Genomic DNA, 288,358 nt, shown 5'->3' with positions numbered 1-288,358 from the left:
TGTAAGGCCCATCTCAGATTTGAACACTTGGGACTGGGGTTGCTGGACTTTCAGTGCACAGTCAGTGCACTTACCGAGTGAGCCACTGGAGGCTCTTGGGGCTCGTCCTGATCTTGTTATTGTGATCCTGTATTTTGTCTGTTTCCAGTATGTTTTCCACCCACCTTGTTTACCCTCATGTGTCTCCTATTCCCTAATCAATTGCCCTTTATAAACCACGCCCTGGCTCAGGGCTGAGTCATTGAATGTGTTTGGTTTTGTATCTGAATGTAATTTGTTTGTTCCTGAATCTTGTTCCTGAATCTTGTTCCTGGATATTCCAAGTTCCAAGTTTCTGAATCTTGTTCCTGTGTTTTTGTTCCAGCTTTTCATTGCTTCAGTTCCATTAAATCCTGTATATTTCACCATGCCTGCTTCAAGTATTTGTGGCTTTTTCCCTGGGCTTCCACCTACGCTTTACCAAGTGTGAATTTAACTCCCATTGCAGAGGTTTCCCGCTGTGAACCTTACATTTTTATATTCTATTTTGAAATCTGTACATGGGGCTAGACATATTGTCAATTTCCCAGCTGCCCCAAGTCATGTGACTTGTGCTCTGATAAACTTCAATCACTCTTTACTACTGTACTGCAAGTTGGAGTGATATCACCCCCCTCCCTCCCACCCCCAGCAGCCAAACAAAAGAACAATGGGATAGCAGCTCCCTAACACAAGATCTAAGATCTTGAACAACACTCAATAGTAAAAACCCATGTTTCACTGAGACACATTCAGTTACGTTGAGAAGGAAAAACAGCAGCCTGCCAGAAAGCATTTCTCTCCTAAAGTGCAGGCACAAGTCACATGACCAGGGGCAGCTGGGAAATTGACAAAATGTCTAGCCCCATGTCAGATTTCAAAATTGAATATAAAAAAAACAATCTGTTTGCTCTTGGATTTCAGTGTAGAATTCTGCTGGAGTAGCACTATTAACTGATGCGTTTTGAAAAAAGCATGTTTTCCCATGACAGGATCCCTTTAAAATGCATGAAGAATGTTTGTGTGACAGATGCATGATTTCATGAAATGCTTCCAAGATTTAGACTTTTCACATGAATTTCATCTGACAAATAAAGAATTGACCTTGATTGCTGATGCTGCTCAGTTTTACGTATTTCTATTGCAAACATACCACACTTAATGGCATTGTAAACTGCAACTTCAAAGAAACCGTCAATGCGTATGAAAACAAAGGTAAAAGAAAACTAGATGATGAAGTCCTATTTACCAGCTAACAGGTGCTATCTAGTTTAGGACTTAGAGAATCCATTCTTCCTAAAGATCAATAGCAATGAATGAATAAATAGACTATATTGATGGGCTCACTGTGTGTTGGGCTTATTGTCTAAATATGTAACATTAGCCTAGGAAGCCTGAGTAGCTGTCGTCCATGGAGTTTACATAAATAGAGTGGTATTGTTTTAATGCATTTTTTTATAAGGATTATCCATAATGTATCACTGACTGCCCCTTTATTCCTCCACCGCAACAACTGCAGCTGCTATCATAAATAAACCAAGGTAAAATCTGTGAGAAGATTTAGGGAGCTTGGACATATATTGTGGAATGAAGGCGCTTCTGCTAAATAAAAGGGGTTGTAAAATAAAAATCAAAAAATTGTGGCGAATAGCAGGACACCAATAGGCAGTAGGTGACCTTGCATTAGCCACTAAGTAAGCTAGTTCAGGAAGTGGTAACACTGAAAAAAGTAACAAAGTATAATTAAAACGTAACTTTTACTGCTATAATTCTAAAAAACACGCTCATAAAGACACACACCCACTAGCCAACCAATCCGTCGGCAGTGCTGGACCGTTTCCATAAAATTGACATGTAGTTTAAAACAAGTTGCGCAAAAGGTGTGACGGTGGGGTCTCAAAAAGACATCATTATTTGTTGTGGAATTAAATTTTAACCCTCCATATACCTGGAGTGCACAACCCGCCCGCTCCCTCCCTTCCAAGCAGTTAACCCCCGTGCAAGACCTGCCTATCTACGTTGGGACTGCGTTGGAGCTAAGCACTCCACCGTCCACCTATGCCCGCCCTACGCGTTTCGCCGATACCTTCGGCTTCGTCAGGGGCATAAGTGATGAGCGCGTCTTACCGCAGAGTTTAAATAGCTAGTTTGAAATTACCGGGTGTTTCAAATCTCGCGATGTTGCGGCCGTGACTTCCGCAATGGTCACCTGACGTCGCGGTTGTCATGGCAATAATACACAGTTTGGAATAGCCGAATGCTAGAGATCACGCGATGCTACGGCGGTGACTTCCGCATTAGTTATTTGACATGGTGGTTGTCAGGGCAACAATACACAAAACTACAGTGCATTTTACCTTTGTTGTATGCTGCAGGATCCAGTACCCCATGGTTGGAAGCAATGTTTCTATTTTAACATAGGTTAGATGCTGGTATATGATCCAGTTTGTCCTGCCATCTTTTAATTTATAGTGCCTTATTTAGACACATATTAACAATTTTTAATTTTTTAATTTTTTAACTATTACAGAGAGTTTCAACATTATCAAAAGATGTTAATTGTTGGGCAATGTTCAAAATAGAATACATAAAAAGGACACGAGCTTACGACCCCCAAAATAAAACCTGAATAGTGGGGTTTCTTTTTTGTATTTATGTCCTTAGATGGAGTGCTTTATTAACGTAGCAGATTGAATGTATTGGACCAAACACACACAAATGGGGGCCGTATTGGAGGAGCCATTGGAGTTCTTAGAGGAATGGACTGAAGGTAAAACCTTCATTTAAACCATTTGGAGCTTTGCTGTTTAGCCAACAGATCCATTTGGCTTCACATTCCAATAATTTTCTATCTATATCACCCACCCGAGATGTGGGTTGAAAGTGTTCTACCCCACAAAATCTCATTACATCTGTGTTTCCATTGTGAACTTCATTGACGTGGGTAGCAACTGTTGTGTTGCGACTGTTTTTTACATCTCCCACATGTTCGAGAATCCGTCTTCTGAATTCCCTCTTAGTTTTCCCCACATATGTTTTTCCACAAACACATTTCATGACATATACGACCCCTACTGTTTTACAGTTAATGAACTGTGCTATCTTAAAATTGGCAACGTCCAGCCTCCCTGAAATGCAGGTAGCCTTTTGTATGAATGCACATGCCATGCAAGAACCACATTTATAACACCCCTTGGTTTTACTTGTTAACCATGTGGTGTTTGTGGGGGTCTTATAGTGGCTGTGTGTCAATTGATCTCCAATATTTCTACTTCTCCTGAAAGTTATCAGTGGTCTGTTACCAATTATTTGTTTTAGATCTTTGTCTTGTTCCAAGATATGCCAATGTTTGGAAAGTATCCGGGTGATTTCTTTGTGTTCACTACTGAAATCTCCTATCAATCTGATTTGTTTATTTTCTTTTGTTTAATGGGAGACATTTGTTTATGAGGGACCAGGAGTGAATTCCTGTCCTTTGCCAGTGCTATTTGATATGCTTTTTTCAGTGAATTGTGGCTGTAGCCCCTTTCCCTGAATCTTTCATATAATTTTTTGGACTCCACTTTGAAATCTTCCAGGGTGTTGCAGAGTCTTCTTACTCTTAAGTATTGGCCAGTTGGAATTCCTCTAATAGTACTGCGGGGATGCTGACTGTTAGCGTGTAATAGACTATTTGTGGCAGTCTCTTTTCTATACACCGTTGTTTTAAGTTCGTTTTTGGGACCCCGATAAATCCTTATATCTAAGAAGTTGATAGTATCCTTATTTATCTCAGAAGTTACCCTCAAGTTAATTATATTAGTATTAAGTTTGTCAACAAATTCATTGAAGCTTTTTTGGGTACCTGACCATATTATCACTACGTCGTCAATGTAGCGTAACCATAAGGAAATATTTTGTGTGTATTCTATCAAATCTTCATTGAAGACGAAGTTTCGCTCCCACCAACCCAAATACAAATTAGCATATGAGGGAGCACAGCTACTGCCCATCGCTGTGCTCCTCTGTTGGTGGTAGTATTTATTGTTAAAAGTGAAGTAATTGTGCTTTAGTATATACTCCAATAGTTCTACCACAAATGCATTATGATCATTATATTGGCGACCCCTCTGTTTTAAGGTTTCCTCTACTGCTGTTATGCCAACCTCATGTAAAATGCTTGTATATAGTGATTCAATATCCAAGCATGCTAGCCATTGATTGTCACCGAGATTGATCCCATCTAAATGACGCAGCGCATCCATTGTGTCCTGAATGAAGGAGGGGAGGCTGGCAACAAACGGTTTTAATATGGTATCAATATATATGCTAGCAGGTTCATTGAGGCTGCCTATTCCCGAAACTATAGGACGTCCGGGTGGCGACTGAGCATTTTTGTGAATTTTTGGAATTGTGTAAAAGGTGGGGATAATCGGGGATTTCACCCTTAGGAAATTGTATTCTTCTTTGCTTATGAGTTCTTTCTCTCTGCCTGATTGTAAGATCTGAGTTAGTTCAGACTGGAAGGTTTTCGTTGGATCGCTGCTCAGTTGAATGTAGCAGCTAGTATCACTAAGTTGGCGTTTGCACTCCTTTACATAGGATGTGCTCTCCATGATGACGATGTTCCCTCCTTTATCACTAGATTTAATTGTGATGTCTGAATTATTAGTTAAATCCCTTAAGCCCTGTCGTTCTTTAAACGAAAGGTTACTTAGGTAGTGTCTGGTCGAGCCTCTAGTCAACTGTAGTGCCCTCAAGTCCTCGACACAACTTTCAATGAAAATTTCTACCTTTGGACAGAGAGCATTGGGGGGGTGAAGGTACTTTTAGATTTTAAATCAGTGAAAGGACCTTCTATTCTATTTCTGAAAAACTCATTATCATCTAAAAGATAACACAAATCCTGTAAGGCTTTTTGTTCCTCAACTGAACAGCTATTTTGTTTATTCTCTTTTATGAAATATTTATGTAATAGCAACTTTCTTCCAAATAGATGTAAGTCCTTTATCCAGTTAAAGGTATTAAAGGAACTCGTAGGAGAGAATGACAGACCCTTTTGTAGTGCAGTAACTTGATGTTTGCTCAGTTCATATTGAGATAAGTTAAAGATTTGTAGTGTATCAGTACCAGTTATTTGTTGAATCGGTAACCCCATCTTTTTCTGTCTCTCAGTCTCCCCCTCCCTTTTTCCCCCATTTGCCTTTGTTCTAAAAAAGTCATCGGGGTTGAGGTACTATCTGACAAAGAAAGAGATGGCGGACTTTCTGTCCTGCTCCGCTCATGTGAAAACTTTTTTTTAAAATTCGTTGGTCTTATTGAAGCAGCTGCACCTTCACTGACATCACTCTCTGATGTGTAATCAGAAAAGGATGAAAGGTTTTTAGCATTGATAGAACTGGACTGTGAGCCAAAGTCAGTGCTGTATATTTTGCCTAACGCAAAATCGGTTTTGTCTCGATTGAATTTCTTCCATTTGCGTGACTTAAGTTCATTAGCCAGTTTATCAATGTTCGTTTGTAAGTCGTTTTCGAACTTTACAAACATTTCATTGCCCTTAAAATCCTGAATTGTTTTAAGGTAATCTTCAACTTCTCTGTTCACCTCCCCCAATTGAATTTCTTCTGTGTTTTTAATTAGCTGCATCAGCTCAATTGAACATTTAGTCAAAATGTCTTGCCATTTAGTTATGAACTCACTGTTACATAAATGTGATGCTGGAGTCAGTTTAATTCTGAGTCCTCTCGGCACAATTAGTTGTCCTAAATACTTATCCCAAGCTTACTTATCTCCCACCATAGCTTGGTTTGTTTTATCATTGACCGTTTAAGGTTTTTAAACAGTGTGCCCATTTCTGGGCTTGTATTCACTGCATTGCTTACATCTTGTGCACTGTTGAATAGTTGCTCGGCTTCTTCCCTCCATTTATTAAAATGGCCCGGATTAGAGAGGAAGCCGGTCATTGTTCAATTATATGAGTGTTAGTACTCAGTATCTAGCTCAGGAAAGAGATTTAACTCTTATATATTATCATAAACAAGGAAAAGATTGAGCTCAATTCAGTATAAGTGTTCCACCCCACTGCAAGCTTCAAACACACTAGGTGTAATCAAAATCAAAATCAAAAAATTGTGGCGAATAGCAGGACACCAATAGGCAGTAGGTGACCTTGCATTAGCCACTAAGTAATCTAGTTCAGGAAGTGGTAACACTGAAAAAAGTAACAAAGTATAATTAAAACGTAACTTTTACTGCTATAATTCTAAAAAACACGCTCATAAAGACACACACCCACTAGCCAACCAATCCGTCGGCAGTGCTGGACCGTTTCCATAAAAATGACATGTAGTTTAAAACAAGTTGCGCAAAAGGTGTGACGGTGGGGTCTCAAAAAGACATCATTATTTGTTGTGGAATTAAATTTTAACCCTCCATATACCTGGAGTGCACAACCCGCCCGCTCCCTCCCTTCCAAGCAGTTAACCCCCGTGCAAGACCTGCCTATCTACGTTGGGACTGCGTGGGAGCTAAGCACTCCACCGTCCACCTATGCCCGCCCTACGCGTTTCGCCGATACCTTCGGCTTCGTCAGGGGCATAAGTGATGAGCGCGTCTTACCGCAGAGTTTAAATAGCTAGTTTGAAATTACCGGGTGTTTCAAATCTCGCGATGTTGCGGCCGTGACTTCCGCAATGGTCACCTGACGTCGCGGTTGTCATGGCAATAATACACAGTTTGGAATAGCCGAATGCTAGAGATCACGCGATGCTACGGCGGTGACTTCCGCATTAGTTATTTGACATGGTGGTTGTCAGGGCAACAATACACAAAACTACAGTGCATTTTACCTTTGTTGTATGCTGCAGGATCCAGTACCCCATGGTTGGAAGCAATGTTTCTATTTTAACATAGGTTAGATGCTGGTATATGATCCAGTTTGTCCTGCCATCTTTTAATTTATAGTGCCTTATTTAGACACATATTAACAATTTTTAATTTTTTAATTTTTTAACTATTACAGAGAGTTTCAACATTATCAAAAGATGTTAATTGTTGGGCAATGTTCAAAATAGAATACATAAAAAGGACACGAGCTTACGACCCCCAAAATAAAACCTGAATAGTGGGGTTCTTTTTTGTATTTATGTCCTTAGATGGAGTGCTTTATTAACGTAACAGATTGAATGTATTGGACCAAACACACACAAATGGGGGCCGTATTGGAGGAGCCATTGGAGTTCTTAGAGGAATGGACTGAAGGTAAAACCTTCATTTAAACCATTTGGAGCTTTGCTGTTTAGCCAATAGATCCATTTGGCTTCACATTCCAATAATTTTCTATCTATATCACCCACCCGAGATGTGGGTTGAAAGTGTTCTACCCCACAAAATCTCATTACATCTGTGTTTCCATTGTGAACTTCATTGACGTGGGTAGCAACTGTTGTGTTGCGACTGTTTTTTACATCTCCCACATGTTCGAGAATCCGTCTTCTGAATTCCCTCTTAGTTTTCCCCACATATGTTGTAAAATAAGTGTCATGGAAGTTATATGCCTTAGCATCCAATTCTGATCCTCTTACTACAACAGAGAAGCAAGCGTCGGTAACACTAATTAGAAAAAGGGAAAATAGAGACAATGACTGTCTAGTTCTCTCTGCGGAAACAATAAAAGATCACACATTAAGGTAAATTCAGGAAAACAAATCCTCTTGAACTTTGAGGTCACATCTGATAAAAAACTATATGAAGGTACTGACTGTTGAACATATGGGGATTGAAAAACAAGAAAATGAGTAGCTGATAATGCAATGGCACAACAATTCTATAATTTGGTGGAAATCCATAAAGACACCAGCTGCCTGGCAATTTGGCCACTTGCTGGATCAACATTATAGAGATTGGCAAGCGATGCAATATGTATTACAGATTTTGGATCCTTTTGAATGGTCAGATGGATATTGTTTGTCTAAACTTAATGTAGCTTAACCATTTCACATGATTAAGGACTGAGGGTAATAGAAATATACAGGAGAAACCCATCTCGGAATTTCTTTTATCCTATCTGTTACGATGTGAGACACAAATAGGAGCAATATTTGCCTTTGTGTTCACCAGTCTGTATATGACATTGTGCTAGTAGACTCATGTTGCTGGAAAACTTTAATGATTACAAGTTATATTTATTATATATTAGCTACCCATCTATATTAGGCAGCAATCGTCCTTAAAGTGCATGTAAAGTCTAAAATAGAATAAGGCTAGAAATGCTGTATTTTGTATACTAAATACAAACATGAACTTACTGCACCACAAGCCTAATCAAACAAATAATTTCTGCTTTCAAAGTTGGCTACAGGGGGTCACCATCTTGTAACTTTGTTAAAGGAGAAGGAAAGCTACAGAGGCATTTTATTGCCAATAGATTAGCTGCAATAGTGCAAGCTGGAATGCTATATTTATTATGTAGAATATTTTACCATATCTGAGTAAAACGCTCTAGAAACTTACTGTTTGTTCAGGATAGGAGCTGCAGTATTGACATGGTGTGACATCACTTCCTGCCTGAGTCTCTCCCTGCTCTGGGCTCAGATTACAGTAGAGAAGGGAGGGGGGGAGGAAGAGGAGCAAACTGAGCATGCTCTTGTCCAGGGCAATGAGGTTTAAGCTGAAGGCAGGAAGTCTGATACAGAAGCCCATGTGTACACAATAGAAGGAAAGAAATGCTGTGTTTCTTTTGACAGGGGACTCAGAGCAGCATTACTTTGGGGGTTTACTGGTAAATTTAGATGGACCTTTCTGATAAGGCTAACTTAGTTTTAACCTTTCCTTCTCCTTTAAACATCTTTGCAAGACTAAGACTGTGCACATGCTCAGTGTGGTCTGGGCTGCTTAGGGATCGTCATAAACATAAACTGCTTGAGTTCTGCATGGCTGGGAAGTAAGGCGGGGGCTCCCCCTGCTTTTCATAAGTATGATTGTTTCGATGCTCAGCAGTTAGGGACCGTCTGACAATTCCTATCCACAGCAGTAAATGAAGGGAGAATTTCACTGCATACAGTCAGGTTTCTTATAAAAACGGTACACATTTTTTAATTAAAGTATATTGGAGTTAGGTTTCTTTTTCATTAAAGAAAGTAAAAATGGGATTTTATTTTTTTGCCATTACATGCCCTTTAATAGATGATTATTTTCTTAGAAATTTAATTTAATTAATATTTATAATTATGAATTCCCAGTGAAATTATTAAACCAATACCAAAATTTTTTATATGCAAGACTTTTAAAAAAATGTTGCTCGGACATTTTGCTATTAAATGGAACATTGGTGTATCTCAGAAATGGACTGGTGCTTACCAGCTCTAGTCATCCTAAGACTCAACCAAGTGGTTTTAATAAAGGAACTCGGCTCCAGATAGACTTGCCCGGTTCAGAGACATAAATGAATTTAAAACAGAAATGATCATTGGGGGAGATAACATTACCTCCAGCTAAGATGGTGAAAATAGTTTTCCCAAAACACGTATTTTTATGTGGTGCTATCATTACTTTTATTTTTTAGGGTTTTCTCCTCCAAAATGTGATATGATTAAAGGAGCTGTCATTAACTGTTCTTTCTAAAAACTTCTTTTGCACAGCAGCGTGACTGGGGCCAATCAAGTACTAAATTATGTATGTGTGTGTTCTGTGTACTTTATGTTTTCTTTCGCCTCAGTGTCTGCAGCTAGAAGCAAACAACGTTTTACCAACATGCAGTGCCAATATTACTGCACCGCAAACTTATAAACTGAAGAATTGCTCAATTCATTTGGGATTTTCAAGAAATAAATGAAGTCTGTAAGAAATGAAAAAGAAAAGAGGAAGAAAAGTTGCAGACATCTGAAGTACTTAGAATAATGAAGTAAAAGAAGTTGCCACTGAAGTAGTCATTATCATTTTAGAACAATTCACTCAATTAAATAGTTTTAGAACAATTTACTAAAAAAAATTAAAGAATTCTTTCTTAAAGGATAAGTAAAACTTTAAAATAAGTGAATGTAAAATTGATGAGGGGGCTATTCTAAGTACTTTTGCAATGTACATTCATTATTTATTTTCTTTTAATTCCAAGATATTAAGGGTTACATGTGATGTTAATATGAATGAATTTAGTTACAACAGCACCACCTGCTGGTCAGTTTCCCACCAGTCTGACCACCAAGTAGTCAAGGAAGTTGTCAGGAGAAAGAAAGAAGCTGCTCTGAAGTTCTTCTGCTTAGGAAAGATTTGAGAAAGGTTTCCAATTTTATTCCTAAGCAGAAGAACTTCAGAGCAGCCTCTTTCTTTCTCCTGACAACTTCCTTGACTACTTGGTGGTCAGACTGGTTGGAAACTGACCAGCAGGTGGCACCGTTGGAACAAAATCCATTCATATTAACATCACATGGATCTTGGAATGGATCTTGGAATGGATCTTGGAATTAAAAGAAAATAAATAATGAATGGACATTGCAAAAGTACTTAGAATAGACCCCTCATCAATTTTACATTCACTTATTTTAAAGGTTTACTTATCCTTTAACCTTCATCACACCTCTTACTTCTAAGGAAACAATATTTGTTTGACTGTTTCCAGTGTGCTAGAATTAATCAGATTGGGGACAAACCTGAAAAAATCTAGGAAATTTCCCCGAAAAGCCCGAATTTGAAAAAAATTTGAAATAGTCAGATTTTCAGACTAATTCCAGAGCAGACCACAGAAACTTCCAAATAGGATAGGGACCTCTCCCACTGACTTATATACAACCTCGGCAGGTCTGAGATGATGGATTTTCGGGTATAATAAACTGGAAAAAAATTTCCATTAAAAATTCAGATTTTATAGTAAAAAAAAAACTTGAGTTTCCGAGTTTTTGGCATTCAGACTTAAATAAATAACCCCTTGGTGTGAACTTGATGCAGAGCGAAGGGATGACCATCAGTTATTTAGAACAACATACACATGTATTGTTGTTATCATCCTATTGAGCTTACATGTTCCTCATTCACACAAGTCCATGCAGTGGTAATCCTTTCCCCTCTGCCACCCTGAGATGCCCTTCATTCTGCAGTCCCCCTTCTCTTATTTTTTTCAGTGCTGGAAGGGGTCAGGGGGTTCACATTGCTAGTGCAGAGAGCACAGTTTCACTAGAAAAGCTGAATTTCTGGTTTGAAAAAACCCCGGAAATTCAGCTCTTAACTTGTTGGGCGCTGCCGCCTGAAGCGAGTTTCTGAACTTGCCTCATTGGCACAGCATACCCTGAGTCTGTGCTTCAGTGGAGCTTACAATCTAAAGCCCTTACCACATAACAGTCAGTTTCATCAGAAGTCAAATTGACCTGGCATGATATTTTGTCATATACGGCCTTAGGTTCAGGGTCCCTCATCTGGCTCCCCCAAAGTTGCATAATTTTACGGCATATTGCGAATGCTATGAAGTGCAGCCAGCATTGGTCTATTTAGCAAGTCATTTTCTTACCAAGGGAATACAGATTAGTTTAAGAATTGGGATGCGGGTTTTTTTGGTTTACATGTATTCACTTCTGCCTAATATGGAAAGAATGTTTTTGTAGATACTAAAGTTTTTACAGTTCCCATATTGGTGTCCTTTCCTCAAAATCCTAAGAGACTAATAGTTTTCATAATTTACTCCTTGTTGCAACCTTTTCTGCTTTGGGAGGTCTTCTCCACTGGAGGTTCTTGTTTTTCAAAGCCTGCCATTTACAAGATCAACATCCAACAATACAACATTTTACTGCTCCGTGTTAATAAGATGAAAGCTATTTTTTCAGCTGGATGGCACTTGAATCCGTATACAGTTTTCCCAATAAAAAAAGCACATGATGGAAGGGGAACTTCAAAGCTTCTGTGCTAATACAGGTAGCAATTTCAAAACTCTTTCCTTTTAATGACTGGGTAGTTAGCTGCCTTTGAATGGGTGAGATTCATTTAAAACTTCTGGGGAGCCGACATAAAATGCTTTATAGCACCATTCCATAAAAAAAAGTTTTGAAAGGATTTGTAGGATTTATGAATTTGAATAATTGGGATAAGTAATGCCCCACAGCATACAGCACAACACTCTTGAAAATATATCAGCCAAGACAATGAAGCTTAACTTCCACTTAGACAGCGATGGCAATTCTCTAAACACAAGCCCAAGGCATAAATAAATCAAACATTCCACCCTAATGTTGTCAGTCAAAATGAACATGACTTTATAAATACCCCATACAGAGAAATACTGAGACATTTATGGTGTGGCTTTTTGGCTTATTAGGAATTAAAATATGAAATATTACCTCCGAGGTTTATAATTTGATTCCAACCCATAGTATTGGTTTGCCTTCATCTGTATTGTCAAGCAAGAACATTGCAGAGTGATTTAATACACTGGATTACTTATGACTGGCGGCTTATTCTCAGTTTAGCTGACAGTTGCTATGTTTGACAAGTCTTGTTTTAATGATAAATAAAACACCAAGACTGCACTTCTTAGGGCACAGGCACAGTGTTGAGTTCTGTATTCCACATTTGAAATACCAATTGATGGGCAAGCTAGGGGACATTTCAGGAAACACCACCCACTTTGAATGTTGCAATGTCAAACCCAGGCAGCACTGTATTCAGAATGAACTGTTTGTGCTTCATTGTAAGAGTGCAAAGAGTTACACTGCATGGAGCTACCTTGGGCCAAATGACAAAGAGCAAAAAACAGATCTTTAAGTTAAAAATGCCTTTATTGCATTTTTTTCCGGTTATTACAGCTACATTTCGGGACACTCCACTCCTGGATATTCTCAAAAACATGAAATACCCAGTGTATCGAATTTCACAATATATCATTTTAGACATGATATCCTTTTATTTGGAAACTGTACATCTGCCATTGACTTTTACATGATCTTAGCAGGTTTAAAATGGAGTACTTTTTTTATTCTGACTTTTAGCCGCCTCTGGGTTTAATAAATCATGAAAATCTTGTTTTTGTTTTTCCACGAAAAAAAATTGTGTTTTCCCCTTTAAAACTCAGACCAGAAAAAATTGGACTTAAATATAAAGTAAATAACCTTGGTGTTTCATATTTTTGAGAATGTCCACTAGGTGACGTATAAAGTTAAAGTATAAATTGTGGATGAAAAATCTTAAGTTTAGCTTGATAAAGGGCAGAGGAGTGCCTGAAATGCAGCTGTAATGCCTGGAAAATAATGCAATAAAGGCATTTTTACTTAAAGGGCATGTAAAGGCAAAAAAATAAAATCCCATTTTTACTTTCTTTAATGAAAAAGAAACCTATCTCCGATATGCTTTAATGAAAAAATGTGTACGGTTTTTATAAGAAACCTGACTGTATGCAGTGAAATTATCCCTTCATTTACTGCTGTGGATAGGAATTGTCAGACGGACGGTCCCTAACTGCTGAGCAGGGAAACAATCATACTTATGAACAGCAGGGGGAGACCCCGCCTTACTTCCCAGCCATGTAGAATTCAAGCAGCTCACACTGAGCATGTGCACAGTCTTAGTCTTGCAAAGATGTATAACAAAGTTACAAGATGGTGACCCCCTGTAGCCAACTTTGAAAGCATAAATTATTTGTTTGATTAGGCTTGTGGTGCAGTAAGTTCAAGTTTATATTTAGTATACAAAATATAGCATTTCGAGCCTTATTCTATTTTAGAATGCCCATTTACATGCCCTTTGAAGACATGGAGTAATGCTGTTCCGATTTGAATGAAAGGGCAAAAAAACTAACAGAAGAATATTTTTTGCATCTTGAAACAATGACTATGGTGATGTTAGAAAAGTGTTGATGTAAGTGCGTGTCTAGATAATAATTTTTTAAAACCCAAGGCAATAGAAAATAAAGTTACCAGCTAATAAAAAGAGTAAGGGCCAGCAATGACATCAAGAACAAAACTAAATCTGAGACCCATAAAGGGTTCAGCATTTATATTATTATGTTATTGAGCTGCCCAAGTTGTCCAAGCCAACAAGCAGCATTCCTGATTCTGGATCCTCAGTGGGTTGAGTTGTCTATGCTTCTATACGTCCAAATAGCACAACTGCTCTCTTTTAACCTTATACAACCTACTCATCCATCTTATCCAGGATAATAAAAGCACCACATCATGTGATATATGTCACTAACCCAAACAGCACACGTTTATAGCTATCAGCTGTTCTGACACACTTCAAAGTGCTCCTTTTGAAAGCTGATGCTATAAACCCCATAATGCATCAATTCTGATTTCTATCTCATATTGACTCCAAGTCTCAGTAGAGCATGAACCAGTAATACATAGATTTGTCTATATCAATAATCAATATCTCTTTGGTGTAGAGGCTGTCAGACAAAGGGAGTAACATGGTTAAAGGTATAGGGAAATCCTTTGCAGTCTCATTGTATACACTGGAAAATTCCATTGCTGGTTCCCAAGTATTCCTGAACCACTTCCAGATCTTTTGTTTGCCAACAACATCTATCTCCTTAGCATGTGACAAATTCCTCACTCACATCTGGTTGCTGGCAGGTCGGCCATTGTTTCCAGTTGACTAAAACCTGACCTTCCGTTGAATCATGTGTTATCCAGTTTGGATTTTGTTCATAATTCATTATTGCTCCCTACAGCGTTGGAAGATAAATAGGACCAATACTAATTTATCTGCCAACCTTGGGCTCAATATAGAGAAACCTAATGAAAACATGATAATGATGATTTCTAGGAGTACATCACTTCTAACTTTATGTTCTCTTTCTAACCACACATTGAGGTTCATATACTAACAAGGGGCAAAACTCACTCTCTATTGTTATCCATAACAACCAAACAGTATTTAGCTTTGATCGGTCTGGTGCTGGTAGAATACAAAATGCACACTGATGATTGGTTGTCAGGGATGCTCCATTAAAGCAGGTTTGCCTTTTGTTGAGTGTTTGAATTGAAGTGAAATAGTGGAAGGATGCTAACTGCACCACATGTAGTGCATCATGATTAACTAAGCCCCTCAGAAATTATAAGACAAACCCACTGTTATAATAAGCCTCCCCCATAAACACTCTCCATCTTCACCCACTTTAAAGAAAAGCCATTTTGCTATTTTTATTTTGGTATTTCCTGGTAATGAACAGTTTTACACAATAAGCCTAGGTTTATCTAAGTATGTGGCCTGTAGGCAGTGGCGTAACTACCGGGGGAGCAGGGGGTGCAATTGGGCCAGGGCCCGCATCCCCTCAGGGCTTCCCTGCATCTCGTGCGGCACAAATTCCGGGCAGTTCTGGGCTGATTCCCGGGCGGTTCCGGATGTAAGGAGGGGGTGGGGGGCCCGGCTGCGTGTCCCGTGCCAGGGTCCGCCCCCCTCTAATTACGTTACTGCCTGTAGGGACCCCAAAATGATAACTAGCTTGTGCTAACACAGCACCTTGACTGTGTATTATGTGTCATAACACAGCACAACCCCAGCATATTCTCTATGACCCGGGCAGTGTTAAGGCCACCGTCTTACCTTGTTCCACCGATTTTCCCCACTCACATACTATTCAACATTCTGAATAAAGACACTTGAAACCCAGGATGGAATTTAAAGGCCGCAGCTTTATTAAACATTAATAAATGTAAATAACCATAGATAACTGTAATATAACAGTAACTCACGGGAATGCTTGCCTCACAGGTTACTCCACTGAGTGACCGAGCCAATGCCATGCCGGCCACCAGGGCGCTGCCCTTGGATGGGCAAGTAGTAGCATATGGCCTCACTTAGCTTACCACCCGGGGCCCTTACCCGGAGAGGCATTAACTCACCACAGATAGGGTACTACAGCCCCCATTACCCCACACTGGCAAGCATTCCCCCGCCCACCATTTCACTTGCTAACCAATTAACGAGTTACTAGATAATATACTTCCATAGTCAAAAAAGGGGGCGGGAGGGCGGGATGCTGCTTCAGCTCGCTGCTCCAGAATGATGGCTGCCAACCAAATCTCCCTGGATACACCCTGCTGGTAAGCCCTCCTTAATTCCTCACCACCAATCCTAACCCCCTTATTTGCCTATAGCCTGCCTAGCCCGGTCAAAGCTTCCCTCCCTCCACTTTTTGCTTGTCCAGGAAGCCCTATGACCCGGGCAGTGTTAAGGCCACCGTCTTACCTTGTTCCACCGATTTTCCCCACTCACATACTATTCAACATTCTGAATAAAGACACTTGAAACCCAGGATGGAATTTAAAGGCCGCAGCTTTATTAAACATTAATAAATGCAAATAACCATAGATAACTGTAATATAACAGTAACTCACGGGAATGCTTGCCTCACAGGTTACTCCACTGAGTGACCGAGCCAATGCCATGCCGGCCACCAGGGCGCTGCCCTTGGATGGGCAAGTAGTAGCATATGGCCTCACTTAGCTTACCACCCGGGGCCCTTACCCGGAGAGGCATTAACTCACCACAGATAGGGTACTACAGCCCCCATTACCCCACACTGGCAAGCATTCCCCCGCCACGGCCCAGGCCGCTTGACCCTTCAGCTCGCTGCTCCAGAATGATGGCTGCCAACCAAATCTCCCTGGATACACCCTGCTGGTAAGCCCTCCTTAATTCCTCACCACCAATCCTAACCCCCTTATTTGCCTATAGCCTGCCTAGCCCGGTCAAAGCTTCCCTCCCTCCACTTTTTGCTTGTCCAGGAAGCCCTATTATCCCACATGATTTCTATATATCTCTCACCAGTCACCATTCCTCGCATAACATTTTCTCAACATTCCTCAATCTGCTCTACCTTTGTTCTTCTGTCCTGTTCCCTATAACCCTCTCTGATGCCTCCACCTTCTTCATCTGTAAAACACTCCATCTCTTCTCTCAACTACTCTCCCAGCAATCTTTTCTCTCCTTTAATTTTCTATATGACTTTATCTTCTATTTTTAACCTCTCCATATTATTTATTTGCAGGTAGAAATGGAGAGGAGCAAAAGAAAGCTCTGGTATTAAAATAAAATGTTCCAGGATTTAAAAGTCTTCCATTCTCTGAGAGGGGAAAGAGAGGGAAAGTGAAAGGTTGGCATCCCTTTACATCTCTCCCGAATTCCAGCACTGCCTTTGATAGTAAATAACCCCCAACTGACATATTGTAATGGAATGGAATTTTTTTTTTTCTAATGACAACGTATTCCTCATCTTTACTTTACTGATTTGTCAGAAGGAATTCTCTGTAATAATAGAATGATTACCTATTAGTGATGTGCGGGTCAGGGTTTCCCTGACCCGCACCTGACCCTAACCCGCCCTGCTAATACCCGCGCCCACCCGCACCCGCTTCCGGGGGTCCTTTTATAGACCCTCGCCGGCATTTGAAGATGGCCACTCGCGAGGAGCACTGCAAGGTCGACCCGAACCCGTGGGTCCCGTGGGTCCCGCGGGTATCGGGTCGGCCCGCACATCACTATTACATCACTATTACCTATTGTGTATGTAACGCCAGTGGCACCTTATCAAAGTCCGATTTTATCTCAACATTTTCTGCTGCAAACTCTGATCAAATCCACTCGGGTTTTTTACGCTTATTTATTATTTATTATTACATTTTCCCAGAAATTTACTTTGCAGGAAAAAATCAGATTTTCACGATTTTTTCGAATTTTTCACCCAAAAACATAGGGGTATTGCACGAAACCCAGCGCACATCAAAAAATCATTGGGACTTCTCCCATTGACTTATATGCAACCTTAACAGGTCTGAGATGCCGAATTTTCTGATTCTGACTTTTCCATCCTCGGGGTTTAATAAATTCTAAAAAATTCGTGATTTTTTAAAAGTCTGGTTTTATAAAAAAAAAACACACATTTTTTGAGATTTTTGCATTCAGAGTTTAGTAAATAACCCCTTAGTCATTTCATATATTAAATTTTCTTCCACCAAATTATCTGTCCTCTGCTCGACCTATGTGTGCTTATAGAATGCTGGTTCCATAGTATATCTGTGTGTTCCTTTTTATAGGTCTCCCCAATTCAATTGTACTTTGGAAAGTTAAAGGAAAACTTTACCCCCAAAATGAACACTTAAGCAACAGATAGTTTACATCATATTTAGTGGCATGTATAACACTAGAATGTACCCGTGCATTTTACTCTTTTAGATATAGAAGGAATGTGCTTTCTGTTTATTTCTGCTTTATTTACAATTCTTGCAAAATCCCTACTAGTCCCGACCCTCTGTTCCACTTCCTGCTTGCTGAATTCTCCTGCTGTGCAGTGGAGCCGGTGGCACTCTGCCTACTTCACTGTAGGATAGGAAACAATTAGCAGATAGGCTGACCTAATTGAAAACTGAAGCCTGTCTTTTCTTCTGTGACTGCAGGGTTGTGATTGGCTATGCCCCTCCTACTGTGCTTCTGGTAGGCAGTGGCGGAACTGACGGGGGAGCAGGGGGTGCAAGCGGGCCAGGGCCCGCACCCCCTCAGGGCCCCCCCGGCAGCACCACACGCCCCCACTAAAATTCAGCCATAAGGAGGCGGGCGGGGCCCGGCTGTGCGTCACGCACCAGGGCCCGCCCCCCTCTAGGAACGCTACTGCTGGTAGCGACTGTCAAGGCACGTCCACCCCTCATTTTAAACACGGACAGGGACCAATGAACATCAACGCGCCATGCTTAAAAATAGTATTAATTTTTAGCCAATGTGAAGCCAACACCATATATTCATAATTGCCTACAAACACGTTTTTTCATTCTATGTGTATTTTAAAGAATCTTACCAAACTGGAATATATATTTGAGTAAATACTGCCCTTTTACATCTCTTGCCTTGAGCCACCATTTCGTGATGGTCTTTGTGCTGCCTCAGAGATCACCTGACCAGAAATACTGCAGAGCTAACTGTAACAGGAAGAAGTGTGTTTACGACAGAACTTTGTCCGTCAAAGGAGAAGGAAAGCTATGGAGGCATTTTATTGCCAATAGATTAGCTGCAATAGTGCAAGCTAGAATGCTATATTTATTCTGTAGAATGTTTTACCATACCTGAGTAAAAAGCTCTAGAAGCTCTCTGTTTGTTTAGGATAGCAGCTGCAGTATTAGCTTATTGTGACATCACTTCCTGCCTGAATCTCTCCCTGCTCATTTATACATAGCTCTGGGCTCAGATTTCAGCAGAGAAGGGGGAGGGAGGAGCAAACTGAGCATGCTCACACCCGAGCAAGGAGGTTTAAGCTGAAGGCAGGAAGTCTGATACAGAAGCCCATGTGTACACAATAGAAGGACAGAAATGCTGTATTTCTTTTGACAGAGGACTCAGAGCAACATTACTTTGAGGGTTTACTGGTGTATTTATATAGACCTTTCTGATAAGGCTTACTTAGTTTTAACCTTTCCTTCTCCTTTAGTTGGCTCATGTGACCTGACATGTACGGATTGTTCATTTGCACTGTGAATCATAGGATCCCATGGGGGGGGGCATAGTGGACTGGTTTATTTACTGAAGCAGGGTTTCACATATGAGACACCTACATTGTTTGGGGATATTGGGGATATCGGCCTTCATTGTTCATTTTTCTTTTTCTCCTCTTCACGCCACCCCACTATAGTCACCTGTCAGGCATAATCTTTATTTAATTACACTTCCCTCACTACAATTTCTGGCTGTGGCCTTTTCTCTATGGGTCATTCATCTTGTTTCACACTCATTTGCTCTCAATTTTAGGCGGTAGAAAAACAGACTTTCCTGACTGCTTTAGTTTCTTTCTTTGTTAAAAACATACGTCATTAATTCTCTAGAAAGAAAATGGTGAATTTATCAAGGCATGTTTTATTTTTGCGCCATGCGAATGCCAGAAGAAAAAGTTTAAAGAAAAAGGTGCTCAAAGAGAAAAAACTCAAAAAAAATTATGCCATTTTTACGCCATTTTTTACACAGGGGTGTGCTGTGTATTATTCTTACACCACATAATAAATCTGTCCCCTAGCGTGTTTGATACTGACTGATTCCTATGGAAAGTCAAACTCTGGCTGCTGGGAGCATTGACAGTTGCAGTTTAACAACAGCTGGAAGATCAGCAGGTTGGAAAACCAAGATTGATATTTTTCTGGAAGCGTGGTGTCCTGATTTATTTCATTGCCCCCTTCAATAACTCTCCCGAACAGAAAGAAAAAGTGACAGTTAGGGGCCTATTTATTATGCTGTGTAAAACAAAATTTGCAGAAAAATGGTGTAAAAAGCTGTGTAAAATAATAGTGTATAAGGAGGGCAGACAGTGGATAACAACTTTCCACATTAACCCTTCCGTTGCCTTGATGTCCCCACACTGCAGTTGGGTATAAGCACGTAGACTCGCTCTTGGTATAACCGAGGTTTATTAACAGTAGAGCACACCAGAGGCATACAGTGCAACGATCAGCCACAATTCACAGCTATTCTGAGACACACGGTTTAACACTTTTGCTTCTCACACGTCAGTATTTCAGCTAGGCAATTCTTTACTCTTCCTCTTCATTTCCATGGGACTCAATCCCCACCTATCTGCTCTAGTGGCCTGCTGTTCACAAACCGTATTCCTCCACTCTCCAATAGTGGTCCGCAGGGCCGGGCCAAGCCGACCGGGCACCGTAGGCAACACAGTCTGCTAAACCCACCATCGAGTGTGCACCATAACATAGGTGCAATGAAGGGGAAGCAGAGGGGCGGTTAGGGGCAGGGGAAGGAGGGAGGGGCAGGGGAGGGAGGGACAAATAGAGGAAGGAGGGAGGGACAGAGGAGCGAGCGACAGAGGGAGTAGGTGCCTCTTCTGCCTACCCCTAGCTCCAGCCCTGGTGGTCCGATACCCTCTGGGTCATAGCCCTCCACTCTTCCCTGGTTAGGTATTTCCTCTCATGGACCTTGGCCAGGAACCTCTTATGCTCTCACAAGCTATCCCTATGCTGGTGCTAGTTTCCCGACTAACGGGGATCCTAGTTCCGCTGTCCCCTCATTGGGGCAATGTCTGCCTATACTGCATAACCTCTCTTTTTTGTGCACCTAATGCTCACTAATTTAGTCCCACTAGCTATACTAACTATACCTACAAATATTTAGCCTTGACTCACCACTGCTGGTGGATGGTAATTCGGCCACACCCTCCTGTCAAGACCTGGAGCTTTGGTGGTGCTGGTCCCTAACTATTTACCTCTGGTCATAGTATTCAAAGGCTGGTACCTCCATGCATGGTAGCAAATCTTGTAAAAAGTGTTTCCTGACCTATGCATTGTTTTCAGTCAAAGGGCTCAGTTCTCCCCCCACCATAAGCTATTAGAGGAGAGAGATTGCCAAGACAACACCAATGGTTCCAGTGTCCAGTTCAGGAGACACTTTTCCCAAGAAATGCTACCATGCATTAAAGTGCCAACCTTTAAATATAATGACCAGAAGTGGATAGTTAGGGGCCACCATATGTGGTTAACCTTGATGTGGTATGGTGGCAAACCAATTTTAGGATCATAACTTTGTAACTAAAAACCCCTGTTTTTGAAAATAAATGCACTTGCATAGATACTAAATTAGGGAATGTGCATTGATCAATCCCCTGTCATTTGTTTGCTTGTATCCAATTTAGCCAGATCAGCCGCACTTCCATTGTATTTATTTATATATTTTTACTTAACCTGGGAGTGCTCCCACAATCCCCCTTTTTCTATTTTAATTTGCATTATTTGATCATATACCTTCTTATTGGTTGCAGCCTTGGGAGAACAGATGACTTTAGTTCCATGAGAACTAAAGTCAGCTGAGAAGACCATGTGCTGCTGTCTATAAACATCTGTAATATTTGCAGCACCCAAAACTTCAGAATCGACAATGGCACCTCTTCACCAACACAAAGAGCAGAGGGATTGACTGCCCATGACCATTGCTGCTGATCTCAGAGCCCAGATGGTCTGTTTATCACTTGTATCCCTGTATCATTCTATCCAGGTGCTCACCACAGGCTGTAAGCCATACCTAAATTAAAGGATTTTTTTTATTTCATAATTTTGTATTTTATTTCAAATATATCTGTGCTTCTGGTGGGAAGTTGGAAGATCAATTCATCCATTTTTCAAAGCGATTTTTCTAATAGGTTCATGGAAAAAAAGCAATTAAACTGGATAAAGTTTTTTATACAATTTATTTATACAGGTATTGGATAGTGATGGGCGAATTTGCGCCGTTTCGCTTCGCCGAAAAATTTGTGAATTTCGCGTGAAATTCGCAAAACGCCGTTTTTTCGACGCCATCGCCCGAATTTTCGCGGGCGTTTCGCGAATTTATTCGCTAGCGGCAAATCGTGCGAATTCACGCCAGGTGAATAAATTCGCCCATCACTAGTATTGGACCTGTTATCCACAATGCTCGGGGCCTGGGGTTTTCCTAATGAGAGGCCTTTCCATAATTTGGATCTCCATACCTTGTCTATTTTAATAAAATGGAAACATTAAATAAACCCAATAGGCTTGTTTTCCTCCAATAAGGATTAATTATAGCTTAGTTTTCAACAAGTACAAGGTACTGTTTTATTATTATAGAAAAAAGGGAAATCATTTAAAAAAAAAAATGAATTATTTAATTAAAATGGAGTCTATGGGAGATGGCCTTCCCGTATTTTGACTCTTCTGGATAATGGATCCCACACCTGTGAATAAGAAGAACCGCAGATTAAGCTGTCAAATGTCTTCATTCAAATTTTCAGGATTTTTTAGGTTCATCGCTTAAATTCAAGCTTGGAAAACTCAAAAAAAGATTTTAATCTGTTTTTTTGGGAGGGAATATTCTTGAATGTTAATAAATAGGCATTATGTGGAAACATGAAAAATGTTTGCTGTACTTTTTAAAAAATGATCAGGACATAACACATTTCTTCTGAAATCCCACTCACAAACAATGATTCACTCTACAATATAAAATGTAATACCTAACCCAGCAGTGTATTTTTTTTAGTTGTAATATTGGTGTGTAGGCGCCATCTCAGGTCATTTTGCCTGGTCATGTGCTTTCAGATAGAGCCAGCACTTTAGGATGGAACTGCTTTTTTGCAGGCTGTTGTTTTTCCTACTCAATGTAACTGAATGTGTCGCAATAGGACCTGGATTTTACTATTGAGTGCTGTTCTTAGATCTACCAGGCAGCTGTTATCTTGTGTTAGGGAGCTGCTATCTGGTTACCTTCCCATTGTTTTGTTGTTGGGCTGCTGGGGGGAGGAAGGGAGGGGGATGATATCACTCCGACTTGGGGAAACGGATTTCAGTGCAGAATTCTGCTGGTGGAGCACTATTAACTGATGCGTTTTGAAAAAAAAAATTTTTCCCATGACAGGATCCCTTTAAGATAATATAAGTTTAGTTGTAGTTTACACTCCAGCCACCAGAGGGGGATATAAAGGATATATAAGCAGAGGACACACCCAGGGTGGGATTCTTCAGTTTCCAGACATTGGCTGGACAGGTCCAGGACAGGTAGAGAGAGGGTCTCCTAGTAAGAAGTACTAACCCAGACCCCAATGAGGAGATAGTGGCCTAGAGGCTGTGGCTAAGCCATAGACAGGGCGGAAGTGATAGTTGTAGGACCAGTGGGACTATCCTGAAGCAGGACAAGGGAAATTCCTATTCAGAGTAGGGCAGAGGGTCATAGAGCGTATTCCAGATTTCTAGGACCGGAAGGTGCTGCAATGATCATAATGGGAAACTCAAAATAGGAACAAGAACTCTTTCTTTTATGCCTGTTGAATGAAAAGACTATTATTCTGCAATAACAAATAATATAATAGTAGTTTTGAAGGAAGTAGAGAGCAAATGTAGAACAGTAATATCAATAATTGTACATTTGTTAAGTTGTGTAACGCACAGCCAATTAAGCAACTATTTTGTAGGGCTAGCATTGAAACCAGCAACACAGTAAAGCAGAAATGTCTAATGCTCATCCGAACAGTAAGTAAACAAGAGACGCTTGGCAAATTTGTATTTTAGTTATAGCATGTTCCAAAGCAAACAAGACTAATCTGATTTGCTAAACAAATCACATGCATTTTAATTCAAATAGTCTGTTTTTTTTCCAAACATCTGTCTGTATTTCTGTTATTGTTTTTATGCTACACTTCCTGGAGTGGTGATGATAAAAAATATCATTTTTTTATGATGAATTTTCCTCTACCACAGGCCTCCCAAGGGGAACATCTTTCACTGAATACATATATTATTATTATGTTTCTCTTTTTATAACTCAGCTGGTTTTTAAACTTATATTTCCGGCTTTAGATATAACTGATCTTGTAAACTTTGCCAGGAACTGACCTGAAAATGTAAACTATATGGCAATAAAAATAGTGGCAGCTATTCATTGTTTTTTTCCAGTTACCTACCTCTAAAATGATAGAAGCTTGGCCGTAATTTAAATGTTTTCCTTCCAGTAGATTTTCACCTTTCCATTGCTTTCCAAATGTTATATATGGACTTGTTCTATCCAACTTTTCACTTTATTCATTTTGTACGTTTTTTTAATTATAAGTCTTTTTATTCTGACTCTTTACAGACGGCTTTTGACTTTCTAGTTGTCTGGGTCACTGACCCCTGTAAACTTTTTCAAAAACCTATTGAACTGTTTCCAAAAATGAGTCAAATAGCTTTAATATACAGGAACTGAGGTTTTTCTTGAACCTGATCATTTTATTAAAAACATATTTGTTTTACGGCTTTGTTATCACCAAAAGGCCCTAAAGCTGGCCATACTCATACTAAAATCACAAGAAACAATGTATGCTTATCAGTAATTATATTCTGACCCAGTGATATGAATGAAATTATTGGTCATGCACTCATTATAGTAGTAAAACTACAAAAATCTTTATTTTAACATATTCTAAACCATACAAATGCCACAGTAAATGTATTTAAATGACATAGGGGCAGATTTACATAGGGTCGAATATCGAGGGTTAATTAACCCTCGATATTCGACTGCCGAAGTTAAATCCTTCGACTTCGAATATCGAAGTCGAAGGATTTACCGCAATTCGTTCGATCGAACGAAAAATCGTTCGATCGAACAATTAGATCCTTCGATTTTATCGAACGATTTTTCTTTGACCAAAAAAAGCTTGCAAAGCCTATGGGGACCTTCCCCATAGGCTAACATTGAGGTTTAGTAGGTTTTAGATGGCGAAGTAGGGGGTCAAAGTTTTTTTTAAAGAGACAGTACTTCGACTATGGAATGGTCGACTAGTCGAACGATTTTTAGTTCGAATCATTCATTTCGAAGTCGAAGGTCGAAGTAGCCAATTTGATGGTCGAAGTAGCCAAAAAAAACATTTTTTTATTCTATTCCTTCACTCGAACAAAGTTAATGTGCCCTTGAGTGTCTGGGCCTCTAGACATATAATTATCATTGATTGGCTGACGTTTTATTGATAGGAGGGGATTAGTGACGGGTGAATTAATTTGCCAGACACAAATTTGTGGCAAATTTGTGCATTTCTCCGCAAGCAAATTAATTTGTGGCAATTTGCTGCTACTAGTGGAGTGCAGGACCAATTATTATTTTGCATTCTGTACCTTACGTATACTAGGGATTAACTTTTGTGCAGATTTACAATAACAGAAAATATCCATAATTTTCAGTGTTTCATCTACCATGTCAACCAGAGGTGAATCAGCAGTTGATAAAGTAGAATTTCCACTCACTCCACTATTTCACCCAGTAAAACATCTTTATTCCAATGCTATTTTCCTTTAAAATCTTGTTGTTTTCCAATCGTTTACCCTTTAAGTGAACTCAATTTGACAACACAGAATGTGTGGACATATAAATTATACACAAACAAATAAATAACATGACTTACCTTTATCCAGATAGCCAATTGCCTTCTGAATAGACTAAGAAGCTAAATATATACTTGGCAATACCTTTTCTGCTTTGACTTTTCAATGGATAAAAACATCTGTTGGGTTGCCCGGTTTTGTTATGTGTGTTTGCAGTTTCTACTGAGATCTCAATAGCCGCTTCCTGCAAAAAAAATAATCCGTCTTTTGAATAGAGTGTTTATAGCGCAGTATGTTCTTTCCAAAAATAAAGCAATTTGTAAAGAAATGAAAGTTGGCATTGTACAATACAATCTACTGTATGTTCTATATTTAGCTTGAGAGCAAATATTAATCTGGGGAATCAGTCACCAACCTTACACCCAGTTCTTCATATAAAAGGCTCAGCATACGGCCAGTAGTCATGAGCTGATTGCATGAAATTTTAAGAATTCTGACATTTTTAAAAGTTTTTTCGTTAGTTATACTCCTTAAACCCTTCTCAGCATTCCCCTAGGCATTTCTATATTTCCATTTCCTAGAGTAATGACCCTGTTCCAATTGAGGTCCCAATATTTCTTGACATTTTTACATATCATACAATTCTGTATCCCATTGAATTTCTCATCCCCATGTCCCCGTTCATATTAATTATCACATTTTGTTATAGAATGCCAAGTAAAATATAGGCAAACAGAGGTAAGACGGTACAACGGTTCTGTTGGCAATGGCTTACAATCTAATGATGACAGAAGGATAAATATATACAACTGAGGAGAATCGGTGAAGAATAAGAAATTTAGAATAATGTTGGTAGCACAGGGGATGCAGTATATAATATGAGAAACAATAAAAAATAGTATGTGCAGGGTAAAAGAAAATTCTCAATCAGTTCTAAGAACTCTAAAAAATCCTAACTGTCTGCCCACCTGCATCACTCCTGTTGTATCCCTGTTATCCAGAATGCTCAGGACCTTAGGTTTTCTGGATAACAGATCTTTCCCTAATTTAGATCTTTATACCTTAAGGGGCAGATTTATCAAAGGTCGAGGTGAAGTTTCGAAAAACTTTGAATTTCGAGATATTTTTTGTGTACTTCGACTAGGGAATAGTCCAACTTCGATTCGAATTTGAAAAAACGTGGAAATTCGAGGGTCGAATTTTTTTGACCTACTGTCTCTTTAAAACTTCGACTTCAAACATTCACCAACTAAAAGCTGCCGAAGTGCTGTTTTAGCCTATGGGGGACCTCCTAGAACCTGTATGGAGGCAATTGGGGGAGATTGAAGGTCGAAGTTAAAAAAACTTCGAAACGAAGTACGATCGTACGGTTCTAAGTAGGGCGAATTCGGCCCACTTCGACCCCAAAAAACTTCGATCTCCATTCGGTTGGTCTTTTTGAATTCGAAGTTCGAAGTTTTTTTTAACTTTGAACTTCGACCTTTGATAAATATGCCCCTAAGTCTACTAGAAAATCATGTAGACATTAGATAAACCCAGTAGGCTGGTTTTGCTTCCAATAAGGATTATTTATGTTGTAGTTTGGATCAAGTACAAGCTACTGTTTTATTATGACAGAATAAAAGGAAATCATTTTGAAAAATTTGGATTATTTGGATAAAATGGAGTCTATGGGAGACGGCCTTTCCATTATTTGGAGCTTTCTGGACAGTGGATTTTTAATATTTAAACATTTATATACTTTGTATGTAACACCCCCAGAAATGATAATGCACTATATTGTTAATTGGGGGTCCCAATCATATTGTATGTAAACTTGGGTTTATTTAAAAATCGGCATCTTACAGAATGATCAGAGGCATTTAGATATTCTACCTAAGAAAATGGCGCAGATGTATTGGAAACAGAAGATTGTAGACATCATAAAACTAGATATTATGGATGTATTTGGCAATGCGTCATAATAACATTTGTTGTATATTGTATATTTCATTACACAAATTTTCAGAATTCAGCAAAAATGTATAACCTGTTAGTTTTATACAAAGCGCAAGTTTTATGTCTTTCGTAGTTGCTTATTTTGGGTTATTGAGCAGCTGTGATGGAGTCGGGTCTGTTGCCTGAGCCTGATACACTGAACATGTTCAAAACACTTATATTTGACATTTGGGAACATTACAGTATACATCATGTGGTTTAATATAAGTTTACCTGTTTAAGTCAGTATACTCAGGGGACTCTGTTACTGTAGCTGGGATGTATATTATTTGCTGGCATCAACCTTATAATATCATAGATGAGTCACCCATGAAATAAGGTGCGTGAAATGTGTGTTTAAAGGGCATGTAAAGGCAAAAAAATAAAATCCCATTTTTACTTTCTTTAATGAAAAAGAAACCTATCTCCAATATACTTTAATTCAAAAATGTGTACCGTTTTTATAAGAAACCTGACTGTATGCAGTGAAATTCTCCCTTCATTTACTGCTGTGGATAGGAATTGTCAGATGGTCCCTAACTGCTGAGCAGGGAAACAATCATACTGATGAACAGCAGGGGGAGCCCCCGCCTTACTTCCCAGCCATGCAGAACTCAAGCACCTTTGTTTATGATGATCCCTAAGCAGCCCAGACCACACTGAGCATGTGCACAGTCTTGGTCTTGCAAAGATGTTTAACAAAGTTACAAGATGGTGACCCCCTGCAGCCAACTTTGAAAGCATAAATTATTTGTTTGATTAGGCTTGTGGTGCAGTCAGTTCATGTTTATATTTAGTATACAAATTACAGCATTTCTAGCCTTATTCTATTTTAGACTTTACATGCCCTTTAAGTCCCTACTATACAATAAGTTTTTCTATGAATTTATAAAAAATGGAATCAAATAATAACATTAACAATTGTTACTAATAGTTTCAGTGGCACCAAACTGGTTGTTTTAGTAGATTAGAGAGCTGTATAGCCAAACAGACAATGGTATGTGAAAGGGATTTTAATGCCTAACTCTCTTTTTTACTTTTCAATGTTCTTTATAAAATGAAGCTGCTTTGTTAATGTATGCATTTAGGTTTCATCAGAATAAAATGAATTTTCTTTTATGGGCAACAAGAACTTTTTGCTCAGAAAATGGTTTAAAAGAACTTTGGTTCTCTCAGCATGAGGTCCTTCTGATCTAGGCTGCTAAACTTAGGAGGAATATACATTTCATTCAATTCATTCATAATAAAGCGTGAGCTTGGGGTTGCTATGGTTTAATGAAAAGTCTCTATCAAAATCTGCCACAGTCCAACATGAAATGATATGTGATTATAATGAATTCATGGTACAAAGTGTTCCCAAACACCCTAGACACCACTGGTTTGTGTGGGCCAAAGCCCATGAACCAATTGGAGAGGCCTGTATATACTGTAGTAGATGGTTTTTAAATTAAGGTCGGATTGGCCTGTTGGGTGTTGTAAGTGGCCTTGATGAGAATCCTACTATGTTGCCCTTTTTGTGGAGCACTAGCCAGGTCTTATAAAGGTGGAAACATAATTTGATCAGGTTTGTGGCAGGGGCTTGCCAGTAGCTTATGGTTGTAGTTCTGCTCCTAGCCTTTTAAAGGAGAACTAAATCCTAATTAAATAAGTAGGCTAGAAATGCTGTACATTATGTTTTGAGCTTCTGTACCAGCCCAAGGCAACCACAGCCCTTTAGCAGTAAAGATCTTTGTCTCCAAAGATACCCCAGTAGCTCCCCATCTTACTGAGCTTAGGGACCCACTCACAATATACAGTACACATAGAATAGAAATGTCACAATATAAGGCTGATTCATAATTAATACACATAATTACTACATAGCAGCACAGAAACCAATACAACTAGCACTCAAATTTTATAATTAGCATTGCAACATCAGCATCAGCTTATATTTATTTTGGCAGTGGTTTGCATAATATTTATGGTCAGCAATTATTTTATGTATAAAGTCGTGGCCCTTTTTTCCCCAAAGTTGCCAGTGTTATTGATTAGGGAGTTAAAGGAAGGCTGCCCTGGCCCCTATGGTGATCCTTTGTGGCCAAGAAAAAATATGGTTGCTGATACAAAAAAAAAACTGTGGTTAAATTCTTAATAATAAAGTTGGGGTCATTACACAGGGCAAGGCTTCAGAAATGCCATAAGTATATACTCAGAAATATGAAATTCTAATACTGTATATATATAACTAGTCAGTAATAGAGATTTGTAATCAGGTCTGGACTGAGAATTAAAATAGGCCCTGCCATTTGAGGTACACAGAGGCCCAAAGAGCCCCCACCAGCCCACTAAATACTGACTTTCTATGAGACCTTAGAGCAGCCCCTCTGGCATTTGCCAGAACTCACAGATTGCCAGTCCAGGCCTGATTGTAATATAAATGGCTCACATTTATAGACAATTGCAGTTCTAAATTGCCCCTATTTGAGGTCAAATGGAACATTTTTCTTCCTCTAGATCAGTAAAAATACTCAATTGAAAATGGGGTTTTAACCCCTAAAAAGAGTCACTATGTGATAGAGATAAACTGTAGCTAGACAGAGTGTCCAGGATGCTTGGGCAACTCCCAGTCCTGAGCCTAAAGAAGAGTCCTGTAGTGATTGGGGGTTCATTCTTCCATAGACTGGATACAAGACAATTTTCTCTCTCTGTATACTTGTACCAAAATTCACTTGTTATTGACTGAATTTTCACTTGGGTCCAGATGCAGGAATAGAGGACTTTTTTTTTTTTTTAAAGGTAAGTTTTATTTCTCATTTTTAAACACATACAACAATCATACGTACAACAATAAGTACACTCGCAGACTAGACTGTACAATTTAGGCAGGAAGAAAATATGGCACATGCTATCACCAAGCATAACACAATACAGTTATTGAGCAGTTGAGATGGACACTATCAAACTCAGGTGAACTATACATCTGACGGTTAGGTTGGGACCCTCGAGGATACGAAGGATAGCAAACCATGAGGGTTTTCATAGTAGGAGATGGACTCGGCTATGACCTACTATAGAGGGGTCGGGTCAATGTCATTCCACAAGCCCCAAATTTTATCAAATTTTGTTGGTGTTCCCCTAATTTCGTAGGTGAGCTTATATAGGGGTACTGCTTTGTTAACCAGTTGTATCCACGTATTGAGAGAGGGTGAGAGGTTACCCATCCAGTGAAGGGCTACAGTTTTTTTTGCATAAAAGAGTAGGATACGAAAAGAGATTTGAGTATATTTAGCTGGGACTATCTCTTCTAGGACCCCCAAAAGGCAAACTGCAGGTGAAATTATTCTTGGGAAGTCAAGATTATCCGCTAGATAGTTTACAACTTGTGTCCAAAAGCTCAGTATGTAATGGCATTCCCAGATTAGATGGAAGAAATCCGCAGCTTGTTGGTGACACCTGGGACAGGAGTCGCAAGGGATCTGGCCCATCAGTTTGAGTCGTGTGGGAGTTATGTAAATATGGTGCATAATTTTATATTGTATTAGTTTGTCTTTCAACGATATCAGGCCAGTGTATATGTGTTCTGTCGCTTCGTCCCAGTTATCTTGGTCAAGGCCTATAATTTTGGTATTCCACCAGTCTTGTGCTGATTGAAAAGGTTTGGGGCCGGATAAAAGGAATTGCCGGTAGAGCCGGGACACCAGTTTTGCTGGGTTGGGATCATGAAGAATTTCTTCTATGACTAGGCAGGATTGCTGGGGGCTAAGACTGTTAAATTGGGAGTAGAAGGTATGTCGTAATTGTAGGTATTTAAATAGTGGAATTTGCGTTGGCTGGCACTTAAGTTGTAGTGTGCAATGGGTGACAAAGGTATGGTTCTCAAGGAGGTCCTTCAAGCATTTAATGCCTTGCCTGGGCCAGAAAGCAGAGTGTTGCAAGGATCTAAAGTGATTCAAATAGGAATTTCTCCAGAGTGGGAGGTGAGGGGATAGGAGGGGTGGTGAATGGCCCAAGATTTTGAGAGCTATCAGCCAGGCCTTCTGTGGGGTAGTGTCGTCGGTAGCGGGCCAGAATCCCTGGGACTCCGATAGGGAAAGTTGCGGAGGCTCTCCCACGAGGATAGTAAAAGAGCTTGTAACTGCGAGTTTGGGTTATACGGGTCAGGGTTAAAGCACCAGTGGAGGTAATATATTTGTGAAGCTATGAAATACCAATGGAAGTTGGGGAGGGCCAGTCCTCCCTTGTCGCATGGTGCACATAACTTTGACCAAGCGATTCTGGGTGTTTTCTTGTTCCAGAGAAAGGGGGTCACGATTTGGTTTATACTTTTAAAGTATTTTTTGGGAATAAATATTGGCGCATTATGGAGTAGGTAGAGAATTTTGGGGAGGTAAATCATTTTAATGACATTTACTCTACCCCAGAGAGACAGAGGGAGTTTAGTCCATCGGTTTAAGGTATTGGTCAGATTAAGTAAAATAGGGTCTAGGTTTAAGGTAGTGTATTTGGTGAGATCTGTATGGACTATCACTCCTAGGTACTTGAACTGGGTGGCCCATTCGAGTGGGGTCTCTTGTGGTAGAGATCGAGGTTGGTCAGGGTCAATGGGGAATAAAAACAGATTTTTCCCAGTTAACTCGTAGTCCGGAAAATGAGCCAAACCGGTTGACCAGGTCAAGGAGGGCAGTGAGAGAATCATTGGGATCTGCCAAATATATAAGGAGGTCGTCTGCAAAAAGGGAGATTTTTTCCTGAATAGTGCCGTAGGTTAAACCCTTGATTAAAGGAGATTGTCTGGTCAGTATTGCTAGTGGTTCTATTGCTAGGGCAAATAGAATTGGGGAGAGGGCGAGAACTTTTTGCCCGGAGAGATGCGTCTCCTGGAGGAGAAGGATAGAGGGAGGATATCTCTTGAGGTAATTAAACAACAAGCTCCTTTTAAATTTGGAATTTAGGCCCCTCACGTTCCAAGAAAGTATTGATATATTAGCCATAGCATAGCAATAGCATACAGTAGCAGGTATATGCCGAGCCAGAGGAAGTGTCCATCCCTTCAGGTACATCAGCAAGAGAAACATATAAAGTGCAACATGCTTAGTTACTATGCCATACAATTGAGAGTGAATAGTCTGCAAAATAGATTGATATACAAACCCAAAACATATACATCCCCAACCCTCCCTACTCACCCCCCAAACTCGGGTGAGTCTATTACCCATAACCAGGCCCGGACTGGCAATCTGTATGTTCGGGCAAATTCCCGAGGGGCTGCTTTATTTTTAGCTCAAGTGGGCCGCTCGCAAGATTTTTAAGAAGTAGAACATACCCAAGAGCGCGACTGCTCCTTTAAATGCGCAAAGCAGGGCAGAGTGGGCGGTGATTCTTCAGTCATGAAACCGGAAGCAGAAGCAGTGGCAGCGCCGGACTGCTCCTCAGTCCCCCGCACGGCAGACTCCTGAGCTGCCTGTCTGCTTATTTATTGCCTTCTGCAGACAGCGGTGGGGAGAAGCAGCAGACGCAGCACAGAACTGTGCTCCTACTTTGTTATGCTTTCAGTAGATTGACTTCAACTACTGGGGGAGGTGCACCTTTCATCTTAAACTGTATACTGAATTAAGTGAGTGGTTACTGTAATCTAATTTTTTTATCGTGATCCTCATCAACTGTGAGCTGATTGTAATATTTAGCAGCTTTTATCACTAGATTATAGGTGAAACTATTCTATTCTATGTATTGGCTCTGGACAAGAAATAAATGTTTTGAATGATATAACCCTATCCAAGTTGTGACAAAATAAACGACAGGAAACATAAGTTAACCCCTCACTTCCTTCACCTTCTAAGCTTTCATGTCTTCTTTTTCTTCTACAAAAAGAAAAGTACCATCTAAAAATAAAAGGTCCCAGTAACAAATAAAAAAATAAATTGACAAAGCAACAGTAACAGCCCCAGCTGGAAAGTGACTTACTTACTTATACTACCCATTATAGGCTCATTATAACATCTATAACTAAGCAGCAACTAAAACTGATGTTGATGTATGACCTTAAAAATATACACATATTTAAAGTGATAAACATATTACTAAAAATATAATCATTCAAGTACTCTCTACCAAGAGTTAGTTTGTGTGTTGAGATCTCCCAATTAAAACAGCAAACAGCAAGTATTCCTACGAGTTACATTATTTTCAATGCCCACGCACTATGTGAGCAATGATGCCCTGTGTGACATAGGTTGGACTGATGTAAATGACAAATAACCTGGGTGCCCCTGCCCTACTGTAAATGATAAGGATATTAGAAGTCACTGAGGGGTTGTTCTGTGGCCATATAAAGGCACAAGGCTGCAGGCTGAATTATACAGGGAACTCTGAGCATCACTCATGTATTATAAGGGATAATGTACCCCCTACTGTAAATGATAAGGATATTAGAAGTCACTGAGGGGTTGTTCTGTGACCATATAAAGGCACAAGGCTGCAGAATCTTTCACATATTTTACATTAATTACACTTAAGTGAGAAAAGCAGCTCTTTATGCACATACTTTTTTGCAGTTTTACCCCAATATATGAGTGGATGAGTTACATGTGGGCTGCTTTGATCTTTTTGCCCGGGCTGCTTTTTACTCCCAGTCCGGCCCTGCCCATAACAATCTATAACAATAATGGGGGTTATCCCCTAGACATCTGCTAAGAAACAGTCCCTATCCGGGGGTCTAGGGCGGGTGTTAAAGTTAGTAACTGCCTGTTGTCAGGCACCGAGCTGAAATATTGGGCAGTTGCCCCGTAAGAAAAGACCAGGGGCGGCCCGCAGTAGGGTACCGACGTGGCCGGGAAGGGAAAAAAAAAAAAAACTGTAAACTGCAGGATTATTAACAGACTCCTTCAAGTCAGTTGCATCTCCATTTTTTTGCAGGTAGTAAATGGTGTCCTTAGGATGCAAAAGAGGGTCATGCCTCCTCTGTGGTGACCGTTTTGGAGAGTTGCAGGGCTGATCCCTTAGGCAAAAACATTAGGGGGTAAGCGTTCCATGGGTAGAACAAAGGGAAACTAGGCAGTTGTGTTTGAGGGACAGCTGGGGTGCTTATTTGCATGCTTACCCAACATTGTGCGATGGTCACCAAATAGTCAGCTCTACATTGCTAGTACCTAAGATAGTGTGAGTGGAATACGCACGGTCCTGCAGAATAATGTTGGGGTAAGAGTATTTGACACAAACTGCCAAAGTCAATAGAATGCCCTAGTGGGTGTGGGAAACAACAACTTGCAGAGATTCTCGTGGGCTGGATCAGAAATGGGGATTCTGGGAGGTTGCTAGCTAGTCAGGTCTGGGATTCCGGTTGGGAGATTGGCGAACGCCTCGTTGGTTGAGCCAGTCTTCCACTTCCTTAGGTGAGGTGAAGAAGTGTGCGCGGTCGCCATCTTGAGTGCGCATCCACGCAGGGTATTGCATACTGTACTTGATTTGCGCCTCTCTGAGTCGAGCCTTTACCCTTGTAAATTCAGCCCTTTGTTTTTGAATGATAGGGGAAAAGTCAGGGTAAAGTGATACTGTTGCCCCTTGGAAGCGAATCGGGCCTTTCACTCTGGCTGCTGTAAGGGCCGCATCCCTATCTCTGTAGTTGAGCAGTTTTAGGAGAAAAGGGCGCGGGGGAGCACCGGGTGGTGGGGGTTTTGTTGGAACTCTATGAGCTCTTTCCACAATAAAGACTTGAGAGAAGATATTTGGGCCTAGAGTCTCTTGGAGCCAATTTTCTATAAACAATGGAGGGTTATTCCCCTCCACCCGCTCAGGCAGACCTATTATTCTGATGTTATTGCGTCTTGACCTATTTTCTAGGTCATCGGCTTTATCAATGGCTGCCTTCAGTTGGGTTTTCATGGCCTGGACATCAGTTTGTAACGGGGGCATGGCGTCATCAATTTCCGACACCCTGGTTTCTAGGGCCGTAGTACGCTCCCTCACCTTTTGTAGGTCCTGGCGCAGCAAGGATAGGTCAATTCGGATTTCCTCAAATTGTGCAGTGGTAGATGCGCGGCTCTCCATAATTGCGGATAGTACATCTCCCAGGGTGGGTTCAGGAGGTGTTGCTGGTGGATCCAGGGCTAGGTCTGGAGGAGAGGGTGGCTGAGAGGCCTGGCCGGGAGACGGCGGGTGTGGTTGATCTCGTGCAAAGCGCTCTAGGCGAGAGGCAGTCTCCGGGTTTGGTTTGGGGGTATTCCTCCTCATCCTTGTCAATAGTTCCAGACAGGAGAAGTATTCTGAGTAATGGAGTAACGGGGTAAGTAGCAGGGTATGTGTGCTCGGAAAATCAGGCAGATACGTCTGTTCACGGCATCATTTTGGACACGCCGCCGGGAGTAGGCTAATACCCTCTAACCACAGAAGGTATATTTCAGATCAGGGGGGACAGGGGGGGCACAGCTCCTGTTATTGTAAGGGCCAGTGCAAAAGTGCCAACAGATGCAAGAAAAGGCATAAAAGAGGCCAGTTTTGTGGCCTGTTAGGAGCACCCCCTGAGTTACAGTGGTAGAGGCCTGTTCTGCCCAGAATTCTGTCCTGCCGCTTTCTGCGCTGTTAGGTGCCAGCTTCTTTAGATGGAGTTGCTGGGGTGAGCAGGTGGTGTGTCGTGTAGAAGGCCAGGGTAGGTGTACTTGGGGCACCCCTATAGCCTTTAGGATTTGCTTAGGGAAGCTAAGAGCAGGTTAGGTCTGGAGGCTACTTGTGTCACCTGGTGCTTAACTGCGCACTATACAGGCAGTGTGATCATTAGTTGTGCGGAGTTCACAAGGCCACACAGCAGCCTTTCCTCTAGGTCCACAAGCAGACGTGGCCGCTCTGGCTAAAGTGGTGCACAGTAGGTAGGGAGGGCACCCCCAGGGCCAGAACTGTCCCACCCACCTCCATCCAGTTGGAGTAGGTTTGGTCCCTGCTCCGCGCCGACCCGCTCTGATCCTGGGCAGGTGCGGCAAAATTTAGGCCGCGGCTCCGCCGGCGCGAGCAGGCCGCAGCCGGATCCTGTGCGGCTGTGCGGCTCCCAGGAAGGAAGCGCCTGAGGCGGGCAGCAGCGGGGGTATACAGAACCCCTCCGGAGATAAGGTATGTGGCAGGAGGGGCTCAGCAGCAGCGGCAGGGGTCTTTTAGGCTGCAGGACCCCGGGAGCTACCGAAAGCACGTCTTCCCCGCAGCGCGCTCGGACACCCCCCCAGGAATAGAGTGAAAATTACTCATCACTTTCATACTTCACCAATGCCACCTAAGTCAGAATATTTTCCATGATATTTGACATGAGCTTATTTAGATGGAATTATTGTAAAAAAAAAGTACATAACACTATCTAAACTTACATATATATACTGTATAAATATGAATTGACACACACCTACCGGATTCCACAGATTGATAAGAAACCATTATAGTCTATCTGTGCTCACAGGGACCATTCACCACCCTTTAGGCTCACTGTGTAATGCAACACCTCCCTGACCTTGTTCCATTGTGAGGTGGTGGATTCCTGGACGTGAAGCCCCTTTGCTTTTTATAGTGGGTGATGCAGAGATTTTCTGGAAAGTATAAAGATTTCTATCCCCACTTTCCATCACTTCACAAGGGAACAAGGTGAGTAAGGGGTTGGATCACTCTTTAAAGCTAAGTGGGTGGTGAATTAGTCCCTGCAAGCACAGACAGACAGTTTTCTTTCAATCTGTGGAAAGAGGTGCTGTAAAAAAAAATATATATATATACATACAAAATCACAATCTGGAGCACTCCCAAGTTCTGGTCAATGCCTAGATCCTGGTTAAACAATAAATATCAAATTATCGACGTTTCGGCTCCAAACTTAAGCCGTCTTCAGGAGGTGAAGACGGCTTAAGTTTGGAGCCGAAACGTCGATAATAAAATAATTTTTTGTTTTTTACACTTTATGCAAGACCTGGTTGTGCGGTTTATTTGCAAATTTGATATATATATATATATATATATATATATATATATATATAAATATAGATTTGTTTTCTTCTTTCTGGCAGTTCAGAGCTGACCAAATGTTGAAAAGAGGGTATATTTTACAATTTAAAAGTAGATAGAGACTCATTATTACACCAACTCTTTATCACTTTTTATATACATACCATAATTAGGGTGGGTGAACAATACAGTCTTTTTTTGACAACTGGGACTCAAGAGTTCTTATTGCCAAAGTCAATTTACAGCAGAAAGAGCACTGAAAACATCACTTCTCACTAACAGCACTTTATCTAGAAAATTCATCACAAATAATCCCAGGGTATGAAATGTAATTGAATCTATTATTTTATTGGCAAGTCTCAGAGCCCTGCACGAAACACTTGATGTGTATAATACACTTGATCATATGCTTGGGAATAGTGTTTTCTTTCATTGAAGTTCAAAGCCATGCTAAAGACTTGTCAGGGATACCAAGGAAATAAGATTAGGTCCCAACTGTCTTGGAATTGTTCTCTCTATTGTTCATCCTTGTATAAATGTCTTATTTTAGTAAAACAGTTCTCAAACTCTGTCTTGACAGAATGTTTGCTTTGGTATATGGTTACATTAAAAATATAAATCATGTAGATACTTTTTGAAAACTGAAAGAAAGAAAAATGTATCCTTAATACTGACCCACAGATCTTGTTCTAAATGTATTGATTTGTTTGTAGCTTTTCTATTGGTCAGCGGGCCAGGATGTCATCCCAGGACTACATCCCAGTCTATTTGACAAAGGCAGCAATAAAGGCCACAAACACTGAGATACAGAAGGATAACTTGCTCTTTCAATTATACAGTAGGAGCCCCTTATTTAGAACATTTCACTTGATCCCTTTTATCCCACAGCGCTGCAAAATATGCTGGTGCTATATAAATACATTTTAATAATAATCCCATTGGACCCCGCAGCACTTATCCTATAAGGTATTATAACCCTATCTTGGCCTAAAGTGCCTCTCCAGTAGTACAGGTAGAACATGGGTCATAGTTAAGTGGCGGAGGAAGGGAAAGGGTGTTGTGCAACTACACGTTGCTACTGCTGTGTAGAAACAAAAATAGGACACCAGAAGTTCTTGCAAATAAAAAGGGGTTTTATTAAAACACACCACAGGGTTAATATCAGACACTGAACTAGGGGAAGGCAGAAGAGGCACCAGTCTAGGGTGCTGGGCAGGTACCTTTTGAAGAGTCTTCTGCCTACCCCTAGTCCAGGTTCGCTTTCTCGCTCTGCTCTGCTCACCTTTATTCTCAACTTGGCCCCACCCCTCGACTTCACTGACTAGGGAGTCCAGCCGGCTTGGCCCATCCCTGGTTAATATTCACAGAACAATGAAGTAGTATTATATGTGGTCAGATACAGTAAAAGGTATTGCAGGGTTCTGTGACACCACTATGGAGATGCTTGGTAGGTAACTGTTTACCTGGATACTGATGTCCTCAAAGAAGTCCAGGAGCAACTGTATGTTTAAAGGTGAATTAAACCCCCTTGCTAATAAAATCCCCTACCCTCCACAGTCCCCCCACACAGGTGTTAACATCTGTAAATGCCCCTAAGCCTGTAATTACCCATCGTTGCAGAGTCAGCGCAGCGGAGCTCAGGGGGGCCATCTTCAGCACTTCGGTAATCTTCGTTAAGTAAGCGCTGTATCGGCGCATGCTTAGTTGGAGCAGTCTTCTGCTTCATGATAACTACGCATGCACCGAAGGTGAATTACCGAATCGTCGAAAGACAACCCGAAGATTACAGAAGTGCTGGAAGATGGCGCCCGTGAGCTCCAATGCGCTGACTTTGCGATGAGGAGTAATTACAGGCTTGGGGGGATTTACAGATGTTAACACCTGTGCGGGGAGGAGCAGGGAGGGGGCACTATGGAGGGTAGGGAGGTTGTATATAAGCAAGGGGGTTAGTTCTCCTTTCAAGCTACCAGTGAAAAATGTTCAGGGAGCAATAGGCTAAGCCAGAATCCCTTCAGCGCTGTGGTCCCCTCAAAGGCTAGTTATGCCTACAGGAGAGATACATCCAGCTACAATCCTTAAGTGGAGCACAAAGCTGCCTTTTATAGCTTGCCTCACTATCTTGTGTTCCTAGAACATACTCCTGACAAAACTAGATCTATCATCTGACTAAACCATGGGGTTCATGGGGTCCCTGTTCCCCAACTTGCACAAGAAGGTTTGTCCCTCTTGGGCAGAACTCCTTACTGGGCCTTGCTGACAGCAGGCTCCCCAGCACACATCCACCTGGGTCAAAAGATGGAAGGACCACCCCATCATTATTTTAACATTATAGGAAGTGGTCATTATCTCTAAGAGCCAATAACAAAGATATATAAATAAGATAACTTGGATAAATAGGCTTCTGCGTAGCAACTAGGGGTTTCAAATCCATGGAGGCTTTTAAGACCAAGGGATTCTACTGTATCATCTATCATCTTCACTTACAGAATGACATCACATCAGTACAGATTTTTTTTTTAGCATATTTTGTATTTGCTCCTTATTTATCTAATGGTCTTGCTAACAAAATACTTTTAAAGTAAGTCCCATGCCACACAGCAAAAGCAAGAAGTCATTAAGAAAGGGTTTCAAAGCATTGTTTACTGGTCACAGTTGTAATATATGTGTGCCTTTGCCATAAGAGGAATTGTAAAAACTATCTCTCATTTACTTTGTCTTCTCGTTCAAAACATAAAGATTTATGGTCTCCTTAAAGTCATATTTTTGATAAGTTAAGATATTATTTTCCCTCCAGGGGGAACAATGTTGGAAAGTGACTTGCTTGATCAATGAGTTGCGCTATTTTTCATTAGAACTGGAACATTTCCTTTCCATGAGATCAGCAATATGTATTCTCTTGAACACGCCGGCTGCCCGATGTATTGTTCTTCCATTAAAAAATAGCAGTTTATATATATATATTTCCAAAAATGGCTAATGTTATTGGTATTAAAGATGGCAGCTTTAAATGACATCATCAGCTAAGTGAATTTCTTTTAAAGGGGAGTTGTCACTATTCTAAAAATATCCTGTAGTGAATGGTTAATAAGTTTTTTAATAATTAATTTTTTGTGAAGTTACTTAACAAAATTATTTTTTCTTTTTCTTTTTTGGTTTAACAGGCCGATTCAGTATGACTTAGCAATTTGCAAAGGGCTTCTGACAAATGACATGTTGTTTGAGTTGTTTGCAGCAGGTAAATAAGTTATGTAATGAATTATTTATATCACATAATCTAATTACACTTTGGGTGTGTGTCTATAGCAATAGCACCCCTCTTTAAAAACTAAGTTTATGTTGTACACTAATGCCAAGATCATTATTTAACACTTGTCCAATGTCAACATGTTCTGGTAAAATTACTGACCTTCCTATTCTGGTTATCCTTCTTCCATATCAATAACATTGTCTTTAAAGGGCATGTAAAGTCTAAAATGGAATAAGGCTAGAAATGCTGTATTTTGTATACTAAATATAAACATGAATTTACTGCACCACAAGCCTAATCAAACAAATAATTTATGCTTTCAAAGTTGGCTACAGGGGGTCACCATCTTGTAACTTTGTTAAACATCTTTGCAAGACTAAGACTGTGCACATGCTCAGTGTGGTCTGGGCTGCTTAGGGATCGTCATAAACAAAGCTGCTTGAGTTCTGCATGGCTGGGAAGTAAGGCAGGGGCTCCCCCTGCTGTTCATAAGTATGATTGTTTCCCTGCTCAGCAGTTAGGGACCGTCTGACAATTCCTATCCACAGCAGTCAGGTTTCTTATAAAAACGGTACACATTTTTTAAATAAAGTATATTGGAGATGGATTTCTTTTTCATTAAAAAAAGTAAAAATGGGATTTTATTTTTTTGCCTTTACATGCCCTTTAAGGATCTTTTTAATCAGCTGGGTTGATAGAATACTGCTCCAGGGAGACTCTACTAATACAGCGCAACCTCTCAGATGTCCTGTAGTCTATTCCATATCCAAACTACATTGCATTGCCACCATCCTTGCCTAACCCTACACCCATATGAACTCACACAACTGCAATGAATATGTAAAGACAATCAGTATTAACACTCATTTAATTAATAAGTGAACCAAGTGATGTCCGTAAGAGCAAATCACATGAAACACATTAAAGGAAACAGAACATCCTGTAAGTGTATAGTGAGCGGCGTTAGTTTTTGGTAAAATTCGCAATGTTTTGGGCCCACCAATGGTTAGGGGTTTGCAACTATTTATAAATACCTTATAAGTCTTATATGCAAGCCTGGAGACATCCTGTTCATCTAATCAGTACTAGATTTTGAAACATGGCTTCTGATGTGTTGACCCTAGAGAATAACCAACACAAGCACCAGCACCTACAGCTTAGGCCAAATACCCTCCAGAATGTTCTATATTATTACCCTTCATGGGCTAAGAAAAGCAAATAAAACAGCATTTTACTCGTTTGATTTAGGTGCCTAATGAAATTAATGTATCTTATGGAGAATCTAATGCGTGGCTTCATTATACTTCCATATTCATGAGCATCCAGATTTGTACTTAAAAGGGAACTAAAGTCTAAAATAGAATAAGGCTAGAAATGCTGTATTTTGTATACTAAACATAAACATGAACTTACTGCACCAGAAGCCTAATTAAACAAATGATTTATTTTTTCAATATACCAAGACTATGCACGTGCTCAGTATATTCTGGGCTTCAGTTGGGAGGTTAAGCTTAGGGAAAGTCATTAATTATCAAAACAGCACAATTCAAATAATTTCTGCCATAGAAGCTGATACAGCAAGACTGATTAATAATCAGAATATACAGACTGCACTGGGTCTGCGGATACAAATCTCTACATAGTCGTTGGCTGCTTTAGGGCAGAGACACAAGCTCAGATTCAGGGAGATTTAGTTGCCTGGTGATAAATCGTCTCTTCTTCAGGAAGACTAATCTCCCCAAACTAGCTAGAATGTAAATCGCCGGCGGGATGGCACTCGGAGCACTTCGTTTCCGAAGTCACCCAAAGTTTCCTCCTGAGGCAACTTCGGAAAACAAAGCGCACTGATTGCCATCCTGCCGGCAAATTACATTCTAGCCAGCAGGAGGCAGTTCAGGGAGATTAGTCGCCCCAAAGAAGAGGAGATTTGTCAATGGGTGACTAATCTCCCTGAATCTGAGCGTGTGTCTCTGCCCTTACAGGGAAACAAACAAAGCTGTTCCAGGTCAGGGAAGTAAGGTGGGGGGGCTCCCCTCTGCTGTTTGAAAGTAAGATCGTTTATTTAAGGGATGTATTAGAACCTAACAGGGAGGAATAATTCCCACTGCTGCTGAAAGACCTTGAGAGCTTTATGAGTTTGTTTCAAAAGATGCAAAGTGAAGAATGTTCTACTTTTAGCTCTGCTTCACTGATGGGAAATATTGTACATTAGATCTCAGAGCAGCATTAATCCTGTGTCACAAGTCACCCTTGCTGTATGAGCAGAATGGAATTGGTATTAGATTTGGGTAAAGGCAAGAAACAGAGGAAGATTTTAATGTAAAATATAACCCCCCCCTTTTTTTTTTTTAAAATGCAGCTACTTTCAGCTACTGTTTTTCAAAGCAGACAACTCTTAATTATGAGTCAATACTTTATATACAGGTACAGGACTTATTATCCAGAATGTTCAGGACCTGGGGGGTTTCTTTAATATGGATTTCCATACTTAAGTCATCTAAAAATAATTTAAACATTAATTAACCCCAATAGGCTGGTTTTGCCACCAATAAGGATTAATTATATCTTAGTTGGGATCAAGTACAAGCTACTGTTTTATTATAACAGAGAAAAAGGAAATACTTTTAAAAAAAGTCAAATCATTCGATTAAAATGAAGTTTATGGGAGATGGCCATCCCATACTTCAGAGCTTTCTGGATAATGGGTTCCATACCTGTATTTATAATTGGATGTTGAGATAATGGGGTTAGCACCAAAGTTGGACTTAAAACAGGTCCGACAGCCTCTATTTAAAAGTATTGGACGAAGGTCCTCCGAAATAGTCTCTGTTCTTCAGCATACAGTACATTTAACTGCAGCTTACTACTGAGCTCAGACTTACATCAGCACTAAATTGATCACAGCCGTGTAGGGCTTGGAGAGCAGAGAATGTTGTGAAATGGGATACTTTTTAATGTGTAATTGAAGCAAACATATGTCCCCTGATGAAGAAATGTCTGTATCTTGGAAGGCCTATGAAACAGAACACCTTGTTCCACTGATGTGTCCATGAATTAAAAGCTATCACATTCTTCAAGAGGTCTAGCCAACATATGACTCTCCTACTGATGCAAAAACCTTCCCGGCATCCTCAGTTTCAATGGTGACTATTGGGAAACAGCCAGATTTTGACCAGTCATGAAGCCTTTGCTAATTGTATCAGCAATTAAACAAGCAAAGGGCTGGCACTGTGTTTTTATATTATTATTTAATGTGTATTATAGCCGTAACTGGGGAATTACTCATTTCGATCACCGTATCGGATTTCCATTTTGAGCATTCTGTCATTTTATTCTTGCTACCACTTTCAGCTTAGATTCTTCCGTTAGGAATACCAAGTGGATAAAGTTCAGAGGTGGGGGTTTTAATGCACAGGTCTGTTTTTTTACATCAAAGCCATAACAAGCTGCTGATGGAAATCAAGGGACATCTCTGGGGCCAGTGTGACAATAACAAAAGCATTTAAGGCCCTGCCTCATGATTTATGATAATGAAAACCTCCCTGCAGGAACATTTCTTTACATTTTATTGCTCTTATTTCAATTTAAGGCTTGTTGTGGGCATTATATTCCCAGTTACATTATTTGCAGCTATTTGAAATGGTGAGCAATATAAAGTGCATTTGACATTTGCTGCCATATTTTGTCATACCTTTAAAAAAAAAAGAGGGGGTGTGTGTATTAATTGGGGTACAATTTAACCTGCATTATAAAGCTGAAAAATACTTGATGGGGACAGAATTTGCTCCAGGTCTGCTAGCAGAAAACAACCAATTTATTTTTTTATTTTTTTAAATAGCAGACTCTTAAATGATTTCTATTGACGGGTTGATTTAAGACTTGGGGCAAACGTTGCATCCCTTTTTTTTCCACCTTCTCCCTTTCTTCTCATATGATCTCAGTGAGGCCTGTGTTTGCAGAATTGTGTTGACTGTAGTAACTGCAAATCTGTTGACGAAATGCATGGAAGTCAATGGGTGTCAATATAATTTTTTGGAAGCTGTGGATTTTTCGGCAACAAATTTTCGCTGTAGTTTCACAAATGTATTCACTGGCAGCGAAATGTGGAAATTCGCCACAAATTCGTGCCTGTCAAATGTATTTGCCCATCACTAGTTGACAGACCAGTCTCATAAATATTAAGTGTCAAAGGGCTCTCCTTGCACCTTTATATAGGGTTGCCACCTATCTGGTCACTGGACTCACTTAAAAACCTATTGACTTTGTTTACGGATGCACCTATATCACAGAACGTCAAACCCATATAAACTACCATTTTCATAAAATTAGCAACATTATTATTTTAAAGAAGGAGAAGAATAAAAGATGCATTTGTCACCTAACTGCACATGCATCAGACTGGGGCCATTTAAGAAAGGGAAGAAGAGGGTCACTCCGTGGCGCTTGCTCAGAAAAACCGGTGCAGATAATCAGGTAAATGATTATAATCACTGGGGGGAGGAGTGCCTAATATTTGGCAGTGGCACCCTCCAGTTGTTTAATTTATAATCCTTTAATACTTTGTTGAGCACTGACCACTGCAATTCTGCAGACTACAACACAGATATTTGTCTGACTTTTGCTTGAAATCGCCAAATAAGCGGATCTCTCCCCGATATGCACACATTGAGGTGGGCGATATCGCGCTGATCCGATTGTGGGTCCTGGGGCCCAACCATCGGATCATAATGTAGCCAACATGGACTGTCGGATCGCGACTTTCAGACAGATATCAATCAGGGAAAGCCTGTCGGAGGGCCCTCTACACGATATCGGCCCGTGCATGGCCAGCTTAAGCAGCCAAATTGATGACTTGCTTGACCAATACCTGAATGATGAACAACCAGATATGTACTGGACAGACTTCAAACTCCCATCAGACAAGCGTTGCATCAACCTCCTGATGCAGTCCTCCATTGATGTGTTTTAATTGGCCTTTTATGATCCATCCATTGCACTGGGGGCTAAACAGTTAGATAAGCCCAATTTAAGACATGGCTAGAGGAAAAAAAACCCGGCAAATAATCTGATTATTTAGCAACCTCTGGAAATGAGTGGATCTTTTCTCATAATGGTAAATAAATGTATATTTCTATTACACAATCCACAAGAAAAAATAACAAAACAAAGAATACCAGCCTTTTCAGGCACCCGAGGCAGGAGTAAAAACAGTTTGTTTTGTTTCATGACAAGAAAGAAGCCAACTGGACGTGAATCCACAGGAAAAACAAATCATGTCAGCAAATTAGAAAGTAAGTTACATGGAAAATGTATGAAACAAACCATTTAAACGTTTGTCTTTGCAGGAGGGAGTAGATTGAGTCTTGCAATTAAATATTCTCACTGTATTAAAGATAATATCCAATTGGCTGACTCAGGGACAAATTCATTCAAGCGCAGATAAAGCGAAAGTGACTGTTATGACTTTAGGAACTTAGTTAGACCTATATTTCACACTTTGGTGGTTTCTTATTGCTTGCATTATACCATGGATCAGCTTAACTACAGATCTAGAGCCATTAACAACAGAGTGTATTCCCACCCATGAATCTATATACCTGCCGCCTTATATGGATCTTTATCATATGGATTATTAAGTGACCACATTCAAAATACATTAGATATAGAATGATGAGCACATTGGGATTTCTACAAGACAGATTTCGCAAATCAATGTAATAACTTTCAACACAGAGGTCCGTAAAAATGGATGGAATAGATGAGAAAGACCTTCCCATCAGTTGTGATATGGAACTTGTAAGGAGGTAAATATATTTTATTACTGTAAATAATTAAGGTAATGTGCACATTAAGCCAGCAGGTGGTGCCTCTAAGGTTGGCCTGTTGGAGAATTCCCCTATATGAGCTTATATAAGGCGGTGACTTGCTGAGAAACAACCTCTTTGGCTTAGAAACATCAGGAGGCAGCATCCATACCGAAGTGGCCAGACTTACAGGGAGGTTAATACCGTCAGGGCTAGAGGATAGTAGTGGCAAGTTCACTCTAGGAGTGGAAGTTAGACAGGGCTAGTGAGCATGGAGAGCCTGTTGTCCCAACGAGGAGTAACTAGGCAAGGGATAGAGCCCTTGGGCAACTGTGAGCCAGTGGTAGGGATATAGGCATGTAGGTGTAGGTTTAATAAGAGGCGACCTACAGTGGAAGCTTGGGCATTGTATGTGCAAGATCTGGCAGGACAAGGACCCTGGAAGGAACGATTTCTAGAAGTAATAAATATTGTACAAGTATCATCCTTTGTGGACAACCAGAGCCCTGGTCTTAAGGCTGCCTCCCTACAGGAGTATAGTCATCAGTAAAGTGTATTTGAATTAATCACACTTGTGTGAAGATGTCTATTTCTGTCAGCAAAGGCTCTGCATGAGAATCACTATCTTGTGAAGTGATGGGTGCCCACCAGCCACGGGTGGCCCTGTTACATACTTTCCAGACACAAAATATCAAAGTAAGTAACACAATTCTGGGACTAACTATATCTACTTGGGCACAAATCTAGCTCAAGAGAGCAGAAAGTAGAATTCTCTGGTTGCACCACTGTTCTTAGTTCATTACCTCTAAGTTATATCCTAATACAATTAGTGACGTATGTGTTGGCAATAAAAGCAGTAACCTGGTAGAAAAACAGTAACCTGGCAGAAAACAGTAACCTGGTAGAAAAACAGTAACCTGGTAGAAAACAGTAACCTGGTAGAAAAACAGTAACCTGGTAGAAAACAGTAACCTGGTAGAAAAGCAATACCCTGGTAGAAAAACAGTAACTTGGTAGAAAACAGTAACGTGGTAGAAAAACAGTAACCTGGTAGAAAACAGTAACCTGGTAGAAAAACAGTAACCTGGTAGAAAAACAGTAACCTGGTAGAAAACAGTAACCTGGTAGAAAAACAGTAACCTGGTAGAAAACAGTAACCTGGTAGAAAAACAGTAACCTGGTAGAAAAACAGTAACCTGGTAGAAAACAGTAACCTGGTAGAAAACAGTAACCTGGTGGAGAACAGTAACCTGGTAGAGAACAGTAACCTGGTAGAAAACAGTAACCTGGTAGAAAACATTAACCTGGTAGCTTAGTGTGGTATTAACTTGACAAACAGACATGCTGCACAGTGAATTATTTTTTATATGAAATTAAAACAAAGGGGATAACTGAGGTTCTGTAGATAAGCAATAGCAATGATAAATGCAATATATTCTCTCAATGAATAATCTGATTAATGACTCCAAATACATCCACAGACTCATTTTCCAAGTTTTAAAGTCAGCACAAAAACTAATAAACATGATTGTAACAATAATATAGACACTGATAGCATCTGAATGGAAATAACAACCACCTCCGTCTCACAATGAAATGATAGGTTTTAGACTAATGGAACAGATATCAGGCAGGAGAGAGGAGAAACACAACATACAGGACCTGACAAATTATGGCCTTACTGGGCCGCTTCCCAAACCTCAAACAAAGATAAAATACATTAAGAAAAAATACACTGTAACCTGATCTATATCTATTTGTAATAAATATTTGGACCACGCTAACATGTTGTTACTGAGTTCCGAGCATTGCCATACTCCTTTATTCTTCTCATTCCATCAGCCTTATGTACATTATTCCTCCATAACCTCTGCAGCACTCCAGCATCTCCATTTGGGACAATATTTATCACTATCTTATACCTGATACCTGACAGAGACACTGGAAGAAGCCATACTGCCTCGTGATTCTAACTGCCTAAAATATGTGTTCTTTGAACCCCATCTAATAATTGCTTCCATGAAGCTGACGGAATGTAATGGAATCCACAATTCTGCATTGGATTGGGAAAAGGAGTGGTACAGAATGATTAACTCCAATCAAGGGAACTAAAGATGTCATCTTTATCTCATCTTCTCAACACTTAGAGAATGCATTAGATGACCACTTCTCCCCATAGGTAGCGACACACGGTAAGATTCCGGGGAGATTAGTCGCCCAGTGACAAATCGCCTCTTCTTCGGGCAACTAATCTCCCATAAATGCCTTCCCGCTGGCTAGAATGTAAATCACTGGCAGGATGGCACACGGAATGCTTCATTTTCCGATGTCGCCTAAGAAGGAAACTTTGGGAAACTTTCTAGCCGGTGGGAAGGCATTTAGGGAAGATTAGTCGCCCCAAGAAAAAGCGATTTGTCGATCACCGACTAATCTCCCTGGAATCTTACCATGTGTCACTACCCATAGGTCTAGCTGTTGATCTATTTTTTTTTAGCAAATGTATTTACTGTAATGTATTAAAGCAAATAAAAGAAGAATAGGATTTCCAAAGGTCTTATCAATCTTTTCTATGCTCTTCTCCCTGCAGATGAGTGATTTATAAAATCACTACTTTATATAAAAACCTTTTATGTTTGTATTATTGTTTGTATATTAATTGCTGCTTCCATTGCCTGCTTCCATCAGACCTCAACAGTGACAGTGACTGGATAGGGAAGGATTTCTTATTTTCCTCTCTATGGGGCACTGCTAGATGGGCTAAAAACAAAAATTGAATTCCACTAATATTTTGTTGAGGGGTGGAAGGGAGTCAGATGAATGGATCCATATTAGTAAAAGATTTAGTGAGCGAGCAGCTATCTCTTAGGGCAGAGACACACGCTCAGATTCAGGGAGATTAGTCGCCCAGAGACAAATCTCCTCTTCTTTGGGGTGACTAATCTCCCCAAACTGCCTCCCCTGCCTTCCCACGGGCTAGAATGTAAATCACCGGCAGAATGGAACTCGGAGCACTTTGTTTTCCGAAGTCGCCCGAAGTTGCCTCACGAGGAAACGAATCGATCTGAGTGCCATCCCGTCGGTGATTTACATTCTAGCCAGAGTGAAGGAAGGCAAAGGCAGGTCTGGGAGACTAGTCACCCCAAAGAAGAGGAGATTTGTCGTCGGGTGACAAATCTCCCCGAGAGTGATTAGATCCCTAGTATCATTGTGGCTACCAGGGTGCAGATTTAGGGATTAGACCTGGGTTCCTTTTGAAGAAGAGTCTGCTGAGGAGAACTCTGGGTGGATTGGAGGATATTCTTCTTTACAAGTTCTATTGAAGAGAATGCCCTTCTCACCTGTACTGTTCATGAGTATATACTGATTGTTCAATGGTTGTTCTCTGTATTGTCTCAGTATTATCCCCTTTGTGGATTGTTCTTAATAAATAAGTTCTGGTTAAAGGGCATGTAAAGTCTAAAATAGAATAAGGCTAGAAATGCTGTATTTTGCATACTAAATATAAACTTACTGCACCACAAGCCTAATCAAACAAATAATTTATGCTTTCAAAGTTGGCTACAGGGGGTCACCATCTTTGTTAAACATCTTTGCAAGACTAAGACTGTGCACATGCTCAGTGTGGTCTGGGCTGCTTAGGGATAGTCATAAACAAAGCTGCTTGAGTTCTGCATGGCTGGGAAGTAAGGCGGGGTCTCCCCCTGCTGTTCATAAGTATGATTGTTTCCCTGCTCAGCAGTAGGGATGTAGCGAACGTCGGAAAAAAAGTTTGCGAACATATTCGCGAACTTGCGCAAAAACGCGAGCGGTTCGCGAACGGTTCGCGAACCCCATAGACTTCAATGGGAAGGCGAACTTTAACATCTAGAAAAGACATTTCTGGCCAGAAAAATGATTTTAAAGTTGTTTAAAGGGTGCAACGACCTGGACAGTGGCATGCCAGAGGGGGATCAAGGGCAAAAATGTATCTGAAAAATCTGCCTGTGTGTGCTTGGAAGAGATAGTGTAGGGGGAGAGCTGTTAGTGATTTCAGGGACAGATGATAGTAAGCTTTCTGGCTAGTAATCTGCTTGATACTGCTCTGTATTGGAGGGACAGAAGTCTGCAGGGATTTGAGGGACATTTTAGCTTAGGTAGCTTTGCTGGCTAGTAATCTACTGTTCTCTTTAAACAACTGCCATACGTTGACCTTGTAGGCATTGTTTGCCCAGTTTTTTTGGACGCAGCCACTGAAGCACAGTTGCCATAAAAAATATGCCATATAAATGCTGAAAATAGTAATTTTTCGCCATACGTTGACCTTGTAGACATTGTTTGCCCAGTTTTTTTGGTTGCAGCCACTGAAGCACAGTTGCCAGAAAAAATATGCCATATAAATGCTGAAAATAGTCATTTTTTGCCATACGTTGACCTTGTAGGCATTGTTTGCCCAGTTTTTTTGGTCGCAGCCACTGAAGCACAGTTGCCAGAAAAAATATGCCATATAAATGCTGAAAATAGTCATTTTTTGCCATATACGTTGAGTCAACGTATGGCAAAAAATGACTATTTTCAGCATTTATATGGCATATTTTTTCTGGCCTCTGTGCTTCAGTGGCTGCGGCCAAAAAAACTGGGCAAACAATGCCTACAAGGTCAACGTCGTTGACCTTGTAGGCATTGTTTGCCCAGTTTTTTTGGCCGCAGCCACTGAAGCACAGAGGCCAGAAAAAATATGCCATATAAATGCTGAAAATAGTCATTTTTTTGGTCGCAGCCACTGAAGCACAGTTGCCAGAAAAATTATGCCATATAAATGCTGAAAATATGCATTTTTTTGGTTGCAGCCACTGAAGCACAGAGGCCAGAAAAATTATGCCATATAAATGCTGAAAATATAAATTTTTTTGGTTGCAGCCACTGAAGCACAGAGGCCAGAAAAATTATGCCATATAAATGCTGAAAATATGCATTTTTTTGGTTGCAGCCACTGAAGCACAGAGGCCAGAAAAATTATGCCATATAAATGCAGAAAATATGCATTTTTTTGGACGCAGCCACTGAAGCACAGTTGCCAGAAAAAATATGCCATATAAATGCTGAAAATAGTCATTTTTTGCCATACGTTGACCTTGTAGACATTGTTTGCCCAGTTTTTTTGGTTGCAGCCACTGAAGCACAGAGGCCAGAAAAAATTAAACCAGTAGGGTTTGCACCCTAGTTTGTAACGGTGGCGGAGGGAGGAGGAGGACGCTAAAGGACAGCTGTGTGTGGAGTCATGAGGCTTGAAGAGAAGGACAGCTGCATAGAAGTCAGAACAAGTCTTCCGGCGTGCAGTAACCCTCCGAGATCCACCCCTCATTCATTTTAATAAAGGTCAGGTAATCGACACTTTTGTGACCTAGGCGAGTTCTCTTCTCAGTTACAATCCCTCCTGCTGCACTGAAGGTCCTTTCTGAGAGCACACTTGAGGCTGGGCAAGACAAGAGGTTCATGGCAAATTGTGACAGCTCTGGCCACAGATCAAGCCTGCGCACCCAGTAGTCCAGGGGTTCATCGCTCCTCAGAGTGTCGATATCTGCAGTTAATGCCAGGTAGTCCGCTACCTGCCGGTCGAGGCGTTCTTTGAGGGTGGATCCAGAAGGGTTGTGGCGCTGCCTTGGACAGAAAAACATTTGCATGTCTGACGTTACAGACTGGCCAAAGGGCTTTGTCCTTGCAGGTGTGCTCGTGGCAGGATTACTGGCACCTCTGCCCCTGGAATGTTGATGAGTTCCTGAAGTGACATCACCCTTAAAAGCATTGTACAACATGTTTTGCAGGCTGGTTTGTAAATGCCGCATCTTTTCGGACTTGTGGTATGTTGGTAACATTTCTGACACTTTATGCTTGTACCGAGGGTCTAGTAGCGTTGCGACCCAGTACAGGTCCTTCTCCTTAAGCCTCTTGATACGGGGGTCCTTCAACAGGCATGACAGCATGAAAGACCCCATTCTCACAAGGTTGGATGCAGAGCTATCCATCTCCGCTTCCTCATTATCAAGGACTGCATCATCCACGGTCTCCTCCCCCCAGCCACGTACAAGACCAGGGGTCCCCAAAAGGTCACCACTAGCCCCCTGGGAAGCCTGCTCCTGTTGGTCCTCCTCCTCCTCCTCCACAAAGCCACCTTCCTCCTCTGACTCCACTTCTGGCACCTCTCCCTGCGTTGCAGCAGGTGCCTGGGTTCGTTCTGGTGATTCCGACCAGAAATCGTGCGCTTCCAGCTCCTCGTCACGCTGGTCTACAGCCTCATCTGTCACTCGTCGCACGGCACGCTCCAGGAATAAAGCGAAGGGTATTAGGTCGCTGATGGTGCCTTCGGTGCGACTGACCATATTTGTCACCTCTTCAAAAGGTCGCATGAGCCTGCAGGCATCGCGCATAAGCACCCAGTAACGGGGGAAAAAAATCCCCAGCTGTGCAGATCCAGTCCTACCACCCAGTTCAAAAAGGTACTCGTTGACGGCCCTTTGTTGTTGCAGCAGACGTTCCAACATAAGGAGCGTTGAATTCCAGCGAGTCTGGCTGTCAGAAATCAAACGCCTGACTGGCATGTTGTAGCGCTGCTGAATGTCAGCAAGGCGTGCCATGGCTGTGTAGGAACGTCTGAAATGGGCCGACACCTTTCTGGACTGGGTGAGAACGTCCTGGAATCCTGGGTACTTGGAGACAAAACGTTGGACTATTAAATTTAACACATGTGCCATGCAGGGCACATGTGTTAAATTGCCTAGTCTCAACGCTGCCAACAGATTGCTTCCATTGTCACACACCACTTTTCCGATCTGCAGTTGGTGTGGGGTCAGCCACCGATCGGCCTGTGACTGCAGAGATGACAGGAGTACAGATCCGGTATGGTTTTTGCTTTCCAGGCACGTCATCCCCAAGACAGCGTGACAACGGCGTACCTGGCACGTCGAATAGCCTAGGGGGAGCTGGGGGTGCACAGGTGTGGAGGAGGAGAAGGAGGACCCAGCAGCAGAGTAAGAAGAAGAAGAAGACGAGGTAGAGAGCGATGGAGGAGTAGAGGTGGTGGCAGAACCGCGTGCAATCCGTGGCGGTGACACCAACTCCACTGTTGTTGTTGAGCTACCCATTCCCTGCTTCCCAGCCATTACCAAGTTCACCCAGTGGGCAGTGTAGGTGACATACCTGCCCTGACCATGCTTGGAGGACCATGCGTCAGTAGTCATATGGATCTTTGGCCCAACACTAAGTGACAGAGATGCGGTAACTTGGCTCTGCACATGTTGGTACAGGTGTGGTATTCCCTTTTTAGAAAAAAAATTGCGGCTGGGTACCTTCCACTGCGGTGTCCCAATTGCTACAAATTTGCGGAAGGCCTCAGAGTCCACCAGCTGGTATGGTAAAAGCTGGCGGGCTAAGAGTGCAGACAAGCCAGCTGTCAGACGCCGGGCAAGGGGGTGACAGTCAGACATTGGCTTCTTACGCTCAAACATGGCCTTCACAGAAACTTGGCTGGTGGCAGATGACTGGGAATGGGAACAGGTGGTCAAGGTGGAAGGCGGAGTGGAGGGTGGTTCAGACGGGTCAAGGAGAGCAGAGGTAGAGCAGTAAGATGCTGGACCAGAAGGAGTGTGGCTTTTAGTTTGCCTGTTGCCTTTGAGGTGTTGCTCCCAAAGTGCTTTGTGCTTGCCGCTCATGTGCCTTCGCATAGAAGTTGTACCTATGTGGCTGTTGGGCTTACCAAGGCTCAGTTTCTGACTGCACTCATTGCAAATTACAATGCTTTTGTCAGAGGCACACACATTAAAAAAATCCCACACTGCTGACTTTTTGGAAGTGTGCGATCTGGCGGTAACAGTAGAAGTTGGCGGCATTGGCGGCAATGGCGGGTGCGTTGGCCGGCTGAACACAGGTGCCGATACATGTTGTTGCCCTACTGATCCCTGCGGGCTGTCCTCCCTGCTTCTTCTAAGTCTTATTCTCCTACTGCCTCTCTGACTCTCCGTCTCTCCATCTGAACTACCCTCCTCTTGCTCTCTTCTACTAGGCACCCACAAAACATCAATCTCCTCATCATCATTCTCCTCAGATGCATCAATTTCTTCTGACACATCACAGAAGGAAGCAGCAGCGGGGACCTCCTCCTCATCACTCATTATGTCCATCTCTATCGTGTTCTCTGCCAGAATTAAATCTGGTGTAAGGTCCTCATCTCCTTCATCTTCTTCTGGCAATAATGGTTGCGCATTACTCAGTTCAAGAAACTCATGGGAAAATAACTCCTCTGACCCCAGTGAAGAAGGGGCACCGGTGGTGGAGGAAGTGTTACGTGGGGTGGCCATAGCAGTGGAGGATGAGGAGGATGTTGTGGTAAAGTTAGAAACGGTAGAGGATGGGGTGTGCTGTGTAAGCCAGTCAACTACCTCTTCAGCATTTTGGGAGTTCAGGGTCATTGGCTTTTTAAAACTGGGCAATTTGCTAGGGCCACAGGATTGCATCTGCGTGGCGGCCTGCCTTTGCCTGGCATTATTTTTAAAAAAACAACAACAACAACAAAAACTCAGTTGGTTTTTCTGGAAACGATAATACACACAGCTAGATGGCGGGTTGAAGAAAACAGTGTGCAAATAATGCCTACAAGGTCAACGTATACACTACTACAGCGGTGGATACGGATTACGTAAAATATATGAATGCTGCTTGAAAAAAAGTAACTCAAGTGGTTTTTCTAGAGACGATAATATTATCAATATTTAGACAGAATGTGAACAAGGTCACACAGCTAGATGGCGGGTTGAAGAAAACAGTGTGCAAATAATGCCTACAAGGTCAACGTATACACTACTACAGCGGTGGATACGGATTACGTAAAATATATGAATGCTGCTTGAAAAAAAGTAACTCAAGTGGTTTTTCTAGAGACGATAATATTATCAATATTTAGACAGAATGTGAACAAGGTCACACAGCTAGATGGCGGGTTGAAGAAAACAGTGTGCAAATAATGCCTACAAGGTCAACGTATACACTACTACAGCGGTGGATACGGATTACGTAAAATATATTATGGCTGCTTGAAAAAAGTCACTCCGGTGTTTTTTCTGGAGACGGTAATATTATGGATATTTAGACAGAATGTGAACAAGGTCACACAGCTAGATGGCGGGTTGAAGAAAACAGTGTGCAAATAATGCCTACAAGGTCAACGTATACACTACTACAGCGGTGGATACGGATTACGTAAAATATATTATGGCTGCTTGAAAAAAGTCACTCCGGTGTTTTTTCTGGAGACGGTAATATTATGGATATTTAGACAGAATGTGAACAAGGTCACACAGCTAGATGGCGGGTTGAAGAAAACAGTGTGCAAATAATGCCTACAAGGTCAACGTATACACTACTACAGCGGTGGATACGGATTACGTAAAATATATTATGGCTGCTTGAAAAAAGTCACTCCGGTGTTTTTTCTGGAGACGGTAATATTATGGATATTTAGACAGAATGTGAACAAGGTCACACAGCTAGATGGCGGGTTGAAGAAAACAGTGTGCAAATAATGCCTACAAGGTCAACGTATACACTACTACAGCGGTGGATACGGATTACGTAAAATATATTATGGCTGCTTGAAAAAAGTCACTCCGGTGTTTTTTCTGGAGACGGTAATATTATGGATATTTAGACAGAATGTGAACAAGGTCACACAGCTAGATGGCGGGTTGAAGAAAACACTGTGCAAATAATGCCTACAAGGTCAACGTATACACTACTACAGCGGTGGATACGGATTACGTAAAATATATGAATGCTGCTTGAAAAAAAGTAACTCAAGTGGTTTTTCTAGAGACGATAATATTATCAATATTTAGACAAAATGTGAACAAGCTCACACAGCTAGATGGCGGGTTGAAGAAAACAGTGTGCAAATAATGCCTACAAGGTCAACGTATACACTACTACAGCGGTGGATACGGATTACGTAAAATATATTATGGCTGCTTGAAAAAAGTCACTCCGGTGTTTTTTCTGGAGACGGTAATATTATGGATATTTAGACAGAATGTGAACAAGGTCACACAGCTAGATGGCGGGTTGAAGAAAACACTGTGCAAATAATGCCTACAAGGTCAACGTATACACTACTACAGCGGTGGATACGGATTACGTAAAATATATGAATGCTGCTTGAAAAAAGTAACTCAAGTGGTTTTTCTAGAGACGATAATATTATCAATATTTAGACAAAATGTGAACAAGCTCACACAGCTAGATGGCGGGTTGAAGAAAACAGTGTGCAAATAATGCCTACAAGGTCAACGTATACACTACTACAGCGGTGGATACGGATTACGTAAAATATATTATGGCTGCTTGAAAAAAGTCACTCCGGTGTTTTTTCTGGAGACGGTAATATTATGGATATTTAGACAGAATGTGAACAAGGTCACACAGCTAGATGGCGGGTTGAAGAAAACAGTGTGCAAATAATGCCTACAGGGCAAATAATGCCTAAAAGGTCAACTTATACACTACTACAGCGGTAGTAAAATAAAAAAAGTAAAATAAAAAAAAAATGAATATTAAAAAAAAAAATTAAAGTTGGTGCTGCTGAACTACTAGGAGCAGCAGATTAGCACACCAGTCCCACTCCCCAACACTGCTAGACTAATAGCACTGGGCTCTTATAGTAGTAGTAGTAGTAGTAGTAAAACAACAAAAAAATAAATAAAAGCAGTCCTTACAAGGACTACTGTTATTGCAGCAGTCAGCAGATGAGATCAGAAGCAGGACAGCTGCCCACTGCAGCTACATACAGAGCACTGCAGTAGAAGGTAGATTACTAGCCAGCAAAGCTACCTAAGCTTAAATGTCCCTCAAACCCCTGCAGACTTCTGTCCCTCCAATAACAGAGCAGTATCAAAACGATTACTAGCCAGCAAACTTTCAACTGTCCCTGAAATCACTAACAGGCAGCAGCTCTCTCCCTACACTATCTCTTCAGCACACACAGGCAGAGTGAAAAAACGCTGCAGGGCTTCGGTTTTTATAGGGAAGGGGAGTGGTCCAGGGGAGAGCTTCCTGATTGGCTGCCATGTACCTGCTGGTCTGGGGTGAGAGGGCAAAAAAAAGCGCCAACAATGGCGAACCCAAAATGGCGAACGTCGCGCGACGTTCGCGAACTTCCGGCGAGCGCGAACACCCGATGTTCGCGCGAACAAGTTCGCCGGCGAACAGTTCGCGACATCTCTACTCAGCAGTTAGGGACCATCTGACAATTCCTATCCACAGCAGTAAATGAAGGGAGAATTTCACTGCATACAGTCAGGTTTCTTATAAAAACGGTACACATTTTTTGAATTAAAGTATTTTGGAGATAGGTTTCTTTTTCATTAAAGAAAGTAAAAATGGGATTTTATTTTTTTGCCTTTACATGCCCTTTAAGTTAAGAACCCATTCTTGTGAATTGCTAAAGAACACAGTTCCACAACACCCTGCCTCCACTCCATTGTGAGGACATACCCTGGGGTAATAAGTCTCATCCAGAGAATACATAGTGGTTAAGTTGAGATTCACATTTGCCTTACACAATTATCCATAGAAAACTGGTTTTCTCCAGGGACTTAAAATATAGACAAAGTCAGGTTCATTTAATCAAACTTTCAGTCTTTCCAGGGTCATTTCTCAAGACAAGGTCCCAGGGGGATCAAAATGTTGACTAAAGAAACATTTTTTTTCTATATTTTAAGTCTCTCAAGTGCACCAATTTTTTTATGGGTAATTGTATATATATATTACAGTAATGGAAAGTATAAACCAGGGTGCATTCATCAATCACACTAGCACCGTATTAGTCCAGAAACAATCTTCCCTTGTTAGAAAAATGTTTCTATTTTTATTGGTTATAAAAATGCTACCAGCCTGATGAATTCTATTCACAGCAAACATAAAGCTAATCCCTGGCCTATAATTGAAGGCAAGAGTGGAGATGTATGTTGTAATTGGCTATTTGCTGGATTTCAGGATTAAGGGAGTTTATTCTCTTGTTTCAGCCCAGCAACACTTGTGACAATGTACATACAAAGGCACCCCACTGATCCCTGATTTTTCAAGCCTTGGAATGAGCAGAACCTTGTCTGAGTCACTCTCATTGCCAATTAATCATGTTCTGTAAATACTGTTGACAGACGCTTGTTTTTCATTAAGCTGCCTGAAAGCAGATCTTCAGAGTAGAAAGAAACTGAACTAGTTATTCAGCAGAACTGCACTGTGCAACAGATAGAAGGAGCTGATTTTACTAAATCCTCATACAAACAAAGAAGCTTTATGTGTGGAACTGCATATTCATATTGTCCCTCATTCCAACAGGTTGTATAGCGAGAGCCATTCTTGGTCAGGGGTCAGACAGATCCCGCAAATGCAATTGCAGACGCACCAAATGGCCACCGTTTTAGCATGAAAGAATAGCATTCATTAAAGGTACGTGTTAGTTATATGCCTCGCCCTGCACCCAACCCTAAACCGCACAATCTGAACCCACACCTGACCCTAAAGCTGGCCATTGACGCAAAGATTTGATCGTACGAATCTTTGCTTCGTATGATTTTCAGGCGGTGTGTGGTGTCCCGACATTTTTCATGAGATGACAATTGGTCATTCAGATGATCGGACAGGTTAGAAAATACCGATAATATCTCTGCATATTGCCGATCTGGCAACATCAGTCATAGACTGTCAACAGCTTTTGTCAGACATAACTGTCGTACGATTGCCGTCAGGGGCAGAACATCGTCTGATCTGTGCTTTTACTACTTTATTTGATCTGAAAGGTTAGTGGAAGGTCGGGAGATGGCACCGAACGATCGTTCATCCGATAGGAAGTTAAATCTGCACTTCTATGGCCATCTTAACCAGCAAAATGTTGTTGGACCCAGCCCAACCAGTACCTGCATCATCCCGCTCTGTACCTACTTCTATTTCCAAGACAGGGAATCTTTGGGAACACATGAGGAGGGCAGGTCTCCAGTCTGACCCAAACCCAACCCTAACCGACAGTGATTGGCCAAATTTCAACTGCCGAACTCTAGCGTTCCAGGTAGCACTAGGGTTCTCACAGTGGCAGGCATCTATGAACCTAAAAGAAATGTGTGTAGACATAATTTTGATGGTGAGAGCCAGAAATGACAACCATATAATGAAGACTTGAAGTGCAACTGGGGCCAATTCGTATTGAACCGCTTACGTTTGTTTTAATGCAAAGGCTGCAATGGCGTCACATGCATCCCCCCCCCTCATGACCCTGTTGACGTTGGTAATATGGGGGGGGGAATACTGCATTGTGGGTAAAAAAACATGGCGATTGCATCCAACATTGTATTTGCACACTGCACTTGTACGTAAATCCTCTTTCATTTCCAATCCCTGCATCTATTAAGTACTGCTAATGAAAGATATCAAATTGTGATATAAACTTGGAATCCATGTGCACTTGGGTGGAAAGAGGCTTTGGTTACCTGGTGCATTTCCACCTTGCAAGGTTCTCTGGTTCTGGAAACTGAGCCTAAAGGTGGCCATACACGGATAGATCCGCTCGTTTGGCGATGTCCTCCGATATGCCCACCTTGAGGTGGGCAATATCGGGCTGATCCGATCGTGGGCCCTAGGGCCCAACGATCGGATCCTAGCGTTCGCCAAACGGGCGGTCGGATCGCGGGACCGCATCAACGAACAGATGCGGCCGCGATCCGACGGGATTTTTAATCCCATCCGATCGAGATCTGGCCGACTTTCGGCCAGATCTCGATCGGGGAAGCCCGTCGGGGGCCCCCATACACGGGCCAATAAGCTGCCGACACGGTCTGTCGGCAGCTTTTATCGGCCCGTGTATGGCCACCTTTACATGGAAATACCTAAATATACGATTCAATGCAAATGTCACGCACCGTTTCCCAAAACCCAGAATAAGAGCCAAGATTCCAGTCACAGCTCACGCTTCCGTCTTTAACAGCTGCCTTTTGCTTCGGGATGCTACTTGGATGCCACAGAGTCTTAAAGTGAGGGAACTAAGGCTCATATTCTGGGCACATATTCAAGCAGTATTTAGTCAGGGGACAGGCTAGGGTCAATAACATGAGAACAGCGCAGTACCAGATCAGAATCTGTAATCCTAGTCAGGGACAGGGAACGAGGCCAGGACAGGCAGCAATTATCAGAGTCAGGTAAAAGGTCAGACATGAGAATCAGATCAAAATTGCACCCAGGAATTATCAGCAAACAGAACCTATGTTGAGCAGCGATTCTCAGTTCATCATAGCCCATTAAATATTTGAATATCGTGCCTCATAACAAAGGAAGACCTGAGCACGCCGGATGCTGGGTCCTGCGGCTGTCGCCCCAAGCAGAACAGTAGGTGTCCCTGCCACACCACTAGACCACCAGGCACTGTGACAGCAGATTTGAAAATGCAGCGGTGCAGGTAGTGGTACAGGCCTAGCCATACACCCGCTCTATATATGTGACAAATTGGAAAGAAATACCTGAAAATGTGTAGCAAATGGGGTGATTGCAAGGCACCAAAGTGGGTAACGAAGGGTGCCTGGGACTGTGGGGAGGTACTGGGAGCAGAGGGAACCCTGGGACTTGCTACATGGGGTAGAAGGATTGGTTGATGGCACTAATGAGAAGCTACTTACCCTCCTCCTCTTGTGAAGTTATGGGCACCTGGAGCTGTGCAGACTGGCAGCGGGTCTGGTCTCCCCTAATGGTGGTTGATTATCCCACCCCACCCCCACCCGTGCACTGTTACACTTAAATTGTTACATTTATTTGTTAATAAAGTTTCAATGGATTGGTTTCCATATTCTTAAGAATGTGTTATATAACAAATATTATTATTGTCACAGCTGTTGGCGGGTAATTGTTTTTGGTCCTTGCCATTTGGGTATGGCCAGTAGGTTTTTCCCTTTACATGCCCACCACGGCTTTGGTGGCTGGCATCTGTGGTAACCTGGGCTTGGTATAACATGGCAAGGGCAGCGTTATTGGTTTTTGGCAATTACAGTTTTAATAAAAGTTGTGGCCGACCTCCACCCACGAAAAGGGAAAACTAAGTCTTGTGTTTTTATTTAAATGTTAGCTCATAAGCGACTGCCTCTCCACAGTCCCCAGCTTTATTGCATGGTGCTTAAAGACACATTACACCCTATCCTTTACTGGAGCTTTTGTTTATGTCCTTACATAGTGCTACCATTTTGTTACTAATCCTTGGGGGGACACAATAGATCCACTTCCCCATTAATTAGCCTACCAACAGATCTGTACTTAATCATAGGGAGACTTGATTGAGGTCAAAGTAAAATACAGGTTCATCTTCAAGAAGTGCAGCACATGTGTCTTATGGAGGAACTGGAATGGGGAGCCAACTACCCAGCTTAGACCATTTAGAGCAGGGGTCCCCAGCGTCTTTTACCTGTGAGCCACATTCAATGTAAAAAAAAGTTGGGCAGCAACACAAGCATGAAAAAAGTCCCTGGGGTGCTAAATAAGGGCTATGGATTGTTGTGAGTGGAAGCCCCTATGTGGACTGGTAGCCTACAGGAGCCTCTGTTTGGCAGTACATCTGTTTTTAATGCAACTAAAAGCTATCTCCGAGCCAATAATAATAATAAACAATAAAGTTAAGTTTTACTATTTCTAGGGCACTTTTGGGTAATACCATGGGTTGGTGCAACCTATAGGCCATTCTGTCTTTTTTTTTTCACTTTACTAGCTAGAAAGTAAGTCAGAGATATGAACTACCTGTAAATGCATATTATGTAAATCTGTTTTGTGTCCCAATATTACTGACTATATAATAAGGACAATAATCTAACATAAGTTCATTGTTGGACAGTAACTCAATTGAAATTGAATTGGTGGCTGTGGCCTTTTTCATACTTGAATTATGGTTTATTGTCATGTAGTGTGAACTCCCCGCCCAAATCAGCAGTTTAGCATTATTGTGAGAAAAGTATGGCATGTCTCTCAATGAATGCAAATGGCCCTAAGAGCGTTTCTGAGTCAGCAATGGCAATAGAATTCATGTCTTTTATACAAACGGAATGGTGGTGATGGCCTATATTTTTTATTCATTTGATGTTTAGTGAAACTATTCTGCTCTTCTCATACTATTTTCTTCATCAGCCTTCATGGTGCAAGTATCAATGTGTTTTCCAAAGTACAGTCGAATTCTACAGGGGAGCACAACTGTAATGGACATAGAACTGGCAGTGAAGTATTTTGGGGACATGATCCAGAAGCCCTATGCAGCGAATCTGGGACAGATAGAGTGAAAGGGGACCATGACTATGGGACGAGTAGGGAAAAAAGGAGGCAGTGTGGAGGCTATGGATCATGTGGGAGTTGTAGTACAGGGAAAGAAAGGGGGTAGGAAAAGGGGAAGGGCTCAACCTTTAAACAGCAAGGAAAAGTGTGGGAAGACATTCATACCTAGTGGAGGCACAGGAACAGTGAGCGTTATAGGTTGTTTCAGCTTTAGGCATAGTGGGACTGCCCTACTGGGTAGCCGAAAAGGGGGCAGTTCTGTCAAGGTGAGGTTGGAGTTGGATAGGCCCAGGCCTGTATTTGTGGAAAGGCCACCAGGGCCTGGGCCAAGGGCGGCAGGATTTTAGGGGGGCGGCATGCGACCCAACCACACCCACATTGGTCCAGAAATACTGGGGATGCGCAGGAGATAAAATAGTGTTTTAAATTTCCTGTGCGCCAATCCCCATTGCTCCGGTCCCCATGATGAAAATTAGTGCGAATTAAAGGGAGGGGACAGGGGCAATGAATTTGAGCGGGCCTAGGGTTGCCCGCTATGTAAATCTGGCCCTGGATTGGCCTGGGGCTAGGCTTGGTGAAAAGGGGCACATTAGGCAAGGAAGTAAGTGGCAGAGCCTTAGCCTTAGGTTGGAGAACAGGTTAGTGGTCAGAAGTGTTGTTAAACTAGGGTTCATTGTGAAATGCAGCCTTAAGGGGCTGGTGTATTTTACACATATGTTAATATGATATGTTTTTGTTATAATAATGTTGGTATGTTGTGATGGATAATGTCATACTAAGGTAATGTTGTATACTAAATTAAGCTGCTGCCTTTTCACCCAATATGTTTGTGTTGTGAATAATTGATGTGGGTTTGGGATGAGACTGAATCGAGTCCTACGCAAGTCATGGACTTTAATCTTATGTCATTGGTGACATAATGGTCCCCTTTAACTAATGGATAACAGATTACACCATTAGACAGACAGAGCTTATTTGCTATCTGCTGTGTAACTTGAGCTTTTTCTCCTTTGAATGGCTGCCCCCATTGCCACACAGCAGCTTGTTTATATAAACTATAGTAGTATTTCTGAAGCAAACACAGCAGTTTTACCAGTGCAGGGCAACACTACATTATATTTTCATTACTTTAAAACACTTTTAGTTTTTGACGTTACTGTTCCTTTAAGGTATTTCTATAGGACGCTTATACATTGCTGACAACAGGGGCATAACTCTAGAGGAAACAGACCCTGCAGCTGCAGGAAATAAAGGGGCCCCATGAGGCCCTAATTAATGAGCAATGTCAATATATACTGGTAAAACAGGACAACTTCTGGATATGTTGGGGCCCTAAAATGAATTTGCTGTGTGGCCCAGTAACATCTAGTTACCCCACTGGGTGACAGTAGGGTTACTCTAAACCAAGATTGGATTTTCTGTTATGTCTGATTTTCCATTCTTCTTACATTTTATATCTTTGGGGGTGGGTGCAGAATCAAGTTTCAGTCTTGGGATTCATAATGTCTAAACGACAGTGCAAAAGCCAACGTAAAGCCACCAGCGATTCAACAGCAAGTCTGTAATTCTAGCGCACTGGTAAGAAATTGCTTTTGACTGTTTCTGCTAAAGGAGCTGTTTTGAATGAATCCTCGTGTTTCACCATAAGTAGTGAGGTTTTCTAATAAGTCTTTTTCATTCTCATGTTACGGCTTCGTTTAAGCAGCTGACAATTTCATTATTCCAAATCTAAGATTTGACAAATTGCTCCTCTTTGTCTTGCTCCTTCCTTCCAATATAGAGTTTCGGCTTGTAATTGAATGGTTTATAACAATATATTTCATTTGGAGTGTCAGTAACTCAATGCAGCTCGTGGTCTGTGCAGCGACATTACTCCATATTACAGTATATGTTGACGTCTCTGTTTGCTCCTTCTACAAGGCTGACTCTAGTTGGGATACAGGAATACACAGCAAATGAATTCCATTCTGGCTCCCCAACAGCTCACAGTTGCCAGAACTTGGCATTTTATAGACTCATTTCACAATGGCTGCTAGATGGAGTTGTTTAGAATATTAAAAATGCATGTAAATGTTAGATTTTCTGAACATGCACGCAGTTCAAGAATTGACAGGTTGGCATGGTCTCCTATTCTCTGCCCAACTCCACAATGGAATAGAACTTTGCTATAAAAGGGAATTAAGAGGTAAAGAGGGTAAGGACACAAGTCTTGCTCCTCAACATGGTTGGCAAACATCAAAATAACAATTTACTGCTTATTAAATAGGAACGTATATCTCTTCTACTGAATTTTCCACTCCTCTTTGTGTTATGACAATCCCTCTATATATAAATACAGTGGTCTGGCTGTTATAGCAGGGTATGGTGGACAGTTTAAGTATTTGGTAGTTTAGTCAGATGTTGCCATCGCTTTTTCTATAAGGTGCTCAGATGTCATGCCATTGGCCACCCACCGCATACCTGGACTCTTCGGGTCTTATGTTCTGGCCCCACTGAAGTGTTGGTGCACGACTTCACCTTCATCTGCACAAGACCTGCAGTCTCCCATAATGTCCAACACCTCCTTTACTGAGCAACTGCAGCTCCTGATTACACAATTCAGCAGTATATATGTTTATATCTCTTTATCTTCTATACCATGTGCAAGAGTATATCTCTCCAACCCTTTTCAATTCCTTAGCTTGTGCCCTAGGTCTAGTGCCGCCATTTTCCTACTTATTAAATGAAACTTTTTGTAGATAAGAGAAATAAGTGAAGTCCCCTTGGGGAAGTCTAGTGATTTCAGCAGGTCAGGTAGGGCAGAAAGAGAGGACAATATTATTGGATGGACCGAGGACTATGAATTTAATAACAATAGGATCAGGGACAAGGTAGTGATTTGCATTGAAGAATAGTAGATATTCGGCTGAAGGAGCAAATCTGGCAGAGACATTGAGAATGGATGGACCAACAAGAAGGGAATGACAACAGAATTATTGTCAGTATGTAAACTATTGGACAGAATCATGTATGGATAGATATTAATTGATTCAGGAATTTAGTACAGGTCTGGGATCCGTTATACGGAAACCTATTATTCAGAGTTCCCAATTAAAGAATGAACATCTCCCATAGACTCCATTATAATCAAATAATCCAAATGTTTAAAAAGTATTCCCTTTTTCTCTGTAATAACACAGTACTTTGTACTTGATCCCAGCTAAGATATAATTAATCCTTATTGGAAGCAAAACCAGCCTATTGGGTTTATTTAATGTTTTTATGATTTTCTAGTAGACTTAAGGTATGAAGATCCAAATTATGGAAAGATCCATTATCCAGAAAACCCAAGGTCCCGAGCAAACTGGATAACAGGTCCCATATCTGTATTAGACTGGGGTTAAATAATTTGAAGCGTTTGCGCTGGGTCTAAAGCAACATCTATTCTTGTTTCTATTATTGGGATTTGTGTTTTTGTACCAGATTCCTCTGTTCCAATTCTTATTTCTATAAAAGGTGAACTATATATGGTCAGAGGTCTGGGCACCTACATGCTGGGCTGAATAGTCTGATCTGATCCTTAGCCCTAACAGTGATGGCAATAACTACACTCTAATCAGCTACAATATAGTTCTGCAGTCTATGCTCCTCTGGAACTCCAGTGTTGGCTGATACTAAGTTTTGTGATTTATAGTGTTGGTTGCTTTTCTCTCATTAAAGTTGTAATATACAGGTGTGGGATCCATTATCTGGAAACCCCGTTATCCAGAAAGCTCAGAATTATGGGAAGGCCATCTCCCATAGACTCTTTTTTTCTCTGTAATAAAAATACAGAATCTTGTACTTGATTGAGATATATTTAATCCTTATTGTAAGCAAAACCAGCCTATTGGGTTTATTTAATGTTTAACTGATTTTCTAGTAAAGGGATCCTGTCATGGGAAAACATGTTTTTTTCAAAATGAATCAGTTAATAGTGCTACTCCAGCAGGATTCTGCACTGAAATCCATTTCTCAAAAGAGCAAACTGATTTTTTTATATTCAATTTTGAAATCTGACATGGGGCTAGACATATTGTCAATTTCCCAGCTGCCCCTGGTCATGTGACTTGTGATTTCTGGCAGGCTGTTGTTTTTCCTTCTCAATGTAACTGAATGTGTCTCAGTGGGACATGGGTTTTTACTATTGAGTGTTGTTCTTAGATCTACCAGGCAGCTGTTATCTTGTGTTAGGGAGCTGTTATCTGGTTACCTTCCCATTGTTCTTTTGTTTGGCTGCTGGGGGGGAAAAGGGAGGGGGTGATATCACTCCAACTTGCAGTACAGCAGTAAAGAGTGATTGAAGTTTATCAGAGCACAAGTCACATGACTTGGGGCAGCTGGGAAATTGACAATATGTCTAGCCCCATGTCAGATTTCAAAATTGAATATAGAAAAATCTGTTTGCTCTTTTGAGAAATGGATTTCAGTGCAGAATTCTGCTGGAGTAGCACTATTAACTGATGAGTTTTGAAAAAAAATTTTTTCCCATGACAGTATCCCTTTAAGGTACGGAGATCTAAATTACAGAAAGATCCGTTATCCAGAAAACTCCAGGTCCTGAGCATTCTAGCTGACAGGTCCCATACCTGTATATCTTTGCAACGTGTTGTGGAGGTACACTCTTCACTACAATGGAAAAAGGGGGTGAGGTCCCACTGTAAATCTGTTCCCCTTAGGGCTCTTACACACAGGCGTTTGTTTGTGCGCTCCCCTGCATTGTGCTTTCCTCCATTCAGCCGCAGGGGAACGCAGGAGTAGACGCACTGAATTATTGTCAATGGGGCTGTACTCACACAGACGCATATAAGTGCCAAACGCCGGGATGCAGCATGTTACATTTTACCTGCATTCGGCGCATACATGCGTCTGTGTGAGTACAGCCCCATTGACAATAATTCAGTGCGTCTGCTCCTGCTGAATGGAGGAAAGCGCAGCGCAGGGGAGCGCACAAACAAACGCCCGTGTGTAAGAGCCCTTTTAGGCAGTAACAGCTGACAGTTACTACTATATAACTCTATAACTGTGGCCTTTACATTCACTCTCTCTGCTGTGTGGGGGCCGCACTGCCCCTGAGCAAGTGATACATGATACAGGCACTTGTTCCACGAGTCCTAATGTTTTCCAAAGCTGCGCTGAATCAGCAGCAAGTCACTCCAAGCTCATCCAGGATTAGTTAAGGGGAAATTGACAATTCTCTGGTGTTTCTGTCTCTATACATTCCCTTAAACCTTTGTGCTTTGCTGATCCTTACATTGGGGAAATTCCTCCAGAGAGAATCCCCCCTTAAGCTGGCCATAGACGCGAAGATATAGTTGTACGAATTGAAGTTTCGTATCATTGTATGAGTGGATCGTCCCAACATTTCTCGTACCATGTAGATCTGTCCATTAGTCTATTGTACTGGATTTAAGGCTCTTACACACGGTTTTCCCCTGCGTTGAGATTTCTTCCATTCAGCCGCAGGAGAGCGCAGTAGTAGACGCACTCAATTATTGTGAAGGGGGCTGTACTCACACAGACGCATGTATGCGCCGAACGCAGGTGAAATGCAACATGCTGTGTCTCACCTGTGTTTGGCGCTTACATGCGTCTGTGTGAGTACAGCCCCCTTGACAAGTGTGTCTACTCCTGTGCTCCCCTGCGTCTGAACGGAAGAAAGCGCAACGCAGGGGAGCGCCGAAAAAACTGCCCGTGTGTAAAAGCCCTAAAGGACCTGCCTGCTTTTTGAGGTTGCCAGACAAGCTGATCTTTTGCCAGATTTGGGCAACCAAATAGACAGATTCAGCCAATTTGATCATTTAGCTTTGGAGTTAAGAATTAGATCTCAAGCAGGGCAGAGTGATATAGAATTTAGATCAGTCATCAGTCAGCCAATGATAGTGTTGCAAAGTTCAATTGCTTAACTGTTGAAGCAAGACAGATTGAACACATTTGTAGGCTTGATAAAGGGCCCTGTGCGGCCCGAAACGTTGCCTTTTTCTACTGTAATGAGCCAATAAAGCATTTGAAACGCAACAGAAACCTATTTGTCAGTGTGCTATGGTCGTATGGACTGAGATTGAACACATTTGTAAGTTAAGCTCAAGCAGTTGATTTGCAGGGTTTGTGCTGCAAGTAGGTGCACAGCCCCTGTAGCGTAAAGCTCATTTATCAACAATGGGCAATCTTGCACCTGGGCAGTAACCCATAGCAACCAGCCTGTGATTAGAATTTCTTTTAGCCAGCTGCATGGTGTATGGGTGCAAGTAATGGATTCTGTTTTCCTTAGATTACAAAGAATATAAATCATTTCTGTAGCTGTCCCCTAAATGACTGACATAAAGAACCATCACTGATCCCTTTTAATGAGCTTTAATTTCCTTGGCATTTTCACTCTCCCGAGAGCTAATATTAAGCTGCTTGTTCAGAGCTTGTAAAGCTGTACATTGAGCCTATAAAACAGGCCAGCGAGTGGATGAGGCATATATCCAGAACGCTAGTGCGTGCATTTAATTAACAGAGTACTTTCATACTCGGCTGGGCTTTACTTGTGCCGCGCACCTTAGTGAGATTAATGGAGCAAAGTTAAGTGGATCTCCTCCGTACCCACCACCCTGCTCTGCCAATCACTCTTCCCACTGAACAAACGCCATAAAGCCGAGTCTCCCTGGGGAAAGGTGAACAGGGAATAAGTACAGATTTCACATTTGAAATTAAGGGTCATATTTATCAAGGGTCGAAGTGAATTCGAAGTAATTTTTTTGAATTCCATTCTAAGTAAAATAGTTTGAATATTCGAATATTCTATAATCGAAGTACTGTCTCTTTAAAAAAAACTTCAACTTCAATAGTTCGCCAAATTAAATCTGCCGAAGTGCTATGTTAGCCTATGGGGACCTTCTAATGCATTTCTCTACGTTTTTTGAAGTCAAAGAAAAATCGATCCATCCATCTCTGAAATCCTTCGAATCGTTCGATTCGAACGATTTAATCGTTCGTCTGATCGAACGATTTTACTTCAACCGCAAAACGGTCAAATTCGGTAAAAAAAACTTCGAATTCGATATTCGAATTCGAAGTATTTAAATTTCGATGGTCGAATTTCGAAGTATTTTTTACTTCGAAATTCGACCATTGATAAATCTGCCCCTAAATCTCCACTTGAAAAAACAGTTTTGAACATAATGAAAGAAAATATCATTCCGATCAGCTTTACAATCATGATGCATTTCCCAAGGTTTTAGAGTTGATTGTAAATGTGATTGAAAGCAATAATTGTCTGGTCTGTCTGCACTTCTGATTCTGACTCCTGAGACAATGCAGCAGAAGCTGATTAACAGACCTGGAGGAGGACGGACTTCTGCTACACTACTTCAAGAGTCAAACCAAGGAATAAACAAATACACGTATGGGACCTGTTATCCAGAATGTTTGGGACCTGGGGTTTTCCGGATAATGGATCATTCCATAATTTAGATCTTTATGCCTTACGTCTACTAGAAAATCATATAAACATTAAATAAACCCAATAGGCTGGTTCTGCTTCCAATTAGGATTAATTATATCTTAGTTTGGCTCAAATACAAGATACTGTTTTATTATTACAGAGAAAAAAGGGAAGTGGTGAGCACAACTTTCCCTTGTTTGTTATAGAGAAAAAAAGGAATCATTTTAAAAAATGTGGATTATTTCATTATAATGGTGTCTATGGGAGAAGTTCATTCCTTAATTTGGAACTTTCTGGATAATGGGTATCCGGATAACAGATCCCATACCTGTACTAGTTTCAGTAGCCATAACATCTACAAATAACTCTAAAACCAATGAACACGTATAACAAATGTCTATTTGAAAGTCAATTAGAATTATATTGTAATGTTCATAAACTGTTATGGAGTGGAGAAACTGACCTATATTAGCACAAGTGTCATTTTTTTCTGCTGACATTACACCAGTGGGGATAAATCCAGACTTCTGCCTTGTGCCCCTGTATGTTTGGACTGATATAGGCACGAGATCAGCGCACACATAGAATAGATTTCAGTGTGTCCATGCATAGTGTTCTGTGCCGAAATCCTCTCTGCACCTCAAGGGATGAAAGAAAGCAGATCAGGTGCCATTAGCCTAAAAAAGGCCTAGAGCAAAATATATTTTGGTTCCCTCTATTCTATACGCATTCTATACGCTTGTATTGGCTGAGCAACATTTGAAACATCTCCCCTTCAGACCAGGGATAGAGCTATTTTTGTGCTCTGCGCTGCAAATCTTTTTGTCCCTCTTTCTATTTCCAAAATGTTAGGAGATATGTTCTTCTATGTACAACAAGCCACCCTGCACCATCCCCACACACCAGCGCCGGGCCAAGCCGACCAGGCACCCTAGGTGACCCGGCCGACCACCAAGCTCCCCCACGACTGAGGGGGGTAGTGTCGGAAGTTGTACGCACATGCGCAGAAGGGAAGGTAACGCTGGAGGGGAGAGAGCGTCGGGGAGGGAGTGTCGGAAGGGAGAGAAGACAGCATCTGAAGGGAGGGGAGAGAGCAGGAGGGGAGGAGAGAGAGAGCCGGAGGGGAGGGAGGCAAGTAGCGAATAGACTAGGGGTAGGCAAAGGACAGGTACCTGCCCAGCGCCCCTCTTTCGTTGCACCCTAGCGCAGGTGCCTCTTCTGCCCACCCCTAGTTCCGGCCCTGCCACACACACAATAGTGGGTTCTACAGCATAATATTCAGCTGAATATGCCCATCGTGGCCCTGAGCTTCAGGTTTTTTTATCCAGCCCTGCTCTATGGGACAGATTTACTAAAGGGCGAAGTGGACGTCGCTAGCAAAAATTTGCCAGAAATCTCGTCAGCAGGGACATTGCCAACAGGTGTAGAGCACAATTCGCTAGTGAAAGAGACTGTTGCTAACGCAGTTTCGAGCCCTATCACCAGGCAAATTTTCGCTCAGGCGAACAATCATTACTCCGCAAATTCACTAAAGTGTGAATTTTACAGAATGTTACCTCTTTCACCAGAGTTTCCTTCACCACCTTCAACCTGGCGAACTGATAAGATGAAGCTTCATCCTCCTCAATCTTATATCAGTGACATCATATCCTGTATGCCCCAAAGTCATAAAAGTTCTTAAAAACACTTGCGTTTTTCATATTTTAAAGCGGGATTGTTTTTCAAAAGTTTTTTGTGTTAACATGTTTTTCCCAACCATTTGAGGGGCATGTCATATTTGTTTTAGGGTGGACTCATGTCTAGGGCATTAGAGGATCTCTTTTGTCTTTATTTTGCTTCCTTGGACATTTGTAAAAATAAGTGGCCACTTCAAGCATTTGCACCCAAAAGCATAGATTATTTGAAACTCTCAAATACATATTTGTGTTTGCTTGTGGTCACTGGTGTGTGTAGCATTTGCTCTAAAAGTGAACAGGGGCACATTTTCTAATGCAGTCTAAGAGTATACTGCAGAGGCTTTTGTTTGCTTTTCATGATTGGCAGTAGCAGACTTGCTTTAAAGGAAAACTATACCCTAAAAATTTATATGGCTAAAAATGCCATATTTTATATACAGAATTTATTGCACCAGCCTAAAGTTTCAGCTTGTCAATAGCAGCAATGATCCAGGACTTCAAACTTGTCACAGGGGGTCACCATCTTGGAATGTGTCTGTGACACTCACATGCTCAGTGGGCTCTGAGCAGCTGTTGAGAAGCTAAGCTTAGGGGTCTTTGCAAATTATCCAGCAGAAAATAAGGTTTGTATGTAATATAAGCTGATGCTACAGGGCTGATTATTACATTCTGATGCTAATTGCACTGGTTTCTGTGCTGCCATGTAGTAATTATCTGTATTAATTACTAATCAGCCTTATATTGTGACATTTCTATTCTATGTGTACTGTATATTGTAAGTGGGTCCCTAAGCTCAGTAAGTGACAGCAGCACAGAGCATGTGCAGTGAATCAGCAGAAAAGAAGATGGGGAGCTACTGGGGCATCTTTGGAGATCTTCCCTGCTAAAGGGCTGTGGTTGCCTTGGGCTGGTACAGAAGCACAAAACATAATGTACAACATTTCTAGCTACTTCTTTAGTTAAACTTTAGTTCTTCTTTAACTACAGTCAGCGTCTTACATCAAGAATAAAAATGTTTTGCAAACAACAGTATAACTTTTTAAAGCGAATATTGGATAGTATTTATTAAGGATCGTATGATGTCTGAGATCAGTTTGGGTTTACGTGCCAAAAGCTACATTGACTCCCTCCACTTGATCACTAGCGACATCATGTGGTTGATCTTCAGATTACAAGTCAGCAACCAGAGCAATGTCACAATTTCAAGACCTTTATTACTAGATAGTTTTGTAGATTTGGGGCAGGCACGGATGTGACTGATGTAAAGTAATAATAATACGTGATAATAATATGAGAGTCACTGGAGTTGGGTATTTCCCCTAATTTGATATCAGCCAGTTAAGAAGTGGGCATTGCAGACTCGTGCAAATCACTCTTACCTTGCATCTAAATGATCCTGTAATTGTCGTGTGCATTTTATTAAGGGTTATGCAGAACTTGTAAGTCCACAAGGTTATTTTTTTTTTAATAGACAAACTATACGGATACAAATTACAAAAAGACCCCTTATCCAGAAAGCCCCAGGTCCCAAGCATCCTGGATAACAGATCCCATACCTGTATCTGCATTTCTTTTTTAAAAGGGACCTGTCACCCAGACATAAAGACCTGTTCAATAAAGTCCTTTTCAAATGAAACACAAAATCCATTTTTTTTAATCATAACATCCATAACTGATATAAAGGTATTTAAAAATCTATGCTGTCCATCATATATTGCCTGCTCTGCCTCTATGCCTGAGTCACAAAGGAGGGGCTGACAATTACTTTCAATTTCCATTCTGCACTTCCTAGATGTCACTGCATTTCTCACATTCCCTCCTCACAGTCTAATTGTGTAGCCAGGGCATGGGCGTCAGGTCTCCCTTTCTGGAGCATAAACAAGATTTTGGAATGATGCAAAGCTTCCTTTAATAACAGTGTCCACAAAATGGCTGCCGCCTGCTTGCTGTGATTGTGATATTCTAAGACTGAAGGAAACTAGATGTATATAATTTATGTAGTGTTGGTAAAGTTTATTTTTCTTGACTGAAAGAATTTGGAATTATTTTAATTATTTATAGATCCCCTTTAAGTTTCTAAGACAGACACAAAAACAAAAACCTGTAAATATATAATGAGAGACACCAAAGAACAGGTGAGAAAAGAAAGGAGACTATAATACTTCTGAACTGGACGGTGCCTGTATCTTTGTTTCTGGCCAGTAGAATTTGCCCATTCCTGCACGGCACAAAGTGTAAGCACAAGAGACACATTTTAATAAATATATTTTTATGGTATCATTTGAACTGGAATTTAATAATGAAGTGTAAGCATATGGACATAGTGTTTATAACATGCAGGAGAACATGACACATGTTGTGCTGTTCATATTGAGTCCACGTACATAACTCATTCACGTGATGGAAGACTCTCAGTCTAAAGATGGAACCACTAGGGAGGCAACTTAGTACAACTGACAATAGATCTGACCATTTGGGCACAAGAAGACACCCAGTTCAACTCATATATAATAGTATCAAGAAATTTAGAATTCTATCGGGGAATGTAATAAAAGTCGGTAACGGAAAAACTATTCGCAATGCAAAAAGTTATGCCTTAGCGTGAAAAAATGTTGCTTTGCGCAAATTTACTTGGGGTGGGGGACAGGGTTTTTTGGGTAAAGGGTATGTTTCTCCTTTAAAGGAGAAGGAAACCCTTTTGGCGCAAAAACCCTCCCCCCCCGTAGGCCCCCCTCCCTCCTCCCCTCGGCCTACCTCTCCCCCGGGCAAATGCCCCTAAGTTGCTACTTACCCCTCGTCGCAGGTCCTGTCTCGTGGAGTTCACAGGCGCCATCTTCTCCCGTTCAGTCTTCTTCCTGGATTCCCTGGCGTTTGGCGGCGCATGCGCTGTAGGAGGCATTTGCCGGTTGGAATCTACTGCACATGTGCCGAAAGTCACGAATTTTTCTGATTTCTTTTTTCTGCAACTTTGTGACTTTTGGCACATGAGCAGTAGAATCCAACCGGCAAATGCTCCTACTGCGCATGTGCCGCCAAAAGCAGGGGAATCCAGGAAGAAGACTGCACTGGAGAAGATGGCGCCTGTGAACTCCACAAAAGAGGACCTGCGACGAGGGGTAAGTAGCAACTTAGGGGCGTTTGCCCGGGGGGGGGGGAGGGAGGTAGGGGGGCCTACGGGGGGAGGGGTTTTGCACCAAAAGGGTTTCCTTCTCCTTTACACACACTCTGTGCAGCTCTTCCTACCAGACAGCATAGAACAGTATTATGATTCCAACAGAAGTTCTGGCACATGCTAACAGCACAAATGTGTTAAAAGAGACACATACCCAACTGTATAATTGAATGTAAAATTGCTCTTCTAAGCACTTTTGCAATTTACATGATTTGTTTTCCATATTTTTATTCTTGATATTAGCACTGCTAATATCATGAATGTGAAAACAGGAGTGTCCTCTGCTGTTCTGCTGTAGAGAATGGCAAAAGTTTAATTTACTGAAGCAGGAAGCGTCTCTTGTCACCTCTGAACTCTATCCCTCCTGTCACATTGAGCAGCACTCTCACAGAACTGCAGATTGCTTCACAAACATTTACAACTACTAATATCATGAAAAAAAATAAATACATTCATAAATACTGCAAAAGTGCTCAGAAGAGTTCTCTGAGCAATGTCACTGTAAAGATATATTCTTGGGTAAATATATATTGTTTGACACTGTTGCAGAACAATAACTTGCAAAAGGTGCTGTAGACAAGAGGGATTTACATTATACTTAAATATAACTTAGTTTTCCACAAGAAAAATAATATCCCCCGGCTCACTGAGCAACAGGATCACAAAGCAACATGTTCAGTGCCAGCCATTAAATACTTATACAAGGGCCTGCAGGGATTGGTTGCTTATTTCCATTTGTTCAATGAGCAGTTCATGGAAATATCCTTGAAATGGCATGTAACAGACATCCATGGGCTTTATTCGGGCCCTCAGTTTGAGATACAGAAGAACACATTGGAATGTCCTCTGTAGAAGCCCAAAGGCCATCAGAATGGATTGTAGGTCGCTGGGTAAACCCTGAGATTGATGGGTAGTGTCACTCACACTGTTATTTGCATTGGGCTCCACTGGTAAATCAAGACACACAACTGAAAAGCCATAAGAATCCACATGTATCATTGCCACTCAATGGCAATCAGTAATAAACATAAATTAAGAAAGAAAAATCCTCATTTTCTCCTGTCCATTGTCTGATTGTAAGGAAATGTCCACCAGCTAGCAGGGAATGGTCTGGAGTCAAAGGTAAACTACGTTCTCTTCAATTTTGCCATTTTCCAAAGGATGTGAAGTGTCTTCTGCTGTTTTGGTCAGTGGTTCCGTGGGCTCCGCTGCGTTAGGCGGGGAAAGTAGCGCACCACAAGAAATAACGTGAGCTGCATTCAGATCTACAATGAAAGAGTTGATACAATTATCAGTTGACCTTCTAAAAGTTACTACATATCGGGGCAAATTCACCAAGGGTCGAATATCGAGGGTTAATTAACCCTCGATATTCGACTGGGAATTAAAATCCTTCGACTTCGAATATCGAAGTCGAAGGATTTTAGCGCAAATAGTTTGATCGAACGATCGAAGGAATAATCGTTCGATCGAACTATTAAATCCTTTGAATCGAACGTTTCGAAGGATTTTAATCCTTCCCCATAGGCTAACATTGGGTTCCGTAGGTTTTAGATGGCGAACTAGGGGGTCGAAGTTTTTTCTTAAAGAGACAGTACTTCGACTATCGAATGGTCGAATAGTCGAACGATTTTTCGTTCGAATCCTTCGAAGTCGAAGGTCGAAGTAGCCCATTCGATGGTCGAAGTAGCCCAAAAAACACTTTGAAATTCGAAGTTTTTTTACTTTGAATCCTTCACTCAAGCTTGGTGAATTGGCCCCATCGTGTCTTCATAATCTTTCCATTGACATGTAAATAGCAGATCAAGCAGCTTTACTCACTACGAAAAGAAGGCTAACATCATACTAGTTCTGTTTATTTGGACCTGAAACTAATACTTAGTATATTTTGTCTTAGAAGCTTATGTCTTTGAGGTCAAGGGCCTTAGCTAAAATGTATTTAATTTAAGAACTTCCAGCCAACAACAATCTTAAGGGGTGAAAGACACCTAAGGTTTATCTTTACTTTTTCAATATATATATATATTTGGAATAGTTACCATTGTTACATGCATCCTTGTGCCGGGAAATGTGTGAAGATCCTTCAAGTCTTTGGTGTCGAGAGACCACAGAGCTCCAAGGCTCATTAGCAGTGTCCATTGTATTTTTCTCAGTAGACTGTGCAAGGTGTGAGCTGGAGTTGTGAAACAAATGTGCATTTGGGTAGTCTGGGGCTGGAAATGTTGTGATGGTGTTGAGTGATATCCCAGCCAAGGCACTGTTAATATTCACAGAGTCTTCATCTTGTAAACTGACGGAACGACCGCTTCCGACACCCTGTTCCTAAGAATTAAAAAAATGAAGCAACGTGAGAATGAATTGCTGGTGTTGTGTAAAAGAACCACAGACAGCTTATTCTGACACTTTTATTAGCACTGTCTGTCCTTATGATGTTATTAAATCTGCCGTAAGCATTAAAAGCACACTTTAGAACAATAAAAATTTATTGAAGTAAAAAAGCACACTTTACTATAGAGTCAACCTTTTCCTTATTGTTCCTGGACATGCTTTATACGCTTCCAAATATGGCACAGTTGAAAAACTGATGAAACAGCCCTAAAGTAACATTTTGAGAAATATATAAAAAAATATCTTTTTATCTTTAACTACTGTAATAATGGGTTTTGGAAACCGCTAGAGAAATCATGTGACACCTTCACACAAGTGGATAAGATATGAGTTTGTACGGCAGGTGTAAAGCTTCCAAAGCACATATGACCCTTTTGCTAGTGCAGATGTTATAAGACAATGTGATCAATGTCAATACACACCTATGATGATGAATACACTACATTTACAAAGTAAAATCATAAGGACCACTCTGATTTTAGGGGGGCATACACGTCAACATCTGGTAGCCGACTGATCAGCCCGTGATCAGCCTTTCTATTGTCTCATTTGTTCAGGCCATTGTTCCTAGAATCATTGAAAGAATTGGCACAATCAATGAATCAACCAATATCCATAGAACAGGGAAATTGGTGGGGATTATCAGGCAACCATACACGTACTGAGAAGCACATGAAATTATTTTATAGGTCGCTGTACTGCCAACTTTAACTGCAACTGCACTTACTTATATATAAATATAATTTAATATGGGTGATGCCAATAGGTAGCTTAAAGATTTTCAGATCACAAACTAAAAAGATATATAATGGCACTAAGCATAGCAAAGATATTTCAAATTTGTGTTTTATCCTTCCTAACCTCAAAATACTCTTCTAATAAAACTGGAATTAACTGTAGTGCAGAATCCCTTCCTGCACTCAACAGTTTTCCTACCTCAGTTAATAGACTCCTTGGCTGATGGTGGTTAAGGTGCTTCCAGAGGTTCAGTTTCACAGCCAGATCCTCCCTTTCCCTCTCCACAAATCTATGACCTTCTTGTAGCCTCTCCAGATTTTGCTGGAATTCTTGCTGCTGTTGGTCCAGTTCCTCCCTCTTTTGGTGCACAAACTGTTCCTGACTCTGACACTCGTGCTCCTTCTGCTGGAGCATGTCCTCCTTCTCCTCAGTCTCCCTCTGTTTTTGGTCACACTCGCGCAGCCAGCGTTGTTGTTCTTGATTAAACTGCTGCTGGAGTTTATGCAAATTGGCCATCTCAATGCGGTGCTTTTCCAAGTTTCGATATTTCTCATGTTCGTTTAGTACACTTCCACGGGAACCGGGGGAACATCTATTGCCCAATTCATAATCTTGCAGCAACGCTTTATGCAGTTCTATGTGGCTGTCTTGCATAGCAACGGTAGCCTAACAAAAGAAATAGGGAAAATAACAATATGAATGCATTTTATATGAATAAGAATACTAATGTATTCCAGTTATTCAATAGCATATACAGTACTTGTTAGGTACATAACATTAAAGGAAAATTATAGTCCCCAAACAATGTAGGTTTCTATAAAAATATATTGCATAAATCAGCTCATTCTTCAAATTTCCTGGGGCAGAAGCATGGCAGAACAGCAGGCTTTTTTGTTAGTTAGGCTTTTCTATCTACTGCGCATGCACAGCCGCAATAAAACCGAATAAGCAAGAAGGGGATCTCTACGTGGTGCTCGCTGGAAGACCCCAGAGCCAATACAGTTTTCTGCTGATAGGAGCACTGGCCCGGAGTGTCAGGTAAGTAAATACAATCACTTGGGGGTGTCTAATTTTGGCACATGATCTAGGACACTCCACCATTATAGAAAGACATCTTCAATCCAACCTAATACAAAAATGTGTGAGCAACTACAGCTGGACACATCTGTAATTCCTCTGGTATAACTCATCAAACACGGCTCCTGAGCTATGAAGAGTGCAGCAATAGAGCCAATAAAGCAGTTGTCAGAGACGATCTATGCATGTTTTATTCTGCTCATTTATGGGGTAACATAATAAAAGACACTATGGGTTACTGCTCCTGAGCAAACTTAGTGCCTTTTATTATATATGGGTGACAATTTATTTTGGGTCAGATTTAATTTGATCAGAAAAGCTTAAACCACTATGTATTACATGAAAACTCTAATGAATCTATGGGGAAAAATACTAGACCTGAATTAGGATAAAACTCTTTTACTCGTCAAACTGAAACCATAAAAAACACTTTTTTTTTATAGAATTGAACAGGCCCTATATTCCAAAAGGCTTGATTTATTTTAACTGAATTAATTTGGTAGAGGACAACAAAACCATTTTAAGGATTTAGTTACACCACTGTGAGCTGTACAACCTAAGCAGTTTAAGCTATGCCCCCTTGTCATTATTTTGGCTATAAGAGAAATAATTCTCCCCAGACAGACTATTGGCAGGGGTATAGCTAACCACCATATTATACTAGCTGATGTCTCTCTGCAAAATAATGTAATGATTTAATGTTAATTCTATAATTATAATAACGTATTCATTGCAATAAATAAATGGTCACAGCAGCACTTACCTGAATGCTGTACAACAGGCGAGTCAGGTTATGCACCTCTTGTAGAACCTGAAAAAGAAAAGCAACACGCTGTTTGTGCTAAAGAAAACAAAAGGACAATAAATTCTTATTGTCATTAATATAACAATTAATATGAGCTTGATCTCATGGGAATAAGGAGCTTTATTGATATAATTAATCCTAAATTCTGTTACCTTTCAGAAAAAATAATAATCCTCGCTCTCCCCATCTCAGCAATCTGTCTCTCTGCATTCAGGAGTCAGATTTTGATTGACGGCTAATTCAAAATGTATGCAATAGTTTTTTATTCTTTCTTGTATAGTGATGGCCGAAAAAATTTGGGTGCGCGTCACATGCATAAAAATTTACGTACGTCAAAATTATTCAGACGCCCATTGACTTTAATGCATTTGGACAAAATAAGCGCGCATATAAAAATTGTCGCAGGCGTCAGAATTGACGCACGTCAAAAATAATTTTAACGCCTACTGACTTCAATGCGTTTTGCTGATTTTTTGGGACAAATTTGTCAATCACTATTCATGTGTTATCATTTACCAGATGTTACATAACTGTATGATATAAAGGCTATACACGGTTTTCAGAAGACAGTATTAACACATATCACAACAATGCAGTCCTTTTAGAAGCTGAAACCCTGGACTAGAATATATTCCAATAAATAATATTCAAAGCCTATTGAATTACACTAGAAAAGTCAGAGCAGTGAAATGGAAATCGTGCTCCTCTCCATCATTCATTAGCTGAAGGTTGCTGAGCAAGTCCTCGCCAACTAGAACCTTTCACATGTGAGGCACATTGTCAAAGAAATGAATAAGGCGGCAATGATATATGGGGTGTGAAGCTAAGAGGCCTGCTTCCAAGTGCTGCATGAGCTCCAGATCTAATGGAATTCCTTGCTTCTGTAACTGAGTGCAGTGTTTTCTCTGGATGACAGAATTGTATGGATGGATGCTGCTCGTAGCTGGGAACCAGGACCAAATGCAGAGATCCAAATCCATATCCTTAATCCTGTTTCCTGTGTGTTTATTTTCAGCATTTCTCCTTACTATGCGCACACTCTCTGTCTCTCTTATAGTTATTATTTGCAGAACATACCCATTCACTATGCCATCTGATTAATCCTGTGTATAACACATGGCTGCTTTGTATACCATGGAAATACATACACTCAGTCTGTAATAGTGGTTATCTAGGCATTTACTGATCATGTACCACTGAAATAGCGAGCAAGCTATTAATGTCCCTACTACAGGCTATCGTAGTGGGTCTGAAAATACTAGCATCCCTGGTCATATCTGCAAATGAAAAGGATCTAGTTGCAATACACAGTGGACCAGACTAAACGGTCTCATCTACTTTCACCCATGGGCTGACATTATTAATGAACTTAGGGTTCTCTGCAGACCAGTCAAGTTCTTCTGCAACAATCTTAGCAAACCCGTTCTGTGCAGTCCTGGTCTTGTGCAAGGGGAACATAATTGGGTAAAAAGTCGTCCCTGAAGTTGCCAATACTGTCGTACACTGTAGCCTTACAGTTTGTTTTCACTGGAACCAGGGCCCATAGCCAAAACCATGGAAAACAGGAAGAGGCCATTATTCTTCCTCCACCAAATGTTACTGCAGGTATAGGATCCGTCATCTGGAAACCTCTCATCCAGAAAGCTCCAAATTACGGAGAGGCCGTCTCCCATGGACTCCATTTTATCCAAATAATACAAATTCTTTAAAATAATTCCCTTTTTCTCTGTAATAATAAAACAGTAACTTGTACTTGATCCCAACTAAGATATAATTAATCCTTATTAGAAGCAGAACCAGCCTATTGGGTTTATTTAATGTTTACATGATTTTCTAGTTGAATTGCGTTATGAAGGCCCAAATTATAGAAAGATCCATTACCCAGAAAACCCCAGGTCCTGCACATTCTGGATAACAGGTCCCATACCTGTATTGGCATTTTGCATTCAGACAGGCAGTGTTCTCTTGGCATCTGCCATACTTAGACTGACATTTACCACTCCAGAGGATTTGTTTTCACTGCCCCAGAGTCCAATGGCCTTTACACCACTGCAGCCAACCCTTGGCATTGCACATGGGGGATGTTAGGTTTGTTTGCTTGATCACCTATAAATACCCCCTCCTTCCCTACATGTAAATCTTGCACTGCTACTGCCTTCAGAGACAATCTTTGGCTAAAAGTGTGACTGATAGTTTTAGCCATATAGTGTATTGTCTTGCTAAAAAAACATGATATAAGTTGGAATATAGTAGTGGTATCTGTTTCACACAAAAAAAGTGATAAGAACACATGTGCTTGAATTGATTTCAAGGAAATCAGTGTTTGGGTAAAATTGGTGCAGTAGTTGGCAGTTTATTTTACAATCCTTGTAATTCTTGTTATTAAAACCTTTATGAAAAGTGAATATAGTAAACTGTGAGAGCTGGAAAGCTGGCAGAGTAAGCGCATGCAGACATACAGATAAAAAAGCTTGTGGCTTACTGTGTGCAGAGCTTTAACTTGCCACAAAACATTATTAAACAGAAGGCTACTTACTTCATATTGATTATAGCTGAGACTTTGTATACATAATAATAATAATAATAATAATAATAATAATAATAATAATAATAATAATAATAATGAATTTAATAATGAAATTCCAGACATCATATTTTGATAAAATAAACAAGTGCCTGAAGAGGGATGTAGCGAACCGCCGAGTATGTGTTCGCGAACGCCGTTCGCGAACACCGGCAAAAAATGCGAACAGTTCGCGAACAGTTCGCGAACTTCGAACATCCGAAAATCGTTCGATTCGAACGATCGAAGGATTTTAATCGTTCGATCGAACGATTTTCGTTCGAATCGAACGATCGAAGCCATTCGATCGAATGATTTCATTCAATCCAATGGCTTCGATCGTTCGATTCGAACGAAAATCGTTCGATTTTAGCGATCGAATGGTCGAATGGTCGGACGATTTTGACGCGAACGCCTATTGGCGAACGTCGCGCGACGTTCGCGAACTTGCGGCGGACGCGAACAGCCGATGTTCGCGCGAACAAGTTCGCCGCAGAACAGTTCGCTACATCCCTACTGAAGACCTGGCTGATTAAAATACACATAAAAAGCCCTTGTCTGTACCAATATTTCCTATTACTATCAATGGAAAAGAGGCAGTCTAGTGAGATGGCAACCTGCTAGTCTGTGCCTTCTAAGGCTTGGCCAGATATTGACGGCAAGACAGAAATCCTCATGACTTGGACTGCATTGGGTCATGGAAGTAGTCTGTGGTCACCAAGGGCCCTCCCATTTGATCATCAGACTGGAGGTCGTACACACTCAGACCACCCCAATTTTGCGCACCACACAAGAAGTCGGCAGCTTATTGGCCCGTGTGTGGAGCCATCCGACGGGTTTCCCCAATCGATATCTGCCCATAAAGTCGGGTAGATCTTGATCAGGCAGGTTAAAAAATTCCGTCGGATTGCGGCTGCATCTGTGCGTTTATGTGGTCCTGCAGTCCGACCGCCCGTATCGGCTAGGGCCCAACGATCGCATCATTGCCCACTTCAATGGTTTTTGTGTACAATGTTATTCAGTTCTTGGCACTGTAAAAATATTTTTCTAGACACAGACTTTAGTCAGTACATTCATAAACTGAATCTACAAATGTGACAGCTAATAGGTTGCAAGTTTGAGCAAGTTTACAGTTGTTATCTCTCATGTACAGGTGCCAGCTCAGTGCCTTCTCTTCCCTAATCTTGCTTCTAAAGCATTCCCATATTTTAACTAATGAAAGCAACAACAAGTTGCCGGTGTGATAACCCACAAGTGAGAGTTTTCCAGGACAGTGGATAGAAGTATTGAAAAGCACAGAAAAACAAAGGTGCATTAAACAAGTAGAAGCATAAAATGGTAGATGGTAGAGGCAACAAAGGAAGGGTAAAAAAAACAGCAGAGCCAAGGGATGTTGGTACATTCTGCAAGCTGTGGTACAACAATAGTTGAATACACCTCCATAAAGAGACCATAAACTGTAATGGCTCTCAGGCTTTCATAAAAATGACCTACTATACAGCCTAGAAAATAACTGTGGTTGAGCTGATTCTGAGAAGACAATGGACTACATTTCATTAAGACCCTTCCGTTCTCATTATGCCTGCAGACTAAGGCCAAACTGTGCCAATTGATCACAAGACCAGTAGAATATGCAATCAGATCTTGGCAGAGAAGCCTGGGTAGAAGGTCCACTTCTTTGATGTGCTTTGATTTTGAGTGAGAACTTTGTTTGTGATTATTATATTGTAAATCCTAATCCTACAAGATGTTTTGTTACAGTGCAATATAAAACGTGCAAATGCTGTGGACTCAGCAACACTAGTAATCTGTCAATTAGGTAGATATTTATACTCAGAAAAAAAAATATATTGTGATCCCTGTAATATTTAAATAATACAAATTCAGTTATACGCTACAGCCTAGTGGGTGGTCAGTCTACTCATCAAATTATAAAGTCTTATAAAGTCAAACACTTTCTGTCCTAAATATAAATGCATATTAAGGTTTTATACCAGGCATACATTACTTCTCCATTTAAGAGGAAACCATAATAGTTTTGTCTATGACTCACATGGACTATTTCCTTTCTCCCTTATGATTAGTCATTTAACCTCTCCTTTACCGTGTTTCATGTTAAAGAGATGAGTTCTGGTACTAGAAGTCCCACTGGTTTACAAAGTATCAAAATCCATCACTTAAACATAGAACAAGATGAGGGGAGGGAGGAAGTGCTGCAAAAGAGGTGAGTTTGGGCAGATCAGGGTTGGGAAGACTGTGGGTATGGATGCATCAAAAGTATTGGCATGTACAGGGCATACGTATATACAGCAGATTACAGAAAAGCAATGTAGAATACAAACATGGATCAAATTCCTATCATGACACCTACTTTAAGTGAAAGTGGTAGTTGTCCTGTCTATGTAATAGCTAGGTAGAGAGAAAGAGAGAGCTGTACCCCACTGGGAGATACCATCTGGGGTGTCCTATTACTGGCTTGCCCCTAGCCTTAGGACTCATTATAAACATTATATGTGTTAGATCACTAAGGGGCAGATTTATCAAGGGTCGAATTTCGAAGTTAATACTTCGATCGAATTAAAATACTTCGAATTCGAATATCAAACTTTTTTTCATCGATTTTGGCTATTCTGCGGTCGAAGTAAAATCTAACGATCGAACGATTAAATCGTTCGAATCGAACCATTCAAAGGATTTCAGCAATCGATCGAACGATTTTTCTTCGACATTCAAAAAACTTAGTAAACTGCTCTAGAAGGTCCCCATAGGCTAACATAGCACTTCGGCAGGTTTAATTTGGCGAAGTATTGAGGTCGAATTTTTTTTTAATGAGACAGTACTTCGATTATGGAATGGTCGAATATTCAAACGATTTTACTTCGAATCGAATTTGAAGTCGAAGTCGTAGTATCCTATTCGATGGTTGAAGTATCCAAAAAATTACTTTGAATTTCGAATTTTTTTACTTCGAAAGTTCCCTCGAATTCACTTTGACCCTTGATCAATCTGCCCCTAAGTGATCCAGGGTATTTTATACGCCCTACAATTCTTTTTTATTTCATGTCTTACAAGCAAATGTATAATAATGTGGAGAGAGGGTGTACTGTTCAAGGGGGCACACACAATATACAAGGAGGAAACACATTATATTTTATTATATGTGGATGAAGCCCATATCCTTGCCCCACACACCCACACAGTACTTGGTTACACTATATACTGAGATCTCACTTACATTTTCCTCTGTGTAGGCCAGATCCCTGTCACTCTTTACATGAGAAATATTGGCATCATAAGATAGCTTTCTTCTTTCTCCTGCTTCTGGACTCTGGGCTAAAATTACAGAAATACACGTGTGTATAGAAATAAGATAGATAGATACAGAGTGACTGATATATATATATATATATATATATATATATATATATATATATATATATATATATATATATATATATATATATATATATATATATATATATATATATATATATAACAAAACGAAGAGGGTTGGTGCACTCAGAATACCAAAATAAAGTCTTGGTGCGAGAACAAGGTCAAGTATCTAAATAAACAAAAGGGAGTCTGCACTCGAAGGTCTTGTGAAGAAAAAAATATGTTTAATCAACGTTTTCGGCTCGTAAACGAGCCGAAACGTTGATTAAACGTATTTTTTTCTTCACAAGACCTTCGAGTGTGGACTCCCTTTTGTTTATTTATATATATATATATATATATATATATATATATATATATATATATATATATATATATATATATATATATATATATATAATACACAAAAGCCATGAATATCCTGTAAATTATATCCTTATAAACGGTGAGTAGTGATGTCATCAGTTATAAACGGTGAGTAGTGATGTCATTTCTGTCACATGACTTACTAAAATTTGTGTATTATAATAAATAAAGTACCCCCAGTTGTAAAATATGAGGATATTAGAAGTTACCTCGGAGTTCCATGACCTGTATAAAAACACTCGGCCTTCGGCCTCGTGTTTTTATATGGTCATGAAACTCCTCGGTAACTTATAATATCCTTATATTTTACAAGAGGGGGTACTTTATTCACTATATATAATACACAAAAGCCATGAATATCCTGTAAATTATATCCTTATAAACAGTGAGTTCTGATGTCATTTCAGTCACATGACTCACTGAAACTTGTGTATTATAATAAATAAAGTACCCCCAGTTGTAAAATATGAGGATATTAGAAGTTACCTCGGAGTTCCATGACCTGTATAAAAACACTTGGCCTTCTGCCTAGTGTCTTTATATGGTCATGAAACTCCTCGGTAACTTATAATATCCTTATATTTTACAAGTGGGGGTACTTTATTTACTATATATATATATATATATACACACAGAGATACATATAGGTAGCTAACGTGTTAAAATAGTATGTCTGAATAAGGTCAATAGAAAAGGGCTTGCTTATTTAGGGAGCAAATATTACTCATTTATTTTACTGAAAGGAACAGTCTTGACTGTAACTCTGCATGCAGTGGCAGTATTTTGATCTTGTATAGTTGGCATCCCACCTCTGAAGGCACATGAGAGAGGTAAACAACTTTGGAATTGGGGACCACAGTGAATGAAGCCTCAAAAAAAAGTTAGTGCTGGTTGATGCAAGAGATACTGATGGAAAATGGAAGATAAATTGTTGTTGCTGCTCTGAACTATATATGTGAACATTTCCCATCATTCTAAAAACAGCATTCAGTTGCTGCAAAGTTAAAGGGCCACAGAAAGGCCATTCCTGACATGGATAGAGGTAAGAAGCCAACTTACAGTGATACGATGTCTCTAGTTCTTCATCTAAAGTTTCAGCAGAACGACTTCTTCTCAGTTTGCTCTCATAATCAGGTGACCAACATGGATTGTCCATTTGTGATTTTACAGTTGCGTAGAGATTTTCAGCTATCAAGACAAAACAGAGAGCATTACTCTTGTAAACTCGCACAACATATTACCTGTACGTATTTAATGAATATGAGGTTCTACACCATGAAATTTGTTGGCAATCAAAATGCCTTGGAGAAGCTAGGCTGATCACCAGAACCACAAGTTACTGCCCAATACAAAGGTATGAATGGAAAGTTACTAAAAGACTTTTGATATCATATCAAGTAGTCAGATTTCTATAATATTCTTTGGGAAAGCAAAGGAGGAGACACATTTGTCTGTCATTAGTGACCTTCGCCATACTTTATTGGGATCACACAGGGGGGAGCTAATATCTCATTAAAACACAGAGAAGCCATTAACAATGATGATAATGGCCAGTACTCAGTACTTTCCTACAGAGTAGGACAAAATAAAACAACAACACTATTGACAATTGCAGGCAGTCTGCTTGCAATTGACTTAAACACTGGGCATGCCTGCCTTATCAACAGATTTTACACCTCAGAAGCCCTCAAAAGTGCATATAAGGTGGAAAATATGAGCTTTTTAATAGGGAGTGAATTTATGGTACAAAACAGTATGTTCTCAGTCTTATAGGGGAAGGAAACCTAGTTGGCGCAAAAAACCTCCCCCCCTCCCGTGTGTTGCCCACCCTCCCTCCTCCCCCCTGGCCTACCTTTCCCGCTGGGCAAATGCCCCTAACTTGTTACTTACCCTTCTGCGCAGGTCCAGTCCAGGGAGTTCACAGACGCCATCTTCTTCCACGCGATCTTCTTCCTGCTTTGACCGGCGCATGCGCAGTAGGAGCATTTCGCCGGTACGATCTACTGCGCATGCTCCAAAAGTACATCGTGACTTTTGGCGCATGCGCAGTAGATCCGTACCGGCGAAATGCTCCTACTGCGCATGCGCTGGTCAAAGCAGGAAGAAGATCGCGTGGAAAAAGATGTTGCGAAGGGTAAGTAACAAGTTAGGGGCATTTGCCCAGCGGGACGGGTAGGCCAGGGGGGAGGGTGGGCAACACACAGGAGGGGGGGAGGGTTTTTGCGCCAACTAGGTTTCCTTCCCCTTTAAGGTCCCCATAGACGCAAAGATTTTTCTTTGGTGAACGACCGATTTTAGTGCAATCCAACCAATCCATGAGGTTAGTGGGAATCGAACATCATCCAACATCTGTCATAAAATTGATTGGCCAGGGCAAAGCAGGCAGCTACCCTCAGTTTTCCTGGCTTCAACTAGACAACATCGCTTGAAATGTTTTTTTTTTAGTTGATGGACAAATCGTACATTTACACGATCGTTTCAAGATAAGCTTGGTCTAACGATAACAAAAGATCTTTTAAAAATCTTTATATCTATGGCCATAGACGCAAAGATTTGATCGTAGGATTCTCCGATTCATAACTTTTGCACGATTGCTGTTAAGGGACAGAACATTGTCTGATCTGGCACCGAACGATATGAAGGTAAATCTGCACGTCTATGGCCACGTTTAGAAGAATCTAAAATCAACGCCACCCTTTCTCTAAGTGCACCTTACCCTCCTTTAGTGCAGTAGCCAAGAGAGCCGTTGCCTGAGGAATCTCCCCTGAATCTGCCTTGATGAAAAGGTGAGGTTCCAAGTGCATGTCGCTCTTTGCGTTTAAGGCTGCGAGTTCTGCGTAGATCTGTAATTTCTCCTCCAAAGTATTACAAATATTTTGATCATGAAGGGTCAGCGTATCTATTGTAAAACAATGCACAAACTGTATTTAGGAGTTTGCTGTACATAACCATAGCTTGCCCTGGCAACAGATTACTAAACAGTTATAAATCTGAAAAAAAATTATATGTTTTATATATTTTCTTTTGAAATATTTAAATATTTGCACAAAGTGGGCAGACTTAATGCATACTATCCCCCTGAAATGCCTACATATGAATGGCATTACACAGATAGCTATGGGTTTATGTAATAAAGGGTACAACGTTTGCCCATAAGCAGTAGCAGTTGTTGGTCTCTTGTTTAAAACAGACATATTGGTTGCTATGTGTTATTGCTCCTGGGCAAACCTAATGCCTTTTGTTACATATGGGGGTATGTTTTTAGAGATGTCTCTGTGTCCTCGATCAAGAAATAGTGATGCTGTAACTTGAGTAGATGAGCTGAGTAAATGTCAGGGATAAGACAAGTGCACAGGCAAAACACTTCTCCATATTTGCTCAAAAGCCAAATAATTGTGATAATGTAACTGATTAGACTGATGTGATAGAGACCTGTAAAATGAGCCTATGTCTAACCTGCAGGTGTATAAATAACAGACAAATTACATAGTGGTAATGATCCTGTATTGTGCCAGAAGTTAATACTTACCCTGATACTTCTGAGCCTTCACTGTTCTGGCCTCTGCCACTCGTTTATCTTCATCGGATTCACAGCTTTTACCTTCATCTTCCTGCGGACAGCTTTGGAACAAATGAATGCTATTTGTAAAGTATATTTGTGATGATACAAGCTCCTCTGCACTAAAACCCCCGTACAAAAGGTGCAAGATGTAGGACTCACTGACGCAAGCAATCACTGAAATTAACAACTGTTTTGAGGAGGGGTTACTTCCAGGGCACCAATACACACAACTGACTTGTACCTAAAGAATCATCACACGAGGTCACCCATTCCATTTAGAAGAAAAGAGGTTTGGCCCAAATATTCGGAAGGGTTTTTTTTACAGTGAGAGCTGTGAAGATGTGGAATTCTCTCCCTGAATCAGTGGTACAGGCTGATACATTAGATAGCTTTAAGAAGGGGTTGGATGGTGTTTAGCAAGTGAGGGAATACAGGGTTATGGGAGATAGCTCATAGTACAAGTTGATGTCCGATTTTGGAGTAAGGAAGGAATTTTTTCCCCCTCTGAGGCAAATTGGAGAGGCTTCAGCTGGAGTTTTTTGCCTTCCTCTGGACCTAACTTACTTACTATGTTACTATGTATTAGTGCAGTTTGACACAGCTTGCACTAGGGATGCACTGAATGCACTATTTTGGCTTCGGCCGAACCCCCGAATCCTTTGTGAAAGATTCGGCCGAATACTGAACCAAATCCGAATCCTAATTTGCATATGCAAATAAGGTACGGGAAGGGGGAACATTTTTTGCTTCCTTGTTTTGTGACCAAAAAGTGATGCAATTTCCCTTACAGTCCCTAATTTGCATATCAAATTAGGATTCGGTTCGGCCGGGCAGAAGGATTCCTGAACTGAATACTGGATTTGGTGCTTCCCTAGTTTGCACCCACACTGATGCAAAAGTGAATGAACTTGCACGAAAATTTACAAGTATATAGGCAAATCGCCAATTGAATTGGTAAATTGCAAAAAAAAAACGTTAATTATGCTGGAATTTTTGTAAAAAAAAGAATGTGTTGTGAGTAAAAACATGGCAGATGATTTTTGCACCTGCTTGATAAATGAGTCCTAAATACACACACTAAGCAAACTGACTTTATATTTACATGGGTTTAACATTGTATCCTCGCAAAACTTTACATGAATGCCTTGCCTCAGGCACCTGCTGTCTATCAGCGAGAGATCAGAAACACACACAGGGCCAGATTCAATTCCATGACAAAAACTTATCTTGTGTGTTATCTCATGAAAACTCAATCAAAAATCCTGCTCAAGGACAGTCATGTAGCCCATAGCTTCTCTCACAGACATGTGCAAACAAACATGGAGCTGGTACAAGGTTTTATTGCTCACCTGCACTGCAGCAGATGTAGGTGAAAATGCAAAAAGATATGAAATTTATGGGGGCGTTTTTCACCCTATATGTACCTGTATCTGCCCCTTGACATATAAGCCCTAGCAGTGGAGTGACTAGATGTTACTAGACCCCACAGCAAATTCATTTTAGGGCCACCAACATATCCAATTGTTCTGTTTTACCAATATGTGTTGAAATTGGTCATTATTTAGCCCTCCTCAGACCCCCAATATCTCCTGCGCCCAGGCCCGGACTGGCAACCTGTGAGTTCTGGCAAATGCCAGAGGGGCTGCTATAAGGTCCAATAGAAAGTCACTATTTAGTGGGCTGGTGGGGGCTGTTTGGGCCTCAATGTGGGCTAGTATGTCTAACTTTTCATTTCCCAGGCACGTTACCTCTGCACGGCCTCCTGAATCTGCCTCATCCAGGCATTGCGCTCTTCTTTGGAACTGGTGTGAATCTCATACATTTCAGGTCCAGCCGATGAAGCACTTATCAAAAACATCCCACGCTCCTCATTTGCTACTTCTCTCACAATAAGTTTCCGAAGGCAAATAACTGGGGGTTTCTGGTCCTACAAAAAATTAAATAAATCAAACACCACAAATTTGGTTTATGTCTATTATCTCCCTGACACTAGAGGTAGCAAACCATCAAGGATATTTAAGACCATTTATTATTAAAATAATGAGAACACAGCATTTATCTCAGCTTCAGAGTTCTTCGTACCCTAAAATCAGCCTATCTTATCTTCAAATTCCACTACTTCCACCAACTTAATTTTCTAAGCAGAGCAACATCATTTTTAATTCATTTTCAGCTAAATATAGCGATCAACCGAAATGACCAGCAGGTGGTGCTGTTATATCAAATTAATTTTACTAACGGTTTAAATAAAAATGCTACTATCTTTAAAAAATGTATATCACATAATTTTAAGGGTTTACATTTCCTATGATATCTGCTATTCACCTCCATGGGGGAATGGCATAATGTAATAATGTTAGCTAATTTGTGTAGAGATTTCTCTGTAATTGATAATAGCAGCCCCACAGTTATCATGTTCCATTTGAAAGTTTGTATAAGAAAAAGGCAGAACTGGATCCCAAGACAGAGTGAATGATAAAAAACCATGGTCTTTTACTGGCTAAGTGGAAACAGACTACTGTGTCATTTATATTGTTATCATTGTGTCCTACTGTGTTTTTAAAATCTCTTACAGTAAAGGCCATGTAAACATATAAAACACACAATAACATTCATCTTCCTGTATAGCATTTAAATTGTATGGTCATGTATGTATTTATATATATTCACTTGGGGAATCATTCATATAAATTCAAACACATCTTTGTACATAAGTAGATATTTGTGCATGCAGCTATATATATATATATATCTATATACACACATATAAAATAACTTACCACAGTAGCAAAAACATATTTTTGATCTTTCTCTTGCAGAAACAGCAAGATATCTGTTAACAGAAGTGCTTGAATATCTAAAGAAATAATGAAAACATTAAGGGGGTTATTCATTAAAGTCCCGTCTTCTAGTCGGTGTTTTAAAGGCGAGATTTATTAAACCCCCGATGCTGCTAAAAGTTTTTTTGCGTTCATTTATTGATAAATACGGTAAAAATGTGCATGGGAGTCTAAGTGGTTTTAATGATGAAAAATGTTTAGATTTTAGTAAATAACCCCATGTGCTTGCTTACATCTCCCACAACTGTAGCCACTGAGTTGATACATTTTTGCAAATCGGGGGCAATTTAGGCCTGTCCAAGTGGGGATTGTGTCACTACTGGTGCACAGTGTTGGCATTAGTGTTTGAGTCTGTTACGCCTGTTGTCACAGCCTCAACTGAACGCCACATACAAAATGGTGGTAGCTCCAAAGCATCCAAAAAATGGGGTGCATGTATTAACACTATTTGATAAAGGTACTTCCACCCTAGCACATCCTTGCAATTCCACAAAGCTGCCATTGCATTTCTCCTGTTTCTTCTGGATAGGAATTCTGGATAAAAATGCACTGTGGGGGAAACACAAGGCGATTTACATTTGAATGGCACTTTGCACACTGTGATTTCTAGGAAAGTGCACTTTTGCGCAATTCATTAGAGCAGACTGGGGCGGCACATTGGTGATTAGCAAAACTATACAGAATTGCAAGGAGTGTGTTTGAATGCAGGTGTGCTGTTTCAATCCCAAGGATGATGATCTGTATCAGGTAATACCTTTGAGTCGACCAGTAGCTGTTTTCCAAAACACCAATCCCTCGCGCAGCAACGCCCGCCCTTTGCTCGTCAGGTCCTGCTTTCTGAATTCCAGGCCATTCTTTAATTTGGTGTAGGTTTTATTTTCAATTTTATTCAGAATCTCTAGCAGCTTTTGCCCTTTCTCAAACTCATTGACCCGCAAATCCACTGCTCCCAGCAGCTCCTTCATCAACCCCAGGGCTTTGCAGAGATCTGTGTGCTCCTCTGTCCCTTCTAAAAGCAGAGATAAACAGTATTGGATTAAAATTTGGGGCATACCAAAGTAAGGGAACAGACAGTGAATGCTTAGGACCAGGATTTTACTGAAAAAGAGCAATTCATATTAGTAAATGATTAAATATAATATCTGTGATAGGCCTCTCTGGAGGCAGGTTGGACAGACTGTCAATAAATAATTTCATCTGTTGAGTTCTCTTCTCTTAAGCCACTGCTCCTTATCAATCCCATTTAGACCAGAGGTTCCAAACAATGGGGCTTATGTCAATCATTTTAGGGCCCATACATTATTAGATCATTCCTTACATGCCACTCCGTAAGGCTACTATTAGTCTGGTCTTCTGGCAGAAGTTCATCTGTGAGGATAGCATGATTGCGTCTGTCTGTATCCCTATCGCTCTGCGCAATGGTGAATACTGACCAATAAGGTCACATGGCACTTGCTAATTCTCAGTAAATGTGATTAAATGGTACAAGTACTGACCAGTGGTGTATTTTAATATCCTTTCCACAAGCACTGGATACTTTGTGATGCGCTGAGTTACAAGCAAGATGCATTCCGGGATGCCCCGACGGCGAGCCAGGAGATTGCGGTTTCTCAGCTAGGAAAAACACACAAATGAGCAATTATTATTATTAATTCCTTTATATGCAAACGGCTTATGTCAAAGTCTGGTGGGTAGATAGGCAGGTGAACAGTCAACAATAGAGTTTCTCAATTCATTTTTATAAGCCTCTTTTTCTGGCAAATCTGGGGAAGCATAAACTGCATGAGCAAATGAGCAAATAAGAATTTAGAAAGAGTTGACCCCATACCCATACATGAAATCTTGTATTATAATAATGTACGAGTAAAGAAAAACTCAGAAAGGGTAAGTTGTGCAGAATGATGACACATTGCTAAGCCCTTATATAAAAAATAACAGATGACAGGGCAGTGCAGCTCACCCTTCAATATACAGAAGGTATACAGGTTCTTGCATCACTGTGTTATGTACAGTATACAATACAGTGACCATTGCCTCCAAACATCTCCCTTTCTGGATGTTCCCATAAGTAGCCACTGGGTGGTGCTGTAGTGCACAAGATTTTTCTCTATTAAATTGTACAAGATTCAGAACTGCCATGTCACAGCTAAGATACAGAGTTAATTTTTACTTAATAATTAGATGTATAGCATGGCAACATTTTACCATAATTGCATTTGTAAGAGCAATAATATGCTTTATATCATAGGAGCACATAGATCTGTGGCTGCCACAAGCTATACTATTGTCCCCAACAGCATAACCCACTGAGATCATCCAAAATAATTTATTTGCTCCTCAAAAGTGATGCTCTACCCTTACTGATTTTGTTGTATAATAAGGGTTCATCCGGACTCCCTCACTCTTTAGCTGTAAAGCACATCAATCAATTTTGCAGTAATAGGAAATTTGTTTAAAACAGCAAAGAGGCCTTCCCCTAAGGCCAGCTATTTGACACCCCTTACATGATCTTCCTGTCTCATATTAGAGGCAGCCCTGCTAATACTATGAGTACAATAAACATTATTAATAACATAAAAATTAAAAAGAATTAATACAAAAATCAGTCTTTCAGGGCTTTCCTCTCGTCATACTTACAGAACTTATAGTACAAATGGTCTATGATTTATACAGTATATTAAATCATAGACTGTTATAAATGACCGTGTTATAAGTACCACCTCCTCAGTCCACTTGGAAATACCCACACTTCTTGTCAAGCTCCATAGTAACATAGTAAATAAGGTTGAAAAAAGACACACGTACATCACGTTCAACCTTTTAGTTTTTTTTTAATCTGCCTAACTGGTTATTGATCCAAAGGAAGGCAAAAATACCCATCTGAAGCCTCTCCAATTTGCCTCAGTAAGGGGACCCACAGCAGTGGCTGGGGGGGGCAAACTGAAAGTCATTTAGGTTGTGATTTAGGGAAAAGGTTTGCTTTGCCTTAAAGATAAATAGGGTTGCCATCTGGCTGGTAAAAGCAATGTTTGATGCCAATATTATTAATAGGGAAAAAATATAAAAATATTGAAAGGCCAGTATTTTTTTCTGGAAAAGGTGGCCACCCAACCTGTAAAGGTAATATTGGAGCTAAGTATTTATTTGCTCTCTTAGATATTTTATAACTAAAAGAGAATGGCTGATAAACCATTGTTTCCATAGATTTGCAGTTCTGTTATAATTAATAGGGGACCCGACCAATGCTTGGAACTTAAAACTGCAAAGGTCCAAAAATGACTCCTGTTTGGTCATTATAATTCTTCCTAGTAGGCTTGAGCTGCCAATGGATTTCCTAAAACAATGAGAGGGGAATACAGAAACATAACTTCCAGTTTTGCCCCAGCAACTAGATAATTGCTTTTGGTTCTCTACTGCAACTGGCTGGTTACCAGACATAAGTGCATTAGTGCATTTGGTTATATCTGCACAGATGTTTCCCAATTTAAGTATAATGGACCCATGGTTATCTGTGCCATCACAGACAGATGAAAGTGCCAATGTGCACTGAGCCATAGACAGACTGCAGTGCAATATGCAGTGTAAGGGCAGAGAGACACACGTGGAGATTTCGGGAGATTAGTCGCCCGACAACAAATCATCTCTTCTTCGGGCGACTAATCTCCCCGAACTGCCTTCCCGCAAATCGACAGCGGGATGGCACTCGGAGCGCTTCATTTTCCGAAGTTGCCTTACGAGGGGCGACTTTGGAAAACAAATCTCTATGAGTGCCATCCCGCCAGCGATTTAGATTCTAATTGTCAGGAAGGCTTTTCAGTGAGATTAGTCGCCCGAAGAAGAGGTGATTTGTCACCGGGCGACTAAATCTCCCCGAATCTTAGCATGTGCCCTTAACCTCACAAGGCATAGAAGTTAATGACTGCTCAGCTTCCCATGAAGCCCTGAGACTGCCTTGGATTGTTGGGTCCCTTTATGTATACATTGAATGTGTGAAGGTTACTAGGCTAATAAGATTAATGGCTCCCTCAGAGAAATGTTTCCAGGCAGTCCCCTCCTGGTTATAAACAACCCGTGGTATGGAGCTGAAACAAAAGAACAAAGGGACACTGGGAAATAACATTCGGAATCACTTACTTTAATAAAGTTCTGGAATTTCTTGTTCTGCTGTAGCTCCTTAAACAAGCTCAGTGCTTCGATATGGTGACTGCAAAACTCTCCATAGATCTTCTTCATTTTACTGCCATTGTCTGCTGAAAACTGAGGGACAAAGCTTAATGCTTAAGCAGATATGGCACAGTCTGAGCACTCACAATGATATTTTTATTATTATTATATTATTGGCCAATTATTATCCTTTATTTGGAATATGTTGCAACCACCAAGTTAATACAGAGCTTTACATTGGTTGGTCATCATTCACTTAGATTCCTACTTCAGTGGCACTTACAGTATATCTTAATGGTCTTATCATTTACCCTGGGGTTGTTAGGGCCACTTTTCATCAGTAGCCAGTTATCCAGCCTGTATGTTTTCGAAGAGTGGGAGGAATGCAGAGTACCAAAAGGTAACCCACTTAGAAGCAGAGGTTTGGGTTTCACACCAAGCTTATACAACATTTATATGCCTGTAGCTTGGCACTTCTGAAGTTCGTTACTTATGATTGTTGTGGGGAAACAATATAATGTATTTTTCTTGAAAATATAAATAAGGAAAAGCCCAGCTTCCACCACTCTGTTATGCAAACTGTACCACATCTGCTCCAAAGCTTTTTGGACCTCCCATTCTGGTAAAAACTTCAGGGTTTTTTTCATCAGAACAGCCAAAAACTCCAAAGCTATCATACTAGATGTTCTCATTCTCATATGGAGGGGAGGTCCCCCCACACAATGGAGTCTAAAGATATGTGGTACCAGCCTGAGAGCCAATTGTTTTTTATAAGGTCAAATGTTGAATCACTTATAGAGGGGTCTGAGCCCAAAATATATGCCTTGGGTCCATATTAATACAGACAAATTCACAGTAATTTGGAGGGCAAATGATTATATCACATTTATCAACAGAAGTTGTAACACTGACTTCTGTAGAATGTTTAAATAGTGTATAATCATAGTGTATCACTGTCAGACTGGGGAACACAGGGCATGGGATATATTGCATACATTGAATGGCTTCACTTATAAAGCAAGGGGGAATAACTTGAGCAATCAGAGTAACAAATACCTGCTGTACGAGGATATCGCCAATTCTTCTGATGATAAAGTTTTTGTCATTGCCTTCCCTAGATTCCTGTTTCCTTTCTTTCATGCCGGAGAAGAACTGCTTGTGGATCTCCAGCAGCTCATCCAGGCAAGGGAATATTTTGTCCACTGTGCTGTGGTCCAACTGAAGCTCTTCTTTCATCCCTTTTCTGAATATCTCAGACATAATTAGCAGGGTCTGGACATGATGGAGTTCCGTCTGAATCAGTTCTGCACATGAAAAACAGCACAGTGCAATGAGATGGAGATACATTGTAATCCCAGATGATTTAAGAAATGTTCTTCAAACAAAGTAAGCCATGGGTTAGTCAATTTATAAATGTAAGAAGAACCCAATAAATTAACCTTTTGTGTGTCACTTGAGATCTCTCTGTGTCTTGTGTTGCCAGACAACACACAGTATGGCTCAGATAAAGGGGAAACCTGCAAATGTACAAACTATGGTGCTTTCATATTAGCACTTTGAATGGCAGCTCTATGTTCCCCGACAAGTAATATGTTAAATGTGTTTATTTTTCCTGAAATTGTGTATGAAATAAGCTTCTATTTATGCTAGGGATGCACCGAATCCACTATTTTGGATTCGGGCAAACCCCCGAATCCTTTGCGAAAGATTCGGCCTGAATACCGAACCGAATCCTAATTAGCATATGCTAATTAGGGGTGGGAAGGGGAAAACATTTTGTACTTCCTTGTTTTGTGACAAAAAGTCACACAATTTCCCTCCTGCCCCTTATTTGCATATGCAAATTAGGGTTCAGGTTCGGTCGGGCAGAAGGATTCGGACAAATCCGAATCCTGCTGAAAAAGGCAGAATCCTGGCCGAATCCCGAACCAAATCCTGGATTCGGTGCATCCCTAATTTATGCTCTTGATACAGTCATCAGCTTTCCGGTTAGACAGATGAACACTAACAGGCCACTGCATATTGGGTAAGAGACTTAATAGAAAGGGTTAGGAATGGTTCATTTATAAACACTATAAGCTATGGGACCTGTGTGGTCTTAACTCATATTAATGACCTTTACATTTTCCAGTATCAAAACAAGCTGCTAGGGAAATAACCGGCATACCAGTGGCATTGAATTGAATGTGTGATCTTCACTAAACCTTTTCCATCAGGACTCAGGATTTCCCCTTTTGGTCTCTAGTGGATTATTACAAGGTAAAGTACAAAAAGGCAATAATCCTCTGTTTAGATTTCATCAGTGGAAAGAAAAATCATTTGACTGGAGGAAGTGAAACATAGCTTGCTGGCACTTTAAAGCATAAACAAAACCAGTTCAATACAGACAGAATAAAAAATATGGCTTCCTTTCTCCATATTTCTTTCAGACAAATTCTAATGGGTCTAATAAACAGTATTATACTTACAACAATTATATCCAATACCTTTCTCAGCGATATGACTAACATATGGCAATGTTGAGTTTAAGACTACCCACTCCAAGTACAAGTCAACCCAAATACAAGTATCAGGTAAGTGATTACAAGCACTGAAGAGTGCCTAACATTTGGCACCCCACCATGATTTAACTTTTCCTTCTCATTTAAGGTGTGTCAGTGTATACTACTAACAAGTTTGGAAATATCATCAGGCAAGGATCGCTATTAATCATAGACCTGATCATTAGCCTGAGCACCAAACGACTGCATCATTGCAATTTGGCCAATCTTATTGGTGGGATAAAAAATGGATCTTAAAGTTTATGTCTAGCTCTATAGTTGATGGAGGAACATGGGCTCAGATGTATAAAAATAACAGAATGGGAAAAATCAATTAGAGCAATTTTTTTTGCAGTTGCAAATTGAAAATGTGTTACATAGTGGCAGGGAAGAAAACATAATTTTTAATAAATATTTATTGGTACAGGTATGGGATCCATTATATGGAAACTTGTTATCCAGAAAGCTCCAAATTACGAAAGGCCGTCTTCCACAGAATCCATTATAATCAAATAATCCAATTTTTTTTTCTTCCGGGATCTCAATTAGAGCAAACAGCATGGTCCAGACGCTGTGGGCTAGGAAATTTCTGCATTCAGATGGGATTTATACTGATGAGATCATGGAGCCATATTTCACATACAGAAGCTCTTTTAAAGGGCATGTAAAGTCTAAAATAGAATAAGGCTAGAAATGCTGTATTTTGTATACTAAATATCAACTTGAACTTACTGCACCGCAAGCCTAATCAAACAAATAATTTATGCTTTCAAAGTTGGCTACAGGGGGTCACCATCTTGAAACTTTGTTAAACATCTTTGCAAGACTAAGACTGTGCACATGCTCCGTGTGGTCTGGGCTGCTTAGGGATTGTCATAAAAAAAGCTGCTTGAGTTCTGCATGGCTGGGAAGTAAGGCGGGGGCTCCCCCTGCTGTTCATAAGTATGATTGTTTCCCTGCTCAGCAGTTAGGGACCGTCTGACAATTCCTATCCACAGCAGTAAATGAGGGGAGAATTTCACTACATACAGTCAGGTTTCTTATAAAAACGTTACACATTTTTTAATTAAAGTATATTAGAGATAGGTTTCTTTTTCATTAAAGAAAGTAAAAATGAGATTTTATTTTTTTGCCTTTACATGCCCTTTAAGGTTAGTATTGTACTCTGCCCTAGGACTTTTGTATCCTTTTAAAGTCCTTTTCTTTAGGAACCCAGCACCCCACTCTGTTCCTCTGAGATCACAGGCCTTCCTTTTCCTTGTGCTCTCACCCTTGGAACCCTCTCTAAGTGAGAACCCATTGTTGAGGCAGAAGATCCAGGAAGTGATTTGCCGCATGTGGAACGGTGGAACAGAAGATACCAGACGGGACCACAATCAGAGCTGCACTGTGAACAAATAGTCCAGAGGATCCTGTAAGTAATAACTAAGCAGGAACCCCGTGTCCTTGTTATAGCGGTGTGTAACTGCTCCTTTATCTCTTGTGTCTCTGAGGTTAAGCAGCGAGGCGGTTTGTGTTTGGAGTGAAAGATCACCAACCGCTTCATTGACAGGCACATTTCCAAGAGTTACGCGATCCAAGAGACTGTAAAGGTCTTCGGACAAGAAAGAGACTCAATATATGGTGAAATCTTTATTTCAGGAAGCACATAAATACCACAATTTTTTTCTTTTCTTTGGGATTGGAAGCCTTTGTTGTATTGTGCATCCGACTGTTATATTTGCGCAGGCTTAAGCATATTTCAAGTGTATTGTTCTTGATCCAAACTGAGATTTAATAAATCCTTATTGGAGCCAAACCAGCCTATTGGGTTAATTTAATGTTTACATGTTTTTCTAGTAGACAAGGTATAAAGATCCAAATTATGGAAAGATCTGTTATCCAGAAAAACCCCAGATCCCGAGAATTCTGAATAACAGGTCCCATATCTGTACAGCCAATACAGGCAAAATGAAAGTGCTTGTTTGCTAAACGAGAGCAAAGAAAGGTAAACATTTCCAGAATACTCGTGTAATTGCACCTACTGTCACATGTAGCAACATTTGCAGCAGTAAGCAAATTGGCACAACTTAAAAAACTTACACATGTGCAAAGAATGGGGTGACAGCCTTCAGTTGCTTGCATTAACTAATACAAAATTGGGCTCCTATAGGAAATGAGCCATTATGAGTTATTATTGTCTAATGCCAAGGCATGGCAATTACAATACTCCCCAAGGACAAGACATGTCATATGTCAAAGAATAACAAAGCAGTCACCCTCACCCTTGCTTCCACAGCTTTTTTTTTCTTCTATAATTGTTGGATCACAATCTTAACTCAAATTAGAAAATTCCAATTTCTGATTCTGATTCTGTCATGATTTTTATGATTTATTTTTTATTTCTAAATTACACTGTTTGCACTGCAAATAATTCACTCTACAATATAAAATTTCATTCCTGAACCAGCAAGTGTATTTTTTAAGTTGTAATATTGGTGTGTAGGCGCCATGTCAGGTCATTTTGCCTGGTCATTTGCTTTCAGAAAGAGCCAGCACTTTAGAATGGAACTGCTTTCTGGCAGGCTGTTGTTCTTAGATCTACCAGGCAGCTATTATCTTGTGTTATGGAACTGTTATCTGGTTACCTTCCCATTGTTCAGTTGTTAGGCTGCTGGGGGGGGAAAGGGAGGGGGTGATATCACTCCAGCTTGCAGTACAGCAGTAAAGAGTGACTGAAGTTTATCAGAGCACAAGTCACATGATTAGGGCAGTTAGGAAACTGACAATATGTCTAGCCCATGTCAGATTTTAAAATTGAATATAAAAAAATCTGTTTGCTCTTTTGAGAAACGGATTTCAGTGCAGAATTCTGCTGGAGCAGCACTATTAACTGATCTGTTTTGAAAAAAACATTTTTTCCCATAACAGTATGCTTTTAACGATAAAGGACTTCATTGTATATCTTGCACAAAGGCTTACAGCCACAATATGGGACAGAAGCAAGACATCTTATAATGCATTTCCGACCAATGCGAGCCAGGCCCTGAACCTGTTACAAATATTTCCAGTAGCACAATATCAGATATATAATATAATGATTTGGCACCAAAAGAGATTTACCTACCAAAAATGACATCTTGCCTCTTTATAACATCTTTCTTTTGTTTTTCACAGAATAATGGATCGACCACAAGACTCCATGACTCTGCCTCGAACTCCTGCATGTCGTTACTGAAGTCACTCCACAGAGTTGTATCTACTACATCTATCGGAGGAAAAAACAATTCAGAAAAGTTGCTTGCTGTGTGCATAAACATGCCTTGTGGAAGGATGTGATCTTATACAAGAGTTGGTAACATGATTTTAGTAATGTAGTACTTCCATGCTGCCCAATATGATAAGTTTACTTGGCTGAATATATGGTACCCTATGTTTGAGGGCAAGATTGTATAAAACTGATGATTCTATATGAACACATCTGTGGGCAGGCTGGGCTCAAAATCCCAAAAAAGGGCCACATTGAGCCTACTACTGTAACTGATGGGCTGGATTTATAAGAACAAGTGATCTTTCAGTTTACAGTTAAATAAATGGCTGCATATAGCTCTACAAGACAGAATGTTATGTACATTATTTGTTGAAAAGAAATGTATATAAACATAGGTACAACAGGAAAAACAGGTTCTAGACTATAACAGTTTAAGGATCTATGGGCAATTGGTTAAGGGTTGGGGAAAACAATTTATTTTTACAGCAGGGAAGGGCATGGCAGAAAGCTTCAAAAACCTTGACATGGGATGACAATAATCCTGTAAAAAAACATTACTGCCCTCAAAAGTAGCTTATATATTTACAGAAAAATAAAAATTACAGGCACAGGTATGAGATCTGTTATCCAGAATCCTCGGGACCTGGGGTTTTAACGGATCTAACAGACCTTATGGATCTTTCCGTAATTACATTTCATACCTTAATTCTACTAGTAAATTGTTTAAACATTAAATAAACCCAATAGGCTGGTTTTGCTTCCAATAAGGATTAATTATATCTTAGTTTGGATCAAGTACAAGGTACTGCTTTATTATTTCAGAGGAAAAGGAAATAAAAATAAAAATTGGGATTATTTGGATAAAATGAAGACTATGGGAGATGGGGTTTCCGTAAATCAGTGCTTTTTGGATAACGGATCTCATACCTGTATTACACTCTATTTAAAGGTATTTCCATTTCTTCTACTATTGACAACCTATTTACCATGTATTATTAAAGACAAATTCACAATTATTACATTTCTCCCTTTTATCTAATAAGAATATATAGAGAAGGCTAGTTAATGATATTCCATTTGCAGGGCTTTCTGGTGCTCCTATAGAGAAAAATATCTTTGAGGGTGATAAACAGTTGGCTGTAGTAGAAATCTGCTCTTATGCTGATATGTACTTGTCATTTTCCATTTATTTTCGCTCTAAATAAAAACTATTTTCAAACATTAAGGAATAGCCTGTCTATATTGTAATCATGTAAACATTCTGCGTGTAGACTATGTCTAGCCTATAAAATACTTATTCTGTCTCTCTTCCAAATACTAGTTATTGCCTTCCAAAGCAATCCTAGTCTTGTGTGCTGATGCTTTAGCATGCAGCTAGTTGGGGCTGAGATCCTACACTAAAGTAGGTATGTTACAGACTACTGAAACTGGGGGCTGGACTAAAAGCAAAGATAAAAGCAGAGGGTAGGCATGTGAAAGATGGAATATGCATATCCCCTTATTAAAAGTTAAAAATCAATGTATGCCAACCTTCAATTGTGAAACAGTCCATGGATGGAGTTGTGCCCAAAGTTTGCAGCAGCTCTTCAGACTGAGATCTCGATCTAGAGCCACTAGTGTCCCCATCTGATTCCAATGAGGGATCTGACCTTCTGGATCGAGACAAAGAAAATGAGTTGGCCCATTTATAATAATTCTATAAATAATGAATATTAATTGTATAATTGTATAATTTTTTAAGCTGAGCCAAATTAAAAGGGAAGTTGTTTTAAGCAAGAAATTGTTTTATTTTTTTCAATTTGTTAAGCTCTGAAATATTTGGAAGCAATGTAATTTGCCTTCTGCTGTAAACGCATGTGCAGCTCTAATTATTCATATTACCATCTATGTTGGCAGATCTTCCTAATGTTCTTGCACACAATACATGTTCCCCCATATGACCCTGTTCTATTTACCAATATTTATATACATTTTGCAATATGACCTCCTACCTGAAATAATCAGTCCCCTGCTAATGCCACACCACAATGTATGTCCCTTCGATACACATTAATAAACTCATTTCTATTCATTAATGTTCCCTTTATTGTCATAAACGCAAAATCACAACTTTCAATTCTTAGATACTGGAGCCCAAGATCAAGCATTCTGGCACTGCATTCAGTACTTTGCTGTTGTATCAATCCAAGGTGAGATGCAAGAAGCAATAACAATGATAATGGCTAAAGTAATCTAACAAAAACTGTCACATTATACATATCCTAAGACAACTGGATGACACCATTTCTTTTTGTTCTATTCTCAAAATGTAAGTGACTTCTGGAGAAAAGGATGTGATAATTACCTATCGATGCCCAACACAGGGATGTTTTTAGATTGCAGCGGAGTAGAGTGAGTGGTCTCTTTCTTGCCAGAGGAGAGTCCCAGAGGTACAGAAGTAGAGATATGCATTGTAGGTTGAACAGGTTGTGGGATATCTTTATATGATGAATCTGTAAAAATAATAAAATGATACATTTGATACATTATGGGGCACATTTACTATGGGTCGAATATCGAGGGTTAATTAACCCTCGATATTCGACCATCGAAGTTAAATCCTTCGACTTCGAATATCGAAGTTGAAGGATTTACCGCATTTCGTTCGAACGATTCGAAGGATTTTAATCCATCAATTGAAGGATTTTCCTTTGATCAAAAAAATCTTAGAAAGCTTATGGGGAAGGTCCCCATAGGCTAACATTGGTGCTCGGTAGGTTTTAGGTGGCGAAGTAGGTGGTTCGAAGTTTTTTTAAAGAGACAGTACTTCGACTATCGAATGGTCGAATAGTCAAATCGATTTTTAGTTCGAATTGTTCGATTCGATGGTCGAAGTAGCCAAAAAAAAACTTTGAAATTCAAAGTATTTTTCATTCTAATCCTTCACTCGAGCTAAGTAAATGTGCCCCCAAATGTAAATGATCAAAGCAATGACAAGCTTTCTGCAGAATTTGTGCTGTAGTCATGCCTAGTTAATATAAGAGTAGGCCAAAAAGCCCGTTCTCATAAAAGATGTAGAGTTGACTGTAAAATATATCACACAATGGCCTGGAAAGAAGAGCTGCAGTCTCTTAAGCTGGCCATAGACGCAAAGATCATCGTACGATCGGACTTTCCCATCTCCTGACCTGCCACTAACCATGCCGATCAAATAAAGTACAAAAGAACAGATCAGCTGATGTTCTGCCCCTGACAGCAATCGTATGAAAGTTATGTCCGACCAAAGCTAGTGAGAGACTCCCTCTGAAAATCCGAAAATCGTAAGAATAGAGGATTCGTACGATCAGATCTTTGCGTCTATGGCCAGCTTTAGACGTTCTGAGAATAGTGACAACCACTTTACCAGAAATCAATTCTTACCAGGCCCCAGGCAGTTATACAGATCATGCTAAGGGCCTTATTTATTAAAATACAAGTTTTAAAATAAAAAAGTCAGACCAAACTAGAATCCACAATTGTTCATTATTTATTATTTAAAAAGCAAGATTTTTTCAGAGCAGGTAAAAACTCGATAAAATCTAGCAAAAATCCAAATCATATATCAATTTTTTGAGTGTTTCAGATTTTTGCCCAAAATAGTGGGATTTTCGGGCTAATTCCAGTGCAGAATACGGAAACTTACTTATATACAACCTCGGCAGGTCTGAGATGGAGTATTTTCAGATTCTGACTTTTTCCATCCTCAAGGTATAGTAAATCTCTAGTTTTTTTTTTCCACAAAAAAATCAGATTTTATAGTTAAAAGAACTTGAATCTTTCGAGTTTTTTTAATTCGGACTTTAATAAATAACCCCCTAAATGTCACTCCTCTGAGGAGCTGTAGCTGGCAACGGAGGAGGCCCATTTTTACGATGGAAAACAGCAAACTAGGAACATTGTGGAATATGACTGCTGATTGGGCTTATGCCAATTGGTAATAAGTGAAACAACAATATGTCAATATATACAACTATGCCTCTACTGCCAGCATCTGCCCCTAAGGGCTATAATACAATGTTCATTATAGCACTCTGCTCCAAATCTCGAACTTCAAACATTACAAACAATAAAAAGTCTAATATTTATCCAAAGGATGTAGTTACATCTTTACAAATACTAAAAGAACCCAAACATGGTATCGGCTGGGGAATACTCCACATATATGAGGAGCGAGAACATGTTTTAAAGGGTATGGGTTTCTTCTGATTGTGATTAATAACTTGGACTAGACTGCAGAATACACCACAGACCCTTAGCCTTCCCACATTCTTCTTCTGTTTTTTGAATCACTTAGAAGATACTTCTCCTTCTATGGCTTGACCATTTATGACAAGAAGATCATCCTCACACTCCTACAATCTGCGAGCGGAAAGACTTGGCTAAACATTCCCGACCATTTCACAAACAAACGTGCATTAGCAGAGAGGCTACCCAAAAAATCTCTTTAAATAAAGATCCTTTGGATTATTGCCAGCAACATCAATACTGAACCTCTTCTGCCCTCGTCTTTCACCAGACCTGTATCTTTCATATGTGTGTTCATCAAGATGAAGGTCTAGTAATATAGTGAGATGTAATGTGTCTGGATCGTGTTGGTGGGTTCTACATTGAAATAAACAACTTTACAGGCTAATATCAACAGTTTACTGAAATATCGTTTTGTGGTGAACTATGGGAGTCCATAAGTGGTGATGTTCAACCAATAAGAAAGCAACTAAAATAAGCTGGTCTCTCTAAGCAACAAGCTCTTATGGTTTGTATTAGTGTATACTGGTATAAAAGGGCAAGTAAAATGTTTGAGGCTTGCATAGATAAATCTATAAAATGTATGACCTATAAGCAGAATGTGCAAGGGATCTGCCTCTGACCAAATAAAGATGAAAAACTCTGGAATTCTGGAACAGTGTCACGTGCCAAATTAGAGAATACACCTGGGCAAAAATATGACAAATGGATCTATCAATATTGCACAAGGCTCATAAGAATGCACCCACTAGTCCCATCCAGGTATATAAATCAGAAGTCAGAGGAAATGCTGGGGGAAAGGAATATATAAACTGAGCCTTCGTATGGCACTGAAACTTCCAGACCTACTTGACTGGATGCAGAAATGTGTAGTTCAGCATTAACTGAAGTGTGCCATATACACTAAGGGGCAGATTTACTAAGGGTCGAATATCGAGGGTTAATTAACCCTCGATATTCGACTAGGAACTAAAATCGTTCGACTTCGAATATCGAAGTCGAACGATTTAGCGCTAATCCTACGATCGAACGATCGAAGGATTATTCGTTCAATCGAACGATTCGAAGGATTTAATACAACGATCGAAGGAATATCCTTCGATCAAAAAAACGCTGGCAAGCCTATGGGGACCTTCCCCATAGGCTAACATTGACTTCGGTAGCTTTTAGCTGCCGAAGTAGGGGGTCGAAGTTTTTCTTAAAGAGACAGTACTTCGATTATCGAATGGTCGAATAGTCGAATGATTTTTAGTTCGAATCGTTCGATTCGAAGTCGAAGTAGTAGTCGAAGGTCGAAGTAGCCCATTCGATGGTCGAAGTAGCCAAAAAAACACTTCGAAATTCGAAGTTTTTTTAATTCGAATCCTTCACTCGAGCTTTGTAAATGTGCCCCTAAGGGTTTATTTATCAAAGTCCGAAAGCCATAACCCCTAAAAATTCATGTTTTTTTTACTATAAAATCCAGCTTTTTAGTGTGGAAAAAAATTTCATTTTTTTTCCGGAATTTAATATACCCGAGGATGCAAAAAGTCTGAATCCTAAAATCCGGCATCTCAGACCTGCCGAGGTTGCATATAAGTCAATGGGAGAAGTCCTGAAGATATATTGATCTGTGCTGGGTTTTGTGCAATAATCCGAAGATGTAGTGGTTTTCGGTCAAAAATAAAAAAAAAACTGACTGTTTGAGTGGAAAATTTGTGCGATTCTTTTTTTCACAACTTTTTTGTTTTTTTTCCTGCACAGGAAATTTTCGGGATTGATAAATAAGTAGAACAAACCCATGTGGATTTGGTCGGAGTCGTTTTCACAAAATAATGAGATAAATCTGGACTTTGATAAATGGGCCTCCCCGTGCCAGTTTATATACTCCAGGGTATTTTTCAAGATTTTTCACCTGTAATCTATAGGGAACTCTGGCAATCAACTTAATCAGTCAGTAAAAAAAAGGAATAACAATTAAAGAAGACAAATCCAAGAAAAGGCCACAGGGGCTTTGGTCAAACACTAAAATGCCTCTCCCACACATACATAATTATTATAATTATACTTACACAATCCCTAGCGGAACAACAGGCATCTTAAAGAAACAGTACACTAATTTATTTTACAATAAAAAGATATCAACATCACTGGTAGTCACTGGCAGGCTAAAGTTATACATAATACAATTTTCTCCTGGTGTTTACAAATGATCATCATTTAATTATATAGCGCCAACAAGTTACACAGTGATTTACAAAAAGGAATGATGCCTCTTTCTGTATCTGTGCTTAGACTTACAGAATGTAAATGAATGCATTGCACACAACAGCTTATGCCAGTTTCCATGGTTATTAAATACCTTGGGACAGACTTCCAACAGAAAATGACTTTGGGGAATAGCGCCGCACTACTATTCTGGGCAAATATAGCGCAAAACACAGAAAGTGAAAGCAAGATGACATTGTGCAGATGTGTGATACTAAGAAGCTAAACTCATGCTGTTACTAATATAGAAAGAAATAGGTGGATGTTAAAAGCTTCTTTCTATATGGTAAAAAACAGTACTAACACTATCCAATAACAAATACAGGTATGGGATCTGTTATCCGAAAAACCTGTTATCAAGAAATCAATTAATCCAAATTTTTTAAAATGATTTCCTTTTTCTCTGTAATAATTAAACAGTAGCTTGTACTTGATCCCAACTAAGATATAATTAACCCTTATTGGAAGCAAAACCAGCTGATTGGGTTTGTTTAATGTTTACGTGGATTTCTAGTAGACTTAAGGTATAAAGGAATGAAGATAATTGATAGATAATAGAAATTCAATTAAATATAAAGTATTAGGGCTCATGTATTAACACACTGTAGGTGCACAACTGCACATGTGCAATAGCAACCAATCAGTAATTTGCTTTGAACATTTTACTGGAAGCTAGAAAATGAAACATCAATCTGATTGGTTGCTATGTTTAACTGATCCCACTTATCAGTCCCATTGTTTTTATTACAGTGTACAGTGATTTCCTTGTGCAAGGTTAGAGTTTTATATTTATTCTGTCGTTCAACATTTTCTTCAGCATTCCATTCTTCATCAAATATAGAAATGTGTTAATAGCCGTCACCCTGCCATGCTCCAAAACATCAGCTCACAATCTAAGCTTAGGAGGGACCCAGTAATTTAATGCCTTAGAGTTTAGAGGGTGCAACAATATTTTAGAATGCAATTCATTAAAGGAAAATTAGGAAACTATGCACTAATACAACAGGTATATTTAGGATGAAGGAACAAAAGGATTATATTTAAAAAATAATGTGTCCTAGAAGTGGCATTTATAATGTCCTAAACTCTCACCTTCTAGCCAAAGCTAGACTGGACACATTTGTATATACAGACATCTATGTTCTATTGACTCCCAGCTGCTAAGTATGTTTCTCTGAATGGCTAACTCACAACTAGGAGCTGATGAAACAGATTTCAAGGAACGACCAACATATAAAACACGTGGGTAAACACACACTCACTGACTGGCAAAACTGCTCAAGCTCCACATGAGTCAACCCTTGGCTACATTACAGAGAAGATTTCAAACAATAAATGGACACATTTTATGGAAGCAGTTGTCTTTAGTACTGAATCACGGGCAAAAGAAGCATTGTTGGGTTCCATTATTTATTTAATGTAGGGCTGTCAAACCTAAAGCTTGACTTTTTCTCACTGTTTGGCAAAATATAATTTGACCAAACTACCAAATCAGAATCCCCTTTATTAACTTATATAAGTTCTTGAAAAAGTCGCTGCTAAAAAATGTTGCAACAAAATCGAGTGTCAATTATCCCACTGTTACTATAGGCACCATCTCTCCCTACTATACCTGCTATCCCACAGTCACACTCCCTTCCCAGGGACTATTATCCCACTGTTACTATAGACACCATCTCTTCCTACTATACCTGCTATCCCACAGTCACACTCCCTTCCCAGAGACTATTATCCCACTGTTACTATAGACACCATCTCTTCCTACTATACCTGCTATCCCACAGTCACACTCCCTTCCCAGAGACTATTATCCCACTGCTACCATATACACCATCTCTCTCTACTATACTTGCTATCCCACAGTCACACTCCCTTCCCAGAGACTATTATCCCACTGTTACTATAGGCACCATCTCTCCCTACTATACCTGCTATCCCACAGCCACAGTCCCTTCCCAGAGACTATTATCCCACTGTTACTATAGGCACCATCTCTCCCTACTATACCTGCTATCCCACAGTCACACTCCCTTCCCAGAGACTATTATCCCACTGTTACTATAGGCACCATCTCTCCCTACTATACCTGCTATCCCACAGTCACACTCCCTTCCCAGAGACTATATCCCACTGTTACTATAGGCACCATCTCTCCATACAATACCTGCTATCCCACAGTCACACTCCCTTCCCAGAGACTATTATCCCACTGTTACTATAGGCACCATCTCTCCCTACTATACCTGCTATCCCACAGTCACACTCCCTTCCCAGAAACTATTATCCACTGTTACTATAGGCATCATCTCTCCCTACTATACCTGCTATCCCACAGTCACACTCCCTTCCCAGAGACTATTATCCCACTGTTACTATAGGCACCATCTCTCCCTACTATACCTGCTATCCCACAGCCACAGTCCCTTCCCAGAGACTATTATCCCACTGTTACTATAGGCACCATCTCTCCCTACTATACCTGCTATCCCACAGTCACACTCCCTTCCCAGAGACTATTATCCCACTGCAACTATAGGCACCATTTATCCCTACTATTCCTGCTATCCCACAGGCACAGTCCCTTTCAAGAGACTATTATCCCTCTGTTACTATAGGCACCGTCTCTCCCTATTATACCTGCTATCCCACAGCCATACTCCCTTCCCAGAGGCAAAATGATAATTTAAGGAGGCCATAGACGCAAAGATCCGCTCGTCTGGCAACATGGCTATATCGGAGGTAATCTGATTGTTCAGCTGTACGGCTGAACGTTCTGATTACGATGCGCAATGGGCTCCGGCGGGATCAGTCGGGTCAAAATCAACCCTGACCGATCGCCCAAACGACCGATCTCCGCTGGACAAAAGATGTCGGCACACGCCACACACAATCCGAAAATCGTACGAATCCTCATTTCGTACAATAGGATCTGTGTGTCTATGGCCAGCTTAAGATGCTTCTGCAATGCCTACATTATCAAGAGATTAATACATTATGTGATACAATCTTGCTTTCCAACATGCTTCCTACCTGTGGGTCCCTCTATGTGCTGGACTAAGTACAGTGACCCCTGCCAGGGACCCCCAACGAGATCTATGACAGCAACCATCTGTTCAGAGAATCAAACTTCATATAAGCTGTTCACAAGGTGTTTCACTTACTTGTTATAACTGCTGCCTGCTTGCTCTTTGGGTGATATCGTTCTTGGAATCTCTGCAAAACAAGAGTACCACGTAAGTAAAGGATTTAAGAGACTATGTAAAAATCCAGCTTTCTGCATAATTAAATTACATGTATATAGTCTGTAAGTTAAAGGTTTCAAACTATGTATGGATTTCTGGGTTCAGTTCTATTTCCACTTTGTAGTAATTAGTAACCATAGTACAATCCCAGCATCTCCCTGGCAAGAGAAAGGGGAGTTGTATATATATATATATATATATATATATATATATATATATATATATATATATAGATATAGATATAGATATATATATACAAACCACAGCAACTAGAATCCCTAGTGCTGCAGGTTAGATGATTCTGATATATACTGTATATATATATATATATATATATATATATATATATATATATATATATATATATATATATATATATAGTTAGGAGCAGTCACGGGTGTCGTGACAAAACAGGGTCACGTGATGGGGGTAGACTGTAACACTCCAATAAAACCCTGTTTTGTCACGACACCCGTGAGTGCTCCTAACTATATCTATTTGCTCTCTTTCGAAGAGCACCCGGGATTTGACTAATTGATGGTGAGTGCCGGTTTAATGATATGACTATAATTTTTAATACATTTGTTATATGCATGCTATAAGAAGAAGCCACTGAAGGCTGAGTAAGTAAGTGCTGCTTCAATAAACCCAGCAACAAATGCTGAATATATGCTATAATAAGCATATAAAGGTTAAGCTCTCTAAAACTGCTTTCAAACCATAAAACCCAAACTACCCATGGCATTATCTGTATTTTATGGGATAATATACCTTGAGACAAGAAGAGGAATAAGTCATACTCTGCACAGAACTTTAAATCATTTTCACGCATCACAAAATTTCAGATTAAAATCTGTGAGTTTTAGGCCATGCCTTTATCTACACAGACCCAACTCAATTATACCCAGCCACACCTGTCATCTCCCCAGATAAATGAACATATCCTTTTAGGTAAGAGATTAGAGACTCTCAAGAAAATATGAAAAGCTGGGAAATATGTCTTCATATTACTACTACCATAGATCCTACCCCATTGCTATCAGTACTCAGCTAAAGCAATTATGTATATGAACAATCTGTCCACAAACATGCCAAGTTCTCTTACTGTCCGCTTACCAGAACAATAAATGTAGGTAATAACCCAGGGTTTTATGGGAACCCCGGGACACCACATATGAATGGATAAACAGGCTGCACTGCGTTGATTTGTAACAGATTTATTAATTTTAAAATTTTCTTACCTTGGTGCATGCAGGAGTAGACTCCTTGCAGCCTTTGTGTACATTCACATTACAACCTGAAACAAAAGCAAGTTCCATGAACAAGCCAAAGATGGTACAACAGTTCAGCGCAACAACCTCTGCCCATAATAATAGCACAGGACATGCAGTAGACAGAGGAAAACAAAGAATTACAGACGTCGCTCTCAGCACTGCAGTTGCTCCTGGTGCATAATCTTTGCCGACTTTTGTTTTTCCACTAATGAAAAACCCAAATTATTACCATCTTGTTAGCTGTTGATTTGCACTTTCTGCGTCCATCGGTACTATATTAAACTACCATCAGTTCCACATCTCAATTCAAATGTGTAGAACACAGTTAATAAATGTGACACATGCTAAATAAAGTCACTGCCCAACAAAAACAAAGGCCAAATGAAGTCACAAGCACAGTAAAAATACAGCAAAATAGGTAAGAATGCATGCTTCCCTCATTTTAAAACTGAATCCCTCAATGACTGGCTAAAGTATATTTTCCATGTCAATCACAATATCATATGAAATGCCAGCAGCCATACTTAAAGGAACAGTAACATACAAAATTAAAGTGATTTAAATTGATAACAATATCATGTTGTGTTGCCCTGCACTGGTAAAACTGCTGTGTTTGCTTCAGAAACACTACTATAGTTCATATAAATAAGCTGCTGTAGTAATGGGGGCAGCTATTCAAGGGAGAAAAGGCTCAGGTTACACAGCAGATAGCAGATAAGCTCTGTAGAACATAAATGGTGTTATCTGTTATCCACTGTTTAACCTGTGCCATATAGTCTTTTTTCTTTTGCTTCAAAAACATTTCAGCATTCTAAACATAAAAAACAATGCAAATTTTAAGTACAGAACGTTTTTGAACTCGCAGATCCTGTACTCACTGGCTCTTCACTTCAGTCAGTAAAGCAGTGTCTACAGTCTGTTTAAAAACTACCGCACTTAACTAAAAAATAAATTTCCGCCATTGCTACACAGCAGCTTGTTTATATGAACTATAGTAGTGTTTCTGAAGCAAACACATCAGTTTTACCAGTACAGGGCAACACTACATTATATTTTCAACACTTTGATTGTTTGGTGTTACTATTCCTTTAAGAAAGAAATAAAGGTCACTTACTGGAGCACTGCAGAGACTCCTTCCCCAAGAGTGCCTTCTCACACACCATGCACGGAACCACCCCAGAAAATGTTCCCATCACAAACTGATGTCTGTTCAGCTTTTCTTTCATATCCTTATTTTTCACCTACATCATTATTTTGTCGAGGGACGAAAAACAAATAGGAAAGAATGAATGAAATTAGAATGTTAGTGCCATCGGTAGTTTTATGTGTTGGGGGAACAGGTTCCTGGATTTAAACCCCACTAACCGGAAACATAATGTGGGTGTGTATAGAGCAGAGACGTCCAATAAAAAGTAAAGCAGCTGGCTGAACATCCAAAATACTGTAGCAAGTGTGACCCCTTTCAGGCAGGTAAAGAAAGACAAAATAACTATAATACAATGTCAGACATTGATGCCTATTGTATGGGTACCCCATGCACATTTATGAGTTACTTGTCCAGATAAGTACAATGAATTATCGAATAATACTTTCACATCATCTTGTGATGAATTAATATATCTTCTACATCTAGGGGCAGATTTATCGAGGGTCGAATTTCAAAGTTAAAAATACTTCAAAAGTCGACCAACGAATTGAAATACTTCGGCTTCGAATATTGAAGTCGAAGTTTTTTTCATCGAATTTGGGTATCCTGCGGTCGAAGTAAAATCGATCAATCGAACGATTAAATCCTTCAAATCGAACGATTCGAAGGATTTCAGCGAACGATCGAACGATTTTACTTCGACTTCCAAAAACTTAGAAAAATGCTCTAGAAGGTCCCCATAGGCTAACATAGCACTTCGGCAGGTTTAATTTGGCGAAGTATTGAAGTCAAAGTCACATCATCTTGTGATGAATTAATATATTTTCTACATCTAGGGGCAGATTTATCAAGGGTCGAATTTCGAAGTTAAAAATACCTAGAAATTCGACCATCGCATTGAAATACTTCGGCTTTGAATATTGAAGTCGAAGATTTTTTCATCGAATTTGGGTATCCTGCGGTTGAAGTAGGTCGGCAGGTTTAATTTGGCGAAGTATTGAAGTCAAAGTTTTTTTAAAGAGACAGTATTTTGATTATCGAATGGTCGAATATTTGAATGATTTTTACTTCTAATCGAATTCGAAGTCGTGGTATCCTATTCGATGGTTGAAGTATCCAAATAATTACTTCGAATTTCGAATTTTTTTACTTCGAAAATTCCCTCAAATTCACTTCGACCCTTGATAAATCTGCCCCATAGTATCCATTTACAAAAGTGCTATTATATGTCTGGATGTAAATGCATGACTTCAAACAAAGCTATGGTACTTTATAGTAGTTAAATGCTTACAAAATGAATGACAATAACAAGTTTGAGTTGTGTTTCAATGAGCAAAGATATATTTTAACATATTTTAACAGTTAACCTCCATATTTTTATTTATTTTTTTGTAATTTAGCTATATAAAGGTATGACTCATGCAATATAATTAAACTAATCTATTAGAACATATTTATCAACATCATGGACACTAATTAATTTGATTTTACTTGCACGACTGTTAGCTTTGGTTCCATGTGCCTGCAACGTAATGTTATTATGAATCTGTAACTGCAGGAAGTGAACCATTTGATAATCAGCACAACAAATAGCCTTGTAAATACATCAAGAAATGCAATTATGTCTTGCTACATGCCTTAATCATCATTTCGGTGTGCCACTATTTCTTGCGCACTAACAGTTCTGCCAGTCCTGAAGTAAAGCAGATTTATTTGGCATGTGAGATGTCTCACCTTGCTTTTGTTCCTGGTGCTGCTCATCCTGTTTCGCAAGAAGCTGAATGTCCGGCTGACTTTGTTCTTTTCAGATTCCGGCTTTGCAGGGGTTGTGTATTTATCCCATTCCTCCTCCTCAATCCTAGCAAAGTAAAGCTCAGTAGTTGTTAATCTATATATGTACAAAAGTGAAAACAGTGTCAAAAGCATAAAAAGGTATTTTTTCCAAAAATAATTTTTTTATCCTGTACTTATGACTTTCTTCTAGTAAATTAGAAGACAGTCATAACTGTCACCAAGAATTCTCTACTTCCCTAAAAGATGTTAAAGGGGAACTATCCCAAAAATGAAAATTTAATATAAGCTTCAGCATACTGAAATAAGAAACTCTGTAAATGCAATCAATTAAATATTCTGCATCATTTCTGAAATAATCAAGTTTATCTTCACTATTCCTCTCTCAGCATCTGTTTCTTTTCATTCTCTCTTCCTGCAGCAGTTGGGTGTCATTGACCCTTAGATCCAATATATCTTATGGGGGGGTTCTTTCCTAGCAGATGAATTAGAGCTCACTCAAATAACTGATTCCAGTACAAACAAAATCTAACAAAATACCTGCCTTTTGCACAAATTCTGCATGATGTCTGGCTATTTTAATAGAGTGAGCTCTAATACATCTTCTAGGCACCCCTATAAGATAAATTGGACCTAACTGTCAGCGAATATCTGACACCCAACTGCTGCATAAAGAGAGAATGAAGAGAAACAGATGAGTGATATTTAAGTGATAGTAAGGATAAACTTGATTATTTCAGAATGCATAAAGAGAGAATGAAGAGAAACAGATGAGTGATATTTAAGTGATAGTAAGGATAAACTTGATTATTTCAGAAACAGTACAGAATTGTTACTTGATGTATTTAGAAAGTTTCTTATTTCAGTATGATGAAGCTTATATTACATTTTCACGATAGTTCCCCTTTAATGTGCTCTGCAGAGTTGACCGCAAGTTTTATAGTACTATAGTCTTGCCTAAAGAATTACAAACACTCTCATCTCAAAAATGATAAGTCTGTATCAGAAATAGTGGTATGCATAGCTTAGTCCATATTGATTATACCAGAGATATCCTAGTTGACAAAAACTACAAGACATATTCTAGATGGGGCCTTACCAGTGTTTTGTAAAGGGGAAGAATGATGGGGAGGGAAATTGCATGACTTTTTGTAAAAAAATTAAGGAAGTAAAAAAAAATCTTTTCCCCTCCCCACCCCTAATTTGCATATGCAAATTAGGATTCGGATTCTCAAAGGATTCGGGAGTTCGGCCGAATCCAAAATAGTGATAGAGATTCGGGGCATCCCTAATCAAGAGCAGCATATACAGAAAAACAATATATATGTAGATTAATTATCCAGTAACAACTTTATTCATGTTATAATTTAAGATAAAATCCTATTTTATATTGTCTTTTGCCACTTGGTCGAAATATAGAATATGTAACCAACGAATGAATAGACTCCTTCAAAAGTGTTGCTCATTTCCTTTGCCACAATAAGCAAGGGTTTAATTAACAATATAACTAAATTCTGAAAATGTATTGGAATTTAGAGATTAGCAGCAGAGTAGGCCTCTATTCCAATAAATATTTATTTTATAGCGGGGTTGGCAAATGTCCTACTTGTTAGAAATATATACATTGACGTATCTACTCACTGTTTCTAACATTACAAACGGAAATCCTCTCTTTACTCATCCTGACATATTTACATAGTTATGCATTAAATTACACACAGAAAACTGCAATATGGCTTCTACAGAGGCAATGTAGAGGGATAAGATTTAACATCTTTAAAAAGTGAATTGGTGTAAATTATACATAACATTTTATACATAACAAAGAGGTAGAAACAGCAACATGAATTTGCCTCTGTTTAGGCTACTGAGATTTTATTTTTAATATGTAGAATTACTGATTAAATTTGCATATATTTTGGTTTCACATAAAGAATTTGTTAATCAGAATGGACAGACTTCATGAGTGTCTATGGTGTGCCTCCTATACTTCCTTGTACTACTTTGTGCCTTCAACACACATCATTGATAGTCATTAGCTAACTAGATTTTGAGCTGTAACTGACCAACCAAATGACAAAAGACAAAAAGGATAAAAAGCTTTTGTTTTCAGTGTGACACTAGCCGCATTGTGTAGAGTTCCAGCCGTTTGACTCTCTAGGATGTATTCTTGGTTGTCCAGAATAAATATTCAAAGGCTCAATATTGCATACAGCGTTGGTCAATAAAATCAATAAAAAATACACTTAAAGGGTTGTTCACCTTCAAACAACTAGTTGTTTTCTGATAGATCACCAGAAATAATGACTTTTCCAAATACTTTCTGTTTTCTAATATTTAAGTGTAAAGTGTAATATTTCACATTCTAAAGCAGCTCTGTGGGGGAGTCGCCGACCCTGTACACTGTTCTAAATTGATATATTTAGTTTATACATTACTTATCCTTGTCCCTGCTGAGTAGAAATCTCTGGGTTTCATTACAGGCAGCTGTTGGAATTGATACAATAGTTGCTTATACTCCAGAGATGCTGCTGAGAAATGTATCAACTAAATGATGCAAAATTGTAACAGTAGAGTCTGCATCTGAATTACTGAGCTGCCAGACTGAAATGTCAGACACAGGAACATTCAACTTTAAACTTAGATTTTGGAGAAACAGTGAAAAATAAATAATGGAAAGTAATTGAAAAAAGTATTTATTTCTGGGGAACAATCTGAAAACAACTGAAAAAAGTTTTGGAAGGTGAACAACCCCTTTAAATGGCCAACCATACTGCAATATAGTTGGTCCATGATATAGCATGATATAAGTGCTCGAATAGACAAAAAAAGATTTTTAGCACAGGGAAAGAAAGTGCACGTTACCTTTTTTCTCTCAGTTGATCGGGGAGGCTGTACGCCCGTTGCTCTGTTAAAAGAAATCACACTTCAAGTCCCTATCAAGACAGCATTGAACAAAAACACTCTTCCACCACCATGATGAGCAAAACACACAAAGCATCACAGGCTCATCAAAAGATCACGCAGGGAAAATTAGTAGAAAATTAAGTGAGCTCAAGCCTTATAAGTGTGTTTCTGTGTTGCTTTTAAAATGATTGAAATTAACATTTTAAGATTAAAATTTTAAAATGATTTTGTAAATATGTCCCCCATAGTAGTTTTTCTAAGCAAAAGATAGCTTTTCCTGTTTCTCCCTTGCTTTTCTCACAGGTCCTGTGGCTTCAGTTATATCACAAAGCATAAGCTACAAATGGATATGGTATGGGTTTGCCGAAGAACTCCCATCATTTTACTATAGATACAGAAGCAACAAACTGCATCTGCACTCGCTGAATATTTCAGCACAGCTTGGTAATACTGTATATGGGCATATTGGGGAAAGAGGTTGCCAAATGGCCAGCAATTGAACACATCTCAACAAATTGACACATCTACCAACTTTGATAAATGTATCAGTTTGTTAATACTTTCCTGATAGTCGGGAAAGTGTTATTAAATCCCAAAGATCAAACTCCTGGACATCCTTCTGTACTCCCATTTATGATCTATAAAAATTTTAACTTGAATCTTCACTTTGATGGCAACTTGCCTATAAACGGAGGCGTTTCTACTGAGCTATACCATTTTCACTATGTTAGACACACTACATAACATTTATAATCATGTACAGTCTGATCAGTCTTGGGTATTAAAGCACCACTCTATCCTACAAATTTGGAGCAGAATTTGCCCTTAGTACAGGGAAGATAGACTTATGGCATCTCTCTCTACAGGCTACAAGAAACCCCAATGATTTGTCATTATAGGAAGAGTGCCATTTACAGCACCTTCCCCTTACACAAGAGGCCAGGAATGAAGTTATAACCCCAAAAGAGGTCCTATGTGGGTTGATAAGGAGCTTGTGGCTGCCCTGCAGTGAGACAATGGCTTCTTAAGTAAGACTAGTGTTGCAGGCTGAGCCAATAATGCACTCTCAGCATAAGTAAATGGAAAAGTAAATATATAACTTCAGGTTTTACTATTTTCATTAGACAATCCCATATTAAAAATAAAATAAGGTATATGGGGCCTTAAATATTGTCATTCCTTCACTAGACTATAGCTAGGTTATCAATGCTTTTAGTAACTCAGAGCCCATCATGCTCATGCAGGATGCTGGTACTCAAACCGGAAGGGACTCTACAACTAGAAGTTCTTTTTGGCAGAAATATCAATATGCAATTACAACCATTTATCTATTCATATACAGATACAGAATTGTCAGTTTTGCGGTGACAGTGGTGAGAAACATTGTAAACTTTTATTGAAATGAGTATAACATAACACAAGAGAATGCCACCATCTGAGATAGTACTCGAAAGAGAGGAACTGGAGAAATTTATCAAGGTTACCCATAAAGGAAACTCAAAGTACCAGCATACAGAGCACATTATGTTTACATGAGAGGGGCATGGTGCTGCTTGTAGATGTCTTGATTCATTGAAATAACAGCACTTTTTTTCTTGACCTCTTTGGTAAAATCATGTCTAACATTAATAATAGCATCCAATGAGGAGATAATTTATTCTTTCAGCCATGAGCCGTTGCAGCTATACACGTTCCTCATGAGAGTCACAATCCATTTGTTTACCTTGATAAATTCCTCCAAAAGAAAGCAAAGAAAGACCCATGCAACATTGAAGTCTTCAGATTCTGTTGCAGTAACCACTCTAGTACTTACTACCAGGGTGAAGAAGATATACTGATTTAGACAATGTAAGTGCTTGGAGGAGTGAGCGACCACTGAAGCTGACCACACCATCTAAGAGCAGGAACAAATTCTTTAAATTGCTATATTTATTGCTGGTATTGATTCTGCTATGTTGGACTCAGTGTCACTGCTTTAAGCATGAACATGTCACATGGTTGATTTTATCACCACAGTTTTTAACTAAGAAAGGTCATAAGACCCATGGTCATCGACCAATGCATTACCTAGGACGTAGTGACTACATCAGTTGCTGCTAGAAGGATACTGTTGTTCCATGGCAAGGTGATCAGTTTCCACATGAATATTTGAGTTGGCATTGTGATAAATATTTAAATTGATCAATCAAGTGTTTTGGAGTATTATAGAGGGTAAATGTAAAACATTGCATGGATTATTCATCACTAAAATTCTGTAACTTTTTACAATTTTTCTCCACTTTCCCTTTCTAAAAACCATGGCAACAAAACAGCTCATGTGACATTAATATAAAAGATGAAGACAGAAGAAGGTCCACCAAACTCTGTTTAGCTGTCAATGAGATGTGTATTAGTTATGAATTCATATGTGTCAAAAATAAAGCACAACGTCAACTACAGTTTATGGCAAACAAAAGAAGGACAGCGTGATATACATACATTAACTTTCTTGGCATATTATAAAGCATAAAACTGGAATGAGCAAAAACACTTGGGTCACTTAAGAATCTCAAGGTACAAGATTATTAAATGATTCCTACAATTCTGCAGATAACATTCTGTTGTCGGCCCTATTTGAGCAATGGCACTTCATAAACTGTCAGTCAACATACAAACTGGCATGAAAGAGCAATAGGAAATGTAGAATGTCAATCAAGTACAGATTTTCCATTAAAAGGTTAAAGATATCTATGCATACTATCCTGTTATTAATTTCTATCATAAATTAGAATAAATTAAACGTATCTAATACCTATGCTGACACACAGTGGCATTACTAGATATTAATGGGCCCCGTAGCAAATTATTTTTCAGGCCCCCAAAATGTTTAGAGGTTGGCTTGTTTTACCAACATTCCTTGAAACTGTATATGAATTAGGGCCTTGTGGAGCCCCTATACCTCATGGGCCTCCCTGCTGCCGCAGGGTCTGCTTCCTCTGTAGTTACGCCCCTGCTGACACAGTGTTATGTGATTGTTCTGCACAGGTGATATCCCAGTTTAGGGGGTTAGAGCTGCTAATGCCTAAACTAAAGAATTCCTTCTTTGGATAATTCTGATTGGCCAAACATCCAATAATGCAATGTCACTCTTCCTTGATTATTATTTAATGTCTTCTGTCATGTTTCCACTGGTGCAAAGGAAACATAAAAGGAGGCTATTATACTAAATATGAAAGGGAAAGTAAAAAGCATTGGAGTTGCCAATGTGTTTGACCTGTTACCCCAGACCAGTGTGCTTCTTTTTATCAATTATACTGGCCCTGTATAACCTAATGCAATGCCAAAATGCCATGTTTTCTCTGCTCCCAAATCTCCCTTGCTCTGGTCTGGGCATGTATTACTTATTGGGAGACCCAGGGGCAGGGACAACCTTGCAGTGCAGTATTTTAGGCCTCTGGTAAAAGTGGAGCAATTTTAGCCTAAATCAATGTGACCATTTGAGGTTCTAATAATCATAATAATCCATCAGACATAGCGGCTTGTCTACAAGTGTAGGTGCTAAATTGCACAAGTGCAGATGCCAATAGCAACCAGTCGGGTCTTTGCTTTCATCTTTCCAAAACTAATTGATTATTGGTTGCTATTGAAAAATACACTTATGCAATTAAGCACTTATGGAATGTTTTGTGAAGCTTTCTAAAACATATGGTTAATCAACTCCCAATTTCTGAACAAGTTAAGATTTCTTACTTTTGGTGTGGCCAATTAAAAATGTCAATGTAAATTTATAAAAGATTATAAACAACATATTTGTTTTTGGGATTTAAAGAAGAGAAATATGCAAACAAACATGTAAAGTCTTTTGGGGTTATGTAACAAGAGGCACTAAGTTTGCAGTAACCCAATGCAACCAATCATCAGGTAGAATTTACTGGTTACCCGTTTAAGGGTAGAGACACATGTGGAGATTCGGGGAGATTTAGTCGCCTGGCGACAAATCGCCTCTTCTTCGGGCGACTAATCTCCCCGAACTACCTTCCTGCCAGCTAGAATAAAAATCACCAGCGGGATGGCACTCAGATCGCTTTGTTTTACAAAGTCGCCCGAAGTTGCCTCACGGAAAACAAGCGATCTGAGTGCCATCCCGCTGTCGATTTAGATTCTAAACCGACGGGAAGGCAGTTCGGGGAGATTTGACGCTGGGCGACTAATCTCCCCTAATCTCTGCCCGAAAAGAACAATAACACTAAAAAAGTGTTTTAAAGTAATTAAATATAATGTACTGTTTCCCTTCACTGTTAAAACTGGTATGTTTCCTTCAGAAACACTACTATAGCTTATATAAACAAAAGTAGTCAAGGGGGCAGCCATTCAAGTTTCAAATTACATACTGTAGCAGATAACAGATGCATTCTGCAGACTACCACTGTATTCTATTATAGATCTTATCTGTTATCTGCTAAGTATCCTGAGTATCCTTTTCTCCTTTTTCAGTTTAAATGGCTGCCCTATGGCTGAAAACAGCGTATTTATATAAACTATAAAATATTATAAACTATATAAACTTTTTGAAGCAAACACATAACTTTTACCAGTGCAGGGCAACAGTACATTATATTTGAATTAAAAGGTATATTAATTCAAATATACAGCTCTTGGGCAAACTTAGTTTAGTTATTACATATGTGGGTTAATGTCTGTAGTGTCTGTTGAGATATACCCTGCACTGAACTTCACCTCTTTTGATCAAGGTTCTAAATATGATCACAACAACGCTGAATCCTGATCAAATGTCTCTGGCGAACTGTTAAAAAGTTCTGATCAGAATCCCAGGATAGTGATGCTTACCCTCACTTGTGTCATCAACAGAGTGGTCCCTTCCTAAGCGAGATATTCCAACAGACAGCTTTGGCGAGGAACAGGAGTATGAACGCAATCGAACACCTGTGATTAGTGAATCCTAAAGGAATAATGTACTGAGTAAAATGACAAAGGAGTGCTATAATGATAAATGACCAAGATACATAGTAGTTACTAGTATAAACATTTTATTATTCTAAAAAATTACGACCTGCCACCATTTTATGGCAACATTCATGACTCTGATTGTTGTAGAACCATAAAAACAATAAATCTATAATAACATAATTTTCTTTATATAGTGCAGGGCCGCGTGCACGGGCGCATGGGCCGGCTCAGTGTGAGTGCGCATGCGCAAAATGGCGCTCGCGTGTGGTCCCCTCTCTGCCTAACCGATCTGGCAGACAGGGGGCCGCACGCGGGCACCAATTTGCGCATGCGCAGGAGCGCAGAAAGAAGAAAAGGGCAGAGACAGTCGGGCAGAGATGGGAACGGACTGGGGGTAGGCGACAGAGGAGGTACGTGCCTGGCGCCCCCCCAGCTTTGCGCCCTAGGCACATGCCTACTCTGCCTACCCCTTGGCCCGGCCCTGGCACTGTGTCTTTAAAATGTCATGTCTTTATTGCAGAAAATTTTGCACTACATGTTTTGGCTCATCAGCCTTCATCAGGTGCATATGCATGGAAAAAACTGATTTACACAATAAGGACAAACTTGTATCGATTTAATTATCTCTAACTGACACTTTTCTGCACAAACCATGTTAGTACTGTAGCCAAGAAAGCCTTTATAGACTAAAATAATTTCCTGTAAATAGGCCAAACTACAAAAATGAAAATATTGCCCAGCATAAGACAGATGGAAATGTTTAATGTATTAAAAGGAAAGATTTGTGTATAATTGCTTTATACTGAGCATAGGAGATGCCAGAAAAAGTTCAATGGCAAAACTCAAATTCTGGGCCCTCGGAATCAACAGGCTTATAGAGCTGTCTACTGATGAACATAAAAAGGTCTCCTTGAATAACTCCTTAAAGGGCATGTAAAGGCATAAAAATAAAATCACATTTTTACTTTCTTTAATGAAAAAGAAGCTTATTTCCAATATATTTAATTGAAAAATGTGTACCGTTTTTATAAGAAACCTGACTGTATGCAGTGAAATTCTCCCTTCATTTACTGCTGTGGATAGGAATTGTCAGACGGTCCCTAACTGCTGAGCAGGGAAACAATCATACTCATGAACAGCAGGGGGAGCCCCCGCCTTACTTCCCAGCCATGCAGAACTCAAGCAGCTTTGTTTATGATGATCCCTAAGCAGTCTTAGTCTTGCAAAGATGTTTAACAAAGTTACAAGATGGTGACCCCCTGTAGCCAACTTTGAAAGCATAAATTATTTGTTTGATTAGGCTTGTGGTGCCTATATAAAAATAAAAATATAAAAATATTCATGTTTATATTTAGTATACAAAATACAGCATTTCTAGCCTTATTCTATTTTAGACTTTACATGCCCTTTAAAGGAGAAGGAAAGCCTACAATTAAATAAGCTTTATCAGAAAGGTATATATAAATACATCAGTAAACCATCAAAGTAATGCTGCTCAGAGTCCTCTGTCAAAAGAAACACAGCATTTATTTCTTCTATTGTGTATACATGGGCTTCTGTATCAGACTTCCTGCTTTTCGCATAAACCTCCAGGGCTAGGGCTTGAGCATGCTCAGTTTGCTCCTCTCTCCATTTTCCCCCCCTCCCTCCTCCCTGCTGTAATCTGAGACTAGAGCTATGATCAAGCAGGGACTCAGGCAGGAAGTGATGTCACACCAGCTAATATGGAAGCTGCTATCCTAAACAAACAGAGAGAGCTTCTAGAGCTGTTTCTTCAGGTATGATAAAGTATTCTGCATGTTTCTCTAGGTAAACACAAGTCACCTGCATGTTGTATTTGTTAAGGTTTCTATTTCTTGAGACTAGCATTTGACACATTTTGAAAAGAACCTGGTCTATTATAAAGGCAAAATGTTAATATACCTTTCCCCGAAGAGGCAATGTTCCCAATCCTCTAATTGGAAAGTCAGGTTCAGCATTTCTTTCAGGAGAGTCAAGTTCATCCCCACTGTTTCCCAGAAGAGCAGTAGAATCCTGTTTAAACGAAGACCCAGCACTGTATCTTGGATATGTTCCTTCTCCTTCGCTGTCAGCATCGAGACCATCAAGGCTTGAGCTAGATATAATGGAAAACAAACTTATTATGAGCAGGCCCAGATTTGTGGAAAGGCCACCAAGGCCCGGGATGGGCAGCAGGATTTTAGGGGGTGGCATGCTGCTCAACCAAACCCATACTGGTTCAGAAACATTGGGGATGAGCAGGAGATACAATCGTTTTTTTACATTTCCCTTGTAACAATCCCCATTTCTCCAGTCCCGATGATGAAAATTTGCACAAATAAAGGGGAGGGGACAGGGAAGACAAACAGCAGTGGGCCTAGGGGAACCCACTATGTAAATCCTGCCCTGATTATGAGCTCCACTTACTATAAACACTATTTTGTATAAAAATACACTACGCTATTTTGTGTATCAATTAGTTCCAATATCACCCACAAGTGTTAATATCTCATACACATTCCAATACATTTGGAATTATGTTATCCATTATATTATGCTCAATAAAATATTTTAATTCATTCCTAATTTCCTAATTTTAAAGGAAACATTTTAACTCTAGCAAGTTCTTCAGTTCTTTACAGAGATTGTTCATCGGCCTATTTACAATGGAGCTTACAATCTAAGGTTCCTACCAGGTAAATACACTAGAATCAGTTTCAATTGGCCTGCCTATATGTTTTTGGTGTTTGTAAAAAAAAAACAGAAGAACCCAAAGGAAACCCATTGCATGCATACAAACTCTTTGAAGAGAGTGCCCAATTGGGCATCAACTCAAGGACTCTCATAGCTGGCTGCAAGGCCGCTATGCTAGACCCTGAGTTTATAGCCTCACCAAGGAAATATGCCAGTCAAGGACACGTGTTTATTAAATAGTCCAATTCTTAACTGAAATGTTCTGATTATTACTATATATTGAACACAGTCTAATATTACATTGTTTCTAATGCTGGTGATCCATCAGCTAAAAAAGTAAACTAATGAAAGATTATTTGACACCCACAGATCTTGTATACAGTGAAGTAAAGGTCCACCCATGGGTATACGAAGGACCTGGTTGGCTGAATAGAGAACGCACTTTATTTGTACTTTTGATTCACCATTTATAGCTGAACTGGCTAATGAGCCTGCCCATGCAGCTTTACAATGTACTATATCTTGCTTTTCCATCAACAACGTTCTTTCTATAAAGCTATTAGCTCAAGTGGTCTATCCTGTTACTACTCTAACAACAGTCTCTTCTTGATTTGCAAACATCCAGTTTATGAGATAAAAACCAGGGAACAAATTATTCTTTGCTGTCACCATGGTACCTCTAATTAAGGTTTAAGCTAAGCGATGCTGACCTTTTCCCATTTATAGTGTAATCAGAATAAAACGAGAGGACTCTGGTTTAGAGATGTATTTGTTAGAACTAAGTCATCAAACAAAAATGTTTTTTGTACCATTACACCCACAAGCAACACTACGTTGTTGGACTTGTTAAAGGGGTCCCTCACCCAACAACACTGCATAATATGATGCATATATAATGCTATGAAACTTTCTAAAATTCATTCATTTAAAATTTTCAATGATTTTCAAGTTATCTGTTTATCCATTTCTGGATTCGCCACCTAAAACCTGCCAAATTGCTGTTTAGGTCAATGGGAGAGGTCCAAGGATCAATTTGGAAATGTTTGCAGCCTTCCTGACATTCACATTTTTTTCAGAGATAAAATTTGAATCGAGTTTTGAGAATTGAGTTTTCTGGTCTTTTCAATTTGTCCGAGTTGGAAAAATTAGATTTCTATTAATAATTTTCGATTTGCTCAAATTTCTAATTAACGGGAGTTTATGGGAGTTTTAAATTACTCGCATGAATTCGAAAATTCAACCCATGATAAATATGCCTCCAAGGTGCAGATTTATCGAGGTCATTTTAATTTCCTTCGACTAGGGAATAGTCTAAATTTGAAATTAAACTTTGACTATTTGCCATCTAAAACCTGCTGAATAGCTGTTTTAGCCTATAGGGGACCTCCTAGAACCCATTTGGAGTCATTTGGTGGACTTTGAAAAATGGAAGTTTTTTCTTTAAAATACTTCGATTCGAATTCGATTTGAAAACGATCAAATACAGCATTTTCACCTGAGGTTAAAAAATTTGATTTTTTTAATACATTTCGGTTGGTCCTTTTTTTTTTTATTCGAATTTCGAGGTGATAGGAGTTTAAAAAAACTCCCACCACTTTGAAATTCGACCCTTGATAAATCTGCCCCTAAGTTTATAGGAGAGGTCTGAATGGAAACATGAATAAAAAAAAGTGTAGCAATAACAATATTTGTAACCTCATAGAGCATTTGTTTTTAGATGGGGTCAGTGACTCCCATATGAATGCTGGAAATAGTAAGAAGAAGAAGAAGAAGGTAAATAATTTGAAAACTATACTATACTATAAGGGCTCTTACTGACGAGCGGTTGAAGCTGCGCTCCCCTGCGTTCCGTTTTTCTGCGTTCAGCCGCAGAGGAGCTCAGGAATAGACGCATTTAGCTTTTTTCAATGGGGCTGTACTCACACAGGCGCGTGTAGGCGCTGAACGCAGGTTGAGCCGCAACATGCTGCATTTTTCCTGCGTTCGGCATCTACACGCGCCCGTGTGAGTACAGCCCCATTGAAAAAAGCTAAATGTGTCTATTCCTGCACTCCGCTGCGGCTGAACGCAGAAAAACGGAACGCAGGGGAGCGCAGCTTCAACCGCTTCTCAGTAAGAGCCCTTACTGAAGAGAATTATTTGTTGGGTGGTGATATAACCAGCCTCTTCTAAGTAAACAATACTATGTGTGGGCTGAACCAACTGACTGTTAAATGTTGTAACACACACAATATTTTGACCACTGTGGTCACCTCGAGGAGAGCTGCACATTTTCGAATGATTTTGTGCAAGCTGCTCAAAATCTGCATGGATATGAAAGAAGATTTTCCTGTGCAAGTTATTGGGAATCTACTGTGTAGGCCCCAGAGGTGGCAGGGAATGATTCAGAATGCTAAAGGCTGGGTTCAATATTCTATTTCTTCACTTACTCCTCTCTGGGTGTAAGAACAAGCACAGGTTGTACCTTGCAGGATTTATCACAGCTCATAGCATTCAGATGTTCGTTTGGTGTTTTTTCTGCTGATAACACAGAAATGACTGAAACTAAATGGCAAGAACACAAGTTAACTTTGCATTACCATCCACACCCTTAATTTTGCCTTTTATAGCTAACTCTGGGAGCCCAGCAAGCTGGTAAATCCTGTTACTCATCGCTAGTGCACCTGCAGACTGAACACAATTGGAGCAGTTCTGTTTGTACAGTATAGCTGGGAGCTTATTGTCTCGGTGTTTCACATTAGACCATTAGTAATTCAAGATTATGCAACCAAGGGAGGATTGCCCCAAATGGCATTCACAAAAAAATTGTATGAGAAACAAAAGTTTTAAATCCAAATCATAATTTAGGTTCTGGGCAGGTACAAAAAGCTCCACAAAACATTTGGCATAACACCAAAACTAATCTGAACTCAGTTTGGCAGTAACTGAATCTTGCTTGGATTTGGCTGAATCTCAAAATGAATCCTAGATACGGCGCATCCTTAAAAGATGAAAAACTCAGCTACGATTAAATAAAGTTCTATAGATACCAATTCAAGTGAACTTTACATATTCTGTATATATACACGCACACATATGCAGATACACAGATTTTTAGTTCACAGAAAGTCCAGAAGTGCGAAAAATGATTGGACAGCATGGTGAAACTTGGCTAAATAGTCTGACCATTTCTAGGCATGTATGACAATCTTTATAATTAAATTCAGGGATATATCAAGCAGCGTGTGTAAAGAACAGCAGTTCTAAACATGTTTATGTAAAGGAAAAATGTATAGGAAAACATCATATTCAATGTACAGTGAAATAGATCTGTTTTCCAATCTAAAAAATGATTTGACCCTCTCCTTGTCACCCAGGGCCCAATCACTTTCTGTACTTCAGTATCAAGATACAGATCCTGCATGTGGCATTATGTATTGATCTCTACATTCTTTTTGAAAAGATAAACTTGTTTGTGCCCGTTTTTTCCCTTAAGATTCCAGTTAAAGTTGATAATCTGAACTCCATTAAAATAATGCAATTGGTGTAAACAGAAATTAGGTTTTTCCTTACCTTCTTCTCTTTATGACTTTGCTCCTTTCAGCAGCATAGCCCGCGAGGGTTCTGCTTTGTCTCGGTGCTGCACCTGAGTACAGCTGGGAAGGTGAAAGGAAGGCAGGCAGGTCTGCCTCGTCCACATTGTTTTCTTCTGCTCTGTTTCTCTCAGGAGATGCACAAACACTATAATTATTTGTTTTATCTGCCGTCAGGGTGGAGTCTGAACGGTCTGTAGGTGAGCCTTCAACATTGGCATTGTCCAAATGAATATAGTTGATCTCTGAATCAGTCACCTATATAAAATAAAAGAAGTGGTTGCATTTACATTATTCACATTATTGCCGGTGGGAAAGCTTTTACAGGAGATTAGTTGCCAGCAGAAGCAGAGATTTATGGCTGGCATGCTATTGTGCTTACAATATAGTTGTGCCTGCTAGAAACAGGTACAAAGGACCCACTCCATGGCAACACATTGAAGTAAGTGATAGCTACAGCATTCAAATATGAAATCAAATGAATAATTTTCATGTTAATGGTCCTGGGCCTTTAATCATACCTCCCAACATTTTGGAAATAGAAAGAGGGACAATAAGATTTGTTGCACGAAGTGCAGTGAAAATGTTTAACCACGCCCATTTTGTGGCCACACCCCCTAATTACCCTGTTCCTTTTACAAAATTTGGCAAGTTATGAAAGTTTAAACGCATTTCTGTGTTTTTTTTTTGTCCTTTAAAGGGCAAGTCAACCACAAAATAAAAATTCGCCTAATAAAAGAAAACATAATTCTAATCAACTTTGCAATATACATTCATTATACATTTTCTATTGTTTTTTAGTTAATTGTATATGTATTGCTATTGTAAGCAGTGTTTGTCTGTCCCTTTCTATTCTCTGTCCTGATGTCTTAAGGTGGCCATACACGGGCCGATAAAAGCTGCCGACAGACTGTGTCGGCAGTTTATTGGCCCGTGTATGGGGCCCCCCGACGGGCTTCACCGATCGAGATCTGTCCGAAAGTCGGCCAGATCTAAATCGGATGGGACAAAAAATCCCATCAGATTGCGGCCGCATCTATTCGTTGATGCGGTCCCGCGATCTGACCGCCCGTTAGGCATCGTTAGGATCCGATCGTTGGGCCTTAGGGCCCACGATCGGATCAGCCCGAAATTGCCCACCTCAAGGTGGGCATATCGTAGGGAGATCCGCTCGTTTGGCGACATCGCCAAACGAACGGATCTCTCCATGTATACTGGTTCTAAGACTGTTGATACAATTTAAGACAAGGCAGCTGATTAACAGATCTGTCTTTGCTGGGGAACCAAGATTGATACAACATTGTTTTAAAAGTAACAAATGGGAGTTAAGCCAATGATGCTTTCAATATTAATTGTTTTTACAAATAGCTTTAAAAGCACTGAAACTTAGTAATGAATGTGTATTGGAAAGTTGCTTAGAATTATGTTTTCTTTTATTTGGCAATTTTTTTTATTTTGGGGTTGACTTGCCCTTTAAACTGCAAGTCCCAGTTTTCCCAAGAGACCTGCTTATCTTAAATTGTAACAATCAGGGACTGCGGGTTGAGCTGTCAAAATCAGGACTGTCCTGCTAAAACAACGGGACAGTTGGGAGGTATGCCTTTAATAGACAAGCGGCATGATATTACTAAACGTCCCTGCATACATGCCAATATTTCCCTCCCAAGAGGGAGGATTAATAAATATAGTGTATGTGGTATGTCACAGGTGTCATCGCTGATTCCAAAAAAGTATTTTTTAATAATAATTCTTCCTATTGGAGGAAGACGTGTATGGGACAATCCTACAGAAAGATATGCTGTACAGTCAAACGAGCGAAGTATGGAAAACACACAATTACCAACAAGTAGCTGAACAAAGGCCCATCATACATACAATATCAGCCACATTTTCATTTGCCAGATGTACATTTGCCCGTCTATTAACAACACAAGCCCTTTGAGGTGCAACTTACCTCATCCACCACCATACTATTAGCATACACCTCATCACTTCCATTCAGCATGGCAGAAAGTCTGGATGCAGCAAGAAATGTAGGCGGGTGTTTTAGCCTCTTGAGTACATCTATTGATGAATACCTTTTATCTAGGAAAAAAGTACAGGCATTGTTATTTATTTCTCTGTGTACCGTTGCCAAATCCAGGATTCATTTCCTAAAATGAGCTGTAACTTTCTGTCAGCATTAACAAAGCTAAAAAGTGACAAAAGCCTTATAATAAAAAACCTATAATGCCAAGCAGTCAAACTTGGGAGAAACTTCATATGATGTGACCCTCAAGTATACCTGACCTCATAATGGCTTCCCTCCAATGTTCTCCTTTTGTTGCTTGAAGCTGAAAGGAAGATCCTTTTTCAAAGGGCTCAATAGTGTGATGGAGTAATTAATTTCCGATATGTAAGCAATGAAGCACAACTTTATATTCGTTGTGTCTTTCTGAAAACACTAGTCTGCATTTCTATATATTTTCATATACACAGTATATTTAGACATGTGTGTGTTTTCTAGCAGAACAAATGGGTTTAGCTCGCTTGTCCCCCCACTGACCAAAGGTTTCTTAAATTACAGCCCATCTATTCACCCACACAACTCTCCTCCACGTGTAGTATTTAAAACTTCATATTGCATTGTATTACAATAATTTAAGATCTATCGAAAGGTCTGATTAGTCCATTGGCACAGTTGGAGCCACAACTCCCAGCACTTATATTACTGACACACATGACACAGATGAAAGCATCTAAATAGCATAGAAAATTACACATGCATTGTGACTGTACATATGTTGTATTGTATATATTGCATTGTCATTCTAAACATGTTACTTTATGTAAGGGGGGTATTGGAACCTACAGTTCTGCAGTGGGTCGGGTACCCGCGGATTACCGGCAAAAAAAAGTGGGCACCCTGCGGAATGAGGGGAGGATTTTCAGGTGCGGGTATAGATGTGGGTCAGGTTGCGGGTAATGTTGCCTATATTTTACTCTTTTTAAAGTTTTACAAAACGTGTTTCTGTCCCGCCCACTTTTGATGATGTCACTTCCGGTTTGCAGCAACATCACTTCCTGTTTGATGGTTGTCGTCGGGTTGCGCATAAGGCAGTTGTGGGTCTGGGTGAGGTAGTGGATCAAAGTGGGTAAATATGCGGTTCGAGTCGCGGGTTCAGGTTGGGTCCGGGTCTTAGAAATTGGTTCGGTGAAGGACTCTACCTACAGGTACTCAAAATTAATTCTACAGACACTGTTGCTGGGCCTGCTATACTGAGAATTGTGCTATACCATAGTGTTATACCTGCTACATGTCACATGCTTTATGCTCACAGCTGAATTACTCAGTATCTACTCAAAGCGCCTGTTTTCAATAATGGAAGCTTACAAGGTGAAAGCTGGAACTTGGGAACAAATTAGGGATCATAAAATCATTAAAATTCTTCTGTGCAGTTGGCCAGCTACAAAAACCAGTTTCCAAGAACAAACATGGCACTGGTTGCTTCGGTTTGTGCATCCTCAACTAAAGAAACAAGGAATAATATTTTCAGCTATTTGGTTTTTCATGGGCTGATTTTATCCAAACTTCAAATCAAGCATTGGGAATAGGCAATGGTCCAACCATTATTCCCACCCATATTCATTTTGAAACCTTCTATCAAAGAAATGAATCCTGAGAACAAGAGCAAATAATGAAATGACAGGTACATGTTACAATCCATAGGGAAATATAAAGTCTTTAGAGCCTCAAGGCAAAGCATGTACATGTTCAACCTTACGCACGACGTGGTTGCGGAAAAGTAAGAGTCACTTTAGTTGCTGTTTAAAGGTATCAGTAGTCTGTGACATGTTTTAGAAGTGGAATGTTAGATATTTAAAATTGTGAATTTTTTCCAACCTTGATCAATTTTCTAAATTAATTATCAGGTACAACTGTCTGGACTGAGAATTAAAACAGGAACAAGGAGCAAAAATAAATGTCAAACACAGATACAGCAACTGAGTTAAAAACTCACCAAAACACAGTGTGGTCCAGGTGCACTATCCCCAGAACATCAGTGGAAAACCGTATATACTCAGGAAATTAATGGGCATGGAGGTCACCAAGACATAAAGTTAAAGGGGTTGTTCACCATTAAATGAACTTTTAGGGGCAGATTTAACAAAGGTTGAGGTGAATTTTCGAATGGAAAAAAAAAATCGAATTTCAAGCTATTTTTTGTGTACTTCGACTAGGGAATAGTCCAAATTTGATTTGAATTTGAAAAGAATTAAAACATTTGAATATTGAAATTGATCATGTACTGTCTCTTTAAAAATTCGACTTTGACCATTAGCCATCTAAAACCTGCCGAATTGCTGTTTTAGCCAATGGGTGAGTGCTGTTTGGAGTCAATTGGTGGACTTTGAAAATTCTAAAAAAAAAATTTGGGAAAACTTTCAATCGAATTCATCGAATGCGCTATTCCTTCGATTCGTACCATTCTAATACGACCGAATACGGACCTATCCGAACGAAAGCCAAAAATTAGAATTTCGACGTTTTTTCAATTTGAAATTCGACCCTTGATAAATATGCCCCTTAGCATGAAATAGAAAGTGATTTTCTAAGACATTTTGCAATTTGCTTTCGCTTTTTATTATTTGTGGTTTTTAAGTTATTTTGCCTTGTATTCAGCAGCAGCCTGCAATTTAAGAAATTTTATTGCTAGGGCCCAAATTACCATAGTAACCATGTGTTATTATGAATGAGAGACAGGTATATAAAAAGGAGAGGGGCTGATTAGAAAGTTGAGTAATACAAAGTAGCAATAACAAAATATTTGCAGAATTAAAGAGCATTTGTTTTTAGATGGGGTCAGTGACCCCCATTTGAAAGCTGGAAACAGTCAGAAGGCATACCTCCCAACTGTCACTTTTTCGGAGGGACAGTCCCTCTTTTGACAGCTCAACCTGCAGTCCCTCATTTGTACTGGAAAGTCCCTATTTTTTCTGCACTGAACAGCCAGAAAAAGAAACAAAGTTTCTAACCTAATTGGCTTTTAGCAGAGAGCACAGAACAGCTAACAGGTGCAAATAAGATACTTTTTAACAATTTTGAGACACAAATAAACAGTTTAGATAAGGAAAATTATTTTCAAACTTTCATAACCTGCCAAATTTTGTAAAATTAACATGGTAATTAGGGGGTGTGGCCACAGAAAGGGGCATGGTCAAAAAATTTTGCTGCACTATGTGCGAAAAAAAAATTTGTCCCTCTTTTTACTTACAAAATGTTGGGAGGTATGTCAGAAGGCACATAATTTAAAGATTATAAAAAAAGAAAAAATGAAGACCAGTTGAAAAGGTGCTTATAATTAGCCACTTTATAACATTCTAAATGTTAATTTAAAGGTGAACTACCCATTAAAAAAACAAACTAGATTTAAGGCAGCATCACCCTAACCTAGGTATATTTACAAGGAACAGGCTGTTTTTGTAAGGATGGTACAGTGGAGTACTGTATGCTGTACTGAAAAAGGAGATGAAACCAAAATATGTCAATATAGGCATGAAGTCATTTAGAAAGAAAATGCATGTAAACAACAAGAGATGCAGCAGAAATGAGAGCATGAGTCTGGCTAGACTTCTGGTACCAGCACAACCAGTAGCCCCTGCCTCTAAACAAGAGCAGAAATGAGTTACTGGGAGGCTAACTGCATCACTCAGGTACCTGAAATAAAAGCTGTGTAAGGATTAGCTTTTCTAATTTATCTAAACTGTATTGCTTTCGACAGAGTTGCCAATGGGCAAACGGACAAAACGAAAAGACCACACACATACAGAAGCCTCTACAATTCTTCATTTGAAAGCTGGAAAGAGTCAGAGGGAAAAGACAAATAATTATAAAACCATAAAAAATAAATAATGAAAACCAATTGAAAAGTTGCTTAGAATTGGCCATTGTGTTACATATTAAAAGTTTACTTAAAGGTGAACCACCGGCAACAAATCTCCTCTTCTTCGGGGCGACTAATCTCCCTGAATCTAAATCGCAGGCGGGATGGCACTCAGTGCGCTTCGTCTACCGAAGTCGAAATTGAGGAAATTTCGGGCGACTACGAAAAACGAAGTGCTCTGAGTACCATCCCACGGCAATTTAGATTCTAGCTGGTGGGAGGCAGTTCGGGGAAATTAGTCGCCCTGAAGAAAATGCAATTAGTCCCCGGGCGACTAAATCTCCCCGAATCTGAGCGTATGTCTCTGCCTTAAAGCTAAGAGACCTGCTTATCTTAATTAGTTAAAATTGTATCTTTGCTTAAAACATTTTCCCACTTCTACTTACTAAAACCTGTACAACTTTTGATTTTTATGCCATCTTTTTCCTTTTAATATTCTGTGCTGTTCTGAACCCTCTTCTCATTTACATCCAATGAGAAGAGGGTTGTGCTTGTAATTATAACAGCAGTGTAATAAAAGATCAATTGCAGAAACTGATAATACCGTTGAAAAATACTCAAAAAACCATAGGGGTCACAGTGTGCAAACTGCAAAAATAAATCAGTTTTGGGTGGAGATCCCATTCAAGCATAACTCTGGCTCTGTTGTTTGTCAAATAATGACGCTCCACCTGGTTATGTACAGAATCGTTTCTATTTCGATCTTACACAAAGCAATCCCACATTTGTATAGAAACTGGTCAGGAGTACACAGAGTGCTATTTCATTTTGTTTTCCATTTTCTTGTACATTCACCAGACAAAACAACTCCAGAGTTATTTCTTCAGGTTCATGCAAAGGCATTATCCCCAGCAGCGCGGGAATTTGGGTTAATATTTAACAATCACTTCCAGTGCAAAAACTATTTCAACGTGAACTTTTTTCGCAGTTTTTAGCAGTCACAGCGTTTTGTATCTTGTATTGTTTTTTTCTTTGAAAAACTTTTTTCTGCGTGTGTTACTCTGCCAAGAGCTATGTATTTTATTTTGCATGTAAATGGTCATTCAAGTCAGAGCCTCGTATGATTTTATTAGTGCACAAAAGTAGCACATTTCTCTGCAGAGATCTTCCATCTTTTAGCTCAGTCCCTGCTCCAGTGGAACTTACAATCTAAGGTGCCAGTCATATTCACACAACACACACAATATGGTCAGTTTCATTAGGAGCCAATTAATCTTCCTGTATGTGAGGAAATGTCTAACTACGGTATCTTAAGGAAACCCACACAGATACATACTTCCCAACATTTTGGAAATAGGAGGGGGAAAAAATGTGCTGAACATTTTCAACCACGCCCATTTTGTGGCCACAACCCCTAATTACCATGTTCATTTTACAAAATTTGGTAGGTTATGAATTTTTGAACACGTCTGTGTTTTTAGTGTAGTTTTGCTTATGAAGGTGAATTGCCCTTTAAGCTGCAAGTCACAGTTTCCCCCAAGAGACCTGCTTATCTTAAATTGCTACAATTGCTTCTTTGCTTATCTAAAATTGTTAAAAAAAAGTATCTAAGTGCACCTGCCATGTATTCGGGGCTCTCTGCCAAAGAAACTTTTTCTTTTTCTGGCTGTTCAGTGCAGGAGATCAAAGAGAAAGTTGGGACATTTCGGTAACAATGGGGGACTGCGTGTTGGGCTGTCAAAATCGTGACTGTCCCGCAAAAAATGGTACAGTTGGGAGGTATGCAGATACCAGTACAATTATGTATCACTTAAAGGTGTCCCAGGCCCGGATTTCCCTCTTCGGTGCCCCTAGGCCACCAGGTCCTAGTGCCATTTGTGCGGTGTCTCGCCACAAATTCGGGGGGATCCTATATTCTTTTCTGTCATGTTAATTAAGCAAAATAAACCTTAAATTATTTAAATTTTGTTTTCATCAGTCTTGGAATTTACAATCACAGCATGCAGGCACGGCATTTTGTGGACACTGTTATTAAGGCAAGTTTTGTATTACCCCAAAATTTTGTGTGTATGGGAAAACTGGGACCCCCAGAATAATCATGGTCTATAACACAATTATAGACCATGAGGAGGTAGAGGGAATGTGAGGAGGGCAGTTAGGAAGTGCAAAATACAAAGTGAAAGTAATTGATTGCCCTGACTCTAATGCCTGAGACATAGAGGCAGGGACGCCATTATATGATTTTTTTTATTTAAAAAAATGAGTTTGATGTTTCATTTGCAAAGGACTTTTAGTATACAGCTTTTAATGTGTGGGTGACAGGTCACATTTAAGCCATTATGGGCTGCACCCTAGACTTTTTTTTAGGTTTGCTTAGTTTATGTTTGTAGCATTGTTTGCATTTTGCTCTGAAAAATGCTGCTTGCCCGGTGCTGCTTGTGTGTGCCATTCTCTGCTTGCCCTACGCTACTTGTGGGATGTAACCCTGTAAGGTGTTTATTCTTGGGGTTTGTTAGCATTTGGAAATTGTTGTTAGGGGTCCCTAAGGTGTTTAATCATGTGCCGGGGGTTGTTGTATTATCCACAGAGGATGAGGCATATGGATTAAAGGGTATGTTTTAACATGACTTAAATTTTTCACATATGAGTGATTTCCCTGCAGTGAGCACCAACCATTTGGTTTTTTGGTGTGCTACCACCATTAATGTGGATATGATCTTAAAAGTTCTTGTCGTAACATGGGTGTGGTTTACAGTGGGTGTGGTTTAAAAGGGGGAGTGGCCAACACTGACTTCCATTATCGGCCCTCCACCACATAGGCCATTACAATGTTGGCCCTCAGTACCACAGAGTTGGACAGAGTTGCTTTAAACTGTATACTAAATCAGTTGACAGAGAAAGGGTAAATCAATTATACTGAAAAAATCCAAACTGCATATGAACATTACAGACAAAATGACAATAGTTAAGTCCAGCTAAGCACCCATTTTCCAATCAGCCATACACCAAACACACATTAAGCATCAATAAAACACTTTCCATAAAAAGAAGGATGTTGCCATTTCTAAAACATAAATGATTCTGCTAAAACATCCTGATATTCTTTCAGGAGATAGGGTTGCCACCTTTATTAAAAAAAATTACTGGCCAGTGGGGGGCGGGGGTACCAAAAGGGGGCGGTCCGTGATGGTAAAAAGGGGTGGAGCTACACAACGGTGCCGCAAAAGGGGCGGAGCAACATCACACAGCGCTGGAAAAAAGGTAAGTTCTTTGCGATCTTTGCGAATTGGGGGCAGGCCAGGGGCTTTTTTTAAAGGGTATTACAAATTACCGACAATTGCATTTCCGGTAAATTTGTAATACCGGCCCCGGCCTTGGCAGGTGTTTTACCAGCTAGGCCGGTAAAATACTGGCCGGGTGGCAACTCTATCAGGAGATTATATAAATTCACCCTGTTGGAGAGCATGGCTTCCAGCTATAAAACTGACACAGAACTTCTTTAAAATGTACAATTCACCACTGTGCCATTACTCACCATTACTCTCACTGATGCCAATGGGATTTCATGTGCAGGTATTAAAAGCCCATTTCAAATTAAACATGAAGCCCAAATCGTTTTTTTTATTAACACAGCCATACCTGTTAAAAATGTATTTAAACATCTCAGTTGTCAATCATATATTGCCTGCCCTGCCTCTATGCTTCAGGCATAGAGGAAGGGCAGGCAATTACTTTGTCTATTGTGTATTTTGTACTTTGTGTTGTGTCTTTGTTTGTGGTGAACAATATAAAACCAACTGAACTGAAGCGAGTGTTTGAAGAACCCCTTTAAAGTTGCAGATAAATTTGGTTTTAATAAATGCTTTTATAAAATGTGAGAATATTGACTAAATATTCAAACTGGCAGTTAGGCAGGTTACAAAAAAGTTAAAAAGGTTGAACTTGATGGACGTGTGTCTTTTTTCAACCTAATTTACTATGTTACTAAATGTACAGAACAAGCAAAAATTCCTAAATTCTATTTTTATTGGCAGGGCAGATTGGTTCGCAAAGTGAATATATTTGCCCTGCGCATGGTTATATTTATAAAGCCGAATAAGAGGGTGCAAACAGAATTGCGATTTTTTTTTTTCCACAATGCGAATGTCTATAGGAGCTTTTTAAATATGTCACGATTCACAAATTGAGAATCTTTATGCGCACACTCTGCGACTCAATTACTCCACAACTTTGGTGGCGGATAAAATATTCAGTTTTGCAAACTGCGAATTTAAGTTACTGTCAATGCTATTTTCGAAAACAACAACCTCGCACATTGGATGCGCTTGCGCAAACTCTCGTCTCATTTGCGCGCCGTTTGTGAAAATGTATTCACACTGCGAATTCGCAAAAAACGGAAAGACAAGCAGAGCAGTGCAATATATTAGCGTTCAGGAAAAAACATGCACAATACAACCACTTGCAAAAAATATGCGCTGCGTGAACTTTATAAATGACCCCCACTGTGTTAGGTTATTAACGATTACAGCTGGATTGCTGAAAGAGAAAGAGACAGGATATGGACATTCTATTTACACCACATTGTAGCCATGTCTGGCTTTTTTTTTACTTTTTTTGTTACATTTTTGCTACATTGTTCTGTTGTGGATCTGTCCTTTTTTTGTCAGACGGTATTCTGTCTATTGGCCTGTAGATGGCGTTTTGTAAAATAGTATAAAACTGTATGACCAAAAGTGATCAGTAACTTGAGAAAGGGCTGTGTTTGGACCTGAAACGTTGCTTGTTGGAGATCCCAGCCATGTAAACCAATAAAGGCTTTTTAAATTTACGGAAGGTGCTGTGACATCTATTGATATTGGAACAATCTCAAACCAACTGAACTGAAAAGAGTGTTTGAAGGTGTACAACCCCTTTATTATTATTATTATTATTATTATTATTATTAACATGTATTTATATAGCGCCAACATATTGCGTAGCACTGTAAAGTAAATGTGATTATACAACTACATCACATGAATTACATATATAGAATATATGGAATAACAAACATCACAATCAATACAGGTAGGTGAGGAAGGCCCTATGCATAGGCATCCAGTCTAAAGGGAAGGGAGTAATACACAAGGTGTGGGAGTGGGCAAGATCGAATTAAGTGGGTGAGAAATGTGGTGTTGTATGTGGTGTTGCGTTTGGTAGTTAAGCAGAGTGAGGGTAGGCTTCTCGAAAGAAGTGCGTTTTCAGAGATTTTTTGAAAGCAGAAAGGTTGGGAGAAAGTCGGACAGACCGTGGAAGAGCGTTCCAGAGGAGGGGTGCAGCCCTTGCAAAGTCTTGAATGCGAGCATGTGAGGAGGTAATGAGAGAAGAGTTGAGTAGCAGGTCAGTAGAGGAGCGTAGTAAGCGAGTGGGTGAGTATATAGAGATGAGTTCAGAGATGTAGGGTGGAGCAGAGTTGTGAACTGCTTTGAAAGTCAGTGTCATTAATTTGAATTTGATTCTGAAAGGTAACGGAAGCCAGTGTAGGGATTGACAGAATCGCGAGGCAGAGGAGGAGCAGTTGCTGAGGTGTATGAGCCTCGCAGCAGTGTTCATTATGGACTGGAGAGGTGACAGTCTCTGGAGGGGGAGGCCAATTAAAAGAGAGTTACAGTAGTCTAGACGCGATATGATGAGAGAGTGAATAAGAATTTTGGCAGCGTCTTGGGTGATAAATGATCGTATTTTGGATATGTTCCTTAGGTGGAAGTGACATGATTTAATAAGTGACTGGATATGAGGAGTGAAAGACAGGGCAGAATCTAGGATAACCCCAAGGCACCGGGCCTGGGGAGAGGGGGTGATAGTGGAATTGTTAACTATGATGGATACTTCGGGGATGCTACTGGTGTTAGTTGGAGGAAAGAGAACCATTTCAGTTTTAGAGAGGTTTAATTTAAGGTTTAATTTTAATGCACTTTATGCATTCCTTATATTTCCCCTCCTTCCTCACCATCTATAATTGTAGTCAGGGCATCATTCTTTTGTAAAGTGTTAGTAAATTTTATTTTGCTTGACAAATACAAAAAAAAAAGAAAAGCATGTGAAATTATTTCTAAGGGTGACAGGTCCCCTTTAATCCATATTGGTGGAAAGACATTTTAACTGGGTTAATTTACTTTTCAAATTATTCTTTAGCAGATTTAAGGTAGTGATCCCCAACCAGTGGCCCGTGAGCAACATGTAAAGGTGGCCATACACCGGCATAAAGTTATCGCTCTGCGATGAACGATCGTATCGTTAAACGATCGCCTGACGATTATTTTACCATACAATATGCCATCTACGGAGAACGATTATATGAACAGATATAACCGTATCGTTTGCTTCATGTATGGACAAACGTTGTTCAACAAACGAAGAGTGGTGCCAGCATTGTGTCACTGTCTGTAGTATATAGTCAGTTTCTCCTTCCCTGCTCCATGCAGACATATGGATTTAGGCAGTGTCGGACTGGCCCGGCGGGACACTGGGAAAAAACCCGGTGGGCCCCGACCCTCATGGGCCCCACCAGGCCAGACCCCCTCTGCAGATATTGGGATTTGAAGAAAAAAAATTCCGGCGCTGCACAGCTCCATCTGCGCATGAAGGAACTCTGTTGCGCATGGGCACCAAGGGATGGCGTTGTGCATGTGCGCCCAGCGGCTGCGTGAAGAATTCAAGCTCAGCCGGCGCATCACAGTAGGGGGCAGGGGGCCCTGGACAGCAGCCCCGGTGGGCCCGGGGCCCCCAGTCCGACCTTGGATTTATGTCTTGCTATGGCATAATAAACTTCTTTCACATATGAGGTGAAAGGGTGATATTCCTGCAGTCAGCACCAATTTATTTCTTTACATAGTTCATATGGTTACAAATAAAGCTTTCAGCAAAGAACGTCCTTCCGTATATGTTCGTTGTTCCATATGTTCGTTGGCTTGTGCTACAATCCTGACATGCGCAAAGAGGGATTTTATCGCTGAGCGACTAAAATTTTTAAACTCATCCGATCAATTTTGTGAACGATAATGTCAAGAACGAGCGTTCGTACACCATCAACCATCCGATAGGTTATTGATATTATCGGAATGTTTTGGAATCGGTCGCTTGGAAGTAAAGAATCTGCCCATGTATGTCCACCTTTAGTCACCAAGATCTTAGATTTTGCAAGTTTTAGTTGCATAAAAAGCAGGTGTATTGCCAAACAGAGCCTCCTGTAGACTGCCAGTCCACATAGGGGCTTACAAATACCCAATCACAGCCTTTATTTATCACCACCATGGAACGTCATGCTTGTGTTGCTCTCTGAATCTTTTTATATTAGAATGTGACTCATAAGTAAAAAAAAAGTTTGGGGACTCCTGATAAGGTATTGTGATCCAAATTGTAAAAAAAACCTGTGGTTTCAACAGTGGTGTAACTAGATATTACTCAGCCCCACAGCAAATTATTTTTCAGGCCCCCAAAATTTTTAGCAGTTGACTTGTTTTACCAATATTTATTGAAACTGTATATGAATTAGGGCCTCGTGGGGCCCCTATACCTCCTGGGCCCCCCTGCAGGCGCAGGGTCTGCTTCCTCTATAGTTATGCCCCTGGGTTTCAAGCATAACAGGTTCCATACTTATCAAATTGAATCGTATCGAATTAGGCAGCAGAATTAAGCCAAGTTCTACATCTTCATGAAGGCACATATGTGCTCATCCCACACATCCAAATACATCATACACACTAAATTATATGCACAAAAACAAACATAAATCATCACAAAGGTGTTTACCCACCATAGAGCATTTTGTTTCATAATATATTCCACAAATTGTGCATAATTTACTAATAAGGAGGCAAATAACCCCCTCGTTGGTACAATGCAAGCAACTTGTGAAACCAGTTTTCGGAAGCCAATGTGGAGGCGAATGGCATGCACCATCTGTATAACATGTTATTCACTAGTCAGCTGGTTGTATAGGACCAACACACTAATGTAACCCTAGTGCATGTATGTGACCTCTTATCCAGAATGCTTGGGAGCTGGGCCTTTCCGGATAACAGATCTTTATGTAATTTTGATCTTCATTCCTTAAATCTACTAAAAAATCATTTAAACAAGGGGCAGATTTACTAAGGGTCGAATTTCGAAGTTAAAAAAACTTCGAAATTCGACCCTCGAATTGAAATCCTTCGACTTCAATATTCGAAGTCAAAGGATTTTTCACAGAATTTAGCGTTCGAACAATTGAAGGAAAATCATTTGATCGAAAGATTAAATCCTTTGAATTGAATGATTCAAACGATTTTAGCGTACAATCGAAGGATTTTCCTTCCATGTACAAAGACTTGTAGTTGTAGAAGGTCCCCATAGGCTAACATAACACTTCGGCAGGTTTAATTTGGCGTTTAATAATAATTTTCAAGTATTGAAGTTGAAGTTTTTTTTAAATGGAATGGTCGAATATTCAAACTATTTTACTTCGAATCGAAGTCGAAGTAAATTCGAAGTCGTAGTATCCTATTCGATGGTCGAAGTATTCAAATAATTACTTTGAAATTCGAACTTTTTTAACTTCGAAAATTCACTCGAACCGTAGTAAATCTGCCCCTAAATAAACCCAATTGGCTGGTTTTGGTTCCAATAAGGATTAATTATATCTTAGTTGGGATCAAGTACATGGTACTGTTCTATTATTATAGAGAAAAATAGAATTTTTAAACATTTGGATTGTTTGGATAAAATGGACTCTATGGGCGATGGCCTTTCCGTAATTTGGAGCTTTCTGGATAATGGATAATGATCCCATACCTGTAACACCTTTTCAAGGTGGCCTGTACATGCAGCTGCATGCAACTCATCAAACCAAGATGAACAGACACAATGGTACCAGATGCAAGTTGCAAGAAGCAAGTACATTTGCGTGTGCACTTTGCATTTGCTTTGTGATGGTAAATGTGCACTAGGGAAGCCTTTTAATGCTGCCAAAAATATGGCAAGTATCAAGTCTTGGCTTAGGTTTTGTATAACTTGCTCTAGAGTGCTGTTTAAGTCATTTAACATTGCATTTGCTATTAAGAAGCCATTAGAGAGAAAATACACAACTTGCTATTAGCACTCATTTACATTCTTCTGAAGTGGTGGTAAAGTTAGAGACAGCATAGTAGCATACCAAACATTTCTTCTCTGCAAATTCACATGTATATATAATTGTGGATCTTTATGAGCATATCACCTCTAAACAGTACGGCATGTCCCAACGATTTGTACACAAGCAAGAAAAATGCTAAATTGTGATTGAAGCTGCATGTTAATCCTGGAATTAATCTTCTAATTTTTACTGCAAATGTCCCATGGAAAATGTACAATGCTTGATCGTAACACATTGGTACCAACGAGTGCTACACACACTCCAGGGAATAAGCGAGCGCATAAACATATATATTCATATTTGATACCTTGTTTAGATGACTTTCTGTGAATCCTCATTTTTGGAAAAGAAGGCCAGGAATAATTGAAAGGTGAGTCTGAGTCTGAATCCATGTTTTTTCTGGCTATATAGCCAGTTCCTGCTGCTGAAAACACAGATCCTGGTGATTCTTTAGAAACCAAGTCAAGCTGATGGAAAATAAAGTGAGCAAGGATGGATCACAATGCCCTCACTGCCCAGGGGTGGGAGAAGTTGTAAATGTTTGCTCTCTTCAGGCGCTCAAGCATGTAGACAGATCGGGCTGTAAATATTAAATCAAAAAGGGAGACTACAGGGGGAAAAAAGCTGAGCTGCATCATGGTCCAGAGCTATTTGAAAGGTCAATCTGTGCCAATGAATCATTAACTCACCTTCTCATTTCCATGCTAATGGCAACTGGCTGCACAAAGCTGCAGCTTGTGAGATATACTTGTAAGCAAACAGAGTGAAAGCACTCAGAGCAAACAGGTCCCACTGTGCAGGGTAATGTTTGCATGCTACGAGCAATACTGGACGCTTATACATCCAGACTTCTTTCTGCTGCTTCTAGGGGGCCTGTTTTCTTCAATACAACTTTCTGATGTGGAGAATGGATATTTAGTGCAGTAAAATAGGGGGCAGGCAACATATGAAATGCAATATTGAGAGTTGGACTGAGCTTTAACCATTTAGGCGTTATCAAATATATATAACTCACTTATTCATGAAAAGCTTACTAGCCAGACAGTAGGAAAAGAATGTCTTCATATACATTTATAAGCAAACCAAGAATATTAAAGGATTTTTTTTGTACAAAACCCTGGTTACTTTACAATATGCACAAGAAAATATCACTATACGCAAATAAAGATGAACTCAGAAATAAGTCCAATGTGTATATTGCCTGTGCTCATTTTAGACAGTAACAGCGAGAGGTGTTTTTTTTTTTAGATCCCGGTCGTTTCCATGTAACATTGCAGCAATGCATAATGGGATAAGTGAGTGATTTACAACAAGCGACCCATACTTCCATTGTATCCCTGAACAACTCTCTCTGCACAAGTCGCCAGCGACAACTTGTTTTCTACCCCACAACAGATTCCGAGCACACACATTCAAGAGGCCCGTGAGAGCCACGCAAGGAAACCATAATGAATAATAAATAAGCTCCTTTACAGCAGAGTTACAATAAACATGTTACTAAGCTGCTTCAGTGATTATTTTTTTTTGGGGGACGGTGGCTCCCTTTAAATGTCACATTTGGAAGGCGATGACATTTGAGCTTGTTAGCATTCCTTACTTCACTTCGATGGCTGTTCATGGTACTGAAGCCTACTGTAGCACTTCTGTGCTCGGCCTCAAATTAATTCCCTCCTCTGTATTTGTTGGCGAGTTAATGCATAACAATGAGGTAGCGTTTCAAATTAGCATAGTAGCGATTAATAATGACGGCCACACAAACATGCTAAGCACTCGCCTCAAAGTAAGGCTATTGTTCCCTTGCGGCCATATTAATATGTAAAATCTACTTGGCTGAGAATTTCTTATTTGTTACAATGGAGTTTCAATTGCTTAAACTCTTGCTGTGCCAAGTTCAGATTATCTATGGTTTGGTTTGCCCAGGTTAAATGCGTGCAGTTAACTAGACATGAAAAGAGATACTTGTTGACTACAGGAAAAATATGCTCTTTCATAAATTTCCATTAAGAGGACCAGTTGTTGCTTCAGATATGCAAAGAATATTTCTTTTAGGCATTATGGAATTTTCACTTATGAGTGGGGGTTATCATACTGCTTGTCTTGGTAAAGCATTCTGTAAAGAATACTCTATATTAGATGGTTTACATGCAGGGCCGGATTTACATAGCCTGCTGTCGTTCGTCACCCTGTCCCCTTCCCTTTATTAATTCAGAAATGGGGATTGGTGCACGGGAAGTTTAAAAAATTTTGTATCTCCTGCCCATCCCCAGTATTTCTGAACCAATTTGGGTGTAGTTGGGCAGCATGCCGCCCCCTAAAATCCTGCCCCCCTAGGCTCTGGCCTTGGTGGCCTTTCCACAAATCCGGGCCTGTCTACATGTTGAAGTAGTCCTGGTATGGCTGGTTCCAGGGCCAGAAGGCACAATTTGCGGTTGCGGACCAAGGAGGAAGCTTGCAGACATAAACAAAGTTTGTGGTACAAAAGGGGTCAAGAAGAAGAAGTCATCAATCCAGGCAAAAGGTCAATACAGGCGAAGGTCAAGATCAGAAATTCAATAACGATAATCACACCCAGGAACACAACAGAGTTGAACCTATAATCGGGCAATGTCTGAAATCCATTACCATTTGGTAATCCTAAATAGAAAATTGCCATTTTAAAAAATAAGGACAACCCCTGTGATCGTACGATTCACGATGCACATAAACAAACCACACATGTTAGGTCACATGTGCCAATTAACAGACAGATTTCTGTCTTTTGCTTCCACACTTCTTCTTGTTACATTAAGAGCTGCAGTATTTATGGTCAGGTGATCTCTGAGGCAGTTTGAGACCATCATGAAATGGTGGTTCAAGGCAAAAGATATAAAAGGGAAATATTTACTTAAATATATAAACCAGTTCGGTGAGATTCTATAATATGCCACTTAACTTGATATAAACTAACTGTTGCTTTATTATTCATTTTGGGGGTATAGTTTTCCTTTAAAGTCACTGACTAACTCAGAGTTAGAGAGCTGCAAAGCAGGAAGTAATGTTCTGGCTATTATGTTAGACATTCAGCCTTTATACATTACATTTTTGGCTAACTAACTATATTAGAATCATTTTTTATTTTGCGCAGCCTATTTATTTACCCAGTTTTTTTTTTGTTTACACTGAACTGTTCCTTTAAGGGCTACAGTTCAACATGTGGTCATAGTTGGAACTTACAAACATGGTTTTAAACAACAAGTTCTATATTAGGTATGAGATATCTTATGTCAACCCCCAGCATCCGTTGGTATAGCAAACCTGCACCCAGCCAGTAGGGCATTCCTGAAATGACTGGTATTTGTGAAATATTTGCCTAGTCATATTCAACCATTCTTTCAACATTACTTAACTGTGTTGTTTAAAAGTAGGCATCATTCTCAGTGATTATGTATGAGCAACTTGTAGTAGGAATGTGTCTCCTAAGCAAGAGGAAGTAAATCTGTAACTCCTGATTAATCAATAATCTTACAAGCATATGCCAAGACCTAGGGACTGAGGAGGAGGTATCCTTATATCCTTATATAGGAATTTTCATTTTGTACTCAAATATTCAAATATACAAATATTCAACATATTTTGTAGCCTTTCTAATGAATTAATGAATAAAAAATACTTGGTTATGACACTGCTACTTGACTACTATGTGACCACTCTAAAATATTGCTCCTCACCTACTCTGTATGTCCACTCTATGCCACTGCTTCTCAGCTACTTTAAGTTCATTCTAGAACACTGCTACTCAACTATAACTATATGTCTTCTCTAGAAATCTGCTTCTCATCTACTGTAATTTTATACTGTATGTCTGCTCTAGAAAACTGCCTCTCTTCTCACATATTTATTATAAAATATATCAAAATATTAAATACAGTAAAAAGAGGGACAAAAAATTTTTTCCGCATGTAAAACAGCGATGTTTGTTGACCATGCCCCTTTCTGTGCCTACACCCCCTAATTACCATGTTCATTTTACAAAATTTGGCAGGTTATGAAAGTTTGAAAATATTTCTCCTTGTCTAAACTTTTTTTTGTGTCTCAAAATTGTTACAAAGTATCTTATTTGCACCTTAGCTCTTTCTGTGCTCTCTGCTAAAAGCCAATTAAGTGAGAAACTTTGTTTCTTTTTATGGCTGTTCAGTGCAGAGATAATAGGGACTTTCCAGTACAAATGAGGGACTGCAGGTTGAGCTGTCAAAAGAGGGACTGTCCCTCTGAAAAAGGAACAGTTGGGAGGTATAGATCTGTTATCCAAAAACATGTTATCCAGAAAGCTACGAATTTCGGAAAGGCTATCTCCCAAAGATTCCATTATAATGAAATAATCTAAATTAAAAAAAAAAAAAGATTTCCTTTTAATCTGTAATGATAAAACAGTACCTTGTACTTGATTCAAATTCAGATATAATTAATCCTTATTAAAAGTCAAACAGGCCTATTGGATGAATTTAATGCTTACATGATTTTCGAGTAGGCTTAAGGTATGAAGATCCAAATTACACAAAGATCCGTTATCCAGAAACCGACAGGTCCGAAGCATTCTGGATAACAGGTCCCATACCTGTATATCAAACATGGCAACTTAACTACTAAATAAAAGAAACGAAAAGAAAAGAAAGGAGAGGAGTGACCCATTGTAGTTGCACCACCCCACCTTATTCGCCACAAATCTCAATTGGATGAGTAAAACTTAACTTTTATCAATATATTAAAAATCGATGGGAGGTGACGGAGAGATCTGATGTAAGGGGTTAAGAAAATATTAGCCTCAAATTCACTCTAATAGATGCCGCCGACACTGTAGGCAAACACTCATAAGAACCGGTCTGTCGCCAGTACATTGTGGGAGGGCGAGCTACAGGTGGTGGGAGACTACTATGTGGGCCATTTAAGGTTGCAATTTATCATAAGCCCTGTATCTACCCTGTCCAGTGCTGCCGATACAGTAGATATATCCACTATGATAGCTGATGAGGCTTAGTACCGATCACTAGCACAGCGGACCTGGGAGCTGTGTACCATTGATTTATTCTTACGTGTTCCCAAACACACCACTGCCTATGTGATTTTTAATTTACACATAATAGACATCCAATTTTTAATATATTAATAAAAGTTAAGTGTTACCAATTGAGATTTGTGGCGAATAAGGTGGGGTGGTGCAACTACAATGGGTCGCTCCTCTCCTTTCTTTTCTCTTATTCAGTATATCTGACCCTGCACACCAACCGTGCTTCTCTCAGTGATTGGGGCTCCCATTCACACATTTATTCTATGTAATCTACTATAAGTCCAATCGAGAACACAGCTACTTAACTACATGTCCAGTCTAGAACACCGCTACTTAACTACTATATGTCCAGTCTAGAACACAGCTACCTAACAACTATATGTCCATTCTACAACACAGCTACTTAACTACTATATGTCTAATATAGAACACAGCTACTTAACTACTATATGTCCAATATAGAACGCAGCTACCTAACTACTATATGTCCAATCTAGAACACAGCTACTTAACTACTATATGTCCAATCTGGAACACTGTCCTGCACCTATTCTTTGTCCATGGAATTTCTCTTGAGTTATTAGACTGGGCAAAAGATTTGCTCGTGTGATTGACCAACAAGCATATTTTGATGTCTTTGCCCTACTGAACATCTTTATAAAATCTAAGGAAAATAAAGCAGGTGCAGTGTGATTATACATTTACCTCACGATATTGGCATTAGACAAATACAAACCCAAAATACAAAATTAGGGTATAGTTACCCTTTAAAGGTGTGGTTCATCTTGATGGTGGCGGTTTTAAAATTATTTTATATATTTTGTTCTGCAGCTCCCAGGCTTAAAACGCAAAATGCTTTTTTGTTATTAGGGATAATAGACAATTCAGCTTAAACCTGTGTGTAAGCCAGAAAGGAGGAGTCTGCAGCTCGTGGCAAACTGGTAGGTATCTGCATCAAGAGGCAAAATAAATCACTCCACAAAATAAATGTCCAATCCGTAAAACATTTGTACCACATTGTACTGTGCAAAGAAATGCATTAGCCACATGGCATGAAAGTCTAAAGACCTGAACTCCAAGATAATGTAGACGGTAAAATCATTTATTTTGGGAACAAACAAACAATTGTTTAATTACCAGCGGCTATGCCTATAAATAACAGGAAGCAAAAGGACTGTGTACAGGCAGATAGGAGCCTACATTCTAAGCAGTCTCCTGAGATGTAAGAGAAACAGTCACTACACAAGGAAGAGAGTTGTCTGTAATACAGGAACCAAACGGTCAGTCCTGTAAAAGACTAAACACTGAGGGGAAATCCTGTGATACACACAAACATTACAACAATTTACTGAGACTAAGAGATAATATCAGCTGTACAGGTCAGTTCATGGAGAAAATGCCAGTTAACTAGCTACGTCAAAACTGGATGGTTCATTTATTAAAGTTTAGGCATAAGTGCTCACAAACCAATGGGAGCCTATCCCTGGTACAGTGCAAGAATACTCTGCTCCCTTTATACCCACACTCAGACAACAACACTAAAGAGAACAAAGTAACCCTTCTGTCCTGTGCAGATTTCCCAATGCACGTTGTACATATGAGCACTCCTGCTACTGCCTGTGGCATGGGTAGTGCATGTAGATGCCCATGGCCTGCCCACATTCAAAATCTTACCGGGCCATTCTCAGTAATGCACAAATCCTTGTGTCTACAAAGCTGGGAGCAAAGATTTGAGTCAGCAGTAGGTGCAGTTACCGGGGAAATGTGCATTATAGGTAGAAAAACATGGTGTTATGCACTTGTTTTTGTACTTTGAACCTCTTTAATAAAAGAGCATTTACACCCATGGCTCACTGAGTCCTACTTTCTAACACATTGATAGATCAAAAAGATGCACTTATTAAAGGGATCCTGTCATCGGAAAACATGTTTTTTTTCAAAACACATCAGTTAATAGTGCTACTCCAGCAGAATTCTGCACCGAAATCCATTTCTCAAAAGAGCAAACAGATTTTTTTTATATTTAATTTTGAAATCTGACATGGGGCTAGACATTTTGTCAATTTCCCAGCTGCCCCCAGTCATGTGACTTGTGCCTGCACTTTAGGAGAGAAAAGCTTTCTGGCAGGCTGCTGTTTTTCCTTTTCAATGTAACTGAATGTGTCTCAGTGGGACATGGGTTTTTACTATTGAGTGTTGTTCTTAGATCTACCAGGCAGCTGTTATCTTGTGTTAGGGAGCTGCTATCTGGTTACCTTCCCATTGTTCTTTTGTTTGGCTGCTGGGGGGGAAAAGGGAGGGGGTGCTATCACTCCAACTTGCAGTACAGCAGTAAAGAGTGATTGAAGTTTATCAGAGCACAAGTCACATGACTTGGGGCAGCTGGGAAATTGACAATATGTCTAGCCACATGTCAGATTTCAAAATTGAATATAAAAAAAAATGTTTGCTCTTTTGAGAAATGGATTTCAGTGCAGAATTCTGCTGGAGCAGCACTATTAACTGATTCATTTTGAAAAAAAACATTTTTTCCCATGACAGTATCCCTTTAAGATCATAGCTCAGCAATGCTATACATGGAATTAATAAACCACCACACATCCTACCACCTCTTTATGTGTGTTGCATCAAACTTAAGATGATTATACACGGGGCGATAAAAGCTACTGACAGACCGAGTCGGCAGCTTTTTGGCTCGTGTGGGGGGCTGTAACGATCACATTATCAGGAACCTTGCACAGGGATAAGTACCTTCTGATGCACAGGTGGACCCTGTGGATTCTGGTGTTTACCAACGCCCTTTTGGGGCCCCAGGCTTTCTGCTTCGGAAGCCAACAAGGAAGTGAGTAACAAGTCCGTAATCGAGGTACCGGCAGGGATTTAGAGAAGACGTAGTCAGAGTCAGGCGAAGAGTTCAAGGCAGGTGGCAGGAATCGTAGTCAAGGGTCGAGCAGGAGTCAAAACCGGGATATTAGAATAAACGCTTGAGCAGGAACAGATAAACTGAAGCCAGCTTGGGCATTTTCAAAATGGTGGACTGGCCTTTTAAGGATGATTTGGTGCCAACATTCAAATCCGGCGCCCCTCAGGGACGTCATGATGTTCTGCATCAAACGCCAGCATCACTGGGGCTTGGAACCCGGAAGTGAGCGCCTGTACACCGACAATTTTTGAGAGATGCACCGGGAGGAAATTTCCCAGCGTGTCTTACAGGGGCCCTCTGACAAGCTCAATTGGGCAGGGTTAAAAATCCCGTCGTTGATGCGGTCCTGCAATCCAACTGCCCTATTCCATACTTTATGATCCGATCACTGGACCCTAGGGCCCACGATTGGATCAGCCCAATATCGCCCACCTCAATGTGGGCATATCGGGGAGAAATATCGCTCCTAATTAAAGCAGTAGGTTGTTGTTTATACACACATGCCTTTGCAACTTCACAAGGCAGAAATCAATTAAGAGTCTCAAATAACTTGAACTTTTTGTTTTAGGTGCCTATAAAGCATTCATGTACATTAAAGGGATGTTATCTTCACATCATTCTAATCCTCGGTTTTTTTACTCAAGCATACATATTGCTGTGATGTGTTGTGCTATCTTAGAATGCCAGGCAATACAATTCACTCAGGATTTATTTGAAAGGTTAGCTGAACCACGGGTATGTTTAATATGTTTCATGTTCAAATGTATATTTTATGTGATAAGGTCAAATAGCTGTGCTTGTGCCAAGGTCAAATGTGTGAAGCTCAAAGAGAACAAATTCCAGTTCTCAATATAACTCTTCCTTTACAAAGTAATTTAAACTAAAATTTGCTTAGACTTTTCACACTACGAGAGACAGTCTCTGTAGGTTTTTGTTTTACTTAAAAAATAGATACCTAGGTGTGATTGATCTGATTGCATTTCATTGAGGGAAGTCTTACAAGGGACATATTTATGATGCTGTGTAAAAATATGTAAAAAAAGAGCTGTGTAAAATGAATGGAGAATTTATCAAGGTGTGTGTAACTTTACGCCATGAGAACACCAGATTTCATGTTGTTATTTTACATTGCTTCTGGTGGAAGTCACTCTAAGGGGCATATTTAAAACAAAATTAGTCGAAAAAAACAGTGCAAAACGCTGTGTAAAATAAATTTCGAGTTTATCAAGGTGTGTGTGTAATATTACGCCATGCGAACATTATTTTACATTGCTTCCGGCAGCAGTCACATAAGAAAATTGTACGCTGTTTTTTTAATATGGCAAAGCATGTGTGGTTTGTTATCCCGCTGTTTAGTACACAGCATAATAAATATCCCCCAAAGTGTATACATCCTGACTACATTTAATAAAATGGAAAACTTTGTTCCTAAAAGAAAAATTGTAGGTGTGTTTCAAAGCAAAAGAGATCTGGCTTGTATTTACAAGCATGTCCCTAAAGCTAGCCATAGACGCAAAGATCTGATCGTATGAATCGAGGTTTCGTACGATTTTTGGACTGTGTGTGGAGAGTCCCGACATTTTTCGTCCGGTGATTTGGTCGATCGGACATTTTAAAAAAAAAATATCTCTGCATGTATTGCCGATCGTACGATTTTCAGTGGGAGACTGTCACTAGCTTTTGTTGGATATAGATATTGTACGATTGCTGTCAGGGGCAGAACATCGGCTGATCTGTTCTTTTGTACATTATTTGATCGGAATGGTTAGTGGCAGGTCGGGAGATAGGAAAGTCCGATCGTACGATGATTCGTACGATCGGATCTTTGCGTCTATGGCCAGCTTAACAGATGAATCGTTATAGCTACAGATCATATCTGTCTGTCTATACAGCACCAGACAGTGACTCTCCTTATAGAGACAGTAACAACAACAAAAAAAGAGAGTGTTTTAAAGTAATGAAAATATCATGTCCTGTGGCTCTGCATTGGTAAAACTGATGTGGCTTGTATATACAATAGTTTATATACTCAAGTTGTTGTGTAGCTATGGGGCAGCCATTCAAAGCTGAAAAAACGAGAAAAGGCAGCAGATAACAGATAAGCTCTGTAGTATACAATGGGATTCTTCAGAACTTATCTGTTATCTACTGTGTATCCTGTGCTTGAATGGTTACATGGTAACCACACAGCAGTTTGTTTATGTAAGCTAAAGTTGTGTTTCTGAAGCCAACATACCAGTTTTATCAATGCAGGGAAACACTACATAATATTATCATTCTTTTAAAACACATTTTTTGGTGTTACTGTTCCTTAAACAAACACATTCCACTCGAGCCCGAACTGAAAATCTGGATTCTGGCAAATGCCAGAGGGGCTGCTGTAATATGCCATATAGACGGTCACTATTTAGTGGACTAGTGGTGGCTGTTTGGGCCTCCTTGTTCTATTTTTAATTCCATTCAAGGCCTGGTTCCGTTTTTTTACTTTATGCCCCAGACCAATAGAACTTGATGTGTTTTCTATTTGAAGGACATTATCAATGCTCTCTACCTCCTAAAAAGTTCTCTATATTTAGAAGTGGGCCAACATGTATACTGCAGAATTCTAATACTGAAGAGGCAACTTGTGACAACTAATGATGGGCGAATAAATTTAGCAGGCGCTAATTTGCTGTGAATTTCCTCATTTCGCCACCGGTGAATACATTTGCGAAACCACTGCGAAAATTCACTTGCATCAAAAAATTTGGACGCACGGTGGAAAAATCACAGCGACATTATTTGGACACCCATTGACTTGATCAAAATTTACATGATTGTCAGAATTAACGCAGGCATTAAAATTCGCCCATCACTACTCACAACTAGAACTCAAGGGGGCTTCCTGTGACTGGGCAAGACCCCACCAACAGCCCTGGGGTTTTATACCCAAATCTTACATTACACAGTGATGCAAAGTGATCCAAAATTCAGGCCTGAGAGCTCTATTGATAGCAGACAGTATGGCAATATTCACTCGCCTCAGTTAGGGTATTTTATGTTTGCAATAACAGTAATAGCAGTTTATGACATACTGCTGCAGCTAACTTGCTTGATCTCTTTCTTCTTCTTCTGAAAGATTTACCCATTAATCTTAAACTATATCATAAACTCCTTCACATAGTTCAACCAGCTTTAAATCAAGTTCCAACAAAAAGACATACTCCTACGCCTGCTCCATCCATTCTATAACTCCTAATCAAGACAAAAATATCAATATTAACTGCGCTGTCATGCAGATCTTCCCACCAAGTATCATCAACACCAGTAATAATAACTGCTTGTACAAGTTCTCTTAAACATAGCTTGTTCGTCTTTGTATGCTGCATTTATATATATATATTATAATAGAATAATTATAAGAAAAATGGTAAACAATTGGTCGTACATTTCATGATAGTTACATAGTTAGTTACATAGTTAAATTGGGTTGAAAAAAGTCCATCAAGTTCAACCCCTCCAAATGAAAACCCAGCATCCATACACACACCCCTCCCTACTTTCACATAAATTCTATATACCCATATCTATACTAACTATAGAGCTTAGTATCACAATAGCCTTAGATATTATGTCTGTCCAAGAAATCATCCAAGCCATTCTTAAAGGCATTGATTGTTTTAATACAGTAGAACCCCCATTTTCCGTTTTTCAGGGGACCAGGAAAAAATGATCTAAATTCCGTGGAAATGTAAAATCAGGGAAATATGTTAAAGCAATTTTTATTTGAGTACTGAAAGGATAAAAGCACAGAATTTACTTTGAGATACAATATTTACTGTGTTAATAACAAGGGTTAAGCATTGCAGTGCACAACCTAAAGCAATAAGTGATTAGTGCAGGACTGTATAAGGGGAAGACTAATTGGAATTTACCATTTTCAGACAGAACTGTGGCAAAATATATATCAGGGAACTTAAAATCGTCAATTAACAATCTCTTATTGGTTCATCTTCTAAGTTATAGTTTTTTTATTTGTCTTTTTCCTCTGACTCTTTTAAACTTTCAAATAGGGGTCAGTAAAAAAAAACTATTGCACTGTGAGGTCACAATTTTTATTGTTTTTACTTTGTATTATTTACTGCATGTCTTGCTATTGAAAGCAGTGTCTGTTCCTTTCTATTCTCTTAGGGCAGAGACAAATGCTCAGATTCGGGGAGATTTAGTAGCCCGACGATAAATTACCTCTTCTTCAGTGGGCCAAATCTCCCCGAACTACCTCCTGTCGGCTAGAATCTAAATTGCCGACGGGGTGGCACTCGGAGCGTTTAGTTTTCCGAAGTCGCTAGAACTTTCCTTTTGAGGCAACTTCAGGCGACCTCGGAAAACGAAGCACACCGATTGCCATCCCGTCGGCATTTTCTAAATCAGTCGCCCCGAAGAAGAGGAGATTTGTCGCTGGGCAACTAATCTCCCCAAATCTGAGCGTGTGTACTTTACCCGGTGGCTCAGGGGTGAGAGGCAGTCCTGTCCTGAAGGGGGGGGGGCAGTCTTATACTGAAGGGGGGAGGCAGCCCAGTCCTGTCCTGAAGGGGGGGCAGTCCAGTCCAATGCCTGGGACCACTTCTGCATTGCATTTACGCCACTGCTCAGTGCCCAGGTTTCTCGTGAACTGCTAGCGGCTCACATGGGAAAAGTGGGGCTTCACGCCACATTATATATATAATGTACCCCGCTGTGTGCTGCCTGGCCCCACTCCCGCTGGGGACTTGTGCCCTGTTGCCTCCTGCCTACCCCGTCAAAAAAAAAAAAAAAAATGAAAAGGTTGAACTTGATGGACGTGTGTCTTTTTTTCAACCTTACTTACTATGTTACTATATACTATGTTACATTGTTCCTCATGGCCCCTGGCACTCTACTACGCACATGCCGCTTGGAGGTAGTGTAGCAGGTGCTGCTTAGCTCAGGCTTTTACCGACTGCACAGCGAGGCCCCGTTTACGAGATCATACGTTTACATGTGGGCTGCTTTGATTTTTTTGCCCGGGCTGCTTTACCCCCAGTCCGGCCCTGTTAAACAGTAACAACCAGAAGTTCAGCAAATGCTGCTTAAAATAGCAATTGGTTTTATAAATTATGGATGCACCGAATCCACTATTTTGGATTAGGCCGAACCCCTGAATCCTTTGTGAAAGATTTGGCCGAATACCGAACCGAATCCTAATTTGCATATGCAAATAAGGTATTGGAAGGGGGAAGTTTTTTTTGCTTCTTTGTTTTGTGACAAAAAGTCATGCAATTTCCCTCCCCATCCCTAATTTGCATATGCAAATTAGGATTCAGATTCGGTTCGACTGGGCAGAAGGATTCGGCCGAATCCTGCTGAAAAAGGCAGAATCCTGGCCGAATCCCAAACCGAATCCTGGATTCAGTGCATCCCTATTATAAATAACTTTAAAAGCACTGGAGATTTTCAAGATGCATATTGGAAAGTTGCATCGAATTATGTTTTCTTTTAATAGGCATTTTACTTTGGGGTTGACTTGCCTTTTAACTAAAAGTAGCAATAACAATACGTTTGTAGCCTTACAGAGCATTTTTTTTTTTTAGATGGAGTCAGTGACCCATTTGGATGCGGCTGAAAAGATTGAGAAGAAGACGCCAAATATTTTAAAAACTATGAGAAAGAAAAAAAAGAAGAAAGTTGAAAGTTGCTTAGAATCATTCATTCATACCAAGGGGCAGATATATCAAGGGTCGAATTTGAAAAACATCGAAATTCAAATTCAAATAGACCAACCGAAATTAAATCGAAGGGGTTTTTTTTGCCCGAATAGGTCAGTTTTCGATCGAATAGGTCAGTTTTCAGTGCATTCGAATCGTACGATTCGAAGTTTTTCCCAAAAAAATTCCGCTAATTGGTTCTTGGAGGTCCCCCATAGGCTAAAACAGCAATTCGGCAGGTTTTAGATGGTGAATGGTCAAAGTCGAATTTTTAAAGAGACAGTACATGATAAATTTCGAAATTCTAATTTTGGACTATTCCCTAGTCAAAGCACACAAAAATTTGCTTGAAATTATAATTTTTTAAATTCTAATTTTCAATCACTTCGATAAATCTGCCCCTAAAAGTTTACTTAAAGGTGAACCACCCATTTAATGATAATTAATTATAACGGATAGCAATGTAGACTGTCAGTAATCAGTGCCAAGATTATAGCATTTGGGATTTTCATTTTTTTCAAGTGTTAAACACAATGAAACAGATGGGTTTACCTGCTTAGAAAAAGATTCCATCTGTTAGATTTAATTAAGTCTGAACTAGAAATTCCTCTTTATTCAAGATAAAGTATATCACTTTACACCTGAACCCAGGCCACTAGATGAATAGTGGCTAAAGCCCTAATTGATAGCATGGTATCTCTATCCTGTGGCAATTCTCTTTTAGAGATCTGGTGGCCTTGGTTTTAGCCCACCCAGAAACGTTGAGCAAAAGGCATATTAATACTCAGGCACAACTCTATACACTTATGTATGAAAGCAGTTGCAGCTTCAAGGACAAGGGATATGACTATCCCACAATTTACATTACATGATGCGTACAAACAGTTTCATTCTGCAAAAGAGAAGCATAGTTTACAAACAATTATTTAAGATTAATGCCAGATCAGCAATTTATATGCTCAAATTAAATCCCTTAGACAAGGCAAAAGAGCGACCGGCCTTGGTAATGTTCCTCTACCAGGAAGGCAAGTTCCTTATTAACCACAGTGAAACCGAAATGTTGAGGGTATGCTGCTGAGCACACATGACTGAACCCAATTACTATGAGGCTTATGTAACAAAAATCACAAAATTACACCGCTTCTTCTACTTTATCGATCACTATGGGCAGCATTTATTGACACAGTTTCAACTCAGCTTCTGATTTGTTGCTATGGGTAACAAGACCACGTACAAACTCGTTGTCTTTTATTTCATTGTCTCTGATAACTGGTATCATCCCTTGTTGTTAGGGATGCACCGAATCCACTATTTGGGATTCAGCCGAATCCCGGAATCCTTGGTGAAAGATTCGGTGGAATACCGAACCAAATCCTAATTTGCATATGCAAATTAGGGTCAGGAAAGGAAAAAGTGGAAAAAATTCTTCTTTTGTGACGTTATTTCCCTACCTGCCCCTAATTTACATATGCAAATTCGGATTCGGTTCGGCCAGGAACAAGGATTCGGCCGAATCCGAATCCTGCAGAAAAAGGCAGAATCCTGGCCAAATCCCGGACCGAATCCTGGATTCGGTGCATCCCTACTTGTTATGCATGAATAAAGCACAGAAAATGATTGTCTGAAAGGTGTTCATATCGCAGGAGCTAACGGATGCCTTATTAATGGGGTTGCTCATCTTCCAAACACTTTTTTCAGTTTAGTTGCCTTTAATAAAACTCAGGGATTCTGCTCAGCAGAGACAAAGATAACATATGTATCAACTAAGTGGCAGATTTGTCAAGGGTCGAAGTAAAAATTCGAAATAAGATTTTTCACTTTTTTATGTCAAAACTGTCAAATTCGACTGGGGAGTTATCCAAACTCGATTTGAGTTGGCCCTTTAAGAACTGGTATTAGACTATTCACCACTTTAAACCTACCAAATTGCTGTTTAAGTCAATAGGAGAAGTTCAGGGATTAATTTGGAGTTGTTTGCAGCCTTCCTGACATTCGGGTTTAATTCGGAGTGTTGAGTTTTTAGAATTTGAATCAAATTTGATTTGAATTCGATTTGAGTTTTTGGGTCGATCCTATTCACCCGATTTGAAAAAATTAAATTTTTATAATAAATTTCGAGTTCATGGGTGTTTTAAAAATAGCACATGAATTAAAAATTTGACCTTTGATACATGGGCCTCTTAATGTATCAATTTATAACAGTTTCAGAGTCAGTGACCCCCACCCCTAGTGCTGCAATAGAAGGTAAAAAATGGAACTTTACACTTAAATATCAGAACAACTATCACAAATAGAAAATAAAAAGTAACTGCAACAAGTCTTTATTTCTGGTGAACAATCTGAAACCAGCTAAACTGGAAAAAAGTGTTTGAAGGTGAACGACCCCATTAAGCAAGAGTAATTAATAGTAATAATAAAATAGGAAGCAGGGGCAAAAAGCATGTATTTTTACTTAAAAGTATTTGTAACATTGCCTTAAAGGACATGTAAAGGCAAAAAAATAAAATCCCATTTTTACTTTCTTTAATGAAAAAGAAACCTTTCTCCAATATACTTTAATTAAAAAATGTGTACTGTTTTTATAAGAAACCTGACTGTATGCAATGAAATTCTCCCTTCATTTACTGCTGTGGATAGGAATTGTCAGACGGTCCCTAACTGCTGAGCAGGGAAACAATCATACTTATGAACAGCAGGGGGAGACCCCGCCTTACTTCCCAGCCATGCAGAACTCAAGCAGCTTTGTTTATGATGATCCCTAAGCAGCCCAGACCACACTGAGCATGTGCACAGTCTTAGTCTTGCACAGATGTTTAACAAAGTTACAAGATGGTCACCCCCTGTAGCCAACTTTGAAAGCATAAATTATTTGTTTGATTAGGCTTGTGGTGCAGTAAGTTCATGTTTATATTTAGTATACAAAATACAGCATTTCTAGCCTTATTCCATTTTAGACTTTACATGCCCTTTAAGGTTAGACAACTATAGAGAGGACATTTATAGGTTTTAAGCTGTTTCTAGCAAGATGTCTGGCAGATGATCAAGATCAAGAAAACATCCAATTCTCAAGAACTTATGAAATCTACCCCAGCTCTGTGTTACAGAGTTGTACATAAAAATACAAAATCAGGTAAACATCTCTTGATTACCCTGCTATGTATTTTATTGTGTACAGAGGTGTTACTGCTTGGATATGAGAACATATTATAGTAGAAATGTTTGCACATGTTATGAACCTCATCACCTACAATGGCATAATATTTTACACACAATAATAGTAGTACCATTAAAAAAAAGGCATCCGTTCATATCATAACAGATCTGCCACTGTATATTAACAGTTGTAAACAAGCATTATGGTTTGTAAGCTTCCCAAAATAAAATCATACAGGCGTTCATACAAAAGTGAAGTTACCTCACTCTATCATATTACTTTCTTTCAGCGCTTCGAAGTTTAGTTTATACATTTTAGATACGAGTGGTTTGAGAACATCAGCCCTATCACATGTTTATGCTATGTGATGTGAAGCATGTATTGTGCAGTTCTAGTTTAGTTTGGGTCATAGAGGTACACATTCAGTGCTGTTGTACTATCTGAGTCAGCTGTTTTATGGTATTTAGTAACTAGATATCTTTCCCCTGTTCTTCCCTGCAGTTGTTTCTTGTTTGACAGGTGCACATTTTAGCCAGTGTGTTTCCCCTAAACTATTGATCTTTTATTTATATGAAAGATGCTCTCAAATTTAAGGCCGTCAGCAACTCATTATTTTCCAAAAGCTGTTAGACCTCTCTATCATCTCAGCATATTTGAACTGTGGTTATCTGGTAGCGTAGAATTTGCCATAATTACAGTTCAATTACTTTATAGCATTTTTTTTTGTCAATCCCTGTAGATTTATTGTTCTTACTAATATGTTGAAAAGCAATTACATTTACATAGTTCGGGAGGCTGTGAATATATACCAGTATTTAAGAAGCATTGAAGGAACGCAACACAAAAAAAAATGTTTTTTTCACTTATTTGAATCTTTTATCGTTATAAGATAAAGATAAGCACGGATATCAACCAATCTATTTGCTATATGCATGAAATAACCCAGGATATGCATCTTACTACCCAAAGACCAAGGTCAGAAGAATTGTAATACAAAAGACAACAATCAATTTTTACCTTCTTCTCTTTGTATTTCATCGGCCTGGTTATGTATTTTATGATCTGGATTTTGCATTGGGCTTGTTATCTGAAAAGAAAAACAATATTTTTATAATGGAATTTCAGTGCTTGCCTGTTTGGTCACCTTTATTAAACAGTGTTATAATAAACAGGATCGTTAAAGCACAAGCATTAATCCTTGGGAGAACAAGAGTGGCTCTGTCTATGAGACATTGAGCTACAGGTGTAGACATGCCAAGAGTAGCTTCATGTGACGCACTTTCCCTCGTGGTGACAGTAAATAAATAGACATTGCTCTTAAGAATTGACTGAAAAGCCGTAAGGACAAAGTACAGCAACTAATGACTTGGAAGCTATTGCATCTCCAGTTATTTTTATACCTAGGATGTTTAAATTGCTATTTAAATGGATGAGTCCCTCCATAATGTCACATTTATTTTCATGCAGAATGATAATTAATATACTTTTAATGATGACTGAAGAGAACAGATACATATTTGCTATATAGGCCAGAGCACAGAAGGAAGCCTTATAGGGGTGCAGCGGACTGGAAAATGATTACTATCACAAATACTCACCACCACCCACAGGCAGTGTCAGACTGGAGGGTCTGGGTCTTAAACCCACCGGGGCTTTAGATACAGGGGCACCAGCCAACCCCTTCAGGCCCTCCTGCCATAGCTGCAACTCCCCTGTGGCCCCCCTGCCCTAGTACAACCCCCAGGAGACTAATCTCCCCGAATCTGCCTGTGAGCCCTGACCCTAAAAAGTAACACTTTGTTGTCTTACTGAGCAAAACTAGGAGTTTACACTGGCAAAGATAAGAAAGCATCTGCTTTTTTCATGATAGTCTGGCCACAAGTGGGCATTGTTTTACTGAGTCTATGAATTATATTCAATTTTACCTTGACAAGTGACAGTCTCTTTCGATATGTTTTGCTGAACATTTATGACCAAAGTTACCCTTGTATATGAAAATTGTAAGTTTTACAGAAATAAATGTCACAGTACCTTTTTAATGAAGTGGGTGTCCCACAGGCATTTCCTGAAGAGCTCGATGTCTGACTCCAGTGACTTCCCCTGAGGCTGAATCAGAGTCAGTGTCTGCACTGTGGTTGAATGGAAGAATCGTAAGAAGTAATTCTCTTCGATCGCAATGGTGAAGGAGTCGAGGGGAGGCGAATCCTGAAAACTGAGGGAGATATTGCGAAATGAAAATACATGCGAATGAGTTACCTACATGTAAACATCTTCTTGGAAATCACAGCCCTCAGCCTGTTAAAGTTTTTATAAAAATAGATTCAGTAGAGGAGCAGATGGAGATCACCCTGCTCTGTGCAAGGAACAAGCTTGTGTAACTGGAGCTGAGCGCTGAGCTTTCTCTGTCTAATGGAAGGGAAATAAAGCACAATTACCTCCAGTGCTTGGTACAAATGCAGCTTTGCCTGTGTGAGTGCAGCCCCTGAAAAGGACCAGAACTGCTTGTCTGTAAGTGGGAAAATAGAGAGAGCCCCAAGGGAGCATGGTATTGTTTCACTGGCTCTAAACAAACGACTCATTCATGACTAAATGTACCAGGGGGAAGGCAAAGGGCTTGTGTCAGACATCGCTATCTACTGTCCTGTCAGATGTGACATGGCCAGAGAACAGGTTATGGAGGCAAACTGTGACATACTAAGAAACACAGTAAATGACATCTCAAAAGCCTTGAGAGAACATGGTCAGTCTCCATTAAAGGAGGGATGGGGAGTAAGAACACTTCCAGGGACAGACATTTCCAGAGATGGAGAGTAAAACCAGAACCTGTACTTGGAAAAAAGTGACGGCTGGAGTCATAGACATAACTAGAGAGCAAACAGATCCTGTGACTGCTGAGGGGTCCAGAAGGTATAAAGGGGCTGACTAATAATCAGTTTCAATCTAAGTTCATATAAAACTCTTATTCCCAAAGTTTACTGGGGCCCTAAAATGATACTGCATATAAATGACGGGAACCACGAGAGATCTAGATTTACCTGCTTTCCATTGTGATCAGAGGAGGCAGGGCAAGGTGAGAGTAGGGTGTGCTGAAACTATGTACCCAAGGGACCACTTTACCAATATTGGTCAAAGGTTCTTAGGATATGGGAATTGTAGTTAACAATAGTTGAAAGTGGGACAGTTATACTGGATATAAGGGGTCATTTGCAACCACGTGTTCAGTGTGCTGTATATGCAATCATCTTAGTTTTTAACCACAATGCAATCGCCGGGAAGATATACACCTAAGGGCTTTAGCACACGGGCAGATTCAGTAAAAATTTAGTCGCCTGGTGACTAATCGCCTCTTCTTCAGACCGACAATCTCCCCGAACTGCCTTCCCCCTGCCTTTCGCCTGCGAAAATGAAAAATCGTCCGCGGCAATGTAATCTCGGCGCTTCGATTTCAGAAGTCGCCCAAAGTTGCCTTGTGAGACGATTTTTCATTTTAGCAGGCGGTAGGCAGTTCGGGAAGATAGTCCCCCCGAAGAAGAGGCGAGTAGTCGCCAGGCAACTAAATCTCCCCGAATCTGCGCATGTGCTAAAGCCCTAATGCAACTGGGACCTGTGCGTCCACCAGGTGTGGATGTAGGTTGGTACTGCAGGGAGCACAGATAGGAGGGGAGGTAATATAATGGGCCAATAGAGAAGGGGAGGGGGACCAAATACCACACAGTAAGTTAGATAGAATTGTCTCTGCAGTTGTATTTGCACACACTGCAATCGCTACTCCAGTTGTTACTTCTCTCTCAACGATTAGAACATTGAGGACTTTGGGCGAATGGTCTTCCCTATAGTGGTAATATAATTTAAGTCTTAACGTTGAGACCTGATTTTGTAAGCTATTGCACCATACATAACTGGTCACTTGAGCTACCAAACCTGAGGTAGGTAGTTTAGGTCTTACCTGCATATGAGCACACAATGAACCCATAGTATATAAGATATTGGTGTTGGTACAAAAATAAATGATATTCCCCCATATTTAATAAGAGTCACTAAGTTTGCCCAGGAGCAGTAACCCATAGCAACCAATGAGATGTTTGCTTTTAAACAGGTGACCAATAAATGCTACCTGCTGATTGGTTGCTATGGGCTACTGCACCTGTGCAAATTTAATGCCTTTTATACATAACCCCCATTGAGTATTGTTCTTACTTTCTTAAGCATGCAACCAATCCAGTATGTCCACTGCGAACTGCAATGTCAATTGGGGTTTCCCGATCTTCATTTTCTCTTTGTAATGCAGATACCCCTCCAGGCTGGCACAAAAGGAAATGAAAGACTTCTTCCAATCCCCATCTTGCTGTTAGATGAAGTAAAGTCTCCCCACAAAAACTGTCTGAAAACACAGATACAACATCTTTAGTCTATGATAATGAATGGCAAGTGCACCACAACTAATTATACTCCCAATTCTGCTGTCGCTGAGATGCGGGTAGTTATAATTCATCAACATCAGGATTGCCACTGCCAGACCACCCATTTCTGTTGCAACCTCTTACCTTTCTCTTTTTAGTAAAATATGGTTTGTCATTCTACCTAGTTTGGCAGGGCTCACCTCCCTGGTCAGGTAAGGGTCTAAGAACATGGACACCCTTGTAAGCCTGTATCAGTTAAAGGAGAACTAAAGTTTAACTAAAGAAGTAGCTAGAAATGTTGTACATTATGTTTTAGGCTTCTGTGCCAACCTAAGGCAACCACTGCCCTTTATCAGGGAAGATCTAAGATAGCATGGCTATATCGGGGGTAATCTGATTGTTCGGCCGTATGGCCGAACGATCGGATTACGATGTGCCATGGGCTCCGGCGGGATCGGTCGGGTCAAAATCAAACCTGACCGATCGACCAAACGACCGATCTCAACCGGACGAAAGATGTCGGCACACGCCACACACGATCCAAAAATCCTCGATTCATACTATAGGATCTGTGTGTCTATGGCCACCTTAAGTTCTGAAATGTCCCAGTCAAAACCCTGATCTTAAAGGGGTTGTTCACCTTCCAAACACTTTTTTCAGTTCAGTTGTTTTCAAATTGTTCCCCATAAACAAAGACTTTTTTTTTCAATTGCTTTCCATCTTTTATTTTTTACCATTTTCCCAAAATGTAAGTTTCAATTTTTATGTTCATGTCTCTAGTGTTTCAGTCTGGCAGCTCAGTGATCCAGGAGCATCAGAACTGTTACAATTTGCTACATTTATTTGCTACATTTCTCAGCGGTATGTTTAGCACATGTGCAAATATTGGAATTGTTCACCTTCAAACACTTTTTTCAGTTCAGTAAATTTCAGATATTTCATCAGAAATAAAAAAAAAATTTCAATTACTTTATATTTTTCTTTTTGTGAACATTTTACTTATATTGAAGTGTAAAGTTTAATTTTTCACCTTCTAAAGCAGCTAATACTCCAGAGATGCTGCTGAGAAATGTATCAACTAAAAGTAGCAAATTGTAACAGTTTAGAGTCTGCACCTGAATTACTGAGCTGCCAGACTGAAACACCAGAGACACAAACATCCAACTTTAAATTTTGGTAAAATAGTAAAAAATAAAAGATGGAAAGCAAGTGGAGAAAGTCTTGTTTATGGTGAATAATCTGAAAACAACTCAAATAAAAAAGTATTTAGAAGGTGAACACCCCTTTTAAGATCAGGGTTTTGACTGGGACATTTCAGGACATTCACCTTTAGGGTCAGGCCAAATGAGCATGTTCGGGAGATTAGTCGCTCCAGCGACAAATCTCCTCTTCTTCGGGGCAAATATCTCCCCGAACTTCCTTCCCCCTGCCCTCCGCCGGCTAAAATGAAAATCGCCTGCAGCAATGCACCGCGGAGCTTCGTTTTCCGATGTCGCCCGAAGTTTCCTCGTATTTGGAAAAAGTATTTTTTTCTGGTGAACTATCTGAAACCAACTGAACTGAAAAAAAGTGTTAGAAGGTGAACAACCCATTTAACCTAACTGAGAATAAGTGGCATTCTGGAAAACTGAAGTGCACAAATGCCATTAGACTAAATTTAACAGCCCAGAGTAAATCTACACGGAAAGCATGGTCCAGAATTATTGTCCAAAAGTGATAAGAGGGATAAGTTGGTATATGCATACTGTACCCTAAAACATTTACACAATATTTTAAACTATTTTGCCTAATATAAAACTATGGGTATTGAATATTAACATTTTAACATTTCAGTGTCAAAGCTATTATTTTGTTAAAAAAAAAGAGAGAGAAAATACTTTTGCAAAATAAAGCAGACTATTGTTGTTTATTTTCAATCTATGGAATCAGGTCTGTGTAAGAAAAAGTCAAGTTATATAGCTTTTGGCAGGTCAGATAGTGACACATTTTCTACATAAGTCCAACTAAAAAGGCATATGTCAAATAGGGGTGCATATTTTGCTCCATAAAAATCTCTGTATTATATAGCCCCTCACAACAAGAAGACAAAATGGGAGAGAACATACGCAGGGAGAGAAAAGCAAAAGGAAACTATCAAGACCAGATGTACCCTCATTGTAACGCCATAACAATTCTGTATTTTTGTGTAACTCAGGATACCACTGAAGTATTCATGCCAACCAATTGGGGAAATCGCTAATTATGTTTACTTGCCGAGAACTAGATCAATGAAAACGTACTGCTGGTCAGTTCCACATGAGAGCAATTAGTATACATTTTATACATGCATTATAGTTGTCTATAGACACGCACTTAAAATTGTAGCATGTACCTTAAACAATGCTCTTTACGCATTCTGTATGCAAACTCACGTGACTGTGATGGAAATACTGCCAGTTAAGAACAATTTTTGTTTATGTCTCAATGTCCCTTGTAAGTGATAATACACAGACAATGCACAGCCGAATATTTATGCTCTATAAAAAGTTGGGAAATTGCTCCACTTGCACATAGCAGGTCTGTGTCAGAGCGAAGAGGTGCAGCCACATGTTCTGTTTATCCCAATGTAAATGAGTGAGCTGAGAACCATCACAAATGTCTGCTGCATTTAAAGTAAGATGTATATACTGTAGCTGGTGTATTTCATAGCAGCAAAAGGCAGTGAGTAGGGCTAATGTACTGCCTCTTATTATATTATAAAAAAATGCTTGCCCACACATACAGAAAGTCAGAATGATTAGTTGGATATTGTACTGTTGTACTAATGTGATTGATTGAACAGGCTGGGTAAAAATCACATACAGTACGTACACCAGTGCCCAGGACCAAGTTAACCCCCAGAGCAAAAGTGATCTAATTAGATGGTCACTGAGCGGGAAATTTACTAACGGACGAAGTGACGTTATTTCAGAACTTCGCCGATTTACTAACGGGCGCTGGCGGAACTTCGCAAGTGAAGGAGATAGACTCTAACGGTATTTCGCACCCTAACGCCAGACGAAGTTGTGCTCTGGCGAACGAACATAACTACGCTATTTCACGAAGATCGACTGAACGTTTCTTCTTGCACCAGACTTGCCTTCACCAGCTCAGACCAGGCGAAGTGCAAAAGCGTGGATAGGACTTGGTCAAAAATAGTTGAAATTTTTTCTAAGTCCCAAAAATCGCTGGCGTCTTTTTTTCTTTTTACAGGGTGATAGGCTGCAAAAGATCGTAATTTTTTTTTTGGGGGTAACCGGCTTCCTCCCTACATTTCCTAACATATGGCACATAAACTATATACTGGGCTCATGTGTAGGGCAATATAACAACTCTTTTTTATTTTATTAAGGTTCCCTGGGCTTGTGTAGTGTAATGTATTGGCTGCAACATATACATCCATTTAACTTTAACTTCCCGCCGTATGCAAATTAGCCAACGCTAGCGTAACTTTGCTTTGCTTGCCGCAGTAACGCTAGTGCAACTTTCAACTTTGGACTTTTGTGAATTAGTTTTGTCCTGGCGAATCTACGCCTGGCGAAGTATTGCAATGTCAGCGAAGCTGTCGCTGGCGCAATTTCGGAGGTAAGTAAATTTGCCCCTGAGAATCAAGTTAGAATGAAGCAACGAATAATTGTTCAAGTTCAGTAAGCCTCAGTAAGCCTTACTGAATCCATATTCAGGCATCCACTGAAAATTTCTTTTTGAAATGCTTTTATTTATACCTGAAAACAACACCTATTATTGATGCCTGTTGTGCCATACAATGAGCACTGATGCACGTGCCTTGAATTATTTTATCTATACTGAACAAAACCACATCTTTATTAACTATTCCACAGGCTGACTTATATTACTGTACACTGACCAGTTGACCACACATCCACATGCCCAAATCTCACTGATCTGATCATTCAGCTAATTAGATAAATCATTATAGAGATTTGTGTCCGTGTTCTTCCAATTTTTCTGATAATCCTATATAATAATGACAGTGGTAATAGCACATGCTATAGCATTTTAGGTGGCCATCTTCAGTACAGTCTTGTTCCTCTTACAAAAACTTCAGCCCAGGGGTGCATTGTTAAAATCAAAGCTTTAATATTTCTCTTGGTACCCTTGGTGAAGGGTAGCTGGAGCAAACGCTAGAGTTGCACAGAACACAGCTGAAGGATAGAGAGACATCTGGTTTTTTGCACCCCATTCCTTGAGTGATACTTAGTTTTATTTTATCCAACAGTTAATACCTGGAGATATAGAAAACAAATCAGACCGCACTCACATTTCTGCCCAAATTTTTGATATTGGGTGCGCGTCCAGTAGCCCATTCACATTGGCTGCTCCAGAGTATACAAATTCCATCCAATGGACAGCACTCCTTTTTCCATAAAACCGTCTTTATTTTTCTTAGGACAGCAACATGCAACGTTTCAAGAGGCACTCCACTCTTTATCAAGCATTGATAAAGAGTGGAGTGCCTCTTGAAACGTTGCATGTTGCTGTCCTAAGAAAAATAAAGACGGTTTTATGGAAAAAGGAGTGCTGTCCATTGGATGGAATACCTGGAGATAGCCCACCCCATTTCATATTTCCTTCCAGGGCTTTCAATAATGCTAATTGTTGCAAAATTTCTTTTTAGAAATAAGAGTATGTTAATGACATGAACAGAGAGCAAGTCACTGTGTTCGTAGCCTTTCACTCGGGCAACTGCTGACTTTCCAGGAATATCAGGTATAGAGGGAACTGTTTCAAAAGTGGACAATCATATCTATCATATACTTATTGGTACAGTCATTTCTACCGAGAAAGGGAGTTTAACCTGTTTTTTGTTTCCGCCAGTTGTTAGTCCAGGTAAAGGTGTTGTGTCTTGTTGGCAACTTAAAAAGATAAAACTTTCAATACCTGTATAAGTGTAAAGGTGATACTTTTATTGCTTAACTAAAATAAAGGTGTGATTACCCAGTAAATCCAGTTGTGAATCTGGTGGACTAAAATGCAAATTATAACAATATATATTACCGGTTTTAGCTTTTAAATATGTCAAATTTCTTCTCTACTTAGCAAATTTTAACAGGCACAATACACAGGCTGGTGACCAAGTCTCAAGAGGACAAGTTGGCAGTTTTTATCAGCCTGTATACAGCCATCTTAGCTTTGAACCCCTCACCAAGATCAATGACATTTAGGGGCATATTTATCAAAGGTTGAAGTTTGAAGTTAAAAAAACTTCGAACTTCGAATTCAAAAATAAAAACCAAATGGTGGTCGAAGATTTTTGGGGTCGAAGTAGCGCTACTTCGATTCAAAGTTTTTTTTACTTCAACCTTCGATCTCTCAAACTCCCCCAATTGCCTCCATACAGGTTCTAGGAGCACTTCGGCAGCTTTTAGATGCGAATGGTCGAAGGTGACGTTTTAAAGCGACAGTACTTTAAAAAAATTCAACGTTCGAATTTCTAAGTTTTTTCGAGTTCGAATTGAAGTTGGGCTATTCCCTAGTCGAAGTACACAAAAAATAGCTAGAAATTCAATGTTTTTCAATTCAAATCTTCACCTCGACCATTGATAAATCCGCCCCTAATAGTTAATAAATGAATGGCAGGATTTAGGGCCTGATTCCTGAAGTTATCAAATTTGTTTACCAAGCTGCACCAATAGCTTCACAACTGATTTTCAAGTGGAACCAACGTGGAAAAGAAGTCATTAAAAGCATGCCATAGATTTGCATTCAAGGAATTCTGGGGCATGTTTACGAACATTGGAGATAAATATCTGGAGAGATTTCTGGAGATGTTTCCCATAGCAACCTATCAGCAATTAGCTTTTAACAGCCACCTATAAGTTTGAAAACAAAAGCAAAGATCTGATTTGTTGATATGGGCAATATCTCCAGAAATCTCTCCAGATATTTATTTCCAATGTTAGTAAACAGAGTTGTCTGTCATGACAGTTTTTATTTCTAAATTACATTTACACTGCAAATAAATTCTGATGAACTGGCTTATTAACTGTCCCAGGCAGCCATGATAATGATTTTATTCGTAATCACTTTTCTATTAGAAGAAAAAGCTGCCATAACAAGAAATGGATGTGATTGTGGAATAGTCCAACAAAGATTTCCTCTTGTCATACTAAGCAAGAGAAATTCTGCTACAAATTGTCCAGTTGTACCTAAGAGGCCATTTATCAGCCCTGGATATATAAACAGAAGAACATATTTTGTTAAGAAAATGACATTAGCCTAATGCATGTAGCACAAACACAGGGATGATTTAATCCAGATATAAACGTTACAAAATAAATGCTGGTTTTGCTGTTCCCTGTAAAACTTTATCAGATTTGTGCTTTCAGTATTTTGGTAATGTTGCTTGTGATCAACTTAGAGCTGGTAAGACAATGCTTATAAATCAGCTGTATTAAAGCAGCAATATATTTTCTTTCTATAACATGAATCCAAACTGAAGACTTGCTGAATATCATACCTATAATGAATATTCCCCCCCTCTCTATCTCTTTTGAAACTACAGTATTTACCATTTATGAAAAAAACTAAGACACTTTTTCAATGTATTTTATAAGCTGGAATCCAATTAGCAGTTCTCAGTCACAGGCCACATTTACATGAGCCAAACCCCAATCATGTAATTTCTGCTTGTGACTAGGGTTGCCACCTGGCCGGTATTTTACCAGCCTGGCCGATAAAAATGATGGTTGATTCCAATGTTATTAATAGGGAAAAAGATAAATATATAGGAAGGGTATTTTTTCCCAGAAAAGGTGGCAACCCTACTTGTGACACTGCCCATTCCAACCAGGCTGTGTGTACAGTCACACCATCACATTTTTTTCCCCCAAATATTTCCCAATATTGCATGTTTGCTAGGGGTAAAACATGCATATAATGTGATAAGTATTTAGCTCATTTATATTTTAAATGGAACATATTTTCATTGGCAGACTAGAGTATCACCCACACATGCACAGGGGCATAGGCAGAGGGTGATTTTGTGCTTAGGAATGCTACTTAACCCACTCCTTACCAGCATGCTTTGATTTTACCTCTCTGCTTATGTCCTGTAAAGACAGGACATGTCATAGAAGAAAGCGCAATTACTGTGTTTTTTCTGCTGTCCCATGTACCCTCTTATTTATCCATTTGCTCTCTTACTAGTTTCTCATTTGCAGGCGCCACTACACTATTCCTCATTTTTAATTTGTCTCTCTCTCTCTCTCTCTCTCTCTCTCTATTTTTATACTGTGTTTATCATCTATAAATTCTCTTACTTACCCCCTTTTCCTCTCATTTACCTAATCCATCTTCTCTTCTATCACTTTACGGCTTCCTTTGCATGTTTTACTTGTAACCTTGAATTTTGGCCATCTCCATCCATATTTCTGTGCTCTGAATTCATGTTTCCCTAACTTGATATGCATGCTCTACTATTTTTTACTGTTTCCAGGCTGGCTGGGAAAGGGGCAGAAGGGAATTAAAGCAAAGGAGTAAAGAAAAAAAAGGTAGCTGGGGGCTGACCCTGACACACACAACCCAGACATGGACTAAACTTCTGCTTTTTTAAAGTGCAACCCCCGGTCCTACCACAAAGGGATTGGCTAGGCTCCAGGAAACTGCAAATTTCTTCCACCCGCCTAGCCAATCCCATACCTCCCAACATTTTGGAAGAAAAAGAGTGACAAAAATTTTTTTGCTCGTAGTGCAGACATTTCGGCCACGTCCCTTTTTGTGGCCACGCCCCCTAATTACCATGTTCATTTTACAAAATGTGGCAGGTTATGAAAGTTTGAACATAATTCTCCTTATCTAAACTGTTTTTTTGTGTCTCAAAATTGTCTGTGCTCTGCTAAAAGCCAATTAAGTTAGAAACTTTGTTTCTTTTTCTGGCTGTTCAGTGCAGAGAAAATAGGGACTTTCCAGTACAAATGAGGGACTGCAGTTTGAGCTGTCAAAAGAGGGACTGTCCCTCTGAAAAAGGGACAGTTGGGAGGTATGCAATCCTTTTAAGGCCAAGGTTGGGAAGGTTTAGCTTTCCCTAGCCTTAGTGAAAATCCACCCATGCTCAGGGGGTACATTCAATGACAAAATCATTGACATAACACCCCAAAACAGTGTCTTATTGCCAAGTTATTTCATACACTTACTACACTATATCAATTTCCCCTTGGCTTGCAGGCCTCCATGACCATACCTCTAAACATTTTGGAAACAGAAAGAGGGTCAAAAAGATTAGGCATGCGTAGCGCAGCACCCCCTAATTACCATGTTCATTTTACAAAATTTGCCAGGCTATGCAAGTCTGAACACATTTCTGTGGTTTATGTTTGTTATTACAGTTTTGCTCATCAGGTGAACTGTCCTTTAAGCTGTGAATCTCAGTTTCCACAAGAGACCTGCTTATCTTAAATAGTTACAAAAGTATCTAAGGGCAGATGTTGTGCTATGCGTCGCGCTGAGAAGAAACGCAGGTGACCAGTCGGAGGCGCCGAATATAATGGAAGTGATCGAAACATACATGTATCTGACGTGACTGTCGGATGTGAACACTGCACTCTGCGTCTTCATCCAACAGTCGTGTTGTGTGTAGTTTGTACATGCATATTTTCTGTTAATACTACTGTTTCCATAAGGCTTGTTATATATTTAAAGGAAGTTGCTACTTTGAAAGCTCAGCCATTGATAAACAAAACTCCAAAGAATTAAGAGGGGTTCCCAAACCTTTTCATATGACTGTATGTATGTAAATCTTACCAGGTACATGTGAGCAAAAGTGTCATCTATCCTATGAAATCACTAGAAATGGAACATGTTTATTTAAAAAAAAAATATGCAAATATTTCTCTTTTGGCACTAATCTTAGCAAAATGCCAGCAGGCTCTGCAGTGAAGATTAATAAGTGTGGCTGAAACTGGTAATTTAAAGAGATTCTCTCCAAATGAGCGGCTTCTTGCCTGATTGGGCTCCATCCTCTATGCAAGGAAGCCAGCCACACAGTTTAGTTAAAATCCTCAGGCACAAATATGCTGACTTGTGAGTGCCCACAATACAGTTATTTGGAGTTATAACAAAAAACCTTGGACACTGCAGTTTTTAACTAAAAGAATAGGCCGAATACATAGCAAGTCCTATTTTTTTTACTCTGCTGAACACTGACTTTGACAATTGAAATGGCATATGTTGTGTGTCATTCTGTTACTGCCTATCATACAGCTATGCAAAAAGATAGTGGATCAACAATTTATATAGGTCTGTACACACATGCACATGCACTCATTTATTTGGATTTATTTTGGTAAATGAAGACAATTAATAGAACACATTTACATTTTTAATACTGGCAGCTACACGCATCTGTATGTGTGCCACAACTGACCTTTAGATTGTTCACACTCAGAATGGAGTCCCTGATCATAATAACCTATTTCAAACACTAGTGCCACATGGTAATAGTGGCAGCAACTTTTCACATTCATTTAGCTGGACAAATAAATATTCATGTAACGTACAAATAGAGCCCCCTCTGTTGGTGCAAATGATTATAGTCACACATCTAAGCAGGTTTCCTCTTAATATCCACATTATTCATTACTATTTTACTATTTACAGCCAAATATTTCACCTTCCAGCTCAGTTTACACTGCCTCTAATAACAATGTGCATCAAAACACAGCTTTTTGTGTCACAACACAATGTCATCAGTCAACAATAAATGTACCAAAGTTCCACTGAATCATATAAATGACACTCCATCCTCACAATGAATTTTAATGTCTCACCTGTTGACCAAATTTATTCACTGCTACTCAACTGCTTCATAAGGATTTGGCTGTGGGATTTTGGGAGGTTTAAGGGACACACAACAGGCATTTATACACTGAAGTCCCAGAAGTTATCATTTGATGTCAGCGCTAATCACTGCATTGGTTTTTGATCTTGTATTAGTTTGGTCCTTTCAGGCAACGCACAGCAATGTTTAAAAATAAATCTTGTGCCACGTAAGTTACTGCACAATGTACAGGTATATGGTGGGTGCAGATGCTTAGGGGCAAATTCACTACGTGCCGAAGCGCCGAACGCTAGCGTTAATTCGCTAGTGTTTGGCATTTTCGTTACTTCGCAAATTCACTAACGAACGCTTTCGTAGATTCGCTAGTATTACTTCGCACCCTTACGCCTGGCGAATTTTCGCTACGGACGTAACTACGAAAATTCACTAACGCGCTCAGTGTACTGAACGTTACCTTTTACGCTAGACTTCCTTCGCTCAGACCAGGCGAAGCGCAATAGAGTAGATAGGGATTGCTTCAAAAAAAGTAAAAAAAAATTCTAAGTCCCAAAAAACGCTGGCGTGTTTTCTACATTATGGGTGATAGGCTGAAAAAGATCGAAAAAATTTTTGGGGCTCCCCTCCTTCCCCCCTACATTTCCTGACTCATGGCAACTTACCTAGACAGTGGGCACATGTGTAGGGCAAAATAAAAATTTTATTTGATGTTTTGAAGGTTTTCTAGCCATTTGTAGTGCTGATACGTATTCCTCCATTGAAATTTGAATTTGGCGCCGTATGCAAATTAGCCTTCGCTAGCGTAACTTCGCTTCACTTAGCGAATCAACGCTAGCGCAACTTCGCAATCTTACGCTACCCCTGTGCGCAACTTCGGATTTTAGTGAATTTGCGGAGCGCTGGCGAAACTACGCCTGGCGAAGTGTGGCGAAGCGCGGCGAAGTTGCGCCTGGCGCAACTACGAATGTTAGTGAATTTGCCCCTTAGTGATTAATCTACTGGGCCTGTACTGGTGTGCCATTGTTATGGGAAGTGTCCATGATTACTTTAACAAGTTGGGATCTTGTTATATATTTAAAAGTACAAAGCAATAAGCAAATGATACAATTAATATGCTACTATTGCTGCTCTTTAATCTGTTGACTGAAGTAGCATAAAGAGTCTTTTTTTTTTTTTTGAGGTAATGTGTTCTGTGGTAAGTAATTGCTTTACAATAAGAATGATTCTGTCCTGGAAAGAGAAGCCTTTCTCACACAAATGAAAGCTGTTAAACCTAGTTACCTTTGTCTGATATATTTTTATGAATGTACCAAAGCAACGAACTTCGTGTCTGAATAAACAACCTCACACCTGCTGAAATGACAACCTGCACCTGTCTGCTGGCTCCTTTTCTGCAGGAAGTGGATAAATGAAACTGTCTGTTACCTGGATATAACAGGTAGTGTATTTCTGTTTACTATTAAGTGCAACATCCGGTGCCACCTATAGCCAGAAACAGGCTGGCGACAGTTTATTGGATTGGAATAAAAGCTTTCAAGGCAGAATATTAGTACCTCCAAACAAGTGGAATTTGGCAAGTAAAGGACTTCTGAGACATAGCTAGAAGCTTAAGGATCAGGGGTCAGGGCACACAGGCAAATTCAGGGAGATTATTCGCCTGGTCACAAATCGCCTCTTCTTTGGGGCAACTAATCTACCCGAACTGCCTCCCCGCCGGCTAAAATGTAAATCGCTGGCGAGATGGCACTTGGATCGATTTGTTTACCGAAGTCGCCCAAAGTTGCCTCACAAGGAAACTTCGGGCGACTATCCGCCGGCGATTTACATTTTAGCCGGTGGGAAAGCAGGGGATTCACTTTGGGGAGATTAGTCGCCCTGAAGAAGAGGAAATTTGTCGCCGGGCGACTAATCTCCCCGAATCTGCCTAGGTGCCCTGACACTAAGTACTACATTTGTTGCAGGACCTTTCCTTGTCTGTCCTTAATTGTATCCAATTTCTAAACCCACAGCCCTCAGCATGAGGTTTAAGGGTAAGGCCAGACATGGCGTTTTTACGTTGCGTTTTTAAAAAAGCTCCATCGGGCGTAAATACGCATAAACTGCACTACCACTGAAACAAATGGAAAACGCACTATGGCAATTCTCACAGGGCGTTTGCAAGCTGAAATCCGCCACGGGACGCCAGCATTGGTGTTTTTTACCAGAAACTAAAATACGTCAAAAAACTTCTGAATCAATAGACTCTATGGGATCTGCAAGCTTGAAACCACACTTCACGTAAATATGCAGCATATTTTAAATATGGCATCCAAATTCTCGCGAGATAACTGATGTATTGACAATCATTCCTGCTCCATTTTGCATGGAAATAGTTCCTATTTCTAAATAGCTTTTCTATTTTCTATTTCCAGCCAGCGGAATTATGAAGAACGAGAACAATGAGAAGTGCATGTTGGGAAAAGAAACCCATGTGCTGAAAAATGCATGTTGGCGGTCGCGTGTGGTTTCAGTGGCGTATTTACGCCTGACTGAGCTTTTTTAAAAACACAACGTAAAAACACCATGTCTGGCCTTGCAATTAAGCTTAATTTGTCACCTTCTTATGTGGGGAGGGTAAACTGTTCTAAATTGATACATTAGTTAATGCATTTCTAATCTTTGGCCTTGCTGAGCAGAATCCCTGAGTTTCATTAAACTTTGTATCAACTAAATGTAGCAAATTGTAACAGTTAAGAATCTGCCAGACTGAAACACCAGAGACACAAACATTAAACTTTAAACTTCGATTCTGCCAAAAAAACAGACTGTGTTTAGAAGGTGAACAGCCCCTTTACATGGGCAAGCCTGGGTAGAGATAGCATAATTACTGTACATATGTCTAAGCAGCAGTTGTTCTTTGACTGTGGGGGCTTGTGAATAGAGACAGGTAGAGATTTGAGGAAAATGTTTCTACACTCTCCTAAATTCACCTTGAAGTCCAACTTGAAAGTGAGTTGGGATTTGATTTGGAGAAAAAAACATTTGCTCTGCTAGATTATTTTGGATCTATATCTGAATGACCACGTCAATGTTTTCCTATACCTGTAACCTTGTAATAAGCTAAGGGGTATTCTGACCAAAAGTTGGAACTTCAAGCGGGGCTTGAACTGAAAATACAGGTGAAATTCAAATTCCAATTGCATAAAAAGGTTTATACTGCCTCTACCATCATCATTATGATTACTAACATATTAATAAAGTGCCAACATATTTCACAACACTGTACAACAGAATTACATCCAATCTCTCTCCCCTCTATAAAAAGTCATCCTGCTGAGCAAGCACTCGAGCTTCAAAAGAAGTACATTCATATACATTTTGAAACAGCCAGAAATTTGGACATATTCCCCTCTGTTCAGACCAAGATATCTATAATGGAGGAATTTGTATTTCACAATGTGGGCATCGCAATCACATTTCAGGCTTAGGGTCAGGCCACACAGGGCGTTTTGGGGAGATTTGGTCGCCTGTCGACTAATGGCCTCGTTTTTGCGGCGACCAATCTCCCCAAACGCCTTCCCTGAATATGTGCCGGTTGCAATCAAAAACCGTCAGCGCTAATCACATGCGGTGATTCGTTTTCTGAAGTCGCCCGAAGTTTCTTCGTGAGGCAACTTCGGGCGACTTCAGAAAACGAACCGATGTGTGTGATTAGTACCCGAGTTTTTTCATTTTAGCCAGCGCATATTCAGGGAAGGCGTTTGGGGAGATTGGTCACCGCAAAAACGAGGCGATTAGTTGCCAGGCGACCAAATCTACCCAACGCCCTGTTTGGACTTCCCCTTAGTCAACATCCCCTTTAATTTGAACTGGGTGCTGAAGGAGTACATGGTTTAGCAGGAGATAAAAAATAAATTATTCCGAGCAGCTTCACTGTCATGTTGTAAAGTAAGTGTCTGGCTGCCACAGATATAATCTATTCCCATGGCCTCAGTGAGCCCTACCTTTCCTGTATGCTTTCCCCCCTGCAGTTCTTACAGATGTTGTACCCTGAGACAGAGAACCAAACAGATAAAGTTGAAAGTCTGCCTGAAACCTTTGGTGCACAACAGGCATTAAATATGTCCAGCCGTGCAGGGACAAAGGTCAGTATTGTCATAAACCAACTGGCAGACAAAAAAAAGGGAGTCTGTTTGCCAATAGAAACACAAAGGACATGTGGAAATGAGACTATCGGAGGCGCACTTCTTGTATAGCCGAATGTGATAACAAGCTCCCAGTATCAACTGCATAATGCACAGACTGTGATGGGAAAAAGAAAACAGTAAACAGGGATGTCTTCAGGATTGGTGGAGAATATAGCCTGAATGGTCCCATTATTCATAATGCAACTTGAACTTCTTGAACTACAACTCTGACCATCCCATGTCAGGGGAATGCTTAAGTTCAACAACATCTCCGCTGCAAGTTGTTCAGTCCTCATATAAACTTGTTATTTTTCCTCACAAAGAAATTCAACAGATTTATTGGCAGGATTATGCACAAGTGCAGCATCTATGATTCTGGCAGGTATTAGTGAAGAGTGGGCTTAAAGGAGAACTTAAACATAACTAAAGAAGTAGGCTAAAAATGCTGTACATTATGTTTTGAGCTTCGGTACCAGCCCAAGGCAACCACAGCCCTTTAGCAGGGAAGATCTGTGTCTCCAAAGATGCCCCAGTAGCTCCTCATCTTCTTGTTTGCTGATTTACTGCACATGCTCTGTGCTGCTGTCACTTACTGAGCTTAGGGACCCACTCACAATATACAGTACACATAGAATAGAAATGTCACAATATAAGGCTGATTAGTAATCAATACAGATAATTACTACATGGCAGCACAGAAACCAGTGCAACTAGCATCAGAATTTAATAATCAGTCCTGTAGCATCAGCTTATATTACAGGCCAATCTCATTTTCTGCTTGATAGTTTAAAATGACCCCTAAGCTTAGCTTCTCAACAGCTGCTCAGAGCCCACTGAGCATGTGAGTGTCACAGACACTTTCCAAGATGGTGACCCAATGTGACAAGTTTGAAGTCCTGGATCATTCCTGCTAGTGAGAAGCTGAAACTTTAGGCTGGTGCAATAAGTGTATATAAGTTCATTTTTAGGGTTTAGTTCTCCTTTAAGGCAATGCAGATGGCTTTATCTATCTTATATACAAATATGTATACATTTCAGTGTAGGTTCAACATACTGTATATTGATTACATGTGATATTATATTTGCCTACATGTTTACCTGCTTCAGAAGCAGACCCAAGGATATTCCAAGTAGGCTTTAATTCTTCGCTAGCAAGGCACAGCATCATGTTTCTGTCCATACGGAGCAAATCCTTAACTGTCACTCCAAAATGAGTGAGTATTGTCTCATGGCTGGTGGGGGATAGACTTCCACAGTGCAGTTTCAGGTAGTGGGAGATGTTGCATGCAGGGTCCCTCACGTATGTAACAGGCGTGCAAGCCACGATCACCGGTGAGTAGCCCTCTGTGTGCATACACACGGTAACAATTACAGGTTCTGGGCAGTTGTGGCCTGTAGAAAATAATAAGAAAAGAGGAGTCATTTACAACTGTAAGTGCAGTGTGCAAAGTGCAAGTGCCAATTCAAATCACTGTATTTGTACGCACAATTCCAAAGTAATTGAGAATAGGTGTGAAATTCGGACTGGTACACTTGTGAAAATAAAAGCAATTAATTGGGTGAGGCTTAAATATACATAGTGGGTATGGAGTCACTTGCCATTTAACAGCTTGAGAGTGTGATTCTTTAGACTCAAGTCTGCTGCGCCTATTAATACAGCTTGCTGGCCCTGGAAATACCACCATGTTCAAGGTGGTGGCAGCTCAAAGGGTTTACATATTCAACAGGTGCACCTGGAGTCTATTCAACAGTGAGGACAGGTGAGATGCACTGGTGCCAAGCTGAACTATAGCACAGAGCAAGGGATATGTTTCAACCCAAGTACCATTAACCAATGTGAGCACAAGCCCTAAGATGTTTTGACTTTTACACTTGAAGTTCCTTTTTATAACATCCAAATAGATGCATCAGGTAACTATTGCACAGCATGCAGCTACTTCTGTGTACATATAAATCACTAGCACCCAGGATTTTCCAGTAGGTTTCTCAGCAGATGTCAGTCCAATACACTGTAGGATGTGTCTGGAGAATTTCACATATCGCTACTGCTGTGGCCTAAAGGTGACTAACACTTAGCTTAGATGAATTTTGCTTTGAAAGTCATAGTTTCTATTAGAACAGATGTTGTCAGAAATTACATCTGCCTTTATTTGCCATTTAGTTAAAAACGATATAAGAGATTGATCTATAGAACAGGAGTGCCTCTACTTTAATAATGCAAGGTCTACTTTTATTGATGTTGTCCCATTATGATCTACATCCTTAAAAGGATTGTTAGCATTCTGTTCCATGGAAAACAATACTTAAATACTGATTTATGGGAACATGTACATTGCTTTACAGGTATGGGAGCCGTTATCCGGAAACCTGTTATCCAGAAAATTCTGAATTATGGAAAGGCTGTCTCCCATAGACTCTATAATAATCAAATAATCCAAATCTTTAAAAATTATTTCCTTTTTCTCTATAATAATAAAACAGTACGTTGTTCTTGATCCCAACTAAGATATAATTAATCCTTATTGGAAGCAAAATCAGCCTATTGGGTTTATTTTATGATTTTCTAGTAGACTTAAGGTTTGAAGATCCAAATTACGGATCCGTTATCTGGAAAACCGCAGGTCCTGAGCATTCTGGATAACAGGTCCCATACTTGTATTTAACAACTATTTCTTATGTAACTGTAACATAATAAATATCTGAATGAAAAGCATGAAATAGGAGAGTGATTTAGACAAGCTGTTGGTTGACAGTGTCTTGAGATCTACTAATCATGAGCTAAAGGTCTACTGGTAGATCCCGATCTACTGTACCTGTTGGGCACCCCTGCTGTAGAATATAGGTGGCTGTTAGAAACAGCCATTGTAATTCAGCTGCAGGGGGTGCTGTTTTATTGCTACATTATGGAGAAAAGCAGTTTCTTCCCATATGGATGAATAAAAAAAAAAAGATCCTCCTACAAATTAAAAAAGAACAACTTTCTGGGCAATACCTACACTGTCCATGTGTTTCACTTAATTTACTATTTAAATGGAGATACATTGGGATTTGGAAGTAAGGCATACTTAGATGGCTACTCCACAGCTGTGACTGAAGGCTTTGATTTTTTTTTAGGGACAAGATTCAAGCATAATCCAATAGGAAGCTCGTGCCTTGAGGCAAAATGTAATGAGGCAGTGTGTGGTATGTTCCAAGGGGCCACAAAAGGCCACCACTGGTAACTATGAAAGCCACATTTCCTCAGCCCCCCTAGACCCAATTGGATGCAAATGAGCATTGGGGATTCTGCGCTGTGTGAATGCAGCTGATGAAAGGCTCCTGTGTCTGACTGGTAGATATAAAGACTAGTATAATAAAGAGGTAGAGTATGGAGAGCAGGAATAAGAGTTTGGAAAGTGGGCCCACAGTCTAAGGTTTTCTGGTGGGCCCCTGGCCTCCCAGTCCAACACTGGCTCCTGAACACAATACCCCACATCTGTTTGTGCAGAATCTATACAGAGCTGAATTGGTTAGAATCTACTATAAAAATAAATATTGCACTGGACGATATGAGGCTCATGAGTTTCATTCCATCCTGGAAAAATGTAATTTAGCACTATTTACCTAGAATATTGTGGTGACAGTAGTAGGAAACCTCACTGTGCCATCTAATGCCATTTCAAGTGCTTTGTTTACCCTGGTACATGGCATAGTCATATTCTATAGAATTCATGGAAGTAGACAAGCAGGTTGTATTTTTTTTTAATATGTTTGTATATTTAGTGTATATACATTTCAAAGCAATTAATTATATTTATGCCTGCAATAATAGAGAGATGGATTACATAGGAAACATTTAATGCGATATCAGCCTGTTGGAGAAAAACAAGTTTTGCTGCTGATTAATGGAATCATTTTAGTGATGTGATCTATTTTTCTGTTATGACAACCTGTGACTAGCCTGAATGACTCATGGCCTGTAGGTGGATCAGTAGAATGTCACTGAAGTCACCTTGATGTCAGCCTCTAGCAAAGACAAGACAATAATAATGATTTCCCTGATCTGAATAGCTGCTGCATGGATCATAACCCACAAGGCAGATTAAAGAGCAGACAGTTGGCAACTGGCAGTAACTATCCTTGGCTGTTAATACGACAAGAAAATGCTAATTACCTTAGTATGAACAATGAAACCTTTTTCAAAGTCCTTTTGTAAATCATGCGCATTAAAATTCACTTCACGTGGGCCTGATTACCTGTTAGGCCTTAGGACATCATCAAACTATCATGTATTACATGTATTCATTTCTGGTTAAAATAAAGAAACTCTCACCTGGAAAAACAGAGCGCAGGACATTTGAAGAAAGACGCTCAGCAAATACTGTGTGCCTCTGGCTGGATCCATTGTAAACAAAGTAGAATTCTGCATCTTCAGGGAGATGAAGATCTTGCCCGAAAGTTGCAAATACAGTCATCTGACCCTGGAGGATGAATATAAATATTAGTATAGGGGCTTTACCACACTTGCTTTTTGTGATTAAGGGGGAAAAACACCCTTATTTAACATACAGATAAATATGTCTCTTTGGAAGGAACTTTCAAAACCTTCAAGAGCTCACTCTTCTAAATCGTTTCCCTGGCCCTAGCAGGCAGGTAATAGAGATCAATAGATTCCTATACATGGGAACTAACAGGCCTGTAACAAGCTTTGGTCATCCATGCATATCTATCTTGTTACTCACATCCTTGAAATTAATTTTGGAATGATAGTGAACTCATTTAACATATGCTGTAGCCCTTTAAAGGGGTTGTTCACCATCAAAAACATTTTTCAGTTTAGTTGTTTTCAGATTGTTCACCAGAAATTAAGCCTTTTTGCAATCACTTTCTATTTTCTGACCATTTTTCTAAAATTGCAGTGTAAAGTTTTATTTTTCACCTTCTAAAGCATATCAGGGAGGGGGGTCACCTACTCTTCTGCTGAGCAGAATCCCAGAGTTTCATTAAACGGGTGGTTTATCTTTATGTTAAACTTTAGTATGTTATAGAATGGCCAATTCTAAGCAACTTTTCCATAGGTCTTCATTATTTATTTTTTAAAGTTTTTTTTAATTATTTGACTTCTTCTTCTGATTCCTCCCAGCTCTCAAATGGGGGTCACTAAAAACAAGTGTTCTTTAAGGCTACAAATATATTGTTATTTCACCTTTTATATTACTATTCAGACCCTGCCCTAATTATATTCCAGTCACATCAATGCATGGTGGCTAGGGTAATTTGGATCCAAGGAACCAGATTGCTGAAATTGCTAACTGGAGAGCTGCTGAATAAAAAGCTAAATAACATGAAGACCACAAGTAATAAAAAATGAAAACCAATTGCAAATTTTCTCAGAATATCACTCTCTACATCATACTTAAAATTAACTTAAGGTGAACAACCCCTTTAAAGGCTGCTGTTATAATTGATACAATTGTTGCTAATATTCCAAAGATACTGCTGATAAATGTATCAGCTCATGTAGCCACTAAATGTAGCAAAGTTCAGATGTTCCTGGGTCACTGAGCTGCCAGACTGAGACACCAGAACACAAACATTAAACTTTAGACATCAACTTTGGAAAAATAATGAAAAAATTGGAAAGCAATTGAAAAAAGTCTTTATTTCCAGTGAACAATCTGAAAACAACTAAACTGAAAAAAAGTGTTTGGAAGGTGAACAACCCCTTTAATGATACCTTAGGGTAGGGACAAAGTAACCCATGAGGGCACACATACTGTATATATTCTGGAACACATAGGGAGCTTGTTGTCTCACACTCCTACCACCATAATGGCACAAACCCTTAACCAAGCCTTATTCTCAGGCCTTTACTGAAGCCCATCTTCTGGCCAGCAAAAATGTATCTAGCTCTTATATAAATACACTCCCAAGGGTACTTTACAAAGAGAGCAATCATGTGCAAGATAACAAATGCATTAGCAAACATCTTCCTTAGCTCAGAAGGGGCTTGTGCATCTTTTTAACATAAGCTTAAATTGCCCCCACACAGCAGTTCCAGACCTAATGTTCACCACCTATGTTCCTCCACTTGCTCATCCACTCTCACTCCAGTTTGCATGTACAGTGGATGAGCTGAGGGCAGCAGGAGTAGAGAATTTCATACAGTAATTTTCTTTTCTTTTTTAATTGCACCATTGTAATGTTGCACCCTCTGCAACTGCCTCCTCTTCCTACCCATTCACTGGGGCAGTCAGTGGAAATTGGTTACTTATACTAGAAAAATTAGCATTGGTTTTTAATTTTCTACATTAATAGAACAGAAGTCACTACAATAATAATATATAAATAATTATGAAATAGAATTATATTTAAGATAAAGTGCTTAGTTCTAAAACAAGAGTCTGGGGTTGGGGTGATTCTAGGCACATGTAATCCCCTAAACCTCCAACATCATTTGTGTTTCCCACACTTTGTGGGAGACATATACTCATTCACTCTGTTCCCCTATCTTTTTGCCTTTTATTCTTTTTTTCTTTCTATTTTTTCTTTTATTCTCTCCCTTGTCCCTTCCTTTTCACAATAAAGAAATCTTGGCCTGGAAAGAATCAGGTTATACAGTGTTGGTGCCCAAGCATCTAAGCGTCTAACAGGATGGGAGAAATCTCTGTACTCTGTGGTTTTAGAAACAAAATAAGTATACCAAATCAATTTATTGTGAAGGACAAGAATACACTGAGGCACAAAGGGCTGATTCTTCCCCAGTGTATTGTGCCAGGGTTCTGGATTGTTTTATATAACACTCATCCAATTCTGCACTGCACTTCAGCTGATGTGTATGGTACTTCCATCTATTCATATTCAGTTTATTCACTTCTGACTCACTACTCTGTACTGTTGTCTGCCATACAAAAGCTTGGCTTTAGCAGTAGTTGTCTATTTAAAGCACACCTGACAAAGGATGCATTTCTTTCAATATCTGCGTGGATTTGAGAAGTCATAAGCCAATTATTTAAGCACCATGCTTAAAATGTAAGTTCAAGAGTAAGTGAGTTGGCACTTGGCAATCAACATTTTATTGAAACTTTTTTTTTTTTTACATTTTATTGAATGTTATTATTTTGCTATAATTATTGTTTCCCTGTTTGTTTCGTGAATGCCTTGGTTGGTTTGAAAGCACATCACTGCATGAAGCACTAAATGAATAAAAATAAACATAAGTACATGACACAAATAACAAATTGAGTAGTTATCTGATCCAGTAGATGAAAATTATGATTTCTGCACTAGTGTTGTAGCCTCCCCGGACCCCCATGCAGGAAGGTAAGTGGGTCTCAGGCAGCTCCAGCCTCAGAAATGCCCCTGCTCACAAGCGCTTGTTCCCACATTTAACTGCATTCAGTTTAAATGCATTCAGTCGCAGGGAAGCTCTGGAAGGAGCGCACACAACTCGTTTAAATGTCCCCATATTGAAAGTGTAAGTGCCGAACACAGGTGCAACATGCTGGCAGCATACATGTATGAATATATCAATGCATAAAGGACAAGGAAAGCCTATTCCACTGGAGGGGTGCCAATTTGTTAGGCAGTCTCCAGGCAATTTCCCTACCTCTGTGCTCTTCTTCTTTAGAAAAAAAAAACTGGCCGATGGCTCTATCTATCTAAGCACTGTGCTGAACTCTTACTTTTTCCTCCCATGGATCCCTAGACTTTAGCAAATGTACTGTACTGTGCATGCTTACGTTAACTTAAGTTATAGAATGTCCTATTCCTAGCAACTCTGCAATCAATATTTTTTTTTTTATAGTTTTTAAATTATTTGCCTTCCACTTCTACAGTATATCTTCCAAGCTTTCCTATGCGGGTCACTGACCCTGACAGCTAAAAACGATAGTTCTCTGAGCATACAATTGTATTTTTATTGTTACCTTTTATTACCTCTCTTTCTATGTAGCCCCTTTGCTATTTATATTCCAGTTTTTTCATTTAAACCACTGCCTAGTTGTTAAGGTAAAACAGACAGCTGCTAAATTCCAAGCTGCTGAGCTGCTGAACAAAAAGCTAAATAACGGAAAAACGACAAAAGTAAAAAATGAAAACCAGTTTCCTATTGTCTTAGAATACCAATGTCTACAATGCCATGCTAAAAGTTAATTTAAAGGTGAATAACCCCTGTAAGTCTAAATGGCTTTTTGCAGTCATCCAAATATGGACTCCATCATTATGCAAATAAACGCTGTCCAAACAAACTCCATGTACTTCAATGTAGTTCTGCTATAACGCTAGTGTGTTGGCTCCGCCTCCAAATTCTGAATTGACTGCAGGTGTATGTACTGATGCAGGGGAAGCCTGAAGCTACTGTTACCTTGATGTTGGTACAGTTTAGGGATGCACCGAATCCACTATTTTGGATTCGACTGAACCCCGAATCCTTCACAAAACATTCTGCCGAATACCAAACCGAATCCTAATTCCCATATGCAAAATAAAGATTGTAAGGGGAAAACATTTTTTACTTCCTTGTTTTGTGACAAAAAGTCATGCGGTTTTCCTCCCCGACGCTTATTTGCATGTGCAAATTGGGATTTGTTTCGGCCGGGCAGAAGGATTCGGCCGAATCCGAATCCTGCTGAAAAAGGCTGAATCCTGACCGAATTCCGAACCGAATCCTGTATTTGGTGCATCCCTAGTACAGCCATCAATATACAGCCATGTATGAAGTGCACATGCTCCTAAAGAATCTCACAGCCATATTTTGCATACAGAAATTACATAATCTCAGCTCAGAAAATTTTTGCATTAGAGCAACCCACCAACAATTATGGATAAATTTAATTTTTTAAATGACCCTTTAAAGGTCTAACTTTAGGGGTATGGGGTCCTGGGAATGGAGGGGAAGATGATGGTGAGCTGTTTACATAGATAGAACCCCAGAATGGAAAATCAGACTGGGAAAAAAAATTGAGATTTATTTCAGTGGAGGGTACCAAACAAATAGACTCTCCTAGTATAATAGGTTTTCCTTGCTCTATAAGCATTGCCAAATTTATACATGTGTACTGTCATATGTCCTTTAAACAAGTGCCTTATATAAAGCTTTAAACAAAAAAATAGACTAGGAAAAGGTTGTTTGTCAAGCGTAAATAACCTCGATTTCACCTATAAATGATGCTTTTGTTTATGGGCATATATTATACTGCTCACGTGGATATCCAGAACTATAGTTGCTGTAATTACACTGGATTCCTCTACAAAAGAATCTTAATTAAATGGTTGACAGAAATACAGTCATAGATATGAGAAGGTAATAATATAAGCATTTAATGCATACCATGACTCACACATAGCTATTTTATAAGCTGCAGTTTGTATAAGAATCCTGTGCCATATAGCCTGTAAAGTGACTTTATACTTTTAATTTTACCGTAACTGCCTAACTAGTCAAATAGGATTCCCCTTTCCAAGGTTTCCACATAAAAGCCAGAGCACAGACTCCAATTATTTGCTTAAAGGGGTTTAATTTTCCTGTTTCTAGTGTTTGTCTGGCAGCTCAGCATCCGAAATGCTACAATTTGCTACATTTAGTTCCTACATTAGTTGATACAGCAGTATCTGTGGAATATTAGAAACTATTGTATAAATTTTAACAGCTGCCTTTAATGGAACTCTCAACAGGGACAAAGATAACAAATGTATCAACTAACTGCTGATAACACCAATAAATGTGCTCTTTTTTTTATCCTTTTGAAGAAAGCTACAAAACTGGTGTGTTTATGAGAGTTGTATATTACAAATTCCATCATGTGATTCCCTGTAGCAATCAATGTCATAGTCATTTATTTCAAGGGGAAAAGTATGAGACTTGTCTACATTGGTGGAGTGATACGGTGGGACCCACTGTGATACAAAGTCCACTAACAAGTTTTATCCATCTGTAGCTGCACTCTTTATGTTGTCAAAATACTGGTAAGCTTGTTTGCTGGTTTAAAAGATGATGGTTTTGTGGCCATAGATCAAACCTGCTGTCTGGCACAGCTTCATGCTCCATGACTAGCAAAGGGCTCAGAATTTGTATACTTGTGCTACAAATGGATTGCAAGCCTAACTCAATGTCTGTGCAGCTGATTCAACAGTGAATGGCACAATATTTTGCCATGCACGAGGCATCTTCGGGACCAGAGGATTGGAAAATCCCAATAAACTGCACTGCATTGCAGACTCGCATTATACACGAGCATTAAGATATTTTTCCCGTCAGATCATCTTTTCGTTGATGCGATCCTGCAGTCCGACAGCCCACATTGCCTCCATTCCGATCCGATCGTTGGGCTCTAGGGCCCAACTATTGCATCATTCCTATATGGCCTACCTAAATGTGGGCATATCAGGGAGAGATCCGCTCGTTTGACAACATCACCAAGACAAACAGATCTCCCCATGTATGGCCACCTTAAGGAAAGTGAAATGATGCAGTCAGAGAGACAGATAACAAGGTACAAAGTCTCTCACTATTGCAACCAGAAGGACTTAAAGTCCCAGAATCCATCATTTTACAATAGAATAAGGTGGGGATAAAGTAGGGATTGCATTACACCAGGGGTACCCAACCTTTTTTTTTATCCATGACATTCAAATGTAAAGAGAGTTGGGGAGCAACACAAACATGAAAAAATAACATTTGGATAGACATAATTTCTGCATTTGTGTGATAAATCTGCCTTTATGCAATAGCTCATGTATGTAATGGTCTGCTCTCAAATTTAGAGATACAATGGTAAAACACATTCACTGAAATAGAAATGCACACTTTCATCTGTGTGTTCTTTCATCCCAGCAGACAGAAGGGAAATTGCTCTGGCAAGTTACACTTACATAGAGAGGCACTGTGGATAGGCTGAGTTCCATCATCTTCACATCTAGACAGAGAGAGGAACAAAAGAGTCATCATCAGTCATGTGCCTGCAGCGGTTATGCAAAGATAATATACTGTATATACGTTTAGATTTATTTCTGTGCAGGGCTAACAATAGGCCAAGTGGATGTGTTGCTATTATTAGTTTGCCTTCCTCAAACACTGCGCCCCACACAGCATCACTCTCTAGTAAGGTGTGTTCTTCATCAGGCTAATCTCCATAGGCTTGCAGAGACCTGCCAGGAGCGTCTGTCTATGCCACGCCTATGGTTGCTACAGGAATACATTTCTAGGCAAGATACAAGAAACTATTTTTTACACCCAGGGCCTTGATTTAAAGGACGAGTAACAGCAAAAAAGGAAAAATTTGTTTTTATTGACATAGCTGATATTTCAATATAGCAAGTGTAAATATGGTTTTCATTGAAGCAGACATTTCACTTTACATTGCAGCTTCTTTTCTATCAACTCTGCTGGGTCCAGACATCTTGTCTCTATTGCCTAAACAGAGAAATATAGCTGCATCGTGTCAAACACCTGCCCTGTGTGCAGTGTGCCCAAATATGCTCCATCCATTAAACCGTGCAAAATTTTGTTCCTGGTTAAAAATGTTTTTGATGCTTATATATATATTCTCAATAGAGGAGCACTGAAACAAAAATATATCATCTGCCTGGGTTCTGGTAATAAATGAAGTAATAGTCCAGTGAAGTACAGCATGCAACAGGTCTTGTGCAAACAAAAATATGGGTTTTTTTTAAAATTGAATTTACAAACCCAATGTTTCAGTCACTGCCTGTGACCTTTATTAAGTGATTGAAAGTTGGGTTTGTAAATTAAAGGTGACCTATCGCAAAAAAGAAAACAATCAAATATTCTCCATCATTTCTGAAATAGTCAAGTTTATCTTCACTATCCCTCTCTCAACATCTGTTTCTCTTCATTCTCTCCCTCTTCATGCAGCAGTTGGGTGTCACATATTCATTGACAGTTAGATCCAGTATATCGTAAAGGGGGGCTTCCATTCATACCAGATGATTTATAACTCATTGAAATAACTGATTCCAGTTCAACAAAATCTAACAAAAGAACTCCCTTTGGCACAAATCCTGCATATAGAAAGACATGATGTCTGTGATTTTAATATAGTGAGCTCGAATACATCTTCTAGACAAAAGAAGCTCCCTTTTGAGATATAGTGGATCTAACTGTCAATTAATATCTGACACCCAACTCCTGCATGAAGAAACAGATGCTAAGAGCAGGGGCGTTTCTGCCATGAGACAAGGTGACCACCTCAGACGGAAGCTCCCCAGAAGTTACCAGAGGCGGCAAAAAGCCGCTCCTGGTAACTTTAAGAGACGCAATTCGGCATTTCTATCACAGAAAGCACAATTTTGCTCTCTGCGCTAGCAATGCGGCCCCGTCCCCCGTCGGCAATTGTAAGGTACAGGGGGGGGCATTTTGGACGCCGCCTCAGGCGGCATAATAGCCTGAAACGGCCCTGGCTGAGAAAGGAATAGTGAAGATAAATTTTATTATTTCATTAATGGTACAATATATTTAATTGTATTTAGAAAGTTTCTTATTTCAGTATACTAAAGCTTATATTAAACTTTCATTTTCAAACAGGGAACGTAAAATGAATGAACAAGCCAGGGTTTAACAAACAAGAATAAATCCACAGGAATAGGTCTCACAAAGTAACGTCTAAGCTGGTAGAAAAGTGTAGCAGCTGACTCATATATATGTTCTAAGCACTAATGAAAGAGCAATGTGGATTCCAAGATCCTGTGTTATATTCCGAATATTTGAGGCTTACTGAGAATTTTCCACCTTAGGTTTTTTTTTTACACTTCTCACACTGAATCACTGTCCATGAAGCATTTGTTTGCTTGAGCATACTTGAATAGGCCTTTCCTTGACACACTGCCCATAATATTAACCGAGCAAAGGAGAGCCGATCCCAGTTATAAACTGTAGAGGCAAGATGTGTTATAGCAGAGCAATGATCACCAACCAGTGGATCATGAGCAACATGTTGCTGACCAACCCCTGGGATGTTGCTCGAGTGGGCTCAAAGCAGGTGCTTATTTTTAAATTAATGGCTGCCAAACAGAGCCTCCTTTTGGCTGACGTAAAGGTTACCAAATGTCCAATCATTGCACTTAAGGAACATTTTTCATGTTTGCATTGCTCCCCAAATAGGGTAAGGGCTGAAGGACTAAAACAGGGAGGAACTGGAAAGGAGTTCTAACTGTTTTCAGTACTCAGCATTAGGGATGTAGCGAACAGTTCGCCTGCGAACTTGTTCGCGCGAACTTCGACCGTTCGCGTCCGCCTAATGTTCGCGAACGTTTGGGAACGTTCGCAATTTGAGTTCGCGACCATTCGACCGCTAAAATCGAACGATTTCCATTCGTTCGAACGATTTCCATTCGTTCGAACGATTAAAATCCCTCGACCGTTCGATTCGAATGAAAATCCTTCGATCGAACGATGAAAATCCTTCAAACGTTCGAATCGAACGAAAAATCCTTCGAACGTTCGAATCGAACGATTTTGCGGGTGTTCGAAGCTCGCGAACGGTTCACGAACCGTTCGAATTTTTTGCCGGTGTTCGCGAACGGCGTTCGCGAACACCAAAACGGCGGTTCGCTACATCCCTACTCAGCATGACCCTATATCCACAGCTTTTCTGCTATAACAAGATCATAATCATGGAGAAACCTGCCAGTCAAAAAGCACTTAGTCGCTTGCCTACTATAGCACCTGACTACCAACACTATCAGCTTTCTCTTTGATTTAAGCTGGGCTGCATATTTACCAGCAACAATGGGCATGCCAAGATAATAGATTTCACTGTTTATGACTTTTCTTACATCTAGGGCCACACGGAGGCTGAGAATCTGCTGCTGCCCTTCTGCGCAATGTATAAGAACCCAGACACATTACCTCTGTTAGGGCAGAGACACGGTTAGATTCAGGGAGATTAGTCGCCCGGCGACAAATCTCCTCTTTTACGGGTTGACTAATCTCCCCCAAATGCCTTCCCGCCGGCTAGAATCTAAATCGCAGGCGGGATGGCACTAGGAGAGCTTCGTTTTCCGAAGTAGCCTGAAGTTTCCTCGTGAGGCACACACATTCCCACATTCCCACTTCCTGCCTAAAAATACTGTTCTGCCAGTTGCACAAGGAGCAGGTTCTTAAAGGGATTCTGTCGTGATTTTTAAGATGTCGTTTTTATTTCTAAATTACACGGTTTACACTGCAAATAATTCACTCTACAATATAACATTTTTTTTTTATTTGTAATTTTGGTGTGTAGGCATCCATCTCAGGACATTTTGCCTGGTCATGTGCTTTCAGAAAGAGCCAGCACTTTAGGATGGAACTGCTTTCTGGCAGGCTGTTGTTTCTCCTACTCAATGTAACTGAAAGAGTCTCAGTCGGACCTGGATTTTACTATTGAGTGCTGTTATCTTGTGTTAGGGAGCTGCTATCTGGTTACCTTCCCATTGTTCTGATGTTTGGCTGCTGAGGAGGGGAGGGGATGATATCACTCCAACTTGCAGTACAGCAGTAATGAGTGGTTGAGGTTTATCAGAGCACAAGTCACATGACATGGGGAAGCTGGGAAACTGACAATATGTCTAGCCCCATGTCAGATTTCAAAATTAAATATATAAAAATCTGTTTGCTCTTTTGAGAAATGGATTCAGTGCAGAATTCTGAAAAAAAAACATTTTTCCCCATGACAGTATCAGACACAAACATAGTTACATAGTTAAATTGGGTTGAAAAAAGACAAAGTCCATGAAGTTCAACCCCTGTAAATGAAAACCCAGCATCCATACACACACCCCTCCCTACTTTAACTGAATCAGCCATGCAGTGCAAACCTTGAACTTTAAGGTTTAAATTATAACCACAATCTGTTTTGGGCATTCTAGACACAGTCTGGGCAAACCATGTGGTGGTTAAACATTAGTAGTTTTGCATCTCACTACGTATCCGCCCTATGGGATTCATAAATTACAGTGATTTTTGAGGAAAACCAAATAGTCATTATATAGATTAATGAATTTTCTTGAAAAATTTACATATTTTGGACTGTACTGTGGCAAATACTAAGTTACAGTAGTTCAGCAATGCAGGAAAATCTGTGAGCTACAAGACTCAAGTGAATCTGTTGTGAGAAAGAAATGGTACGTGGCACGTTTTTTCCTGAAAGAACCGATGATGAGAACCTGAGGCAGTTTTCCAGCGAATGAAACAGAACCCCAACTAAAAGGAGATGAAACTGTAGCCCTATGACAGATGAAACAGAGAAAAAAATCAGGCCAGACATCAAAGGAAAAGTATAGTTGTGGAGCCTCATAACAATAACATAGTCTCAAGGAATGAATTAAATGTATGCCCCTTTTGTCTTCCAGATAATAATTTCTTCCTTCCTGCTGGTTACACCGAAATACATGATATTAATATTTAGAGGAACTTCCTTGACACATTCTAAAGTTTCAATTCATTGCATTTTAATTGGGTGAGAAGTTTCCTGTCCATTTAAAGGGCCAAATGTGAGGTTACAGAACTCCATGGGCACTTCTAATTCTTCTATTCTTTATTCTATACAGTAAGTTTATAGCTGATTATAAAAAACTAAAGTAACACAAATGAAACTACTAAATACATTCCCCAAATGTACATTATGACCTTGTGACAAAATCACACATTATAAAGGAACGCTGTTATGTATTTATTGCACACACTTATTTTACTATAAACAACCCTTTCATATACCCTCTTGTCTGCTACAAAGGCAAGGTTTTCTAGATCAACATAAGAACTCAGTAACCTGAACAAACTTACTTATGCTTTGTTCTAGATCTAGAGGGTAAACAGCTGTGACCTCTGATTCTCACCATACACTTAGTGGGTTATTTACTAAAACTCAACTTTTTCTCACTTTATTTTAAAAAAGATTTGATCAGACTCCCAAGCCCAAATCCAGTTAATTTACCTATAGAAGTTCTCGAAAAAATTGGTGCGACAAAATAGAGCATCAATTTAAATTGTGCGACTTTTTTGAATTTTGCTCTGAAAACGTAACCTACTTTTCACCCCGAAAACTCGAATTTATTGGATTATCGAATGAAATACAGTGCAAATAGCCCGAAACTATCAAGAATCCTGAAGGTAAAACACATTTTGCAATGGTTAAATCGATATCTGCCATTAACTTCTACATGATTTAAACAGGTTTTAGCTGGAGTATTTTCAGATTTGTAGCAGCTTTTGAGCATAATTAATCTGAAACAGTTTTTTCCCCTTTATAAACTCAACCAGAGAAAATTTGAGGTTTAATAAATAGGTCCATAGTGTAGTATTAAAGTCCCATACCACCCTTGGGATCTGATCTCAGAGTGCCTCCAAGTTGCGGAAGTGATATTTGTGATGCGCATTATACCCCCTCACCCACCAGCTCAGATGCCAGATTTACAAGGCAAGATTCCAGTGGTGGCTGGGGAGAGTTTTTAATTTTTCTTTTAAAAAACTTAGTATATAGGCACCCAATGGCCTTCCCCTTAAAGCTGTCATTCTAGGAACAAGCCTATATATATAAATATGGCCCTGCATACACTAAGGTTCTAAAGGCACCTATTATTGCACTTTATTTTGTATCCTGCTTTGCCAATCGTAAATTACCGCCAACAGTCAAACATAATCTATACAATTTGTCGTCCCTATACATGATTATAGTTCCCAGTTAAAAGGAAATGCATTCAGGGCAAAATCAATGGGAACCAATGAGCCTAAGGGTAATGCAGGTGTCAAGATAATAAAAATGGGGCCTTTAGTATAATTATGTATGATGTAGCGCAGGGGAGCGGTTTTTTGCTGCCACTGGTAACCGTCTCAGAGCTGTCGCCTCATTGGTGCAGCACCCCTGGGTTTGTCATAATTCTCATAGGACAGACTACATCATTGGGTAATTCATTTGTGGGATCCTTATGTAGCTAGAAAGCTACAGAAGATCATTTTAAATTCAGCATATTTTCTAACAAAAGGAAGAGCCAGCACAAAAATAAAATAATTAAAAAAGAAGAAGCCTTCATAGGTTTATGGCACTCATGTCATTTTGATAACCACAACCCTCTCAGGGAGAACCAAAGTAGTTGAATGCCCCTGTACAAACCACTTGTAGCGAATAACAGGCTGAGTTGTGCTTAGCTCATGACTTGGTGCACAAGTTCAAACTCTTGGCTGTGTCTCTCACCGGGTAATTATTTCTACAGTACTATGGGTAAGGAATTTGTATTACCATTCCCATGCTTTATGGCACAACTGAGGATTGATTGTATATTCTTGTATGCAGTATTCTAAAGTCCTGATAAAAGAAGCCTGAAGGGGGTCACTGCCCCCAACTGCTGCTGCTTCTTGCCCTGTAGTCAGGGCAGCCATTAGAAATCACGGGGCCCCCGTACAACAAAATTTCAGCCCACACTGGTGCCCAAGCCCCACCCCAGATCCCGCCCACTCCACATCACAGTTAAAAGACCACACAGACATCAGCACTAAAAAGGTAACCCCCACACACACACACAAGTTATAAAAAGCTATTGATGGTTAGGGCCCCCTTATAAGTTAAAAAAAAAAACTTGATTATTTCAGAAAAAGTACTGAAATTGATAATATTTAGGAAACTTCTTATTTAAGTGTGCCAAAGCTTTTCGCGATAGTTCCCCTTAAAAGAGATACTAACACCAGAAATGAAACCTTTCTTAAAATTTGCATTCTATTTTAATGTTGCCAGGGGCGATGCACCAATAAGGCTGCCTCAGGCAGCTCCTGGCTTATAAACGGCACTGAATATTACTATAAAGATGCACCGAATCCACTGTTTTAGGATTTGGCTGAACCTAACTGAATCTTAACATTAATTTCCATATGTAAATTAGGGAAACAAGGGGAAAAACGATCTGTGCACTCTGCACTTGGTTGAATTTTTTTTTTTACATGATTTATGTGTGAGGAAAAATCATGTGATTTTTGGGGATCACATGATTTGGCCGAATACTGAACCGGATCCTGGATTTTATGTATCTCTACATAAAAGTATTAAGATGGCCATAGAAGTGCAGATTTACCTTCATATTGGACAAATGATTGTTCGGTGATATCTCCCGATATGCCACTAACCTTTCAGATCAAATAAAGTAGTAAAAGAACAGATCAGCCGATGTTCTGCCCCTGACAGCAATCGTACGACACACAAAAGCTGGTGACAGTCTCCCATTGATATCGTCAGATCAGCAACACATGCAGAGATATTATCAGTATCGGTAGCAGCTTATTTATATAAAAAATAGTAGTGTTTCTGAAGCAAACACAGCATTTTTACCAGTGCAGAGCAACATGATATTTTCATTACTTTAAAACACTTTCATTTTTTGCCATTACTGTTCCTTTAAAGACTAGTTTTTTTAGTGCCAGTATGACATTAAGTGAACTGGTTCTACCTACTAATCATAAGTTTCCAACAAAGTTTCATGGCAGCAGCTATACTGTCCTTTCCATATCAGGGAACACTGCAATGCCGCCTCCACATCCTGATTCTGAAGGGACAACAGGCGAAGGATGAACAAAAACGGCTCGGCTCTGTCTCACTTTTCTAGGTCATTACTACACACAAAAATCATGTTACACAGCCTGGGTTTGCTTTGTTAATAATGTCTCCCTGCGCTGCTGCCAACTGTTTGTAAAAAAAAAACAGAATTAGTGCAGCTACAAATTAGTTGGCGCTGGATCATACGTAAGAATATTCTTTGTGTGTGTTATGGAATTCCTCCCTGGATTACTGGAGCATGCAACAATAAACATAATTTGTCTTAACTGATACATTTAAGGGTAAAAATGATACAATTAAGCATGTAAATAAATAGGATATGATTATGACATTTACTACAAATTATAACATTATTACATTATTGTAAACCTCTATTTCCTTTTCTAAAAAAAAATATTATCATTTCTTCCAGCAAATATAATGTTGGGGCATTTCTTGGTCACTACCCAGTTCTGCATACTCAATGCAGTGATCTGCCTTTAAAGGACAAGTAAAGTTAAACTAAAGAAGTAGGCTAGAAATGTTGTACATTATGTTATGGGCTTCTTTGTTAGCCCCAGACAAGCAAAGTCCTTTAGCAGGGAAGATCTGTGTCTCCAAATATGCCCCAGAAGCTCCCCATCATCTTTTCTGCTGATTCACTGCACATGCTCTGTGCTGCTGTCACTTACTGAGCTCAGAGACCAACTCCAAATATACAGTACACATAGAATAGAAATGTCACAGTATAAGGCTGATTTAATACAGATAGTATTTAATACAGATAATTACTACATGTCAGTACAGAAACCAGTGCAACTAGCATCAGAATTTAATAATCAGTCCTGTAGCATCAGCTTATATGACAGACCAACCTCATTTTCTGCTGGATAATTAGTGACGAGCCCTAAGCTTAGCTTCTCAACAGCTGTTCAGAGCCCACTGAGAATGTAAGAGGCACAGACACTTTCCAAGATGGTGACCCCCTGTGACAAGTTGGATCATTGCTGCTATTGACAAGCTGAATCTTTAGGCTGGTGCAATAAGTTCAGTGTATAAAACATTGCATTTTTAGCCCTATTCATTTTTAGGATTTAGTTCTCCTTTAACCCTGAATTTTTTCCAGAAATAGTGCTTCCATATGAGGCCTAAAATTTGTGCCTGGACAATGAACAGTTGGCATAAACAGTTTCACAACAGAACTGCACTGCAGTATCCTTTAACCCTTTATGCGGAAGCTGCCCCAACTCCCAGCCACCCTGCAAAAGCAGGTTTTAAGCAGGTTCCTGAAAACCAACAGGAATGCAAAACTGCTTTCCTACTGATACAGCATCGGGTATAAGTAAACTGAAGAAAAGGTTCTTTTTAGATAATATGGGAAGAATTTATCTTTTCACCACTGAATATACAAGGCGAGAAAGAAGGCTTGGGACCTGGGATTTTTCTGGATAGGGGATTTTTCTGTAATTTGGATCTCTGTACCTTAAGGGTCAGTCCACACAAGCAGATTCGGAAAGATTAGTCTCCCCATCAACAAATCGCTTCTGCTTTGGGGTGACAATCTCCCCGAACTGCCTTCCCCCTTTGCAAAAGTTTTACTGCACCACCGCAGTAAATCCCAGGGGACTAGGGTTCGGTTCGGGATTCGCCCAGGATTCGGCCTTTTTTACAGGATTCGGCCGAATCCTTCTGCCCGGCCAAACCGAATCCTAATTTGCATATGCAAATTAGGGGCGGGGAGGGAAATTTCGTGACTTTTTGTCACAAAACAAGGAAGTAAAAAATATTTTCCCATTTCAACCCCTAATTTGCATATGCAAATTAGGGTTCGGATTCGGTTCGGTATTCAGCCGAATCTTTCACGAAGGATTAGGGGGTTCGGCCGAATCCAAAATAGTTCAATCGGTGCATCCCTACTGGGGAATGCCCTTATTTTTAAGTGGCAGTTTTCTATTTATGATTACCCAATGGCACATACTACTAGACAAGTATATTATTATGAAAATGGTTTATTTACATGAAGCAGGGTTTTACATATGAGCTGTTTTATGCAATATCTTTTTATAGAGACCTACATTGTTTGAGGGGTATAGTTTTTAGTTTGCTCACCTTTACATTTACTTTTAGTATGACGTAGGGAGTGATATTTGAGACAATTTGCAATTGGTTTTCATTTTTTATTATTTGAGGGTTTTGAATATTTTATCTTTTTATTCAACAGCTCTACAATTTGCAATTGAAGAAATCTGGGTGCTAGGGTACCATGTACAGATTTGAAGAAGAGACTGAAATATGAATAAGAGTGGGCCTGAATAGAACGATGACTAATAAAAAGTATCAATTACAATTAATTTGTAGCCATCCATAGCATTTGTTTTTAAATGGGGTCAGTGACCCCCTCCCAAATGAAGGCTGTAAAGGCTCAGAAGAAGAAGGGGAATAATTAAAAAATCATTGAAAAAAAATAAATAACAAAGACCAATTCAAAAGTTGCTTAGAATTGGCCATTCTATAACATACTAGAGTTAACAAATTTTAACATGAAAAATAGTTAATGCTCAACCCTGCTCTGCCCCTTTTCTTCTTTTGTAATACCAAGGGTTCCTAAATCACCTTGAGTTAAGGCAAGGTATTTTTTAGTTTATATGCACCGTCGTCTATTTTAATGTAAAAAATGAATATGGATATACAGTACTGCTTCCAGTGGCTGCCTATGCGTGCAGTGATGGTATAAAGATTTCCCAGTCGGACAAAGCAAAGCAGTCATGTTGGTTTAGCAGCAAAAGGTCAACCAGGATGAACGGGTTTCTTTTTTAACCTTTTTGTTACTGTGCCAGAACCAATGTTGTGATATTATGCTGCAAACAAGATTGCAAGCTCTTTGAAGTCCAGAATGAAACTTGCTGTGTCTGTGTTTGCCTGTAGTTAGGCCTCTTGCACAGTGTTTAATATTAATGTTGTTAGGGAGATCTATACATACGCTGGCAGTTTGCCTAGGATAACAAAAACGATTAGCAAATCTGAAATACCACATTTCAATCACTGTCCAATCATGAACTAAAGAAAACATATTTCTGAGCATATCTAGACATCTCGTTATAGGCAGGGTACTGGATAAAAACATAAAGTTATCCCCATGTTCTCTATGCACAGTAGCTTTCCAATGATTTGCCCAAACACACATCATGATTGCAACACAGAATACAAGAATCTTGTGCCCCATCCTCCACTGAAATGTATGCACGAATTTCTCCCAGTATGTACAAAAAAGGTAAAAGAAATAAGTGAGGTCAGGGAAGGGCCTGTTCCCATAGCTGAAAGGATTAAGGAAGTTCTTCTTCCTCTATTTAGAACAAAGCGAGTTTTAATAACATTACATTAATATCTTTATTATGATACGGTTTGCTGCACTTCAGCAAACTGTTGTTGGTTCTAAACGCCCCAATGGTTGTAATCACCTGGAAGGCTTGGCTAGAGGGTTTATTTTTACCCTGTGCCAGCCACTCTCAGGTTGCATCCTGTAATTTTTTCCTTTTTTGGTACTTAAATGTGCTTAATGGGTAGCTGGCACAAGGCACATTCTGTTCTTTTACAATGGCAGCTTAGAGAGATGTTGGAGGAAGGCTAGTTCCAAATGACATTCTACTCAGTCTGAGAATCCGATGCCCCACAGCTGCTCCTGTGCTGCAGGCATGGTAGATTTCGGTGAAAATGCTAATTCTCGCCTTTTCCATGCCAAAAATACACCACGTCTGCCTGCACCCAAGCAGATGTAATGATTCCAGATGCAGGCAGCACAGCAGAAGTGGAGCAGCAGGGCAGCGGATTCACGGCCTGTGGAGAAACGCAGGCTGCGTTATGTGGCACTTGCCTAAATGTGGCCATACACAGGCTAATTTAAGCTGTCAATTTGGGCCCTTCATATTGATTTGGCAGTTTATCTGCCCATGTGTGGAGCCCTCTGACAGGCTCACCCAACTGACATGCCATAAATCAAATGGGTCGCCAAACGAGCGGAACTTTTAGTGTAGGGCCAGAATAAGGGGGAGGGGTACTTGCTCCAGCGATAGAAGGATGCTGAATTGGTCTGTTGTCACTGTTTGAAATCAGAAGCTCCAAGAATGTAAAAAAATAGGCAAAAGCAAAACAGAGCCCAAAGGTTGTTCACAGTGTACACATAGAGGGATAGAACAATTATACATTCTATTATTATATAAGTTATAATTAAAATATGCATATCCCTGCAGTGGATACAGTTAGGTGGATATAAAAATTCCTTTAATTCCTATTACATTACATTTATATTCTCAGCACTGAGGTTGCTGGCTTCTGAAACAATGCAGCAGAAAAGAGCTGAGTAACAAACCTGGAGGAGAACTGGTTGGGATTCAACCTTTTTCAGCAGGATTCAGCCGAATCCAAATGCCTGGCCGAACTGAATCCTTAAAATCATGTAACTTTTCTTCACACAAACAAACTAAAAATGTTTAACCTCTTTGACCGTTTCTAACCCCAATTTGCATATGAATATTAGGGTACAGATTCGGTTCGGTATTCAGAAATCTTTCTTAAAGGATTTGCTAAATCCCAAAATAGTGAGATTTTAAGAGTCAACCGGAAAACGGATATGGATAAACAAATACTTTCAATTGTCAATTTCCCTACCAAGTGATTTCCATCTATAGGCCTGTTAATGGACATCCATATTATAAAGTTACTATACTAAAACGATGCAAGCCCCAGCATTTTCATCGCCACAAAAATTGGGTAAAAAACAAACTGGGGCCATTAACATAACAGCTCTACATCCTGCAGTGATGCAAACAATGGGTTTCACATTCAGCATTTTCGATGCTTTGGGGCAGGAGGAAGTACCAAGCCACCAGAACATTTTACTTAATGCTCCATATTTATAAATCCTACTTATAGATAAGATATGTGGACATGTAATTTTCCTTTTTGGCTGGATTTAACATACTTCCCTTATCAGCTAAATACATGTACCGTCTGTCTCAGTGTTTCTGTAAGCACCAAGCAAAAGGTGTGCAGTAGATGTGCTGTTGTGGAGAAGACATACTAATAAACTAAAGAATGGCAAAGTGAGTGTATGTTGAGGCAAATGGCATCACTTGTGTTAGTATAAAATTCACTAGGTTTAAGTCAGTTGTGTTTGTAGTTGCAACATGCTAAGGGGACCCTGGAGGAAACATCTTTTCAAGGCAAGTGTAAATTTCAGGGCTCCCTTGCATCCATTCACCTTGTACTTTGCATTAAAGCAGGCTGATGTTCGGGCACTGGAACTAGGTGCATGTTTAAAGGAGTGTGTATACATTTTAAGTATTTTTGTGAAAAGTGTTTGGCATGATTTGTACTTTGCACTAGCTTTTGTGAATGAGCTCTATGGCATCAAGCAATTTTTGCATGATATTTTTGAACGGTATGCTGATTGCACTTCCCACTGATTATGATGCTCTGTGATGATTCCAAACATTTCCATGTTGTGACATTTATTGGAAAAAAATCTTGGGATTCAAAAACAAAATCCAGCAAGTAAATGATAGTGGGCAGGATGAAGAAAATACACCATATCAGCGGTCAGAAAGCAGATGGTCCCAAATCTTTCCCAATGCCCAGATTGGGACACACCACAAGTATACTGTACCTATATCATGTTAGTGATATATAACTTCAAAAAGATTTTCAACGGTATAGAAGTGATGACAATACAGCCCTAGCCCAGTGTGCATGCTTCTTCAATAGGAGGTGGTACTTTAGTACTATTATGATTATTATTAACAAGGTAACATCCATCAAACAGACAACATACAAATACTAACAATAACAGATCCAAAAGAGGGCCAAATGCACACTTAGGGGTATATTTATCAAAATCCAACCAACCAAACTAGAATCCACCATATTTAATCGGATCGGGGACAAACACAAAAAAATTGACTGAAAAATTGACTGAAAAGTCCAAAAAAAAAATCGGATTTTCAGGGTAATTTCAGCACAGACCACAGAAACTTCCAAATAGTATAGGGACCACTCCCATTGGCTTTTATACAACCTCAGTAAGTCTGAGATGCCGGATTTTCAGATTCTGACTTTTTTCATCCTCGGGGTATAATAAATCTAGAAAAAATTGAGTTTTTTTTCCACAAAAAAATCGGATTTTATAGTAAAAAATAAACCTCAAATTTATGGAGTTTTTGGCATTCGGACTTTAATAAATAACCTTTATTGTTTTGAAATTTGAACTCAAACCTGACCAGACACAGATCCCACAACCCTGGATTTGTTGCTCCTATACTAAGAAGGGTGGTTTAACATGACTCTAAAAAAACAAAATTAAGGTAAATTACAATTTTAGCTTTTTTTTGGGGGGGGGGTCTTTACATCCCCTGTACCCAGCCAAGGCTTCACATGGTTATCACAGTCAGCACTTTGAAAAGACCACAACTAAGATAACTATAAGTTAACTGTTTATATTGCCTGCAAAAAAAAAGTTGTAACCAAACAAATGTAATGCAGTGTTTTGGCACTAAAAATAGGCTCTACGTAGAAGCAGCAACAGATAATTTTATGTTTAGGGAGCAAAGAGTCTATTATAGGAGCCAAGTGGAGAATTACTGATCTACATGTAAGATTTGTAACAGGTAGATAAATGACAGAATAAATAACAATGCTCTGCAAGAAAATGACACATATACTAGAGGATACATATGGTCCACTGAAACAGGCACTGATATGAAGGATATATAATCTCTGTGATACACAGTGGAAAATGTTGTCCCTACTGGACTTTATCTCCTAGTGATCAGTATATTGTAAACCTTGAAAGTATTACCTGGCAGGGTGAGTAGCATGTACTATGGAGATGAGGATGGCATAGAAAAGGTGGCGGGTCAGAGTTTACATGATAAATGCCTCTGAAAGTTCACTGATTGTTTATTGATTATGTGATGCTGTCCCGCTTTCATGACTCCTTGCATAGGATGCGTGGCAATGTTTATGGATATTGTAATGTGAAAATTAATAACAGCTACATATGTTTTTATTTTAAAATCATGGATTCATATTTTCAGCCTATCCTTAACTCACTGTTGGAACAAAACACTGAAGATTACAGTCCTGCATGGAGTCGGTTACCTGTAAAATACGGACAGAGCAGTAGAGTGTGCAAGTAGTCGGCAGGCACCTTGCATGGAAAGTCAGGGGAATATAGGTCAATTTAAAATAGACTAAAACATAAACAATTTTTTTTCAGAATGCAAAGTTAATGGACTTCTGGGGTATACAGCTGTTTAGGAACTAGTCTAGTACAGGTCCCTTCTGAGGAGCTCCAAGAAATTTAGCACCCTTCTTGGAGTTTGTATGAGTAACATTGTGAAGTCCAACAAGGACTGTTGATGCTGAATAGACTGCATTTCAATTCATATTTGCACACAATTTGCACAGCATGCAAATTGCAAAGAAGGCCACAATTGTCTTCAATACAATGTTGTATTGGTGAGGGGAGGATGGGGAAGGATGCATAGGTGACCCCCACCGCCCCTCCACCTAGGGTTGCAACCTGGCCGGTAAAAATTTAGCTTGATGCCAATTTTATTTATAGAGAAAAACCATTAAAATATAGGATGGCCGGTATTTTTTTTCCCAGAAAAGGTGGCAACCCTACCTCCACCCCTCACCAATACAGCAAAAACACAGTCAGAATTGTATTTGTGGGAGAAGAGGTAGGTCCATGTGCTCTGAAATGGAGAGCACACATGAGGCAAACTGCATAGAGCAGAAAGCACTGTGACTATGCAAAGTGCAAAAAAGGCTATTGCAGCTTTTTATTAACTCTGCACACTGCATTCTTTAATGGAAACAATCCAAATATCTCTAACTGGAAAGGAAAATGATTATCTGAATTTAGCTCAAGTCTGGGAAGATTGCTGAATGCTTGGATATAACTCGACGAGTTGGGACACGGGTTAAAATGTCTGAATTTTAATCTGGAAAATTGGAATTCTGAAGAGATATTAAAGGAACACAGCCATAATGAAACTTGGTTCCTGTAAAAATGTGTTTATCCCTATGTAGTATAACATAAGTTGGTTGAAAACCGTATTCCTCTTTGAACAGACCATTATCATTTCTACCACACTCTCAATGATGCCAGGCATGTCCCATTTGCTGCTGGCCAATATACCATTCTCGCTTTATGTCAGGGGATTATGATGCAACAGAAATGGCTTAGGAAACACCCCTAAAATGTATTTTCTGCCCCAATTATTTCAGAAGGCAACATGACAAAAAAGTCATTATGCTTCTCTAACTTGTAGCAAAGATTTGTGTCGGTTAGTTAGCTGCAGGCACATGGGTGCACCTTATACATGTATGGGATCTGTTATCCGCAAACCCATTATACAGGATGCTTTTGTCTTCCATAGACTCCACTTTATCCAAATATTCCAATTTTTTTAAAAATGATTTCCTTTTACTCTGTAATAATAAAACAGTACCTTGTACTTGATCCAAACTAAGATATCATTTTGGAAGCAAAACCAGCCTATTATTTAATGTTTAAATGATTTTCTAGTAGACTTAAGTTATGAAGATCCAAATTATGGAAAGATCAGTTATCTGGAAAGCCCCAGGTCCCAAGCATTTCGGATAACAGGTCCCTTACCTGTAAATGTAACGGAAGGGATGGGACAAGGGTATGAAATTACACACACTTCAGTTGCATGTTATTTATCTGGCATAACATTAACATGCCAGCTGGTGAAGGCAGGTATTCGGTACAGTACTCCCACCGATCCACCTTGAACCTTGTGATTCAGACACCAAAGAAGGGGCAACCAGCAAACGTCAAGCTGCTGGCAGGTTAAAGTATATTCCCATTTTTGTATAAGTTCCTAGCAATCATAAATGAGTTCTTTTGGTTGCCTCAAACTGTGAATAACTAATCCGGCTGTAATTCTTCATTATTTCTTTATGAGCTTCACAGTGATAATGCATGATTCAGTTGAAACTTTCATTGTAAGATCCCTATATGAAGCCGTTATTAGCTAGAGTAAAAAAAACAGCTGTTGATAACTGATAATTAAGCCAGTTCCATTGTTTGTATCTCTGGCAGGAATGCAGGCATTGTTTCTCAAAGATTTCTTCTGATCATATCAATATAGTAGAGGTCACTGACAATGAGATTCAGCTGTTATCAAAATCTTAACTTACAAATTACAATAGTGTATAGCTTTATTCCCAAGAACAGTCTATCCAGCCAGTCAGCAAACACAAGCTGCGTTTCCATAGAGAGTTCACAATTTGTTAGTTAAGACAACAAGGTTATTAGAGGAAAGCCAAACTAAAGGCAGCTATAAATGGACCAGAAATGCACAGTGTCCAATTGTTTGGCCAACTGGTCTGTAAAAAGAAAAATAAATGCTGCCATTGTTAGTAAGCTAAACATGGGAAACCCATTATCCAGAAAACTCCGAATTACGGAAAGGCTGTCTCCTATAGACTCCACTTTATCCAAATAATTCACATTTTTTAAAATAATTTCCTCTGTAATAATATAACAGTACCTTGTACATTATCAAAACTAAGAAATGATTTATCCTCATTGTAAGCAAAACCAGCCGATTGGGTTTATTTAATGATTACCGCATATACTCGAGTATAAGCCGTCCCGAGTATAAGCCGAGGTACCTAATTATACCTCGAAAAACTGGGAAAGGTTTCCATTGGAGGTGCCGGCGTCTCGTTTTTGGATGCCGGCGAATATTCTTGGAGACTATTCTTGGAATAGTCTCCGGCGACTATTCTTAGACGCCGGCGACTATTCTTAGACGCCAGTGACCGTTTTTGCGCTTGACCCGAGTATAAGCCGAGGTAGAGTTTTTCAGCATATTTAGGGGGGTGAAAAACTCGGTTTATACTCGAGTATATACGGTACATGATTCTCTAGTAGACTTAAGGTAAGAAGATCCAAATTACAGGAAGATTGGTTATCCGAAAAGCTCCAGGTCCTGAGTATTCTGGATAACAAGTCTCATACCTGTAATTAATTACTTGCTTATAATGAAATTACATGAAAATTGTGATGTTTGGCATATGAATTAGACCAGGGATCCCCAACCTTTAGAACCCGTGAGCAACATTCAGAAGTAAAAGTAGTTGGAGAGCAACACAAGCATGAACAATGTTCCTGGGATGCCAAATAAAGGCTGTGATTGGCCATTTAGTAGTCCCTATGTGACTTGTCAACCTACATTGAAGGTCTGTTTGGCAGAACACCTGGTTTTTATGCAACTAAAACTTGCCTCCAAACCAGGAATTCAAAATAAGCACCCGCTTTGAGGCCACTGGGAGCAACATCCAAGGGGTTCGAAAGCAACATGCTGCTCACTGGCTACTGGGTAGGGATTAGACCATTGCTGATGCAAAACCTACATGGCTGGAAGATGTCATTAGAGGGGAAATGTTGACTGCTAGTGAGGCTATATTGTGTTTTGGGAAAACAGATTTTTCAGCTAATAAATAGGTCATCCTTTGGAATTATGGGTAATTGTCTGTTTCTTTTCATACCTTCTTTTGTCTTGTGTATAGCACAGGGTTCTGTCTGTTCAGCAGAACACAGTAATACTTCCAGTTAAGCGTTCCTAAATCTGGATATTTAATGTTTTATTATGATTCAACACAAATGCTGGAAATTATCAGCATAACGAGAGAGAAAACTAACTTATCTAATATTTTATTTTATTCAAGATACAGTTGCAGTTTATTTTAGCAAAAACACAGCCTGTGCTGAGATTTGTATGAAGCAGATTATGATATAAGGAAGGAATGCATTTGAAAGGAGAGTCGATCCCATGGTGACTCTGCTAATGACTGTCCTGCTGTCAAATCCATTTAGATTGTAGTGCTAAAAATGTTGTTTCCCTTCAAACAATAACATTCCTACCCATACAGTGAAACCCAGGCTATCTCCAAAGGGTACAATAATGGAAGATGAATAAGAAGGAACATTCACTTGTACTGAAAGTACATGAATAATCTGTTGCCCCTATGCATCTGCCAGAAAACTGTTCTGTATATTCTGCAGTAACTTTCTGGTTATACTGTAACTGCCGGCTATAATGAAAAATCGCTAACCGAATGGCACTCACGGAACTTCATTTTCAGAAGCTGTCGAAGTTTCCTTTGTGAGGCAACTCCGGGCGACTTTGGAAAACGAAGAGCCGCGAGTGCCATCCTGTTGCCGATTTTTCATTATAGCCGGCAGGAAGTTAGGGGAAGGCAGTTCGGGGAGATTGTTGCCCGAAGAAGAGGCGATTTGTCACCGGGGTGACTAATCTCCCCAAATTTGCCCGTGTGCCCTTACCCTAAGGGCCAACAATGGGGCTGGTCCACCTTGGGGGGCCAAAAGCAATAGGGGCAGATTTAAGGTCAGTTAGGGTAAGATTTGGCAAGAAAGACTATTTGCTCTCCTATATAAACATAAAAGCCTAGATTGTGTGCCGAAATTAGGGAGGAAACATTTTTTTGATGTCCTAGATATTCTTGGAACTATAGCAAACATTTTTCTTTATCTGTAACCTTGTTTTGAGCTAAGGGGCCCTGACCAAAGGTCAGACTTCCAAAAGGCACTTGAATTGAAAAAGTCTGACAATCCAACAAGTGATAAACATACTTGAACTAAAGCAAAACCACCAAAGCCTTCCACTGTCACTTTACTGAAACTTCTGTTTTTCCTCTTGCATTCTGTGTTTGTATATAGAGCAAGTCACATTCCAAGTCTCAGTCTGTCTGCTACGTATATAAGAATTTATCATCACCATGATTTTATTTCCGGAACAGGACACAGAGATATTAAAACAATGCTCCGATAAAATATATGTTACTCTCATATAAAAATAAATCCTAAAAGTTACAAATACACATTTTCGATATCTTGGAGAACCTGTCAGTTGGGGCAGGTGATTTTGCAAGTACCAGCCTAGCAATCGTATGTTCAACTATGAACTGTAAATGAAAACAATTCCTCACCCTTCTGTCTATACAACATAGAATTAAGCTGGCCATAGACTTGCAGACTTTATTCTCATGTACGATGAACAATGGTTTGTTGCAAACTACAAACCTACAACTTAACATTCAGATTAAATAAAGAAGTAAAAAATAACAAATCAGATGATGTTCTGTCCATTAATTGACAGACAGCAATCATATGAAAGTGATGTCTGATAAATACTAGTGACCCATCAATATTGTCAGGTAATGCACAAAGAGATATTATCGTTATTGTATGAAAAATGTTGGGAAGATCCACACACAGTCCGAAATCATACCAACCTTTGTGCCGTACGACTTTAACTTTATGCATATGGGTAGCTTTAGACACTGGGAGACACAATTGTTTGTGACAGATAACGGCAGAGAGACACGCTGCTATTTCGGGAGATTAGTCGCCCAGCGACAAATCAATTCTTCTTTATCTCCCCGAACTTCCTTCCTGCGGGCTAGAATGTAAATGCATCTTGAATAAACGTCTTCACTGCTTCACCGAATTAGCTCTCCAGTGAAATCCTAATTTTCTAGAATGTAAATCACCGGCGGGATGGCACGCGGATCGCTTTGGCTTTCCAGAATCACTTGAAGTATCCTTGTGAGGCAACTTCAGAAAACGAAGCGTTCCGAATGCCATCCCGCCGACAATTTACATTCTAAACGATGTGTCTCTGCCTTAAAGGTATAATGCCATCAATTGCTCCTAAAAGTGAAAGCTCATGCCTAGAATTGTCTGTGTGGATAAAGGATTTGTTGGAATCTGCCACTTCAGCTTTTTTTTACGCCAGTGGAGAAAACACAATGTGGGACAGTAGGCTAAAACTGCATTTGTAAAAACGTTTAGCTTTAAGATCAGAACACTTGTGGTCATGTAGCTACCTGTGCCCATATCTAAAAAATGCAGCCTCCCACTGTAAGCTGATATCACACAGGGTTGGGCTAAGACACCTGAACAATGGCTAAAACGTTCTACCTAATTTGGCAGTCTAATGATGACTAAGTGCATAGTTCTGTACCAAGATTCGTATCACTGTTTTGGACTGCTTTGGGGGTTATTTTAAGTTAAAATACACATTGTTTTTAGTAAACACAGCTATCAGTTTCCAGCTCTGTTGAGACTTGTTTCTTGCTTTATTTCAGCCCCTTTTACAAGAGAAAACATTGCCATGTATATAGAAAGAAATAAGGGCTGGCCGTAGCTTGGCAGTTGATGGCATAAAGTAGAAGGCAACGATAATTAAAAAGCACAGAACTTGGGTATTAATGTGTGTCATGAAATCTGACTCTTCTGTTGCTGCTCCAATGGGAAGCAGTGATTGTTTTTTTCTAATCCAGTGCAGGTATTTAATCACCTAAAAAGATTCCCTCTGGCACAAAACTGCTCCAAATAAAGGCTGGGCCTTTAAATGAACACATTACACAAATTCTTTGGTCACTTTCTGATGTAAATGCAACACTGTGGTTTTTCTCCAGTAACTGTAAAACCTTACATTAGGACCACTGCCTTTCTTGTTTTTAAAGCATACAAATATAATTTCAAGTAAGTATTAACCTTGCACATTGCTGAACATATAGGTAATTAATAAGTATCACTTTTAACTAGAATATAGCATTGCCTAATTATCAGTTTTATAGGAAATTAACTAGTTTGAAAGTGTTTTGGCAGCATGCCAATGCCCCATGTGCATCCAAAAAGGTGTTTGACATTCAGTAGAATTAGGAGCAGTGTCAGAAAAAAGGTAAAAGGCCTGTGAGCCATTAATTTTGTGTTCAGCTTTCAAGTTTGGAAAGTGAGATGCAAAGTGACCGAAAAGACGTTCAACAAACCAGATCAGAACTTTCTGATCCTGTGGCCCTGCACATGTAACTGTGCTGTGTCCTTCCATTTGGCCTACACAGGCCAATCGGTTATATTACATAAAGAAATATTATAACAGGTATGGGACCTGTTATGCAGAATGCTCAGGGACCTGGGATTTTCCGGATAACTAATCTTTCCTTAAGTAGACCTATTTAAGGAAAGACTTTTCCTTCCAGTAGACCTTAAAGTGGACCCGTCACCCAGACACAAAAATCTGTATAATAAAAGTCCTTTTCAAATTAAACATGAAATCCAATTTCTATTTTTTATTAAAGCATTCATAGCTGTTGTAAACTCATTTAAAAATCTTAGCTGTCAATCAAATATTGTCTGCCCCGCCTCTATGCCTAGGCATAGAGGCGGGGCAGACAATTACTTTCACTTTCCATTCAGCACTTCCTAGATGTCACTGCTCTCCCCACATTCCCCCAGTTCTCTTAACCATTTAATTGTGTAGCCAGTGCATGGGATGGACATCAGCTCCCCCATTCTGGTGCACAAACAAGATTCTGAGATGATACAAGACTTGTCTTAATAACGGTGTCCACAAAATGGCTGCTGCCTGCTTGTTATAATTATGAATTCCCAGACTGAAGGAAACAAGATTCAAATAATTTATATAGTGCAATTAAACTTCATTTTGCTTGACTAATGTGATAAAATAAGATTTTGAATATTTTTTTCCGGTGACGGGTCCACTTTAAAGAGACACTGACACCAGAAATTAAAACTTTTTTGCATCTATCATAACATTGTCTGCGCATGCTATCTATTATTATAGATGCTTTTACATTACCCATCTGATCCCCCTTGTTCCTCTATGAGGGGGCTGCCATATCTGAGCTTCAGCAGTCTGTTTGAATTAGAAACTCTAACTGACATGTTGAAAGGGACAATCAGGTTGGCAAAACAGTCAGGTTTAGGAACTTCAAATAACAATTACTTACAAAAGCAGCTTTATCAGTGAAAAACATGAGCTGCGGGTAACTTTTGGTGCAATATTTTTGAATAATAGTTTTTTTGTGTCAGTATCACTATAAGGGTGGTGGCACACGCTGCTACTTGGGGAGATTATTCACCCAGTGACAAATCGCCTCTTCTTCGGGACACTAATACCCCAGAAATGCCTTCCCGCTGGCTAGAATGTAAATCTCCGGTGGGATGGCTTTCGGATAGCTTCGGCTTTCTGAAGCCGCCCGTAGATTCCTTGTGAGGCAACTTCAGGTGACATTGGAAAACGCCAGAGGTAAGGCATTTCGGGAAGATTAGTCACCAGAAGAAGAGGCAATTTGTCGCTGGGTGACCAATCTTTGCAAGTAGCAGCGTGTGCCACCACCCTTAGGGGCAAATTTACTCATCTTCCAAGTTGTGCCAGTGTCGGCTGGCTTTAGCTTACCATAACAACAGTTTGTTGGCTGCTATGAGCCCAATGAAAGCTGGAAAGAGGCAGAAGAAGGCGGAAAATAATTTGAAAACTATAAAACATAACACATTAAGACCAAATGAAAAGTTGGATAGGACATTCTGCAACATTCTAAAGGCCAATGCCACACAGGGGCTGATCTGCAGGCATTAGCTTTCTTCTGTTCCAGTATCTGGAACCAATGCATCACCTGGGTACAGAGAAATGTGGCAGATCCACCACGTGGCCCTAGCCATAGTTAACTTGTAGCATGTACTATTAAAGTTTTCAGTTGGTCTCAATTTATGTTTTATAGGTTTCAACTCATAAAACTCTTTTTATCCCCATATGAATAAATGTGCTGCTATATTTCTTCATATATTTTTCACAAGGACACACAAACTCCAGGTTATGCTAAAAAAATAGGAGATGGCAGGCCTGTGTATCACCTGAACGAAGTGTTGCCACCCAGCCGGTATTTTACCGGCCTAGCTGGTGAAACACCAGCCAAGGCCGGGGCCGGTATTACAAATTTACCGGCAATGTAGCTGCCGGTAAATGTGTAATACACCTAAAAAAGCCTGTGGCCTGCCCCCAGCCTGCTCAAAACTAATCTTTTTTCCTTGGCTTCTTGCCAAACGCGCACGTTGGCTCCACCCCCTTTAACGGCACGACCCGCCCAGCCAATAGCGCATCACGGTCCCATCCCCTTTAGCGTCACAGCCCGCCCCCTTTAGCATCACAACCCGCCCTTTTAACCCCATCCCCTCCACCTGCCAGTAAAGATTTACTTTACCTGTACGTACCTGTGCAGTGAAAAAATATCATCATTATCAACTAACATATTACCAGTTTCTCATTCCTCAGAAGAAATAATATTCTTTTAGGGCAGTGGCAGAAGGGAAGATTTGTCGGCCGTGACTATTTATGAGCGAAAACATTTCTTTCGGGGACAAGCTGTCGGGGACAACCCCTTCCTTAGATGCTCTCTGAAAGCTTGTGACACATATCTGCTGCAACTAATGTTTTAAAAGGCAGGAGCCAAAGTATGGTTTGCTTTATTTTCCCATTTAAAAGAAATTGTGTTGGGCTCAGAAGTGGCCTGGGATTGAACGCACCCTATAATAGCAAGTAAGTGGTTGACCCGAATACATCAATTGTTCTTCACAATTTATGGCATACAACAATTCTGGAAAGAGAACTCTAGTTCCTGGCACAGATCATCTGTAAAACAGAACCTAATGTGGTCTTCCTTTTGGCATTAGTGGTTAAAGACCTTTGTTAGAGGGTTTTAGAATTAAAGATTCATTTATGATCAAATGGCACAACTCTAGTTGGAATGGAACCCATTAAAAGAGAGTAATATTCTAAACAATTTGCATTTGGTTTTCATTTTTTATTATTTGTAGTTTTTGACTTATTTAGCATGTTATTCAGTAGCTCTCCAGTTTGCAATGTCAGCAATCTGGTTGCTGTGATCCAAATTACCCTAGCAACCATACACTGATTTGAATATGAGACTGGAATATGAATAGGAGAGGGTCTGAATAGAATGATAAGTAATACAAAGTTGCAATAACAATATATTTGAAGCCTTACAGAGCATTCGCTTTTTTAGATGGGGTCAGTGACCCCGATTTGAAAGGTGAAAAGAGTCAGAAGAGGGAGGCAAATAATTAAAACTACAGTATAAAAAAATAAAGAAAAGACCAAACTTCTTATTGGCCATTCTATAACATACTAAAAGTTAACACAACGATGAACCACCCATTTAATTCATCTTTACTAGCAACATGTGCAAAGCACAGCACACTCTGGTGCAAAAGAGTCGGCGTCAAATCGCATGCAATGGAAATAAGGTAAGTGAATGCATTGTCGGATAAAGTCACAGTATTGATCCGATGAAACACGACTATCGGATGCAGGCGCTGCATGCTGTGTCTGCATCTGACAGTCGTGTTGTGTTGGATCAACGCTGCAACTTCATCTGACATTTCTATCTCTTACCTTATTTCCATTGCATGCGATTTGACGCTGGCGTTTTGTCACAGCTCGTCGGATTGAGCTGAAAACGTCCATATAGTCCTACCCTAATACCTGACTTAACCAGGAGGTTTGTTGAACCTATAACTGCTCAAGGTTCTGCCATACAAACTACATGAAACTGAAGGATGCATCGATGTCCTGCCAGCATGCCGTCTCTACCCTTGTAGGTACAAGGCGCATCCATTTGTACATACTTTATTAAATGTTACAAATCTCCAGTATTAGGTAAAGAGATGGTGGAATTCTGGTAATGGTGAAATGTGGGGGGGGGGACAAAAAGAAACATTTCTGAAAGTAGGGGTTATTCCAGTTAATTAATAATACATATGAACAATATTTTTGCACAGTAAATATAGGATTTACAATAAATATTGATATTTATACATTAAATCACATCCCATGCCTTTGATGACAGTTCAGCCTGAAATGAACATATAGTTGTATGAATGTAACTGGGGTACTACAGAGGCTAATGCACAGCCTGATATTCATAGACAGGAGAGAAGACTTACCTGTGGTTTGCACAGTATGCAAAGTGAAATGAGTATCACAGAGTTTACTGTTTGGTACAGGCCAAAATGATTCCCTGTTTTCAAACCACCAAGGTCCAGGTGATCCGAGCCCTATTAAAGCATGTGAGGTCCCTGGTACATAGTTGCTTGATGTGCATATGGTAGACTCACTATCCTGGGTCTTACATCCAGCATCTGTCCTTCAGCCCCGAGTGTTACATCCAATTTGTCCTTCAGCTCCGAATGTTGAAAGCCCTTAGTCCTGGGTATAGCAGCCAACTCGTGACCCTCAGTCTTGGATCTCGGATATTAGCCAATTTCTGTCCTTTAGTCCTTGTAGTTATAGCAAGGTCCTCTCAGAGCAGTTAAGTCCAGTTATACCGTGAGATAATGCCTTTCAGTTGCTATACAGACGCCTCTTGTTTCTCTGTGTTAGAGCTCCTTTTCCATCAGTTCTGCTCTGCAGCCAGTTCCTGCCCCTTAGTCCTGTAATACAACGAGCTTCTGCTCCTCAGTCCTGTTAAAGAGCCAGCTTCTGCCCCTCAGTAATGTTAGTCAGCTCCTGCCCCTCAGTCCAGTTAAAGAGCCAGCTCCTGCCACTCAGTCCTGTTTGAGATCCAGCTCCTGCCCCCCAGTCCTGTTACAGAGCTGAGCTCCTGCCCCACAGTCCCGTTTGAGATCCAGCTCCTGCCCTCCAGTCCTGTTACAGTGACAAGCTCCTGCCCCCCAGTCCTGTTTCAGAGAGAGTTCCTGCCCCTCAGGCTGGTTCCAGTGGCAGCCGCTGTTGCTCAGTCCTGTATTGGAGGCTCCACTGCAGGAGTTCAGTCCAGGCTGCGCCAGTGACACGCTGACAAACTTCTGCTGCTATTTTGGCTGCGACCAATCCGTGGGTGGAGAAGCGACGCGACCGGGTAACCTGTCCCCTCCCAATTTGTCTGCCCGGTGTCTGCCCCACCCAGGGGTTGGTGTGAAACATGAGGAGCACGTGTGGCGGCTGCCAGGTAATTACATCCCGTCTCAGCGCTGCTGTGTCACACACAGGTTTCCCCAGTCTCGCACTGCCATGTGAACAACTCATTTCTTTTTAATAGAAATGACTAGAAAATAATGGCGTGAGCGGCGTGTGACTGGATTTGAGAACTTTCTCTGCACCTGCGCTGCACGATCCCTCCGCGTTATGTCACGTGTTGCTATAGAAATACTGGGGTGTTGGGGATTCTGGCGACATAACGGAATTCTCAAAGTTTTTGCCCCTGTTCCAAACGCTACAGCCTGGCGAATGTCTCTGGCCAGTATTATTAGATACCGTGGGACCCTGCTGCTCTTATGGAAACAGCTGCGTATGGTTGAAGAAGGTTCTACCATCTTATTTATACGGGTCATGGAACTCTGAGGTGACTTTTAATAGCTTCATATTTCCAACAGGGCACTGGCATCAGAGCCCGGCCAACACGGCGCCGGCTGAGTACGCGCTCGATAGCGCATGCGCGAAACTGCACTTCAGCACGCATGCGCAAAGCTGCGTTCCAGCGCGCTTGCGCATAAACACATTTACACAAAGGATAGAAGCGGCAATCGGGTAGAGACGGGACCGGACATGGGGTATGCGACTGAGCAGATATGTGCCTGGCGCCCAGGGCAGCCATCAGGGGGGGAGAGTTGTAGGGGGGCCCGATTACGCCACACTTTCTTGATTAGCCGGGCCCCCCTGCTTCCTGAGAGCTGCTGACTTCGGGAAGGCAGGGCGGGAGCACAAGGGGAGGTATCTTCTGTCCATTACTTCCCCTTATTGGTCACTGAGTTTAAGTCCCGGGTGAGCTGCTCAGGGATTGGATAGCTGAGGCTCATCCAATCACCATGCAGCTTTACCAGGACTTGAAATTCTGTGACCAATAAGGGAAGAAAATGCTGTCACTGGAAGAAGATTCAGACACCTGTGCTCCCCTCCTCCCTTCTGTAGTTGGCAGCTCACTGACAACAGATGGGCTCCACTAATGAAGTAAGTGTAACATGGCAGGGCCCCCCCTAAAGGTAACCCTTTGTGGTCCCTGTTGTGTGGTGGGGCTCTGGGCACCAATTTTTTTTGTTTTTTTAGTGTGTGGTGGGGGGTGGACCTGTTGGTGGGGCTTGTGGTGGGTGCAGCCCAGGGGGCCCAGGAAATTTTTTCAGTATGGGGCCCTGCGATTTCTGATGGCGCCCCCCAGCTTTGCACCCTAGGCACGTGCCTACTCTGCCTACCCCTAGTTCCGGCCCTGACTGGCATAACCAGGGTCGGACTGGTGCATTTGGGGCCCACTTTGTACCAAACCTCGGGAGCCCTGCGTACAAAAAACGGCGTAGAGGCCGCAAACAAGAAATCCTGCATGCTTGCGTAAAGATCTTGCTCTATGTGCCGGTGATAACCTTGCCTCAGACGGCAGCAAGCAGACAGTTGCCTTTTGTAACTTTAAAGGGCACCTGTTGGGTAAAAATGTTATTCCCAACCAAAGGTGCGGGCTAATAGAGCAGGCATTCCGGTTAGGGATAACAGTAGTTTTTTTTTTAAAAAAGTGTTAATCAGTGAGGTTGAGAGGCAGTTAATTAGACATCCACCAATGGTTACAGTTGACTACAAGTCTGTGCTCTCTTGTCCCAGGGATCACTTGTGGCTTCCCTAATAGTTATGTGTGGGCAGTAGAGGAAAATCCGAACTCGGAGTGTAAAATCCGAACTGCATGTCTCTTACAGTGTTTCTAAAGTGTAACTGTGAGGTTCAGCATTTGCCAAATACAGGCTTAAAATGCACTTGTGCAGTAATGCTCTCATATTTGCCCGGTTGGGCATAAGACAAGTAATATATTCAGTGAATAAAGTAAGTTCATTTAAAAATCAATGCTTTAATAAGCAGAAAGTGTAAGATTTACACACAATCTCACAGAATTCTTCTCCAGAGAAGCTTCTTCTGCAGCACGGCTGGGCCCAGGACATCAGTCACCCTTGTGCCCCCCTAATGGGGGCCTTGGGTGCAGTTATTATTACTTCACATTAACTGGCAGATTTCAGTCCTGTCAATGCACTACCATCCAGGGAAGTTTCATATCTTTTTTTTATCCGCCGGCATATTTCATAGGCTTAAAGGTAACATGAAAGTTAATTCCATTCCCATATCACAGTAAAAGGTCATAGAAATCATAGATAATAACATTTTGTGGGTTCAGAGTTACCAGTAATTCAAATCAGTTGGCTCATATGATTTTACCAATTTCATATTATTATGACTTTGTTCCACATTGTGATACTTTTATCAGATATTATTCTCTTTCTGTTTGATCGACTACAGACGTGCCTAGCAATTATTTGTTTGGCAAAACAAAGCTTATATATCACTCATTGCTGTGTAAACACCCATAGCATGATTATTTTTGTTTATTTATATAGCACTAACATGTTTTACAAAGCTACGTACAGAGATACATCATTCACGTCAGTCCCTGCCCATGCTAACAATCAAATGACCCTATCACATGCACACACTTCAGGAGCCAATTATTTTGGATTGTGGGAGTTCTAGTGTTATGGCATTGCTCCAGGTCTCTGCTCTCCATGCATTAGCACTAGGGATGTCGCGGACTGTTCGCCGGCGAACTTGTTCGCGCGAACATCGGCTGTTCGCGTCCGCCGCAAGTTCGCGAACGTCGCGCGACGTTCGCCATTTTGGGTTCGCCTTACCTGGCGCTTTTTTTTGACCTCTCACCCCAGACCAGCAGATACATGGCAGCCAATCAGGAAGCTCTCCCTCCTGGACCACCCCCACACCCCCTGGACCACTCCCCTTCCATATATAAACTGAAGCCCTGCAGCGTTTTTTCATTCTGCCTGTGTGTGCTTGGAAGAGCTAGTGTAGAGAGAGAGCTGCTAGTGATTTCACTGATTTGAGGGACAGTTGATAGTAAGTTTGCTGGCTAGTAATCTACTTGATACTGCTCTGTATTGGAGGGACAGAAGTCTGCAGGGATTTGAGGGACATTTTAGGGTAGCTTTGCTGGCTAGTAATCTACCTTCTACTGCAGTGCTCTGTATGTAGCTGCCTGCTGTGGGCACTGATCTCTTCTGATCTCATCTGCTGACTGCTGTAATAACCCAATAGTCCTTGTAAGGACTGCTTTTATTTTCTTTTTTGTTGTTTTACTTTGCTACTTTAACAGCCAAGTGCTATTAGTCTAGCAGTGTTGGGGAGTGGGACTGGTGTGCTACTGTGCTGCTCCTAGTAGTTCAGCAGCACCAACCCGAGAATATTTTTTTTTTTAATATACATATAATTTTTTTTTTTATTTTACTTATCTTACTGTTCTTTAAGGTGTCCAGTGCTGTTTGCTGTTCTTCATAGTAGTGCACCAATAGTAGTGCACTTGCAGGCATTATTTGCCCAGTGGCCATCTAGTTGTGTGAGCTTGTTCACATTCTGTCTAAATATCAATAATAATACCGTCTCCAGAAACACCACCTGAGTGACGTTTTTCAAGCAGCAATAATATATTCCGTATCCACCACTGCTGTAGTGTATACGTTGACCTTGTAGGCATTATTTGCCCAGTGTGTTCTTCATTTTCAAACCACTGCCATCTAGCTCTGTGAGCTTGTTCACATTCTGTCTAAATATCAATAATAATACCGTCTCCAGAAACACCACCCGAGTGACGTTTTTCAGGCAGCAATAATATATTCCGTATCCACTGCTGTAGTAGTGTATACGTTGACCTTGTAGGCCTTGTTTGCCCAGTGTGTTCTTCTTCTTCTTCATTTTCAAACAACTCCCATCTAGCTGTGTGAGCTTGTTCACATTTTGTCTAAATATCAATAATAATACCGTCTCTAGAAACACCACCCGAGTGACGTTTTTCAAGCAGCAATAATATATTCCGTATCCACCACTGCTGTAGTGTATACGTTGACCTTGTAGGCATTATTTGCCCAGTGTGTTCTTCATTTTCAAACCACTGCCACTTAGCTGTGTGAGCTTGTTCACATTCTGTCTAAATATCAATAATAATACCGTCTCCAGAAACACCACCTGAGTGACGTTTTTCAAGCAGCAATAATATATTCCGTATCCACCACTGCTGTAGTGTATACGTTGACCTTGTAGGCATTATTTGCCCAGTGTGTTCTTCATTTTCAAACCACTGCCACTTAGCTGTGTGAGCTTTTTCACATTCTGTCTAAATATCAATAATAATACCGTCTCCAGAAACACCACCTGAGTGACGTTTTTCAAGCAGCAATAATATATTCCGTATCCACCACTGCTGTAGTGTATACGTTGACCTTGTAGGCATTATTTGCCCAGTGTGTTCTTCATTTTCAAACCACTGCCACTTAGCTGTGTGAGCTTGTTCACATTCTGTCTAAATATCAATAATAATACCGTCTCCAGAAACACCACCTGAGTGACGTTTTTCAAGCAGCAATAATATATTCCGTATCCACCACTGCTGTAGTGTATACGTTGACCTTGTAGGCATTATTTGCCCAGTGTGTTCTTCATTTTCAAACCACTGCCACTTAGCTGTGTGAGCTTTTTCACATTCTGTCTAAATATCAATAATAATACCGTCTCCAGAAACACCACCTGAGTGACGTTTTTCAAGCAGCAATAATATATTCCGTATCCACCACTGCTGTAGTGTATACGTTGACCTTGTAGGCATTATTTGCCCAGTGTGTTCTTCATTTTCAAACCACTGCCACTTAGCTGTGTGAGCTTGTTCACATTCTGTCTAAATATCAATAATAATACCGTCTCCAGAAACACCACCTGAGTGACGTTTTTCAAGCAGCAATAATATATTCCGTATCCACCACTGCTGTAGTGTATACGTTGACCTTGTAGGCATTATTTGCCCAGTGTGTTCTTCATTTTCAAACCACTGCCACTTAGCTGTGTGAGCTTTTTCACATTCTGTCTAAATATCAATAATAATACCGTCTCCAGAAACACCACCTGAGTGACGTTTTTCAAGCAGCAATAATATATTCCGTATCCACCACTGCTGTAGTGTATACGTTGACCTTGTAGGCATTATTTGCCCAGTGTGTTCTTCATTTTCAAACCACTCCCATCTAGCTCTGTGAGCTTGTTCACATTCTGTCTAAATATCAATAATAATACCGTCTCCAGAAACACCACCTGAGTGACGTTTTTCAAGCAGCAATAATATATTCCGTATCCACCACTGCTGTAGTGTATACGTTGACCTTGTAGGCATTATTTGCCCAGTGTGTTCTTCATTTTCAAACCACTGCCACTTAGCTGTGTGAGCTTTTTCACATTCTGTCTAAATATCAATAATAATACCGTCTCCAGAAACACCACCTGAGTGACGTTTTTCAAGCAGCAATAATATATTCCGTATCCACCACTGCTGTAGTGTATACGTTGACCTTGTAGGCATTATTTGCCCAGTGTGTTCTTCATTTTCAAACCACTGCCACTTAGCTGTGTGAGCTTGTTCACATTCTGTCTAAATATCAATAATAATACCGTCTCCAGAAACACCACCTGAGTGACGTTTTTCAAGCAGCAATAATATATTCCGTATCCACCACTGCTGTAGTGTATACGTTGACCTTGTAGGCATTATTTGCCCAGTGTGTTCTTCATTTTCAAACCACTGCCACTTAGCTGTGTGAGCTTTTTCACATTCTGTCTAAATATCAATAATAATACCGTCTCCAGAAACACCACCTGAGTGACGTTTTTCAAGCAGCAATAATATATTCCGTATCCACCACTGCTGTAGTGTATACGTTGACCTTGTAGGCATTATTTGCCCAGTGTGTTCTTCATTTTCAAACCACTCCCATCTAGCTCTGTGAGCTTGTTCACATTCTGTCTAAATATCAATAATAATACCGTCTCCAGAAACACCACCTGAGTTGTTGTTGTTTTTGTTTTAAAAATAATGCCAGGCAAAGGCAGGCCGCCACGCAGAGGCACTAGGGGCCGTGCTGCTATGCTATCCTGTGGCCCTAGGAAATTGCCCAGTTTTAAAAAGGCAATGACCCTGAACTCCCAAAATGCTGAAGAGGTAGTTGACTGGCTTACACAGCACACCCCATCCTCTACCGTTTCTGACTTTACCACAACATCCTCATCCTCCACTGCTATGGGCACCCCACGTAACACTTCCTCCACCACCGGCGCCCCTTCTTCACTGGAGTCAGAGGAGTTATTTTCACATGAGTTTCTTGAACTGAGTGATGCGCAACCATTATTGGCAGAAGAAGATGAAGGAGATGAGGACGTTACACCAGATTTAATTCTGGCAGAGAACACAACAGAGATGGACATAATGAGTGATGACGAGGAGGTCCCCGCTGCTGCTTCCTTCTGTGAGCTGTTAGAAGAAATTGATGCATCTGAGGAGAATGATGATGAGGAGATTGATGTTTTGTGGGTGCCCAGTAGAAGAGAGCAAGAGGAGGATAGTTCAGATGGAGAGACGGAGAGTCAGAGAGGCAGGAGGAGAATAAGACTTAGAAGAAGCAGGGAGGACAGCTCGCAGGGAACAGTAGGGCAACAACATGTATCGGCACCTGTGGTCAGCCGGCCAACGCACCCGCCATTGCCGCCAACGCCGCCGACTTCTACTTTTACCCCCAGATTGCCAGCCTCAAAAAGGTCAGCAGTGTGGGATTTTTTTAATGTGTGTGCCTCTGACAAAAGCGTTGTAATTTGCAATGAGTGCAGTCAGAAACTGAGTCTTGGGAAGCCCAACAGCCACATAGGTACAACTTCTATGCGAAGGCACATGAACGGCAAGCACAAAGCACTTTGGGAGCAACACCTCAAAGGCAACAGGCAAACTAAAAGCCACCCTCCTTCTGGTCCAGCATCTTACTGCTCTACCTCTGCTGTCCTTGACCCGTCTGAACCACCCTCCACTCCGCCTTCCACCTTGACCACCAGTTCCCATTCCCAGTCATCTGCCCCCAGCCAAGTTTCTGTGAGGGCCATGTTTGAGCGTAAGAAGCCAATGTCTGCGAGTCACCCCCTTGCCCGGCGTCTGACAGCTGGCTTGTCTGCACTCTTAGCCCGCCAGCTTTTACCATACCAGCTGGTGGACTCTGAGGCCTTCCGCAAATTTGTAGCAATTGGGACACCGCAGTGGAAGGTACCCAGCCGCAATTTTTTTTCAAAAAAGGGAATACCACACCTGTACCACCATGTGCAGAGCCAAGTCACCGCATCTCTGTCACTTAGTGTTGGGCCAAAGGTCCATATGACTACTGACGCATGGTCCTCCAAGCATGGTCAGGGCAGGTATGTCACCTACACTGCCCACTGGGTGAACTTGGTCATGGCTGGGAAGCAGGAAATGTGTGGCTCAACAACGACAGTGGAGTTGGTGTCACCGCCACGGATTGCACGCGGTTCTGCCACCACCTCTACTCCTCCTTCGCTCTCTACCTCGTCTTCTTCCTCTTCTTCGTCCTCTGCTGCTGGGTCCTCCTCCACACCTGTGCACCCCCAGCTCCCCCTAAGCTATTCGACGTGCCAGGTACGCCGTTGTCATGCTGTCTTGGGGATGACGTGCCTGGAAAGCAAAAACCATACTGGATCTGTACTCCTGTCATCTCTGCAGTCACAGGCCGATCGGTGGCTGACCCCACACCAACTGAAGATCGGAAAAGTGGTGTGTGACAATGGAAGCAATCTGTTGGCAGCACTGAGACTGGGCAATTTAACACATGTGCCCTGCATGGCACATGTTCTGAATTTAATAGTACAACGTTTTGTCTCAAAGTACCCAGGATTCCAGGACGTTCTCAGGCAGTCCAGGAAGGTGTCGGCCCATTTCAGACGTTCCTATACAGCCATGGCACGCCTTGCTGACATTCAGCAGCGGTACAACATGCCAGTCAGGCGTTTGATTTGCGACAGCCAGACTCGCTGGAATTCAACGCTCCTCATGTTGGAACGTCTGCTGCAACAACAAAGAGCCGTCAACGAATACCTGTTTGAACTGGGTGGTAGGACTGGATCTGCAGAGCTGGGTATTTTTTTCCCCCGTTACTGGGTGCTTATGCGCGATGCCTGCAGGCTCATGCGCCCTTTTGAAGAGGTTACAAATATGGTCAGTCGCACCGAAGGCACCATCAGTGACCTAATACCCTTTGCTTTCTTCCTGGAGCGTGCCGTGCGACGAGTGACAGATGAGGCTGTAGACCAGCGTGACGAGGAGCAGGAAGCGCACGATTTCTGGTCGGAATCACCAGAACGAACCCAGGCACCTGCTGCAACGCAGGGAGAGGTGTCAGAAGTGGAGTCAGAGGAGGAAGGTGGCTTTGTGGAGGAGGAGGACCAACAGGAGCAGGCTTCCCAGGGGGCTGGTGGTGACCTTTTGGGGACCCCTGGTCTTGTACGTGGCTGGGGGGAGGAGACCGTGGATGATGCAGTCCTTGATAACGAGGAAGCGGAGATGGATACCTCTGCATCCAACCTTGTGAGAATGGGGTCTTTCATGCTGTCATGCCTGTTGAAGGACCCCCGTATCAAGAGGCTTAAGGAGAAGGACCTGTACTGGGTCGCGACTCTACTAGACCCTCGGTACAAGCATAAAGTGGCAGAAATGTTACCAACATACCACAAGTCTGAAAGGATGCTGCATTTACAAACCAGCCTGCAAAACATGTTGTACAATGCTTTTAAGGGTGATGTCACTTCAGGAACTCATCAACATTCCAGGGGCAGAGGTGCCAGTAATCCTGCCACGAGCGCACCTGCAAGGACAAAGCACTTTGGCCACTCTGTAACGTCAGACATGCAAATGTTTTTCAGCCCAAGGCAGCGGCAGAACCCTTCGGGATCCACCCTCAAAGAACGCCTCGACCGGCAGGTAGCGGACTACCTGGCATTAACTGCAGATATCGACACTCTGAGGAGCGATGAACCCCTGGACTACTGGGTGCGCAGGCTTGATCTGTGGCCAGAGCTGTCACAATTTGCCATGAACCTCTTGTCTTGCCCCGCCTCAAGTGTCCTCTCAGAAAGGACCTTCAGTGCAGCAGGAGGGATTGTAACTGAGAAGAGAACTCGCCTAGGTCACAAAAGTGTGGATTACCTGACCTTTATTAAAATGAATGAGGGGTGGATCTCGGAGGGTTACTGCACGCCGGAAGACTTGTTCTGAGTTTCTGATTCTGACTCCCCATGCAGCTGTCCTTCTCTGCACGCCTCATGACTCCACATACAGCTGTCCTTTAGCGTCCTCCTCCCTCCACCACCGTTACAAACTAGGGTGCAAACCCTACTGGTTTAATTTGAATCCAGGTAAATCCTGAGTTTTTCTGGCCTCTGTGCTTCAGTGGCTGCGACCAAAAAAAACAGAATATTTTCAGCATTTATATGGCATATTTTTCCTGGCCTCTGTGCTTCAGTGGCTGCGACCAAAAAAACAGAATATTTTCAGCATTTATATGGCATATTTTTCCTGGCCTCTGTGCTTCAGTGGCTGCGACCAAAAAAATTTATATTGTTAGCATTTATATGGCATATTTTTCCTGGCCTCTGTGCTGCAGTGGCTGCGACAAAAAAAAAATTTATATTGTTTGCATTTATATGGCATATTTTTTCTGGCCTCTGTGCTGCAGTGGCAGCGACCAAAAAAAAACAGAATATTTTCAGCATTTATATGGCATATTTTTTTCTGGCCTCTGTGCTTCAGTGTCTGCGACAAAAAAAAATTATATTGTTAGCATTTATATGGCATATTTTTCCTGGCCTCTGTGCTGCAGTGGCTGCGACAAAAAAAAATTAATATTGTTTGCATTTATATGGCATATTTTTTCTGGCCTCTGTGCTGCAGTGGCTGCCACAAAAAAAAATTAATATTTTCAGCATTTATATGGCATATTGTTTCTGGACTTCTGGTTCAGTGGCTGCGACAAAAAAAACATAATTTTTCAGGAAAGTACACATGCCTAATTTTTCAGGGTTCTGCAACAGTGGCAAAATCGCATCTTTTATGGTCACCGCAGGTGATCAATAAAGTAGACCAAAACTGGGCCCACACTGCAGAATCAGTGTTTTTTGGTTCGCTTCACTGTACATTGAATTACCTCTGCCTGACCGTGCACGTGCGCACAAGCACGGTGACTGCTAAACACACCACTACAGAAATATTGCCACCAACAGGACGAACATCCTGGAGGTGACAAGCAACTAGTAATTAAAAACTATTATTTGCTCACTTGACGGTATCATTCATTAAAGCTCTTTGCGTCTTTTTGCGTTGCAGTAAGCACCGCGTTTCGTCTTTGCGTGTGAACAGGCTGTAACTTTTACACGACTTGATTGGCATGTAGACGCCGGACGTTTTAAAGCATTTTATTACACAGGTTTAGAAATGTAGTGTGATTTCTGCCCTTTACAGCACAAAACGCAGCGCTGTGTCAACAATGGATTTTTTAGAAACATTTTTGCCCTTGATCCCCCTCTGGCATGGCACTGTCCAGGTCGTTGCACCCTTTAAACAACTTTAAAATCATTTTTCTGGCCAGAAATGTCTTTTCTAGCTTTTAAAATTCGCCTTCCCATTGAAGTCTATGGGGTTCGCGACGTTCGCGAACCGTTCGCATTTTTGACGCAAGTTCGCGAATATGTTCGCGAACTTTTTTTCCGACGTTCGCTACATCCCTAATTAGCACTCTATTGGTGAGGGAAGGAAGCAGGAGACACTTATGCATTCTGCCTTTCACCCGCCCCCCTCCGCACTTGAATGTCTGACACAAACATTAGACAGCTTTAAGAAGGGGTTGGATGGCTTTTTAGCAAGTGAGGGAATACAGGTTTATGGGAGATAGCTCATAGTACAAGTTGATCCAGGGACTGGTCCGATTGCCATTTTGGAGTCAGGAAGGAATTATTTCCCCCTCTGAGGTAAATTGGAGAGGCTTCAGATTGGGTTTTTTTGCCTTCCTCTGTATCAACGAGCAATTAGGCAGATAAAAATAGAGTTAAAAGGTTGAACTTGATGGATGTGTGTCTTTTTTCAACCTAACATATTATGTTACAAAAGCAATGTTCCCTTTGCACACATTTTAAACTTTTTTTTAAAAAACTATTTGCACAGGTCAGAATAAATGCAAAATGTTGTATTTTCACATAAAATTCTTTGTGCACCCCGCAATTTGTTGTGTGCTCTGGCCTTAAAATTTGTGTGCGCGAGCACAAGTGCACACAGTAGAGGGAACGTTGCATGCAAGCTAGGGAGCGTCAGGATGCACAGCCTGCTAGTGCTTAATTAGAGCTCCATTGCAATTCACTAGGGTCAAAATAGTACAATGAGGTACAAGTTTACTATCTTGGTGTATATATATATATATATATATATATATATATATATATATATATATATATATATATATATATATATATATATATATATATATATATATATATATATATATATAAAGCAGTGGTCTTGACTGCTGGAATTGGTTCCCAAAGATTGCTTCCCACCATACTTGCCCAGCTTTTTCCAAGCAGTATATCAGTTATCCAGTATACAATATGGTTATTGGCAGGGTTACAATCACATGGTGATAATGTTAAGCTGGCCATAGATGTTGAGATTTTTAAAAGATCAGATCCTGATCGTGAGACCACGATCTTCTCAGAACGATCGTACGATCGTACGAATTTACCATCAACTAAAAAGACCAATTTACCAGGAAAACAAAGGGGAGCTGCCTGCTTGGCCCTGCAAACATAGAGAGATTGCACTGGGACCGACAAAGATTTTTTGACCTGGCCGATCAATTTCCCGACAGATGTCGGCCGAAAAATCGTAAGATGTACGATCATTCGAATACCACTAACCACACAATAATTGGTCGGGCTTCCCTAAAATCGGTCGTTCAGCAAGAAGAATCGTCGCGTCTATGGGGAGCTTTACACTAAGAAGCTCTGTGGAATCTGTGGACAGGCTATAGTATACAAATGTGGGCTATACAAATGCACTGCAGGGTTATATCTGCCCTCTGGGCATCCAGTTGGAGAGTTCCGTTTTGTGATGATCACCAGTGTATTGGCACAGAGTAACCATTATCTGCTGAAACCACAAATGTCTTTATTCCATTGCCCCAAGGTATTTTATTCCAGGTGAGACAGAATCAGTATTCAATAATAGGGCTCAATTATCTCACACTTTCGCCTATCACTGCCAAGTTTTATTCACATTGTTTGATTTTCCACCAAAGGCAGAAAGATAATAAAAAAACATGGCATTTCAATGCAGTCATTCCTAGGATATCTAGATTATAAGAAAACAAACCAGCTTGCTAAATAATGAACAAACAATCAAAAGAACATTCTTTATAACTGGTATTTTCTACTTGCGTCATACAGTATCTTGGGTGAACCAACTAAAGATGAAATTGTACAAGGGAACTTTTTTACTTAACATGAAACTAAGAGAAGAAAGTAAAATATAACATTATACACTTAAAGGTACTGTGCTGCACCAGAAAACCCAGAATTCTAGAGAGAAGAGGATTGTGACAATTGTGACTTCCCAATCAGCACACACACTAATTTTGAGTAGAACTGCAGGACTGACCCTTCTGAGGGCATGGTGGAATTGGTGCAAAAGAGGGCCAGTTAGGGTAAGATTTAAGGCAGATGTCTATTTTCTCTTTTCACACACCTGAAAGCCTAGTTTAATTAAAAAAACAATTAGGACAGTGGAAACCATACCGGGGACCCCAGACAGCTGGGGGGGGGGGTTGGTGTATGGTGCTACGTTGTCTCCCAGCAACCAAGCAAACTTGTTCCCACATACAGGGTGGTGTCAATTAGTGATGAGCAAATTTGTCTGTTTCGCTTCACCAAACAATTCGCAGAATGGTGAAAAATTTGCAAAGCACTTGAAGCTAATGGGCGTCAAAATAATTTTTATACTCGTGACTCTTTTGTCCAAATGCATTAAAGTCAACGAGTGTCCGAATAATTTTGACAAGCAACAATTTTGAAGCGCAGCGGGTTTTTTTGAGAAAGCAACTTTTTTCCACGGCCAATTTTTTGCGGCAGTTTCACAAAAACATTTGCAGTGTGCGAAGTGAAGACATTTTCTGCAAATCCATGACTGGCAAATAAATTTGCCCATCACTTGTGTCAATGAATATGGGCGGAGCTGAAATATTTTTTGGAAGTACATTACGCCACTGAATTAGGGTGTGATTTGGAAAGAGAGAGATTATTTGCTGTCCTAGATAGTCTTGGATCTGTGTCTGAACAACTGATCAAAAAAGTCAAGTGGAGCTTGCACTGTAAAAGTCAGGCAACTACCGCCTTGACAAAATTGTACAAAACAAATTTTCGTACCATTCATTATCTTTGTGTGTTAGCTGGCCCTCTGATCCCAACTGATATCCATGTACTATAGGAGATTTCATTGAATAATGTACCATATTGGGCAGTGCACTGTGAATCAACAGATGAGAAACTGAAGCTGTTCTAATTGTGTGATTTGCACCAAAAATTGGAACAATATTAAAGGGATCATGTCATCGGAAAACATGTTTTTTTCAAAATGAATCAGTTAATAGTGCTACTCCAGCAGAATTCTGCACCGAAATCCATTTCTCAAAAGAGCAAACAGATTTTTTTATATTCAATTTTGAAATCTGACATGGGGCTAGATATTTTGTCAATTTCCCAGCTGCCCCTGGTCATGTGACTTGTGCCTGCACTTTAGGAGAGAAATGCTTTCTGGCAGGCTGCTATTTTTCCTTCTCAATGTAACTGAATGTGTCTCAGTGAGACATGGGTTTTTACTATTGAGTGTTGTTCTTAGATCTACCAGGCAGCTGTTATCTTGTGTTAGGGAGCTGCTACCTGGTTACCTTCCCATTGTTCTTTTGTTTGGCTGCTGGGGGGGAAAAGGGAGGGGGGTGATATCACTCCAACTTGCAGTACAGCAGTAAAGAGTGATTGAAGTTTATCAGAGCACAAGTCACATGACTTGGGGCAGCTGGAAAATTGACAATATGTCTAGCCCCATGTCAGATTTCAAAATTGAATATAAAAAAATGTGTTTGCTCTTTTGAGAAATGGATTTCAGCGCAAAATTCTGCTGGAGCAGCACTATTAACCGATTCATTTTGAAAAAAATGTTTTTTCCCATGACAGTATCCCTTTAAGGTGGCCATACTGTGGTACGCTATGTTTGTTCATCCTGTGGCCTGATTGGTCGGAGAGCGCTGAAAATATGTCTTTAGATACAGGTTGCTTCAGATCAAGGGTTGGGGTCAAACCTTCACCATGCTAAAGAAACTTATGTTCTCATAATGCAATAAGTATAAGGAAGATGGAAATTATGTAATACTCTTTAATGAGGAATAAGAAAAGCAAGCCCTATCAGCTTTCTCCAAGCAGATTGCATATATACTTGCATTTATATTTGTACATACCCCTGGCCACCCCAAATATAAATGATCTTGAGAGATGTAGTACCTTCTGTGAGCGAGCTGAGCAATGAGCTTCATTGAACTTCCACTTGTAAACCAATACTATAAATGTAGGGGCACAACAACTGAATTAAAGGAAACTATACAGTGGCATGTGACTCATAATCATTTTAAAGGTTAACAGTTTAGTTAAAAATGTTATGCAACTTTCCATTTTAGGAAGATTAGATTAGGATTGAAAACTAATAATATACAATCTCCATGAATTCTGTGCCCGCTATCTGTAAGATTATGGATTAAAGGAAAAAAAAGTGTCAAACAGAATGTCCCAGCTGAAGCACTTGTCATGAGCAGTAGGGAAAACATTTAATCATTGTGTTATATTTGGGAGTTCTCCAAGCTACTGAAATTGAGTATGGATACCCAATCCTTCCTAAGCCACTTTCTAAATAATGTTCAGCAATGTGGAAGACTTGTTTGGTGGGTTTTTTATCTCCCCAAACATCATAGCAGCAGAGAAAACAAAAAGTAGAAAGTAGGTAATAATTGGCTTTTCTTGCTGACTTATTCCCCTCATGCTGCAGGCTATACAGACAAGGCCTGAATTAAAGCTGGCTGTAGACGCAAAAATAAAGTTGTATGAATTGAAGTTTAAATTCGTACTATGGTGATCTTCATTTACAGATGATGACAGATAAGAAGAATCAGTGTCACGATCGGCACCCAGAATCCAGAACCAATGCTAGGCTCCCTGGTCTCGGCTGTTGCTTCCGCCTTTAAAAGCCGCCTTTCACCTCGGGAGGAGCCCTCGGCTAATTGGATGCCGCCAGGTCTTAATAAGAGAGGAGCCAAGCTAAGGGTTCTGGACGAGCAGAGGGGCATGATCGTTAAACAAAAGTGTTTGTGCAGAAGGTCACAGTTCAAGGAATAGACGTAAAGCGTAGTCAAACAGGCCGGGTCGGTGCGGCAGAATTCAATCAAAGTCAGACAGGCAAGGGTCAAAGCTGGGAATACAATCAGAATGGTCAGACAGGCACGGGTCGGAATACGGATATCAGAATAGTCGGTTTACCAGGCAGAGGTCAGGATCACAGAAATCAGGAATAGTCAGGCAGGGTCAAAACAGGAATCAGAATACAAGCAGATCGCACCCAGGAACTCAGAAATGCAACCTAACAATGGGCAATGATAACAACGTCAAGGTACCTTTAAATACATTTGAAACTCGCGCCATTGCGTGCTGACATAAACAGGCCAACGTCACTGCGCAAGTAAAAGCCACAAGTGCACGCCGTGCGTGCCCTAAGATAGAGGAAGCAGCACGTGGCGAGCGTCCCCGCTGGAGGCGCTGCGGGCATCCCCGCCTGCTGACTGAACCACCATGGTGAGTTTTTATTACAGTCAGCTAACTAAAATATCTCTGCATCTGATAATATCAATGGGTGACTCACTACACTTTGTCGGATATTGCTGTCATGGCCAGAACATCTTCTGATTTGTTCTTTTACTGCTTTATTTAATCAGAATGGTTAGTAAGAAGTCAGAAGATTACGACATATGTTTGTTTGTTGGATACCAGGCTAAACTCTGCACGTCTGTGGCTTAAAACTGCTTATAGAGCATCAGCAAACATTACAGACCTCCCCTTCTCTCTCCGTAATATACTATGGTGTTACTGGATGTAATGATACAGGTATGGGGATCCCTTATCCACAAATTATCCTCCAAATTATAGGTAGGCCATCTCTCATAGAGTCCATGTTAAGCAAATAATTACATTTTTCTTTCCTTTTACCCTGTAATAATAAAACGGTAGCTTGTACTTGATGCCATCTAATCTGAATACATCCATATCTGATAGAAGGGAGCAGTATTATATTATTTAGCTCAGAAACTGTGCAAATCTGGTTAACTAACCAAATAAAAATCAGTCATAAGAAGTTTTGGGTTATCATGGGATATGATGTATCTGAGACATAGAGCTGCTGTGGTAGCCCATGGATAAAGCAGGGCAATTGCATCCTAGTGCACACCTAGCAAGCCCAGAGCTAGCAAGAGGATATATAAGAAACTACAGGGAATTAATAGATAGCATGGCCTATTAGTTTGTACTAGCTACCTTATATATAAATCAATGTTTTAGCTCTCCTTAAAGCTCACCCTATACATTTCAAAATACTGAACCAGGGCACAAATTCCTTAAACCACTTTTAACACAATTTAAATTGCAAACATGTCACGCTATTCTTGTGTTATTTAAGCACAATATGTGAGTATTTATTATGTTTGCAGACACACAGGACAAAGCCTTTAGTGGCGTGCAAAATCATTTGTTACTCTTACAAGTCCCACAAATTAACCCATGAATTCTCCCTTTAAATTAAGAGAAAATCTCAGAATACTCACTTTTTCAGAGGTCCATCACTCCCATGATCCAAGATCCATCGCTCCAAGAGTTCACTGTAACATCAACATATTAGCTATTGTTTTCCCATAAGTCTGTGCAATGGGCACTGCTGGCTACTGTTATGACTGGTTCACATGTAATCTATGTGTACTGGCTGTGCAAATAAACAGTAATACAAATGGCATTGAAGAAGTTCCTTTGACCTCAGACATGACAATATTTGTCCTATTTCTTATGTTGTGTAAATATTATAACGTATCTTCTGGAAAAAGAAAGCAGAGCTTTTTATTGCTATTTTCAGGGGGTAAAATAAAGTCATTGGTATTTTGCCTCCAATGTACAAGTGGGAAATGTTGGGGCCATCCATTTTGAGCAAATACAGATTTTTAAGGCCCCCGGAAGAATAGGCTAGTTGCAGAGATAACCATCTGCTGATAGCCCTAGCCATGCTTTGGGTACCACTAATATATTAGGGAATCTGAATTTTTCTAACTTTTTACATTTTTTTATAGTTTGATTTAAAAAAAGGAAACATTAGATAAAGAATGTGAAATCTGAAACTTGAAAAGTTGTTTTCTGGCTGCTTCTTTAAAGAATATGTGCTGCAGGGTTCATACCAGGCGGCACATGAGCCGAACAAGGAAAACGGGCAAGCTTTCTGTTAGAGTTTGATGTGCTGTGTAATGGGCAGAGGACAATGACAGGATGATATTTCCTTTAGTAATATCCTTCCATAGTTTTAAAATATCTCAGAATGGCAATTGTTTTCTGCAAAGAAAACATGTTTGAATAGAGCCACGTTAAAGGGCCATTTGGGTGAATATACACAAAGCCTGAGACTAAAGAGGATGTTTTTCCAGAAATCATTTAGGTTCCCTCTAGCAGAGAGGACATGCCCTGAACATGTAAACGGGACTTAGCGACGGCAATACTTTGCTATCTCATCGTGAAATATTCCTTTTGTTGTTAACAGGCTTAGCAAAAAAAGGTGAGAAATAGGCGTTTCTACTTATTTTAAGAAGGCACACCATGACATCACAATGCGAAGGCTTAAACGTTCTATAAATCAGTCCTCATGCACATGCAGAAATAGCTTGGCTCAGAATGCATAAGTGTTACGTAAAAACATGCTTTAATAAATTTGTGTTGAAAAGTAAAGTTAATCCTGTACTTATGGTGTTGGTGCCCTTTGTTTATAGAGCCTCGGCATATTCTGCAACAGTGGACAATTAGGCAATAACACAGAGAGCATTATAAAGGAAAAAGTGAGAGGGGCCTCCATTCAGTATTCACCTTTTGTGAAAGAAAATACTGTCCTCCCTATATTTGGTGGCATAACTGTTGACAACGTCCAGGAAGTTTTGTAGGAGCCAAACTAGGCTAGTCTCTCGCTTTACTGTGAATCATGGGCTGTTTATTTCTTACAAACAAGCATACAAAATTGGTTCAGGACCAAATTAATTGATTAGTAGAATAGAGCTTCAACTCCAGGCCTTACCTAATATGCAATAGCAGACTAATGAGATGTGAGGCCCCTAGGCTACACTTTCCACAGCCCAGGTAATTCATTGGTGTGAGTAGATTTGTCTTAATGTCGGACTCAGTCTTCTAGGGCTCACCATAGAATCTAACACCATGGATCCACTCTCATGATGAAGACACATGGAGCTATTAGTAGTATCTACTTGTCACAGCTACAAAACGCCAGAGAAAATCCTGCCATATATCCAGACAATTCTGAAAATTGTCTCTGCTAAAACACACATAGGCACAGTTATTAGTAAATTATCAGCATTATCTATGTTTGTAGCTGTGACAAGTAGCTGCTACTAGTAACTCTGGGGGTCTTCACCTTTAAGGTGGCCATACATGTAACGATATAAGCTGCTGACAGAGAACCACTCTTTGGTGACCTCACCAAACGAGTGGCTCTCTACATGTATGGTCACCTTTAGGCATGGACATTTGTGGCCACAAATCAAGATCTCCTTCCATTTCTATCATTTGAGAGCTGCCAGTTCTAAGTTAATGCTAAGAACTTTTGAATAATAGCTGAAAATCTTAAACAATACATGAGCACTGAGTATATGAAGCAGTGCAGAACATTACATTATGTCTTCTTTTGCTACTTTGTCCTATTAAGCTTAGCTAATTGTAGTCTTGGGGCCATAGAAATTGCTATTTGCACACTTCCCATAGATTAGCCCTCGGTTCTTTCTCAGAGTCCTATTCCTTTTATTGTTTATACTGTATGTTACATGGGCGTGTCAGACCAACAAAAACAATAGGAAACAGACTGATAACCTGCCAGGATAATATTACATCTTCATTGTTTATTGCCTGTTTGTGGAAGGCAATGGATTTTTGTTTCTACTAATGGAAAAACTTTTCTCCAATTTCATTCTTTTCGGAAGCATAAACAAAACTATTATTCCCTATTATTCCTATTATTCCTCTAAAGCAGCGGCCCCCAACCTTTTTTGCCCCAGGGACCGGTGTAAAGCCCTAATTTTTTAAAGGACCGGGGGCGTAAACTGGAGACGGAGCTTAAATTTTGCGCATGGCGCATCAAATTTGGACACACCAGCATCAAATTTTGTGCATGCCGTGTCACATTTGGGCGCTCCACGGCAAAGTCGGGCACATTGCGCAAATTTTGGGTGCCCCTCATCAAATTCGGTCTCGGTGGCCCAGTTCAAGTATGTCCGCGGCCCTGTAGTGGCCCGTGGCAAGGCAGTTGGGGACCCCTGCTCTATAGGACGTTTCAGTTCAACAGTGCTACTTCTCAGTTATTGTTCATTAAATGATCTCTAGATATACAGATTTGCTGTTGCACTTCTGTGTCTTGGCTGGGAGTAGCTGTGTACACTGTGTATAAACTGTACAGAAATCACGGGGCCCTGTACGGCAAAATTTTCTGAGCCCCCTGGTCCCCTTCAAGAACCACCCCACATCTCACCCACCCCACAGTAAAAAACACAGACATCAGAGCTAAAACAGTAAACCTCCCTAAGTTATAAAAAGGCCTTGGTGATCAACCACCCCCCCTCCCTTGCAAGTAAAATAAAATATTGATGGCCTTCTTCCCTCAAGTTATTAAAAGCCAGGTGGCCAGGACCCTCCTTCAAGTTTCAAAAAAACATTGATGGCCAGGCCTCCGCAAAATTAAAAAAAAATTGCTTGCCAGGGTCCCCCATAAAAGTTTGGCTTTTAAGGGGGGCCTAGCCATGCTTCATTTACTTGATTAGACGGCCCCCCAGGTGTCAGCGTGCTGCAAGCTTCAGAAGAGGTTGGGAGCTCTGGTGCCTGTAGGATTTTTCTCCTATTCAGTTCTCTGTACCCTCACGTACCCTCTATCTATAATAAAAAGGTTATAGTATTCTTTGCAGCAATGGTCCCCAACCAGTGGCTCTGAAGTAAAATGTTGTTCACCAACCCCTGACCTCAAAGCATGTGCTTATTTTGGAGTGCCTGGGGCACCACACTGGTTGTTTGGCACTCAGGGACTTGTTCATGCTTGTGTTGCTCCCCAAATCATTTTACATCTGAATGTGGCTCACAGATTAAAAAAAAAAAAACCTTTGGAATCCCTGTTTAACGTGGTTGGACTGGTCTACCTATAGTGTTGGTCTATATGACACCTATTACATTTAACACCCTCTACGTGTAATGTTTGTGAACGTGGGTCCTCAATATCAGGTTCTCTGGTGAGTCCCAGGATGCCCAGTCTGACACATCTCCAAAACTATGTAAGTTGTATACAGAGTTAATTAAATTGAGAAAAAAAGTAGTAACCCCACAATATCGTTGAAAAGAGATTATTTTCACGTAAGAGTAAGGAAATACACAGGCAGCCAAGAATGTTGCTCAAGACTTAAGGCAGAATTCCCTTTGCTTTTGCTAATGTATGTGCATAATGCTTTCGTCTTGTATTGAATTTCCTTTGATTGTTCAAGTCCAAGTGCCGGAATGCAGATGTGCAATCTCATGGTACTTGCGTGGATGTGACAAGAAACTCTGTGGCACACAACAATGACATGCCTTTGCTGCTTACTGGAAGTTGCTGCCTGCCATCCCTTCTAGCAGCTGTTAACACAAGCACTTTTTGATCTAAGGAAATAACACAGATTTTTTTTTTGGAACATGTAAAGGAATCACATCTTGTTGCTTGGACCTTTGTAAAGCCTGTTGGGTTAAAGTATGTGCCGGGGGGTTTATTGTGGCATTTTAACATTGTAAGAATAAAACGTTAAGTTTGTGTTTTTTTTAGATACTATTTAAAGAACAGAATGGCATTCCATAAACCTTGTTTTCTTACACATAAGAACTAAAGAAACTACAAATTGTTCTGCAAAAAAGCATTTAAGTTATAGGCCTTAATGGTATTTCATTGGCTGATGGTGCTGACGCTATGCATTCTCAGGTACGGAGGTGGCAGTAAGGGGTGTTTCTGCCCATGTAGTAACAACCCAGGCTACGCTTTAAAAAAACACTGACAAATCCACCCGCAGAATCCATGCCTGGTGAATAAATTTGGTCATCACTAATAAGGGGTATTAAGGAATAAGATACTTGACTTGCAAATCATAATATTATGAGTTTGTGCCAGCATTGTTTTATGCGCAACAGATCTTGCCAGACTACTAATTTGATTGCCTTTTATGTGGAAGTGAGCAGGGACCTATTTTCTGGGATGGCAGTGGATGTGATCTACATAGACATTCCTAAAGTATTTGATACGGTGCCACACAGAAGGTTACTGGTTAAATTAAGGAATGTTGGCCTGGAACATAGTATTTGTACCTGGATAGAGAACTGGCTAAAAGATAGATTACAAAGAGTGGTGGTAAAGGAACATTTTCTAATTGGACCAGTGTTGTTAGTGGAGTACCGCAGGGCTCTGTACTAGGTCCCTTGCTTTTCAACTTGTTTATTAATGACCTGGAGGTGGGCATAGAAAGTACTGTTTCTATTTTTGCAGGCTTTCATTTGGAAGGGTTAAACTTGATGGACTTTTGTTTTGTTTTTTTTCAAAACTAATGGTGGTCCTACGCTTTTAAATGTGGGCGTTGGTTTGGGCAATCCCTCTCTCTTAAAAGCCTTTACTGGCGGGGGAGGATTCAGCCTTCAAATTGAAACCAATGCTCAACATACACTGAACACAGGTAATGCTATTATGCAGAGAAATATTTTTTTTAATAAGTAAGTTAGGGACCGCCATATGGGGTTTAAATTGACGTGGTATGGTGGCTTTTCAATTTTATGATCATAACTTTGGTAACTAAAAACCCCTGTTTTGTAAACATGCACTTGCATTTATACTGAATTATTTATGAGACAGGGGCCCAGGGAAGTGCATTGTAAGTAGCACTTCCATTATATTTAAATATATTTTGATTTAGCCTTGAGTGCTTCCACAATTTCCCTCTAATATTGTTTTTTTTTTTCAACCCAACTTTATTTAAAACCAAACTGAGCATTATTCTGATAAGATGTAGCTAAAGTATTAATGTTCAAAAGTCAAGGCAGCTCACAACACAGACACACAGCTGCCATCTAGAGGAGGCTGTAAGTACTGAGAAATATATTTAACATGCTGCAAAAGAAAAAAAGCAACTGGTTATACCAGTGAGAACCACAGAGCAATTGTCTGCATCCGACAGTCGTGTCGCATTGGATGAACGATGCGACTTCGTCTGACATTTCCATCTCTTACCTTATTTCCGTCGCATCAGACTTGACGCCTGTGTTTTTGCGCATTGCGCCGGATCGCACCGAAATTGCTGTGGAGTTCCTCCTTTAAGTGCAGCTACAAATTAAACCATGTCGAGATCTTTGCATTAGGTAATGGTCACCTGAGCCATTATCCCCACAAGTTATATCAGAAGTATTTTGAGACACCAATTATATCAATTAGAATAAACATTGTTACATAGTGCATTCAGTTTAAAAATGCACAGGAAGATAAAATTTCAGAATGCCCACATCTAAACTTATTCACATGCAAACCATCTTCCTACTGAAGCCTGAACGCGAGTATAGACAAATAAATACCAAGAATTTAACTTTCATCGCATGGCGATAGTTAAAAATAATGTTTTAGTAAACAAACTGGATTATGGGTGCCTATAACAATATTACTGATTGAGCTTTCAAAAATACTCCGTTGTACCTTCCACCCCATTACAGAAAAATGTTACATAACTTGAAATTCCTCAAATGACTCAATAACTATCAACCAGCTCAAACACAAGATAAAATTCAGATTCATATACAAATCCCATCAGTACTAGCAGTGCCCCATTTAGGCAGAGTATGTGTGCAATTTACTAATTGGAAATTATATCCAATATTTACATATATACACAGGACAGAAGGCCATGAGACTTTTAGGGCAGAGTTCTAAAGAGCCCCTTTGAAATTTCTAAATACCAGCCACTTAATAGTAAGGTTGCAGCATCCCCTTAATCACTTAGGATACCTTCTCCTCCTCTAACCCACTCAGATTTAGGGCTCAGATTCGGGGAGATTGGTCGCCAAGCAACCAATCTATTCTTCTGGGCGACTAATCTCCCCTAACTGCCTCCCGCCGGCTAGAATGTAAATCACCAGCGGGATGGCAATCAGTGTGCTTCGTCTTCCGAAATTACCCGAAGTTGCTTTACGAGAAAACTTCGGAAAACAAAGAGCTGCGAGTGCCATCATGCTGGTGATTTGGATTCGACCAGACGACTAAATCTCCTCGAATCTGAGCGTGTGTCTCTGCCTTTGGGGGCAGATTTATCAAACTGTGAACTCCATTGATGAATAGGATTCTAAAAAAAAAAAACCCCATAGGAATGAATAGAAAGTGAGCAAGTTTTTCTGTGTTGAGTTCTAATCTCACATTTTGATAAATCTGCCCCTTAGTACTGGACATTGATCACATTTTACAATCAATCTTTACATAAACAAATACATGTACACACTACAAAAGAAGAAAAAGACAATTCTGTAGCAGATCACAGCTTCAGGATTTTTTGAAAATATTCTTTATTTTTCAAGTTTCAACAATGACTGTAGGTAGGATGGAATGTTTCGACCCATTTCTGCTCTGAATGCCCTCCAGTCCACAGACACCCCAAAACACAAACTACATTCAGACAGACATGGAGGGTGCAGTTGACAATCCCTACAAACTTTAAGTGATTGTACATTTCGGCAGCAGGAACTGGAGCAGCGGTTATTGGCCTGTGTGTACAGAACAAACCAGCAAAGCTGTCAGGGTGAAACTGGAGCTACACATAGGTATTACTTGCAAATGTAGTTGAGATTTCAGGAAGGATCCTTGATGTAAAAATTGGGAGTTTTGTCCAACAAACTGCATGTTTTCAACATGTTTAAAAGAAATCCACATATTAACCTGGAGCTCTCTTTAAAAAAAAGAAGATATGGATTTTACTATACATTTTGTATAAGTAGATGCAGTTTCTGGTGATGCTTGTATTAAAATATAGTACAAAAGGTAAGCCAAAGTTGATTGGCTAGCCACCAGATAATCCACTGGATAAAAATGTCCAATCTTTCATTCCATTACTGGGAATTGAGAGAGAGAATTGGTTTGGGTTCCTCCCACGGGCTCTCTTTTTTCGTTGTCATTGTGGCAAACAGTGTGTCCATCATGCCCAATATTTTTAAGAGTTCCTCCCCGTAGTTAATTTCTTTTTCTACCACTTCTTGAAGCCTTATGAATTGTTTATGGATTACAGAAGACTGGCCTACAACAGGAGAGTAGATATCTACAAAGAAAAACATAAGAAATTAATGCAAAGTTTTACAGTAAAGCATGGGTGGCTTTTATACAACATCAAGAATATACTTTTATATAGAGGTAAGACAATAAAGCAGTTGGATTTACTAAGGCTAAAACATGGGGCCAAAATAAGACTGCAGAAACCCACAGGCTGTTTCAGCCCCGCACAGTGAGTAGCAGCCTCCTTCATCTTTCGCTTCCAGAACCCTTGTGTTGGCTCAGGCACAAACACACTAAGCAGATTTTGTTGGAACACAAGACTATGCATTTTGTGCCGAAATCCGCCAAGTGTGTTCTCACCGGAGCCAGCAAAAGGGTTCCAGACATGAATGAAGAAGGATCCTGCTCGTGATAGGGGCTAAACTTATCATGCGGATTTCAGCAAACCGATTCCAATCTTAAAGGAATTGTTTAATATAAAAATAAAAACTGGGTAAATAGATAGGCTGTGCAAAATAAAAAAATGTTTCTAATATAGTTAGTTAGCCAAAAATGTAATGTATAAAGGCTGGAGTGACTGGATGTCTAACATAACAGAACACTACTTCCTGTTTTTCAGCTCTCTTGGTTTACACTGTCTGGTTACCAGGCAGTAACCAATCAAGAGACTTGAGGGGGGCCACATGGGTCATATCTGTTACTTTTTAATCGGAGCTGAATGTGAAGTATCAATTGCAAACTCACTGAACAGAAATGTACCATGTGGCCCCCCCTTCAAGTCGCGGACTAGCTCAGAGTTTAAGAGCAGAAAAGCAGGAAGTCGAGTTCTGAAGAGCCCCTTTAAAATTTCTAAATACCAGCCACCTAATAGTAAGGTTGCAGCATCCCCTTAATCACTTAGGATTCCTTCTCCTCTAACCCACTCAGCATGCTCAGTTCTTCTCAACTCAGATTAATAAACACACCCACCAGTCTAACAGCCAATGAAGAGTTGGCATTTCTGGTTCCCATAGAAACTCTGCTCCTGTTTTTAACTCCTAACCCACTCTACTGAGCTCAGCGTAACCATTACAGTGCTCAATCGAAGCAGGACTTTTCATCATAGAAAATTCTGCCTGTGTAACCTACATTCTTCAATTACATGAACTTTACATCACATATGTGTGGCTTACAGATATAAATACATTGCATATGAGTCAGTCTCTTAACACTCAGCACTTAATCTTAAATACAATTGTATTTCTATATTTTACTTTATTGATCCATCTATTCCATAACGGTATTGTTTTAAATGTACAGTGTTATATACAAAAGTATAACCCATCTACATGCATTGTATATGAAAATAGCACTTTTCACTTGTGTGTGGGGGTTTTTTTTCCTTGTTTTTGTAAGAGTTGGCTTACCTATAATGTGTTCTGCCACATTTAATAAAATCGGCAGAAACTGGGGATTTATCAGATGTCTGGAAAGACAAAGTATACCGTTACTAAAAAATACAAATATGCAGTCAAAGTAAACCTAACATATTATATACGCACGTGTACACACACACACACACACACACACACACACACACACACACACACACACAAAAATCATAAATAGCATAATAGTGACGGTATTTTTTTAATGGTGACAAGGTATTACAACTAAACACTCTATGGACATATATAAGAAAAAGTCTAATGTTTACTAATAAATCTAGTGCAGGCATTTAATGCACGGCATCAAAAAAATTTCCCACATTGCATAAGTGCAGCAGAAATTTGCAAGCAATGCTGGCTTTAATCAGTTTTTCCTTTCTGCTAAAACAATCAATTTTTTGTTTTCTTATGTATGCAGAATAGAAATATAGACAGCAATAAATGCAAAGAAATGGCTCATGTTGAGTTCATCAACATCCCCTTTAAAAGTCACGTCATTTTAAGGATTGGGTTTAGCCATGTACTTGAATTTCAGCTGAAACCTGCTGAAAAAAGGCAGAATCCCTCAACGGAATCTTGGATTCAGTGTGTTCCTACCATAAATACCTGCAGTAATAAAAAAACAGTACAATCAAAACAAATAGCGGTACTTACTTGAGAAGGAAAATGAGCAGGTCACTCAACTCCTTCTCATCTCTTCCAGCAAGAGCATTCTTAAGAGTTCCCCTTCTTTTAAGTTCATTCATGACTGCAACGGTAACTTCAGGTCTTTTCATTCGAACCTGAGCCACAAAAATAATGCAGACAAAAATGTAAAAATTGCTCAGGATGCTAAATTATTTGTTTTACATTTCAGAGCTATTTAAAGAACTGGTAAAACCGATAAAAATAAAGTGTTTTAAAGTAATTAAAATATCTTGAACTGTTGCTCTGCATTGGTAAAACGTACGAGCTTTCTTTAAAAGACTATTGTAGTGTATATAACTAATCTGCAGTAAGGGTTGCCACCTTTACTGGAAAAAAATACCGGCCTTACTATATTTTTGTGGTTTTCCCTATAAATAACACTGGCATCATTTTTACTGGCCAGGTGGCAACCCTATCTGCTGTGTAGTCATGGGTGTAGCCATTCATGATGAAAAGGGACAGTTTACTTTGCAGATAACAGATAAGCTCTGTAATAGAATACAATGGGATTCTACAAAATGCATCTGCTATGTAACCTGTGCCTCGAATGGCTGCCCCCACGGCTACACTACTCTGCCGGAAGTTTAGCAGTTATACTGCTGGTGGTCCCATGGCCAGTCGCTCTCTTAAAAGCCACACGCAGGGGAGGCAGCTACACGGCACCTTGTTTATATAAACTATAGTCTTTCTGAAGCAAACACACCAGTTGTACCAGTGCTGGTAAACAGTACATTATATTTAAATTATTTTAAAACACTAATTGTTTGATGTTACTGTTCCTTTAACTTTCAATTAAATGCCAAAATAATGAATGTTCTAATAGCACCACCGGCTGGTGAGTTGTTGTAACTGTACGGCTGGATAAATACACATTTAGAAGGAAAACAGAGAACATTTCCCTTCCGAGGAGAGTCAACATCAGAACAGAATGTAAGAAAGAGTTAATAAGCTTTTACATGTTTATGCCTATCAATAAGTGCAGGACACAAAATGCGCCACTCATTTATATTATTAAACGTTCTGATAAAGATTTTTATTTTTAACATTTAATCTGGGTCAGTGGTCTGGTAGAGCGCAAACTACAACGTTTAGTGTAAACGTATGCACACGTCTTGTTCATGCTCATGTAAGTCATTCAGAGTAGTGCGCTGCCAGTTATATTCGATCGGTTATTTACTATGAACTGCATTATTCAATAATGTAAGGATTCTTTAAGCTGTGCCTTAACCATAAGGTTACATCAAGTTTAGTAGAGTACAGGTATGGGATCAGTTACCCAGAAAGCTTTGAATAAAGGAAAGGCCGTCTCCCATAGACTCCATTTTATCCAAGTAATCACAATTATAAATAATTATTTCCTTTTTCTCTTTAATAATAAACAATACCTTGTACTTAATCCAAACTAAGATATAATGAATCCTTATTGGAGGCAAAACCAGCCTATTGGGTTTATTTAATGTTTACATGATTTTCTAGTAGACTTAAGGTATGAAGATCCAAATTACGGAAAGATCTGTTATCTGTAAAACCCCAGGTCCCGAGCATTCTGTATAACAGGTCCCATACCTGTATATTTAATTTTAACACACTGTGCACACTACACAGGGAAGGGACATCAAGAGATGCTTCCTGGTTCAGCAAAGTTAGCTTTTTGCCATTCCGCCCAGCCCTTATCGTGGCTAAAGAGCAAGGGGCACTAATTTACACATTCATGATATTAGCAGTGTAAAATTTGTTCTGTTTGTCTAGTCTTAGTCTAGCCCAGCAGGTTAGCAAGCACGGCTAGTATTAACAACGGGCTTTCAAGTGGCAGTTTTATGGTAGTTCTCAGCCAGCAGTCAAAATAATTTGGAGCAATATGAAGACCGTTTGCTATTAAATATGGAATACTTGCCATAGCAGCATTCAGCTGTTTAAGGGGTACAATGCAGTGTTGTTGTTCATAGAAGCATGTATTGTAGCATTAAAGATATACAGAAGTTACAGTCGCAGTGCTTGCCCTCCCCATGCCCAAAATTACCTGTAACGCAGCATCAAGTGCTTTCGACATGTGAAAACCTTTTAGCAACGCGTCGTACTTTGTCAAGTGCGCTTTTACGGGTTTACTGACAAAGATGTCGTCCTGCATTTGTAAAAAGGCTTATTATAAAAACAAATAAAATATTTTAAAAAAAATGTATAAAATACATTTATATCTTTTCAATTTTGGCAGGCATTCACATCATGTTTAATAAAAAGATTATATACCGTCATATAGCCAGTTCATAGAAATTGGTACAATTTGAACTCTGCTAACCTCTAAAGGCCTGAAGTACTTAAAAGGACAACTAAAGCCTAAATAAATAAGTAGGCTAGAAATGTTGTACATTATGTTTTGTGCTTCTGTACCAGCCCAAGGCAACCACAGCTCTTTAGTAGCTCCCCATCTTCTTTTCTGCTGATTCACTGCACATGCTCTGTGCTGCTGTTACTTACTGAGCTTAGGGACCCACTCACAATATACAGTACACATAGAATAGAAATGTCACAATATAAGGCTGATTAGTAATTAATACAGATAATTACTACATGGCAGCACATAAACCAGTGCAATTAGCATCAGAATTTAATAATCAGCCCTGTAGCATCAGCTTATATTACAGGCCAACCTCATTTTCTGCTTGATAATTAGTGACGACCCCTAAGTTTAGCTTCTCAACAGCTGCTCAGAGCCCACTGAGCATGTGAGTGTCACAGACACTTTCCAAGATGGTGACCCTCTGTGACAAGTCTGAAGAAGCTGAAACGTTAGGCTGGTACAATAAATTCAGTATATAAAATATGGCATTTTAGCCACATTCATATTTAGGGTTTAGTTCTCCTTTAATATAACATATAAACACGATTTCCCAGAAGATATTTGATAGCATCACCATTTTAAAGCCTCCATTTCTCCCTGGCAGATCAGTACTTGTCCCACAGCTAAAAGCATTGGTTACCAAACTATGGGGCCCAAAGTACTGGAATTGAGGTCTTGCCCAAAGGTCAATTTAGGATGAATTCTCAAGGTAAATGTCCATTTACTGCCTTGAATATCCCTGGAATTATAGGAGCATGACCCTTAATTACAATTTGATATATAGTTGTCACTTTTTATGAGTTAAGGAAGAATCAAACATACAGTATGTTGTACAGGAGGGTAACTGTGTAGAACAGTCATGTACACAGCTTTCCCTTTAAGGTGTTCTTTCCTACACATGAAGGTGGAAAACGCGACAAAAAAAAAAAAAGCAGCTTTTTAGGCAGATATGGGAAAAGAATACAGGGACGTTCAATATGTACTTGAGCAGTAGAATTAAGTGAGCAGACTACTTTCAGTAAACCTAATAAGGCCAGAGTGTGACTGTATGTAGTTACAATGTCAATGCTGGTACCTGCATCAGACGAAGTACAATCGATTGTGAGTCTAGGAGTGGTTTATTGATGGTGTGCAGCCAGTATTGGGGGCCTACCAGGCTGGCCCTCCACCCTAGTCAGGAATTTTTTACCAATGTGCTGCCGGCCCAGTCTGACCATGTGTGCAGCTTTAAGGAAATGAGCCGCACATTTTCATAATATAAAAAGTGAACCCGCTTCATACTAAAGGCCTTTTGTTCAAACAAAACATTTGTGTACCTGCTTGGGCATGTAGTCTTTGCCTCTCACAAACACTCTGTATCGTGGGTGCCTCTTTGCTGTGGATTGCAATGTTTTTTTCTCTTCAGGTTTCCGATGTTTAATGTTCAACACACCATTGGTCATTCCTACCGCAATTATTTGGTCATCTGGCTGCAAAGGGGAAGGTTAGATATATGTAATACTGTTGCAGTTATATTACATAATTTTACAGTCATTCATGATTGGAAAAAAGTATATGGGTGTTCAAAAACGGTGTTTATTATCAACCAGGCCCGGACTGGTAATCTGTCCGTTTGGGCAAATGCCCGAGGGGCCGCTCTATCCTGTGTTGAAGTGGGCCGCATGCTGCCTTATTAGATGCGGCGCAGCACTTTTCTGCTATTGCTCCTAATTACCTTATCTTAGAAAGAATGGCTGCCATCTGCTTCAGGTATACAGCAAGCATTTTAGGAAAGGGGGAGGGCTGAGCCACGAGGGCGGAGACTGGAAGAAGATCTGTGGGTAGCCTCTTCTGATATGTATCATATGCTGAGAGTCTGCATACATACTACTTTGCTATGAGTGCATTCTCCTCATGCCTGTACTCACAATTGGCCCAGCCCACCCCTACCAGATCGATGGCCTGCTTGTGTTTGAGCGAGCAGCATTTTTCAAAGGAACGCATATTAATGCAGGAGCATCACAGCAGCACTGACCTAAACTTGAATCTTTTAATCAGCAATAAATTATAATCCATCTTGTAGCCTTGAACCACTGTACCAATTAACTTGAAACAGCACCAGTCAGGTAAGAGTGCGCACTTCTCTCAATAAAAGCACGTGGGAGGATTGGACTGCACTGAGCGCCTGTTGTCTGCTGCTTTGGAGAAGTGCACACTTATTGGAAGGCTGCTGTTTAAAGTTACCGTGGGTCACAAGACTGATTGTAAATTCTCTATGCTGGCTGCTGGAAAGAGGGGCTTTAAGGACGCAGGGCAGATGGTATTGTTGGCTATACTTGCTTGCTGCTGTATAGAATTAACTGTTTCAGGGGAATAGAGAGACAGAAGACAACAGTATTGTTCCCTTTTCTGCTGTTTAAAATGAACTGTTACATTACAGGGTATTGAGGCAGGAAACTATCCTATTGTTGCTTGCTGTATATGTGAGTGTATATGGGAGGTATATATCGGGGGATGGGGGGGATAGTGTAGGTAAGTGCAGCACAGAGTGTATATGGGGGATGGGCGGTATATATAAGGGTGTTAGAAGTCACTGAGGGGTTGTTCTGTGACCATATAAAGGCACAAGGCTGCAGGTCGAGTTATACAGGGAACTCCGAGTATCACTCGTGTAAGATGCTTAGATTTTTTTTTTGGTAGGGCTGCTTTTTACTCCCAGTCTGGCCCGGTTATCATCATTCCATAGGCTTGCCTGCTGGCCTGTCCCAAAACTACCCAAACAGGGAGACATTAACCTTAAAGCTCAAGGTATTTTCAGAGCATTGGCAGTACAATACCAAGTAATCCCTAACACAAGCAAGTTGCATCCAGTTTTTTCACTGTGATCTGAACATATCGGAGTCATGTTGGAATAATGGTTAAGCGTACATATATCAAATACAGTTTATAGTGAACGTTTGTGGTTTATGTACAACTGCCAGTTTAAGGGACAGGGCAAATAACGTGGTATTGTTATGGGTATGACACTGTACTGCTTCAGCGCCATTAGACTTTGTTCTGTGGTTGGAAAAAAAAATATATAAAACATTCACTGTCAAGGCATAGGGTTTGCATTTTAAAAAATTCTGCACCACTTTAATAAAGGTGTGAGCAACATGGAGAAACGGGAGTGACAAAAGTGCGCAGTCTTTTTTTTTGTAAAAACGACGCAGAAGTATATTGGGAACAAAGTCTTATTTTAAAATAGGGGGAAACTGCATTCCAGTTGAATTTTGATTACTATGTCTCAATGATTCCGATAAATCTCTTGTGAACAAAAAATACATTTTGATATCTAAAACTATCTGTTAAAAGTCACTATTGTAAACCATTTGTTAAATTCTTATCAATTGTAAATAGTATTTAAAAAGTGTTTAAACAAGACCGATTCAGATGTAAGAATAAGCAAGTGATATTCTGCAAAATATATAAGGTAAAATAAGTATTGAACGCAGAAATGTTTTTCTCAGTAAATATATTTCTAACAGGGCTATTGACATGACATTTACACCAGATGTGGGTAACAACCCAAGTAATCCACAAGTACAAAGAACACAAAACAAATTAGACCATAAATTAAGTTATGTGTAGTAAAGTGGAATGTCACAAGGAATAAGTATTGAACACTCTTACTGAAATGTATTTAATATTTAGTAGAAAAGCCTGCTGCCATCTTCAGCATCCTGGTAGATGGCATCATATTCTTATCAAGAATGTTCCGGTACATTTCTCCATTTATCCTTCCTTTAATTATCTGCCAGTACCATATGCTGAAAAACAGCCCCCACAACATGATGTTCCCATCCTCCAAACTTCACTGTTGGTGTTTTTGGGGTGATGTGCAGTGCCATTTTTCCTCCAAACATGGTGTGTGCGATGACATCCTAAGAGTTCATTTGTGGTCTCATCTGACCAGACTATATACTCTCCCAGAATTTCATTGGCAAATATTGCGCAGTGGAGTCTTGCATGATGAGCATACATAGAGGCCATGTCGATTGAATGCATTACTAATTGTTTTCCTTGAAACAACTGTACGTGCTAATTCAACGTCTTTCTGAAGCTCTCTGCGAATGATCTTAGACCACTCTTCCGATTATTCTTTTGACTCCCGTCAGAAATCTTGCGAGGAGCACCTGGTCGTGCCGGTTTAGGGTGAAATGAAGTTCTTTCCACTTTCAAATTATAGTCCCAACGGTGCTCACTGGAACATTCAGAAGCTTACAAATACATCTGTAACCAATGTCATGAGTATGTTTTGCAACAATAAGGTTGCGTAGGTCTTAGAGAGCTCTTTGCTATTACCTATCATGAGATCCCTCTTGTGGGATAACTTGGTAACGAGAAACCTTTTTATAGGCCATCAATTAGGATTAAACCATCTGATATTAATTTGCAGGGGGCAGGATTGCTTTCTAAATACAGACAGATTTCAGCAGGTTTCCATTGCCTTTTTGCACCACCTTACTTCATGTGTTCAATACTTATTCCCTGTGTTATTCCATTTTACTGCAAATAACTTAATATTTATGGACTTATTTGTTTTGAATTATTTGTGCGTGTGGATTACTTGGGTTACCGACATCTGGTGTAAATTTCATGTCAATGGCCCCATTAGAAATATATTTACAGAGAAAAACATTGACATGTTCAATACTTATTTTCACTGCTGTATGTACATTCTCCAATGAAACTCACATTACATATAATTTCTACTTACTGCCAAAGCCAGGCTCAGTATTGAAGCTGCATAATCAAAGCTGTGAACTACTTTGTAGTTCATTGTGCTGTAGACCTTTACATGCCTGTTAAAAAAAGAAGCCATTTTAGTAACATATATGGAAGCTGGTTTAGATGTACACTAACATCAGTCAGAGCCAAAAAAAAAAAAAATTATACATAAATCAATATATAATGAAGAAATGCTAAATGTGGGACATTCACTAAGATTCGTAGTTGCGCCAGGAGTAACTTTGCAGCAATTTACCAGGTGTAGTTTCGCCAGCGCTTCGCAAATTCACTAAAATCCAAAGTTGCACTCAGGGGTAGCGTGAGGTTGTGAAGTTGCGCTAGCGTTGATTCGCTAAGTTAAGTGAAGTTACGCTAATTAATTTGCATACGGCGCCAAATTCAAATTTCAATGGAGGAATACGTAGAATCACTACAAATGCCTGGGAAACCTTCAAAACATCAAAATAAAAATTTTATTTGCCCTACACATGTGCCCACTGTATAGTTAAGTTGCCATGAGTTAGGAAATGTAGGGGGGAAGGAGGGGAGCCCCAAAAATGTTTTCGATCTTTTTCAGCCTATCACCCATAATATAGAGAACACACCAGCGTTTTTTGGGACTTAGAAAATGTTAACTTTTTTTGAAGAAATCCCTATCTACTCTATTGCGCTTCGCCTGGTCTGAGGTGGCGAAGGAAGTCTAGCGTAAAAGGTAGCGTTCAGAACAATGCGCGCGTTAGTGACTTTGCGTAGTTACGTCCGTTGCGCAAATTCACCAGGCGTAAGGGTGCGAAGTTACGCCAGCGCGGTTAGTGAATTTGCGAAGTAACGAAAATGGCCAACGCTAGCGAATGGACACTAGCGTTAGGCGCATAGTGAATTTGCCCCAATATGTTCTTCTAAAATAATGATTTTTACCATACGGCTCTAAAGCTGTGGCTTTTTGCCCTGTGTATTTTCTGGCAGTACAGAATGCCTAGCAATCGCCCTCCATGACAACTGCCTGAATCCTCAATTCTAATAGGAAAACACAGTGAGCATTTTTGAGGAGAGCTAAAGTCATTCTAAATGGAACAGCACATATTCCAGGAAGAAAACACAACAATTACAAGGGATAACCATCTTAAAATTCAAACTAGTGCAAATCCCACCAGAAATCACAATAAGTGATTGTATCCATATACTGTAATACAGGGGTGCCCAGGACTTCAATGGCGGTCTACCAGTAGATCGTGGGATTGTTTCTGGTAGACTGCGACCTGCCAGGAGTTTAAATGACGCTTCCTGGCTGTGACATCAAATGTGTTGCGAGATGGAAAATGAATATTAGTATAAATAAACTATTTTTATCAAGGTCAATCTATTTTATTGTAGATAGTATTATAACCATTTTATGGGCTTGGGATACTTGTTCTTGTGTCGTACGGTAGATGGGCCACTATTTTTATCAAGGTAGATCTTCTGATGGGGGCCAGGTGTCGAGAGTTGATCCCAGGGTAACAGTCTGGGCCCTGCTGTAATACATTCCAGTCACAGCAGGTGATAAATAAAAAGTCATAAGCAGTTGGCTATACTTACGCAAAGTAAGTGGCCTAGGGCCACAAGGAAAAAAGTACTGGATGTGGAACTCAGAGTAACAATCCTGCTATGAGGACAGAGGAATAGCTCCATTTACAAACTGGCCTCCCAATCTATAAGAGACTTGTGCTGTCTGCACATGCTTGCCATGATTGATTCAAAGATACACCCCCACCAATCAGAGCCTACAGTTCAATGTATATATCCCTATCTTAAGCCAGCAATTGGCCATCACTTCCAACTTTCCCATTGGAATGAAGCCTGTGTAGATGACCTACCTTGTGAATCCTATAGATAAGTGCACTCACCTGTCCAATGAGCCAGACAACAGCCTTTGGCCAGAGCTGCTAAGACTGAGACATGTTACGGTTTTGTGATGATTTCTTAATGACACCAGCAACTGCCCTCCCTTAAGTATGTCCCACACCTTAACATATCGGCCACCTAGAACAGAAGGAAGAAGAGTCAGAGAATGGAATATTTTCCGTCTGTAAAGTTACATGTTATAATTTGTAACAAGACTCAAATCAGCATGCAGCACATAGGTCAGGTTTTCCAGCAAACACGTCGGTATACATTCAAAAAATCTTCTTTAACAAATCTTTAGAAGGCAAGAGAATGACTCAGCCATACCTGCAGAAACAAGGAGTCCCCCAGAAGGGAAGAGAAGCACACTCTCCACAGGCTGCCCATGATCCATACTCATTACACTCTGGTCTGTTCGCCCATCAAATACCTTAATGGTATGATCATACGAACCTGCAATACGACAACACAGAACAACAGCTGTTAGAATCAAATATGAGAAGTCAAAAATGCAAATGTAAGATTATTATAGCAGATCACCCTCATACCAATAAACATAAATGTAGTACAGAGTTAATTTTAACTCTTATTATGCAGGAGGGAAACTTTTCACAATACAAATTCTAAGTATGAAATGAGAACATAAGGCACAGATAGGGTCCATGAGTAAGAATTAAGGATGCTGGGTGGCCAAGATGACAGCTGCAAGACAACCTATCATTTCATATACATGCAGCCCCCTGTAAGATTAGGAATTTACATTAATTTAATGGCCACACTACATCAATCAATTCGTTCTTCAAATAAGTTTTATGTTGCTGTGTTAGCTGTCCACTTATGCTACTGCTATGTTACCAATGGAAAACATATTAAAAGTGGTTCTCGTTTCCTAATTTACCCATGTTTCGGTACCTTCAGCTACGGCACATATTTTCGGCACAATTTGGCTCAGGAGATCTAGAAATGGTGGTACCAAAAGTCCTAGCACAATTAGGTAAGGAAGAAACGGCTAAAATGGTCTCGAGTTTATATTCACTCCTCCTGACATCCACTGCCTCGCCCTTTCAGTCAGCCTATAAGCAATGGCAGGTAGACATGCCCGGTCTGAGTGACGACCAGTGGGAAGAGACAATGGGCAGACTCTACCAATTCTTGATTAGCTCAAGAGACAGGTTAATACAATACAAATTTCTGATGCGGATATATCTCACCCCTAACAGGCTCCACAAAATGGGAAGACTACCCATTCCCACGTGTAAAAGATGTGGGGTGGCAGATGGAACCTTTTGGCACATGGTATGGTCGTGCCCGGTTATTTCCAGATATTGGTCCGATATCACACTGTATATTGTTGAGGTCCTGTCCCTGCCCCCTCTACAAACCCCCGAAATATGCCTACTGGGTGTAGTTGACGATATGGTACCTCTCAGTAGTACCAGGATATTACTCAGATCCCTACTTTTTTATGCCAAGAAACTAATGATCATTCACTGGATGGCCCCCAACCCTCCCCAGAGATCGGGCTGGATTGGGTATGTGAACAAGATGCTCCCGTTAATTAAGTTGACATATGAAGCTAGGGGTCACCCTAACAAATTTGAGAGAATATGGGGTGTCTGGTTGGAAGCACATTTATTGAGATTACCATGATGATATTGGATGTTTTGAGAAATGCAATGCCGTATGTTTTGCTCATACATATGTTGTTTTCACTGCTGATGTACTTTTCTCCCCCCCCCTTCCCTTCCCTCTTTCTTTCTGTACCCTATCCCAGTTACACTTTAAAACAATAAAAAGAACACCTTTTAAAAAAAAAAGTGGTTCTCGTTCCTCATAATATTGCTAACAGTAGGACAATAAATTCTAACCACGTTTGAAGGAAAAATTAAATCAGAATAAAAAAAGACATTACATGTCTGGCCCTAGCTTCTTGCCAGCTCTTCTTTCTACATAGCGAACCCATGACACTTACCTGTAGCAAACAAATCATTATTCAGTGGGCTAGTGCAGCCACATCGAATATAGTCTGTGTGCTCCTTGTAGCTAGTGATTTCTATGCCATTCGGAATATCCCAGAGTTTGGATGTGTAGTCATCTGAACCAGACACAATATGATACTTATCCGAGGTAAAGTCTACAAAGTGTACAGCTCTGTAATCAGATCAGACAAAAGTATTATTACATTTTGAAAAAGGCTGAAATAACTCCACATATTTATGTCACAGGGCTTTGTTACAATCGTACTTGCTATGGCCAGAAAACTGTCTAAGTGCAGCTTTCCCACTGATATCAAAGAGCTGGACAACACTATCTTCACAGCCAGCACCAAGAAGCTTCCCATCTCCCCGATATGTCCCACAATAGGCAGTGTCTTTGAAGCGAGAGAAGGTTTTCATTGGTTCCTGAGAGTACTGTCCATACAGGTGAATCTGGAAAAAAAAATAATAATACTTAACATCTCTGACGACTGCAAAAAATTATCGAAGACAACTGTTTTTAAAACTTTCTGTCCCTTTTCTGGTGATTCTGCGATGGGGCAATTGTCACTTACAGTCTATGGTGATGTCACTTCCAGTTTTATGGGGTTACCAGGTCAGAAGGTAGGTTACTTCTATAGGGTCTGGGTCAGGTAGCGGTTCTGGTAGGGAGATGTGTTGGGTACCAGGTGCGGGTCGGATTAGGAGTCATCGGCTGCAGGTCGGGCATGGGTCCTTCCAATTGAACTCAGGACTCAGCTCTTTAATGTGCTTGCACAACAGGGCCACAATGTAACTGCTGGAGCAGTTTTTAGCAAACAGGAGCACTGGCCCAGGATATTAGGTGAAAGATGATAATCACTTTACTAACATTTCAGCACCTCCCAGTCCAAGAAAGACCCCAATGGTAGTTACCTGAGCAGCCTATTAATGACACTGATATCAAAAAGGAGGGCTGCTAGCTAGAACACAGAGGACTGGCTTGCCAAGAGTAAAAAACATTCATGCCTACACGTTGCTTTTCCTCTGTGCTCAGACAGTCCTATGTTATTACGTTACTGGGGGACAGAAAAAACACTGATCATATCTACATTTCTAGTTCTAAAGCAAACAAGAACTAGTGTTTTATAGGAAAGAAGCAGCAGCTAAAATAGTATTTTTTTTTTACAAAAAATACCCTTTTTTCCCTGCAGCACAAGTCAATACTACAAAGTGGTTTCAAGCATATTCAAGCAGCAAATTATTTAGGTGTTTCTGTACTAAAATTTTGAGTTGTAAGCAAGATATGATGTTTACCGTATTCTATTACACTCTACTTACCCGTGTGGATGAAGTTACAGCATAGCTGCAGGGCTGAATAGGTGAAAAGTGGATTTTTGTTACTGCTCCAAACTCTTTAATCTGAACTGGTGTCTAAGAACAAGAAAATGCAATTAGGTCTGAACAATATGAGAAAATATGGAATTTATGTGAAATAAAATGGTGGCAATAAATATATATTTGTTGTACATTCACAAATAGAGAGAGAGAAGCTCTCATCCAATTCCCCTGCAATTTGAGAAGTTGCCTTATATTGTTAGAGCAATGCATAATAAAAAATGGTTCATATAGCAACAAACATTTAAGTTCTATAATATATAGTTGCAGAATGTACTTAAAGGGATATTGCCATGGGGACACGTATCTCTTATAAAAGATTTGCCCATCAATTAAAATGAGTATTACCTTGTAACGCTTCCAGTACAAAGTATCCTGTGTTATCTTCTCGCCAAGCTTGGGGTAAGTGGGGATGGCTACAGGCTTGTAACTTGACATTTTTCCCACTTACAAATGATGTATCCCAAACCAAATAAAATAAAATGCACCTCTTAAAGACACCAGAGCACAGCTGAAATACAAACATAAAAGAAAAACTTAAAGAAGTGTCTGTATGTAAGTATAACTGTGTTTATAAAGCACTACTAGGGTGCACAGAGCTGTACAGTTTATACTCACGAGTCACGAGGATCCCCCAAATTGACATCAATCTGGAAATGCCTACAAGTTCCCTGCCAAAAATGGGGTAAGCTCCCCAGCCAAAAACCTACATGTGTTTGTTCTCCATTTCTACTTAATGCCTACAAATTGGTGCATGAATACATCAGCCTTGACAGATGTAACAAAACTATACATAGAGCATTACATATGTTTTCTAACATGTGTGGGATTGTTTTTGTTTTCTGGATGGGTAAATATAGAGAGCCACACTAGCAGCTGTTTCTAACAAGTTGTTAAAGGGGTTGTTCACCTTCCAACACTTTTTTAAGTTCAGTTGAAATAAAGACTTTTTTCAATTACTTTCTGTTTTCTATGGGTGACTGTTTTTCTAATATGGAAGTGTAAAGTGTAATTTTTCACCATCTCAAGCAGCTCTGGGAGGGTGGGAGGGGTCGCCGACCCTGTAAACTGTTCTAAATTAATACATTTAGATGATACATTTGTTATGTTTGTCCCTGCTGAGCAGAATCTCGGGGTTTCATTACAGGCAGCTGTTAGAATTGATACAATAGTTGCTAATACTCCAGAGATGCTGCTGAGAAATGTATCAACTAAATGTTGCAAAATCGTAACAGTTCAGAATCTGCTGCTGAATTACTGAGCTGCCAGACTCAAACACCAGAGACTAGTGATGGGAGAATTTCTCCCGTATCACTTCACCACGAAATTAGAAAATTTCCTGTGAAATTTGCAAAATGAAAATCAATGGGCGTCTGTTAATCGTCGCCGGCAAAACGCGGAAATTCACGCCTGGAGAATAAATTTGCCCATCACTACCAGAGACAGGAACCTTAAACTTGGATTTTAGAAAAATGGTAAAAAATAAATGGGAAGCAACTGAAAAAAGTCTTTATTTCTGGTGAACAATCTGAAAACAACTGAACTGAAAAAGTCTTTGGAAGGTGAACAAACCCTTTAAGACTGCCTGTAAAGTTCCAAACATACATTTACTATACCATAAAAGCCTGTTAAATAAATGGAAAGCATTGACAATGTAATTCTTGCCTGCGTGCCCTACAAACACCACCCCCCCCTCTATAATTCAAAATGTTACATTGATTCGGGTAGAAATAAATGTATCATAAGATAAACATTCAAAATATCTATATGTTTAGCTATTGCTGTATGTTTGATTATTGATATTTCTTACTAATTGCTCTTAAGGGTGTGGGAGTTAAATATTTAAAGGGGGTGTGTAAGGAAATTCTTGAGTTAATACTTGAAACGCATGATATGTGAAATGTAGCTTCTTTTACCAATAACATGTCCTTGTGATAATTGTAGCTTCTTTAACAATAACAAGTCTTTGTGATAATTTGAAACAGTGCATTTGTACACAGCTAACTGTCCCCTGAATAAATGACGTGAACGTGGGGCCAGATCAGCTGCAGAAAGATTGTAACATTTTACAGTATCTATAAAAAGCCAGCTACTTTCTGTATTAGCTGGTCAACCTGCAGCTTACTTCTGTATTGCTTGTCCCCTCGCAGCGAGTATAAAACTTATCACATTCCTCTGAACCCTGAATGGTCATTGGCAGATTTTTCTAACAACTTGGTCCTTCGAGCCGGAAACCAACATCTGTCTTCTCAAACGGGAAACGTGACTGTGGTCACTGCAGAGGGTTAATCATATTCTCTCTGTGGACTGAACCGAAAGACCTCCGACAGCTGTCGTAAAGAGAGGCCAGTTGCACTCGTTTGGGGGAACAGTGACGGTTTCCAAAGAACACAGCGACCAGGGTCACTGGAATCTGGTAACGTATATGTTTTCTTTTTGTTGTTGTTGTTACTAGTTGTCTACGTAGAGGTCCCATCACTAGACTGTTGATATTAAGGTGTTAAGTGGCGTAATCGCCCGCCTTTGATAAAGAGACAGGGAGTGATAGTGGGTCCAGTCACCTAGACTGTTGCTACGTAAAGGTCCCGTCACTAGACTGTTGATATTAAGGTGTTAAGTGGCATAATCGCCCGCCTTTGATAAAGAGACAGGGAGTGATAGTGGGTCCGGTCACCTAGACTGTTGATATTAAGGTGTTAAGTGGCAGAATCGCCCGCCTTTGATAAAGAAACAGAGTGACAAGCGGACGAGTCCATAGTCTGTGTGAGAAGACTACAGGAATAACTAACTCCGTGTGCACGTTAAAGATAAAGAGTACTCCGGGGACCGCGGAATTTGTGTTTGAAAGTGTGTGAAAGAGAGTGTTTGGGAGTCAAAGAGGGAATGGTCAACCCCTCAGACAGGCCGTAAAGGGCGATACACTGACCGGTGAACGTTTTCGGCAAACGGACTACCTTGCTCCTCAGGTTTTACTTGGCCGAGCTCCAAGCTGTGAGGCCATATCCGTGAGTACTGCTTCACCAGGCGTTTGACTCCACAAAATTGTTTGTCAATTGTTTGTCATCTATACCTACTAACCATGGGAAATAAATGCTGTAAAAGTATCAATGATCTAACTGAGGACGCTCAGTTCATGCGTGATCAGAATCCAAATAATATCAGGTTCTTAAAAGGTAGAAAGAGTATTCTAATTTTAACCCTATATTAGACAAGGAACAGTATAGATTGCTTGTTGGAGAGGTACTGACGATAAAAAATGTACATCAAAAGTTACCTATAGGTCACGTTAATTGTTTTTTTGTTTTTTTCTTTCCTGGGAGGTTTGTTTTTGTAAGTAATTATTAGATGAAGTTTCTAAACCTGACTGTTTTGTCAGCCTGTCAGTTAGAGATTCTAATGCTAACGGCCTCCTGCTGCACAAATATGGCAGCCTCCTCATACAGGAGCATTGGGCATCAGACAGGTAATGTAAAAGCATTGTGCAAATACGTTATTGTGAAGTTATAAGTTTCTTTCCAATGCAATATTATGAGGAATGTAATAGGAGGGAAAATAAAGAAAGGAATGCCAAGAAAGGCAAGGTACAAGATCAACTATATGTCAGGTAATAAGATAATTAAGGGATTGTGGATTGATATTATTGTAAACTGAAGGAAGTCTTTGACACATATAGTGGTGTGCCTATACCAGATCAGGGCATGGTAAATGATAGTCCTTATGAGCTACAACTAAAAAATGCATTCCTATGAGGATGTCTTTGCAGTTTTGTGAGTCAACATATGGTAGACCACTGGGTAGCCAGTTTGCAAGCAGTCCATGAATATGCCAGACATGCTGAAAGACATCTCCAAAAAACAAAAAAAAAACGAGGGTTAAACTATGTGTTTTAGTAGAGGAAGATGTGTATGTGGTAAAGCAGGATAGAGTACGAGATAGGCAGAGAGAAGACCCCATTGAGATGACAAGCGAGAAAGGGAAATACTGTAAGTAAAAGACGTAGGAGAAATTAGGTTTTTTCATTGTGAGAAACCGGGGCATTTTCCTAGAGAATGCCGAGCAGAATTGAGCAATGGGGATGACAGGAGCCCCCTTGGGGAGGCATGACTATCTGAGAGTATACATTCCCCTATAAATAACTGAGGATAATTCTTAATATAGAAGACATAGAATGTAGTCTCTTATGTAAGTCGAAACCCCAACTCACACTTGAAGTTGGGGGAAAATCCATTACCTTCCTATGTGACACTGGGGCATGTAGATTCCTTATACACCCCCCTGATGTGCCAACTATCCAAAGAACTGAGGAATTTACTTTTCTAAGAATAGCAGGGGGACAATTAGATAAAGTATACTTGTCCCCACTATTAGCCGTAACTGACCCTGACATTCAACAGACTATTCTTAATCAGTTCATTCTCTCTTCCCATTGTCCATTCAACTTACTGGGAAGGGACATGTTGGTGAGATCAGGAAAGTGCCTTATAACCACCCGGATGGTTAATTGCCTTTGGCGACCATCCGCTTAATAGAATAGCAGCCAAGCCGAATCAAATACCAATCAAACCTCTTACACAATCACAAAAGATGAGGAAGCTAGAAAGCTAGAGGGAGAGATAAAGCTGCTAGCAAAGGAGTTAAGTCAGAAAATAGTGAACAGTGAGAAACAACACCAAAAGGAAAAACACCTTAGAGACAATTTATCTTTCAGTGCTGAAAATAGCAGCTCTGATACTGAGGAACAAGCAGTTCCCAGCCCCCCAGCCAAGTTCTACCCCGTCTGTAAATACAAACTAGAGAAGAGGGGTAGAAGCGGTGGCTGCTGCTTCAACACGTCACATTACACACACAGAGTACATTCCATGGGCAGCATCATATCTTAGAAGGATTTTTCAAGACGTTCCACATCCCCGCACCAATCCACACAAATTTGTACAGGAACTCATGTTTGTCCAACCCTAATTGAACTGATGTTAGTTGTACTCAAACATGTGTGTGGTCCAGGGGCTTACCAACATTTGTTGGTCAAATTGAATTGGGACACTAATCCTGCTGACCCAGCCCAAGAAGGGGTCCGCTGACATGCTCTGGAAAGTACCAAAGGCACCATTTTTCCAGAAGTTTATTTGGAAACAGTTTTCAAATTTAACCAAGATGCTCAAGAGTCTGTTGTCCAGTATGCAACCAGATTTAAAGAGAGGGTCATTGCATGTGGTGGACCTGCTGCCCTAACAGATGAGGAAAACCTGATGGGAGTTGTTGCATGGTTTAGGACCTACAGGCAGTAAATCAGGCCGTTTTCCAAGACTGACCCAGTCTCATTAGGAAATGCCAAAGCTGATGCGGCTGCTAAAGCACATTCACATTCAAGCTTTAACTGCATCACCAGACACAAACTTTTTAGATCAAGGGTTACTCAAAGACATGCAAAATAATGTCAGTGAAGCAGAACACCACAAATAGGTTTCTAAAGGGGCCCAACTTAAACAGGGCAAATATTATTGCCCCAAAAGGAAAACCAATCCTTCCTACTACACTATTTCACTATGTTGCAATTTTGAGTCATGGGCAAAGCCATGTCTCAACAGGAGGGATGGTAAATAACATACTCATTTTAGATTTTAGATCTGCATGGATTTTATCAAACTCAATAGATGGGAGAACAAGAAATGTTGCCTTGTAATTATAGATGCCTTTTTCAGATCATCGAGGAAGAGGCAGACCAAAGTTTGACGGAACACGTGCAGAATATTAAATAAACAAGAGCTTACTCCAAATTCTCTTCCAGATACCGGAGAGCCCATCCCAATAGAACTTGTGAAGCCTGGAGGCTACATGTGGGTAAAGGTAATAAAAATGAAGAATTAGGCGACTCCATTGTGGGAAGGGCCTTATCAGGTAAAATCGCAGAAAGAGTGTCCTGGGTACACTCCAGTCATTGTAAACTAGTAAAAGAACTAGGGCAAGTAGCTAGGGAACCCAAATAGTCCTTTGGATACAGTCTGACTACAAAGGGGGTTCTCTCCACTAGGGAGGGGGTCGTCTCAACGTCAGTGAAGAACCATGGGACTATTTGGGAGCAGCAGCAGAAGTAGGGAAAGAGTAGAACAATATGATACCTGGACACCATTCTCAAGGTGGGGTTGTGCAGGCATGTTAGAACTAATAATGTTTTTCATCTTATTCCCTTGGCTTTTCTTCCCCTTATAACATAATGCCACCAACCACAATAATACACCCAAGAAATAGGACTCCCCAGAGTGTAGGTACAACAGGCAGACAGGATTGGGGACTACCTCCCAAGGATTATTCATATCCACCGTGGAGCAAACCTCTAGACATTACCATTATCGAAAGAACCACTACCACAGTTGAATTTGATGCCAGTGAATTCAGAGTGATTCCTTAGAGACTGCTAGGTCCTTTGCCTGGGAAAATAAGTATATGTGCATCATTGTACCCCCCAACCCCCGGACTAAAGCCCTGCCCAGATTGGTCCACAGTCTGGTGGAGTAGAGATCCACAAGGGTGGGAGATAGCACCATGGGTAGGAGACTTAAAGAAATTCATGCAGCAGCAGATTTCCATAATAAAGAAAGCCCCATCTGCTTACTGCACGATCAAGTCATGTAACCCACTGCTCCAAACCATTAAACATCCCAGAGACCAAAAACTTTTTGGTCTCGGGATTACCATCACAGGAACAGACCCCATGGGATTAATTAATGTAACCATAGATAGGGCAAAGGCCATAAAGAGAGATTCCACAACCCCATTCCTCAAAGAAAAGATCTCTATCTCTGGTTTTCTGAGACCAGGCTCCGAAGGTAGGGTGACTTACTTACTTACCCAATCTCACCCTTGAAAAGCTTTTGGAATAGAGACAGGTGTCCCCGAGGGGAACAAATGGTTAAAATATGTCCCAAACATGTCCCCCCGCTCAGGGAAAGATAACTGATTCGCTTGCGCAAAAGCACGGCCAGCCATTGGTACGGTGCCATTCCCGCTAAACCCTGATAATGACTTAGAAGGGTTGTAGTGTGTGCTTAAGTTATATACTCAAAAGCAACCCGCAAACGGTACCACCCTGTCCTTTCTCTGCCCTGCTAGATTTGCCACCTTCCATTACAGTATATGCAGGTAACCATACCTGTTTCCATAGTCAAGGGCGTGGTCAGAAATTACTGGCACTGCCAGCCTCCTTTTGTGCCCGAAATAAAGTTCTGACACAGAATGACACCACATTTAAAAACAATGGTTCCAGGACCACCGTAGTGTGTGGGCAGATATATGGTGGTTATGTGGAGACACAAAATTGCGCCCCTTACTTCCAAGTCTCTGGAGTGGGAGCTGCTGTTTAGTACAACTGATATTGCCTTTCTATGCTTTTCCCATAACCTCTATTCCGCAGGTACCAAGATTGGAAATGATTCACCGCTCCAAATGAGAAGTCCGACTTAAAGGGTCTTTCAACAATCATGTATACATTGATGATATAGGAGTACCCTGAGGAGTCCCAGATGAATATAAGGCCAGAAATCAAATCACCGCTGGTTTTGAATCCCTCCTCGCCTGGTGGGCAACTATAAACAAGAACGTCGATTGGATCAACTACATCTACTACAACCAACACAGATTTGTCAACTTTACCCATGATGGATTCAAAGGTTTAGCAAGTCAACTGGAAGCCACCTCGGTTGCCTGGCAAGATCGTTTAGCCTTGGACATGCTTCTTGCCGAGAGAGGTGGCATGTGCAAAATCTTCGGTGATATGTGTTGCACCTTCATCCCAAATAACACGGCTCCTGATGGGAGTATCACTAAGGTCTTGGAAGGACTGGCTATGTTATCTAATGAACTGGCGGAAAACTCTGGGATATCCAACAATTTCACCGACTTTCTTAAGACTTGGTTCAGGAAATGGAGCGGACTTGAATCCAGCGTGATAATTTCAACTGCTATACTTGCAGCTATTTTGGTAACCTGTGGGTGCTGTTGCATCCCTTGTATTCGTGGCTTATTGCAACATCTTATCGATACTACTTTTACTAAAACCATGTATACTGCAGCTTCACTCTGCTCTTATGACTATGTGGATAATTATAACACAGATATATGACACGAAGGATGAAAAGCTATGCTAGTCCTGATCACTGATGTTTTTCTGTCACACATAATGCATTTACAAGTATAAAAAGGGTGGAAATGTAAGGAAATTCTTGAGTTAATACTTGAAACGCATGATATGTGAAATGTAGCTTCTTTTACCAATAACATGTCCTTGTGATAATTGTAGCTTCTTTAACAATAACAAGTCTTTGTGATAATTTGAAACAGTGCATTTGTACACAGCTAACTGTCCCCTGAATAAATGACATGAACGTGGGGCCAGATCAGCTGCAGAAAGATTGTAACATTTTACAGTATCTATAAAAGCCAGCTACTTTCTGTATTAGCTGGTCAACCTGCAGCTTACTTCTGTATTGCTTGTCCCCTCGCAGCGAGTATAAAACTTATCACATTCCTCTGAACCCTGAATGGTCATTGGCAGATTTTTCTAACAGGTGTCGATCTGACAGTATAATGTGATACGTTGATTTGATTTAAATACACATAGCACTTTAAACTATAGGGGGGTGTTTTACCAGTTATTTTGCAAACTCTAGTATAAAATAGACAAATCTTATTCTAAACCAGAGTTACCAAGGTGAAGGGTTGACCCAATGGGGAGGTGCAATGACATGGGGGTTCAGAAAGTTATGATAATAATCAGGGTGATTATTATTAACCTGTATTTATATAGCGCCAACATATTTTGCACTAAATGTGTTTATACAACTACATCACATGAATTATATACATACAACTTATTACCAATATTAGTACAAAAGGTGAGAAAGGCCCTGTGCAAAAGAGCTTTCAATCTAAGGGGAAGGGAATAAGACAAAAGGTATGGGAGTGGGCGAGATCAGAATTAAGTGGGTGAGAAATGTGGTATTGTATGTGGTGTTGCGTTTGGTAGTTAAGCAGAGTGAGGGTAGGCTTCTCTACTTAAAGTAGAAGGAAAGGTTAAAACTAAGTAAGCCTTATCAGAAAGGTCCATCTAAATATACCATTAAACCCCCAAAGTAGTGCTGCTCTGAGTCCCCTGTCAAAAGAAAGACAGCATTTCTTTCCTTCTATTGTGTACTCATGGGCTTCTGTATCAGACTTCCTGCCTTCAGCTTAAACCTCATTGCCCTGGGCAAGAGCATGCTCAGTTTGCTCTTCTTCCCCACCCCCTCCTCCCTTCTCTACTGTAATCTGAGCCCAGAGCAGGGAGAGACTCAGGCAGGAAGTGATGTCACGCCATGTTAATACTGCAGCTGCTATCCTAAACAAACAGAGTTTCTAGAGCTTTTTACTCAGGTATGGTAAAACATTCTACAGAATAAATATAGCATTCTAGCTTGCACTATTGCAGCTAATCTATTGGCAATAAAATGCCTCCGTAGCTTTCCTTCTCCTATAAGTGTGTTTTAAGAGATTTATTGAAAGCAGAAAAGTTGGGAGAAAGTCGGACAGACCGTGGGAGAGAGTTCCAGAGGAGGGGTGCAGCCCTTGCAAAGTCTTGAATGCGAGCATGTGAGGAGGTAATGAGAGAAGAGTTGAGTAGCAGGTCAGTAGAGGAGCGTAGTAAGCGATTGGGTGAGTATATAGAGATGAGTTCAGAGATGTAGGGTGGGGCATGAAGTGCTTTGAATGTCAAGGTCATTAATTTGAATTTCATTCTGAAAGGTAACGGAAGCCAGTGCAGGGATTGACAGAATGGCGAGGCAGAGGAGGAGCGGTTGCTGAGGTGTATGAGCCTCGCAGCAGTGTTCATTATGGACTGGAGAGGTGACAGTCTCTGGAGGGGAAGAGAGTTACAGTAGTCTAGACATGATATGATAAAGAGAGTGAATAAGAATTTTGCCGGCATCTTGGGTGATAATTGATCGTATTTTGGATATGTTCCTTAGGTGGAAGTGACATGATTTAATAAGTGACTGGATATGAGGAGTGAATGACAGGGCAGAATCTAGGATAACCCCAAGGCACCGGGCCTGGGGAGAGGGGGTGATAGTGGAATTGTTAACTATGATGGATACTTCGGGGATGTTACTGATGTCAGTTGGAGGAAAGAGAACCATTGATCATTGGGGACAACAGCCATTTGCTCTCCAAGATACCTGGAAGCCCAGATTTAAAGTGAGTTAGGGAGAAATTAGGGATGATTACATATTTGTGCTCCTAGATATTCTTGGAACTATGGCTGAATGGCAGATACACTGATCGTTTCCTCAAAAGGGGTTGTTCACCTTTATATTAATGATGTAGAGTGATATTCTGAGCCAACATGCAATTGGTTTTCATGTTTTATTATTTGTGAATTTTTGAGTTATTTAGCTTTTTATTTGGCAGGTTTTCAATTTCAGGGATTGTGCTGCTGGGGTCCAACAAACCTAGCAACCATGCATTGATTTGAATATACGAAATATGAAAAGGTGAGGCCTGATTAGAAAGATAGGTAATAAAAAGTAGCAATAACAATAATGTAACCTTTTAGATGGGCCCATTTAAGAACTAGAAAGTGTCAGAAGAAGGCAGCAAATCATTTGAAAACTATTTTAAAAAATAGAAGCCAATTGAAAAGCTGCTTAGAATTAGCCAATATATAAGATACTGATAGTTAGTATATAGGGGAAGCATCCCTTTAACTGTAACCATTTCATGAATCAAGAGAAGGATCAGACTAAATGTTGCCTTGAATTGAAAACCTTTAACAACCACTACTGTAAATACTTGTTTGTGGGAGCCCTGTAGGTCATGGTTTTAAAATCCCATAATTACTGGGGCTTTGCAGTCACCATGACATTTCATAATACAGAAGGACCATGCTAACATCTTACACCCCCAGTAATAGGACAGTCCCACTGTATTCAGCGTGCAGATCAGTCTACTGACTACGCCTCGTGGGGGGGGTAAGGAAATACGTGGAATCAGCAAAACACAAAATCGCACTACAGATCCGTTTTAAGAGAAGGAGCTCCATACACGAAATATTGCTTCATAACTTACCGCCCGGCTCTGACGCTTGATCTTGGTTTCACACACGGGGAGTCACGTTGCAGGAATGATAGCTGCAAGCCGCCATCTTAGTTGGTGACGCACTTCCGGTGCAGGCGCAGTGGTAATACGTCAGAAGCCGGTGCCCAACCAGCGCGTGGATCTTTCAGAAATAGAAGTATATTGCACCTATCCGGTATTTTTAAGGAGGATCGAGTCCTGACGGGGTTATAATAGCTTCCCAATGGAGATGGAGTCGTATAAACGGAGGCCGCTAGAAAGATAATCCAAAGCGGTCGCGTTTTGATGACGTTTAGCTGATGACGGAAGTTGTCAGGAGAAAGAATAAGGCTGTTCTGATGTTCTTCTGCTTAGGAAAGATGCGAGAAAGGTTTCTATTTTTTCCCCCTAAGAAAAAGAAGATCAGAACAGCCTCGTTCTTTCTCCTGACAATTTCCTTGACTACTTGGTGGTCAGTCAGACTGGTGGAGACAATGTTGTAATAAAATTCATTCATATTAAAAGAACATGTATCCCTTAATATCTTGCAATAAAAAAGAAATTAAATAATGAATGTAACTGACAAAAGCCCCCTCATCAATTTTACATTCACACATTTTAAAGGTTTACTTATCCTTTAATGCCATCTTCCCATTATACTATGACGAGTAACGTGCTGGTGGTGCTATAGAAATAGATGATGAGGGCACTTTGAGCCAGACCATACATAGAACAAGAAAAGTGCAAATAATTACATTTATATTACAAATAATATGAGAACACACCAAAGGCACCGCTCCAAACTCACACTCCTGTAGCTGCTCTCTTATAATTATTATTATAATCCGGGTGCTCAGTCCACAGCGTCCCACTGCCAGTATGTCTCAGAAACCAAAGGAAAGGTCGGAACTCCAGTAAAATAGGCAGTTTTATTGCAGTGTCATACAGATGTCCATTGCCTTACGCGTTTCGGGAGTCAATCCCTTAATCGTAGGCTTACAGAATAGGTGGTACAAGCATGTTATGTACAAAAAGTGTGAGGTGACCCCTCTTGGGCACTTCACAACACTACAGTTAAAAACTATTTTATTTATGTCAATAAAATGTTTTTGTTTTTTTTTGATGCTCAGAATAAAACCTCAGTGTTCAATAAAACCAATTATTATCCCAAGGGAACCCTGTGTCCTTTTGTTTTCATTGTGTGGACACTAGAGTGTCTGCTTTCTGAGGGAGATTACATGGGCATGTCTGGGTGGTCATTATAGCCATTCTGGGCTAGAGAATGACCCCGGTGGGTTGCTCAACATCAGGGGTTAAGCTTAGAGGATGCAGGTAGCCCTGCTCCTGGTGTTTCCCTGAGTATCAGCATCAGGCTGACCAAACTTTCCTTTTCTTGGTTGTCCATCCTCCTGGGAGCAGGACAATTGAAAAACTGATTGGATGAGTACAGCGTGCAGGGTTAAGCTGGATCTGGCTAATTATGATTAAGTGTCCTGGAGGCTGGAGCATTGTTTCCTGTGTCCCCTATCAAATACAGGGAAACAGATTTAACAGTGTATATCAAAAAAAAATCCTGTTTTCTTGGTCTTTAAAGGAACAGTATATGCCATAAAGTATTTTCTGGATGCTTTTACATTACCTGTCTGACTCCATGTAATGCTGCTTTATTTGTGCAGCAGGAGTCCATTAGCATTAGAAACTTTAACTGACAGGCTGAGATGGGACAGTCTGGTTGGCAAAACAGTCAGGTTAAGGAACTTCAACTAACAATTACAAAAACAAACCTCACAGCAAAAAACAAACATGACCTATAGGTAACTTTTAATATACATTCATATTTTAAGAATAAGTTTTTTTAGTATCAGTATCACTTTAAGTCAGTATCTGTAGGTGTTAGGTCACAACTGGGGTGATAAATGGCATTTCACCTACTAGTAGGGTTGCCACCTTTTCCTAATTTTGTTACCGCTGGTGGGGGGAGCGGCGAAAAAAAAGGGGTGGGTGTGATGTCAAAGGGGATGGGGCTATGATGCAAAAAGAGGCGGTGCCGCAGTGCAGAGCTGTGTGATATCAAAAAGGGGCAGGGGAATGAAGTAAAAAGGGGCGGGCTGCGGCACAGAGCTGTGAAGACAGGACAAAAGCAAGGTTTTACAGGGGATTGGGGCAGGCCAAGGGGGTCTTTTTTTAACGATATTACAAATTTACCGGCAGCTACATTGCCGGTAAGTTTGTAATACCGGGTGGCAACCCTACCTACTAGCAGTCTAACAAAAACCCTGGGTTTGGCAGATAGCAGGAAGACACTACCTGGCTCAATGAATAATGCTGAGGGCCAGCCGTAGAGTTTGAAGCAGGAAGAATAATGGTTTGGACTAGGGCCCGTTTCCAGTCCAGACCTTAACTGCGTATTGTGCTTTCTGGCAACAGTGTGGGGAAGTGTTTTTCCTAGTTTGGCACTAACACACACACCTCATATGGTGTAACAACTTGACTGGCCTGCACAGAGCCTTGACCTCAACCCAACTGAAACCTATGACAAATTAAAATTGCTGACTGAGCCAGGCCTGACCCCCCCCCCCCCAATATCAGTGTCACAACCTCACTTAAAGCGGTTAAAGCTGAAAAGAAGCAGAGGATGTTCTAGTAATACCATTGGTTTGGGTAGGTACCTGGATAGGTGTATCTTTGATTTAAATTGTTATAAAAGGAAAAATTGTAAGACAAACGCCTATTTTACTTACTTTCTGGTGCCTCATAGATACTCACTATGTTGTGCCCAATGGATTACATTTGCATTATAGCAGTGCTTATACACTTTTGTGGTTCAAGATAAGCCTTGGGGGAGACCAACCCATTTTCAGGACCTCCTTATCTTATAACAAGGTTACCAGAAAAGAAAATGTTTGATGCATCAGCCACTGACCTGTTAAGATGTTCATTGACGCAAAGATCTGATCGTCCGCATCCTCGATCGGACTTCTCCATCTCCCTACCTGTCACTAACCATTCAGATCAAATAAAGTAGTAAAAGAACAGATCAGACGATGTTCTGCCCCTGACAGCAATCGTACGACAGTTATGTCCAACCAAAGCTAGTGACAGTCTCCCACTGAATCGTACGATCGCGATACACGCAGAGATATTATCAGCAGCCGACAGAAATCTTTTAAACTGGCCCATCGACGAAACGACAGATCTCCGCGGGACGAAAAATGTCAGGACTCTCCACACACGGTCCGAAAATCATACGAATCGAGGATTCGTATGATCAGATCTTTGCGTCTATGGCCATCTTAAGACTGAGCATTCACATCTGATGAAATTATCAAGAAATGATCAGATGTAGGCACTCCTGGGTGGCTTAGCCGTTGGACATGTGTTTTTTTACATTAGTACATCTAAATTCACATATCAAATTATAGATTGCTTCCTCGATGAATGTTTTCCCAAACTGAAACTCCCAGATAATCTATGTGAAAGGGAGGTGCAGATGCCATGCATGACTTTGGGTTGCCTTATCTCTGAAATGGTACAGTAATGGTATGACGAGCCTTTGTTGGTGTTCCAATTGTAACAATGGATTTTAACTCTAAAGCTTCACTGGTGTGTTTCATCCTTGTTTGTCTAAGGGTTATTATTAAGGGCATCGTACGAAAGTTATGTCCAACCAAAGCTAGTGACAGTCTCCCTCTGAATCGTACGATCGCAATACACGCAGAGATATTATCGGCAGCCGACAGAAATCTTTTAAACTGACCCATCGACGAAACGACAGATCTCCGCGGGACGAAAAATGTCAGGACTCTCCACACACGGTCCGAAAATCATACGAATCGAGGATTCGTATGATCAGATCTTTGCGTCTATGGCCATCTTAAGACTGAGCATTCACATCTGATGAAATTATCAAGAAATGAAACTCCCTAAACTCCCAGATAATCTATGTGAAAGGGAGGTGCAGATGCCATGCATGACTTTGGGTTGCCTTATCTCTGAAATGGTACAATAATGGTATGACAAGCCTTTGTTGGTGTTCCAATTGTAACAATGGATTTTAACTCTAAAGCTTCACTGGTGTGTTTCATCCTTGTTTGTCTAAGGGTTATTATTAAGGGCATATTTCAGCAAAGGTCAGTTTAAAACTGGTATATAACCCTGCTAATGTATCAATTCTTTAGTAGTAGCTCAGATTTTCTTACAGCTATAATCCCAACCTTTTATTTTTTGCATGGAAATCAGATGTGCTCATCACATTACATGCAAATAGATTATAACATTGATGGTGCCATCATTCAAATTAGTAAAGGTCAGAGCTATAGATTCTACATTTAGATTTCCAGTCAACAAAGCAATTATACACAAACCTAATTCTTATTAAGTTTATTCATTTACATTTCATTTCCAGGACTGTTCACTTTATGTGGCTGCAAAGGTAAACGGCCTGATGAATGAAGTTACTGCAGAGCTGCTTATAGAAAGAATTTCAAATCTGTGGGGGTTTTTAATTTCAAAGGTCAAAAGGAAAAAACACACAAAAAGGCAATGCAGTCACATTATAAAATAGGAGCTCCGTCAGCTTTTCAAGTTTTGTTCCTTTTAGCTTCTTTTCATTCAGACCGATTCATTCTTTGAAGCCTCATCAAAGTTCTCAACCAGGTCTGCAAAAGAAAAAGAACAAATTACAGAATGGCTACAATTACAACAAAGCTCATGCGGATTTTTTACTCCGGCTCCAGCAGTCGGCAAATAGACTGTGTCCTGGTTACAACCAGTCAGGCTCCAGCCCCACAGCAGCGCTAATCACTCAGATACTGTACATGGCCATCCCCATAGGTCAGGGTTACCCAACAATTTTTAACCATGAGCCACATTCAAATGTTAAAAAGTCGGAGACCACTACAAGTATTAAATAATAAATTATTGTGCTTGACAGCTGACAGCCTACAGGAGGTTCTGTTTGACAGTACACATGGTTTTTATGCAACCAAAACTTGCCTCCAAGCCAGAAATTCAAAAATATAAACTTCTACTTTGAGGCCACTGGGAGCAACATCCAAGAGATTTGTGAATAACATGTTACTTGAGCCACTGGCTGGGGGATCACTGCCATAGGTAAATGTTTATATTACAGTTGTGTTCAGAACAATAGCAGTGAGTTTAGAAAAGTAAATAAAGCTCAAAATCCTTATAATAGCTTGTATTTCCATATACTCAAATGCATTGGGAACACTGCACATTCTATTCCAAATAGAAACATGAAGCAAAATGTATTAAATTTTGTGTTATTTCATTACAGAAAGTGAAAAAAGGGAATACTAGTCTGTTCCAAAAAAATAGCAGTGTCTGCATTCTTCTTTACAAATTAAGACATTCACTGAATAAACTGAAAAAAGTTTTCAAGATTTTGCTTTCCTTTGAATCACTGAACGGATATTTAGTTGTAGAAGATGTTGCTCATTACTGGTGTGTTTGGGGTCGTTGTCTTGTTGAAACTCCCATTTTAAGGGCATTTCCTCTTCAGCATAAGGCAACATGACCAAGTATTTTGATGTATTGAAACTGATCCATGATCCCTGGTATGTGATAAATAGGCTCAACACCATAGTATGAGAAACATCCTCATATCATGATGCTTGTGCCACCATGTTTCACTGTCTTCACACCTGAATTCAAGTGTTTGGGGGGTCATCTGTCTACAGCTCCTAGACCCAAAAAGAACAATCTTAATTTCATCAGTCCACAAAAAGTTGCACCATTTCTTTTTAGGCCAGTCAATGTGTTCTTTGGCAAATTGTAAGCTCTTCAGCGAGTCTTTTTCTCAACAATGGGACTTTGCGGGGGCTTCTTGGCTTCACATAGGCAAATTCTAGTTGTAACAGTATCACAGGTAACTTTACACCTTCTTTGATTCTCCTGGAGCGGACGATTGGCCGAGTCTCTGCCATTTTGGCTATCTTTCTATCCATTCGAATGGTAGTTCTCGGTTTTCTTCCGTGTCTTTCATTTCAAAGCATTTGAGATCATTTTAGCTGAGCAGTCCATCATTTTCTGCACTTTTATTATATGTGTTTCCCTCTCCAATCAACTTTTTAATCTAAGTTCGATGTTCTTCTGAACAATGTCTGGAACAATCCATTTTACTCAGAGAGAAATGCACTATAAGCAGTATGTACAACATTTGCTCCTTCCTTCCTTAAATTAGAATGAATGACCTCACTAATTGAACTCCACACTGATATTATTTGGAACAAGCTATTTTTAACACTGCTATTTTGAACAAGCCTCAATTAATGATTGAATTACACAGAATCAGCAGCATGCATGTCATGACTGTTGGTTTTCTATTACTCTTACACCTACTAGTAAATGATTTGCCATGTAGAAATATAATTTCTACCAAAAACAGTGATTGATCTGGTTAGTGATGTCAGACTGCTATTATTCTGAACACAACTGAACATTATCTGCACACATCCAGCTCATAAATCTAACAGACTATAAAGTATAACTGCTACAAAACACTGCACGCAATGAAACATTGAGTAGGGCTAGATCTTACCTGGAACTTCATCATCTTCATCCTCCCCAGAAGCTAGTGGTGCATTCCCATCCATAGCTGGAAAGAGAAAATTAAATAAAAAAATTAAAAGTGTGCTTAAAATAAATAGCACCCAGTGCTTACCCCTATATAATGTGAATAACTACTCTCTAAAGAGAGACCATATGGCTTAGATGGTCACACCATTAGCAAGTGAAGGCTAATTAGGAGAGTGAAAATATAGTGGGACCTAATACATGTACATCAGGACTGTCCAATCCTGTGAGCTTTTAGTTTCTAGGGGAAATTCTAAGGTGTTGTAGCGTGTATGCACCTTATTCTATTGGGGTCCCAGGGCAAATACCCCTCTGTCCTAAAACTGATATTTGCTGGGGGAAATTTGAATAGGCACATGCAGTCTTCTTAGAAGCACTGTTTTTTTCTTTTCTTTTCTAACTTGCATACATCGTTCATACCAAGAATAAAGATATGAGATGTTGAGTAGCCTGCTATGTAGCAAGCCATAGAAGTTGCAGCATCAAGTGATTATGCCATGTTAACTTCTTTCAACATACAAATAAACAGACAAATATATGGAAATGGTGGGCAATTTAAAATGCCCAATATTTTGTGCGCTATGGTTTCTAGAAAACCGCAGCCATAGTGGGATAGTGCCGATTATTGGGTGATGTTAGAGACAAATTGGTTAGTTTGTCGATTCCCCCCCCACACCCAAAAAAATAAAAATAAATACCACAAACATGATGGTGGATTGAAACTGGCAGAGGCAAAATGTGAAGAAAAGACTAAACAGAGGGGAGCTGTTTAATCTAACTACATACAGAATCTAGGACTGAACACTATTTAGATTCACAGAGAATTATTTCTCCCAAACACCCAAACAAACATTTCCTGCAGAAATGACAATGAAGCAAACAAGTATCTGCAGATTGTCCTCTATTTATCCAAGCTTGTCAGTGCATGTCTGGGACAGGTTACTTACATTGTTTAGGCAAAGCCTCTGCAAGTCTCCGCAAGCTGGTAAGGCTGTCTGCTCCAAGCTGGTTTAAAATGCTGGGCAACATCTCCGTGAGCTGCTTGGTCTCAGCATGGCCTGTAATGGTAAATGTGTTGGCCGCCAAGGAAGCCTGGACTTTGGGGTTGTTGAAGTGAATAACTGTCCCTTGGTTTGTAAACATATTCACCTGCAAACACAAGGCACATATCAATAGGCTTTCTTAAGAACAAAATGAAGATGACTGGGTATTGGGGTACTTCAGGCTCTCTATCTCAGCAGGACACCCCCGCTCCAGGTGCAACAAATGATCCAATAGCTCAATGGAACTGAGAGAAAGCACGCAATGCAGATTAACTGCTAAGTGATTTAAGTTTTTAAATCACTTAGCAGTTAATCTGCATTGCGTGCTTTCTCTCAGTTCCATTGAGCTATTGGAGGCTTTCTTAAGAGTTTGTACTCTGAAGACAAACTACATACAGCTAACTTTCACTGCCATCATGTTCACATTTAAACAAACTTAGAATATCACTCTCCGCATCATACTGGGACAATTTGCAACTGGTTTTCAGGTATCATTTGTGGTTTTTGAATATGAATACAAGATGGCCTGAGTAGAATATGAATATTAAAAAGTAACAATAAATTTGTAATCTTACACAGCATTTGTATTTAGATAGGGTCAGTGACCCCCATTGGAAAGCTGGAGAGTCAAACGGCGGCAATGCATATAATGGGCAATAATATAGTGCACCAGAAATTTAAAGGTGAAATAACAAATCCATGCTTAACTTCATATTTTTAGAACACCCAAAAGCAGAATATTGCAGCTCAGACATTACCTCCTCTATGCCAGAGATGTTATTCACACCAAGCTTTTTCAGAGAGAACTGGAGTTTCTTATCATCTGCAGTTGCTGTCCTGTGCACAACCTTCTTCTTTCTGCGAGCTGTTCCCTAACAAAAGAAAGAGAAATATTTACCAACAAAAAAAAAAAAAAAAGCCACAGTACTGTACATAAATGTGTGATTGGTTCAGTGACACAATACAGGCACTCTGCATTTAATACAAAAAAAATAACCCCCAAATAATTTTTTTTACAAATATGATTCATAGATGTATGTCACAATAACATATATCTAAGTAAGCATGTGACTGTTTTTGCTTTTTTTTTTTAGTGACTTTTGGTTATTTAAGGTGATCCAATATAGAAGTCGTTTTCAGGTGAACTTCCCCTTTAAGCGCTTAGCCTGGGCTACATCTAAAGCAATGAGTGCTGCCTGAGTAGTGCTTTCTGGTTAGCACTCTTTCCACAGCAGCGAGGGGAGACTGAACAATGGGGCCAATATTCTGTCTAGGATCGTCTCTGTTAAGCTAAACATTTAATACATTTTAAACTCCAGTGATAGTAGCTCTATGCCGGCAAGTTCAGAATGTTTCCTCTGGTCAGTGACATTATATTGTGGTTAAGAATAAAAACACAATATATAGTGAATAAAGTACCCACATTTGTAAAATATAAGGATATTATAAGTCACCAAGAAGTTCCATGACCATATAAAAGCTTGAGGCCAAAGGCTGAGTGCTTTTATACAGGTCATGGAACTCCAAGGTTACTTCTAATATTCTCATATTTTCCAGCAAGGGGTACTTTATTATAATACACAAGTTTTAGTGAGTCATGAGACAAAAATGACATCACTAGTCACCGTTTATAAGGATATAATTTAAAGGATATTCATGGCTTTTGTGTATTAAAAATGTATATGCACAAGCTATTGGTGACATAATGTACCCCTGCAGATGTAACAGAAGCTTTGCCTGCTGCATGAGGAAAAGAAAGGAATAGAATTAAAATTGGGTGAAAATGTTTAGTTATTTAGCCAAAAAGGCTGAGGGGATGTCTATTATAATAGCCACAACCCAACTTCCTCCTTTCCTCTAACCTCTGTATTAGTCAGTGACTTGAAGGGGGGCCACATGGGACATAACAGTTCAGTGAGTTTTCTTTTGAATCTGACCCGCATGCAAAGGATCAAAAGCAAAATAACTGAAAAGTAATGTCCCAGGTGTCCCTCCTTCGTGTGGCTAAGAGAGGTTAGAGAGCTGCAAAGGGGGAAGTTGGGTTATGGCTATTACAGCAATTAACGAGAAATAGCGCTGAAAGCAAATTTTAACATTTCCAAAGTGTAGTAGGTCTAATAGAAAAACAAAAATCATGAAGGGAAGGATATACTCACAGTTCACCCCAGTCTATACGTAGGTGCATGTAACAATCACAAAAAGTTAGTTTTCCTCCAAAAAATTACAGTACATTAGGATATTACAAGTGGAGGCCTAATGCGTTTTGTTCCTGTTGGGGCACTTACTCATAGGCTACTCATAGACTTATGAGTAAGTGCCCCAACACTAACTTTTGCTTTATTTTTTGGAGGAAAACTCAAAACAACTTTTTGCGGTTGTTATGGCTTCTATGTTAGACATTTGTTCGCTCCAGCCTTTATAGATGACATGTTTAGCGAACGTGCTCAGTGCTCTAGAGGTCTGATGAAAGATGCTGTTTAGGGGATACACTGGGTGATGCCGATTACCAGTAACATTACAGAAGAAATTAGATGGTTTTGTGCTAGCCAAACGAATGCAGGTTTAAATGAGATGCTTTTATGTAGTCACTACTACACAGCATGTAACAAATGTTTGGACCATGTAAATAGAATACCAAAGTATCAATGGATTATTATCTTAACCCATTGTAAAAAGTAGCTGACTATACAGCAGCCTAAAACTGTAGCAAGACTTTTGGAGCTGCACAGTCAGCTAACTGCATGGGACTAACAAGAAGCAGTGCTGTCACAGCAGTTTCTCTTGTGAGTGGGAATTATCATGGTTGAGCCGTGTGGCTGTGGCCTAACCCTAAATGATCCTGCTGTGTCCTATGTGTATAAACTGAACAAAACGCAGCATCTAGATACTTACTACTAGAAACATCAATGTAGTTCCTGGATAGACCCCACATCCTACTCTGCTTCCAGGAAATACTCATTTGTAGCAAAGAGACAGTGGTAAAAACCAATCTTTTTTTTCTTCGAGAGTTTTTAACAATGTAACCTTATACTGCAGCTCCCCACTTTGTATTAATCAGTTTCTATAAGGCATAATAAAGATGCTCGAATGTGAAAGCTCAAGAACATAGATGTACTCACCTTTCCACCAATGCGCACTTGTGCTTGCAGTTTGGCTAACTTTTCTTGATTCATGATTGTCTCTTTCATCTGAAAAAGAGAGAATGGTGTGTCAGAATGCATCACATACCCCTTCCTTCTATTCCATACACCAAAATTAAAGCACGGCCTGCAAGAAACTATTTTTGGACAGAACTGCTGGAATTTGTTGGTGCACAGACAGTTGGGGGGCTTCATATAGGACACTTCAAGCTAATTTCTTAGCATAATGTGATTTTCCATTGCGCTATCCCTCAGACAATGGGGTATATTTATCAAAGAGTGAAGTTAAGATATCTTCACAGTCCACTAGAGTGAAATTCTGCCACTCTCCATTCATTCCTATGGGATTTTGAACAGCATATTTATAAAAGGTTTAATTCTCACCCCCCCCCCACACACGTTATAAATTCTCTCTTAAAAATCCCATAGAAATTAATGGAGAGCGGTGGAATTTCACTCTAGTGGACTGTGGAGGTCTCTAACTTCACTATTCGATAAATATAACCCATTGTGTTTCCATTGTCACAGCTGAATTGTGCCATATTTTGTATTGTGTGGTTTGTAAAGTATAACACCATAGAAATCAGACCTGTAGAATGGCCAGTATCAACCTGGGATGTGCTTCATTCACGAGACTATTGGGCACACCACTGGTTATTCCAATCAAAAAGGAGGTGTGACTGTGTCCTACTTGAATCCAGATTACAATATACACACAATGATAGAATAAATAAGGCATTTAGATAGGTGCCCACTTTCACACATATAAGATAACAGAGTGAAATGGGCCACATGTCCCTTAAATGTATGTAAAAGCCTATAAGCAAGGCATAATTGGGTTAGTATAAGTTATAGGGGAGTTATGTCCAGAATCTACAATAGAGGGGATGTACAGCGAATAGGGAACAAATCCCCCAATCAGGTCAGTGGATGTTGGGAGTTAAGAAGTGGGAAATTCCTGTAGTGCCCTATTGCTAACACTGATATCAAACACAGCTACTCTGTACTGTCCAACCTGTAACCAGCGACTGGAGTCAAAGGACAACTCTCTGCATCACTAACAACTGCTCAATTAAACAAAACTGCTGACAACTGTGTGTTCTTTTCCCAATGGAAAGGTGCCAAACACTTTTTTCAATGGAGTTGTTTTTAGAGTATTCGCCATAAACAAAGACTTTTTCCCAATTGCTTTCCATCTTTTGTTTTATACCATTTCCCCAAAATTAAAGTAGAATGTTCCTGTCTCTAGTGTTTCAGTCTGGCAGCATCCAGGAGCATGGGAAACTATTACACCGTTTTCACCTTCTTATATATTTATAAATCGGCTGTGAAGAGAGGCATTCTAAATTGATACATTTAGTTGATCCATTTGTTATCTTTGTCCCTGCTGAGCAGAATCCCTGAGCTCAATTAAAGGCAGCTGTTAGGATTGATACAATGATTGCTAATATTCCACAGATACGGCTGAGAAATGTATCAACTAAATGTAGCAACTCTGAGAGGAGTAGGTCTGGTGCTGCTCATGTCTCCCTGGCACAGTTATTGCTGTTTCATGGCTGGAGTATGGGCAACTCTTATTGATCTGGGGATCATTGTCCTGCCAGGGCCCTGTCCTTAGCCAGTCACTCAAGCAATACAGGGGTAATGGACTCAACTAAAAGGGCTTGTTCACCTTCCATTTGTTCCATTTTGTTCACCAGAAATAGACTTTCTTCAGTTGCTTTACATTTGTTACCAATTTTCCAAAATTGAAGTGTAAACGTTAACGTTCGTGTCTCTAGTGTGTCTGGCAGCTCAGTGATCCAGGAGCATCTGAAAGTGTAAGGGCAGAGACACCCGGTCAGATTTGGGGAGATTAGTGGCCCGGCGACAAATCTCTTCTTTCGGGCAACTAATCTCCCTGAACTGTCTTCCCGCCGGCTAAAATGTAATTTGCCAGCGGGATGGCACTCAGGAGCGCTTCATTTTCTGAAGTCACGAGGAAACTTCGGGCGACTTCGGAAAACTAAGCAATCTGAGTGGCATCCCGCCAGCGATTTCCAGTTTAGCTGGCAGGAAGAAAGGGAAAGGCAGTTCATGGAGATGTCGCCCCGAAGAAGAAGAGATTTGTCATCGGGCCACTAATCTCCCCGTGTGTCTCTGCCCTAAAGCTCCCCATAGACGCGACTATTCTACTTGCCGAACGACCGATTTTAGGGAAGTCCGACCAATCCTTCAAAATTATCGTGTGGTTAGTGGGATTCGAACGATCGTACATCTTACGATTTTTCCGCCGACATCTGTCAGGAAATTGATCGGCCAGGTCAAAAAATCTTTGTCGGTCCCAGTGCAATCTATCTATGTTTGCAGGGCCAAGCAGGCAGCTCCCCTTTGTTTTCCTGGCAAATTGGTCGTTTTAGTTGTTGGTCAATTCGTACGATCGTTCTGAGAAGATCGTGGTCTCACAATCAGGATCTGATCTTTTAAAAATCTCAACATCTATGGCCAGCTAACAGTTTCAGATGCTCCGGGATCACAGCTGCCGGAAGGACACACTAGAGACACGAACATTCCACTTTACGCTTCAATTCTGGAAAAATTGGTAAAAATAAAATGTAAAGCAACTGAAGAAAGTCTATTTCTGGTGAACGAAATGAAAACAAATAGAAGGTGAACAAGCCCTTCTAGTGGAGTCCATTAACCCTGTATTGCTGGCGTGAATGGCCAAGGACAAGGCCCTGGCAGGACAATAAGAGTTTCATACTCCAGCCATGAAACAGCAATAACTGAGCAGCAACAGCAGGCCCTGGTCCTTCTCTCACAGAGTTACCCCTATAGTGGCCCCACACTGCCTCTCTAAGGGCCCCTTAGACAAATTGAAAGAATGACGTTAGACGCCCATATTATAAGGAATACACCAAGATACAGGCTGAATAAAGAATTGCATCCGACAAATTCCAGTTGAGGAACAGTAAGAAAGGAAACGTACACGAGGAAGCGGCCTGAGGGGCTGCAGTACAACGCGCTGACAGCAGGAGCCCCACAGTATCGCTCACGTGCGGACGGGCAGTTCCATACAAGGGGCGGGGGGGTCCATGGATTCTGTCACTCTGGGACACTGACACTACAGAAACAGGGCTCAGACCGGGCAGTGACTGACACAAATCCGCACTATCCAACAGAAAGGGCCAGTTATTCAAGCTTATGACTCCCCTTAACAACAAGCACAAACCTCTGGTAACGCAAAAGGCCCCCCACATTATTACTGTACCACCTATGGCCTCTCTCAGTCCCTACTACAACCTGCCCTGGCGCTCACATGCAGCTCCTCTCGCCCTCCGGCGTCCACTCACCTTCTGAAGGCTGACAGCGGGCGAATCTGGTGAACGGACCGGGTTTAAAGGCTTCCTACGGAGCCGCGGGACGGGGCGCGCACACACGCGGGGAGAAGATAAAAACCAAGAGGGAGGGCCGGAAGTGGCGTAGCGCCTCACGTGACCTACCTCCCGCCTCTGCCTTGCTGTGATAGAGCAGTGTCAGGCATAACTTTAGTAGGGAAGGAAGTGCTGTTGGTAATAGTGTGCCACCCATTAAAATGGTGGGCAAAACTACAAATCTAGGTCAATAGAGCAGTGTTTGTCGGTCTTTTTAGTTCAAGTCCTTTGTGGGGCATCAACATTTGGTCAGGGAGAAACAGATTGAGATGTCTGTGTATGTCATTCAACAAAGTAACAAGAATGTGTCTAACATAATAGCCAGAACACTACTTCAGGCAGAAACTAATCAGTGGCTTGAGGGGGGGGGCACATGGGTCATAACTGTTGTTTTTCAATCTGAGCTGAATGCTGAGGATCAATTGCAAACTCACTGAACAGTTATGTCCCATGTGGGCCCCCTTCAAGTCACTGACTAACTCAGAGTTAGAGAGCTGAAAAGCAGGAATTAGTGTTCTTGCTATAATGTTAGACATCCAGTCACTCCAGCCTTTATACATTACATTTTTGCCTAACTATATTAGAAACATTTTTTATTTTGCACAGCCTATTTACACAGTGTTAGTTTCACACTGAACTGTTCCTTTAATCCCAAATGGTTGTAGGACTGTTGCACACACTTCAAAAAAGGAGATAATGCCCTGGTGCCAACAGAATATATATATAGAAATTTGTAGAAGGAGAGCTGTTGCACGCAAGGGACTCTTGTCTGAAGGTAAAAAAATATATTTTATTTAGATCGACGTTTCGACCCTCAGTGGGGCCTTTATCAAGATACATACAACTGGTTTATCCCACACATTTATAGCCACACATGTGCACCTCCCCCACAAACCACCCCTACCAGAAAGTGTCCAATTTCAAGCCAACAAGTCCCATGATCCTCACTGGGATGGTGATCAATGCTGCCACCTAGGGGTAAAAACATAGAAATGTCCCAAAATGTATAAAAATAAATACTTTTGTTTATCAGATAAAAACAATTTCAACGTTCATCCAAATAGGATACATAGGAGCAGTATTCATTTAAACCCTTAGGGGAAACGGTATTGAGTTTCTTAATCCAAAAGGTTTCTTTTTGCAATAGTAGGCGGCAACAGTCGCCTCCTCTTCTTGGGGTGGGGATGGTGTCCATACCCATGAAACGGAAGGTAGGAGGACCATGACCCTTTTCTAAGTAGTGTTTATATAGGGGAATGTCAGTATGTCCTTTTTCAAAAGCAGCCCTCAGAGATGACCTATGGTTTCCCATACGTTCTCGGATGGTGTTTTGAGTTTTACCTACATAAGTTAGTCCACATGGACATATAATATAAATTACATGTGTAGTGGTACATGTTATACGATGTCTAATCTCTGTCTGCCTGCCTGTATGTGGGTGATAAAAATATGTACCTGTAATCGTATTCCTACAGGTTGTGCAGCCTGCACATCTGTAACATCCATTTTTAAGTGGTGCCAAACATAAAGGGGTCACATTATAACATTTTAGAGGGTCTGTGGGCATCAAAATATCTTTAAGATTCTTCCCTCTTTTAAATCCCCACATTGGTTTTTGTTTTAGAATGTTTGGTAAATTGTTGTCACTGGCTAAAATCGACCAATTTTTGTTAACAATATTTTTAATGACAGGTGTGGCAGAATTATACTGGGTAGTGATTAACATTCTTTTTGGACTATTCTGTGTTTCTGGTATGTCTCTAGGCGTACAATTCAGGGCTTTATTCATTGCTCGATCTAAAGTATATATATAGGAAGGCTGAACTCAGGTAGGCAGTTCTGGACTGTTATTTCCCTGGTGTTCCAAGCAGGGTGCCACTGGAGCATTGGGGGCCTACCAAGAGTAGGGCCCCCTCCCGACTTCCAAACTGTCAATGCCATGCATCACTGCCGTGTCACATCTTCTTTTCTTTAGGCAGCAGCCGAAGAGGGTAGCAGACATGGCCAGTGGGGTCCCATGAGTGCCAGGGCGCACCAGATTTTTTCCCGGTGTCCTGCCATCCCAGTCCAATCCTAAATCCAAGTACACATAGGCCCAAACAGCCCCCAGCCCACTAAGTATTGACTGTCTATGGCATCTTAAAACAGCCCCTCTGGCATTTGCCAGAATCAACAGATTACCAATCCAGGCCTACACATAGCCAGATATAAAGCACCAGTCTGTGGCAGACTACTATAGCAAATATTATATTTGACAGGCTTCTTTTAATGGAACAGTAACATCAAAATATGAAAGTGTATTCAAATAAGTAAAATATAGTACTGTTCTCTGCAAAGATATACAGGGCTGGAACTAGGGGTAGGCAGAAGAGGCAGATGCCTAGGGCACAAAGGTGGAGGGGCGCCAGGCACATACCTCTTCTGCCGCCTTTCCCTAGCTCAGACCTGTGCGTCCTCCACCCGTTGCAGCTCCTCTTGTCTCTTTGCATGTGCCTGCACTCTTCCGTACGCATACCTGCTTGTGCTCAGACTCTTGAGTTCCCCACAGTCGGCAACTACTCAATAATCCTCTGCGTGCTTGTGTGTGGTTCCGCACATGCGCACGCACTTTGCATGCACGCACGCTTGAGGAGGGGGGCGACATAGCCAGCCGGGTTGCCTTGGAACGGCCGGCTGGCTTGGCCCGGCACTGCTGATATAACAGGTGCGTTTGCTTCAGAAAGACTATCATAGTTTATAGAAACTGCTGTGTAACCAAAGGGGCAGCCATTCAAAAGAGAAAAGGTACAGGTTACATAGCAGATACCAGATAAGCTCAGTAACATACCTCTGTATTCTACAGAGCTTATCTGTTATTTGCTGTGTAACCTGTGCCTTTTCTCCATTTTAACAGCTTGAAAGGCTGCTCCCTTGGCACATGGTAGCTTATTTATATAAACTATAGAAGGGTTTCTGAAGCAAACATGCCGGTTTTACTAGCGCAGAGCAACACTACATTATATTTCAATTATAATGTAACACTTTCTTTTTTGGTGTTACTGTTATTTTAAAGGGCAAAGTAAATGCAAGGTGATACAAAACCATTGATATAGAATTGTCTCTATTCTGATAAAAGAAGAAGACTCCAGGACACGAGTGACCCATCTCCAAAGCATGAACGTGGCCATCCCAATCATCTTTTATTTCAGTCCATCTGAAGACTCTGAGATAGAAAGGCATGCCAATCAACATAACTAAGTTCTTTGTTGAAGAATGTGTATGACTACTATTTTATGAGACTGCACAAGAAGACTGATCACCCATAGCTTATTTGTTATTGTTCTACAATGAGGAGCTTTTGCATATGTTGTTGATTTCCCTGTTGGAGATAGCAGCTGAGATATGAATTGTAAACATTCAGATGGCTGCAGAATAGTCCTAGCCCTGCTGGCCTCAAAATTGCAGAAAGATAGACCACTCAGTATTTTGTTGTCTTGGAGTGATAATGGACTTTAAATTATCTGAGCATTATATGGTTTTGACTACCATCACCCCAAATCCTGGACATAAGCATAGGTGGGGTATTAGCCTTTATAATATGCAGTCTGAAAACTTTGTTGGGAGTCCTACAGACTTTGACGGGACCTATTATTCTCCTGTGAGATAAGCATACTGTACCTAAAAGCACCAGACATAGGTTGCCAGCTGGGAAGTGTACTAGAAGCTGCACACCCTTTTTATATTTGACCTGGCCTTACTGTAGTGTGATGGGGGCACCTGTCACTGCAGAATAAGAAACACTGCTGCAAAGAGAAGACATGTAACATCTGTATTTTTAATTTTTTTCTTGCAAAACCAGTAACACCAAAAAGTGTAACTATTTTACATGTGCCAATTTTTACAGTTAAAAAGGCTATTCTGCTTTCAATATTTTTTCAGTTCAGTGGTTTCAGATAGTTCACCAGAGATACTGCTGAGAAATGTACCAACTAATTGTATGAACTAAATGTAGCAAATTGTAACAGTTCAGAATCTGCACCTAGATCACTGAGCTGCCAGACTAGAGACACTAGAGACACGATCATTCAATTTGAAACTTCAATTTTGGAAAAACTATAAAAAATAGAAATCAATTAAAAAAAAGTATTTATTTCTGGTGAACAATAAGAAAACAACTAAACTGTAGAAGTGTTTGGGAGGAGAACAACTTTGTTTTCCATTCCTTGTATCCATTCATCCTGTACCTACGAATAAAGTATCTCTTGACAAAAATGTCCTATTTTATATGGGAGGTGCTTTATTTCTGTAGAGAGGCACAACCACAAATACTATTTCATGCCTGTTTATCTTCCTTTATAAGAACTAAAATTCCTGTATACTAGTCACTTAGCTGCTATATGTTAGGTACGCATGCGGAGGGCCGTTTCTGAGGTGGCTCCTGCAATGGAGTCTGGGGGAGACTGTAACGCTAGGGCGGAGAGCGCACTGGTAAAGCCAAATTTCCAGTTTAAAAAGGAAATACAGCTCTTAAAGGTACCAGGAGCATCTTTTTGCAGCACTGCAGTCTAGTTTCCGTTTGAATGGCTGCCCTAATGGTTAACGTGGCTTTATTATATAAACTAGGGATCCCCAACCTTTCTTACCTTTGAGCCACATTCAAATAAGTCCCCGGTGGTACCAGATAAAGGCTGTGATTGGGTATTTGATAATACCTATGTGGGCTGGCAGCCTACAGGAGGCTCTGTTTGGCAGTACACCTGATTTTTATGCAACTAAAACTTGCCTCCAAGCCAGGTTTTAGGCCACTAGGAGCAACATCCAAGGGGTTGGAAAGCAACATATCACTTATAAGCAACTAGTTGAGGATCACTTATACAAACTGTAGCAATGCTTCTAAAGCAAACACCCAGTTGTCACCAGCACAGAGTAGTAGTGTATTTTATTCAAATATATACACAATGTAAGTGTAGTTTTGCACTCATTTTGGTGTACTGTGTCTTACCTAAGTTTTCTGTGATTCTTCATTCCTCGGTTTATCTGGTTTCACCATAGCGTTCCTTGTATGTTTCTCCCACAGCACATTGATTATACAGGGCTTAACTACCACTCACTTGAATAATGACGCATGCAACAGTTTTAAGGTAAGTCTGTGATGAGCACAGCTTTATTAATAAGAATATGTTATCTCTATATTATTCTCTATATTCATATACAGAATTGTATATGGCACTTGTAGAAACAACAAACTTACACTCGCACACCCTGGCCGTCCAGAAACAAACGAATCCCAGGTGCTCGATGAGGAGGAATTGGGCAACCTCAAAAGCGGCGTAGACACAGAA

General features: G+C 40.2%; 3 protein-coding genes across 7 annotated transcripts; all 3 read right to left on the bottom strand.

Annotated features, from left to right (window-relative positions):
- Positions 1–75,345: 75,345 nt before the first annotated feature.
- On the bottom strand, positions 75,346–212,328 carry arhgef28.S (Rho guanine nucleotide exchange factor 28 S homeolog). 3 transcript variants are annotated; one of them, XM_041580498.1, is made up of 35 exons: positions 212,200–212,328; positions 192,203–192,246; positions 185,664–185,811; positions 182,450–182,743; positions 167,169–167,352; positions 165,003–165,183; positions 163,989–164,058; positions 146,456–146,572; positions 133,088–133,218; positions 131,114–131,391; positions 126,791–126,983; positions 124,748–124,859; positions 121,734–121,814; positions 119,879–119,921; positions 116,957–117,110; positions 115,190–115,316; positions 114,043–114,098; positions 112,721–112,772; positions 105,394–105,541; positions 104,580–104,701; positions 102,906–103,046; positions 98,316–98,563; positions 97,230–97,352; positions 94,592–94,709; positions 93,850–94,104; positions 93,036–93,112; positions 92,004–92,182; positions 90,223–90,314; positions 89,410–89,592; positions 87,753–87,881; positions 86,167–86,264; positions 80,327–80,374; positions 78,685–79,152; positions 77,400–77,682; positions 75,346–76,625 (listed from the first exon to the last, which is right to left on the bottom strand). In XM_041580498.1, the coding sequence occupies exons 1-35, from the start codon at positions 212,228–212,230 to the stop codon at positions 76,477–76,479; spliced, it is 5,157 nt and encodes a 1,718-aa protein (XP_041436432.1). In that variant the 5' UTR covers positions 212,231–212,328; the 3' UTR covers positions 75,346–76,476. The 3 variants fall into 3 exon arrangements, with proteins under 3 accessions (XP_041436432.1, XP_041436433.1, XP_041436434.1); XM_041580499.1 differs by lacking the exon at positions 146,456–146,572 and having other exon boundaries at positions 212,200–212,327; XM_041580500.1 differs by lacking the exon at positions 146,456–146,572 and having other exon boundaries at positions 116,957–117,080; positions 212,200–212,327.
- Positions 212,329–243,033: 30,705 nt separating this feature from the next.
- On the bottom strand, positions 243,034–269,016 carry utp15.S (UTP15, small subunit processome component S homeolog). Of its 2 annotated transcripts, XM_018244418.2 has the most exons (13): positions 268,860–269,016; positions 258,111–258,273; positions 257,706–257,798; positions 256,654–256,838; positions 256,382–256,560; positions 254,737–254,862; positions 254,412–254,547; positions 252,515–252,599; positions 249,093–249,245; positions 247,459–247,560; positions 245,406–245,533; positions 244,731–244,789; positions 243,034–243,370 (listed from the first exon to the last, which is right to left on the bottom strand). In XM_018244418.2, the coding sequence occupies exons 2-13, from the start codon at positions 258,198–258,200 to the stop codon at positions 243,165–243,167; spliced, it is 1,542 nt and encodes a 513-aa protein (XP_018099907.1). In that variant the 5' UTR covers positions 258,201–258,273; positions 268,860–269,016; the 3' UTR covers positions 243,034–243,164. The 2 variants fall into 2 exon arrangements, with proteins under 2 accessions (XP_018099907.1, XP_018099908.1); XM_018244419.2 differs by lacking the exon at positions 244,731–244,789 and having other exon boundaries at positions 268,860–269,015.
- A 4,026-nt stretch (positions 269,017–273,042) lies between these two features.
- btf3.S (basic transcription factor 3 S homeolog) lies at positions 273,043–284,543 on the bottom strand. Of its 2 annotated transcripts, XM_041576135.1 has the most exons (8): positions 284,493–284,543; positions 283,942–284,009; positions 282,957–283,137; positions 279,604–279,672; positions 277,243–277,356; positions 276,389–276,590; positions 275,407–275,463; positions 273,213–273,505 (listed from the first exon to the last, which is right to left on the bottom strand). In XM_041576135.1, the coding sequence occupies exons 1-8, from the start codon at positions 284,541–284,543 to the stop codon at positions 273,459–273,461; spliced, it is 789 nt and encodes a 262-aa protein (XP_041432069.1). In that variant the 3' UTR covers positions 273,213–273,458.
- Positions 284,544–288,358: the final 3,815 nt, after the last annotated feature.

The sequence above is a fragment of the Xenopus laevis genome, chromosome 1S (assembly GCF_017654675.1).
Source record: "Xenopus laevis strain J_2021 chromosome 1S, Xenopus_laevis_v10.1, whole genome shotgun sequence".
Taxonomy (NCBI): Eukaryota; Metazoa; Chordata; class Amphibia; order Anura; family Pipidae; genus Xenopus; species Xenopus laevis.
This window is presented reverse-complemented; position numbering and strand designations above follow the sequence as displayed.

What these genes read in the sequence shown, in the direction of transcription:
- arhgef28.S (XM_041580498.1), bottom strand. Translation starts at nt 212,230, where the DNA reads ATGCATAAAGTTAAAGTCGTACGGCACAAAG. An exon ending in ATATCTTCTTCACCCTGGTA is followed by an intron (nt 119,922 to 121,733) that starts GTAAGTACTAGA and finishes TTCTTTTAACAG; the next exon opens with AGCAACGGGCGTACAGCCTC. An exon ending in ATTCAGGAGGCCGTGCAGAG is followed by an intron (nt 90,315 to 92,003) that starts GTAACGTGCCTG and finishes TTTGTTCCAAAG; the next exon opens with CTGTCCGCAGGAAGATGAAG.
- utp15.S (XM_018244418.2), bottom strand. Translation starts at nt 258,200, where the DNA reads ATGTCAAGTTACAAGCCTGTAGCCATCCCCACTTACCCCAAGCTTGGC. An exon ending in CACTTGATGCTGCGTTACAG is followed by an intron (nt 245,534 to 247,458) that starts GTAATTTTGGGC and finishes TTTGTGGCTCAG; the next exon opens with GTTCGAATGAAAAGACCTGA. An exon ending in TGTGGCAGAACACATTATAG is followed by an intron (nt 243,371 to 244,730) that starts GTAAGCCAACTC and finishes TTTTCTTTGTAG; the next exon opens with ATATCTACTCTCCTGTTGTA.
- btf3.S (XM_041576135.1), bottom strand. Translation starts at nt 284,543, where the DNA reads ATGGATGTTACAGATGTGCAGGCTGCACAACCTGTAGGAATACGATTA. An exon ending in ACATCTCTGGCATAGAGGAG is followed by an intron (nt 276,591 to 277,242) that starts GTAATGTCTGAG and finishes TTGTGTTTGCAG; the next exon opens with GTGAATATGTTTACAAACCA. An exon ending in AGAGGCTTTGCCTAAACAAT is followed by an intron (nt 275,464 to 276,388) that starts GTAAGTAACCTG and finishes TTCTCTTTCCAG; the next exon opens with CTATGGATGGGAATGCACCA.